At 41.0% G+C, this 288,358-nt stretch overlaps 6 protein-coding genes across 7 annotated transcripts; 2 read left to right on the top strand and 4 right to left on the bottom strand.

The window, feature by feature from the left end:
• The first annotated feature begins 11,441 nt into the window (after nt 1-11,441).
• prox1a (prospero homeobox 1a) lies at nt 11,442-56,906 on the top strand. The gene is made up of 7 exons (XM_026158310.1): nt 11,442-13,563; nt 16,507-16,928; nt 17,119-17,742; nt 18,100-19,326; nt 23,460-23,567; nt 35,779-35,973; nt 54,817-56,906. Exons 2-7 carry the CDS (start codon nt 16,578-16,580, stop codon nt 55,000-55,002), a joined length of 2,691 nt encoding a protein of 896 aa, XP_026014095.1. The 5' UTR covers nt 11,442-13,563; nt 16,507-16,577; the 3' UTR covers nt 55,003-56,906.
• A 90,173-nt stretch (nt 56,907-147,079) lies between these two features.
• On the bottom strand, nt 147,080-172,916 carry LOC113016126 (sodium/potassium-transporting ATPase subunit alpha-1). Its single transcript, XM_026158698.1, has 23 exons — nt 172,777-172,916; nt 160,448-160,561; nt 159,688-159,747; nt 157,389-157,490; nt 157,164-157,265; nt 156,865-156,978; nt 156,467-156,601; nt 155,842-155,959; nt 155,499-155,767; nt 155,111-155,419; nt 153,116-153,250; nt 152,743-152,935; nt 152,480-152,655; nt 152,245-152,381; nt 151,701-151,851; nt 150,481-150,649; nt 150,236-150,390; nt 149,965-150,088; nt 148,974-149,119; nt 148,763-148,893; nt 147,965-148,066; nt 147,734-147,825; nt 147,080-147,447 (listed from the first exon to the last, which is right to left on the bottom strand). The coding sequence occupies exons 1-23, from the start codon at nt 172,786-172,788 to the stop codon at nt 147,419-147,421; spliced, it is 3,075 nt and encodes a 1,024-aa protein (XP_026014483.1). The 5' UTR covers nt 172,789-172,916; the 3' UTR covers nt 147,080-147,418.
• A 7,870-nt stretch (nt 172,917-180,786) lies between these two features.
• LOC113016127 (sodium/potassium-transporting ATPase subunit alpha-1) lies at nt 180,787-204,368 on the bottom strand. Its single transcript, XM_026158700.1, has 23 exons — nt 204,188-204,368; nt 203,774-203,884; nt 200,302-200,361; nt 199,010-199,111; nt 198,770-198,871; nt 198,567-198,680; nt 197,956-198,090; nt 197,408-197,525; nt 197,042-197,310; nt 196,641-196,949; nt 195,690-195,824; nt 194,823-195,015; nt 194,546-194,721; nt 194,323-194,459; nt 193,587-193,737; nt 193,334-193,502; nt 193,091-193,245; nt 192,865-192,988; nt 184,773-184,918; nt 184,549-184,679; nt 184,220-184,321; nt 183,062-183,153; nt 180,787-180,990 (listed from the first exon to the last, which is right to left on the bottom strand). Exons 1-23 carry the CDS (start codon nt 204,197-204,199, stop codon nt 180,962-180,964), a joined length of 3,072 nt encoding a protein of 1,023 aa, XP_026014485.1. The 5' UTR covers nt 204,200-204,368; the 3' UTR covers nt 180,787-180,961.
• A 1,408-nt stretch (nt 204,369-205,776) lies between these two features.
• LOC113016076 (sodium/potassium-transporting ATPase subunit alpha-1-like) lies at nt 205,777-267,807 on the bottom strand. 2 transcript variants are annotated; one of them, XM_026158604.1, is made up of 23 exons: nt 267,737-267,807; nt 222,920-223,030; nt 222,263-222,322; nt 218,159-218,260; nt 217,921-218,022; nt 216,569-216,682; nt 216,143-216,277; nt 215,774-215,891; nt 214,764-215,032; nt 214,363-214,671; nt 213,640-213,774; nt 212,535-212,727; nt 212,271-212,446; nt 212,056-212,192; nt 211,230-211,380; nt 210,977-211,145; nt 210,734-210,888; nt 210,508-210,631; nt 208,992-209,137; nt 208,732-208,862; nt 208,477-208,578; nt 207,436-207,527; nt 205,777-205,964 (listed from the first exon to the last, which is right to left on the bottom strand). In XM_026158604.1, exons 2-23 carry the CDS (start codon nt 222,947-222,949, stop codon nt 205,936-205,938), a joined length of 2,979 nt encoding a protein of 992 aa, XP_026014389.1. In that variant the 5' UTR covers nt 222,950-223,030; nt 267,737-267,807; the 3' UTR covers nt 205,777-205,935. The 2 variants fall into 2 exon arrangements, with proteins under 2 accessions (XP_026014389.1, XP_026014388.1); XM_026158603.1 differs by lacking the exon at nt 267,737-267,807 and adding an exon at nt 223,542-223,668.
• Nucleotides 247,589-248,842, top strand: LOC113016538 (piggyBac transposable element-derived protein 3-like). Its single transcript, XM_026159438.1, has 2 exons — nt 247,589-247,977; nt 248,075-248,842. The coding sequence occupies exons 1-2, from the start codon at nt 247,648-247,650 to the stop codon at nt 248,840-248,842; spliced, it is 1,098 nt and encodes a 365-aa protein (XP_026015223.1). The 5' UTR covers nt 247,589-247,647.
• A 3,546-nt stretch (nt 267,808-271,353) lies between the features above and the next one.
• LOC113016077 (sodium/potassium-transporting ATPase subunit alpha-1-like) lies at nt 271,354-283,464 on the bottom strand. The gene is made up of 23 exons (XM_026158605.1): nt 283,204-283,464; nt 282,605-282,715; nt 282,267-282,326; nt 281,498-281,599; nt 281,275-281,376; nt 281,024-281,137; nt 280,693-280,827; nt 280,129-280,246; nt 279,699-279,967; nt 279,296-279,604; nt 279,035-279,169; nt 278,349-278,541; nt 278,078-278,253; nt 277,840-277,976; nt 276,497-276,647; nt 276,234-276,402; nt 275,995-276,149; nt 274,998-275,121; nt 274,338-274,483; nt 274,108-274,238; nt 273,862-273,963; nt 272,286-272,377; nt 271,354-271,507 (listed from the first exon to the last, which is right to left on the bottom strand). Exons 1-23 carry the CDS (start codon nt 283,213-283,215, stop codon nt 271,479-271,481), a joined length of 3,072 nt encoding a protein of 1,023 aa, XP_026014390.1. The 5' UTR covers nt 283,216-283,464; the 3' UTR covers nt 271,354-271,478.
• Nucleotides 283,465-288,358: the final 4,894 nt, after the last annotated feature.

Here is a 288,358-nt window from a genome sequence, read left to right as displayed (position 1 = left end):
GAATACGAAAAAAGCTGCAGGACTTAATGGTGTACTTGGCAAGACATTAAAAGCTTGTGCTGACAGGCTATCAGGGGTTTGAACCATGATTTTCAATCTTTCCCTGACTTGAGCTACCATCCTATCTTGTCTCAAGTCAACCAGTATAATTATAACAGCCTAAACAACTACCTAACTTTGACCCATATGTCCATATCTCCATTGCCTTCCACTTAGAATACCCAAGGAACTACATCACAATGCTCTTTGTTGATTACACTCCCTCCTTCATCATAATCATCCCATTTAATGGATGACAAGCTATCTCACTGTCTCTGCTTGGATTAAAGACTTTCTTACCAACTGTTCACAAATTTACAGTTGCTGAGTCCTTAGCTGCACCACTTTACCAACACATTTCTTAAATTTGCTAAAAGCTCTACTGCAGCTGGGGTCACATCTGTTTGCCATGAGTCAGTGTACAGAGATACAGAAGATGTCTGTGTGGTGCTCACCAGTAAAACCAAGGTGATGGTCAAAGACTACAGAAGTCTCGTGAATGATCTCTTGGGGTCTGCCAACTTTACAGCAGTAGTTAAAAATCCTCATCAGAGACCGCATCTCAAGTCTGGTGTTAGTGGCCTTCTACTGCTCCATCATTGAGAGTCTACAGATGTGCTGCATCACAGTGTGGTAAGCTGGAAAACTGCAGAGGGCTATCAACCATCAGCTGCCAACTGCCCTCGCTCGAGCACATCTCCAGCTTTCAGTGCCTCAGCAGGGCAAAGAAAATAACCAAAGCCCCTTTCCACCCTGGACAGCACTTCCTCAACCTCGTACCCTGTGGCAGGTGGTGCAGGTGCCTAAAGAGCCACACGTTTCTTCCCCCGGCTCATCAGAAATCTCGAACGCTGCAAATAAAAGAATGCAATACTTCTTCTGCAGTGAACACGGTCCCCTGAAAGCCCAGTCATGTCTTAAATATGCAAATGTGTGTCTCCTCTTCATACTCTTTTTTTTTTTATATTATTTATATATTATTATATAGTTTTAATGTGCAATGACAATAAACACTTCATTCTAGTCACTAGGTGGGATCAAACAACTTGTCAAAACCATAAAAATGGCTACAGATAAGGCATGTCCACATGTTACTGGCCTCATATATTGTTCTGTCTCTAATTAACCTCTCATTCAACTGGACTTTTACTCTTATTTTTTAAGGGCTTAATATCTCTTTTCATTCCCTGCATGGTATCAAAAGTTTTCCGTCTACCACTCCAATATTTTCCCATCTTCCCCACATTAAACACACAAATACCCCCCCCCCCCCCCCCCACCCACACACACACACACATACCCTTATACACACATACTCATACTCAAACACACCGTGCCCAGCTCAGTCACCTGCACTGAAGGTAAATGGAGTGTGAGGTTTTACGGCGCCATGATTGCGGGGTTTGGCTCGGGAGGAAATAAGTGTTTCGTTTGTTTATGTACTATCAGACAGCAGGTGGCGGAGTCAGCACACTACCTCCCGACCTGTAGCGAGGGAGAGAGGTGGACAGAGGTGGAAGCAGGGATGGTGAGTCGAGGGTGGGACTCACAAAACTTAAGCCTAAACATCACTGTGACAAGAAGGAAAATACCCACCGGAAACATGGTGGAAAACTGACCCCACAATCCACGACACACTGTCGCAGAATCTCAACAAAAAGGGAATGTGAAGATAAGTGCGTGTCCATCTGGCAAAGAAAGTATGCGTGTGTGTCTGTGTGTGCGCTATTCGTGAATGCGTGTGAATCAGTAGGGGAGGTGCGAGGTTGTGAGGGTGAGGGTTATCCCACTGTGTCACAGAGAAAGAGTAAAACAGGGAGGGAGGGAGATCTCTTGCATGTGGAAAGAATAGGGAGATGAAAAATGAACGATAGATGAGTGCCGTGCGAGGTGGCTTTGTTCTACTGAAGGGCTGGGTTCGCCAGCAGATGAAGAGCTAACTCTTACCGGGAAATCACAGCTTGGCACAAACCTCTGTCTTTCATTTTTTTTGTGCTCTTTATTTCTGTTCCTATCTCTCAGTTTTTCTTTTACTTTCTGGTCTCTTTGCTAACCACTTTTAATTTTTCTTGCCCTGTCTACGTGTATTAATTTAAACTCATCTTCTCGACATCGCTATTCTTTCTGCCCTCATCCCAGTCAAACTCCATCAGCTTGTTTGTTCTCATTTTAATCTTGATCTGTGCACATCCGAGTTGACCTATCTTGCCTATGATCTACACCATTTTTTCTCTACTCAGAAACCAGACTTTTAAACTTGTTCATCCAAAGGTAGCCTCTATCGATCCCTCCACTCTTTTCTCCTGCCTAATCTGTACTTCCAATTCTTGCTAGAACCATTAAAGTGTCCACAGAGTCTCATTTATGGATGTACCAATTCATCTTTGCCTCTCTTTGTACAAATTCTGATACCTAAACTCACAGTATCTGGTAACACACAGTACCAGTCCAGTAGGTGAGGCAAATATTATGCACCAATATCATGGTCTGACAGGACATATTTCACATTAGAAAAATCACACGGCACACCACCAAACAAAAATGTCACAAAAAGCATATTGATATTTTTTCCCTGTCCACCAGGTGTAGCAGAATTGGCTCGGGTTGTCCCCAGTATACCTTTTTTGCTTTCTTCTGACCACTACACATGCTGGGGCCTTCATCTGGGTCAGAATTTTCTCCAGGACCCAGGTCAGACTGACTACTTTTCCTTTTCAAATATTTATCTATTACTATTACTCGCTGCGTCATCTCGCAGCATGAGTATTATGTAATTTCTTCTTCATCTTCTTCTGTTTTACTGGCAGTTGGCAACCCATTTCATTAGAGCAGGTAGTTGTACTGCCTTCTAGTGGAAGAGAATGTAATTGTTCTGTCCGTTACTCACGCCGATTGCTTAAAGTACTAATCAGGTGGAACCAGATAATCTTTCACGGCACACCTGATCATTTCTCTGCACAGTGGTTGGGGAACACTGGTCTAAACATCACATGGGAAAATTTTGTTTCACATCTGTGATTTCTCACTCTTATGTCATACAGAAAAAACAAATTCGATTTAAGTAAATTGGCTGTAAGAAACCTTTGGTTAATGACACAAATTCATATGCTACATTAGGATGTAAGCATGACTTGATATTCACATGTAGTCACCTAGACTTTACTAGAAAAGTTATTCATTGGCATTAAACCTGATAACAAGTTAAGTAAAGCATTAAATACTGAAAGCAGCTCTTGAAAATGTGCTTTAAACTCAATGCAACATATTCTTCTCTATGTTGGGACCTCTTTCTGAAACACCAAAATCCAAAGAAAGACTCCCCAACTCAGGAAGCTAGACATCTGCGCAGCACTTACCGTTATTCTGAGAAACCACAGCACTGAGAATTAAAGCTGCCCAGGTACACATTTAAACAGCAGGGGATCAATAAGTAAAGAAAATATACCAGGTGTCTTGACAGTGGGAAGAAACCATCTAGAAACCTTCACACATGAACAGTAAAAACCAAAGAAAACACAAAAAACAATAAAAATAAATTATTTGATTTTGAATACATGTTTGTTGTAGCTTGAATGTTCTCCAGTCATGAGTAGACGAGGTTCCTATTTAATAATTTTAGAAAGACAAAACTCATTGTCCAGATGAAATTTCTCTGATTAAAGTGAAATTAATGTAGAGATTAATAAATTCAAATATCCTTGTACTAAATAAAAAAAATTCATGGAACCTGCAACAAATCCCTCTGATCAGATTAATATAATTCCACATGCTAAATGAGGCTGGAATTAAAAGTAATGTGGAAAACATAACTCTGTAAATTGGTCGCAATGTTTCCTAAATGAAGCAACTATCAGTGTCATCAGCGCTGCCATTAATCACTGTCAAAGTAGCTACTATATTATGATAGATAGATAGATATGCAGTGAGATTTGCAGTAAATGAAAAAGGCCAACATAAAAAAATAAATTTAAAAAGCTGGAGTCACTGCGTTGGTAATGATGTGACCATCAGTCACGATCTTAAAAGAATTCCTTCTAGACACGTTTACTTCAGCTACACTGAGCTTTACCATTTAACTATCGTGCTAATTCAGCTTATGTGTGTTACAGTTTCATGAGTGCCCATGCTGCTGCGTTTAATAACCTAAGAACCCCATTATTGGCCGTGTTTTTACCCCAAACTTCTCTGGGTAAATGAGAGCGCCGGGCTGCTTCGGATGAGCCCGAGGCCTTTCCTTGCGTGCTCGGTAAAAGGGGCGGGAGGTAAACCTATGTTATTCAATTTCAATTAAAGTAAAGAAGAAGAGGAAGCTTTAATTGATTGCCGCCATGCGAAAGCTCGCTCTCTCGCTCTTCCTGTGTGTGAGTGTGTATGAGAGAGAGAGCCATGCTGACTATAGACACACACACACACACACACACACACAGATGTCCTACTTTTATCCTTGCTTGATTATACTCAGCTTGCTTCCTGTTTATGCTGGGGAACCAAGCGTGACATTTCAGATTACCACTGCATTTTATTTATTATAATTATATAATTGTACATGAAATGCAAGAAAAAAAATGTAATTAGTTATGTCTGCTTCGTGTTTTCTCTTGCCCCCCTCCCCACCCACATCTGCTAAATGACTGAAAAACGGCTCCGAACAGCGATGTGCACGAGATAAAAGAAACGCTGAGAGGTTAATTCATTTTTATCTGTTGTGATTTTTTATTAAATAAAAAGAAAAAAAGTCAACAAACTCAACCCAACTGTTTGTTTAAGCCTCTGTCCCTGTCCAGAGCTTATTCTAATGTGCCAAGGGCTATCATTATAATACCCCATGCAAATATGGCCATGGTATTACATCGAGTGTAGTTTGATCCCCAAAGTGATGGCGACTCAAAACATCCTGAAAGTCTGCCTGCCTGTTACATTGTTTGCAAAATGACACGGGTCAATAGGCAGATCTGAAACAGGGTAAAAAAGGAAGAGAGAAAACTGCTTTTACTAAGTTTGTTTTTGCTCTTTTTTTTGTCTTTTTTATCCTTTGTTTGTTTGCATTATTTGTGCTGGGATTTTTCTATTCTGCACCTCCTCGTCCCTCATCGTGCTTTTTTGGCTGAGCTACAAGGTGTTAATGAAAGCGTTTCAGGCAAACATGTTGATTTTTGTTTCCATGGGGATCCAGAAGGCCTCACAATGTCACAGAGGCTTCGGCCAACAGACTGGCGAAAAGCACTGCTGTCTCTTTTTTTCCGCCCCTCTTTTATTCGCTGTTTCTTCTTCTCCACTCTCCACTCTCCATTTTCTTTTCTTCTTTTTTTTAAATGAATTCTTTCTGTTGGTTTAACTCTTCAGCCTCCCCCTCTGTGTCTCTGCCTTTACCGTTTGTTTTCGCTTATCCGTCTTTTTAAAGCATCTCTGTTTCTTTTTCGCTGCCACTTTTTCCTCTCACTCTTTTTTCCTCTTCCTGACCCTCTCTACTCCGCTTACCCCCTTTCTTCTTTTGTTGTCATTTATGTGTGAAGAGCACTGATAAATGAAGACAAACACAGCAGTGTCTGTGTGTGTGTGGGTGTGTGTCTGAGAGACGGACGCCAGCTCTCTGATATCATTGTTAGCCTCTCCACCTCTCCTCACTCCACTGCACATCCAGCTACAGGCTTTCTTCCCCCCTCCTCTCCATCCATCCAGGCCCCGAGCCAAGAAGGCAGCTTTGGGGGCCAAGTCAGGCCAGGATGGAGGCTTCATTGTGGGGCTGCAGAGGGCGTTGGTGCTGGAGGATGAGGACCGGGGATCCAGGCCAAGTCCCAGACCCAAGACCCTGATCTGGCTTGCCAGTCAACCCACTAAAGGGCCTTCGTGGCTGGGCACAACATCAGGACAAGAGGGGAGGAGCTGGAGGCTGGAGGTCTCAGCAGCGGTAATGGCGGTGGCTAGATTAAGACCTTCTCTTAGAATCGGCACAATGGAGAAGGTCTACAGCGAAGCTCCGCGCAGACACACACACACATGCACACATACACAACGCCTCTATTCAGCTTCGTCCATGTTGCTCATCAGAGGCAGAAAAGCATGAATAAATACATGAGCAGCGTAGAGGCTCCATAGGTCTGATAAAAAGAAAGAACACACATGAATTACTGGGACTGAAAGAAAGAATGGTAAATTGAAAAGAGGAACAGATGAATAATTTCGATGGTTTTGTACTACAGTAATTGTAGAAAAAAAACGAGGGGTAAGGAGGAGGATGAATTATGAAAATCCTCAGTTCCCCTGAGCTCACAAAATGGAATAATTAGGAAAAGTTAGGAAAGAGCCAGTTTGAAAATTAATTGCAACAACAAACTTTCTGAGCTGTGGTGGAAGTTATATCAGGGTTACTGCAGCACACACACACACGGACACACAACACTGGCTGCTGATGGTTGTGCTCTTCAATCGCAACATGCAGCTATTCTTTAAAAATCTTAGTAGATGGTCCCCCTGCGCTACTTATGACAACTGTAATCATTTTAACACAGACTAGTTCTGTTGCAAGTGTTATCAAATCGGTTTCTAATTCATTATAGCAGATAATGCAGTGTTATTTGTGCTGCAGTTCTTTCTAAACATCTGCTACAACCAGCACAGCTAATATAATTAACAGCACAACCACTAGCTTCTGCATCACTAAGCATGAGAGTATGTATAAGAATATGTCATACATAAGCAGAAAACTTTTGTCTCCGCACCGGCTTCCTGAAGACACCAAGGTTCTGTTTGGTTTCTGTCTTTCTGGATGCTTCCTAATTTAGCCCACTGTCCACCCGCCTGTGGTACTTAATGTAAGGTACACTGTAAACCCGAAAAGGTTAGAATTTAATTTAGTAGCTTAATATGCAAAATAATTGAAATTGATCAATAATAATATGAAGTAACTCAAATAGAACGAAATGTTTGATAAACTATTTGAGTCAGTAGGACTGCTTTTTATCATCACTTAATTTACGTAAGCATTGAGGTTTACAGTGTGTAAATCATATCGATTTGATATGGACTTTAAAAGTTAATACTTTAAAAGTAATGCTTTACATATTAGGTCTGTTACTTCATCCTTTTTGCGCATGTATTTACAGCAACACAAGCTTTGTGTTTGTTCGCTGCTTGAGGTTGTCAGCCTTTATGTTCCTATATAGTTCTACCTTATATTTTATCCATCACTCATCTGTTTGTTAAAGCTATGTATAACATACAGGGTTTATCTAAGAGAATCGTCTGCTATGCTTTTAATGCTGCCGCCGTTCACCAGGAACAATCCAAACACTTTTAGGAAAACCGGATACGTGAGTTTCACGATGCTTCCGGTTGGTAGCATAGCAACTACAGTGGCTGCAGACATGTTCACAGAACTGTGGGACAATTTGACACACATTTTGTATGTAAAGCTTTATATTCCACCATGTATTTCAACATTTACCACATGCTTTTATGTTTATTACTTAAAAAATACAACCTTTTGAAATCAGATTATTCTTTTTGATACACCCTGTACTGTTTATATGTACTTCCACACATGAACACATTTTGCAATAGATATCACGTCCACAAGTCCATGTGCTCTAAAACACTAAACCCTCTACCAGCTTATGATTTTAAGCGGCTTCCCTTGTAAGATCTTGAGAACTTCAGAGTTCGGCAGCTGCACAGCGCAGAAGTAACTGAAGCTACGTGAGCATTTTAAGTGGTGCAGTCGAGTACATCAAGTCTTGTAACTATTCGATCTACAACCATAAAAATATACGTGGGGTTTTAACATTGCACAGTTACTCTACTTCCACCTTTTGTTTCTGAGAACATGGGACAAGTTTTAGTCAGCCATCTGATTCCTGAAGTTTGATCTTCTTCTCTGTGGTTACAAACTTCTGAGGCTAACAGAATATAATGTATAATATAGTATTTAGACTGGACAAACAACTTTGTGAGCCTATTCACACATGCAACATGAGAAAAAAAAAAAAGCAACTTTTGAAGCAAAAGAAACGCAAAGCTAAGTGTGTAAGTTTTAGTGTAGACAACCACAAACTTAGGACAAAGCAGTTTAAAAATGTTAATATCTAAACATCTAAAATAACAGTTGCTACTGAACTATGGTTAATTCTATATAAGGATTATACTGTTGCTTGCATGTGCCACAGTCAACATGAATTGGATTAGTATTAGTTTAGTTTACGTTATGATTCCTAGTCGAATCTTAGGATATTTAGTGATTTAGGATAACATGAAAATCTACATTGTATTTGCAGTATATTATTTGATCTTTGGACCCATACAAATAAGCTGTGGTTAGCTTCTGGGGAGCCCCATTTCACAAATAACTGTCTAATACAACAGGGGTGACAAAGACTCTGAACCGGCCCACGTGACTGATTGGGAAATGTGAAGGAAGGCATAAATGTTGGCCTTTTAACTGTATTTTGATAAGTCTTAAAGCTTTTTCTTCTGATAAAGACTCCTCACATAGCTGTTGGTATTACACCAAAGTAATTAAGTCATAGATTAACAAATAAATGACAGCAAGGGTTCTATTATTCCACTATCTACTATAAAAATGTGTGTGTTTTTTTTTAAACAATGCATTCAAAGAAAAAAAAAACAGGACATTTTCAGTTTTATGATTTATGATTGAGTTTTTTGTTTTATGATTTTTTTTCTCATATTAAAGATGTCTCTTCTTTGCAGTGTGGAAGTGGGAGCTTCACTGGTCTGGAGTTTGACATGCCTGTTACACATTATCATGTTGGAATTTGTATTTTCCTTGATTTAAACTGAACTATTAAGGCATTCAAATTAGAAATAACTGAAGGAATCCAACAGTTTATGACACATTTAAGGCTGTCTGCATCATTTCTAGTTTACCTGATGAGTAGAATAAAGCAAATACAGATAAATGCATCAACACTGTTCCTAATTTGCTCACTTTGGTGCAACTTTGAATATTTTTAGATGCATTACGAGTGGCAGGATGAAGAAAACACGTGGAAAGCAAAGCGAAGAGAGAGAAGATCAGAAAGTTCACAAGTATAAATAGACCCGCGGGGACACCGTGTGTTGCTTTATTGAGCACTGTTCGTTTCCTTTGTGCCAGCTAATGTCTGTGTTTCTGCTCACAGAGGAGAGTAGAGGAGCCGAGATACCTGGTAATGTCTGCAATAAGACCTTTTCACCACCTCTTACCTCTTCACCTATACTATACGCTACTTCTGTAGTCAAAGTGTGCGTTCATGCTCGCGTGCGTGTGTGTGCGTTTGCATCAGAGCTCTCTCAGAAAGGACCCTGGGACCCTCCTCGACAGTGAGAGCTTTTAGCTCTTCTTCGCTAATGTCCTGAATAATGGCATCTTGATGGAGAGGAGAAAGAGGGAAAGGGTGAGGACAGGGAGAGAGAAAGAGTGCGTCGGGAGGAGGGGGGGGGGGGGGGGGGGGGGGGACAGAATGAGAAACCTCTGCATCCATCTGTCTTTACCTCCAGACCTCCATCAGTAGCAGGCCTATCATTATTCCCTCACTATGCCCTTCTATTTTCATTATTCCCTTTTTGTGTATTTTTTCAGCGTGATGATAATCCACATATATCTTGTTCTTGCAAAAAGACACAGTGCCAGTGTGTGTGTGCACATAAGGAGTCCTTACATGACATAGCAAGCCTTTTAGCAAAGTGAAATTTTGATGACATTCAAGTATTATTTGGAAGAAAAAGGGACTATGCTGTTTTTAGCGACATTAGCCGAAGCCACTGCAGCAAATCCTCCAGATGCACCTTTAATAACTGCTGCAAGAAAAAAAATCTACCTCTCTACTTAAAGTGCAGAGGAAAAAGATTCTTTTGTGTGTGCGTCCCCCACTCCACCCACACCTTTATTCTGTACATAATTTGGATCTCAAGATCTAACATAAGTCCACTGAGCAGCAGATCTGATGTCGCCGCTCCTTCAGTCTGTGGCTGAAACAGAAAAGTGGAACTGGGAGAAAACTGTCTGAGGCGTGCGAGATAACGCAGGTTCCTCTTTAGTGCCAAAAAGAAAAGTATCACTTTTTCTGAACCTGTGGTAAATTCCATTTATTGCAACAGTTTTCTTCTTCTTTAGCATCACCTCTCACATTAAAGACATGTACTCGCTGCTCTTTGACGACAACTAAAACTACAGTTGTGCTGTGACTCACAGAGCCAGCTTTAACATGTTGGAGCTTCTTCCACATGTTTGCCTGCAGACTCTGATTCCTCCACAGTGTCTGAGATTTACTGGTTTCAGGCTGCCTCAGGTGGTGTTTTCAACTATTTCCCTTCCCTGCCGTGGATCCGAGCTCTAAAGGTGACTTGCACTGTGGGCTGTTTGACCACGACTTGTGTTTGGACAGTCAGTTTGGCTCTTTGGCTAAATCCTAAAAAAAAAACCCCCAGAAACAACAACAACAAAAAAACGAGCAGTGGGGTCAGTTTGATTAAAAGCCTCAGTGTTGCTGTTTGAGTTGTAAGGTCACACTGGGATGTACTGAGTAAACTATAGAGACTGATCATGGTGACTGACCGTGACCGAAGCACACACAGACACACACTTTCTCTTTCACACAGTTCACACAACTTCCACCTCCTATCCCCCCTCTCTCTCTCTCTCTCTCTCTCTCTCTGTTTCACTCAAGTCTCTCTCTCTCTCTCTCCCTCATTGAGTCTTCTCGCCCGTTTGCGCGCTCCCGCTCTCGCTCCAGCACCAGGCGCGCACACAACAGACACGAGTTTGGGGGGGTCATCGCCACATCAGGCAAGTAAATAAAAGGGAAGTCAGCGAGTTAAACATTAAAGCGTTTATTTTCAACCCATCGCAGTGAGAAACATGTTTCGTGTCTGTGTTACTGCTGTGGGTTTAAATGACAGCACGCAATTGCCACGATACGCCATCTAAAAATATATATATTTGTATTACTATATTAGTATTTCTAATTATTGTATTTGAAATTCAACAGCAGCTTCTCTCAGTTTGACATTTCTCCCCCGCTGTTTACAGTTTTCAGCAGCAGCACCGTCCCCTCCTCTTCTGTAAGATAAGATCATTATTCTCCACCTATTCTGGCCTCACACTGAGGATTTTTATTATTTTATTAATATTTTATTTTTTGGTACAGGCCAAAAGGGTTTTTTTTTCTTCTTATCTCTTCAACTTTCTGCTCCTGTGTCCGGATCTCCCAGATTGGCGCAAATTCGCGTGCGCATTTTCTTAAGACAAAACAATAATGTGGAAGTTAGCAAACTTCTAAATGGCATCACCCAGTGCGCCGTGGCTCAAATAGGTCACAGCTTTTACAGCTTATTGTTAAGTGTGTGTGTGTGTGTGTGTGTGTGAGAGAGAGAGAGAGAGAGAGAGCGAGAGAGAGAGAGAGAGAGAGAGGGAGAGTGGGGGTTGGTTAAAAAAAGGAGATCTGTGTGCTGTATTCTGGTCAAGTTCAGCTGCCGTTTCTCTTTGTGCTTAATAATGTGGCAGCCGATCATTAGAAAAAGAAAAAAGAAAAAATGAAATAAGAGGCCCTGAATGCCTCTGCACGCGAGGACAACCCGCATGGCACGAAACACACTCCTGTCTCCTCGGGGGGGATTTCTTTTTTCTCCCTCTCGCTGATTTGTAATTTAATATTTGTTTGTTTTCTGCATCACGAAGCTGCCACAGAGCGCTTTGAATAATTGCGCCACGAATAAAATGTCCACTTCTTTAATTGAATTAAGTGACGCTGAGGTTTAATTCTGGGGGGAAACTAAAAGGCGGGATTTTGAAAAAGCACCTTAAAAAAGCAACTTTGGAGATGCAATTTTTAGAGAAGGAAATCTTTCACACACGAAACGCGTAATAAAAAGAGAGCGCAGGAATCTCCAGCCTCGCCTCAATCTAAGGAAGTTATTTTTAAAATGTTTTTTCAATCGAATTCGTCTTAAAACGTTTTTCATTATTATTGTTATTCTATTAAACCAAAAAGTTAAATTGTGTGTCTTTTTTTCTTGGGTTTAATTCAGTTTTTATTTTAAGTCCTCCCCTGAGAAATGATGTAGACTTCCAAACAGTTTAATACGCACTGTATAAAATTAAAAGACTCATTTTGAGACTCTTAAAAAATCTCTGGTGTTTTTCATTAACCTCTTGTGATTCGGATTTACTCCTCTGATCTGTGGAAACGGTCAGTGAAGTTCCGTGAACCTCCACACTGTAGGAACGTGACGGCAGTAACAAACACACATCTCCAACAGATTTTTCTTTCTGCAAATAATTTACACAGCTCGTGGCTTTTTAAAGGCCCACGTGCGTGATTTAAGCGTAGAAATATTATGCGTTCGCCCCCGTTATTCTGTTTTATTTACAACTCTGCCTGCTAGAGGACAGACACCGGCACAAACACAGAGACCTCCAGCTCTTAAGCCTCTGCTCTGCTGAAGTGCCCTTGAGCAACAGCGTGTCCCTCCCAGCTCCAGGTGTTCCCTGACCTCTGATCTCTGGATAAGAAGGGAGTTTTCCCATCAACCAGCAGCAGCGGGGTGTTTGTCTGAGTCTCGGTAACTTTCTTTACCCTGAGCGGTACAGAGGTCTCCGATTGCGCACGCGCAATTAAAGATGAACAAAAAGTAGTAAATGAATGTTTTGGTTTTTTTTAATGCAGACGATGAACGCAAAGAAACATTAAACGAATTAAAGCCAGTGTTTATTGAATCGTTAATGACACAGCTGAGAACATCCAGCACCAAACCAGCTGTCACTCAAACTCTTTTTTATTGAAAAGCAAATTATTTTTAAATCTTGCTATTAACCATATTTAATCAATAAAAGTCACGTGATGCCTTTTAGATTGAACTCAAAGTATACATTTATTCTAGAAAAACTAAAAAAAATGAACTTTTGGAGAAAGACTGGTGAACTGACTTTCAGTTTACCCGCCGCGTGCTCCTCTCTCCTCTCCTCGCTCTGGGAGCGCGCTGTTAACCGCGGGGCTCCTTATAAATAAAATCCACCGTCCCCGGCTCCCCTTCCTTATTGGTCAGGTGGAGCCATTACCTCACTGTGTCGGCCGGTGACGCAGCGTCTTCACGTATCCTTCACGCGCGTCTCTTCTTGTTTCTTCACTGAGAGTCTTGCCGTCGGTCAGAGACGAGCCGAGGAGTGCAGGACGGAGCGGGTGCGCTCGATACTAAACACTTCCCATCCCGGGAGGAGAGCGGCGCTCTCTCTCCCCCCTCTCGCTCTCTCTCTCTCTCATTCTCCGCATCTCTCCTATCGCTCTCTATCGTGCGCACACTTCTCCGCGAGCGTCTCTCTGTTGTCTCCCTCTCTCTCCCGCACACACAGACACGCTCACGCCCGCGCGCGTGCACGCTCTTGCATACGTCTCCACTTTGCCGTAGTAAATTACGGCATTGATCTCAACGGCGAGCGCGGATCTGTCTCTCGTGTTCGCCTCCCGTTTCTTTTTTTTTCTCCCCTTCTCGACGGAGCGACTTGGAGAAAGGCTCGAGAGAGAGAGAGAAGTAAGTACAAACTCTTATTCTCCGTGTTTGTGTCTGCTGCCTGTTAGGAACACGCGTGGCTGTGAATAACCCGAGTGCAACTTCACTCGCACTGCCTCCAGTTCATGGACATCTTTTGCCTCACAGCTTCGATCCAGATGGCTCAGTTTAATCTCGGGACTGTTTTACAATCTGCTTCTGCTGAAAAACAAAACACAAAAACAGGCCGACTGTGAGGAAGGACTTAAAAAAATGATACATGAAAGTTTGTTTGAAATTTGAACTCAGACTCTTGGTTTTATTTGGTTTTGTCAGCGCGTGTGTGCGCACACATTCCCTTCTTTCGCGTTTTATGGCAGGTTGATGGATAATTTTTATTTTTGAAGGGGTAAAAATCCAGTTTCTTGTTATCAGTTTTGCAATTAAAGCCAAACGCGGGCGGGTTTCTCTCTTCTCTCTTTGCTCTTTATCCAGTTTATCCACTTTAAACTAAGAAAATAAACGGCGGGGTGAGTGGAAAAGTCCGTGTCGTGTCATGATCGTGGGCTAATGGTTGTTTGGAATATGACTAAGATCTCTGTGTAAGTGTCGTCCACAGTCTGTTTCCCCCTCGGACTGTGCACGGCTTCGCTTTCCGCTCAGAGCGCACACAGCGAGCTGCAGCAACAAGCTGTGATCGCCTTCACTTTTTAAGTTTTCCCCGTTTTTAACTCAATCGAGACAAAACGAACTAAAAGAAGGAACAAAACAAGTGTAATATTTAATTGTTTGTAAGTATTTATGATTTGGAACTATTACATTTAAATTATGAAGGCAAATGTATTTAAACGGCAGTTTAAAGTTAAAAAGTCACCTAGCGCTTTGTATTCCTTTGTGAATTGAAATCTAACATTTACACGTATTAATCACTAACTTCCCATTTCAGTTCTCAAATACAGAGCCACATATTCCTGCCCTTTAATTTCAGATTAAAACAAAAGTTTCAGTTTTGATCCAAAAAAGCCACACACACTCTCACATCTCCTTTTTCTCCACCTCACCTTCAACAGAAGCTCATAAAAAAAAAGAAAGAAAAGTTCATCCAACTTCTATTAAAATTCATCTGTGAGTAGATGAACCTTTGGAGCTGCTGTGTATTTCTGAGGTGTCCCTGTCTTCTGTTTGTTTAGTGTTTTATTAAAGCGGTCAGACCCGGGCACTCTCAACTTGAACTAAGACGCCAGTTTCAAAATAGGTTGTCGAGCTCTTTGGACCTCACTAATGTAAACTGTTTGTGTCCCTGTGTGTGTGTGTGCATGTGTGTGAGACAGACCACTGCACAGAGTAATGCTGAAGAACCAATAATGCAAACACAGACCAATGTGTGTATGCATGCGTGCTCAGTATATGTGTGTGTGTATCTGGGTCAGTCCCTGGCTCTGTGCTGAGGGGACGTGTTTTTCCTGAACACCTAACAGCAGCAGAACTGGCATAAGTCATATTCAAACTAACCATTCTCATTTGGTAATGGCACCAGCAGGAACACGCCGGGGTCTGCTTTGATCGGCTGCTGTTGACTGATGCAAAAGCATCTTGTTTCTCCGAGCGTATGCGTGTGTGTGTGTGTTTAGTCTTTTTAAATCCTTTCTCCAGCAGTGTTTGAGTGTATTTTGCAGATCGGCCTGAAATTGTACCCGTTTCTGGCCGATGTACGAACTGCAGAACTGTTGTTGTAAAGCTGGACACTCTTAATTTGTGAATCATTTCCCTAGTCTAGAAACTGAAATCCTTTGCAAAACAGATGCAAACACGTAACATGGGAAACACTGTCTGTGTTCACCAGTGGAGGTACAAGTGCAAACAATTTGCGCCTGCTTGAAAACAGACAAGCTGAAATTTTTTAATTGTTTTTTTTTCCTTCACAGTTTGAAAACTTTGTGGTTTGCACTCTTGTGCATCTCATTTTGTGTGATTCAGCTATGAGGCGACTTCTGCAGGAATGAAAAGCAACCTATTGCACAGGTAGTGAAAGCTCTGGGTGTTTCCAATGCTTCAGCAGAGAAACTTAACCTTTCACGGTCACTGTGCGTGCCCCTCTTTGTGTTTGCCATATAGCAGATAAGCCCCACTCACACATGGCAGTACGAGAAACCCACTTTTAATTATTCAGCTCATACAGCATGTGTTAATAACTTTTTTTTGTGGGGGGGGGAATAAAATAATTTCACAAACAACTAAATTCACTGCAAAATACAACATAAAAATCAAAAAGAAGCAGAAAAAAATCAGGAAGATCATAAAGTGAGGGGAAAAAAACGGGTTTATTTTCCTTCACAGTGGAGTAGAATGCCCTCTGTCAATACGAGAGAGCTTGTCAATTCTTCACAGCTTCTCACAAGATGCAGAAATCAAGGTTAGCCCCCAGGAGACGAGGAGGAAATGGGAAATTATTTTGGTTATTACAGGCAGGTGTTCCTTCTCTGCGGGAATATCTCCTTGAACTATTTTAAAGAGTGGGTTGTTTCTAGCTGTGGTTCCCTTGGCTTTTGGTCAAGAAATGAACCGTGTCCTGTTTTTGTATTTCTCCAACTGTTAGATCAATAAAAGAAAGAGCTTCTCCTCTTTTTCTTTAAATTCCTTTAATTATTGTGTACTCTGATGCTTCATAAAGACGACAGAGATAGGTTTTTCTTGTTTTTTTAACAGCAGATTCCTTTTTTATTACCTGTCGTCATCCAGTGTCTCTAAAATGTGTTAAATTGACATTGTTAGTGTAATTTTCTAATTCAAAATGAAAGTTTATTTGGAGAGAAGGCCACTGATTTTTTGTCTTTAAATATAATTACCAATTTCAGCGAGTGGACTTCTTTCAGATCCTTCCTGTCTGTAAAACCGGAGCCACGTAAGACAGATCAGAGGTGGAAATGAGAAGTTTCATTAACTGCCAGTAAAAGGTGTTTCCTCCTGTTTGTTGTTGTTGATCAGGTAACTCCTCTGATCCTGTGTGCGTGTGTCTGTGAGGACCCCTGGTCATGTCTGCTTAGCTGCCCTGCGTGATGCCTGATCATGACAGCACCACCCTCCTAACAAGACAGACCAAGCGCCGACGTGTTGACATCGGGGTGAAAAGGACTGTGGGTAGCGCGATATTCGCCCGCGCCAGAGACACCCTGATCGACAGAATGAACCAATCCCACGGCCCCGATCAGGACGACGACTGCTCGCTGGTCGGTCACAACCACGGGGCAACCAACGGTGACGGCGAGAAGTCGAACGTTCTGAGAAAGCTGCTGAAGAGAGCGAACTCATACGAGGATGCCATAATGCCTTTCCCTGGGGCTACGATCATCTCTCAGCTCTTGAAAAACAACATGGGGAAGAACGGAGGCAGTGACTCGGGTTTTCAGGTACAGAGAAACACACGGAAACAGGAAGTAGTTAGAAAATGAATAAATGTCACTATTTAGACACTGTTTCATTGAATCTTTCTCTTCTTTTACCCTTCCAATCAACCAAGAATGTAGTCTTAAGTCCTCCTTCATGGATCTGTTAAATTATTCATTGTTATTAAGTCAGTGCTGCTGTCCTTCATCACAGGGGAGTGGTGCTCTGTCCAGTGGAGGCTCAGAGATCCAGGCCGAGGACGCCTGCAGCAACTCCTCCCGTGATCGGGACAGCCCGTCTGACTGCCTCTCTCCTGGGCCTCCTCTGCCCCCTCCATCTTCCTCCTCCTCCTTCGGGCGGCCACCCCCTCCTACAACCCTCAACTCCCACGCTCCCTCTCAGCCCCTCTCCCTTTCCTCCTTCGAATTGGACCGGCTGTCCGACGAGCACCTTCGTGCCAAGCGCGCCCGTGTGGAAAACATCATCCGTGGCATGAGCCACTCTCCGCTGGTCCGACCCAATGCCGGCGACCACAACCAAGAGAGCAACCGCGAAAATGAGAACAGCAGCAACAACAGCAACAGCAGTAACGACAACAGAGGCGACGGCAACGGCCACAGCACCAGCAGTCACAGCCGGAGCGACTGCCCCTCTTCTCTGCTGAGCTCGCCTGGCTCGCGGGGTGGCATGGTTGGAGTCGGCGAGGTCTACAGGGAGAATAAGAGAAAGCAGCGCCTGCCACAGCAGCAGCACAGCTTCACCCAGCTGGTGTGTTCCAGGCAGGAGCAGAGGCAGGAAGAAAGAAGGCAGCTCAAGCTACAGCTGGAAGACATGCAGGTTGGTAGTTGAGTAGTTACTAAAATATAACAAATACATTGTCGGTCCCTTCCTCTGTAGTTTTTATGATTTAAAACTAGGATGTTCGCCAGAGTTTGAGGGTCTAGGCACCGAGAAACATGAAGCTTTAACCTTACAGTCTAATAAAGGGCCATTGTCTTTTAAGCATAACAAAGAATCAAACTTTTAATATATTAATGTCGGCTCCTTTGCTCTTTACGACGAGAAAAATAAAATAGGTGATGCAGAAAAACATTGGGTTACTTATTAGCTGATTAGGTACAAAACAGCAACAAGAAAATATTTTATGTCATGAGTTGAAGAGGTTCTTCTTTACATTCTCTTTCCTGTGCTCAGAAACAGCTGCGTCAGCTTCAGGAGAAGTTCTACCAGATCTACGACTCGGAGACTGAGGAGGAGGAAGACAATGGCGAGAACGGTGAGCCTGACCGAGGCGGAGAAAGAGAGGAGGACGGCAACTTGTCAGAGGATAGCATCCGCTCTGACGGCCTGGAGGAGCGGCACAGAGAGAGGGGCCGACGTGGCCACGATGACCTCTCTGAGCTGGACCCGGGTCTGTTCCTGGACCGGGCACGGGCCCTCCTCCGAGAACAGGCCTTGATAGATGGAGAAATGGAGGAGGATGTGGACAGCAGGGAGGAAGAGGAGAGGAACGGGGAGAGGGTAATGAAGAGGAGGGGGGCGGTGGGGGCAGGAGGAGGAGGGGGGAGGCAGTTAGCCGAGACTCTGAAGCAGGAGCTGAACTGTGCCGTGTCGCAGGTTGTCGACACCGTTGTCAAAGGCTTCTCCTCGCCCAAACAGGCCATTAATCACCATCATGGCTGCCACAGCACCACGCCGGCCGCGCCTTCCTCTTCCTCCAACTCGTCCTCCTCGTGCCCCCCACCTTTTGGCCCCATGCCCTCCCTCACCCCTGACTCTCGATTCGGTGGCGGCGCTTTGGCCCTCAGTCTGAACGGCGATGGCAGTCCCACTCCTAACTACCACTCTTCCAACCAGAGGCTGCACTGCTTTGGGGACGTGATTGTCCCGAGCCCGCTGGATTCATTCGGCGGGTTGAGCAGCAGACTAAGTGGTGTGCCAATGCCCAACGACCAAACAGAAGCACTGCCTCTGGTGGTGCGAAAGAGCGGTGGAGGAGGAGGAGGAGAGAACGCCGAACCCTCTCTTCCCCCTCCCCCTCCTCCTCACCATCCCTCTCTCCACCCCACTCCCCTCACAGCTTCGCTCGGGTTTAGCCCTCCATCCTTCCGCCACCCGTTCCCTCTTCCCCTCATGGGCTACCCCTTTCAGAGCCCCCTGGGGTCACATGGGGGTGGAGCCGGGTACCCTCCGGGGCCCAAGGACCACCACCGGTCCTCTCCCGATTCGATGGACATAACTCGGGAAACCAGCCTCAGAACCAAAATGGCGTCCCTGGCGGGAGGCCATCTTGGTCACCATCACCACAGGCAGAGCTCCCCAAACCAACATGGCCCAGAGGGTCTGTCGCTATCCCTCATCAAGTCTGAGTGTGGGGACCTGCAAGACATGTCTGACATCTCGCCCTACTCTGGCAGCACTGTATCCTTTTTCCTGAAAGGTTTAGCACTTGTGAGTCTGTGTGAGTGCCTGTGTTGCCTTACATCTGCAAACGCTTTAGCGCTAGAATCAAAAACATTGTGTTCATCCAAATTCTGCACCGGCTTGAACTGTAGGCTGGTTTTGTGCATTAAAATTAGCAACAATCTGCCTACTTGAAACTTTTAATAGCAACACTTAGGCTTTAGAGTGTGTGGCTGATGGACGGTATAGTCCCACACTGCAGTGCACAAAGGAAATGAGGGGCTTCGTCAGTAGAAAAACAAAGATAGGATGAGAACAACAATGAGATTATTTTTTTGTTTTTCGCATTTGATCTTATTTCTCTTTCCCACATGAGTCACATCTTCAGTCAACACTGTCAAACACGGAGACATGTTAGAAGCAGCAGCAGGAGGAGGCGGCAACAGTCACATAAATTCTTTAATATCAATTAATCTGCATTAATTGGTTCCTCGTCTGAGCCTCTTGTTTCCTAGCTGAGTGGGGAAGATGAAACGGACGCGCCCGGTCTTGCAAGAGGGGGAAGATTAAACAGGTCGCACACTGCTCTCTCAAAGCCCTTTTAAGTCCATGCAGCAGGTTTTGGTGTTTAAAGGTGCTGAGAAAGGCTTGTGAGCTCCCTCTTCAACACACACACACACACACACACACACACACACACACACACACACACACACACACACACACACACACACACACACTGTTACCACTGTCTGAGACACTATTGTGCTGTTAGGTTCGCTTTCATCACAAAGACTTTGTACATAAACGCTCAAAGCAAATCATATTTCACTTTGTCTGTGTGTGTGTGTGTGTGTGTGTGTGTGTGTGTGTGTGTGTGTGTGTGTGTGTGTGTGTGTGTGTGTGTGTGTGCAGGGTAGGTAAGACTTCGTACATAGGAGCTCAAAGCTAATCATATTTCAAAGAGCAGGAGAGGGGAACAGGCAAATGCTTGGCCTTACTGACTCTAAATGTGTGTTCTTCAACCTTGTGGGCACACATAAGGAGAAGTGTAATATCTCAAATGTACACTTTAGTTTCCTTTTTATGATTGTTAGCAGGTTGTTCTGGGACACTCCTACTCACTTTCATTTGTTGGCCTTCGGTCTCGGTGGCTCGACAGCTGTGTGTTTTGCTTCATACAAACACACATGCACAAACACATCATCTTTCATGGCGTGTGCATGGGGACAGGTGTTTGCAGGTAGCTGTTTATCTTCTTGTTGCTAACCTTTCATATGGAGAGGGCTTCTCCCAGCCGCTGTGCACACAAACACACACAGTGACTCACGCATGCATGCATGCGTGCAAACATGGGGGCGTGCGTGAAAAACACACGTTTGAACAACAAAGTGAAAAGAAAAATAAGACTTTGAACCTGATAAAATGGGAACTCCTTGCAGCTGTGGTGGGGATTTGATCACAGCGTCGTCTTCAAAGCCAATTTAGATGTTGCTTTAATTAGAAAAAAAAACAAAAAGAGAAAAATATTTGACACGTCTCTTGATCCTGCTGAGCCGTTTCATTCCAAAATGCTCTCCCATTCATTTGGCCAAGAAAAAAGAAAAATCTTTGAAAGTGGACATTAGTATTTCAAACATACTGAGCACCACCCTTCAAACCCTCCTCTCTCCTTTCTTTCTTTAAACTATTCACTTTTATAAGAAATTCATCGTTTTGAATTTGACAAAGCAGAGAGAGCATTCACCTTGGGCTCAGGCTCACAAACTGTTGCTTTAAATAACACAGGAAAGAGAAATAAGACCGCGAGGACACGTATGTCTGTTTGTCAAACATACACATAATACGACAACAGTTCATAAAACAGATCTCATAAAACAGTCTGTCATGAATTTCAGTACGCAAATATAAAATAATAAAATCAGGCCATGAGAAGAATTTTGGATATTTGAGGATTAAACTCAAACAGTTGAGCTGCATTCAGTGAAAAAATGTATGTGTGCATGTAAGCGTCCAATTCTGATAGCTGATTATCCTTACACTTGCAAATTACACACCCATCCGCCAGCCTACTTAAATTATTTGTCATTACATACAATTAACAAATAATTACATACAACATTTACTGTGCAAATTTGCTGAAGCAAACAGGAATGAGCACCAGATGTGCCACCAGGCTAACACTTTGATTTTCCTCGGGTATAAATCTAAAGCATACTCGTGTCATGTATCCATCCTGATTGATTTGGAGTGGTGTTGCCCAGTTTTGGAGAAAGTGTCCACCTTTTCTTGAACATAATTGCACTCAACCAACGATGTCTGCAAGTCATGACCTGGTTAACTAGAAAAAAAATCCACAAATCCTGCTGTGAACGGTCACATTTCTCAAATTTGCCTTTTTTCATGTTGTTTTCTGTGTCTAGTATAAAGCAGAGTAGAGACGACATGGTGAATGCAATCTTGGTAGCTGTAAGGTCTTAAGAAAGACTTGCCTTTGCACTGATAATAGCTAACCTTAAAGACTCGCATGCACACTCAGGTCTGTGTGTCTTTAAGCCTTTGTGCGCAGCTGAGCAGATGTCCTCCATTCATTTATGAATTTATTCCCTCCTCAATCTTTTCTCCTCCCAATCCCCCCATTCACACACCATAACACACATACACCTGGTAACAAGGTCAAGTTACACCTGATATGGTAAGCCCCCACGTAAACCATCTCTGTCCCTAAGCAGAAGTGGCAGGTACACACGCACGTGCACGTATAGGAAAGGAGGAGGAAGAGAAGTGAAAGAATAAAAGAAAAAATGTGTTTATTCAGTGACTCACTTTAGCTACTATTACATGCACACAAACACACATGCACATCACTTGGCATTTATTCATTATTATATTGCTTCACACTGTTTACTCTGAGTCATGTTGGGTGTGTTTAAATGTGTATGCGTGTCCACAAAAAATAAGACAAAAAAAAAACAGTTGATCTAAATGCACACAAACAGTGACATGTTGGCATGAATGTTAACTAAGTGATGGTGTTGTTGTCCGCTGACCGGACGTATCTGCTGCTAAATGAATGATGGATGACAGCGAGGCTCACCTCTAGCTTCTGATATGGAGAGGCCTTTTTAATCGTGTTGTTGGGTCATGTTAATTAGTAGCACGAAGTCAGGACAGCTTTTTAGGTCGAGACAGACGACGGTGTGCCTTTCTTTTATTTTTTATTTTTTATTGGCCGTTGAAGGTTGATGGGTAGATACAACAACAAATTGCAAAAAGCTGACAAAGTTAAATCTCTTGTCCCAAAGCTGCTCTTTTTCTTTTCTTTTTTTCCACGTTTTTTTTTTTTTTTTTTTACACTTTCCACTCCTGATTGCTGATGCTAGTCTCTCCCTCTTTCCAGCCATATAGGGCCCCTGGGGTTGTCTTTATGTGTGTATGTGTGTGTGTTTCTCTGTGTGCTAATTGACCTTGCAGGGGGTTCCATTGATTGCCTCATCTTCTCTGATAGATTATAGGGCTGTTAATGTGGTGGGGAAATGGCAGCGTGGTGGGGCACAGCTGTTGTCACGCACACACACGCATGCAAACACACACACGTGTGCATACACACCCACTCGGACACACGGATACTCTTGGCGCCCCTACAACCGGGGCCTGCACAATTATTATTTTCGTTGTTGAGACAGTGGGATGGGCAGAGTCTGCGAGATGCTGGGATTTGATCAAAAGCCAGCAGGTGCTTGTGTTTGATTTTTGCTCCACACCCGTCGCAGAAGTGGCTTTGACTTATCAGAGTTTCTGCATTTAAAACTAGTCACTCCTTCCTCACAGTGTGGTAGTGAGCTTTTCTCACAAATGCTTTTGAAAAAAGAAAATCATCCCCCTCTCATTGGTCGCTCTACAGTTATAGAGTTTGTGTTAGAAAAAGGAATACATACACACTGAAAGGTTTTCAGACTTCAGGTGGGTTGGATGTTACATTCACATGTAACGAGTGTGGTCTCACTGCTGTCGTGGCAATTCCTTAGCCAAGCTTAGACAAGCATAATGTGGATTGTGTCAGAGGAAATGTCCCTCCACTGTGTTCCTCAAAAGCTTTGGTCCCCAAAAAACAAACTGTTTAATGGTTCCTTGACCCTGTTAATGCTCAGATTCAAGAGGGCCTGTCTCCGAACCACCTGAAGAAGGCCAAGCTGATGTTCTTCTACACCCGCTATCCCTCATCCAACATGCTCAAAATGTACTTCTCTGACGTCAAGGTAAGACCTCTTTCCTCACTTTTCTTTTCCTTCTGTTTTCTTTAATGAACCTCCTGCAGCTGCTCTCTACAAATCATATTTTTCTCTTTTATGTCAGTCACATTCAAGTCCCCTGCTCAGTTTGTTGTATCATTTAACTTTAGTGATTACAACACTTTTTCCCCACTGGATCCACAGTATGTACTTCTCTTGGGAATCTAGGATAATTATTTTAGTGAGGGCTGAAACTCCAAACTAAAGACAGATTATAGTTTGTATTATCAAACTGATCTGTGTGCATAAGACTTTGTCTAAGTTGTTCAAACTATGCAAAATAAAAGTTGGGCTATGCGCTTTAATATGTTTCTGAATTCTCAAGGTGAAATCCTCAAGGCACACACATGTAATTGTCAGGAGAAGAGACAGACAAAGGCAGAAAAAAGTGAGTGGCTTTAAATAAGAAGAGCTATGAGTACTGCAGTCGCTCTCACGTCAAATATGGACGTTAATGTTGGGAATGTAACGCCATCCTTAGAGTCCGGGCTCCAAAAACACACTGGTGTATTTTTCTGACTTGTGTGCATTTTGCTGTCTGATTATATTCAGCTATATTGCACCATTAAACTGTGTGTGTGTGTTTGTGCGGTGAGACCCTGGAGCGCAGATGGGTGCTCCAGTCTGTCACGTCTTTGTAGCATAATTAGAGTTTCTGGCCTTAATCGGCCAGGGGTAGGAAGGAGGGGTGCTAACGCCCACTTTCCCTCTCTTGACACACACACAAACTGTAAGAGGGCCCCCCCCGTAATACTCATTTTATCTCCCTGCCACCCACAACCCATGCATATACACTAACGCTTTCACTCTCACTCTCAGTAACGCAAAATGAGAAGCTGAACTTTTCTTTAAACACGGACACGGAAACAAGCACTGCGTGTGCGCTCTTTTGACATTTGATGGGATATGAACGGAAGTAATAGAGTAAAAATGATCAAGTACATAAAGTCAAGAAAAAGAGAAAAAAGTAGAAGACAACGTGTGTGTGTGTGTGTGTGTGTGTGTGTGTGTGTGTGTGTGTGTGTGTGTGTGTGTGTGTGTGTGTGTGTGTGTTGGACGGCTTTGAGAAAATGACAGAGGGGAGGGGAGAGCAAAATGAAATGGATGACAGAATAAGAGAACAACAGCTTTAAAACAAAGACGCCGATTGTTTCGTGTTTACAGGCTGCTACGTGTTTTGCAAAGGAGCATACGGCTCCTCGACAGATTCAGGACGCTGTATTCAAATGAGCATAAACGCAGACACACACACCAGCTGGCCTTTGGCTCATATCTGCGGTGACCACTTCCTTGTGGCAGTGCCACATCCTCATTGGCTGCCATGGCAACAGGGGTCGCCGGGACACCAGGTTGCTAGGCAAACACAAGGTTGCTAAGTCTACCTGCTCCCAGTGTGTGAGACTGTGATTTGTCATTAGCCGATGTACCTTTACTGTCGAAATAAAAGCAAAGAAAGGAACATTTTATCAACGTGCTTTAAAGGTTTATCATCTCTCCAAGAGAATCTGTCACTGATGAGCCTGAACATGTTCTCAGAACTTACAAACATTACAATATTGCTGATTTGGCATAAGCTTCCAACAATTTCTTCTTTGCAGATTTTGATTCTTTTAATTTCCAAGTACATTGCAGGAAATAAATAACGGGGCAATGTAAACAGTTGCCTCTTCTGTGAGAGCCAACAGATCTCTCTGAACTTTCACAATAAAAGTGTAGGTTCCACCACAGAGATGGTGGAAGACATACAAATAAATACAATTTAGCTGCCTGTAATATAAATGGTGACCAATCTAATCTTATAATCATATATACTAAACTAGGGGTGTCAAACATGTGGCCCGGGGGCCAGAATCAGCCCAGCAAATGCTCTAATCTGGCCCATTAGACGGCTTTTGGATCATCTTAAGATTCCTGTGAAGGTTTCTCTGAATTAATATAAATTATGTTTGTGCAGAGAGCTACCAGAACTTTACCTGTTTTTTCAAGTTCTCTGATTTATTTAATTTACTGCAGCAACATTTCTTTATCGTGTAGAAAAACTGATGAAAAACTGATGAAAAAAATCATACTTCTTTTTCTTAAATTAAATGGGATTCAATGTGTAGTTAAACATCTTTACACTGACAGAAAGAGGAGTTTCAGTATATGTCCCACGATGTAAAAATGAGTTTGGCATGGCTGTACTAAACAGGATCTTCTTCCTGTGAAAACTCTACATTCAAATGCATCATCCTAATAGGAGCCGGTGACTTGACAGGGGGTGTATTATAAATCACGTTCAGCGAGGTGCCTTCAGGTTTAACTCGGGGTTTAAAGTGTCATAGGAAGGGTTTGCATTTTTAAGGTGGTACACTGTCATCTTTACTTGTGCTGAATACCTGTACTGCTTGAGGACAGCTAACAAATCGACACATATGAAAGTGCAGTGCACTGATGGTGCATTTCTAATAATGGGATCACTATTTGGAGAAGAACTGTGGGTGGATTGTGAGAGGCTCAAACAATGTGCATCTACAGCTTTGGGTGGTATAGATTCTTAGTTAAGTAAACTGCTTTTTTTGCAAGCTTATTTAAGTGCTTGATGATCTCAGAAGATTTGCAAGTAAGCCGACCTTCCTATGTAAATTATGTTTTTACAGTGCCGTTTACCTACACCAGGGTAAAAGTGGAGTTAATGTCCTACAACACATAAGAATACACAGATGTAAATACAGTCAAATCTACTTCTGCACTAATAATGGTTCATACCTTATGCTTCAACACGTCTTTGTACTTTTCCAGCTCTGGCTGCAGCAATTATGTTGCTTTTAGCTGGTTTAGTATTTCTAAATTCCTCTGATTTGTTGTTCTTTTTATCAGAAAAGTGCAGCTCAATCCGGACAATATTTGCAGTTAATCATCTAGCGGCAACAAATACACTGATTGATTCGGGAAATTTGGCTTTTACTTGCAGATCTGAAAATCCTCATAACAAGGCTTAGCCTGATTGCAGTTTTTAGGTTTAATGAAGCCAGATGAAGCAGAGATATCACGGGTATTTTCATCTTGCTTCATAGTACAGGTGCCTGGGTGAGTTAGCTAGTGCCACACCCAGAGACACACAAACGAACAAGAAGAGACAGTTTAAAACAGCTACGTGCTGACATCGATATTATTCTATAATCAGCTTAACTCATATTTTCAATTATCTGAGTAATATCCTCAATATTTATGTGGCCAGTAAAATCTGGCTTTGGGGTTTAATTTGGAAAATGAATAAATTAGAACTAATGAGTTAATGCATAGCTTTGGTTCACGAGTTTGTCTTTTTGAGATTGATATTGGCTTTTAAATTTAATCTACTCTGCAATCTGTGGGTTTATCTTCAAAAAGATATCCAATTAATCTCTTCAGTCTCAACAAACATGGATTTAGATTAGGAGACGTTTGCGTGCAGATACAGTATTTGAGTCTCGAACTGTAAGTCCAGTCAGAACCGCAAACAGTGGGAGTTAATGCAGTGTAAAGATACAAGTTTGTTGGCTGTCAAGGGACAGACTGTCACGGCCGCCGAGGCGAGCCGTGTGGAGTTGGAAGAAGGACCCAAGATGCAGGCAGTGGATGAAACGCTGGTGAGGTTTATTAACAAAGGTGTAGTGGCAAACAAGCAGTGGGGCATGACAAATAACTGAAGACACCTAAACTGGGAGAACTAAAAATAACAGACCTGGGAGCATACGACAAAGGGGATGAGAAGCAGAGAGACGCAGACGAGGACCAGGCCACTGTGGAACACAGGGTAACGCAGACTGACACGACGTAACGCAGACAAACCAGCAACAGGCAGGAGAACACACAGGGCTTAAATACACACACCAGTAATCAGGGGATGAGAGACAGGAGGGCAACACAGCTGGGAGAAATCAGAGCTGACGGGACAGGGGAAACGTAAACTGAACACACTCACATCAGACAGAGACCTTCACAATAAAACAGGAAACTCAGACACGGGGAACCAAACAAGACACAGATCTAAACAGACAGCTTCACAAACAGATGGGGTGACACCATAGACAGACAGAGACACAGACTCAAAGGCAGACCGAATATAACACATAGAACTCAAACCATAATAATAATCATCATCATCACAATAAACCAGAAAATGATAACTAAAGGCGCTGGGTCACCGACCCAGGACCATGACACAGACAGTATGGTGTGTCATTGTCACATCACAACAGAGCCCTGCTGGAAGAGCTTAACATTAGACTTTTGAGAAGACTCCATACCTTATTTCCTGACATCCCTCGTGCAATGTGGAACAAAGTCAACAACAGACAAATCTGCTGCTTAGAGAGGTAGTTACTGAATGAAAATGCATTGGATGGCTTTTACAGCCAGACTGATATATCAGCAGAACAATATTTTGGCTGATATCATTAGTCAGCCGATATATATATATATTGTGTCAGCTTTCATATTGGTCAATAAATGAAAATTGAAAAGGCAAAGAAGAAACAGGAGACACTATTGTATCACAGACTTCCAATCAGGCAACTTGTTGTGACAAAAGAGCAGGATTAAATCGCACCATCACATTATCTTAGTAGGCACTTATAAATAACAGCAGACAACAAATTTTAGTGTAATCTGGGTTTTTTGTGTTTCTAAAAGAAGAAAAAATATCAACTGATATATCAGGTTTTTAAATGACAAAATATCGGTATTAGTATCGATCTTAAAGCTCCTATTATGGTTGGCTCCAATGAAAGTCTAAAGGATGCAATATTTTTATGACAAAAGAAATTCTCATTGTATGAAATCCAGTTTAGAGCGAAATCATCAATCTTACATGACGAATACGGTTATTTTCAGAAAGGCAACACAAAAACTTGTAAAATGGTGCAGATTTTTCAGGACCTGTGTGTGTGTGTGTGTGTGTGTGTGTGTGTGTGTGTGTGTGTGTGTGTGTGTGTGTGCTCTGTCAAAGAATTTGATATAACTTGCTTTCGTTCCCAGACGGCACTTGTTAGTGAGATCAATTTAAGGGATTTGATGACAGTAAAAAGTACACATCTACAGAGTTAGCCTTTAAGAAATTATGGTTTCCTATTCTTCATATTTTATGCAAATAATAGTTTAGTCAAATTTTGTTTTAATTGAGTCGTAATCCCACTTAATCCAGCATATTTCTGAGTGGGAGACATTACATTGCTTAATCAAAATGAATCATGGTTAATCCTATTTGTGATGAGTGAAGCTGTTCTTTTCAAGCCTTTGCTAGTGTGTGTGTGCGTGGAAGACTGAGCGAGTGAGCACACCCTGTTGCTGTCTGTCTGTGTGTGTGTCCTGTTTCATTGTCCCACTGCATTCATTATCCTCATCATTACCATGTCTCTGAAATCCGGGTCAGTGTCTCTTTTTCCTTTTTTTTTCTCACCCTCTCTTTTACTCCTAGCGCCCCCCGATCCTTCCCAGGGAACAATAAGTAGCATGTGTTAGAAGGATCAGGCAGATTCACTGTAAGGGAATTAGGGCCCTGAATGGCTTTCCCTAATTGGACTTGAATGGACTTTGTCTATGGGAAACTGGTTCTTAAAGATGAGCCTCTTACACACAATTGTCTCCTCTCTCGGTGTGGGAAGTGGGTTGAGCTGACAACTGTTTTAGCCACAGATGAGCAAGCATGCACATACACATGCACGCCCGGGACATTAATTGCATTGTGCAAAACTCTTGCCTTCTGACCAGACAATCACACATATAAGCACAAGACGCTGAGGTCGCTGCCGTCTCGTCTTCAGAGAGTCAGCAAGAATAATTAAGACCTCGTTAGGAGTGGAGGAGGATTAATTAGACGCTGGCTGGCTCGGGGAGCTCCGTCTAACTCGCGCACTCTCACTTGCAAGTTGCCTGCCAGCTGAGGGTTTTTAACACTCTCGCTCGCTAATATGCATGTGCACACACACATTTATCAGCGAGAGCCCTGAAGACTCTTGCCTTGAGAGGCTGAAATGATATCTGGATGCCGCCATCTCAGCAGGAATCAATTAGCGTCCAGCCCGCCTCTCACCCGTCTTGTCAATTAGCTTCACGATGAGCAATACGGCCAATTTTGCCTTGTCAGGATATGAAGAGGGAAAAAGCTTTTTTTACTGATGCTGTTTAAACTGAACATCAGAAATGAACAATTTTATGAGCTTACTTAAATCTTTCCTAAGACCGTTTAGTTACATTGAGCTGATGTTAATTCAAAACTGTGTAACAGGAAGCTGATTAACTATGCTTTTCATGATCTAATCTGTCTTTAAGCAAAAAATTTGCCACAACAAAGATTAACCAATCAAAACTGGATACAAGTGATTAAAAATTCTAAGCGGCTTGTTGCTAAAGCAAGGATTCTGCACACTATTCCTTAAGCAGCTGCAGTCCCTACACTGTGTGCTGTATGGTAAAGCAGAAATGACCTACAACATAAATTGAACAGAAAGTTCCTACAACAGCTATTCCTCCAGGAATCACGAGACACCTTCAGTGCTACGACTCGCAGATTTCTGTTGATTGTGCACATTCACGCCGTCCTCGGCAGAACTTGCCGAGCTATGGTGAATCTGGTTGAAGCGGGGGCGGGGGGGCAGATTCTTAAAGGATGTGTGTGTTTGCCCTTCGAATGTGGCCCGGGGGCGGGGGGTGGGGTGTCATGGACCATCAAGGGAACAAGAGTCGGGCCACCCTGACACTTTCTCTGACACTCTCTCTTTCCCCTTTTTCACTGCAAACAGAAAACGGCATTCCTCCACCTCAGCGCTTTTTCTCCTCCCCCCCTTCTGTTTTTTGTGGTTTGTGCTGATTGTGATGAGCTTTATGACATAGTGGGTGGATAAGAGGGCAGGTGGTGACATGACTACATCTGACTACATGTGAAGTCGCTTCTACGCTTCTGATTTCAGGCTGTACCTACCCAAGTTACATTTTGTAGCCACCAGCATATTTATAAACTCTACCTGAGGTGGTTTTATACATTAAGACAGAAATGTAAAAAATTAAGAATAAACCGTTTTATCAGTGTTGCATAGTTTGCCAACCAGAGGTCCAAGCAGAGTCGGGTCAGACATAAATGAATATACCATGACTTGTTGTGATCAATTATTTTTATATAGCACCATCATGTTACCTCAGTATGAACTCATAAATAACAAATCTGTTTATGTTTCATGTTTCTGAAAGAAAAGAATATCCTACATTGGCTTTATTTTCCAATGAAAATCTAAAGGATGCATTATTCTTAAGTCCAGTTGTGGAAGCAAAACTAATGCACATAAACAAACAAAAGGTTTGTAGTGAAAATAATATGAAAATGATCATATCTATTTTCAATTACTTTGGGTAATCAGGCTTTTTGAAGCACCTCCCACATTTGATTAGTCCGATGGGAACTTGTGGTGTACTGTTCCCACACCAGCTCAACAGAGCTGGGATCCGGTGACTGTGCCGACTTCTCTTTTTATATGCAAAATACCCCGGACTGCCTCTTCTTTAACCTCCTGAGACCAGACCTCTTCTTTGGGATGCATTTTTAATTTCTTATAGCTATCTATGATTAGTTGGAGTTAGGGCTGGGCCATATTATACCGTTCACGGTAATACCGGTATAATTTTAGGCAACGATAGGAAAATGAAATATCGCGATAGAATGGGAGTAAAACGCGCATGCGCAGTGCCTTTGTTTTCATACGCACATGGCCGATTGTTGAGTGAAACAGATGAACCAGAATTGGTTTGTAAAAATGGTGCAACTTCAGTGATGTGGAACTGGTTTGGTGTTTGTCCGTCAGATACACAACAAAGCACATTTTTTTGCAGAACATGCAAGCGGCCGTTGTTATTGTCATATTTGTCGGACTAAGATGCTCTTAAATCTGGGAGTAATCTGGGTCCTAAACTCCGTATTCTTCAGGTCAAACAACACTGCAGCATCACTTAGAGTTAAAAACTGTCTAAATTCTTTCATCTTTAATAAAACGATCAGCATTGCTGCTTTACCAGGTGTAACTATAAAGTTTAACTTCCAGGCATCCATGAAAACAAAAGTTATTACATTTAACGGAGTTAGAAGTTAGCAGGAAGCTAGCGGAAGTTAGCTCGCTAGTTTCGCTAGTTACCTAAGCATGATATAGCATGTTCTGACGGAGAGATTTCTGTAAAAAATCAAACGTACAGCTCTGCTATCACTTCCAACATAAATGAAGACAGGAAACTAAACAGCAGTGACGTTTGTAGGGTTACTGAAGTTGGGCTAGCTGGTATATAATGATGTGCTATGTGATCGCTAGCGACACAGCTATGTTAGCATAACATAAACAGTGAAGCTGGAGGACGAACACTAACACTTTTCCACTTATAAAAGTTAACGTGAAGGTTCTTCATGGTTAGAGACAAATGCAATCGCATGGCAGGATGCTGTAAACGGACCAAACTTCAGTCAGGAGAACAACTGAGATAATCCATCCACAATACGAGGTTAGTCATTAATATACTGCAGCAACATGGGAATAGAGCAGCTGCCAGAGAATTCAACATTAATGAATCAATGGCACAGAAGTGGAGGAAGCAAGAAGAATGAGTTTAATAAAGTTTGATTTATCTGACTACTTTGTTTCGCTTAATGTACCTTATAATCCCGTGCACCTTATGGTGCGAAAAATACGTACTGCACACTGCAGTTTAATGTTGCAAAGCACCTCTTTTTAACTTCAGTGGATATTATACATGGTTATGCTCAGGATATGTCAGCCCATTTCTACTGGAAATGCCTTTTGGTTAAACTTTCAGCAAGGAATTTGCATTTGCACTGTTACATTTTTATAAAGCTTTAATGTACATAAAAACCAGCTTCTTGTTTAAGTGAAAATAAATGGAAGGTTGTCTTTTTGCGCTAGTAATGTTGTGGAGTTGTATTTTGTCTCGCATCAATTATATCGTCGGTTATATCGTTATCGCAAATTTTCAAATATATATCGTGATAAATATTTTTGGCCATATCGCCCTGCTCTAGTTGGAGTCATTAAGTATAAAAATACTAAGCATCATCTTAAATATGGGTTTGTTTATATTAATTCATTATAGACAGCATAACGTGATAAAGTCACGACTGTTAAGGATGAAACACTTTATTAAGCAGAGTGGAGGATAAGGTTTGGAAAACCCAAAATGTAATTTTGATGACACAAAGTTTAAGGGGGAAATTTCACCAGAATCAAGTGTTGGCTGTCGATGCTGAAGTTGCTGATTTTTGAGTACCAGTTAACAGAGCTGTTTCTCATACTAGACTCTCTGATGTACTCAGTTATACACTGATTAGAAACAGTTTGTGCCATTTTATTTTATTATACTGTCGTATAAAAAATTCACTATTTTAATCATTTCTCACATTTCTTAGAAGAAAACTACTTTTGTTGACCTTTGTGAGACTGTAATTGAAGTCTGATGTTCTCCTTTAGTCATCAAAGCTGTTCCAACATCGCTGGAAAATGGCTTTTATAATAATCAATTAGCCTTTTAACACGCTATGCTTACATTACGTAGCCCAGTGTGGCACTGGAGCACGGTGTGATGGCTGCATGAAAATGACATATGAAGCCCATTAAAAGTCTTAACCACTGTCAATGCCCTGATTATTTGTTATTGTTAATATTATTAAAACCAAAACTTTGATTACACAAAAAAAAGAAGGCGATTTCTAAGTGACCCCAAACTTTTGAGTGAATCGTGTAATTATATTTGAGACTTTGTAAAATGCTGGCAATTTGAATTCAAATTGGGACTTAAATGATTATTTAATTGATGCCTATCACCTTTTACTTCAGTGATCAGACAGTGAAGAAGCAAAATTTAGGTTTTCGAAAATTTTGCTGGATTTAAAATTCTTACATCAGCATCCTCAGATAAACTGTGATACATCTTCCAACTTCTTAGGTGGATCATATCTGGAAGCCTGTATGGTACAGATACATAAACAGTTGCATAATTAACCTTTATTTATTCGTGAAAATAATAACTAAAATATGTTAATTATTAATGTGGGTGTCCTTGTTATCCTACTTTGAGTTTGTGGCAGGATGGTTATGTTTTGTTTTTTTTACAAATGACATCTTCTTGTATGTGTTAATTGCTGAGTTATCAGATTCCCTTCATGCTACTCTTTTGTGGGTCACCAACACACTCACACACACACTCTTCCCTCCTGTCACTATGCTCTTTAAAACCAACTCCCTTTCCTTCTCCTGCACACACACACAGCACCACGCTCTATTATGCTCCATTATGTCACCCCCTCTAACCGTTCCTGAAAAAATATCTCTTTCCCTCGGCCGTCCTCCGCTGCGCTCCCTCTCCGTGCATTCCTATTTTTTTCTCCACGCTGCCTCGCACCATTCGGCTCGCTCTCCCCCGTCTGTCTTTCTTTCCCTCTATCTCTCTCGCTCATCCCTCGCTCCTGTGAGACAATGTCTTGTAACAATACTGAGCTTAATCTCTGTGTCAAAGCCGTTTTTCCCCTCCACTGAGCACACACACACAAACACACCACATACACTTTCACTGAGCTGTCGCTGTGCTTTTTAAAAAACATTAATGTGTGGGGGGTTTTATTTCTTTTTCCAGAGAACGATGAAAACTGCCTTAAAAACCTCCAAATGATTCTCTTAAAACTTACAGAAATCTCTTAAAATATGTTCAGCCCTTCAAGTTTGTTGTGCATTTTCACACACAGTGCTTGCTGTACGCACTGATACTTTCCCTTTTCCTTCCTTTATTCCTGCTCTATATCCTGTGATACAAATACACAAGAAGTTTATCTATTTAAAGGTGGAAAATTATCAAAAAAGAATCATTTATTGGTGCAGGAAAATGATGATTTGCCAATTATGTGAAATTGTAGCTGTTTGTTTCCAAACTCAAATTAGTATTTGATATCACTACAACTAGCTTGATGTTAATTTAGTAAAAGCTCAATTATTTAATAACATTTTGGTAAAAACAACTTCGCTAAACTAAAAAACTGGATCGGAACAGACGTTTTCCGCAGTGGTCGTAAGGCTGATAAGGATGAGGGTTTAACGACTTGTTAATGTCAGTTTGGCTCTGTGTGAAAGCCCGAACTGGCATAACAATAAGTTAATATTTGGGATATTCTTGTGTGATTGCTGCAGTTTAAAGAGATGTTTTTTCTCCAGCGAGGAGCCTAAAGGTGTTCGTTGTACTAGTGGCTAATGAGGAGGACAAATACAGACGTGTGGAGAGGGGGTGGTTGATTGGGGCAATAGTTCCTGTTTTTCTCTAACTTCCAGTGTACGTATACACACCAAAAAATTCAAATAAAAAACAACACTGTCTACATTCCTTCTTATTATTTAGTCCCGGCACAGTGTTGACATACAATTAGAGCTATATTTGCATAGACTTGCATGGAAAATGTAGGCTGCAGAACAAAAAGCAAATTCATCTGAATATGTAGTGCCACAATGTAATGTGAGCATTCATACGGAGGCCCAGTTCAAGGCAAATTTGATGATAGAGCATCAGGCAAATAAGTTCCAAAGAAAACATCAGCTGTGCTATGATACGTCTACATCAACAAACAGGAAGCAGCAATAAGCAGTCCGTCTTCTGCCTCTTTTTCGAAGATTTGTTACCTTACAACCAAAAGTCATCAAAAATTTCTGCACAGTGGATCATGTTAATTGGTATGATTCAACAAAAAATACTTTAACACAACCTGATGCTGCTAAAAAGAGAACACAAACATAAATAACAAACTCCCTGAGGTTCCTTCCTGTTAAATGGCAGTTTATCCTTCCCACTGTCGCCAAATGCTTGCTCATAGTGGGTTGAGTGATTGTTGGAGCTTTCTCTGTATTATTGTAGGGTCTTTAATTTACAATATAAAGCACCTCGAGGTGACTGTCGTTGTGATTATGTAAATAAAACTAAATTGAATTAGTTTTAATTAGTTTTAATTCAATTTAGTTGAATTAAAACACACAACATTAGAGGACATGTTGTGATTTTGCTATTAAGACCAACAGTTCTATTGCACACATGCGGAAAATCCCAGCTCTACGGGAACATGTGCATGCGGTGGAAATGTAATGTTAAAGCTCTTTTTTTTTATATTTATGATGCTCTTCTCGTACAGTTCAATCGATGCATCACCTCCCAGCTGATCAAGTGGTTCAGCAACTTCAGGGAGTTCTACTACATCCAGATGGAGAAGTTTGCTCGGCAGGCCATCAACGAGGGTGTGACTGCTGCCGAGGAGCTGACTGTGGGGCGAGATGCCGAACTCTTCAGGGCACTCAACATGCACTACAACAAGGCCAACGACTTTGAGGTAAGCTGGGCTGTCCTTTTTAGGGGACGCCAGGTGTATTAATTTGTATAACAGGAAGTAGACGTTCCACTCAACGACAGAAAATATGGAGAGAAAATGGCAAATAGGGAGGGAAACTCAAAGTAAGCAACAGTGGGAAACTGTCACTCTACAGCACGTCTGTACTACTTGATATGTTGTTTATCTATGATGCTGCATTAGTATCAGAGTAACTAAAAAATAGTAATACCCTTAAAAAGACAAAAAGCAGAACTTGTGTATTTATTCACTGTATCATGGTGTGTGTGTGTGTGTGTGTGTGTGTGTGTGTGTGTGTGTGTGTGTGTGTGTGTGTGTGTGTGTGTGTGTGTGTGTGTGTGTGTGTGTGTGTGTGTGATATTTGTTTCATTTAATCAGCTCAATGATTTGCTTTGGTCGGCTGTCACTGTTTACCATTGCTTTAGGTACACCTGCACTAGTGTGTAGCTCACATATTGAAAGTTGAAGCAATAAGATATATTGCTGCTTCAATATTGTGCTCCACCTTTAATGGTAAGCCCTCTTAAACTTATGTTTTATCTTTAGTGGTGTTCTCTTGCAAAGTTTGGTGGTTTAACTTCTCTCTTAAACCCATACAAAATCTTCCAAAAACAAGACATTTTTTGGAAAAGGTCTTTTTTTTGTTTGTTTGTTTGTTTTTTAATAAAAAATATCTGTTTGCCAAACTTTGGAATGCAATGTCAGGTTGCCTTCAGTTTAATTAAAGTACCATTTTTCTCCAAACATTTCAGAAATCAAAAGCCTCCTCGATCTAGTAAGACTGAAAAGTTTCCCATACTTTCTACCCGTTTCTCTCGTTACCGGATTAAAACTGAATTCAGCGTAGCTCAAACACACTCACTCACACAAATGTCCTCCACCAAGTCAGCTGTTCAGAGTGCAACAGTCACCTCACAATTCTGCTGAGGTGTGGATGTTGCTGTGTGTGTGTTCGATGAGGCGAGAGAGGACGCCGCTCGAGGCACGGGTGTCCTTGTCAAAGCGATTTGCAGAAGTCACATTCCCTCTCTCACTTTTCCTCTTCCAGTATTGGTCTAAGGGGACCTGAGGGCCCTTAAACTATCCAATGTAACATCAGCAGCATTTAGATGTCCATTAGCTTACACCTTATCGCTGACACACACGCACACTTCGCTTTTTCTTTTTTTGCTTAAGGATACAAATGCCAAAGCTTAAATGGATAAAGAGACTCGCAGACACGACACACCCTCATATTCATGCTGCAAAGGGTTTGTGATATTGAAGTAGGCTATTTGGAGAAATGAATAGCAAATGCTTTGCATAGTTTGCATAACAAGAGTCAGGTAGCATTTCACAGGTGTGTATGAAAAGAGCATGTACAGGAAGCGGACACACGCATGCAAATAATGAGTATGTGTGATTATTTATAGAGATAGGAGGATCAGGTTTAAAGTTCAAACTGGGTCCAGAAGACCTTTAAACCAGGGCTCAGTTGCACTTTTTTGGCCAAGAAGACAATCATATTTGACTTTCTAGAGGAAGTAAAAGTCACAACAAGGTTTCTGTAGGTGAACCTGTGGTAGGATCATTACTAGCTGTTTTTTTTTTAAATCATCAAAAGCTTTCAGTTAAGCTTTTGATGACAGAAAGTGTTTGATTTGAGTTTGTACCGTTCATGCATTCATTAGTTGCATCCATTTGACTGCACAGTGCAGTTTGAAAATCAGCCCACAAACTCTTTAAACCTGAAACTGAGCTATTAAAGCCATTAAACACGTTTTGTTAAGAATTAGCATGTGATGTTGTGCACTTGTAACCAAACACTGTTAAAAATGATCTTATTTGTTCTTAGCTGCATTTGATTAAACTTTAAAATAAGGGGACTACATTAAAGTACTGGAAAAACATCATTCAGTGGCTAGGTTTTCGCGTACAAGACAAACACAAAAACTAGAGCCTTATCGAGACCACAAACCTTACGTAAAAGATGGAGTCTTGAGTTGAGCGTGCTCAGTGGTATGTACTAGTTTATTGCCAATTAAATAACATATATATTATGTACCGCCAAAGCACAACAACAGCAACCTCAAGGATCTTTATATTGTAAGGTAAAGACCCTATAATAATAAAGAGAAAACCCCTAAAATCAAGTAACCCCCTGTGAGGAAGCATTTGGTAAAAGGGGGAAGGAAAAATTCACTTTTAACAGGAACAACCAGACACAGGGAGGGCTGAGGGAAAGAGTCAGCTGATAAACTATATTTTACTGCATCTATTTTAGTTTAACTGGGACAAATATTACAAAATGAGTTTCATATTGTGTTCATTTTTCACTTTAAACTCACAATTGATAGACAAATAATAGAGAAATAAAACCCGGTTTAGGGTCATAGTGGGGCTGAAGTCTAGCTATTATAGTGAGGTGAGATTCACCCTGAACAGTTCCCCAGCCTGTTGCAGGAATAACACATTCACACTAATGGCCAATTTAGAAGTGCCAGTTAAATCGACCCATGCACGTCTTTGTACTGTGGAGAAAATGCAAAATTCCACACAAAAAGACCCCAGCTGGCCGTTAGATTCAAACTCACGACCTTTTTTTCTGTGCCAACTGACTCCAATATACAGCGGGTTTGAGAGGTCAAATGAACTGCACCTTAAGAAAACACCAGCAAATAGAAAAATGCTGCAAAAGCCCACAAAATACTAAAGAATGTGAATAAAACACAACAGAAGTGTTTCTGGGGATACAATAATGGGACGGACAAGCCGCGGAAGTGACAAGAAGTAAAGAATGCAAAGGATTGAACTTGGTATTGACACAGTATAAATCAGTGTTGTTAGGGAGAAAATGATGCATTGAGTATTTTAATCTTATGGTTCATATGAAATAAAGCTGTTTGCTCTTTGCTATTAGCCGTTTGCTGTTAGCTTGTTGTTTCTGCCATGTTATTGTGTCCCCAAAAACACTTGTTTTCTTATTTTTGTATTTTCTTAGCATTTGCTGCGGGGTTTTTTTCTATTTCCGATGTATTTTATTCATCTTTTGTTTATTTTTTATCTGTTCCCATTATGTTTTTTGTGCTTTTCAGTGCATTTGCCCTCTCAGGGCCACCGTACCTATGTGATCTGCCTAATTTTTTGCATCGGAGTAGCTGCCCTCTGCTGGCCATGGGAAAGAATGCCGATTATGACAGGTTTTTGCAGTTGAAGGCAAGGGGTGTGATTTTTTTTGTATCCGAAGCTTCATTTTACATTTGTTGTCCAGCTGTTTTGGTCACATGCAGCTACACAGTGCGAAGAGCGAGATACTTAAAACATACGCCAGATGGGTCCAGCACCTTGGTCTGGTGATTCAGCTTGTTTGGTAATTAGATGATAGATTGTTCTTCAGACCTGGAGGCCACATCCAGCTTTTATATAAAGTCAATAACTTATTATTAGCCTAGTTGGTCTTAACAGATGTCTGATTAAGAAAACTTGTGGTGAACAGTAAATATAGTAAATCAGTATAAATACAGATTGTGTTAGAAGTTATGAAGGTTGATAGTTATACTATAAAGCTATAATGCTTGTAAGGACATTAGAAAAAGGTCGAGTGTTCTCCAAACAATGAAGTGTTTGTAACTGTGCATATACATTTTCTTCCCCTACTTTGTCCCCTTTCGTGCCTGCCTCTTCCTCCTCCTCCTCTCCTCACCTCCCTCCTTCTTTTCCGCCCTGAGGGAACATTACTGGCTAGGGACCCTCTCGCTCTCTCTGTCTCCTTCTCTTTTCCCCTCTCTCTCTCCCCCTCTGTCAAACTCAGAGGCGTGAAACTGGAACCACGGCCGATTCAGCAAGTCTCCCGACATGTACACACACACACACACACACACACACACACACACACACACACACACACACACACACACAGAAGTCTTCTCCTTTCGCCAAATTTAGCATCATCAGAGTTCCACCTTGGTTTGTCCCCATCGCACCTCCCTCCCTCCTCTCCTTCCTCCACTTTTTGCTCTTTCCTTGCTCCCTCTCCTTCCTCCCCCTCTTCCTGCTGAATGTGTCCTCTATTGATATGGTCTCTTCGTCACCTCCTCTCCTTCGCATCCTCCTTTCATTTGCCTTTGTCCTCTCCTCTCCTCCTCTTTCTTATCGCCCTCCAATTCCTCCCCGTTGTCCCCTTAACTTTTCCCTCCACCTTTGCTCTAATTTTTGTTCTTCCCCTCCATAATCCTTCCATCCCATCTTATGTCTACTCTTACTATTGTGTCATCATCTTTATTATTGTTACTTTTTACATCTTTGTACTTCCAAGGTTATGTTTTCCTGGTTAAAATGGAGCCAAATCTTAACTAAAGCTCTATGTGGTGAATTTTTAAAATGGCCCATGCTTCGGTTGAGGAAACAAAAAAGCCTGTCATTAGTAAAGTTACAGGGCCAGCATTTTAAATAGTTATTGCAGTGGAAAGGTAAGTGATGTGTGTGTGTGTGTGTGTGTGTGTGTGTGTGTGTGTGTGTGTGTGTGTGTGTGTGTGTGTGTGTGTGTTGGCGTAAACAGGCCCCAGTAATTATAGCACCTTCATTAATTACCTTCTCCTCCAGCCACATTCTTTCAACTCTTCTGTCTTGTTTACCTCTCCCTCTCTCTCACTGTCTCTCCATCCTTACTCTCTCCTCACCCCCCCCCCCCCCCCCCAATCTCTGAAACAATTTTGTGCTAATTGCAGCTCTGCCCACCAACTAATGAGGAAGGCGAAAAGAAGAAGGAAACTGGAGTAAGGGAGAGAGGAAACAGGGAATAGTCTCATCTTCAAAAACCAAACAAAAAAAAGACAGAGGGGTTTTCTTTGCCAGGACGCTCAGGGAAAGGTGTCAGCTCCTACCTTCTGCCAGGAGGGAGAGAAATGTTTCCTCTTTTTTTTAATATACCGAGAACAGATTGACGAGTTGTTGGTTAAGGCTGCCAGCAGCATTAGGCGCGCCGCTCCTGACTTGCCTGAGAGTGTGTGTTTTGAACTTATTAAGGATTTATGCTTTGGTGGGTTAGGCCTGCCAGAGCAAACGGGAGCACATTCCTAAACATGCAGACTGACTCCACCAGTACCTGCTCAGCTCGGCTCGTCTCGGCTCAGGCTTTAGGGTTTTCCATTAGGTGGTAGTGCCTGGTACCAGGAACATTTTTACCCCTCAGCCATAAAAGGCTGATGAGGTATTCTTCTCACCCTGCGGGGCGGGCAGCTGGGTGACTTGGACACCCAAGTTGGTGAATGCGATAAGTTCAGAACAAAGTGACATAGGAGTTTCAAGTTGATGCCACAGGTGTATCTACTAAAAATCTCAGACGAGCTTGAATCTGAGTGACCTTGACCTTAAGGTCAGAGGTCAAGTTTTTTGAAAATCTTTTGAACACGATAACTCAATAAGGAAGTCACATAGGACTTTGATACCATAGGCGTATCTACTTGGAGGCTGAGGCCAGAGTTCCAAGCGAGCTGAGTCGGTCTGAAAATGTGGCGTCAGCAGACTGCTCGCCACTGATTGGTGGCACTCGATGAGTCGTGAGAGCAACAAGAAAAATGACAGCATCGCCTTGATATCTGTGTTTGTGTCTCATACAAATGATGTCACGGGACTTTAATCGCATTGCTGTAACATCTCTGCACACATTAGGTGGTACACAGTTGAAATGGAAAATGTTGGAAATTGGGTCGAGTCCAGCCGAGTGGGAGCTAGTGGAAATTATACTTAACTGTGGAAAAATGGAGTCCTGGTGCGTGGATGGGGACGAGACTGTTAAGTTTCCATGTGTGAGAATTCAATGAGCGATAAGATGTACAATGAGATGTTTTTATGAAGCCTTCTAGAGGACGTTCTCATCTTTCCAGTTCAAGGATCCTTACTGTCTCTGTCAGCACAGCTGCACATCACACACACACACACACACACACACACACACACACACACACACACACACACACACACACACACACAAATACACACAGATACTCATTTGTATTTGTCTGAAAGGAGCAGAGATGCCCTCCCTTGAAGTGTGGGTGTGGTTTCTGCTAAAATCTACCCTTTGACTTTGAACGACACATACACACACTCACTCACAAACACCTGGAGGCCACAGGCTGGTCACACACTCACATTTCAGGGCTATCCGATTTCATAAGCTGTGCACTTCATGAAAGGCTAAACTCCTCATGTCTTTCTCCGCCGTTTTAGATTCTTTGTTACCCTTTCGCTCTCGTTATTCATCTATTCAATCGTCTTTTCCGCTTCTTCTTCACGTGAGCCCGGTGAAAAGGGGGTCTGAGCTCAACTCCCAGGAATCGATTTTGGGAGGCGTGTTTCTCTTCACACTGGTAACAATTAAAAAAACAAAACCCTGAGTGCAGATTTTTTCCCCCATTTCTTAAATATGCGTTCTCTGTATCAGTGTCAACCTTAAGTTTGTCATTGTTCCCTTAATTTTAATCAGTCTGTCTGCCGTCCTCACCTCTTCTAGTCATAACCTACCCAGAAGGGACAAACACACACACACACACACACACACACACACACACACACACACACACACACACACACACAGTAATTCATCAGCCCTTTTGAGAGGAGGTGAATTTCAAAGACTACACCTGTCCTGCTTTCTTTCGCTCTCCACCCTCTTTTTTTTTTCTTCTCAGCTCTGATCTCTGCCTCATTCTGCATTCAGAGCTTTGGACTTGGTATTTAAAGTACGCTCGCTGTGCTTCATGTGATGTTGGGTTTTGAGCACTTCTAGAGACACCAGCTTTTAATTTGACACCACCCCCAGGTATTTAATGTTTCCCGCCCTTGTAAAAATATTAAAAGAACAAATTAAAATACAAATGTTTAAAAGGGCGTAAGGGAACCAGCTCAGATTAACAGTACAAGTGTTAGTCCTCTATGAAGCTGTTATACCATACTTATTTGCTTTGCTGTGTATATGCCTGCGTAGGTCAGGGTGGAGGGGGATGGGCACTACAGAGGTCGGGACAGTGACACCTGACACCAGCATCCTGTAACACATTGTGAACTGCAGGCTATTGAAACACTTAGGAAAAGATCTGAGTCGTGCTAAAAGGTGAAGTCAAAACACTGAAGTGTGTGTCTAATTATGAGCAGACACAGTTTAACGAGAGTTTCCTCGTGACTTCACTTCTCTACAAAAGCCTTGAGGTTTTGAAAGGTGCATTGTTTTAATTACTCATTATAAGTTGTATATGTGGGACTGGGTTTCTGTGCGACACACGCAGATCCATAAATCACATGAACACACACTCTCGAGGCTGCTGTCATTCCAAGAATGAGCTCCGAGTCTTCCCCGGCATCTCTTGCTTTCTATTGCTGGTTGACAGAGAGCGGTATGCTGCAGACAATGCCACCTGCCAGTTTCTGTCACTATAATTATAGCTATCTGCCTGCAGTGTGTGTGTGTGTGTCTTAGTATTCCAGTTGAGAAGAAGAAGGCATCATCTTTGTCACTGAGCCTGATTGGAGTCACGAGGGGCGGTTTATGTGTGTGTTTGTGCATGTGTGTGACTGTGTATGGTCTTCCTGTAACTCTGTGTGTGTGTTGAGCATGCAGTGATTCCCTTCTCCTACCCCAGCTGTCTCCTTAGCTTTAACAATAGGCCTGGTAACAAAGACGTGGCCTTCAGCCTCTATCATGTGATGCTAGTGGTCTGCAGCCTCTCAGTCAGATGACCAAGGCTATTGTTCTTTATGGGTGACACACATAAACGTACGCACACAAGGAAGACTACACACACACACACACACACACACATCTGAGGAGGAACAGCACGTGTGTGAACAGGCACGCGCGAAACCGGAGCAGGCGGAGAAACGAAGACGCTTGTAATGATAGCACACAAAACGCAGACACTGATGAGATAGTGACAACAGACACACACACACACAGGCCCAATCTCAGGACGCAGACCCTTCCTCTCAGTCACATGCCGTTTGAACAAAGAGAAACGTTATTGTCACTGTCCTGCTGACAGTGAGATCAGTGACTGATTGACAAAAGAGCAGCTGAGAAAGGAAACATATTGCCGATGTCCTGGAGGAGCCTCCAGTCTCCACTCTGACTTCTAATGTCACACTTACTGACTAAAAGCTCACACTCAGGCACTCACAACTCACATTGTTGAGAAACAGATGAGACGCATCGATATGCCGTCAAATTGATATTTATTCACCTGTGTGTGAGGAAGCTGTGAATCAGCATCATGTTTCCTGATTTACGTGGGAATGGCCGCTACGTGCCCACTGCGAATTTCAGTGACTGTGTCAAAGAGCAACTTAGGTAGCTCTATGTTATTTATGTGAAGTGGCTGGGAGGCTGAATGGTGTGTGGCTTTTTTTCAAAAGCTCCTAAATGTTCGGGGTCCCCAAACTCACAGCTTCTAAGGTGTGTCACGCTAAAATTATGCAACCAGAGGGCAAGATACAGACGCAGGTGAGCTTTAGGAGGCTTCTTTCTTAATGATGAACGGATGAGTTTAAATGTAGGAAAACAAAGGAATGCAGACACAGATGGGATAAAAAGTCAACATCTTAGGGCACATATAGCTCACTAGGTAGTGCAGGTGACGCATATGTCAGTAGGCTCAGATTCAAGCCTGGCTGGGACCCTTTACTATGGTTGTGGTTCCCTTTGTTTCACTCTCTGCACAGTTCGGTCAAAAAGTTTATCTTCCAGCCAATATCTCTGACTCAGCGTTTAACCAAACGTTAGTCTTACAACTATGCTGAACGCTGTAACACTAAGCACCACAAGCTAAATCTAGACCGCTGTGAGATCCACCACAGGAAAATATGAAATAAAAAAGATTTTTTTAAGACTGAGCCAGAGTTAACAGGTAAGATTCAGGAATACCCACCAGCAAATGTGTCCGTCTGCATTCACGTTTCCTTCCAGATGTTGATTAGTTGACGAGTGGGTCCTGATAGAGAAGGGGGCACCAGTGGAGCTCATCAGGAACAGGAGATTTATTCTCTATTGCAATGGATTGACACTCAGACTTACCAAGTGCCCATTTTTCCAATTTAAAAATGCCGTTAGATCTTTTTCTATATGTAGAAGAAAAGGAGATTCTACTCATGCATAACATGGTCAGAGCTCTGGACAGTCACATTGTCTAACATTAAGTAACATAACTTTGTGATGTGTTGGGCTCCCAGGCGTCTTACCACTTCCTCTTTAAAGCTTACCTGCTTTGGTTTGGACTTTTTTCTTTCTCCCCTCAGCATACAACTGCTGAAATGCTGAAACAATGGCTAGCGGTGATGCATACATCTACCAAACTTTTACTTTTAAACTAGATTCAAACGCTTTAAAAACAACAACAACAACAACAACAACAAAAACAGGGCAGCTCTGTGTCATTTGGATGTCTCTTAGACCTCTAATCAACAGAAAATTGCACTGAGCTAAAATACAGAATGTTCCTGTCGAAGGAGAAAGGGTGACAGGAAAAAGATGTAGAGGGAGAATGGACTCTCTTTGCTGGCTGTGTGTTTGTGTGTGTGTGCCTGCACGTGTGTGTGTGTGTGTGTGTTTGTATTTTCCTGCCAGGGTGTGTGTGACAAGAGCCAGGTCTGATAGCAGTGAAAGCGAGAGAGTGAGAGAGAAGGAAAAAGGAAGCAGATGCCTGTGTGTTGGCACAAAAAAAGATACGTCCACTCAGTGCCTCACACACACACACACTCATATAACAGCATTTGCTCAGTCCACAGAAGGAGCAGCACATGAAAGAGTTCCAGTATTGTCTCCATGATAGAGAAATACTCCACTGACCGACAGCACAGTGGACCTCAAGGCCACAGAGCGAATTAATAGCAAAGAAGAAAAAGACCGTGAGTGTGTGTTTGTGTGTTTGATGTGAAATTAAAGAGACTAAGGAGGAGGTTTGAAAAAGACAAGCAAGGTCAAAAATGATCAATGATCAAGCAAAGCACGCAAGTGAAAGCATTCAAGCGAATCTTGAATCAAATACAGACATCTCCTTCACTGACGGAGCGAAGCAGACAGACTTACAGAAAACAGAAGGAACAACACACACACACACACACACAGTCTCTGTTTGCACACCTTCATAGTCAAACATATGGTGTTTGTATAGTGATTTCTTAAGAGCACAATCTGTCTGTTTCCTCTTTCTGTGCAAGACGGCGAGTGAGGATGGAAAGGAAAAAACAACATAGATAGACGAGCAGAAGACATATGGAAAGCAGAGGCAGCTGAGGACATGAAGACACAGACACACACACACACAGAGCATATGCATCACTCTGGGTCTCATGGTGACAACATGAAGAGAAAAGGCATTAATCCTTCTGGGAGGATACGGGGAGTCAGAGGAAGAGGAGTGGCTTAAATTCAGAGGAAGAGGGAGGGAAAAGGAGAGAAAAGAAGGTGAGCAGGTGATGAGCGATGCAGAGGAAAGCATAAAAGGATGGAGGGAGGCGGTGCCATCAGTGCTGCTGAGTGACTCTGATGTCCCAGTACTGTCACAACATCAGTGATATCAAATCAGTGACCTAAATTCATAATTTTCTGAACAACTGCCTATTTGTTACCTCAGTTAGATGTTATCTTGCTTAGTTTTTATGCTAAAGACTAAGTACTGCCTGTTTTTAAAAGCACACCCTCGAAACAAGGATCACATCCTTTTGTGTCAGCGGAGGTCGGTGGATTTTGCCAAATATGGATAAACATCGGCATCACATTGTAGATGACAAGGATGGCAGACCATAAAAGAAAAAAGAAAAAAAAAAACAGGAAGCAGAGGGCTAGAGCTGGTAAAATACGCCAAAGACTTCTTTCTTTGGAACGACAATGGCGTGACGCTCTCGTTGTTCTGATGCTGTCACTGTGGCCACCCGTCACCAAGCAAATGCAGGAACAGTTGTTACCAAAGGTCTTCCTGTTCAACAGCATCCCCGAAACTTCTTTTAGGAGCCCTAAAGTAGGTGTACTAGGTGCAAATGTAGCATCTTAACACAAAAATGGCCTGTAGAGGCCTGGATGTCGGAGTTTTGATTCATAATTTGTGTTAAATTGATTTTCTCCACTTGTTGAAAGCACAAGGTCACATCAGGCCTCACCTTATCTTAAAGACCTCATAGTACCATATCGCCCCATTAGAGCATTTCACTCTCAAACTGTGGGTTAGGGTTACTTGTGGTTCCTAGAGTATTTAAAGTAAAATGGGAGGCATAGCCTTCAGCTTTCAGGCCACTCCGCTGTGGATCCAGCTCCCAGTTTAGATTCAGGAGACAGACACCCTCTCTACTTTTAAGCTTAGGCTTAAGACTTAATAAAGCATATAGTTGGGGCTGGACCAGGTGACCCTGAAGCTTTCATGTTTTGAATGTGTTAAAATGGGACAAAATAAACATAAAAAAGTAACCCACTTATGAAGGGCTCTCCTTTATTCTAAAAATATTTGAATGCAACCTTGCCCTTTTGTGCTCGTGGCCCGCACTGTTAAAAAAGACTAAATTAGTAAACAGGCGTAACTGTTGCTAAGTGGTTACCGGTCGTGTTCGTGTTTTCAGGCCGGGGTGCTGACATTTTCTTTCGCTGGTGATCTTTCCTTTGTGTTTTCAGCCACAGCAGACTCCACTATGTTTGCCAACAGCACAGTTATCCCAATCTGAACTAGAGATGGCACAATACCACTTTTTTATGTCCGATACCGATACCATAAATTTAGATATCTGCCGATACCGATATGAATCCGATATAGTGTTTTTTAATCAATAAAACTGTTTTTTTTAATATCTTGCTGCATATTGTATAAGTTCATACTCAAGTTTAAAAAAACAACAACACTAAAGCTATTCTGTTATACCTGTATGTAAAAAATACACTGCACCCAAAATATTTCATAGTTCAGCAAAACTGATCAATCTAATGAACTTAAACCTACTCCATCCTTCCTATTCTGGTATTTTAAAGAGTAAGCAACCTAACTAATAGGGTTACAAACTTCCAGCAAAAAAAAAAAATAGGGAACCACCCCCCACCCTCCACCTCATGATGCTTAATCGACGTAATCAATTTTAATTTTTTCAACTGCAACTTGATGCAGTGTGAAAAAAAAATGCACAGAAATAAATTATTTTTCAAGAATAATTAAATAGATTCAACATCTTTCTTCTACAGAATTGCAGACTGCACAGATCATACCTTCCCAAAGGAAAAAGTAGTATAGCTTACCAGGGTATATTAGACTTAACAGTTACTATATATAGTAATGGACTTCTATATATTTTACATAAGATTAAAACTTTGGGTGTAAGATTCAGACAATTATTTATTAAAAGCTAGACATTTTAAACGAGAATAAGAAAGAAAAATATGTCTTTGTGCCCCCTTTTCCCTGTTAATGCCCTATCGGCCCCCCTGGCTAAACTTTGCTAGATCCGCCCCTGCACAGTTACCAGCCGTCAGCTACGTAGAAAAAGATCCTGGTGTAGAAAGTAATATTAAATAAATTCTAACAACAGATTATCAAGTTTAAGCTGGTTTGGTAGCGAGGCTACAAATACACACAGCCGCTCTATCACGTGAGCACACTGCTCCGACATGCTACGGTTATGAGCCGAGTTACGCCATGTTGCAAGTTTTGTGAGGTGCTTTTTTGATATTTAATGGATCGATTACATTTTTTTATTTCTCTCCGATATCTGATCCAGTAATTTACATCAGTATCGGACCGATACCGATACGTAATATCGGATCGGTCCATAGTGTGAACTGAGTTGCTTTTACCGCTACTAGAAACACAAAACGCATCAGATTTAGGAGAAAAAAAATTCAAATTTTTTTGGGAAATCCCTACTTTTAAACTAGTATAGAAATGTACAAATGAAAGAAGAGAATAGATGGACTGCGATTAAATGTGTCAACAAAAGAAAAACAGCAGTTCAGATATTCACTAGTCTCTATAAGCGAGGGTGATGAATTTGCCTGACGATAAACACTCTGATTTCTCATAAGAATAAACTTCCAGGAAGAGATCAGGAAAGGATGAGCCTGTGAGGCGGATGATGAAGGGATAGAGCGAGTGGATGAGAGAAAAAGGAAGGAGACAAAAAAAGAGAAAAAGCAGGAGCGAGGGCGTCCCAGTAGGCCTCTTTGTTGGGCAGCGATTTAGAGATTTACAGGCTCTTGTCCTTCTGTGTGTGTGTGTGTGTGTGTGTGTGTGTGTGTGTGTGTGTGTGTGTGTGTGTGTGTGCACATCTGTGTCTGTGTGTGTGAAGAGAGAGTAATTGAGCCTCCCTTCATCCAATATTTACCCACCAAACCGGAGCAATCATGCGAATTATGTTTACTGGGAACGAAGTGTCTTTCTTCCTCTTTAGCTTTCTTTCTCCTTCCCACTTTCCCCCAATCCTCCGCCGTCTCTCTCTCTCTCCTGGCAACTAGATACCAAATCAAGATCCTAGCCAGGAGTAAATCACAAACACACACGCACACACACAGGGAAAACATGCCCATCTGTATTGATGATGGCCTAATTTAGATCTCTTTATTGGACTGATTTACGATGGCCAGACAAATCTGGGCATCTGGACCGAAGTATGTGTCTGTGTGTGTGTGTGTTTGTATATGTGTGTGTGCGTGCGTGCGTGCGTGCGTGCGTGCGTGCATGCGTGCGCGCAGGGCTGTCCAGTTAAGCCGACACCAAACCGGACACACAATATCCTCCCTTCTTTGTTCCCTTCTTTTCTTCCTGCGTTTCTCCCCCTGCCTCTCTTTGAGTCAGCGGTGTCCTTTTTGTCGTCTTGCTTCAGCACTTTGAGTTCTCTCGCCGCTGCCGCGATGACACGCGTCATCCCGAAAAACACACGGTGATCATCACGCTGAAGAGGCGCCCGCAGCAGGGCACTTATAGGTCAAGGTCAGCGAATGTCTCGCAGTGCAAGTGTGCAACTCGACAGTTTTTGCGATTTCAGATCATCAGTCACAAACAGCAGACGTGGGAAAATATTTCATTAGGTGCTAAAGGTGCATCGGAGACTACGACAGGCTCTACACCACTAACATACATGCAGAGAATATAAATGTCAGTGCGGAAATGCAATTTATGCAAGGAGATGTTGAAACGGAGGGGATCTGTGTTGGTTTAAGTTAAGAGCCGATTTTAACAACTAAAGGATGAAGGGATGTGCTCTGGGAGGGAGAGGACGCCTCAAAGGCACATTCATCTTAAAGATCAAGCTCAGGTTTCAACTTTTATTTGTCCCACGGGCAGTTTCACAGCAACCATTAACCAGCATCTTGACTTAGTGGTTTTCTCTGATTTCCTGCAGAGCTAAAAAGCAAGTATGTAGTTGTAGCACCTCCCGAGGTTTGATGGTATAATCTAGTTTTTGCTATGAAAGGGAATTATATTGTATTCTTTATAAATGATGTCATGGTTATAGCTTCTGTCTGTATTAATGTGGCTAAAAAGACTAAGAAATCCAAGATGATGTGATGGTTTTAGACCTGTGAGGCTAAGCCTGTACAGGAGCTGTAAAAGCAAATTTAAAGTATAACAAAAATAGTTTTAAACAGTCCAGAAAGTTTGATCTACTGCCCTTTTTTAAGAAATGCAGACACAAAGTTCTGCTAAGAGTGTGTTAATAATATTTTTAATGAACTGCTTTTACCCAGTTACAGTTTCCACTAAAAATAACAGAAAATAATAAATATATTATTCCCAAAATGCTGGCTTTAACAATTTAGATTAAAGTTTCCATGTATTTCTGTTATACTTATATACATAGTAATGTAAGTAATGTGAAATGTGAGATTTAACAGAATCTAGTCAAATGAAATTTACTTGATTGGTATCCATTCTGTTTATACAAGCACATTAATAACATATTTGACTCATTATTAAATAAAAAAAAACAACTTTGATTTTATATCTTTCAGTTGCATTTTGTTCAAATTGTACATGTTTATTGAAGATGGAGAAACTTTTCTTTTCTTTTTAGTGCAGATTAGATTAGAGTCAGCTAATAAAAGTATTGCTACAAAGCCAATAAAATGCAGTTAAAGTCAAACCAGAACTAGGAAAAAAACTGTTTCAAGAAAAGCTGAAAGTGTTTTCTTGTGTTGACTAATTAATGTGGAAAACCCAGTCACTAAGTGGTTATTAAAATGTTTTCAGAATTTGCAGATTGATTATGATTCAGCTCATAAACCATGACCCACTGCTCTCACCTACATAAGCTTCCTGGTTAAAGGTATCGGTACCGGTATCGGCAATACTGGCTTTGTATTTGCTTGATATTGGATCGATATCAAAATCTGTGCTATCGCACAGCGCTGACTTTCATTCAAGCTGGAAAATGTCAAGGATTTCCAAAGTTTATCCAAGCGTAGTTTTTAAACAGTTGTTGATGAGCCTGATGGAACCACGTCAGGAAAGCAAGAGTGAGAGTTTGTTCCATCTCTGCATGCGATGCATCATGAATTTGGGAGGAGGTGGGATGTTTTGGGCTGTTTTGCAGGTGACACTGCTGGGGACTGATTAAGAATTCAATAGGCTCTCATCCAAACTGGTCACAACAGCACTGTGCAAAAACACATCGTCTCATTAGGTTTGCACTAAGCGGAGCCATCATTTCTTTTTCCAACAGGACACACCTCCAGCTGTCCAGTGTACTGTGTGTTTTTATGGGTCTCAAGACGTTTTCACCCTCCCTAAGCTACAGGGCTTTCTAACTTATGAATTAAGCACTGAATTGAAGGACAGTTTAACCACAGAGAGTGACTGTGCACTGCATCTGGCCTCCACTGCAGAGTGAGGGGAAAAGCATCCAACGCAAGTGCACCACACATGTGGACGTTCCTTTAAGAGTGTAAGGAAAGCATTCCAGGTGATGACCTCATGAAGCTCTGAGTGGATGCCAAGAGTTATCAACATGGAGGCAGCTACTATGAAGAATAAGATGTAAAGCATATTTTGCCTAAAAACTTTGCTTCCTAGAAAATTCTGTGCATTATGCCACTTTTTATTTCTTCCACAGTGAGGTGGTAGGAGACCAGAATCAAAAAAGAAAAAGCAGATCTGATTTTAGAAGTAGACTCCTTCACTGTGTTGTAAGGACTGGTAGATGCTTCTTAAACAGGTAATGCTGATATTTGGCTTGTGCCAACTGTGCCAAAGTCTTTTGTTCAACCAATAGCATCACTACAACTTGGGCCCCAATCACACAGGCCTAACAGACCAGGCAACCTCTGGTCGCTAGGGAAAAATGTGTATTCCCTGACTGACTCCTGGAGATTAATGGCAGCAGGGAAGTAAAACTGGTCTGAAAGATAAATATCGTAACATACCCGCAGACCTCTATGCGATGAAAGCTAGCAAGTTGCGAAGGTCTCCAAGCTAAATAGTCAAGTTAGACACAAATCAGAAACAGAGACTGTCTGCCTTCAAAGTGAAAATGTAAAGGTGAATCTTCCTCATTTATGGTTCGTGTTGAATGTCACACTCAGTAATTGGTTAGTGTCTGCAGACAAGTTAGCTTCTTCTATGCAAACTACGGGAGACCAAATTTTTCAGTGCAGACTCTCTGTGTAGGTAACAACTTGCAACCACTTGCAAACCAGTTGGGGAATGGTTGGTTGACAGGTGGTCTCTGACCTCTGTTACTGTGGCCTAAGTTGTAGTAATTCAAAAGGTTGAAAAAAAATGGCCATCGTCCAGAAGAGCATAGTTGGAATAATTTGTGAAGCCAAATATCAGCATTATTCCATAGCAAACAGTCTCAAGGCCTGTGTGACTGAGGCCGTACTTCCCACACAGACTCTCTCTCTCTCTTCTCTTTATATTACTTGATATGGTCTTAAGTGACCTGTGATTGGCTAAAGTCTCACCTATATGCTACATTTTCTAAAGCCTGAAAAAGACCTCAGTAGAGTTTTGACTACCCAAGCTTTAATCTACTGAAGACTCTTTACTGAGTAGGTGTGTCCAAACTTTTGATACCATCCTGGAAAGTTTTAACTTTTATATGTGTGTGAGAGTAAGCTTGTATGTCGTGTGTGTGTGTGTGTGTGTGTGTGTGTGTGTGTGTGTGTGTGTGTGTGTGTGTGTGTGTGTGTGTGTGTGTGTACAGTAGCGTCTACACTAAGACAATGACAGAGGGCCTCATTGAAATAACTGTGGTCTCAGGGGGCCAGCTAAAAAAGAGAGAGGGTAGGTTAGGGTAGACAGAGTATATGAGAGTCCAGGGAATCATTTAGACTGCGAGTGTGTGTGACTGTGTATGCGTGTGTGTGCGTGGAGTGATTCATCCGTTCTGGTGGCAGCTAACCTTGGCATGTCCTGCCACGCGTGACGGGGGTTACACCCAGACAGCTCTGTGCCGTCCTCCACGTGTGTGTGAGCTTGTTGGGGTGTATAGGTGGGTGTACCTTGCCTTGAAGAGTCAGCTGTGTGTGTTTGGGTGTGTGTGTGTTTGCATCTGCATACAAGAAAAAGAGCCAAAAAAGAAGAATAAAAGGAGACAGGGAGGAGGGAGGAGGGGGAGTATCCCAGTCAGGTTGTTTAGTGTCTTTGTATGATCTTGCCCCCGGGAGAAAGAGCAGGAAAAAAAGACTGAAAAATGTGTGTGTGTGTGTGTGTGTGTGTACCTCTCTGTGTGCCATTGTTCTGTTGTCAGAGTTACAATGACACACACACAGCATTAAAATCTACACACACACAAACACACACAGTCTGACGGATCACACACCACTGCTCACCTGTCATCGTCAAAGACTGCGTGTTTGTGATCTGCCATTATGTGAGAGTGTGTGCGTGTCCACAAGGAGCATGCACGCACACACACACACACACACACACACACACACACACACACACACATACATCTGGGAGTTGTTAAGAATGGGGAAGTACAGGGAAGGGAAGTTCTGAAGAACAGTTTACTGACAGGAATAGTAATATTTGGTCACCTGAAACAGCCGCACGCTTAATTCTTCATCATTTTGCGTCATCAGCATTCTGGAAGCCGGCCTGCTCACTATTTAAAGATTTATACATCTCAGTTGTGTGTTGTTTTTCTCTATTTCACTTCTCCCTTTTTTGACAGCGTATTGTTTAGTATTAGTCACGGCACATGTGTATCATGTCATATGGCATAAACCAACCTGTTCAAACAGTTACGCAAGAATGTGTCTTTTTTTATTTTGAGTTCTTCTTCATTTATTTTATGGACTTTTATGGCCACAGAAATAAAATGATCTCATTTATAAAGCAAAAATAAAATTAGTTGATTAACTATAAAGTATGCGCACGACTTAAACTGAATAAAAACATTAAATAAATAATTTGCAATAATCGCCAACATGTACGTGTTTACTCTGAATCTCTGAGCACATTTCAAGTTCAAGTTCACGATCCTCCTTTTGTGCTGCTGTATTTTTTACATAAAGACACGTCTCAAGTTGTCCTGTGATGTAACAGGATTTAATATGAATTTAAGATCAGCTACAATATTAACGCCCCTGATTCTCCTGTAGCTGTTGCTGCAGCAGAGCGCCAACATCTGGTGAGAACTGTTACAGCGGCAGATTAATATCCATAGTTTTGGCACTGGATACTACAGTCACATCTGGCTGCAATGTTCTAATGTCCACATCATTTTTCAGTTACTTTCCCTCTTGCACTCCAGGTTTTCTGAGGTGGAAATATGCTGTGCTTGTGCAGAAAGAAATGCAGAAACACAAGTGGGAAGTTTTTCCTTCAAAGATCAAATTGGTGATATCACCCATGATTTATTTTTTTCTCCTTTCAGGTTCCTGATCGATTCCTGGAGGTGGCCCAGGTGACCCTTCGTGAGTTCTTCAACGCCATCGTGGCTGGAAAGGATGCGGACCCATCCTGGAAGAAGGCCATCTACAAAGTGATCTGCAAACTGGACAGCGAGGTTCCTGAGGTCTTCAAATCCCCCAACTGTCTACAAGAGCTCCTCCATGACTGACTAGGCCAAGGGAAGAAGCAAAGCAAGCTAGACAGACCTCCGAGGACAGTGAGAAGACTGTAGGAAAATGCCGCCAAATGCTTGGAGTTAGACTAGTCGGAGGTCTGTGATGAAATGCGATTGAAGGTTTGTGACGTTCATAAAGATATGAACAGGCAGTTCTGTTCGGAGGCTGCCAGAGAGCTTCGCTTATGGTTATCATTTGGTCAGCCCGTCTTTTAAAAACAAGATGTTCTATGAAGAAAAAAAGCTTTTCCTCTTACATGAGGTGCCGGGCTGCGACCCAGAGTGCGGTTATGCTCAAATTAACATATTTTGTTGGGGAAATGAAAAAGCAAAATGGTGAGAAACAGAATCCCATCGAACTGGCAGAGAAGCTCCTCGTCCTTGAAAACCCTCGTCTTCTCTTTTTCCTCCGCCTTGTTTAAACTTTTCCATCCTTCTCCGGAGGAACAAAGGTGCGATGAAGATGACGATTTGACCTGTGACTTCGAGTCAGGGGGCAGACTAAAAATTAAATAAGATAATATATGAAAAAAAGATCTTTTTATTGTGGATGTTTTTAAGTTACATGGACATTTTTGAGACAAAAAAGTGGTTTGTGTATTTTTTTCTTTCCTTTGTATAAGCTTACATCCTCTCTTCTACGACATGCACACAGATACACCCCTCATAGGAAAGCACAGTAGCATTCCCAAATCCTCACCTGAATCCAGACAAACTGGGCAAAAAACCCACTTAGTTGTTGTTTATCTGATTCATTTCCCCTCCTGTTTTTACTTAAGCCTCCTCTTATTGTACTGAGACTTACTGAGTGTCTATATTGACTGTGTGGCTCTCTCCCTGCCCCATCGCTCTCTGGCTGCCCCCTTCTCTTCACATATCCAGAGCATCAGAGATTCATCAGTACTGGGTTTTTTAGCAGATGCTAGAATTGACAGCTGCAAACATTTCAGATGAAAATCCACAGTAACTAAAAAAAAAGTAAAAATCTGTTCTAATGCATTAATTCAGCAGCTGCATTTAGGTCCTAATGTCAGCAGACTGAAATGTTGCTGCTTTTTAAAAATGTTTTATTTGTTTGTTTGGACCAACCCTGTATCTCCATATGCTGTTTGTGCAGGCGTTCCTTAAATTGTCTTTATTTGATCTGTACATGATCTGTACTGAACAGGCAAATAATCATTTTAGTTCCCTCTGGGGGACAAATGATATAATGCACGTTTCCTAATCTGCTGTTACATACGCACCAATGTCAAAACGATAAGATGAGTCACTGTTTTCTTTACAATACTTAAAAAACGTGGCACTGATTCATGAAACAAATTCTTGTGATATGTTTGAGGCTTGGTTTTGTCCATGATGCCCCCCTTAAGGCCTTCACTTTAAACCACTGTGTCACATTTCTTTTTAATTAAAAGTGTTGAAGATGTTCATAGATGCAAACAAAACAACGGTATGTCTCAGATGGTGCTTTGGCCACAGACTAATCTTTGGAAAAAATTGAAATCTGTGTTACACAATCATGATTTTTTTTTTAAGTAATCATTAAATGTCCTGATAAGCACCAAACCAGTTCCCCAGGTACTTCCTCTCTGCTCTGGACAGCTGAGAGGGGGCAGCTGCACCGGCCGGGTCATGTGTGAAGTGTTTAAGGTTTTAACAGCTGAAGAAGAAAAAAAAGAAACAAAGCAAAAAAGAAAAAAAAAAGACAACAAATGCTGATATTTGTAGCTTGTATAGATGTAATAAATACTCTGATCACTCTGATATTGTTATTATTTATAACTGAAATAATTATTCCTTTTAATGTTATTCTGATGATGATGATGATTATTAATGCTTGCTACAGATTTGACCAGTGGTTTAATCATGTTTATCCATCAAACTGCAACATGAAATAAATTATTCTTTGAACAAAAATCAGTCGGAGGTCGTTTGTAAGCTCGTCGCCACTTTCTCCCTGCTCTGTTTGCGCTCGGCTGAGGTGCGGAGGGCGTTGACCGCTTGAACGCACCAGCTCGCCGTCAACCCAAGCAGTAACTAGGCAACGCGATGGCCACTTTAACTCGGTCCATGCCCTCGTCCCCTCCCTCCCTCTCTCTCTCTCTGGATCCTGTATGGGGGGGGGGGGGGACATGTGATCCCTTGTTGTTGTTGCTGATGAATTGAAAAGAGGAGCGCTGTGTGATTATTGTCAGCACAAAAGCCTCAAAAAGCTGCTGACGCCTAGATTAGGCAGTACAAAGACGCAGGGACACACACGCACAACACACAAAAAGACATAGGTACAGGCTCTCAGTTGCGCACACAAAAACACGGGGACGAGGCCCTCGTTGCCCTACGCTGCTTCTCACTCCCTTGTTCTCTCCTCCGTTCATCCTCTCACACCCCTCCATCACTCCATCGCTGATATTACTCTCCTCCTCCCCTCTTTTATACCTCTACTGTCTCCTCTTCGCTTCCTATCGCACAGATTTTATTTCATCTACCCTCCTCTAACGCCACTTACCTCCCTAACACACACAAACACACACCATGCCCTCTGTGTGTTGGCGCCAAACACTAACTGGCATCACACAATGCCAACCACCATCACCAGCATGGGATTAAGTGCCAGCACTCAATGTGCTTCTTTTTTTCCCCCCTTTCTTTCTTTCTCTCACCGACGCACACACGCAACAAATAAATACTGCCAGACTTCCTGCATAATAAAACAGTTTATAATTCTGTAAAGCTATGTCTCCTGTAATAATCCAGTCTCAATTAACATTTTTTGCCTCTATGTAGAAGTCAGAGGGGATTAAATTAAACAAAACAAAAATTCACAGGAACATTTGCCAAGCACGAAAATCTGAAACCACAAAGATGGAGGTGGCTGTCGCTGGCTTTAATGTGACTGCTTTGCATTCAGCAAAACCAAAAGTACCTTCAAGAAGAGGCTGAATAGCCACAAAACAAGGCCATCAAACGCCACTGTGACGGGGACGCTGTGTCCTTCGCCAAAAAATGGCCGCTTGCTCGACAACAGAGACTTCAGCCGCAGGGAACGTCATTTCTACAATCGTGTCTTTGTTTTTTTAGCACAGCGTTTGATTGACAATTTGGTTGTGAAACATCTGATCAGACAGCCACATTAAACACAAACTAGAACTACCAGATCATTTTTTTAATCCTTTCAAGGATATTCAAGGTTTTGTGGGAGTTGGACCAACCAGTCTACACATTCTTTAGTGGACTTGGGCAGGGCATTTGACCAGGTTCCTCAGGAAGTGTCAGAGGGTTTCTACTTCGGTGGTTGCAGGATCACCTCATTGCTGTTTGCAGATGATGTGGTTCTCTTGGCTTAATCAGGTGATGACCTCCAGGTTGCAGCTGAATGTCAAAGGGGCGGGAATGAGACCAAGTCTGAGGTCCTAATGGAAGGGTGGAGTGCCATTTCTGGGTCAGCGAGGAGTTACTGCTCCAAGTGTAGAAGCCTAAATATCTAGGGGCTTTGCTCATAAGTAGAGTATGAGATTGGCAGAAGGATGAGTGGGGCATCATCAATGATGCAGACAATGTACCAGTATGTTGTGGTGAAGAGAGAGTTGAGTGTGAAAGCACATCTGTTTAGCTACAGTCCTACAAAAAGAAAGAATGAGAAGGAGGGTCCAGGTAGAGGTCTCTGCTTAAAGTGCCAGTATGACATCATACATCATAAGCCGCTGCAGTATTCTCCTGAACAACAGGTGTCGCCACGCAGACAATACCACCACATGAGCGCTGATGAAGGAAGAGAAGAAGCCAAGAAAAGACTTTACCGAGTGTGTTCTTTTCCCTCAAAGTCTCAAGTTTTCGAACTCTTGCAACATCCTCCTCTGAATATCTGTATGTCTCTGAGCTTTTGTGCTGCAATATTTTTAAAATGGCAATAAAAACTGACACAATCGTACACTCGTGTCGTGCGATGGCTAGGTTCCAAATATCGAGAGGTGCACGACCAGCCAAAGCACCTCAAATACTGTGGTGCATGCCACATGATGGTGTAACATTCAGAGAGCATAAAAACACCCTTAGACTGCTACCCTTGCCACCCGGACCCACATAAATGGCAGAAAATAGATGTATGAATGAATGGTTGGATGACATCTTTTTAAATACTAAACAAAAAAAAAAATCAAACACATTTGTCATTTATATGTCATGTTAACATGTCAGTTATACCCATCACATCCCCCTGCACTATCACTGTGCACAACGGCTGGTTTGCTCAGTACAACATGTGCTGTTTAAAGAGATGAGATTAAAAGTTTGATTCCACTTTGCAGGGGATGTTTTTTCTTCATTTTATTGCTGAAATTTGCAACAACAAAAAAAAAATCTGTTAGTAGGTTTATTAAAATGTTGGTAAACCAACTTGCTAGGACATCTTGGAAGGTTGTCCAGCTACCCTCCATCCTGGCTGTTGAGGGCAAAAAGAGCTTCAAAGCAAATACAACATAAACATTTGACATCCTAATATTTTGAGCACATTCAAACCTTAGCAATGCTAAGAGGTTGGTGTCATGCAAACGAGTTTCTTTTAGCTTTTGCAGCATCTGCACCGCAGATGGGGTTAATAAAGACACATTAAACAGAAACTTGCAGATTTCAGCTTAAAAAGAGCACAACACAGATACACGCGCAAGAAGGCGAAGGGTATCTTGTGCATTAGCTTACTCTGCCAAAGCTTTTCATTTGAACAGGAGGAGCTGAACAGGAGGTGGGGTCACTCTTTCTTCTATATGATCATGTACGCGCACACATGCCGTCTGCCTGTGAAAGCACATCTGAGCAGCGCAACAATAAAACAGCTGTGTTTGTATTGGCCTGATGATTGTTTCATTCTCAATCACCCCATCATAAGCACAAACACACTTACGCAGACACAAACACACTTACTGTCCACAGAGATGGCATGACAGTGATTTATCTTGGGTAATAGCTGCTGTTATGGAGTAGGGAGACAGTTTATTATGAAGAAAATCTCTCCTCAACATTATTCTAATAGCTGCATCTTCTCTATGTTAACTGCTATTAAAGTGGACTGCAGTGTGTGTGCGTGTGTGTGTTTATTCACATCCACTGCAATACTGGGAGATGGATGCACTAGTCTGGGATGTAAGAGGAATAAAAAGTGCAACACTTAGATTGAAGTTGCAGTTGAAGATAGATTTTTTACACTCCAAAAAAACGAAAAACCCAAATTCAGCTTAACAATGATCAAATACCAGATTTTATATGTGGGTATCTGAATTATGATCAAAACGTTTTGACTCCACCTTCAAGGAGCAGCAATAAAATGCTCCCACTGCTCATTCATGTTTATGTCGGTCCCTGGTTGTGCTCTGCTGACCACTTTCACGTGTGTGTATGTGTCAAACCCACGTAACCTTCATGCCGAGGATCATCACTGGTAACAAAAGCTGTTTCTGCAGCCGGAACCCAGAGGCCAAACAGCCGTTTTCACTGGAAGAGTCTGAAGAGTGCAAGCTTTGAGGTCTTTGGTAGCTGCGGCTCAGGAAGTAGAGGAGGCCATCTACCAACTGGAGGACAAGGATAGAACTAGTCAAAGTATCCATGAGCAAGCCCTGAGTTGTCTCTGATGTGTGTGTGTGGGTGTGTACACATGCTAGACAAGGAGCTTAAGTATAGAAAAAAGCACTTGTATGAATGGATTAATGAGGCTTGTAGTAAAAAGCACTTTGAGTGCTCTGTTAGAGTAGAAAAGTGCTGTATAAGTACCAGTCCATTTACCAGGAACAAGCTCATTGCTTTTGGTTTCCAAAATCACAGCATTGTGGACCATGAATGTCCCCCCATGTTGTGACTGTGAGTGTGGAGTTCGACTCTGAGGTGTCTGAGGGAGAAAATGTGGCACAAACCACCTCGATGAGGGCTGCAATCTTGCCATAACTAAAACTCTACATAACTAAAAAGTCTTTGCTCATCACCACCTTACTGTCCACATTTATCTCATAAGCAAAGAGGCTGCAGTTTTGACACGATGGAACAGATCGAGTGCACACATGCAGAAGAGGGCTTCCAAGGAGGGATTTACAAACAGCAGCTGCTTGAGAAGTGCTCTAGGAGACAACATAAAAAGCACAGACATTTCATTACCATGTTATACAGCTGGTGAGGGACCTAAAATGTTTGTCCTTATATTTTCAGATCAGATAAAGAAGCACCACCACCGCTGAATCACCCCAACCAACCAAGACAGACACACGAGCAGTAACGAAAGACCAGCATCTCAGAGACAACACAATCCCCTCAACCTCGAACTGGCAGATGGCCGCCCCTCCCTGAGCCTTGGTCTGCTGCACGTTTCTTCCTGTTAAAAAGGAGTTTTTCCTTCCTACTGTCGCCAAGTGCTTGCTTATAAGATGTTGTCGGATTGTTGGAGTTTTCTCTGTATCGTTTTAGGGTCTTTACCTTTCAAAATAAAGTGACTTGATTTGAAAAATCAGAAAATGTAATGACAGAGAATCTTTTTTACCTTTAGAAATAAACAATATACAGCTCTTCTTTTCTCTTTAGCCTGAGTAAAATTACCCAATAATGACTTTTACAAGTGTTCATACAGTCACTTTCTTGATTACATAATTGTGTTCATTTTTTCAGTATATAATAACAAAAAATGTAACTTCTGTAGCATAAATAATGAATCCGGTTATTAGTTGGACCCCCACAGTCTAGTGAACTTTGAAAATAGATCATAAGCATGGAGAACAACACTTCAGCTCTCAGCCCCTTTAAACTGTGATCACGGCTGCCAATAAAGATGATGTAGTTGGAAACTGACAAGTGTATTTCTTTGTGTAAACTGTCTCTGCTGCACCATTGCAGAACAGAGGTGGCTCTCCCATCGCTGTTTGATACTCGTTTCATTGTCTTTTCAGGCAACTCAGGTAGAACCTTGGCACCGTCTGACCTCAGTCTGACCTGTTGGAAAGCCAAAATCAGACTCTAATTATTACTTTAACAAACTGACATGAAAGCATCACTCAAATAAACGGCTGACTTAATCGGACCATCACAGCATACAACAATCACTGTTAGCTTGTTGAACAGACTTTAATCAGCCAGCTCTGCAGGTTTATTTGCATCAGTTCTTTAAGATGGCACCCAGGTGAATGGAGCTAATTGTTGTTTGGAACAGCTGCTGTAAAGCACTTTGACTTCTCCCAACACGCACCGCATCCCTGTGTTTCTCCATTAGGTTGGACTCCCTTTAACCCCAGATTGAGTCTCTTTTCCTTTGTACACCTTTCCTGTAGCATTTTTTTTGTCAAACGTGAATTGTGTCTGAACAACCCTAGTCTATCATAAACTTAGAGGAAAAACTTTAAGTTGAAAGCATGCATCTCTACATCAACGGGCCTAACGCTTATCGTAATCCACCCATCCATACTTGAGTCATGCGATCCATCCTTTTTTCCCCCTTTCCTTACAAACCGGAATCCATTTCCCCCTCCCTCATTCTTTCCTCCATCCCTCCTTCCATCAGCGGTCTGTTCGCTAATCAAACACCATCTGTCCTTCCATCCCCAACCTGTCAGGAACAGCTGCCAGCCGCTCTCTTAACAACACTTTTAACAACCCTGCCGCATCTTCCACAGCCCGCCGCCCGCCACCTCGACCAGGCAGACGTCGCCAGCGAGGGCCACCGCCTCCTTTACGGGCGCACGCGACCGCAAACGACAGGATCGGTGGTGTGCGAAACCACGCATGTGTAACCTATTAAGAGATCAGGGTGTGAGACTCGCAGAGGAGAGAAGCAGTTATTAAGCAGAATAAAAAGGAGGTGAATGAAAAGGTGAACAAAGAATCAGTCCTACTGACCTCTAATTGAACCTAAGTGAGATGATTATGAAGCACGAGCAAAGAAAATAAAATTGCAGAGAAAGAGGAATAAAGGACAGATAAAACCAAAGAGAGATGGTGCTCAGTAAACGAGTGCAAGTCCAAATAGTAATCAAGGGAAGAATCAGCCGCCTGCTCAAAAAAAAAGAGTTTAGAGCTAATGGTGGGAAGTAAAAGCTCCCAGCACTCACACACAAGAATACAATTTCACACACAAATACTGTACAATCACCACTCACGCACCGGCATAAGAACGCAATTAGCTTAAACTCACAAACACGTCTTGTTGCGCAAACAATTCAATCATCCCTCACAAACACACATATCTTGAATATAATTAACAATACATGTTCACCCAGAACACACACACACACACACACACACACAGACACGCACACACGCTGCACAAACTGCACTGCTGTTGTCGTGAACATGCCAAGACATTTTCAAGTGTTATATCCTGAGGAACTTCCCCAACCAATCATTGGCACATAGGCCAGATGTTCACTGGTGCTTCAATGCAATGTTCTCCTGGCACTCGCATGCATTTATACACAGCGTAACATTTGCTGGCTTCTTTGTCTGTCTCCCTTTACGCATACGAGCTTTTGAAATGAAACTGAAACGCCAAGGCTGCACTTTTTCATTGCATAAAGGGAAGAGAAAAATGGGTTTAAGGGGAGAAAAATAGGAGGCAACAGTAGGACAGACGAAAGAAAACCTTAAGAGATAGTCGTGAATAGAAGTCTAAGAAACAGAAGTCAAAGGCAGAAAGGATTAAGAGAAAAAGATTCCTACTAGTAAGTACGGATGCAGTGGTTTTTGTGGGGCGTTCAGGTAGGTGCTAATACCTTTCCATACCACCAAGAAGGAAAGTTCATGTACAGCCTCATAGCTGTTAATGATTACAGTGAACCGTACCAATCAAAGGTTTGGACATACCTACTCGTTAAAGGGTTTTTTTCTGTATTTTTAATATTTTCTGCATTGTTGTACAAAACTGAAGACATGAAATGAAATGAAGTTACGAAATTGAAAAGGTCTCCAGATCGATTGCAATAAGTTCTCATCATCTGAAATTCTCATTGTGATGAAAATCGCTGATGTTACTCTGACAAAATGTTCTACGTTTAATAGCCTTCCCTGAATGAGCCATCATTTTAACAACACCCCCACATTTTCACAACCCCAGTGGAAAAAGAAGTACACCATCTTTCAATTCTAAAGTTTTACATTTCAGGATATAAGTTTTTAAAAAATCTGATATTTACTCAATTTTAAACTAATATCACATTATCCAAGCTAGAATCGATTTTAATCGATAAATCGATAATCAAAACCCACCCCTAATCACAATCATTCTGATTAATAGGTACATAAACATTTTGTGTACTAAAATATTTCTCGAAGGAAACACGTATTCAAAGGGCAAAAAGTGGTGATGTTGTAAGGTGTTGTAAGAGGGAAGTCAGCACCACTAAGGCGAGAAACCAGGAGAAAGTCTGACTGAAGAAACTGAAACAATCGTGCCCAAGAGGAAGCCACAGAAGGTGCAGATTTCCAAAGTGTCCACCATCACCAAGAGTATGATTGAAATAACAGAAATTCTTGATATAATTTCCCCTGAGACACTCGCTATGGCTCAAGTAAAGAAAAAAAAAGACTAAATCATGTTTTCATGTGGAATTTCCGGTATCTCTCACAGTAAAGCAAAGAGGTAGTGTGGTGTTTTAGTGAAACATTGGTATCTGATTACCTGGCCTCCACATTCACTTCAACTAAACCCAACTGAGGTTGTTTGTATGGAACTGGACTACATTGAATCAGAATATGGGCCACATACACATTAAACCTATCCCTATATTTTCATTTCAACTCATTCTAAATACATATATCCATCCAAATATGGTTACAGCAGTGTTTCCCAACCACTGTGCCGTGGCATATAGGTGTGCCCTGAGAAATGATCAGGTGTGCAGTGGAAGATTATCTGGTTCCACCTGATTAGTACTCTAATCGGCGTGAGTAGCAGGCAGAACAATTACATTCTCTTCCACTAGAGGAATGTAAATATTAGACCATGTAATTTTAAAATCTGTGTTTTTCTCAACACATGACAAAATAGTGAACTTAGAAAATATACACAAATTGTGAAATTGCACCTCTTTAAAATGCAGCTCAATTAAACCTAGCTCCAAGAATAATTTTCACCGACAGTTCTGAGATAAGCTGCATGTTATTCTTGGATGTGGTTGTAGGACCAGCTTTAAAATCGCATGACAAAAATATCATACATATTAAAAAAAACTGTATCACCAACGTAGCCTGGAAAACATTTGCTAGTTAGATGAAGTCAGCTATCTCATCTTAGCATATTTATATGCATATTTATAATCATACGGTTCTTGGAGTGAGTGCACACACTCATGAAGTTTAGTAACTTCCGGTCACTGCAACAAGCCCAGGTACAGTTTACCGACGGATGGGTACAGGACCTTGAAATGCACCGTGTAGAACGAAAGACCATCGTACGTATCATAAGTTTACCAGTCTCACAAATTGTCGTCATAAATACACATTCGTTAACCGTTTATTAATAGGACCTTTGAGCTCAACGGTAATTAATTAGTAGTGGAAATAATTTCTGGTACCCATCACAGAAATGTAGCAGTGACAATAACACTGTATGCTGTAATCGTACTGGACAATTGGTGATACAAAAAACCTGTTTTATCCTGTGAATAAAAGTATATGTTTTTATCAGTGTACCATAATAACAGAAGCGAAACACAATATTGTGTCAGGATAATTCACTATTTATGCACAATAAATAAAGGAGCATAGCGCGACAATTTCTGTTCAGCGCCAGACTTGCTTGTAACCTATATCACCAATTATGTTAAGAAAAATGACGCATTAACTACAACAGCAGACTGACCTTCGTGTAAATGCTTGGAGCAGACTAACCTGTGAGCTGGAGGGTTCTGGGACGTTATATTTTGTCTTTGAATGGCTGCAATCCAGTCGACTCTTTGTTACTTCGGAAACATGGCTCGAACAATTTCTCTTCAACGACGTAATCCGATAACAACCGATCTCTTTACCCGTCGGCTTCCCGTGGCTGTCATGCGACCGGCTATTGCAGTTAATAATACAACGGCTTCTTGACATTTTTGTGTTTCTTTTTATCGCTGTATAACTGATTTTAATTGAAAGCCTGCGTGCGCTAGTACCGCTTGCCACGAGTTCCCAGAATCCTTTGCGGTTCTACCCGTGAATGACGTCACATTTTCAATCTCTATATAATATGCATGTTAAATTTTATATTTGGGGTAAAATATCAAGTCTTTTCAAGTAAACCGGTTCAAGTCCGATTCAAGTCCCAAGTCATTGGTGTAAAAGTCCAAGTCAAGTCACAAGTCTTAGAACATTTTTTCAAGTCAAGTCTAAAGTCATAAAATTAATGACTCGAGTCTGACTCGAGTCCAAGTCATGTGACTCGAGTCCACACCTCTAGAGGGGAGTGCATCTTCCTGCTCTAATGAAATGGGTTGCCAACTGCCAATATAACACAAGAAGACGAAGAAGAAATAGTCATGCTGTGAGACGACGCAGCAAGTAATAGCAATAGATAAATATCTGAAAAGAAAAAGTAGTCAGTCTGACATGGGTCCTGGAGAAAATTCCAACCCAAATGAAGGCCCTAGCATGAGTAGTGGTCGGAAGAAAGTAAAATAGGTATACTGGGGACAAACCGAACCAATTCTGCAATATCTGGTGCGCGGTGCATATTCTCTATATGCTTTTTGTTTGTGTGTTTTTTCTAATGTCAAATATGTGCCGTGCCTCCAAAAGATTGGGAAACATTGGGCTACAGTATGTTTGTAAAGGTGGACAGCATGGCTACAGTAGGTGCTTGATTTTATACACATGTAGCACTGGGACTGATAACACCTGTCCTAAAATGAAGAGGTGTGCAGTAATACCTTTGTCCACATAGAGTATGTAAAACTGCTTCAGCACTATTCAGATGTAAAGTCGGTTAAAAGAGACTAAAAAGATGTTAGTGAAGTATGTTTCACTCTAGTGCCATCCAAGATGCAACTCAGAGCACTGCCTATTAACTGAGTTAATTTAATTTTTCATCCAACATCTCTGAAATCACTTCTCCCAGGTAATCTATCGCAAGTCTTTTGGTTATATTATTGCAAAGTTTGAATTTTTTATTGCTGGTTTTGTCAGGTATTATATTACTTATTTTATTCTTTTGTATTTCGTTGTATTGTACACATCTGTAAAAGTATTTTGCTGTGAAGTTTTTGGACCTTGATTTTTTTTTTTATTCCAAGAATTTTATGACATCTATAACAGTTGAATGATGAACAGCTGAATGATCCATTACAGTGACTTCACTTCTTTTACTTTGAACCCTTCCTTTGACTGAAGTTCTCTTTACACTCAGTATTACTGAATCGCTGCACTTGCAGACACAGTCTTGACCAGACAAAGGTTCTACTATTAAACTGTACACATAAAAGTTTTTCATATAATTACGAGCATATTGAATTTGACTGTCCATGCTAGGGCTGAACGATTATGGAAAATAATCTAATTGCGATTTTTTGCCCCAATATTGCGATTGCGATGCGATATGCGATTATTTTTTAAGGTATTTGTCTTCTGTATTATTAAACAAAGACAAGCAATACATCATATAGTATGGCCAATACTATATTACATTAATTTTAAACTGTTCTTTCCTGGAAGACAGACCTCTGTTATGATGACATGAGGTGATGCATGAATTGATGACTGACATTTTTATTTAACTTCTTCAATCACAACAGTATATTTGAACATACACAATAGTTTATTTTTAGCTTACAAACATCTGAGCATAAAGTGCTGACAAGGAACCCTGGTGTAAACATTAAAATGAAAGTCAGTACAATGTGCAGATTGCAGAAATATACATAAAAAAAATCAGTGGCTTTACCACACTCAGTTTTTCGACATCTGTGAACTACTAGACAGTCATTCAATTAAAAAATAATATTAAATAAATAAAACTAATAAATAAAAAATACACACATCTTACTGATCTTTGCAGTCAGTAACATTACACATAAAGTGCAAACATAATAGCAATTGTATAAACACACACACAAACACGCCTTTAAAATTTAAAGGCGTGAAATTGGACGGTCTAGCCTTCTGATTAGCGTCACCGCTGTCTCGGTGGAGTTTAATAAACTCGGCCGTCTGCTTCTTGCTATCTAAAATATAACCAGACACTGGTGTAAATTCTCGACTGTCTCATACTTCTGTTTAATCAGTTTTCTGTTTGACGTTTAGTCAGCTGTGTGAAAACCAAGGAGGAACCCACCCGGGGGATTAATAAAGTTTTATTTTATCTAATCTAATAACTTTAATCTCAGCCAAACCGATTTACTCACGAACAAACAAAACACTGAAAAAAGCCCAACAATAACATTTTTAGGTTGTCTAAGTGACTTATATATTACGTTTAACCCGAGCAGCGAAACTCCGCGGTGATCTGAAAATGATGTGCCGGGAGTTGTGCCGTTCTCGGCCGCATCAGTAACCCTCGAGCTCCCGGCTAGCTGTCGAGCTGGTGGGTAGCAGACGCCTCTGAAAACGTCGAAGCACTTTTGCAAATATGGGATATCTTGATAAACCGAGCAGATATTTGATGTTTACACAACTACTTTCTCGCCTGAAAATATGTTAAAAGTTTATTTTGTGACCCAGAAAGATTAGTATGAGTAATTTTAAAACTTAGTAGCGGCCGCCATTGCTGGAAACTGGAGTTTGGCTGGGCCGCGCTATGAATTCTGGGATATGGTAGTAATTTGGACAGCCTTCGGCGCGTCGCTGTGACGTAATCGGTCTACAAATGCGGCCTCAGGAGGATGCAGCCCATGAATTGTATAATATAATCGCAGTATAATCGCAGCCTTTGCGGTTAGAAAATTGCACTTGATCATGTCGCGATATTATCGCAAATGCGATATATCGTTCAGCCCTAGTCCATGCTCACACTTACATGGACTGTGCTTTTGAAATAATACTAAAATCACTTATCTGTAGTACTGTGCACAAGCACTGAGCCACCCCTCATAGGGATACAGGTGCAGCGATATACTGAAGAATGTGCAGACTCATTATCTTTCTCTTTCTTTGGGTTACTTGGTTTAGGGAGGTGGCTGTTTTCTGTCTGGGCAAAAGGCATGGCCAAGGGCTGTGGACTTTGAAAACACAATAGCTATGCCCCAATTCATAGGCCGCATCCTTCAGAGGACCTGGCCTTTGCCGTCTATGTGGCCTGGGTCCTTCGAAGACCGAAAGTGCCAGAAGTGCGAGGCTGTGAAATAGGACTGTCTAGCCTTGAGATTTGCTTCACCAGCTGTCTCGGTGGAGTTTAACAAACTTAGCCATCCACTCCTTGCTTGCTAATAAATAACACAACATTGGAGTGAATTCTCTACCATTTCACACTTCTGTTTAATCAGTTTTCTGTTTGACATTTATTCAGCTGTATGAAAACTAAACTTTAATTCTCAGCCAAACAGATTGATTCATGAACAAATAAAACACTGAAAAAAGCCGAACATTAACATTTTTAAGTTATCGAAGTGACTTATATATCATGTTTAACCTGAGTAGTGAAAGACTGCGGGAGGTCTGAAAACGAGTCCGGTGTTCTCACCAGCTCTAGTGAGCATAGACCTCTCGGTCAGCTTTGAGCTGGTGAGTAACACACGTCTTCGAAAACATCAGAGCACTTTTGCAAATATGTGATGTCTTGATAAATCAAGCAGATATTTGAAGTTTACACAGCTACATTCTCACCTGAAAATATCTTAAAAGTTTATTTTGTCACCCAGAAAGAGTAATAAGATAACCTTTATTAGTCCCACACGTGGGAAATTTGTTTTGTCACAGCAGGAAGTGGACAGTGCAAAAGTTATGAGGCAAAAATTAGAATACAATAAGAATAAATACAGTACACAACTGTACAGAATAGAATAAAATAAAATACTATATACAGTAGAATAAAATAAAATAAATATACAATAAGATAAAAATAGAATACAAATACAAATACTATATACAACTGAGTAAAAATACAACGATGACAGAAAGGATTATTGCACTTAGTATTATTGCATATGTATGGATGTGTGTGCTTGATCAGTTAAAGTCTCTCTAATATTAAAACAAATTAGCTGCCGCCATTATTGGAGACTGAATTCTGGGATTGGTTGGGCTATGAATGATAGACCTGATTCAAATTTGGGGAAATGAAGGATGCATTTGTCGGCAGCCTTTGAATTGGGACAGCCTTTGTCGCCTGGCTGTGACGTAATCGGCCTTCAAATGTGGCCTCTGAAGGATGCGGCCTAAGAATTGGGACATATCTATTGGACATACCTGCTCAGCAGGACCAACCAAATGCTTGTCAGAAACGGGAGTGTTTTAGGTTTAGTTATATTATGTTGTATTTACTTAGTATTGGTGTTTGTTTTTGTTTCCCCCTACTGTGTGTAACTGATTTGGCTCAACCACTGTGTCTTTGTGCTTAGGTCAGTTTGTGAGTTGTGTCTGCTTTGTTCAATTAAGTTTCTGGAAGTTACTTTTTGAGTAGTTATATTTAGCTGACCTGTTTTATGGGCCCACTAATGAAATTTTGAACTGTGTCTTTTTGAACGTTTTGGGGGGATTAAATTTAAAAAGTACATTTTGAAGACATTTTCCTGTGTCCTCTATACCTTTGCTGCTTTGTCTCTCATAATGTGTATATGTACTGTACTGTATATATGTATATGTACTGTACGTATATACCACAATATATACAGTACATAGACATATATAAGGTTAGATCATTCTAACAAGCTTGAAAGTCAATATTTGGTGCGGCCATCTTTATTCTTTAACACACTCTGGACTCTCTTAGTCAGCTTTCTTGTCAAGTAGTCTTCAGGAATAGTTCTCCAGGATTCTTGAAGGACATTCAAAGCTCTTCTTTGGATGTTTCTTCCTTTTGTTCTGTTCTCTGTCAACATGATCCCACACTGCTTCAATAATGTTGAGGTCCAGGCTCTGGGGAGGCCAATCCATGACTGATAGTGTTCCACTGTGTGTTTTTCTATCCAGGTATGATTTTACTGGACTGGGAGTGTGTTGGGTCATTGTAGCTGAGGATGAATGTTGCAGTCAGATGTTCATCTGCATCTGGTAAGATGTGATGAAGTAAGGTTGCCAGTCAGATTGCTCTCAATCTGCTATTCTGTGTTATGTGTTAATTGTGCAGAGCCCAGACTAATTGTGCAGCCCCAAATCATGACAGAGCCTCTACTGTGTCTTACAGATGGCTGTAGACACTCACTGTTGTACGTCTCTCCTGACCTCCTCCATACATGCTGACAATGATTTTAACCCCATATCTGGATTCGTCAGGTCTGCTGTCACTGATTTTTTGTCCAGTTCTTGTGTAATTGTCACTCCTCAGACTTTTCTCCCAGTTTGCCTCTCTTAAAAAAAGCTTCTTAACGCTCACCGCTGCACTGAGACAATTTCTGATGAGGCTTCAGTGAACATTAGATGCATCTCTCAGGTCCTGTGCCAAGTCTTTGCTGAAATTTCTTCAGGACAGGACTTTCAGATACTATTAATATGCTGTAGATTGTTTTTAGTCCTCCATTTGTCCAGTTTTCTCAATTTTATAAGGACACACTGCACACCACGCTGATATGCCAAGTTTTTAGCTAATACCTCTTTGGAAATCACCTAGTTGGTACAAAAATATGATTTTATGTCTGTCAAACTGATTCATTTTTTCACAGATTCAGCTAAAGAAAAAACTTTCAATGATTCATAGTTCACTGTTGAGTGGCTTAACAAACAAAAATGTCTGACCCTTTGTTAGTAAAATATCGAGAAATGAGGAGTGACTCAACACTTTTGTGCAATGCAGTATATTGTGCTTACAAAGAAATTCATATCTAGATAGATGGATAGTTGGCTGGTAAAAACTAGCTGCAAACTTTTACCATTATGCAGCCACTCAGATTTTTGTACCTATCTAATTTAATGAATGGTCAGAGCCCCTCAAAAAAGATGACCATTCAAAGCATCCCAGTTGTTTTTTTCTTCAAAGAATGACTTAATTAATTAATTAAAAATGATATTTCGAGGACACCTGCGTCTTTTTTTACTTTTAGTGCTTTTTAATTAATGCTATACCTGATAAGCTGTGCTCCATAGGTGTGTAAAGTCATTAAAACAATGTCACATTGTCAAAAATAACACTGAAGCAAAAAAAAAAAAACTGGCTATAAAACAATTTTGTCATTGCAGACCACTTCAAAGATTCAATGAGAGGAAGTAATGCTTTTAGATAATAGCTTTTAGAGGTTATAACATGATGAAAGTTGGCTATAAAAGATCAAAGCTTTTAAACTTTCAGTTGATCGAAAGATATTTTTTTATTTTGACTGCCTGTTATCAGTCAGTGTGAGAGCAGCGACTGGACACCCTGTGATGGTAAAATTCATCCGAGCAGAGAAAAGAGACATCTGGTGGGGAAATCAATAAAGGCTCCCACAGAGCGCATACGGGAGCTCGCACACACATTAATACATGCTCATACATAAACACACTTCCAGTATTTGCTTGAGGGAGTGTGTCAGCCACGTGTCTCATGTCCAATACAGGCATTAAGTCTGTCAATAAGAGCCTTTCAAGAATACCAGGGGTTCTACCAACTGACACACAGATGAAATATTTTTCATCTGCACACCCACAAAGACTAACTTTATCTTCATATTTGTCCTCTAACCAGACAAGTGGAGGACATGCACGGGGCTGTTCCATTTAAATCTACATCACCCCACCCCTGCTGCCACAGGTCAGAGAAGGGACGTTAGGTCAACCCTTTTAAGTACTGTATGTGTTCAAAAGGTAATGTCAAACTCCAGAGTTGAATTTTTGACATGGCTCAGTGGTTAGTGCCTCAAAGCAGGTGCATATTCTCCTCATGCCAGTGTAGTCACTTCTCCAGGAGCTCTTGTTTCTCCTGCTAGTCAGCAAAACCTTCTCTGGGCCACGATACTCTGCCAAAAGAGATTTTTGAGTTCAAGGGCTTTACTGTAAACTTTTTTTTAAAATTTACTTTTAAACTAAAATGAAATGCCAAAATTTTAGTAAACAAATAAATACCACTTTTATTTAGTGTTTTATTTACTTATTTAATGTCTACTTTATTTAATTTAAGGCCTTGGGTGAAATGACAAAAGTAGCAACACAGAGCAGGGTGAGAAGCTCAAACAATCACTCGCAATTATTTAAACAATCAAAATAGTTACTGTTTTTTAATGATATTCAAATAATTTTAGCATGAACCTAGCTGGTTATGAATCTTCTACCAAAACATCTACTTTTAAAAACTTAGTCCAAATCTTGTCTCAAAGTGTCAGGATGTGAAAGCATGTCTTTGGCTTTGGTTTGGTTTAGCAGTGCGGACTTTTATATCTCTGCATGTTGTCATTTTTTAAAACACTTGTATAGTTAAAGGAAACTGTTAAACGGGATAACAAAAGAAATGTCAGGCTCCACCCAAAAACTGCAGCTGATAAACAGTGTCTAAAAGTCATCTCCTTACGAAATGCCAGCATAGATCTTATACGGACTTGAGAGGTGCTTCTTGTCCTACAGAAGACCTTCGGAAAAAATCTTGAGGCATGCGGTGCTTGTGGACAAATGCGCATGTGACTGAAGACTAATAATGGGCAGAGTCTCTTAAGCTCAGTATCTGTGCTATGCCATTGTTAAAACCCCAAAGTGGGTGTAGGAATTTCATTTATCAAGACGTGGAAAGAGCTCCTAGAAGACCCCTCTTCAGAAACACACACAAACACTATAAATAACAAAACGAGAGAGCAACTGCTTGAAGTATGAGAGTAAAGTTACAATAATAATAATAAGAAGAAAAGGTTTTTTTAAGCATAAAGAAAAAAGAAAATCAACCAGCAGAAGAAGATAAAATGAAAATGCTGTTTGATAACTAGCATTAAAGACGAGCGACAGAGGGGGAGGAATCTCAGGCCTCCCGTACTTGTCTGTCCACACACAGACAGACTACAAATAAGCTTGTGCAGATTCTTTGAACTTGCAGTGGTCAAGGTTCACTGGCAGGTCAGCTGAGGACTGAGGGAACAGAGCATGGAAAATAAAAGAGACACAGACACACACAAAGACACTTGTGGACAGCTGTCAATTGGCAGCTAAGCAAGTCTGAGGTGAAACAATGGGGTCGAAGGAGGACAGCAAAGTTAAAACAAGGTTAAGCTTTCAGGTTGTAAATCACTATGAGACATGGCAAGAGGCTTATGCAGGTTTAGATTATTCACATTCCACCGTCACCAATTATTTTTTCCAATCATTAGTGCAAACAATATAAACTGAAGACAATGAGCAAATTCAGTCTCTAAAACACTGAAATGGACTTTAAAAGCGGAAAGCTTGAGCAGTGCTGGTCAACATGTTGGACACATCTAGTTACTAACAAAGCCCGTTGTATGGCTTTGTTATGTTGCCATACAACAAGGCTTGTTAACTATGTAATAAACAATAAAGTTCAAACAAAACATGATATGTCTGGAAATTTTAGTTTCTTCATTCAACCTTTTGATCCAGGCGTTGCATTCATCATGACGTTATCGCCTGAAACTTTTGCGCCTGAAGTCTTTCCACGTATGCCGACCACTTGCATTGCAGTCCAAGTAATCCCAAACCATTTCACCTGGGGTTAAGTTATAGTGAAGGCCAGGGCACCTCACTCATTCCTAGTCAGGTAAAACTGACTTATGTCTAAATGCCAACACCAACGGGTCAAGTCTCAGTTGGCCAGGTCACTCTTGAAGGAGAGCTTTTTTAATCGCAGTGAGATTTTTACCTGGACAAATAAACTACAGGAAAAAGATGCTATATCTTTAGTGTTCGTAGAACAGGATAATCATTTAAAAATATAAACCTTGGGCTACCATTCCCACATGCTTACACAAATCCCAGTCCTAATGAGGACAAACATACAATCATTTAGTGGTTTAATATGAGCACAAAACCTACAACAAAAAGCAGATGAAAACCAGCCAAAAGAGACTTTGGAGCAATCGCCACAATGATGGTACTTTAGAAATACAGTGGCTTGGCAAAAGTATTGCATTTTGGCCAAAAAGTTCCATTTTGGTCTCATCTGACCAGAGCACCTTCTTTTTTTTCTTTTTTTTTGGCCACCTGTCCTGTTTGGTTCTTTTGCCATCAGAATTATTGTCTGAAGGTAAGGAGAGAAGCCCAACGGAATTACTTTACCATTGAACCATCCCTGCCTTGCCCTATTGGTCCATTTGATTGACCTTTGTTTTTATTATTTATTTTATTTTATTTTCAGTTGTTACAGACGGGACAGACATAACCGTGGGGAGGGAGGGAAACAAAGACTGCGGGGAAGAGGAATAGTTTGTTTGCTGTGTCCCCCACATGGCTTGTGGCAAACTGCAAACGGGACTTCTTATGGGTTTCTGTTAACAATGGCTTTCTTCTTGCCACTCTTCCATAAAGGCCAACTTTGTTCAGTGCACGACTAATAGTTGTCCTATGGACAGATTCCCCCACCTGAGCTGTAGATCTCTGCAGCTCGTCCAGAGTCACCATGGGCCTCTTGGCTGCATTTCTGATCAGCGCTCTCCTTGTTCGGCCTGTGAGTTTAGGTGGACGGCCTTGTCTTGGTAGGTTTACAGTTGTGCCATACTCCTTCCATTTCTGAATGATCGCTTGGACAGTGCTCCGTGGGATGTTCAAGGCTTGGGAAATATTTTTGTAGCTTAAACCTGCTTTAAAATTCTCAATAACTTTATCCCTGACCTGTCTGGTGTGTTCTTTGGACTTCATGTATGATTTTTGTTCCACTTCTCAAGTGTACACCACTTTGTGTTGGTCTTTCACGTGGAACTCCAATAAAATTGATTCATGTTTGTGGCTGTAATGTGACAAAATGTGGAAAAGTTCAAGGGGGGCCGAATACTTTTGCAAGCCACTGTATCCACAGATAGAAATGATGGCTACAGAGTTACACTGACTGCTCATTACTGTTTCTGTTACCTGCTAAAGTTCAGGCTCTGACTGCAGGCTCAGCTTTAACAGCACAATGGATTCTTCGCTAATCATGTATTAGCATGTTTGTGCAGATTCTTGCAAATAGCCAAAGTTGTGTTTGTTTTTGTCTTGCCCTGTTTTTGTTGCAGTTTACCACCATCTCCTTGCCCTTTCTTACAATAAAGATAAAGGTAATGTCCCTATCTTCACTCTATAAAAGTTTTAGGTTGCTCCACCAATTTCCTCCTTGCTGAATCAGCTGAATGCAGCGCAAAGATGCAGGGAGAAAAGGGTAAGTTTGATGTTTTTTTCTGCAGATAACTGAAGAACCATTGTAATGCAAGTACAGACATAATTGTAACTGCAATTATGTCTGTACTTGCATTACAATGGTTCTTCAGTTATATATAATATAATTATATGTAATATAATTACTGAATTCAGTACAGTAAGATGTTGTAATACTGCTTTAAAATGTAATATAATTGCAATAATGTGTTATTTTGGAACTTATAACATCTTATTGAAAAATGTAATATATGTTAGTGAAAAATGCATTGTAATTACATGTTACGTTTAATCTGTTATTGTGAATACAGATTTCAATAACAAGCTAATTTACTGTGTTATTGAAAAATGTACTGTAATTGCAATAACACATTACTTTGAAATGTGTTATAACCAACACTGGTGGGGACAGATGCATCAATGGCTAGCATACAATCGCACCATTTTATTGATGTGCACTACTTTAGCAAGCCAATGCTCTCTGTTCAGTACCTGTGGAGCCTGGTTATCAATTTGGACTCTGCAATATTTTTTTTTATGTAACTTGAATTTACTTATGTAGAAGGCATTGTTGAGCAGAAGACATGAAACAGCTCTTCATATTTTTAATGTCACCTTTTTTTCCCCCAGTGTCTCACAAATATGCAGCAGTATTTAAGACTACGCAGAATTCTTCATAATTTCTAGGTAAAAGAGACATTCGTGGAGCATTAGTGGTTGTGAAGAGAATTCTCAGAAATGCACAAATGCACAACTCAATAACGCCACTACAACTCTTTACTTCACTGCAAAGGTCTCAACACAGGATTTTTCTCTGCTTCTTTGGTTTGGATCAGTTTGAAAATCCGGCACTTAAAGGAGGATTAGAAAAGCTGTCCACAATAGAAACAAGTCCAGGCCTCTGTATCAAGATACTTTCGTAAACCTCATACAAATGTGACAACTTTAAAACCAGCTTTTAAGAACTGTCTGGAGGTGCCACAAAAATGGTATCATAGCATAATAATCCAGGCATTTTAACAATATTTGTAATATGTACAATATTTTTTCTGCCACTTTAAAACAAGATAATTACAAAATCCAACGACCACAAAAAACAATACAAACTGTCCTTTGAAATGAAAACAAACATCAATCAATTAAACAACATAAATATAAGTGCCAAGGATTTTTTTTTTTGTCTGTTTGCTTTTTTTTACTCTAAGCCTCTTACAGTGCCAGGGCACTTTTCTGTATAATTCAGCAGGACACGCTGATGCATATTGCCATGTAATACTCTTACTGCTCCCTGCCTTTTCTTGGCAGTCCATATGAGATAAAGTGAACACAGACCAGAGTCCGGCACTACAACAGCGACAGAACAGACAAGCCAAAGGTATTGTTTTTGTCAAACAAGCTGAACCTTTGACAAGGATAACAGAGACAAACATATGATGGAAATAAAGAGTTATTAAATTACTGGAAGATTACATTGCATCAGCCTTAACGATCACTATTCTACTAAAGTAGAGCACAGCAAAGAGAGTGTTATTGTGTTTTGTTTTCTTTTTTGTGGTCATTTCATTTAACTCATTCAGATATTTTTACACATTATGCCAAAATGCACCAACATTTGCAGCGTTTATCTTTCTCTGATAAAACTTCCCCCACAAAACAACTTAAGTTAGCTCCAAGTGGGCACACATCTGTGATCAAATTATGGTGCTAATAGAAAATAAAGGTAGAGCAGTGTTTTATTATAATCTCAAACTCTACAGATGATCTTTCCCTGAACCTTACCTCAGCTGATCTACTCCTAAATTCACTGTGATAGATTGGCTGTTTTTTACAGCCAATCTAAGTGACAAAGGCACCACCCCTTTGTGTTGAGGGTGTTTTATTATCATTATTATTAATATTATGATAACAGTAAGAACATGTCTAATTCTGCCAAAAACTCTTGCGGTAGCAACAACTCTGGCCTGACAGCTATATCAGATATATTTCTGTCAGGTACAAAATTGAAATCCTTACTAAAAACAAAATCAACAAGCTCTCAGAAAGCTTAAACCTCCACCAGGCAGCTCATTCTCTTTCTCTTTACAACACGTTCTTTAACCCTTCTGAGGCCCTGGGATGTAACACATTTTTGATTCAACTTGAAAGAAAGGCAGGTGTGAAATCTAAAAGTGAGGTCAGAGGTCAAATGTGACTTGATTTTTAGATGCAAACTATATTGTGATCATCACAAAACCCACATGCCAATATCATTTCCTTTTTACCAATACAAAAAATGTACTGTAGTTTTAAAGATAAAATACATTTTATGAAAATTTGACCTTATTTGGCCCCATCTATCATTCCCTATATGCCTAAATGTTGTCAGTACAAACACTGGCAGTAAGAAATATAGTTTTAAATGAGTTTCAAAACTTTTTGAGCTATTGTGTTTACAGACAGGATGACACGGACGCAAGCAAATGCTACCAAAGACATGACCTCCTTGGAGGAGCTAATAAAACAGAACTAAAAATGCACTGAAGCCACAGCAACTTTTAACACACAGCACAGCAGCTCAACTCTAGTCACTCACCAGACTAGTTAACCTAGTAAAGGACCGAGGTACTGACCACAAAGACACGGGTGGACCAAGTCTTCATTAAGACCAGGGTAACTGGTGTCTTTAAGGGCATAAATACATGATGTGCTTCAATGTGGTCTTTGACCATGGGATGATTTGTGTTACCAATGTAAACAGTATACCTACAGTGGGGCAAAAAAGTATTTAGTCAGCCACCGATTGTGCAAGTTCCCCCACTTAAAATGATGACAGAGGTCAGTAATTTGCACCAGAGGTACACTTCAACTGTGAGAGACAGAATGTGAAAAAAAAATCCATGAATTCACATCGTAGGATTTGTAAAGAATTTATTTGTAAATTAGGGTGGAAAATAAGTATTTGGTCACCTCAAACATGGAAAATCTCTGGCTCTCACAGACCTGTAACGTCTTCTGTAAGAAGCTTTTCTGTCCCCCACTCGTTACCTGTATGAATGGCACCTGTTTGAACTCATCATCTGTATAAAAGACACCTGTCCACAGCCTCAAACAGTCAGACTCCAAACTCCGCCATGGCCAAGACCAAAGATCTTTCGAAGGACACCAGGAAAAGTATTGTAGACCTGCACCAGACTGGGAAGAGTGAATCTACAATAGGCAAGCAGCTTGGTGTGAAAAAATCAACTGTGGGAGCAATCATCAGAAAATGGAAGACATACAAGACCACTGATAATCTCCCTCGATCTGGGGCTCCACGCAAGATCTCATCCCGTGGGGTCAAAATGATCATGAGAACGGTGAGCAAAGATCCCAGAACCACACGGGGGGACCTGGTGAATGACCTGCAGAGAGCTGGGACCAAAGTAACAAAGGTCACCATCAGTAACACACTACAACGGCAGGGAATCAAATCCCGCAGTGCCAGACGTGTTCCGCTGCTGAAGCCAGTGCAGTCCAGGCCCGTCTGAAGTTTGCCAGAGAGCACATGGATGATACAGCAGAGGATTGGGAGAATGTCATGTGGTCAGATGAAACCAAAGTAGAACTTTTTGGTATAAACTCAACTCGTCGTGTTTGGAGGAAGAAGAATACTGAGTTGCATCCCAAGAACACCATACCTACTGTAAAGCATGGGGGTGGAAACATCATGCTATGGGGCTGTTTTTCTGCCAAGGGGACAGGACGACTGATCCGTGTTAAGGACAGAATGAATGGGGCCATGTATCGTGAGATTTTGAGCCAAAACCTCCTTCCATCAGTGAGAACTTTGAAGATGAAACGAGGCTAGGTCTTCCAATATGACAATGATCCAAAACACACCGCCCGGGCAACAAAGGAGTGGCTCCGTAAGAAGCATTTGAAAGTCCTGGAGTGGCCTAGCCAGTCTCCAGACCTCAACCCCATAGAAAATCTGTGGCGGGAGTTGAAAGTCCGTGTTGCTCGGCGACAGCCCCAAAACATCACTGCTCTCGAGAAGATCTGCATGGAGGAATGGGCCAAAATACCAGCTACTGTGTGTGCAAACCTGGTAAAGACCTATAGTAAACGTTTGACCTCTGTTATTGCCAACAAAGGTTATGTTACAAAGTATTGAGTTGTATTTTTGTTATTGACCAAATACTTATTTTCCACCCTGATTTACGAATAAATTCTTTACAAATCCTACCATGTGGATTCATGGATTTTTTTTTTCACATTCTGTCTCTCACAGTTGAAGTGTACCTCTGGTGCAAATTACTGACCTCTGTCATCATTTTAAGTGGGGGAACTTGCACAATCGGTGGCTGACTAAATACTTTTTTGCCCCACTGTATATTACCACCACCCTATCCTTCGGTCTCCTTCTAGAGAGACCTACATAGACACAAACACTGCATTCAAGTCAACATTTTGAATAAGCAGTGTTAAAATATATGAAGCTTGTGATAGAATCGACTTTATCGTTAAACTCATCTATACAGTTTCAGTTTCTTGACAATTAACACGTAAAAGTTGCCTTAAGGGCAGCAAAGCCAAGTTTCAGATTTAACATTGGTATGGTAACTTGTGACAAGTGTTTCTTGATTGTAAAAATCTCCTGTTACTCACAATAATGTCACTATTTCTCTTCATGATGTTTTTGATCAGGACTATCTGCTGTAGTGTGTGACCAACTAATGTTTGCTCTGATTATTGTACGTTTCATGTTTACCTTACAACATAAAGTTAATAAGCAGTGTACAGATACAACAGATGATGTACTACTATAGTGTAGTAACACAACGAGTTCTATATTGCAGAAAGCCGCTAAATAAAACACTTTTCTAGTACAAAGACAGACCAAATTCCAGAGACGCTCAAAATAAGACCGCATGCCAGGAATTAACAAAAAAACTGTTTCATAAATTTAATCTGAGTTTTAGCATTTGGTGACTTAAGGACATAATCTCCCCAGAGACTGCATACTCATCCTCTTGCAAATCCGACTTTTCCTCAAACGTACCCCCTCTTCTCCCCGCCATCTTTGGACCACGAGCTTACACCCAACGCACACGCAAAAATTGTTTCCATTTGCTTCATCAGAGTTCAGCGCTGCTCCTGTTGGTCCCTGTTAACCAGAATGTACTGTTACAAGCGTCAGCACTCTTGGATTTTTTTGAAGATGAAGAAGTTTAACTGGTGTCATTTCAATAAATCATCCAGCTGTGTCTGTGCAACCGCAGCTGTGTGTGCGCGTGCATATTAGTGAAATCCACTAAATATTAGGGGGCACAGTGGTTAGCTCAGATAGCCGCACACACTGCAGCAGATAGAGCTATTACAAGTCTCCTTTGCTCTCCAGGTAGTTGAAGGAAGAGGGCAGTAACACAAACTGACAAACAAGATGGCTACCGCATGCCTTCCTGATGGGAGCCTAAATTGAGTGGACGCAGGTCTCAGATAACCCCGGCCGTGTGTTACCAGCGAAAGATTTTAAGAAGACGCGCCGAGACGATATTCAGTGATTGAATGCAGTCCTGCCACACCCCCCACCCCAGACACCGGCTTGTCATTATAACACAGTTTCTCCTTGAGAACTAAATCTACTTATGATTGTTTTTTTATATTTCTTTTTCATATATTCCTTATTGTTTTCTTTAATTCAGAACGACAATCTGGACATCGTAATCCATCATGGATTTAACAATTTCCCCATACGCTCCGCTGCCCCTCCTAGAGCCAAATAATCGTAATGATTTAGGACTTCGGGTATGACTCGAGGGGGACAGAAAGGAAAGAGAGATAAAAAAGAAAAAGAGAAAGCAAACCAAAAAAAAAGAGTGGAAAAAGAAAAAGATGATGTTCTAAAAGTGACATTATGACAAAGAGAGAATAGAGATAAAGAGTGGGGGAGGGACAAGTTCGACAAAGTCTCTTAGTAATCAAGCAAGAAGTAAAACAAGGTTGTGATATTCATAAATGGGGCCCGAGCTGTGTACCCACCACCACATCCTCACCCCCACCCTTTCCCTTTGGCCTTGATAGTATTAGAAAAATGAAAACCAAATCTTTAGATTAGAAAGATTGGAAAAATTGAATTACAGTGGTTGCATGGGGGCCGGATGGATGAGCAGAGCCAAATCTTCATCTCGGATGGAGCAGGAGAGGAGGGGGGTTGGGGGGGTGAAAATGATGAAAAATGAAATAGGGTATATCTGGAGAGGTGGGCGAGGAGCGATGGGGAGGCGGTGGGGGAGGGAGAAATAAGAATTTGGGGTCATCACCTATTTGGTTCGACCAGCTTTTCTTTCAATCTCAAATCCGGCAATCAGTTTAAGCTTTGACCAGATTGTAGAGCAGAGAGACGGGACGAAGGCAGCAGGGCGGCCTCACATTACCTACGAGAGCAGATTTAATGTTTCTGAAGGCAGCGATGATATTTTCCACATGTTAGCATCAAGAATCGCCGCTGTCTGCAAAAAATCTTAACATCTATCATCTAACTTCAGCTGTTTTTATCGAATAACCCATTGACGTTTTTTTAAGTCCATATAACTTTTTTCTAAAGATGATTTTTTTTTAATACGCATTCCTCTTCTGGTTCAATCCTCTCAAATCTGAGGAATTGCTGCTTTCTCCTGTCATAATTGGCAGAAAACAGAACATTAGCTGCAGGCTGTGAGGCATCTATTCAAAGTGGAAGAAACTCGTTCATGTGAAGGCCAGTAACCTAACACGTCCGGCAGCTTTAAACCAAATCCTGTTTCCTAAACAGCAGCACACTCTAGAGGTTGAACCGGCAGGTTGCATGCATCTACAAATAGCACCCATTGAAATTAATTCAGTAGTATTAAAAGGTTGCACTGCAGGCGTGTCAAACATAAGGCCCAAGGGCCAAAAGAGGGGCCCAGGAAAGCTTCAAATCCGGCCCACTGGACGACATTGGAAAATATTTAGAAGAAGTGCATAAATTTTGAACTTAAGTGTATTTTAATACATTTTACAGCTTTTCCTGCTGGCACAGACCTCTTTCACCATTCATACTTCAAAGTAATTAAACAGTTAAACAACAGAAAAGTTCCTGTTTTTTCCATTATCTAGTATAGAAATATCAAGTATTTTGTTTGTTTGATTGTTTTTTTGTTTTGTTTTTTTTATAGAGGGAAAAAAAACCTGGAAATTAATGTGAAATGAGTTTTACATAGTGCACAACATTTTTATAAATTGATAATTTAGGTAACATTTCTGTTTCTGTGCAAACATTTATGTTGTTCAAGTGAAAGACGAGTATCAGGGGCAAGTCCTAGGCCACAAGATGTCACTGTAGACTACAGACCGGTGGATCTTAATGTTCGACAACCCCTTTGGCACTAGGTTTCTCCATTTGGGTTTATTGAGTTGTGCTTTGTTCTGCAGGCCCTAAATGGGCTATAAATGCTTCCACCTTCCTGCAGACACCAGCCCTCCTACACTGACTAGTTTATCAGTTTTACAGCGAGGTTTCTTTCACATTGTATTCCATAATTTCTGTCACAGGGCCTGCGTGCTTTGCACAGTTTTGTTTTCTCCCCATTTTTGGTCACAGTCTATGAGCCCAGCTGTGATACACACAACTGAAGGCCACACAATGTACTGTAAATACACACGGTGCAAACTCCTATTGTAAATACTTGCAATGTGCCTGTTTGGAAGATGGTGGTTGCTATTGATAATTCATTTATTTCTTCCTTTCATTCAGTCATTTCAGTGTTGTTTTGTAGTTTTAAACATGAGTGAGGAGGCTGTTGTATATTCAGAGGCCCGCTTTATTTGCTAAAAACTAAATTATGATGGAACACAAACTGTGGATAAATCAAATGTAGAGTAAATAAATGTTTCCAATGGCCAGGACTGGATTGCAGGGAGCGCTTTGATAACCTTGACTAACAGAGCGTTACTGAATCACCACTGAAGAACATAAAGATGCAATTTGACCTCCAAAAACAAATACGCAGATTCATTCAATGGAAATACGCACAGAGAAAACGATAGGACTCGGAGTTGGGAGTGAGGATGTTTGAAAACGAATCAGCTGAAATTATAACGGAGTCACAGCATCACCCTGCCTAAGACACAGAGGTGCTAGGTTGAATGTCAGACATATTAACACAGGTTATTTTATGCCCAACAGACTCTGTCTAGTCCACAGTGCTTCACATGAGTTGTTTCATTCCATCTCGCAATATTGATTTTAGGGAAAGAAAGCATCTTTATTTAGTAGCAGTAATCTGTAGACAACCTGAAACCTGATGTTTCATGCTGATGTCAGCATTGTTAATATGTAAATCTGTAAAGTCATATAATGTTGCATATAATATATATTTTAAAGACCTCAAAAAAGAAAGTGTGCATGCCCCCCAATGGAAACTAAAGCTTTTTCGCTTTTTCCTAATTTATGTGTCCCTGACCTTTGACCTATGACCTTGAAACATTACATACTACAATGGTGTCATTTATTATCTTTATCCATATGATCAGAGCTGAACTGGCTGAAACCTTTGGCTTGAGATTTAAAGATATATTCATGGACTGTGTGACTTTGCAAACTTCATGGCGTCGTTGTGACGTTATGGATGTTGTATTGAAAAAGTGTGTTGTACAGCTCTCTCTGTGCTCTCTCATATGATATATCACACTTGAAAAAAATTGTTTTCAAACTCTGATTCATTTTCTCCCTTTGATGTGATCGGTTTGTGCAGGTGTGAACACAGTAATAACACTTCAGTGTGGGCCAAAACGACCACACCGAGATTCAATTTAACCCAACTACCATGTGTGTGTTGCAAGTTCGAGCTAAACGCCTTCCTGTACCCATATATGCTTTGCACTCTGGGATATGGCAGGGTCCTACAGAGGAGCAAACAAAGGTCAACGCTGGCATGCAACAAGCTGCGAAATCAATGTAAAATTCTCCAGTACATTCTTCCTGGATCTACTTTCCCCAGACACATGTGACCAGAGACCAGCGTAATCAAACTATAGGTATGAAAACACTGTTAGGCATCAGAGTCAAAAATCACAGTCCATAAACAACAATGGCATCCAACAAAGCCTTCAAACTAAAAATAAGGTTATGTGCTGACATGTTATTTTAAATATTCACAGCTGAGGGAATAAAACGACTGTTTTTCAAGTCAAGGGAACTCTGTAACACCAGTCTGATAGTAACAGCTGTATGATCTCACTGGCTTTCCTAATGAATGGCCTGATGTGCAACCCTTACACTGATGTTTGAACTGAACCTGTTGTCTTCATGGCCTGTGTGATAATCTGACAGAGTTTCCTGTGTGTAAGTGTGAGACCCAGAATGAAATACTGAAGGCCAACAGATTCAGTGAGTGACTTAAATCGCCTTTACTTAAGTTAAAACTCCTGAGCTTCCTCAGCAGGTGGAAGTTTTCTTCTACAACACACACATGGCCTCATTTCAACAAACCCTCTTGATTCCTGAAATTCTGCACTGTTTAAAACATGCACAACTACAGTGCAAGTATGCAGTTTCACGTTTCAACTTGCAGTTCCCAAAGTCACCCACCAGGTGTCCCCACAGACCGATTATTATTTTACTAAGGCGCCATGCTCAGCTGCAGTTTTTTACAGTACGTGCATTTGTCGTTACATAACACGATTACTGTATTACCCTTTTAATTTATTAATCCCTATATGTTAAGATGGGGCATCAACCTCTTAGTCGAGGTACTGTGATGGTGAAAGCAGCGGTCATCTGTTTGACTTTCTGGGATTTGTTTAATTGTGCAAAAATGTAAACGGATTAAGTTACTTGTAATCACATTACAGTGCTGCTGTTACATCTGCAATATCTGATGGACAGAGACAGAGATAGGATTAAATCTATGGGCCACCAGGGGCCCTCAGTGGTCTGCAGTGATCTGTTTTTCTGCAGCTGCCAGCCAACAGCTCAGTCCTGTTTTCCACAGGATGCAAAAAGCTATTTCTGTATTTTGTCACGCAATTCCTGCAGCTATGCTGAGCGGCTGCTTGAATGGCCGCACGCACAGTTTCCAGCCAGCAGCGCCTGCTGAAAACCATCGAGCAGCTGATTAATGCCTGTTGACTTGCGAGGATTATTGAGTGACAGGAAAATGAATGAAAAAATTTGCAGGATTCAATTAAGCATGACAGCTCCAACAACAACACGTCTGGTTGGCTATTTCCAATTATGTCTACTGCTTTCATTGACTGCCTTCATTCGGCGTCTGTTTTGCTTTATTATTATGCTGTTGTTGATTTTTTTTTTTTTACAGATTTGAAACGAGGAAAAAAATGTTTAAAAAGTGCAACATTAAAGCAGACAGCAGGTGGAACAGGCAGGGACAGTGACAGATTGAGAAAGCTCAATCCTCGCAAAAAGCTTATGTAATCGAGTGTGCAGGGGCCCCCAGGGGCCGTACCGGCACACGCAATATGGCTCGGCCTAGAATGAAGCAGCAAAGGCAGGGAAAAATCTCCATGTATTTGTGCTTTTGCATGGATTTAAACCAGCAACCTCACAGCTAACAGTGTTGTGATGCTGTCTGCTTTCATCCGCTCCACCCTTCACGCTGATTTATTACAGTTTTCGTAAGAACATATAAATTATTCTTTCCCTACAGGGCATGGAAATGTAAACCCGGATTAACCGTCATTAATCAAATGTACTTTTTTTTTTAAATCCTGCAAAATGAATTACGCTCTCATATTTTTGTAAGAGATGCAGACAGAGAAACAAAGAGAGAAAGGGAAAGAGCCACGACTCGCATTAGATATGCATGATGAATCGCACTGTGCTACTTGGAATTAAAATAACCATCTGAAATAAATATTTCAATAACGTGAACTTAAGAACAAAAAAACTAGCAGAGCTAAATGTCTGCTGTACATCCTGGACAGTCTGCAGCCTGTGTTAATGTCTCACATCCATATAACAGAAACCAGGAGAACAGATCTGACAAATAAGGAAAAGCAGGACAATCAGAAATGGATCACATAGCCAAGAAGACAAGTTTAGAAAAAAAGATCTAAAAAAAAAAAATGTGTGTGTTTCTTTTTTTATAACTATCATTTTTACACCACTTGTGTTTATATAGCATGATTGTGCGTCATTACCATCGCCTGTAGTTTGTGCTTTGTCCTGATTTTCATCCCTCTGTGCTCTTCTTTCTGTTATCATTCACCACCAACCGGCCGAAGCAGATGGCTGGCTGCTCCTCCCTGAGCCTGCTTTCTTCTCTTCTGAGTTTTTTTTCTCGCCGCTGTTGCCAAGTCATTTAGATCACTGGGTGTTTAACATTAACGTTGCTAGGACTTGACCCTATGAGTGTCTCGGATGAGCATGGCTGTGTTTCGCTGCTATATAAAAAAGACCTGTCTGATTTAATTAACAAATTAGCTCAATGTGTTTTAAACATGCCATCCAGCTTGATTATGGTCCAAATAACAGTCAATTTAATGTATTTTTAAATTAATACCACATCATTTACTGTGTTTGTACATTTCTGAGGGAATATTCGGACATCAGAGTGTGTCTGTTCTTAGCACTGTGGCACCAAAACAGACACATCATAAATCCAAAGGCTGTTTTGAGCGCTCTGCAATTATGATGTTAACAGTAATTAATGGCATTACACTAAGCTGCTAAGCTGAAAGCTCCTGCCAGTCTACAGAGCTCGTGAAATTAGAGCTGCAGCAATAAAATTAGTCAAAAGAACATTAAGGAGTACATTTTTAATTGTATCAAATGAAAATATTTTAAAAGTCTTGGAAGAGAAAGAAAAAACAGCAATTCGCCAATAATAATCAATATTATATGATAGAGCTCGACTGATATAGGATTTTTAAGACCGAAAACTGATACCGATAATTGGTGACTTAAAAATCCAATATTTTGGCTGATATTTCTTTTCTTTCAAACAAATGAAAAATGAATAACAGATTTTACGTGCAGCTATTTATGAGTCCTAACAAAAATAAAACAACAGTAGAGTTTAAAGATAATCTTGTTTGATGTCAACAAGCCACAGATTACTCACTAAAACTGACACTGCACACATCACTTGTGTTTGTGGCGTCCCAAACAAATGTTGCCAACATGGAAGTTGAAGAGTGCCATCTGGTGGACAAACTATGTAACATCAGCATTCTTTCCTTGTTTTATTTATGTTAATTCATTGGTATCAGAATTTAATATACATATACTGTCTCCATAGGCTAAAGTTCAATTGTATTTGCTGATATTGATATTGATAAACAGGAGCTTTGTTAGTGCGGCGAGGCTGTAAAAGTCAAGCAACAGAAATCCCATCATGGATGAAATATGTTGGACACAGAAGTCCAAATACAGCAACCATGCTAAATACTTCTATCAAGTTTAGGTCAAAACTACAACAATCGGGGTCTGTGATACATTTCAGACCATATTGATCAACACAAATTAATTTCAGATGATCGGAATAGCGAGATGCTTCACAGTTACTCTTAATAATCTACCAACTCTATTCCACGATCACCTCTCAGCCCAAAGCCATTTAAACTGTGTGCACTGCTCCTTTATTTGGTTGGCGAAACAAAGGATCTTTTCTCCCGTTGGCACCACTGAGCTCATACATGCACGCTCAAGCACTTTGTATTTTCCGCATGTTTCCACAGTCAGTAGTGAGTTTAGGAGAGAGTGTGAGAAAGAAACAGAGCGAAGAGGCAAGGCAGAGCGAGGCTGTGTGTGTGTGTTGGAGGGTCTGACCAACTGTGGTCTGTGGGAGATTGCATAACACGATTAGACTGCAGGAATCTGAGAAAGAAGTCCTATTGTTTCTAACCATGTGAGTGAGAGCAAGAGAGAGAGAGACTGCTGTTCAAATCCATGTGACAAAAGGTCAGAGTTCAAACACAAAGGAATGACAACACGAAGCCTGAGGCATCGCATTTCTCAACATCAATTTACTTTTCTCTGCAGCTCTGTCGCTATGCCTTCTTTTCCTCAGGAGATTATATTGATAAAATGACAAAACACACTCCAAAATGTCACAACACAAGTATTATTATACAGACTACATAACTAGCAGCCTGAATGTGACGTTAATTGCATTGTTACTTATGAAATGCACCTGCTGAAATTGAAAAATAAAACTCTAAATAATCTCCAGTGAGACATAACTGAAAATGAGGCATTCAATTCAATTTTATTTATATAGCACCACATCACAATAACAGTCACCTCAGGCGCTTTATATTGTAAGGTAAAGACCCTGCAAGAAAACAGAGAAAACAGAGAAACCCAACAATCTTTGAACAAGCACTCTGGCGACAGTGAGAAGGAAAAACTCCCTTTTGACAGGAAGAAAGTTCTGGCAGAACAAACTCAGGAACAGGGCTCATCTGATGCAACGGGTTGGGCTTAACAGCATAAAACAAATTTAAATGACTGTTTACCAAGACTGACTGATGATTTGCCAAGATGACTGTTTACCTGTTAAACAAATTCCCCACAATCCCGCTTGCTTCATGCCGTTTCTTTTCTTTCTTTCTTTTTAAACAAATTCGTACTGTTTACTTCTAATAGTCAGAAAGCTCTGATTTCCCACAAACTCCACTCATCTAAAAGGAACCCCTGCCACTAAAACTTGCCTCAATATCAGGCTTAAAGATGCAACACTGTGAGCTCGAGTGTGCTTCAGACCCTCAAGACCCTGCTGCGAGTGTTTAAGCATTTACTCTGTTCACTGGTCTGTCTATAGTCCAGAAAAATAGGTGAATTTAACTAAAATGTTATCATTGTGTTACCCATGTAGCAGTCGGACACATTCACTTATAGTACGACATAAATAACCTGATTTAAGGGTGAAAGCATGAATTCGGGTACGGATTAGGTAAGCAGTGTTCATGTAAAAGAAATAACGGAAATAAACTATGTGTATGTGTCTGTGTGTGTAGTCTTGGCTTCCTGCTGCTCTTAACCTAAAAGCAGCAGGTTCAGCCCCCCTTTGTCTATTAATAATTAAACTTTAATGGCCTATATAGCCTGAGAGGCTGAAAAGCTGCAAAGGAAACACCAGGGGATTTACACTGCACTGCACAAAGGTAGATAAAAGAGGGCCATGAGGTGACAAAGAGGAGTGATGATAAATTAAGGAGAAGACGAGCTATAAAAACACAAAACACAGTACCTTCTGGCATTTCTTATTCCAAACTAGGGCCGCAACGATTCGTCGACATGATCAATAAAATCGACTGTAAAAATCTGGAATTTTATTGTCGATGTGTCACGAATACGTGTTTTTGTAACTGCAATACACTACTGGAAGCTGTGGGGGCAGTGTTGCCTAATTGTCTGCCAAGAGTGCAGACCAATGACTGTAGAAAACAGTCATTGGTGCAGACAAAGAACGTAGCACGAACTGCTGATGCCTTCTTTATGTTAATGTTTGTACATTAATGTTTATGTTAGCTTAGCTGTCACAAACTTGCCAGGATGATGCTAGCTTAGCTTTAGTTAATGAGTGAAATGGAAACCATTAAACTGGAGTAGCCATAATGTCTCCTAGTTTTTTGTTTTTTCTTCTTCTCACATTAATATTAGCGTTTATTCTGAATAGTAAACCTCTTCCAACTAACGTGAGTCCATATCAATAATTAATTCTATAAAACCAGTTAAAAAGTTTAATTGGGATTAAATGCTACACCAACTGATGAACTATGATATACAACCAAATTTGTGATTAGATATGGTCTTTTCTAATTCAGTTTTGTTCTGTTTTACTAGTACTAAGCACATGCATATAGGTGAGTTTGTCATGTAAAGATGCTCATGCACATCCCAAACGGCTGAAGTCATGACAGAGAGGATCATGGTTATCAGGAGCTGGGAACATCATCTCAAAGATGAGAGCAAGCCTCACTCCAGAGCATGTCCACTGCAATCATGAATTTATGAACTGAATCATCTGTAAACTGTGGAAACTTGTTATTTTGGACTGGAAAGTAAAATATTTTTGGTTTTAATTTGAAGCTTTATTTGAACTTATGGACACTACATCCCACCTCAAGCTCTGCAGCGGCTTCTTCTTCCTCTATTACATTTTGCTTGCCTTGTCAAACAGAGTGAATTAAAAGATGATGGTGGTTGTACAAGTACTTAGCTGGTGAGACCACAGGGTCTTTTTGCTGGCGGTCGATCTTAGCGCAAAAATATCCTGCAGTGTTTTCTGCACGCAATCCCTCCCCAGGGCAGCAAAAGCCTGACAGCAAATATCCATCTCCAGAACAAGACTAGTGTCAGTCTGAAGCTACGGAGAATTCTTTTATCCTCGCGGTGTCATCAAACCACACCATTAAACTCATGTTGAAAATAAATGATACACAGCCGAGAAAACTATATCACAACCTTTCAAACCACAGAATTTTAAATCTGCGTCCACACTGGAAGTGATTCGCCTGTCACACATGACTTCGCTTGCCTAAGGCATCCTTTAATGCAGGGCTGTTAAACATAAGGCCCGAGGGCCAGATTGAGCCCCTTGAAGACTTCAATATGGTTCTACCGGATGGCTTTGGAAAATGTGAAAGAGGGCATAATAGAGTTTGGATTTTAACTCTATTTTTTTTAACAGGTTTTAAAGTATTTCCTACTGATAAAGGACCTAAGAAAACATCTATGTGGAAAGTTTAATATATTGTGTTTTAGAAGCATTGAAAATTCAAATCCTACTCTCACGTTGATTTACCTCTTCTGATCCATGAAACTACTTATTTATTTTACTTATTTCATTAAATAAAGAGCAGATTAAAGTATGCTAATCTACTTAAAATTAATGCACTCAACCCCTACTTCCTGTAAATTGAAAATGAACTATTACCACTGGCTTTGATGCATAAAGCTCAATAAATTGCATTTAAATCGAGACAATTAACAATCAAATTGTAGTTTTATTCCATTTCAGCCTGACTCAGGTTTGGCATCATGTGACTTCATGTTGGTGCAGATGCACAGCATTTTCTTTGCAGCTCAGCAGCAGCTGCTCTGTCTTACCACAGCTATAAAGCCAGACAGGGCGAGGCCGTGCTCTAATTTATGATTTCATCAATATGCTCCATCTGAAAGATGGAGACGTTGCTTGCAGCAATGCAGCGTTATCTTCGACATATCTTTGGTTTCACTCGATCTCGTGACAACAGACGCAGTCTAGGGAAGAAGAAGAAGAAGATAAGGTGTTTGTATGCAAAAAAAAAAGACTGAACTGTTTGATAGCCATAGCAATCAGTTTCTCCTGCTAGCATGAAAACTATGTAGTAGTGCTTACTCTTAAAAAGCAAAAACCAAGCTTCAGTTTTTTTCATTCAGACTAAAATAACAAGTGTACACATTTAAATATTAAAGCTTATTGCTGGTTTTATAAAAATCCACTGCAGAATAACCTAACTAAACCCTGTTCATGCATTCAAAGTCCCGATGAGAAATTCATCAATAATTTGGATCTCATTGATGAAATCAGAGCTGCTTTGTAAGCGCTAAGTCTGCTAGTATTAATCTGAGCTCATGTTCCTCACAGACATGCCAACAAAATCTTAGTGAGAGTGAGTGGATGTTTTTCTTCTTCCTCTTCTCTTTCCTTTTATTGCTGGGTATCCTGCTTCGACATCAGCCAGTAAATGGATTACATTTGGAAGGCAACAGCTAGACAGCTCTTGTGGGCAGGGCTTCCCAATGCACCACTATCCACACACACACACACACACACACACACACACACACACACTGCAGCAACAAAGCAATCGACAGTTTAGGAGTTTTCCTGCTGATGACGGACTTTTGTTCCTCTTCGTAATCAACCCCTCCACTCCTCCCTGCTCTGTCACTCCCTCCTCTCCTCCCCACTGCTGTCACTAATGGCTCGACCAACGCGACACACCCACACACACACAGATATTGTACTATTATACTGTATACTGCACCTTCTGTTCTCCTGCTTTCCCTAACTTTTAAGCACAAATGACATACTAAAATAAATACCTAACTATTTCCAATTAGCAATCTCTAAAATGTTCCATTTAATAAATGTGTAAAGGCGCTTTCAGCAAATAAGAAAAAGTACAACGTTTATGTGTTTCAACAACGACAGATCTATAGCTCTAACGTCTCTAGTCATACAGTGTTTCGAGTGGATAGCTTCTTAGCACATCAGAAAATGTCTACTCCTCGCCCTCGAGCTTGCTCACAGAGCAAATTGCTCCACTTTGGGTGCCATCACCATCACCATCCACAGAGCCATCTGGGGAACAGAAAGAACTACATGAGGATGCTCTTTGTGGACAACAGCTCAGCCTTCAACACTATAATCCCAGACATCCTCACCACCAAACTGCTACAGCTCCACATCCCACCTGCTCCTGGATCAAAGATTTCCTCACCAACTGGCCTCAATCAGTCCAACTCAGCCCCCACCTCTCCCCTCCACTGTCACTCAGCACCAGACCCCCACATGGCTGCGTTCTCAACCCCCTACTGTACGCCCTGTCCACCAACCCACCCAACCAACGTCGTCGTCAAATATGCTGATGACACCACCGTGGTTGGGCTCATCAGAGGTAGAGAATTTGTCCCACTAGTGCTCAGAAAATAACCTGAAGCTGAACATCCTTAAAACAACTCCTCATGGACTTCAGGAGACACAGACAGGTCCACTATCCTCTCATTAAAAATAGAGAACAGGTGGAATCTTCCTTCTGTTTTATATCTTTGAAAAGTATCTAGATCAAAATCTGGTGGCACTTTCTGTGTTCACAGTTTCATCAATTTTGATAAGATCTCCAACACTACTGGCCGAAATGCAGCTCAAACCATGACAGAGCCTCCACCGTGCTTTACAGATATCTATAGACACTTATTGTTGTCACTGATTTTCAGTCCAGTTCTTGTGTAACTTGGCATATCTCGGCCTTTTCTTCCTGTTTCCCTTCCTTTAGAATGACCTGAACTCCTCTTCCTTATGTAATCTTGCCCTATGAAAGCATGCTCCGGGGCATCCCCTAGTTACTATATAATACAAAAACCTTATAAGCTGTAGTGAGTTCTAATGCATTCTTTGGTTTTTATGTTTTCTATGAGAAAAAACAAAAAGTTACTTACATAAGACAAGTTTTAAAAAAAAACTGAGTCTGAGAGCTGCGGCTTAATGTAAAAGCTACTGAGACACAACCCTCAAGTAGTTTGGCTGGAAGACGATCTCTTCAAAGTATAAAAACTTTTGATTAAGTTTTAGCACACTCACTGTTGATGGCAGCGTTCCTCATTTAAATGCCCATAAAACTAGCCTAATGGATCACTGCCTTACAGCTACTATGCTACACTGCTCAGTCTGTCTCTGCATCTGCTCGCCTCCGGGGAAATTTCCTCCACTGCAGGCAGACGCGGGGGGGGGAAGACACACCCATATAACATAATACCCTGCAGTACAGAGATGGTGGTGGGGGCGGAGAAAGAGTGAGACAGGGTCTGCATGAGAGAGTGTGAACAAGTGAATGATAAAAGTGTCAGCTTGAGTGAGTGAAATAATGCCAAAACAGTAATTACATGCAGGAATATGAGGAGAGAATTACAGATTGCAAAGAGCGATGAGGAGGAGGAGGTATAAAGCAGATGAAGGATGGAGGGATTATTCAGAGAATTGATTTTATCAGTAAAACACCCCGACTGCCGATTAGACTCTTGCTGGGGAGGGTTTGAGTTTCTGAACGCTCATACATGTTTCTCTCAACGTGACCACAACAAATAATGAATGCATAATGCATCTAATTACAGTGTTTGCTCCCATACACAGATCATCAATCCACCACTCCAAACTGCTGAGCTCCCCTCACTTGTTTAGTTTTATTGCCTCTCTCGCGATTAATAGCCACAGTCCTTCAGCCCTTTATGCTTTTGCTTGCTCAGCTTCTCTTTTTACCGTCAGTGTGCGTTAAACATTGATTGCTATGGTACTTTCACAGCTCCACTCACAGAAAATTCCTCAGACAGTGGAAATGCTTGGGTTTGTGAAAGACGTGGTGTTTCTTTTAGTGTGTGCCTAACTTACGTATGAATATCTTAGAAACTGTGAATGAGAAAATGGATCCTCAGAACTAAGACGTAAGCTATTTGTTTATTTAAAAGTACTCTAGTCTACTATAATAAAAAACATTGGAGTGCTTCATACATGCAGATTTTGTGATTGTTCATCTGTGTGAAAGAGCAACATTATCACTTTAGCAGCGGACAATACCCTTGCTTTTTCTTCAGCCCCTGCTACCCAGAAGTTTCCTATATCACTGACCACTGTAGTCCTGTCACCTGATGTCTTTCACTTCTCCCAGTGCCTTGTTAATAGTTGTCGCATTGTTTGTGAGGCGGGCCAACTGTGACATCACCACATCCCCATAAACATTTTTACTGGGCCTGGGAGTTTGTTAGACACACTGCAATACTGTCGTGAATGATCGGTGTACCCAGCCAAGCAAAAATTGTACATCAGCACCGCTGAGCAGAAGAAGTTGATACCGGAAGGGAAAAAAAATAAGAGTTTCCCTCTGTTTAATCTGGCAAACGGTGGTAAAAAGTCACAGGATCGCACACTTGTGTCTTCAATCTGGCCACACGACCCATACAAGGCTGCCAAAATCCAGAGATGCATGACATGCCAAAACAATACCAAAGCACGACTTATGCCAGCAGTTATGAGGTTTTGGTGCACACCACTATTCACGAAGATGACAAGGTGGGTATAATCTGGCTGAAGTACTCTAGTTTTTCCATCATGAACTGCTATTAGTGTCATTATTCCTTAATCTGCTGTGAAGATTCAATGGAAATCAAGGGCAGCTCTAACCAAAGGAAAACAAAAACCTATGTTGTCAGCTTCAGTTTATCATAGTAAAGATGAGAATGAATCCACAGGATGAGAAACTCACTGAAGATTATTCAGTAAGTTTCATTTTTCAGCATGACAGTGATCCCAAACACACTGCCAATGCAGTAAAATCATACCTGGATTAAATAAATAAATAAATAACAGTGGAGCACTATCAGTCATGGATTGGCCTCCCCAGGCCCAAACCTAAACATTATTGAAGCAGTGTGGGATCATGTTGACAGAGAACAGACAAAAGCCAGAAACATCCAAAGAAGAGCTTTGAATGTCCTTTAAGAAGCCTGGAGAACTATTCCTGAAGACTACTTAAAGACATGACAAGAAAGCTGCCTAAGAGAGCTCAGACTGTGCTGAAGAATAAAGGTGGTCACACCACATACTGACTTTCAAGCTTGTTGAAATTGTAAAACTCTGTTTTTGCCTTTTATATTGGATTGCACATTGCAGAAAATGACTGCACTGACCCATTTTCCTAGAAGAAATTTTTTTTTTAAAAAACACACGGGGTGGCCCAAGACTTTTGCACAGAACATTCTGTTTATTTAGGTCGAATGGAAATCACAGTTGGGTGGGTTCTCTCCAGATACTCTTGCTTCCTGCCATGTGTAAAGATATGTGTGTTAACTTAAATGCTAATTCTAAACTGACTGTGGGTGTGACTGTGTGTTTGAATGCGATAAGACTGTGGACTTGTCTAAGGTGTACCCTGCCCCTCGCCCCATGAAAGCTGGGATAGGCTCCAGCACCCCCATGACCTTACCTGGATAACCAGTTAAGAAAATGGATGGAAATATTCAGTAATATTCAACTTGGATTCACTGAGTTTCCTCTATTGTATACTGTACTTGTATAACATGAGAATCTGAATAGAAGTGACAGATTCAGTGGATCTACTGTGCTTCATTTGTGCATGTGTACAATCAGTAAGTTATGCTAGAGTGGCTCTCAGAGACTCAACAGCATATTGATGAGCATATAATAAAGCGCCACTCAACCCCACTCACAGTCTCTCTATGTAGGCCACGCTGTATGGTCTCTATGCTCTAGACATATAGCTGTGGTTTACTATATGTATACTCTCACTGTTCCAACATACTCACACACACACACACACACACACACACACACACACACACACACACACACACACACACACACACACACACACACACACACACAGGCAGATTTCTGCTTAAATGTAAACATTCATAGCACACACACAAGTAGTGTGTGAGTGCATGTATGCCTCTGTGTAGGTGTGTGCCCCAGCTGCATCCTTTATTTGCTATTCAATTTTTCATGCATCTATAATGCCGCCCACATCCATCCAGATTCCTCCTCCGCTGCAGGAGGGAAAGCACCTCCTCCGTTCATTCAGAAGCAGGAACGTCCACTGTCAGATCTGGAAGTGCATGTATGTTAAATGCCACAATCTCCTTACTCTCCCTGCAATTATACTTTATCATTATTAGATTATTTAACACCCTAAAGATATGATGAAAAAAACCCTCCAATGCTTAAAGTCAAGAAAAATAAGAAACAGGCATCATTAGACAGCGGAAGGAGGAGAAAGGCACCACCTACCACAGCAATTGAAGCATAAATGAGAGCATAAGAAACAGCAGTATTTTAATTGAATCCTAGTACTAATCAAGGAAGAGAAAGGAGACGACACTGTTGTTCTTTGCCAGGGTTTTTATACTTTTGAAGCAGAGATATCACAGGTACTCAAATCACAGATGAATCCCCTGCAGAGGATTTCTTCCAATCTGCAATAATTTTGTTACTCCTGGTGGATTCAATTTGTACGCTTGGCAGTTTAGGTTTTTGTGGGTCTAATTATTTACATATTTTTGGTCTTTTTTTTTGTTTCTTGAAGATGTTATAAAGTAAAACTTCAAGGTAAAGAAAAAAAAAACTTAACCTGTGAGTTTTCTTGACTTTTTCTCATTTTACTGACTATCAGTACTCTGTGTTGCCAATAAAACAATTATATTTTATACATCCTAATGTGAGACTTATTGTAATCTACAGCTCACTTTCTATCCTCATGGAAATGACTTTCTGCCTCTTTAAGCTTTTCACCTCAGGAAGCTGAGAATAAATCAAAAGGTACACGAGAAAAAAAAAAGGTTTCATGAGATTGGATTGTTTTGTTCACTTCTCTGACTTGTGACAAAGAAAGGCGAAATAGAGCTGCATAAGGCTGGTGTGTGTGTGTGTGTGTGTGTGTGTGTGTGTTTATCTGTTTTCTGGGCGTGTTTCAAGTTACTCTCTATCTCGGCGCGCCGCCACAGGGGAATTAATTAACTTAATCAGAGTGGCACTCTTTCATGCTCCTCCAAAATCTGTGTGTTGCATGCAGGTGTGTTTTTGTGTACATGTGTGTTTCTGGCAAAAGTGGAAAAAGCGTGCTGGCAAAAATAATAATAATAATAATAATAATAATAATAATAATAATAATAATAATAATAATAATAATAATAATGGCACATATTTATATCAAGCGTAAGAAAATGTAAATCATTTCGTGAAATAACTAAATTTAAAAATAAATAAATAAACACATTGGAAGCCAGTGGTTTTCTGCACAAATGCTTCATTCTAATTCTTTAAATGTTTAGTCAAATACTCTTTCACAGTATTAGAGTAGTTCTGTACACTGCACAAACCCTTGGTCATGTAAATCCTACAGTCAGGTGACAAATTGTACAGTATGTGGACAATAAGATCTAGCAGTTGTAGGTCAAATGAATGTAAATCAGGGGAAAACCTCAGAAATACTGGCATGTATGTTCATTTCATTTCACTCAGATGTTATTGGTCCATTTAATGAATCTTATCTGTTGTTATATGTCCCATCAATCAATACCATCACCTGACGCTCTCTGGTAAGTGGTGGCAGGCTGAGAAAGAAAGTCAGTGATGAGCAAAGAGACAGATTATGAAGGAGATGTTAAGCTGTCGTGCGAAAGTCTCCAATGGAGGAAGGGTAAATGTCTAGTGTGTAGGTAAAATGTTTCGTATCTACCATGGTTTATTCACCAAGCATTTCCAATGTCATTTATTCCACTTTGCATGATTGATAAATGTTGTTTCTAAATCTACGAACACTTTGACTTGTCTCTATAAGAGCACCTCACTTCTAAGTTATAGTCAATCAATCTGAGACTACATGCTGGCAGTTTTAATTCTGACAGCAAACTTTGATTCACTTTTACTCATTGACTAATACATCTTTTAGTTTTAGCTCATAACGTGAGCAAAAACCTAATTTTAAATAAGTATAAGAATGAAGAAAACGGGGTTAACCCAGGACGGTAATGTTGCTGGAAATGGTGTTGCGGTTCTTTTTTGTTTTTTTTGTTTTGTTTTGGTTTGTTGTTTTTCCATAACTTGTGTATCTGCAAATATACACATTCTGTATTTTTCATATGAAAGAAACTATACTGTGGTGGGGTTTGCTAATTTCTTGTTTTGATTTATGTATGTTATGTTTTGTTTTACTTCATATGTTTCATATGTTTCATATGTTGTTTGTTTAATTTAAGACAAAAAAAAATTAAATGAATGAGAGGTAAAACTTGAGGGGGTAGGGACAAATCAGTAAATACTTCAGCCTACTCCTTTTCAAACAAATAATGGAATGATATTTTGTAATGATTGTGAAGGCACATGTTTGAAATGTTTGAAATAAAAATGAACTGAACTGAACTGAACATCTAAAGATTATTCTAGACTAGAGCTTCAGCAGCATTCCGAGGGAGACTGGGGACATTGAGTCCGAATGGACCATGTTCAGCGTCTCCATTGCCGAAGCTGCCGCATTGAGCTGCAGCCGCAAGGCGGTTGGTGCCTGTCGTGGTGGTAACCTCCGAACCAAATGGTGGACACCAGAGGTGAAGGGAGCCACTAGGCTGAAGAAGGAGTCCTTTCAGGCTTGGCTAGCCTGTGGGACTTCGGAGGCAGCTGACAGGTATCGATAGGCCAAGCAGAATGCGACTCGGGCAGTGGCTGAAGCAAAAACTCGGGTGTGGGAGGAGTTCGGAGAGGCCATGGAAAAAGACTTTCGGACTGCCTCAAAGAGATTCTGGCAAACCGTCAGGCGTCTCAGGAGGGGAAAGCGGTGCTCTACCTGCACTGTGTATAGTGCTGGCGGAGCGCTGCTGACTTCGACTGAGAAAATTGTTGGGCGGTGGAAGGAATACTTCGAGGACCTCGTTAATCCCACTGACACGTCTTCCAAGGAGGAAGCAGAGTCTGGGGATGAGGGGGATGACCCGCCAATTTCCGAGCCCTGGTGTGGATAAGGTCCGCCCCGTGTTCCTGAAGGTTCTGGACATTGTAGGGCTGTCCTGGCTGACACGCCTCTACAAAGTTGCGTGGAGATCAGGGTCAGTACCCTTGGGCTGGCAGACGGGGGTGGTGGTCCCCATTTTCAAGAAGGGGGACCGGAGGGTGTGTTCCAACTACAGGGGGATCACACTCCTCAGCCTCCCTGGGAAAGTCTATCCCAGGGTGCTGGAAAGGAGAGTTTGTCTGCTAGTCGAACCTCGGATACAGGAGGAACAATGCGGTTTTTGTCCTGGTCGCGGAACACTGAAACAGCTCTTTATCCTCTCAAGGATACTTGAGGGCACATGGGAGTTTGCCCAACCAGTCTACATGTGTTTTGTGGACTTGGAGAAGGTATTCGTCCGTGTCCCTCGGGGTGTCCTGTGGGAGGTGCTACGGGAGTGTGGGGTGTCTGGCCCATTGCTACGGGCCATTTGACCCCTATACAACCGTTGCTAGAGCTTGGTTTGCATTGCCGGCAATAAGTCGGACTCGTTCTCGATGAGGGATGGGCTCCGCCAGGGCTGCCCTTTGTCACAGATTCTGTTCATAATTTTTATGGACAGGATTTATAGGCGCAGCCAAGTGGTGGAGGGCTTTCACTTAGGTGGCCTCAGAATCTCATCTCTACTTTTCGCGGATGATTTGGTTCTGTTGGCTTCATCGGGTGAGGGCCTCCAGCTCGCACTGGAACGGTTCGCAGCCGAGTGTGAAGCAGCGGGAATGAGGATCAGCACCTCCAAATCTGAGGCCATGGTTCTCAGCCGGAAAAGGGTGGAGTGCCCACTCCGGGTTGGGGATGAGTTTCTGCCCCAAGTGGAGGAGTTCAAGTATCTCGGGGTCTTGTTCGCGAGTGATGGGAGAAGAGATGCGGACGCTGCACCAGTCCGTCGTGGTGAAGAGAGAGCTGAGTGTAAAAGCGAAGCTCTCAATTTACCGGTCGATCTACGTCCCTACCCTCACCTATAGCCACGAGCTGTGGGTAGTGACCGAAAGAACGAGATCGCGGATACAAGCGGCAGAAATGAGCTTCCTCCGAAGGATGGCTGGCCTCTCCCTTAGAGATAGGGTGAGATATTCAGCCATCCGGGAGGGGCTCAGAGTAGAGCCGCTGCTCCTCCACATTGAAAGGAGCCAGTTGAGGTGGTTCGGGCATCTGACAAGGATGCCTCCTGGACACCTCTTGGGTGAGGTGTTCCGAGCATGCCACACCGGGAGGAGCCCCTGGGGCAGACCCAGGACACGCTGGAGAGATTATATCTCTCGGCTGGCCTTGGAACGCCTCTGTGTTCCCCCGGATAAGCTGGAGGAGGTGGCTGGGGAGAGGGACGTCTGGGCTTCTCTGCTTAGGCTGCTGCCCCCGCGACCCGGCCCCAGATAAAGCGGAAGAAGATGGATGGATGGAGATGGATGGATCAAATGTGTCTGGTCTGCTCTTCCTCCCAAGCTCTGATGTTTGGTCGAGTTTTCATGAGAAACAGGGGGCATGAGCACTTCTAACTTTAATGCGCAAGGAGATTACTTCTGATTGGACTACTTCCAAACTTGTCTCTCCAGAACATTTTAATCTTGTCTTTATTCTACGTGTGTCAATTTTGTCATAGTTTTTGTCCTCATTTATTCATTTTTATTAGGTATTGTTTTGTTTTTGTAGAAAAAATAAACAATGAAAATTATCGGTTAACACTTCTAGCTAAAGTACAAACAGGTCGATTAATGCTGATGACTGCCTTGAAGTATCCTCTATGCTCCCATATTTCTATTGAATTATCATACATTGGGACACCAACAAGCTCTGTCTCTGCTCAATGCTTTATAAACTAATCTGTCTTTCCTCCTTCCTCCTCACCTTTACGTCTTGCATCAAGCTTCCAGTGTTTGTACCTGTGACAAAGATGATAGTGTCTGTTTCACCTCTTATTTCCCATCCACTCTCACTGTGCATAATAAAAAAGGACAACACTGTTTTGTGCAAGAGAGAAAGACAGCTTCCATTAACAACCATTAGAGCGAGTGCTAAAGGCTCTATATGACATTTAATGTTTCTGCTCTCTCTGATTTAAAGTGGTCAAGACAATGATAAAAGGAATGAAGAAAGTGAGAGGAAGAAGATGTGAATATATCGGAAGGAGGAAGCCTTTGAGTAATGGCAACGAGTGCCAAATGAGAAAAGGGGTTTTAATTATTAAGCAGCTATTCTTTCTCGATTTCGGGGCAATCGTGAAACCCAAATCGTCCTGTCATTACATCAGACATAAAATCAAGAACCAGAAGCAGGATTAGGCGAATGATTTCGCTCACATCTGACTGCTTTCTCACACAAAAGTGGAGCTCATCTTCCACTCGTGCTTCTTCCCCATCGTCAACCCGCTCCATCTTACTGTCTGCTGCAGCTTCAATTCTCTTCTTCTTCCCCCTCGCACTTTTAGCTTATCTCGTCCTTATTTTTATGCCTTGAAACACCTGCCTCCATCTCCTTGCCGAGTAGTCCAGTTTTTCACAGCGTCACTCGTGGTCTTAATGACACTCTCCCCCCTTTCTTCTTTTTTTTCTTTTTCACATCCCTCTGATCGGTCACTTTCATCCTATCTCTCTACAGATTGCATTTGTTTATCTGTCCAACTCTCAATGTGTTGTCATTTATTATTCATGAACCTGCTTCAGATTGAAAAAAAAGAAAGAATAAAGATACATCTGCATCATGAAGAGGATCCTTTCTGCCTGAATGCGTGTGCGTTCGTCTTCTGCTCAGCTCTGCATTGGTGAAGTGAAGCAGCTTCCGACTGATTTTACTGCAGTGTGCTCGACTAGACTTTCGAATGCTTGACTAAAGAGTACAGATAGAAAAATCTACTAAAATAATCATGCTGAATGTTAAATGATGGCAAATACAGGGGAAGTTGAGCACAAAATGTTCCGACAGAGCACATACATCTGATAAGTGACAGCTACAGATAACGTGGAGCCAATTTTATGAGTTTTCAGATAAATAAAAGGCATCTTTTTGCCTGATTTAGTTTCTTTTTCTGTTTACCTGGTCTGTCTTGGTGGGAGATGAATGGACTGATTGCTTGTGTGACTGGGACTCTGGAGGGTCTGCATGTCAAATTCAAATAAAACAACCGCATTTCTTGGGTTTACTCCATCACAAGAACATGACAGGAAATTTACACCAGTTTACAAAGACAAGCTCACTTTTAACTCTGTTCTTGTCATGGTCCGGAGTCTGCGACTCCGTGTTTATGTTTAGTCTATTAGTATTCTGTGGTTTTGGTTACCTTGGGTGTTTGTATTCTTCTGTTCATGTTCCTATGTTCTGTGTCCCCCAGTCTGTGTTTAGTTGGTGTGTTATGTCATTGCGTGTATGTGTTTCCTGTTTTATTGTGAAGGTCTGCGTCTTATGTGAGTGTTCTCAGTTTGCCTCCCTAGTCTCGTCACGATAATCACTCCCAGCTGTGTTCCCCACCTGCGTGTAATCTCCCTGTGTTCTCTGGGTGTATTTAAGTTGTGTCTTCTGTCATGGTAGTTGCTGGTTCGTCTGTGTTATTTCCCTTCCACCCTTCTGTGTTGATTCTCTGGTCATTCTCCCTGCATGTCACGTTCGTATTCCGGTTAGTGTTTTATTTAGTTTTCCCAGTTTAGAGTTTTCACCGTTCTGTTCCTCGCCACCCTGTCTGTTGTACCTTTTAGTTGCAAATAAACTCACCCTCCACTTCAGCAGCCTGCAGTTTGGATCCATTATTAGTCACACGGCTTGCCCCGGCAAACCGTGACAGTTCTGGCCTTTCTGAAAATGTGGCGGTGAACAGAGTAAGTGCTATGTTGGTTACATGCACCAGGCCAGGAAGAAGTCAAATAAACTCGGAGTAAAAAGTAAGGAAATTGTGAGGAAATTGGTTGATTATTTATTTGTTGTCAGAATGCTTCTTGGCATTACAAGCTATACCGTTGGAAAACCTGTTCATTTCCCCTTAAATGGTGCCACATTTGTAAAGATTATGCATTTATGTCTCGAGCACATGGAGTCCGACATGGTTTTAAACTACTTTCAGTACAAGGTTGCTTAACTTCATTATGTTTTACTACTCTCAACAATGTCACATCCACTGGCATACAGTCATCCGGTGCGCGCACACGCACGTAACAAATGTGAGTCTCTGTTTTTTGTGAGACTTCAAATAGCCGAAATACCTCCACACTACGGAACTTCTCTGGCCTTTCCTTTCGACAATCTCTCCGGCATTGGAACCGTCATCTGTGTTCTCTTCGGTAACCTGGTCACCCAAGCTCTCGGTTGATTTTTCTCTAGTTGGCACACTCATTTCCTCCATTACCCGGCCGCACGGCGGCTGGCTGATTCCCAAACAAATACACATGTGCGGCTTGGCACTTGAGCTGTACGTAACAAGTTACGTGACGTGACGCTGCGGCTGTGATTGGTTCGGTTCTGTGCTACTTAATTTGTATTGGATATTCATCTTTTTTATAAGAGAGGAAGAGAGAGAAAGATGAGGTCCATCATAATAGTTTCATTTTTCTATCGAGAAAAAGTTATTTCGCAATACATATCATTATCGTTCTATCGCCCAGCTCTAGTTTCAAGTTACAAGTACGAATTCTGACCCCGTTTTTCTTCCTTTCATCTGATTGGCCAATGTCATGTCAATCACAAATTTAACTATCCAATCAGAGAACAGATGGGTTTGACTGTCGGAGGGGCACTTTTTTTGAACTGCAGGTCCTTGAAGGGTAATACAGTTTGAAGCTGGAGGATCTCAATGTAAATATCCGATAGAAGCTAGGTCCCCAAACTTTCAGTAGCTGTTGAAAGGATAAAGTTGTGGTATATCAGTGGTTAGAAATACCATTATTACTTTAGGATTAGTTTAACACAAAGTCAGGGCTGACCCGGGACCATGGCTGTGAGTCACAGTGCGCAGCATAAAGGTCCTTTCACATCGGACACAGCATGTGCTGCTAATGCTAACTGCTAACTAAAAGCCAAGGATCCAGAATTTGTTGCGCTGGCTGCTGAGCTCTGTGGGTTTTTGCAGCAGCTCTACCTGTACTAGATGCACCTGCTCCTTGTTGTTTGTATCTCTGACTTTATTTCCTCTACAAGAGTTTTTTTCTTTTTTTTTTGCTGGTTCTTCAAATATTCAATAAAAACATGTATGCTCATTCAGAACGAAGAAAGCTTTGTAACTATCCCCACTAGTGAAGACTGTCATTTCCACAATACTGAGACCCCCCAGGTCCACAGCGCTGTTGAAAAGGCTCTGGAGGTCCCTGTATTAACCCTTTAAAGCCGGTCGGAGCGGACACGCTCCATTTTGCGTAACTAATTTTAAATCACGGTAGCACTGCAACCACGTAAGCTAGCGCAATAAATTTTTTTTGCATATGAAACCGGAGGAGTTGTACTTACATCTTATGCCATCAGCTTGTCCTAGGTCACAGTTTCCTTCCACATAAAGCTTTGCAAAAACTGCATAAAAAGCACTTGCAGCAAAAAAACATAATATTCCAGAAACACGCTTTGCCGATCCGATTAGCTGTTTGTAACACTTCCTAGTCCATCAGCGCGAACTATCGCATGTCTGCCATGTCCCGCCCGAAACCGGAAGTTACGTCATTTTGCGGAAATGTAGTTTTTTACCATCAGGGCCTTATGAGCCTATATTTGTGTTTTTAAAACTTATGTTTGACTTTATGACTTTCTGTGTCGTTTCTGGGATGCTTAGGACTCATATTGCACTGCTGGAAATAGTTTATTTTGATGCATATGCTGTTTTTTTTACAAATTTGCATTCTAATATTTATTTTCGTTTTTCCTGCAGTATATTAAAATTGGTGTATTTCAAAAATAAAACTATGAAGACACTCAAAATAAATTTCCTGTGGTGGGAAACTATTTTGTGCAACTTTTTTGTATTTACAAAGCCTCTTAAATTTCTCTAACTAGAAATATATGTTAAAAAAACAAAAACGATTTTCAAATTTTTTTTAGTTTATTGCATATTTTGCAATTTATGTAATTACTATGCACTTAATGCTTACATATTATTAAAATGTGGGCTTTAATGGTTGATTTGATGTATAGCGACTTGGAATGCTCTCAAAAATGGCACTACAGCATGTAAAAATATAATATAAGCTCTGGCGGCCTTGGTTCTATACTAGGTCTTAAAGGGTTAAGCACGTAAACCTGTGTTTTCCTTCGTGGCGATGAAGGAAAACGCTGGGCTGGCATGTAAAAGGGCATTTATTCCCTTCAAGGACCTTAAGCTCCATAAAGCACACCTCCAACAGCCAAACCCACCTGTTCTCTGATTGGATAGTTAAATTTGTGATTGACATGACATTGGCCAATCAGATGAACTTGAGTGCAGTTTCACACGTATTTTTTGGCTAAGTCCACACACAAATCTTTTTTACGCACACACAAATTCTTTTTACACATACAAATCTTTTTTTACACACACACACAAATTCTTTTTACACATACAAATATTTATGACCGCAATTTGAGCCCATACCAGTCTGCATGACTGAGTGCTTGATTTTATACACCTGTGGTAATGGAAGTGAGTGGAAAACCTGAATTCAATGATCTGGATAGGTGACTGAATAATTTTGGCAATAAAGTGTAATAAAAACAGCAAAGCACAAGTATCTTCAGTCTTTGCAGGGACTGAGGTTAGTCTTGCCGAGTGTTTAAGTGGACGTCTGTAAGTACACCGCAGAACATTGCAATGTCATAATGATTAATGTAGTTCATTTCATCTGTCATTAGTTTCAACGGTTGGTGTATATGCCTATAAATAACCATCATACTGTACCCATGATCACATCTTGCTATGCCCCAGGCTCCGCTGGTCCTCTCTAATACAAAGCGACAGACACCCACTCATGTAAACACACATGCTGCTAATTTAGATTCAACCACTTATTCATCAAGCACAATCTATTTGCCAGTATGATTTGCACAGACAGACCCATTTATGTTAATCACTATGATTGAGAAGCACATCATCTGCAGATTAAGCAGATCTTGGTTGTACAGCCCGACCTTCTTCAAAACTTTCTTGCTTTTGTTGCTCTGTGTGTTTTGTACTATGTGAGCATTTCTGATCCAATGCTTGTCCTTTTTGGGTTAATTTAATTTTAATTTGAATAAAACACATTATGCTCATCTGATAATTTATTTCGCCAGATCTGCATCTATTCATCTTCAGTCTACAAGAGAAGAACCTGTTTTATCATCTCCTATAAAGTATTGTGTCCACTCTCAAGGCTGTTTGAAGCAGCTTCAAAGGGGGCCCACTCATTCGAAATTCATTTCAAGTAACACGTGAAGCCGCTTTTCATGGGCTAAAAATAGTTCTCATTCTCAGTCAGGTTCGGTAATAGAGGCAAAGCATTAGAAACACGGTGTGCAAAGCTTTAACTGTCTGTTCTTTGTGAATTTCTGAGAGGTCTCATTTGAAAATGCTACCATTCTTTGTTCGAAGAAAAACAAATACAAGAAATAACGTCTCTGCTGTTGAAATTATTTAACAGACAGTTGGCAGCACATGTGCCTGCATTTGTAATCCAAATTTATTTTCTCTGTCCACTGGTCCATGTGATGTTGATGTCCAAGCTGGTTGAGATATGTTCCAAAATGTTTCGGGTGCCGTTTGAACAGTTCAGCATCTTGTTTTTCAGATGCTGCATATACATGAGTTGAATTTTAATTCTACTCTTGTATATGTGTTGCTGTTTTCTCCTACATCATCATAATAACATCAGCAACTGACCAGCCATGCTGTCTGAGCATTCAGAAAGCGTTAGCTGAGAAGTTAGCTAATGCTATTAGAAACTATCACAAACAAACCAACATGAGTGACCTAAATTCGACTAACAGCAAAGCTAACTTGAGAATATATTTGTTATATTTGCATAAACAAATAAAGAAAACGCTTGAAGTGGTTAGCATTTGTTCCAGAAATGAGGTTTCGATTAACAAAAGCATTTTTTTCTTCTTTTCCCACCACATTCCAAAGCTATGACATCACAATTACATAATTGGTCACTTGCAATGGTGGACCAATATTTTTATGATGATGCAGTAACAACTATAACACATGGATATCAGATGTATCTCTTGAAATTGTGAAGCAGGGGCTACAGAAAGAAGCTTTACTATAAGAACTGTAGAAGAAGTGAATCATCTCTGGGAGCTCGCAGTCAGGTCTGGAGGTTCACTGATGCTGACAAATTGGCTTTTAGTAATTTGCCATGACCAGATGTGACTAATGAACTCTCTACTTCTGGTTTCTACCGTATTTTCACGACCATAAGGCGCACTTAAAAGTCTTAGATTTTCTTCAAAAAGTACGGCGCGCCCTATAGCGCAGTGCGCCCTGTGTGTTGTAAGGAGGACGTAGTAGAGAACACCATGAGAACGCTAAAGGGTGAAGTGTGGGCGTTGATCGTATATACCGGACAATCGCGCATACCTGTATAAAAGGACAGGTATGTGCATTATGTGGAACATCGTTGTTTTAACAACCCTGAAAATGGCAAAGAGACACGCATTATGAAGCAAAGTTTAAACTGAAGGCCATCAGCTATGCGGAGGAACATGGAAATCGAGCAACGGCGAGAGAATTTAAGATTAACGAATCGATGGTTCGCAAATGGAGGAAGCTAGAAAACAAGCTCCGGCAGGTCAAGAAAACGCAGCTGAGTTTCCGCGGACATAAGGCGAGGTGGCCCGAGTTGGAGGAAAGACTCGAGCGGTGGATCATCGAGCAAAGAACGAGCGGGAGAAGCGTTTCGACGGTCACCATTCGGCTAAAAGCAGTTTCACTAGCTGAAGAGATGAACATTGAACATTTCCAAGGAGGTCGGTCTTGGTGCTTTCGTTTTATGAAACGGTGCCATTTTTCCATCCGGACCAGGACTACGGTAGCGCAGCAACTTCCAGCGGATTATAAGGAAAATCTGGCCATCTTCCGCTCCTACTGCAGCAAACACATCGGCGACAAAAACATCCAGCCCAGCCACATCACAAACATGGACGAGGTCCCGCTCACTTTTGACATCCCGGTGAGTCACACTGTGGAAAAGAAGGGGACCAGCACGGTAGCGATACGCACAACGGGGTATGAAAAGTCTTCTTTTACTGTTGTGCTTGGCTGCCATGCTAATGGACAGAAACTGCCGCCTATGGTGATTTTTAAGCGAAAGACTTTGCCTAAAGAGAAGTTTCCAGCAGGAATCATCATTAAGGCAAATGAAAAGGGCTGGATGGATGAGGAAATGATGAAAGAGTGGCTGAGGGAGGTGTATGTAAGGAGACCAGGTGGTTTTTTCCATGCATCACCATCGCTGTTGATCTGTGACTCTATGCGTGCCCATCTCACAGCCGATGTGAAAAAACTAGTGAAACAAATGAACTGTGAGCTTGCTGTCATTCCGGGAGGCCTGACAAAGGAACTCCAACCGCTGGACATCGGTGTGAACCGCCCGTTCAAAGTAAGGCTGCGAGCGGCCTGGGAGCGATGGATGACCGATGGAAACCACAGTTTCACCAAGAGTGGAAGGCAGCGCCGGGCGAGTTACGCCACAATTTGCCAATGGATTGTAGATGCTTGGGCTAACATGTCTGCTGGCACTGTTGTTCGAGCTTTCGCAAAAGCCGGCATCATTTCCGAGGAGCCGCACGGCACGGAAAGTGACTCTGACGGTGAAGAAAGTGAACCTGGAATGTTTGATGGAGATTTAGCACAGCTGTTCAATTCAGACACAGAGGATGAGGACTTCGATGGGTTTGATTGATGATAAAAATATCAGTACCAAACTTTGTTTTGCTCCTGCTTTATTTTTAAATACGCACACTTGTATGCTTGTGTGTTGTTGATGATGACGATTACTGGTAATAAAAATGTGAGTACCAAACTCGGTTTTGCTCCCGCTTTATTTTTAAATATGCACACTTGTATGCTTGTGTGTTGTTGATGATGACGATTACCGGTAATAGAAATGTGAGTAAGGTACCGAACTCAGGTTTGCTCCCGCTTTATTTTTAAATACGCATACGGTACTTGTATGCGCCCAATAATCCAGTGCGCCTTATGTGTGTGTTAAATACAGTAATGGCACACATAACTGAGACTGCGCCTTTTAGTACAGTGCGTCTTATGGTCGTGAAAATACGGTAAATCACTCTGAGTGCCAAGTCTGACCTCTGTCTTAGATAACACCAGTGAATAAACAGATGGTAGTAAAGGTGAAGAAAGTAAGATGTGCTCATTTTGTACAATATTCTTTTATTTGTATTCCAACTAGAAGAACAATGACTGTGATTTTTTTGGTTCTATTAAGCAAGGGTGGTGTATTTACCTCCAACTGTGTTTGAGAATCACAGTTCGTCCCAGCCACTATGGTGGTAAACTGATTCCACGTTTTTTCCCCTGTGTTCGATCTTAGCAAAGTTGGAGCTCCTGTTTCTCCTTCAGCTCATTGCTCCGCTCTCCAGTGGATTCACATGCATAGCTAACCTGCAGCTTCCTGTGGAGCTCTCCGTTCAGAGCCAGAGTCAATTCGTCTTACCCTCGCAGCCTGCCACCTCCACTTTGGATTCCAACCTGCCTGCTCAACATCCTGCCCTCAAACAGCCATCTCCCTCTTCATTATTCATTCTCCCACCCCAAATAAGGGATCTAAACTACCCACATCTGCCCATACAGTCTAGTGTTTCAGCTCCGGTCTCCAATCTCTCCACTCAGCTTTTGATAGATTCAGGATTTGTAAATAAAACCCTTAAACTTGCTCAGCGCTGTCATGTCTGCTCCTTGGATCCAGAAAACCTGGTAATCATGAAAGCCACATCGTGCAAGTGGGAAAGGAACATGGACAGATTTATTTAGATTTTCTGTTATTCTCATAACAAAAGCAGGTGCTTGTTGCGCAGCTATCCTTTGCGATGATAGTTAAAGACTCAAATCATGGCTAGAAGTTAATATGAAATCAACTTTCCTTAAATTTCCTTGTTTAATTAAAGAAAACCACCAAGTGTAACCATTTCCCAACCCCATCTTCCCCGCCCCCCAAATAAAAGATCATTCACTGTGTATGTGTCATGATAATCAGCTCATCTGTGAATGATGACTCCTCCAACAGTCTGCCTTTTCAAACTGTGGCATGGTTTCCAATTTGGCAGGAGGCACTTGATCTGCTGAGGCAACGAGTGCAGAGAGACTTTAACTATTTATGGGCATGTTTGGAAGCCCGTTCAGACTGGAAGAATAGAAGAAGACAGCGGGAGAGAGGAGGAGGAGGAGGCAGTGGGGAGGGGAGAGCTGTGACATAATGCTGTGAGGCAGAGCTCCGTCTGCTGGGACTTCCATGATCCCACTCGTTTCCTGGTAAACACACTGCTAACAGCTAGGTGAGGGAGCGGCTATTAATAGCTCTCCGCGTACCCGCCGCACCCACCCTCCATGCCACACACACACACACACTCATGCATAAATGTATTCAGTGACACATGCATACAAGCAGCCGCGCTCATACATAAACAAACACAGGTGGATGCACATGCTGCCACGGTCACGCTCTCCTCTCCTTTCTTTTGTCCCTCATCTTTCTCCCCCACCCCACCCTCACCCTCTGTACGTCTCTCCTTTGTGCTCCCATTCTCCCTCCGTCTCCTCTTGGCACCACCAACTCTTCTCCCACTTATCATATGCTCTGTAACAGATGGTGGATATGATAATTACCAAACAGAATAAACAGTAAGTAAATGAAAAAAATCCTCAGTGACTCCATCTCTCTCACACACACGCTTTTGCCACCTCTGACAGTTTGACGACGTTGTCCAGGAGAGAAGAGCAAATCCTAGGTAGGATTTATTTTTTATTTTTTTTTGGGCAAAAGGCTTAAGGTTTCGCAGTCACAGTTACACAATTTCATGAAATAAAGATTGCAGATCTTTATCCCTGCCGTTATCAGTGTGACAGTAACCCTCTCCCCAAGAGCAACCAAACCAATTACAGCGCCAGCAGTTTTAATGAATCCTTTGATTAGAACGAAACACCCCGATTGCAGTTTCTGGTGCTAAATCCTGCCCCTCATTACAAACCAGAATAGTACATTCCCTCTTGCCCCCTTTTCCAGCCCATCTTCCTTCATTTCTCCACATGTGCCCTGTTTCTTTTCCTCTATTTGCACATCTGTTATGAATGCCCCATTTTCATCATGCTGTTAGATTAAGTGGGCTACGAGTATTACAGGTGGGTGCCATCAAAATGCTAAAACCTCTTGACTTTTATTTTTTCTTTATATTATTAAGTAGGTCAAGCAGACAGTACAAAATGTGGGTTAAAAAATATGAAGCTCAGCCCAGCGGAGAGCTGCACGATGACAGCTAAACTGATTATCAGGATTATTGTGATCAACACTGAGATCACACTGAGTTATTTATTATGATCATTAGTGAGGAAAACTGTTTTACTGAGCTGTCATGTAAACAAAACACTGCATTCACAACCACGATGTGCTGCATTCCTGCATGTCCAAATCATTGCATCCAAATAAAATGAGTCCTCCATATTCTCTTAAATTCAGCAGCTCTTAGAATAACCATAAAAAATGAATTTTTACTTTGTGCTGCAAACTTGAGTCTTTCAGCAAGTGTTCAGCAGCTGTGAAATCCATCTCCTTTTCCCATGCAAAATGTTGTGCCAGTGCAGAACTGTAATCTGATTACTTTTTCAAGTAACTAGTAAAGTAAGGGATTACTATTGCAAAAACGGTAATTAGGTTACCGTTACTTTCCCGTAGGAACGCTGCGTTACTAAAACCGTGATTTTTTTTGCGAGAATGTCTCATGACAGTGATGTAAGCGAGTGCGATGTTCCTGACAACAGCTGTGTGCAGATCAACAATGGAAAATATATCGAGTGCAGGAGAGAGTATGAGCGTGCAGCGTTTAAAGCGTGGAAGTACTGACCTTACTTTGAGTTTGATGCCATAAAAAGTGACAAAAACATTAGTGTCCATTGTGCGTGGGAAGAAAACTCATTTTTACAGCGAAAAAAAAACCCCTAAACAAGCACCGAGTGCGCAACGACGTAATGGGAAATTCACAGAGAAACTCGTGGATTCTTCAACTGACCGCGGCACACCTGCACCAGGGTAAACCTCTGGTGCTGGGGTAGGCCCAGTCCTGCTTTACAGGTGAAAATAGAGCAAAAGGACCGCTAGTCTTTGACTTTATTTATTTTCTGCTGTGTTTTACTTGCATCTATTTGAAAGACTGAGTGTAAACACAAAAAATATTTTATTTTATGTGCTGGAATGTGCAGAAAATAGCTTTAAATGTTAAACTAATTTATTCAAGTCAGAGAATGTTGCATATAATTTTATTTTTGCTTGATACATAAAGTTAAAAGATTAAAACTGATAAAACAAGTTTAAAAAAAGAGACTTTTCCATTTGATTACATTTTGTATGATGGATTATGTAGAAAAAGTAGAATTGGGCTGAAAGATCTATCGCTTTATCACCTATTCAGGTTGTAAATCGTGTTTTTAAAAAGTAACTAAGTAACTAATTACTTTTGAAAATAAGTAATCAGTAATTAGTTACTGATCACTTTTTTCAAGTAACTTGACCAACACTGCTCACCACCATGTTTACTGGAAACATACACTGTATTGCTAAAAGCCTACACTGGTCCATCCAGACGTAGGCAGACTGAAAAGGTGTGTGATTGAGAGGCGGTCTAATATCTGTTGCATATTTGTCTTTTACCGTTACTGTTTACCTTGTTACCATCTGGCAGACGTTACAGGAGTCTGTCTGCTCGGACTACAAGACTTAAAAACAGTTTCTACCATCAACCCATACGACAGCTCAACCACAACACTTTAAACACACACAACACAGTCCACAGAACGCACTCAGAAGCTACCCTGCAGCTTCACAAGTACTCTGTATAATCTGCACTGGTCACTCCACTTTACTGATATTTATATTTAAAAAAGAAAAAAAGTGCAATACTGTAAAACAGAGCGTTCTCACTCCCGAGGCGTAACATGTCGACGTTTTGTCACGTCCCGCGGCGTTCCTGAGGAACGCGAAAGGAGACCTTCGGCGTTCTTATGGTACGCGGCGGGTTATGGCTGGAATCCAGTGCAATGACGCTCCCGCGGTAGTAGACGTTCCAGCCCTGTATTCCAGCCCTAAACCTAACCTTATCCCTAGCCCTGACCATAACCTTATTCCTGACCTTAACCAGGACTTTAATGATGTTAAATAGCGTGTTTCTAAGCGATTTGAAGAATATGGTGACGATTTGTCACCTAGCGTAAAATGTTACGCTTTGGGAGTGAGAACGGGTTGTGTAAAAAGTGCCACTAAAAAACTTTTGTACTGTTCAGTAGTGATGGGTCGTTCGCGAACGAAATGACTCTTAGAGCCGGCTCCTTGACATGAACGATGCGAGCTGGCTCCTTATCGCGAGCCGTCACGTGGGTTTTGTTTTTTTTCTTTCTCTCAGCCTCTCTCTCGCACTTTTTTCCCCGCTTCACTCTGCACGCAAGCCTTGTGGTTTACACTGGGCAGAGGGGGAAGGGGCGGTAGCAGTAGCACAGGAACAGAGCCAGAGGAAGAGAGAGAGAAAGAGAGCCAGGGACAACAACGTCACATTAGAAAGGTATAGTAATCATCCACAACTATTTTCAGTTGCAGATGATAATGGATTCAGAAAGTTTATTCATGCAGGCCCATATGACACAGAATATGCATCTTCTTTTTGTTTTCATATTTTAATTTATATTTAATTGTGTTGTGGTTTGCAGTGTTTTGTGTTGTTTCACTTTAAATTTGTAAAAGGAAAAAGCTGAAAATTTAAATAGTTAAAAGTTGAAATGTGAATAGTTGATTTTTGTATTATATGATTCATTTATTACATTTTATGTGGAGTGAATAAATAAAAGTATATTTACGGTGGCCCCTAGAGACAAAGCACGTACAAACTTCAAATCACGTACGAACTCTGAAGCACGTACAAACCCTAAAGCACGTACAAACTCAAAAACACGTAAAAACTCAGAAGCACATAAAAACTCAGAAGCACATAAAAACTCAAAACACGTACAAAACACAACAGAAGTGCTCCAGGATGCTAGGCGCAGTGTTGAGCTTTTGTTACCTAGTGGCTACACAAGCCAGCAAGTACCAACGACTGGATTTGGTGTGTGGTAGTAACAGGTAAATGAACCGTTTTTTTTAAATTATTTGAATATATATGAGTGCCTGTGTATAAATACACAAACAATACACATGCTTTCAATTGTGTAATTTAAGTGATCTAGTAGCTCTGCTTTGGAAGTTCAGTTCATGCTAGAAATGTGTTTTGAAGTTTGTACGTGTTTTGTCTCTAGGGGTCACCGCATATATTTATATATAAACATATATAAATAAAACCACTTTTTTTTTTTTACGTTAGTAATTCCTTTTGTGCATAATTTTATATTATTGTTAATAATAAATTAATTGAAGCAACAAAACAACCCGAAGAGCCGGTTCGGAGCCGAAAGAGCCGGCTCTTTTTAGTGAGCCGAACCGAAAGAGCCTGATCTCTAAAAAGAGCCGGAAATCCCATCACTACTGTTCAGTTTGTACTGCTGCTCATTCCTGCCACTGCAATATCCCATCTGCCGCCCCCCGTCACATTGCTATTTAAGATTTTCTTTATTTAATCACTAGTGTGTACATATATTCATTAGGGGTGCAACAATACTCGTATCGATATTGAACCGTTCGATAAAGTGCTTTCGGTTCGGTACGCATATGTATCGAACAATACAATTTTTTTTATTTATTTTATCAACTTTTCTTCTGATGATGCTGTCTGCGTTGAGCGCTCAGTGGATCTGCGTTCGACTACTCCACCTAGGCTGCACTGTCGAGTGCAGATCCACTGAGCGCAGCGCAAGCTAGCATATCAGGCGTTGTGTGGAGGCGAGGAAAAGGAACCCAAACGCAGGACTCGCAGGTAGGTGAAGACTGGTGAAGGTTTATTATAAGGAGTGGATGAACAGAACAGAGGTAGAAAATGGCTGGCTGGCTGGCTGAAGGACTGACTGAATAGCTGGCTGGCTGAACGCAGGCGGAAACGACAACATAACATCAATGACACGACAAGGGCTGAAGGGAAGAGAGGGCTTAAATACACGACTAACAATGACAACGATTGGAGACAGGTGAGTGAACAACTGAACCTAATGAACTAATGATAAATGGGAAGAGGACTGAACATAATGCACACAGACCAAGGCTAACACAATAAAACAGGAAGTGGAACAGGCAGTAGATAAACAGTGAACGTGAACTGAAAATACTGGGTCAACAACCCAGAAACCCTGACATAGCAAGACAGAAGCTAAGCTTGTTGCGACATGGCAACTGCCTCAACGTTACCTGAAATTGAACCTCCCCCACCCTCATTCAGATCTGGCGTTTGGAACCATCTCGGTTTTCATGTGAAGCATGACCCTGATGGTAAGCGCGTCATGGACAAAAGTTAAACAGTGTGTTGGATGTGCCACACAATGCTCAATCTTGGGAACTAGTGCGTTAGCGCAGTTAGCTCGTTAACGTGTTGACGCCGTCCAGCCCCACGCACGGGGCGATCCGTGGTAACTCGTTAACGGAGATTTTCCGCGTTATGGCGTTAATGTCATTTTAACGAGATTAACACTGACAGCACTAGTGGGAACACAACGAATATGACTGTACATTTATGCCGACATCATCCTAGTGCAAAGACAAGTGGAAGCAGACAAAAACAACAAGCACTCATGCTACAAACTTCACCAGAGTCATTTAGACAGCCGTTAGCACATGATTCTCCTTATGGGGACCTGATATGTTTAATATGCTGCTGAGAATATAACCCAGAAGAAGCGTATAGTATAGCTTTTATTTTAGAAAGAACCATTTCTCTGTAATAAACTCTCTTTTCCAAAGATGAGTAATTTCTCGATCAGATAGATTTATTTTTTTATTATTTTGTTGTTTCAGCAACATTAAATTTAAAAACTGTACTTTTGAGTTAAAATATATATTTACAATTTTAATAAATGACAAATTAAAAAGGAATGACCATTTTTTGTATCGAAAAAATATCGAACCGTGACACCAAAGTATCGAACTGTGAATTTTGTGTATTGTTGCACCCCTAATAAACTAACACCCAGCACGCCCCTGCGGGCGGTTTTTATACATATATATATATATATATATATATATATATACATACATATATATATATATATATAATTTTTTTCTTTTTTTCTCCTTCTACTGTACCATTCTGCTGAGTGACTGTCTTCTGCTCGTCGAATACATTTCATTGCAATGTTGACCCTGTGCTAACTTGCATATGACAAATAAAACTGAAAACTACTGTGATGTCACTGGTTCGAGCTATAATCAGGAAACTCCAAGCTTAGGTAAATAGCTTGGACTGACACATGCAGACAGTGATTTATGGAGCGCATGATTTGCTTTGCCTTACTTTTCTAGTGGTGGAGCACAGTACTGCTGATTTAATTGTAGGATTTCAAAATTGTGATCAAGATTCAAATTCAATTAATTGTGCAGCCCTAATTCGTAGCACAACTAACAATTTTTACTTCTGCCTTGTGGCAGGGTGTGGTTTGTGTCAGGTCTTTGTCACACCCCTGTCTCCCACAGGTGTGAAGGAGGGAAACAGGAAATAAAGACCAAGAGGGAAGAGGAGCATGCAAAACTGTTATAAAGGGCTTCATTTCTTTCTGTTGCTCCAATCTGAAAATACTCAACCACAAACTGTGGATAAGTATCGATCCTGTCCCACTAGTATCGATCCAATAACAGTGTTGCTATCAATACTGTCGATATTTGGATGGATTCGCCCACCTCTACTCTCGCACTCTCGTTATTTTCTTGCAACAACTCTAAGTGAGATTTCTGTTACATGTTGGAGACACAGCTATCTCCCTAAATTCTTTCTAAAATCTTGTTAATTGTGCCATTGCTGGACATAAAATCCCTGATGACTATTGGCCAGAAGCTCAACATTTGGGTCCTTTTCAATATATAACATTTAAATTGACCTTATAAACTTATAAATTAAGCAAATTACATTTAAGCTGTTGCCTTACTTCATATAACTGCCCCCAGACTCATCAATTACACCTGCTCGTATTTACATTTTCTTTCCTTCCGCTTAAAAATCTCTCAAACATGTTCCTCTCCCCCTCTTAGTCTCCATTTCGTCCTCCTTTGCTCCAATACTCTCCACCTCCTTGAATATCTCCCCTGAAGCTGTATAACAATTAATGAGGCCATATATCATAATTAAGGCAAAAAATAATACTTTGTCTCCTCTCCCATCTCATATGCTCTCAATTTTAATGAAGCTCTCGCTGAGCCAGACAAATCATCTGAAAAGGAAGACGACTTCTTAACTGCTTCTGTGTGGACATATTTGAAGTGACACCTCTGGTTTTGCTTCAACAAATCTGTTCCTAATAATATCTCGGCCGCCCTAAGTACGGGGGCCTTGTGTCCAATGTTCAGTCAAATATAATGCTTATATCTTTGTGCAGTCAGGTGTGGGCTTTGCCAAAGTTTTTATTCACAGTTCAACTTTTTCTCTGCAGCAATTTATCTGAAAGCATCTTTTTTTTTCTTCTACTCACAATCGTCTCCGAACATTTATCCCATACAAAATAATTTCTCTTGTTTATGTCAGGCTAAGGTTTCGTCATGTCTCTGTTACCCCACCTGCAACCGTGAAAAACACATTCGTTACAAATGAGGAATGGCAGTGGTTAGGTTGGGTGGTCCCTTGTTGTATGTTGTGCCAAAGCCTGCCCAGCCTACAAATGTACTGCCATAACTCTTTCTATTCTTAAACGTTCATCTGTCTCAATAAACTTACACACTTGTATAATGTGCGTGCTGCAGCACCTGATAAATGGGACCCTGTGAGCAGGTATGACACAGAGCAAGAGAGCCAGCCAAGCAACAACCGCACAAACACACTCTCTATTACTCCTTTTGTGAATGCTCGTGTGTGTTTTGTGTGTGTGCTTCTGTGTAAATTGCTGAAAACAACCATCAACACCCACAGCAGACGTTTAAAAAAGCAGTTAGTTCGTTCTGTTAGTGCTTTAAAATTCATTTTTATCATGAAATTATTATGTAAATCTGCATGATTCATCCGGCTCTAAAAAAAAAAATTGTGTGAGTTTCTGAATAACAATACTGACTTGTGAAAATGATTGGAGTCCTTCTGACAAATATGATACATTTTAACCTTGTTAGCGTGTCCGTATGTTGATTTCAGGCATAAGCAACCAATCATATCAAAGTGCAGAGAGCAGCTAACATATTTAAATGATAATACACTGGAGAACACAGCAGTACTGAAGGCACATTATACTTCTCTTTACATCTTAGCTTTAGAGTCACATCATCATTTGAGCCGACACATGCACAGCAGCAGGAGATGAGAGCGGCATTACTTGTTGACAGTTCCCAGTCCTGCCAGCATTACATGGCCAGCCCAGTACAGACAAATACCAGGGTGCAGCAGCTCCAGGCAGGTCTGTTATTGATATGAGTTTGAATGAAATTACATTTAGGAAGGAGAAGCTTTTGAGTCTTATTTTCATTTTCTTGTAAAGTTAAAGTTTGACGATCTTTATGATTTGCATGCTTTGCAAAAGCCAGTAACTATAACCAAAAATTGGAATCCTAAAATTTGCATTTTTAATTAAGGTTTTAAAGCCTTATTTCATTGGCAGTTATGTATTCTACAGGATCTGTCACACAACACAACTGCATTGGCAAAAGTCTTTAAAAGTCTACGAAAGAAATCCATCCAAAGCAGCTTTTCCAGTACAGGCTAAAGAAAAAGAGGCTAACCCAAAATAGTTCATGCCTTTAACTTAACAGTCTAACCTCACACCAGTTTTTCTTCCATGTCCAACACCCAGCATCCAGCCTTCTCCCTCTCTTGTCTCTCCTCCATCATCTTCTCAGTGAATTTATGTTTCCTGTTACTCTCGAACTTTGATCTGTTATCTACTTTGGCTCTAGGCTTGATATCAAGAGGACACTCAAATCTTATTTTGTCTGGGCTCACCCGCGCTCAGATGACCATTAAATCTTATTTTCTCATTCCCTGGTGCTGCCTAACTGAGTTTACCAGCCTACTACCAGGAACAAGAAGGGTTTTCCAAAACCTAAAACCCTAAAGCCAGTTGCACAACAGATGCAAACAAAGCATTAAAGCAGTGCACATCACGTGTGACCCAATACAACACTTTTTGGGCTTTTGTGTGTGTGTGTGTGTGGGGGGGGGGGGATAATCTGTAGCTACTACTATATCGTTACTGGAATAAAGACAAGTCACTCATTTGGTATTGTAACACCCTAAGAAAGTATGTGCTTGAAAAACCTTCCAAAAAAACCCATCAAACAAAATAGCTGTCTGCTATTTTGCTGTACTTGTATTAGTTGCTTTAAGCAAGTAATTGGAGATGTGCAGCTCCTGAAGACCTGGGATGATGCGTTATCACTCACCGACACAGTGGATTTGTTTCCTCCTCTGCCACATTTAGAGAAGCTCCATAAATTGATGATAACTGCGTTTTGGTCCTTCGAGGAAACACTCGAAGAGTTCCTCGAAAGACACATTTGTATTGTACAATTACTGCTGGAGCCCTCTGATGTATTCTTTTATTTTCTTGCATGATTAATATTGCACAGTTTTAATGAGGAGTTATCAAGCGCTAAATGCTGTGTCGCTCCAAACATGGACAACAAGTTTTAGGGTAAATGTCCTCCACAATCACAACAGAAAAAAGTCTCATTGATTTGCACTGTTTCACAGATTTGACTGAGTAAACATAAACAAAAATACTTGAAGGGGAAGAAACGCTTCATTAAACAGAGTTGTCTTTGAAAGTTAGTTTCCTGCCTTGACACGCAGCAACAGTGCCGCTGCAATTGTTGTTGTTGTTCAGGCTGCTCAGCACAATAATTACTGGGGGGGAACCCCAAAGCACAAAGAACAGGAGAGAAAGAGAAAGTGCAGGAGTGTGTAACCAGGATGACACACTGTTTGCTGCTGAGGATGAACCCAGTCACCTTCATAGAAATACACTGCTTAGAAAATATTCCAACCAAAACCAGGGAAGCTAACATTTTCTGTGATTTATTCTAACTTTTGAAACTGTACAAAGGAGTAGTTTTAACCATTGAGTTGTTATACCATTTTTCCAGGTGTGAAGAACATTACACTGGCAAACTGGCATGCTGTGTTTATTTATTTATTTTTTTAAATGAATAGTGTTCAAAAGGAGTTTGTGAGTAAATTAGTCACACTGACAAGCAAGACAACAAAAATACGCCCATGCAAAACACATTCCTGCATCCTAAATATTAGTTGACTGTTATTTGACATATCAGCTAGTTCTGCTGTTTAGGTAATATACTGCTGAACAGGTGGTCGCCTGGCTACTGTAGAAGTAAAGCTTTTTGGCTTCACCTGCTTCCTGTGTGCAAGGAGGAGAGATGAAAGTCTGGAGTCCAAAAAAAATAATGTAACTGTTTGATCGATATGTTTTGACTTGGGGCCTCCAGCATGCCATCGATCTACTGGAAAATCTGTAAGTCACATCAGATTTCATCATGCTTAAAAACGAAGCAGCTGTCAATCAGATACTTTCCAGATGGAATTACATGATGGATCAAAATCTGATGGTACTTTTCAGTGTTCATATTTCATCAGCTTTATCAAGATCTCCAACATCACTGGCTGAAATGCAGCCACAAACCATGACAGAGCTTCCACGGTTTGACCTCCTCCATACATGCTGACAGTGATTTGAACTTCATCAGACCTGCTGGCATTGATTTTTAGTCCAGTTTTTGTGTATTTTTCATACACCAGCCTTTTCTCCCTGTTTCCCTTCCTTAAGAATGACTTCTTGACAGCCACCCTTCTACTGAGACCATTTCTGATGAGGCTTCGGGTATTTTCTTTACTGTTTCTTACTGTTCATCAGCTGTAGATTTTTTTTTTTTTGTAAGGCCTGACACTTCTTTAATTCTCCTCCACTTGTCCAGTTTTCTCAAATCATGCACACCATACTGAGATATGTTCCCAACACTGGTTCATCCCTTCTTTGTTCCTTAATGATTCATCATAGGTATGTGGTTCAACAAAAAACAAAAACAAAAGACTTCCTCTGAAAATGCTCAGGTAAAGCTGGGCAGACACTGTGCGATTTTTTTCAGTCGCGCGATTCAGCTCCTGCTCAAACTGTACAATTGACTCACAGGGGTTAGAAGTTCGTGGTCACGATGCAGGGTCTCACACTATACGGCCCGATGCTCTGATGCGACCTGAGTGCTCACACTGTGCCTCCATAAAATGAAGGTTATAACAGAAATTCTGTCGCTCTCCCTCTCTGTCTTTCACTCACACAGACACACCACCACCATCAACTTTGCTAAATTGCTAATGAAAAACATTGATCAGGCAGCTGTGATTGAGCAGCAATGTATAGATCCAACCGTTTTCACGGTTGTTGTGGTCGTGATAATTTTGTGAGGCCACATCGAAAAGGCTCGGATGAGCTTGCCATAGTTCTACAAGTTGTGCCTCCATCGCTTGTGTCCAGATCACACGCTGCACTGCCGTGCTGCGCCGTCTTTTTCGCTGGCATTTGTGTTTGCGCGTGCGCAGTGTGAGAAACTGTGGTGACACCAAGCGATTGATGATCGGGAGCTGGTCGTGAGGTGTCAATCGCTTCTCGTTACCCCACGTATACTACACGACGCACGATGAAGGCCAAAATCGGGCCGATCGCCAAAACGGTCGCACGACTCAAAAATCGGCTCAAAATGGGCCAAAAATCGCACAGTGTCTGCCCAGCATAAAAGGACTGGACTGAACATGAATGAAAAAGCAGTCAATGTCCAGACGAGGAAAAAAAAAAACTTCAGAAAGCAGGGAGAGCTACTGTTTGAGACCACAAAAATTACAAAAATCTGGTTCTTTGGAAGCCCATTTATAAATAAATGGGCTGTAGCTCAAGACTTTTGCACAGTTCTGTGCTTTTTGAGGGCATTTTCACATCAGTGTGTATAAAACTGTTTAAAAGCTAGCAAGGGGCAGCTAGCTAGTGGAAGTTCTATGAGTTCTGTTTCTATGTCCTCCTGCTGGCACCAGGCCTGCTGTCGAGTCCAATAATGACCACATTGTTTTGGTGCCATCAGCCACACTGGTGGCTAAATGTTTGTCTTACTCACACACAGAAAAACACAAAAGAGCTTCCCAGCACAGGCTTTTAACTTTGTGTGCATCTGTGCGTGTCCTTGCTGGTAGTTAATGTGGTTAGGGAAGAAAGCACAGACAGCCGGGTGGTTCGGAAGAGCTAGTTTGCTCAGAAACGTGCATGTTTGGGGGTTCACGTTTGTTACCTGTGTATCTGTGCCGAGTTAAAGGCATGTGTGTGTTTGTGAGAGGAGCGGAGAGAGAGTTGGCCTAGGCAGTGGAAAATGTGCGAGCCAGAGACGATGACGTTGGCTGAGCGGAGAAGAACAAACTACTTCCTGAAAACCTATTCAACTCTTTGACTAAACACTCACTCCAGCAGACCTTCTGCAGCTCTCTTTTCTCTCTTTCAATGGCTCCAGCTGAGACTTCCTGTGTAACTCAGTTCAGAATCAGAATCAGAATGGGGTTTATTGCCAAATGTTGAGCAGGTTTACAACATTAGGAAATTGCTGCGGTGCTTCAGTGCAAACATGCTGTCATAAATAGCACTTAAATAGACATGGAAAAAAATAAAAGTAGGGATAAGAATTAAAAGTGCTACGTGGAAAGATATGTGCATGAGATATACATGAGATATATACATGAGAATAAGAATTAAGAGTGCTACGTTGAAAGATATATACATGAGTGCAGGTGGTGATCAGTGCCAAACATAGAATGATGCAGTGACACAGCGTAGGGTCATGTGTTAGTGGCGGGTTCATACAGCACTGTGGCACATACCCAATTAGACAAAACAGGCCTTTAATTTTAAAAGAAAATTTGAAACAGCATTAGATGGTAAATATCTAATTTGCTTATCTCATTTCTATCTTTAATATTCTGTGTTGTCTAGAAAACCTATTGCTTTATTTTGAATTAGTCAGCTATAATGCCACATTCATTTTTTGCCAGTTGATTATAACTGATAGTGCTTTTAATCCACTTTCTAAATAGTGTGCAGTTCAACAAACTACATAATTAATACACAATAAAAAAAAAAGCTTCACATTCACTGTCTCACTTTTAGTAACTCACAGAGCAGTGAAGTGTAACTTCAAGCTGTGATGAGGTTTTATTGTAACAATATGACTCTGTGGGTTGGTCCTGCTCCTAGTGGTTTCCTAAAACCACTAGGAAATGTTTATGTTCATTTTGCAATGTCGCACAACTACTTGCAAAGCACACAAATGCACATGACACACATGCCAATCATTTGCTGCTTGGAAGTTTGCAGTTATATTCACCCACTTCAGCAGCAGCACAAAGAACAAGGACACACACACACCGGAAACACACAAACACAAACTGGGTCAGGTAATTAACAGTTTGTAGATCTCAGCCAGCTTTAATCTAATCAAACCACCAGCCTACGTTTCCCCCATGGGTTTACACATACACACACATACACACATATGTTTGGTGCAATTAAGCACAGCTTTGCCCCTTCCACCTCTCAAATATTTGTTTCTCTAAAAGAATATAAATTTTATTAATTTAGTTTACGTTTGATCGCAGGTCAACACGAACACCATCGTCTATATTACGCTATTCGCAAAATATAACTGAGCAACGTTACTTTCATTTGTTTATGCTAAGGGCAAAATTATGTGTAGAATTCATATTAAAAACTAAACTCGTTACAATTTGCTATGGAACAAGGCGAAAACATCACTAACCATGTGCTTTAGAGCTGCGGGTCAATATTAATAATGTTGAGCTTTATGTGCAGCTTTAAAGCAAATATCAGGCATCCACGTTTCCAGGTGTGCTGACATCACGGTAACAGATGTGCCCATGAATTGCAGCTCGATACTCAAACAGAAAAACAGGATGCTGATTCTGTGTCATATCTCTAACCAACCCCATAAAATATATGACCCTGGGTTCAACAGTACAGTAGTGTGCAAAAGTCTTGAGCCACCCTTCATTTCTTTATCTGCTTGGAAGAAAAATATAAACGTTCTTGTCGTTTTTTAAACTGCTCTTGAGCAACAGTTCTTCAGGCTTTCTGGACGTCCTTCGAAGGCTTTCTTTCGCTGCTTTTTCACTCATTTTCAGTGCAGTCCTTGTACCTGAACATTTTTAGACGAAGGATTTTTTTGTTAGTCAAGCCCCTTAATACTGAAACTAAGAAATTGGTTTGGCTCCAGACTTTGCATAGTATTGCAGTTCACCTGCTGAACCAGCCTCACAGCACATTGTCAGCTTAAAAACAAGGAAATGCTTGCAAAGACCAATACGACTTCAGAGAGACAATTCATCCTCATTTGTTCCATTAATCTTGAGCCGAAGAACTGAGTTAATTAGTGTTCAGTGTGCCGTAAACTCAAACTCAGCCAACATGTCATACAATCAAAGAGTCCAACTCAATTTTAAGGCTTTTTGAGTCTTTTTATAGTGCATGAGCCCATAAAAGGGATTCTGGAGCAAGACCAACCTGAATCTAGTTCATTATGCTTTTTAAATATATATTGTGAAAGTAAAGTCAGCTGTTTTCAGTGCAGTGAGTTTGAATCACCATTAATCAAGCTATAACACCTTAGCAAGACTAGAAGAAACAAATCATCTTCTAGTAGATTCCTACAGAACAATTTTATTAAGTCAACACTGAACATTTAATTAGGCATCATTTGAAAATAATTCCATTGGTCATGCTGGAAAGTATGTTCAATCTTTATAAGCATACATATCATCTGCATTTCAATATTTCAATGTATGAAAGACTTCTGGTAACAGAAGCTTCACAAAAATGTATCTACAGTTGTGAACAATGACCAGCACACGTGAACAGATATCTGCTGTCTCCACAGAAGAGCCCCCAATTCTGGGATGTTGTCACATATTTCACCATAGTGAAGTGAGTTTATATACAGTCAGCAGCAACACAAGTTGAAGTAAGTACTAATGTCTCTATCTAAACTGTCAAACATTAAAAATTAAAGATGCTATGCCATTTATAGGAACAATACACAGTGCTAGCTAACTCATCTCATCTTGTATGACCATCTAAGCAGATCTGTGCCATCTCGGTGTGCTCTAATTCAGCCCTAAACTTGACATTATTACGCTCCTGCAGCTGACAGTTTCATCATTAGAGAGATTTCTCATCCCACTGCAGTTCCTGTTATTATTTCTGCAGCAGTGACATGGTTTATTCATCTGTAAAGTCTCACCATGTGTGTGTGTGTGTGTGTTTGTGTGCTGCACTGAGAGTGGACAGCTGTAGTTGCCTAAGTCCTGCCTCGGGGCCGCCTCCTCCTCGCTCTTACTATGAGCTAGATTGGGAGCGGTGTGGATGGAGAGTGGAAAATAGTCTGAGTGTTTGGAAGGAAGGGAAACATTTCTGCAACCTGGTTTAGCTGCAGTAAACAACGATACAGAAACCCATCTACTCCCAGATACACATACAATGTGAAACCAAGAGTAGTGCAGGGACAAGTGGCTACTTCTTTGCTCCTGGACAAATTTTCTGCCTCATTGAGTTCTTTTGGAAATGGCGGGCAGCAGCCACTACAAGATGCTGCCCCCAACCAGAACGACAATGAGACCAATAAACACATGAAAGTCTATTTATTGTCCTATTTCTTTCGGCTCGTATTTGCTTCACATAAACAAGCAATCCGGTCCCTGAGCATTCCCTTAAGGCTGTGCGACCAGATTTTCTCTTATATAAGGGTTATCATCATGTGGTACCTGGAAAAAAGGGAGTAACATTTGGACCCGAGTTCCCATTGAGACAAAGATGCTGTACAGGCATTTATACAAGTCCATTTGTGACACTGTCATCAGCTTCATTGACGCTTGAAGAGGGTTATCCTGCTAAAGGCCATCTCAGCAAATTCAATTCTTGCTACAAAACTTCATCTCGAGTGTGCAGAGGTCTTTCCTGATCTCCTAACGAGGGTTATGACGGTAACCAGATCCACTCACTCACACACAACTTCCTATCTTTTTACTACTTTCCCATTAATCAGCAACTAAAAAGACAAAAAGTGAAAACTGGAAGCACAGAATCCAGAACGCACCACCTCAATCCCATAATGCCGTTTTAATATGACAATTTTAATATCCACAGTATGAAGTTTGAGCAATGTTCAGATTTTGGGCTGTAATAGCTGCATATTTTTATCTATGCCTCTTTGTGTGTGCCTCCGTCTGTCTCGCTCACTATGCCACGTGGCTTTATAAGAAGAGGACACAGATTTATCTCAACTAAATAGAGCTGGGCGATATAAGATTTTTTCATATCACGATATGTTTTTTTCATTTCAGGCGATAACGATATCTATCACGATATAAGCCAAATAACTGTATTTGTAAGATTTAAATGTGCCGTTGCTCACAAGTAAAATGTGAAATAATCAGCAGCTTGTTTTGATTTAAATATTTATTTCCCATAATAAGTTCAACAGGGTAGATGTACTTAAGGAACATGAGACTTTTTCAGATAAATAATATTGCATTTAAGTTTCAAAATAGAACAAACGAAACAGACTACTAAATTGTCAATTGCACTTAGAAAAAAAACATTAATTCTAAGAATAAATCTTAGTTTGTTTTACAGAAGAACAGACAAAATTGACTAACTTTTGTCAATATCAAATAAACTGAGAACTAAAAGGAAATTCTCAATCTCTCCTTGTTGTATAGCTTAGCTTTTCAAACAGTTTTAACAGTTATTTTAGTCTGACAAAAGCCGAATGACGAATTAGCGCTTTCAGTCAGAAAGCGATTTATTGTATTTCCAGACTTGCTTTCGGCACAATTCACAGTGCGCGCTACTCTGTTTTTTTGTCAGACTTGAAATAGCCGAAATACCTTCACACTACAGAACTTCTATGGCTCTTCCGTTCGATAATCTCTCCGGCATTGGAACCATCATCTCTTTTCTCTTTTCGGTAACCTTCGGTCACGCTCTCGGTTGATTTTTCTCTAGTCGGCACACTCATTTCTTCCATTACCCGGGCGGCACGGCGGCTGGCTGCTTTCCAAACAAATACACATGTGCGGCTTGGCACTTGTGCTGTAGGTAACAAATCACCTGTCGTGACGCTGCGGCTGTGATTGGTTCGGCTCTGCGCTAGTTAATTTGGATTGGCTGTTCTTCTTTTTTTTTTTTTTTTAAGAGGACAGGAGAGATGAGGCCTATCGCAATAATTTAACTTTTCTATCGATAAAAAGTTATTTCGCAATACATATCGTTATCGTTCTATCAGCCAGCTCTACAACTAAATATATAACACTAAACTACATCGTCCGTGTAGCATCCAGTCGAACTGAGAAGGCCAGAACTGATGGTTGTTGAATGACCTTTATTATTCCTTGCCGTGTATAAGACAACAAACCAACGTAAGAGCTAGACAAACAAATAAAACAATTACCACGTTATTCATGTAACACCATTTTAACTGCTCATTACGCTGGTCTAACCGTTTTCTATTAAACTATACAATACATATTATGCGTTTCAGATTGCTCAAATTAAATCATGTTCATTACAAACCTTGTTCCCCTGTCGACTGTAGCTAGAAACATTCGTTTGTGTACAATTTAACCATGTTTTTCTCTCCCTTTTCTCCGTTAGCAATAGTTTACCGTTTTCTTGCGTCTTTTTTGTACATCAAACTAGTTACCGTTAGCAACATTCACTTCCTGTTACACAGGATGTTACCACAAACATTATATTACGTGTATATGAGCTAGCTTTACATATCCGCCGTTACAGTCCGGAAAGGTAATTGGACAAATACAGTGAAATTATGCTCAACTGCACATACACTTTACACTAAGTTCTGAATTTCTGTTTTGAAGAGAAACTATTACGATTACCAAGAATAATTTGATATATTTATACTGTTTTATACCAACTGACAAATGCATATACATGTATAAACTACAACTCAGGCTTTTCAATTTACCTATGGAACCAATCAATCCCTAGATAAAAACAATCACCATCATTTAAAACAAGTGAAACAGTTTTATGTGTTATAAGAGCAAAACAAAGCTAGCAAAAGGACCCATCTTCTGTCTATGTGACGGTTTCATCATGTAGACCGTCTATGTGCATTGATATGATGATGACATGATGATATAAATGTCAAATCTCAGAGCTCAGCTGGACTAGGCTTCCTCTTTACATGATTATGTTTTAGCATGACTAAAAACAAGACAGCGGAGAGCAGGACAGGATGAGGGGAGGAAGCCATGCCGCAATCTAGACTTTTGCTACGTACATAAAGGTACAAATCCACCAGACAAAGTTAAAATCCAGATTGAATTAAAGTCTAGACAGGAAGGCAATAACGGATATAGATCCAGCAATCAGCAACCTTATGAATAACCACAGACAGAGACACGACACAGCAGCTGGGATCTACAATTACATTATCTTTGTCTTATAGTAGAGGACTACAACCTTAATAGAGAAAAAAACAGTCATTTTTAACCTGCTTTAACTTTGGTTTGCTTTGAAAAGTACCCGCTGGCATTTCCTTTCACCTTTTGCAGTATTGCTAATGTTGCTACACAGACAGGACAGGGAGAACAAGCCATTCCTAAATACAGCAACAGACACCTTTAAAGGCTTCTGTGGTCACCATAATCAGAAAGGATATTGAGTTTTTCTCTAGGTCTCCTTGTATGTCTTTTCTTTATCTGAAGCAGCCCTTACACACATGCCACCAAATGATCTGACAAGTACAGAAATAAGAGTGGTTATATTAATACTGCTTATGATTATTTATTTTAAAAAATGACTATGTCTAGATAGATAGATCATATAATTACACACTCGTGAGAGGCCAAATTATCAAAATCAAAGCACTTGACACATAAGCATCCTTATAAGCGTGACCAGCTACACCATCACCGAGTCAAGGTTGAAGGAGTTGCTCAAGAGTTTGTTCACATCATCCACCGGCATGTGTGCGTTTTCAAACATCGAAGCATGACTGGTTGATGGTTCCCCTTGTTACTGGAGTGCAGAACACAAGAAAAATGATCAGCTGCATTTTTCTGTGTAGGTTCTTAGTCATCCAGCTCATGGTACTCTGAGAGGCTTCAAAATAAAGTGAATGAACTTGTTCAAGTTTTCTGAAGACGTTTCACCTCTCATCCAAGAAGATTCCTCAGTTCTAACACCAAATGGTGGTGTGCCCCAGGGAGTTAAATCCTAGAGGGAGTTGTCCCTATAGACTATTGATCATGTTCATCATCACAAGAGCCAAGGTGTGAGAAGGGGTTGAGGGGCCCAGGAAGGGATCTTAAAACTGCACTGTAGACAGTTCAGTAGTTGTTCACAGTGGACAAAGATGGCCTCTTTTACTCTTCTTTCAATCCATCTGTGTTCTCTGTCCAAAATATGAAGATTGTTATCCTCGAAAGAGCAAACATTGACCTTTAGATGCAGATGTACAGCTGAGTGTTGACCTGTCGAGTTGGCTCTTCTACACTCAACAAAAATATAAACGCAACACCTTTGTTACTGCTCCCATTCCCCATGGGATGGACGTAGAGACCTAAAATTCATTCCAGATACACAATATAACCATCCCTCCCAAACAGTGGTCACAAATCAGTCCAAATGTGTGGTAGTGGGCACATCTGCTATATTGAGATAATCCATCCCACCTCACAGGTGTGCCACATCAGGATGCTGATCTGACATCATGAGTAGTGCACAGGTGTACCTCAGACTGCCCACAACAAAAGGCCACCCTGGAATGTGCAGTTTTTTGCGCTATTGGGGGTCTGGGGACCCAGAACCGGTTAGTATCTGGTGTGACCACCATTTGCCTCATGCAGTGCAACACATCGTCGCATGGAGTCTATCAGATTGTCAGTTGTGGCCTGTGGAATGTTGGTCCACTCCACTTCAATGGCTGTGCGAGGTTGTTGGATATTCGTGGGAACTGGTACACGCTGTCGTATACACCGGTCAAGCACATCCCGAACATGCTCAATGGGTGACATGTCCGGTGAGTATGCTGGCCATGCAAGAACTGGGACATTCTCAGCTGCCATCTGCCCTGAACAATGTGAACCATGATTCATCCGTGAAGCGCACACCTCTCCAACGTGCCAGACGCCATCGAATGTGAGCATTTGCCCACACAAGTCTGTTACGGCGACGAGCTGGAGTCAGGTCAAGACCCCGATGAGGACGACGGGCATGCAGTTGAGCGTCCCTGAGACGGTTTCTGACAGTTTGTGCAGAAATTGTTTGGTTGTGCAAACCAATTGTTCCAGCAGCTGTCTGGGTGGCTGGTCTCAGACGATCTTGGAGGTGAACCTGCTGGATGTGGAGGTCCTGGGCTGGTGTGGTTACACGAGGTCTGCGGTTGTGAGGCCGGTTGGATGTGCTGCCATATTCTCTGAAACGCCTGTGGAGACGGCTTATGGTTGAGAAATGAACATTCAATGCACGGGTGACAGATCTGGTTGACATTCCTGCTGTCAGCATGCCAATTGCACGCTCCCTCATTGCTTGTGGCATCTGTGGCATTTTGCTGTGAGACAAAACTGCACATTCCAGGGTGGCCTTTTGTTGTGGGCAGTCTGAGGTACACCTGTGCACTACTCATGATGTCAGATCAGCATCCTGATGTGGCACACCTGTGAGGTGGGATGGATTATCTCAATATGGCAGATGTGCCCACTACCACACATTTGGACTGATTTGTGACCACTGTTTGGGAGGGATGGTTATATTGTGTATCTGGAATGAATTTTAGGTCTCTACATCCATCCCATGGGGAATGGGAGCAAAAACAAAAGTGTTGCGTTTATATTTTTGTTCAGTGTATGTTGTGCCATGCGCTTATGGAGTGGTTGTTTGGTTTCTCGGATGCAGCGGTCTAAGTACTCCTCGCTGCATTGCACAGCATACACTCTGGTGTTTAGTTTGTGTTTGGGAGTCGTCTTTGGGACGAACCAGTTTTTGTCTGAGGGTGTGGCTCTCTGATAAACCTGCTAAATTAGGGAAGATTATGTTGTTCTGTTCGTCATTCTGTTTCTCCCTAGTTGGTGTCCCTAGTGACCTTCTTTCCTGTGCATCTTCACTGATTTGATAAAGACCCAGCTGGGATAACCACATGTTTTAAGAGCTGTCTTTACATGTGTTCCTTGTCTTTCCCTGCTCCCTTAGAAGTAATTTGATGCACATTACACACATAGCAGCTGGGTTTCAGTTTCCAGCTTCTGGTCACCAACTACAAATAGAAATTACTAGTCACATCTTTACCATTAATGTGACCACAGCACTAAAGTTTTAGATTCTGGAAATTGCTACCATCAGCTCTTGCATTAACTGAATACAGCCTTTTATTAGATGCTATCAGACTGGTAAATGTTCATGTCTCTTACTTGCCTTACCACAAGATCACATGCATTGCTTCAGTGAAAATGCTGTAACCCACAAGTTCAAACTCTTCACTGATGATGTACTGTTCTATAACTAATAACTGAATAATGACAGATCATGTTTATCTTTCTTTCCCTGTTATGGTAGCAGTATTATAGTAATGATACTAACCTTTCTTCCTCTGACCTAATCATCTTTTAATATTCTTTACTATCTATGAATTTTATATGACAGAGCTGAGTGTAAAAGCAAAGCTCTCAATTTACCGGTCGATCTATGTCCCTAACCTCATCTATGGTCACGAGCTGTGGGTAGTGACCGAAAGAACAAGATCGCAGATACAAGCAGTGGAAATGGGGTTTCTCCGAAGGGTGGCTGGCCTCTCCCTTAGAGATAGGGTGAGGAGTTCAGCCATCCAGGGACAGGCTCAGAGTAGAGCCGCTGCTCCTCCACATTGAAAGGAGCTAGTTGAGGTGGTTCGGGCATCTGATAAGGTTGCCTCCTGGGTGAGGTGCTCCGGGCATGTGTTCTCCGGGAGGAGTTCCCGGAGAAGACCCAGGACACGCTGGAGAGATTATATCTCTCGGCTGGCCTGGGAATGCCTTGGTGTTCCCCCGGACAAGCTAGAGGAGGTGGCCAGGGAGCAGGAGGCCTGGGCTTCTCTGCTTAGGCTGCTGCCCCATTGACCCAGCCCCAGATTAACTTAAGAAGATGGATGGGATTTTATGTCTGTACTACCAATTTATCTGCTTCTCCATTTTTCTTTGTTTTTTTCCATTATTATTCAACTAGAAGTATAATCATCAAAATCCAACTCTTTCCTTTAATATTTATTCCAAATGCATTAAAATTGCTAAAATTGGTGCAACTACTCTGAAAAACAAGAATTCATTTTACAATTTATAATCTATACAAGAGACAGAAGTATGTGTTCCTGTTGCCCAAAAAAAGAAAAGATCTTACTATAACTAGAATTTCTTGCAACATGTTCACTCTCAAGGATGCTTCCAAGGATGCCACTCTAGTTACATATACATACAATGTGTACTGTGAGCAGAGCTTGATACTCCTAAACACTTAGAAATGTTGGTAAGGTCAGAATGTATCTTAAGAGAAGGCCTGCAGAAAAGTGAGGCCCTCCTCTGAGCACACTGGTTTGTCTAGAGTGACTCCTAATCGGCCATACATACCTGAATGATTTGGTATCAGTTTGAAAAAGTGAATTATCTAGAACTCACTGCTGTTTTCAGTCCGGGGATAGATACACTTGGAAATTCCTGAAGGTTGGATCCTATTCTTTTCCCTGTATCTGTAACTCTCTCACTCCTGCGACCTCACCAGCTTATATGACATCTGTCACCACAAAATTTCCCTCTCTGAGCAAAGTGTATCCTCAGAGACAGAGTGGAGTGATGCGAGTTGAGTTAGCATTGTATTGTCAGCATGCAAGCACATGCTCTGTAGAGCACCGGGTTCATGCACACACACACACACACACAGACGCACTCTGGAGATCAGAGTGCCAGAGCTGTCACTGGGGTCAGTGGGGAGATGTGCGATATCTTGACAGAGCTGAAGTGCTCACTGACACACAAACACTGCAGAGCCTCACAGTCTGTCCTTGTCCCTTGGAGTGACCAAGAGAGTGTATGTGTGTATGGTGAGCATGTGTGTGTCCACTGGCTGTTGTGTGCTTTTGGTATTAGTTTAAATTAGACTGATATTAACTCTTAGATGCACATAGTGGGGGGTTTTTTTCTGGCTAATTTTTTTTCCAGAGAGAAATCTTGAGAGAAATCTCTTTAAATGTCATTGAGATTTAACCTCCTAGGACCTGGCGTCCACATATGTGGACATAACATTTTGGGTTATTTAGACCAAAATACTCAATTTTGCTCTACAAGGGCCTGGTATCCACTTGCAGGGACATCATACTGCTACTGTTCTATCGAAATTTTAAATGAATATCCTCATATGTGGCTCTCATTTTTCATAGAAACAAAAATCTGGTAAAAAAAAAAAAAAAAAAAAGAAAAAACATTCTGGTAATGCTTTGTCCTTTTAATCCTTTTAATTCATCGGGTCCCAATCAGCCAAAATATCAAAGACAAATTAAAAATGCATGCTGTGGAAGAGTTCAGGTCTTAGGAGGTTAAAGACAATCTCTAAACATTCAGTGTAACATGTAAATATTCTGCATACTTTGGTTGTAACGAGTAGTAATATGACTTACTGTTGATTTCCTATCACTTTGAAGCAGTCTGGCCAATCTCTCTGCCCTCTGACATCAACAAAATGTTCTCACCCAGAGAACTGTTGCTCACTGGATACTTTCTTTTTCAAACCATTGTTTATAAACCATAGAGATGGTTGTGTGGGAAAATCTCAAGACGGGCAGCAGTTTCTAAGATACTCAGACAATCTGGAACCATTAACCGTGCCGCATTCAAAGTCATTTAAATCATCTTTCTTCAACATTCTGATGCTCAGTTTGAATTTCAGCAGACTGATTTGATCACATAGACATGATTAAATATGTGAGTTAACGAACTGTTAAACAACTGTACCTAATGAAGTGGTCAGTGAGTGATTTGGTTTCTCTGTCATCCAGCCATTATGCTGGATGGAGATTGGAACGCCAGAGACCAAACTACCAACCTTCCAGTTAGTGCATGACCTGTTCTACCACCTTAGCTACAGCGACAGACAAGACAAAGATTGAGCTATTTAATAATAATAATAAATAATAATAACTTTATTTATAAAGCGCTTTTAAACAAAGTGCTGTACAACTATTTAAAACTAAAAAGATAAAAAATAATAATAATAAAAGCGATACATAGCAATACAGGTAAAAGACACAATACAAGTTAAAAACAGTAAAAATTTAAAAACTAAAAGCCATAGAATTTAACCAGAATGACGAGACGTATGTTTCAAGTAGTAATGGTGAGGCTTTTTAAACCTAAGAGATCTACCTGCTGTCAAGAATGGTGGTGGTAGCATCATACTCTGGAGCTGTTTTGTTGCCAGTGCTACTAATACATTGTACAATGTAGAACGAAGGAGGACTACATCCAAATAATTAGCAGGCTTATAAGAAACAGCTGCGCTTACTACCAGAAGGAGGCTTTTGGCACTCTTGTCCATCCAAGGTGGCTGAGAGCATTAGGCAGTTAAGTGCTGCAGATCTCTCAAGGAAAGCTACTCCGTTTAATATTGCCCTTTAGAGAGTGGTAAGTGGGACTCTTGTGTTCATCATAACGTGGCATATAGTAGGGTGGACTTTGACAACTGTTTCCCTCTTTTGTTGCAGGTTTGCACTATACTGCTGCTGTATTGTCATGCTGTTTTGTTGTTATGTGATGCTTTTATAACGAACAGTACTTTGGGGTGTAATTGTTTTATGTAGATCTTTTATTAATTAGTGGAACGTTTTATTGCTTTAGTGGAGGTGCGGCCGCTTGCTGAGGGGCTAGGCACGTGAGGTGGAATCCCCTTCCCGATGCATGCGAGTGTACACACCGAGCATAGGTAGATTGCACCATTTAGAGTTTAGTGTGAGTGACAGTGAGGTCTGCAGTGAAGTTACACGGGTGAGTAATTGGTGGCACCCTTGGGCACTCCTCCCTGTAGGTTGCCTCCTCAAGTGGCCGGTCTCCACTATTTTGTTTAGTTATTCTTTTATCATGCTGTGATTGTTTTAGGGTAGCATCGTGGTAGGGAGTCTGGTCATTTTAATCATCGTTTGTTAATAAAGTGTTTTAATTAACTATTTTGCCGTCTCAACCCTGCTACCTTAGGTGTCTTCCTGATTTTAGTTATGTTTTTAGTAGTTTCTCTTAATAAATTTTGATTTGTAAACTTCCTTTTTCTCACCTCTACCGTTAATAACGAGTCTGTGGGCTTTGGTAGCCAGTGCAACACGTACATTGGCTAGAGAAATCTTTCCTGGGGTGTAACGCCCTCCCCCAGGTGGCGTTGTCAATATCTTAGAGGAATAACCGGGGACGGTAACTATCGCCACACCACATACACATCAAAACTGCTTTTAAAATGGATAAAACAGGCTAGCATTAAGCTTCAGGAATGGTCTTTTCAAAGCCCAGAGCTCAATCCTCAAAATTTGTGGAATATCTTTAGGGGTCTCTGAGCCTAAGAATTTAATTGCCGGTAGTGATCTGCCATTACCTGTATATGACAAATAAAATTTGAAACTAAAAAGCCAGGTCGGGGAAAGCCAACTACTGTACAGTTTAAAACAGGGATGTCAAACTCAATTGCACAGGGTGCCAAAACTGAAGGCACAATTTAGGTCGCAGGCCACACTATTGTTTTAGTGAATACACTAAAACAATGTTTGCTTGGGTTTTTTCTTTTTTCTTTTTCTTTTTTTAAAAAACATAAATGTGAATAAAAACAGACAGGAATATTATTCCAGATATAAATAAACTTAAAAAAAATAAACCTTAACTTTAACTATTTTGCTCTTCATAAAAATATATCCTGTCAAAATTATGCAAGTTAGAAATATGAACATGCTGCCAAAAAACCCCAGAAAAAATAAATGAAAGCATACACAAGGTTGGAGCCGCATGTAGACTGAGCTGGGGCATTGCTTCAGGAATGGAACTAATAAACTGTGCGGGCCATTCAGTGTCGTACTTTCCCTCGAGTGTACCATTACACTACAGCTCCATCTGAATCTGCACAGGTGCAGTTCAGCAAAGTCCACTGACTTTGTTCAACATTACTTGGCAACAGGGAAAGTGAGGCAAGTTGCACTGGTGCATTTGTGACAGCTTCACTTGAAATGCCTTCACCGCATCATACATGCCATGTCCATGAACTGACAGATTTCCTTGCTGAGCTCAAAAACTCGATTGAGAACTTTTCCCCAACTCAACCAACAGATCTCTGTATGATAAGGAATGTCGGCAAACTCTGAATCTATTTCCCTCATAAAAGACTGAAATTGATGGTGATTTAAACTTTTAGCTCAGATAAAATTTACGGTTTGCGTTACGGTGATCATTACCTTTTAGGACTTCACCACACAGCTTTTGCTGGTGTATGATGCAGTGATATGCTGTTAACTGACCGGTACAGTTCTCCTCCTGCATCTTTACTCGCATCCTGCTGACTAGTCTGCTTTTTTTTCACCGCACAACACTGGCGCTCCATCTGTTGTAAGTCCAACAAGTTTGTCCCAGGGGCAGTTTCATGTCGGTTACACTTTGACATACGTTTTAAAAAATGTCTTTTCCTGTCGTTGTCGCGTGCATCGATTTAATGTTCAATATTTCCTCTAGACAGTTGAAGATGGCCAGCTGTGCAATGTCCATCATGTCTGTACTTTCATCCACAGCAAGAGAGTATGCAATAAAGTTTTTGCTTCTTTCACACAACTGTGTTCTTAAATCAGTGGCCATCTCACAAACCCAATCAGCAATCATATTTCTCCTCAGGCTCACATTTGCCAAAATCTGCATCTTTGTCTGGACACAAGACGTCGCACACCTTCATCATGCAGCTCTTCAGAGTGGTACCGGGCTGATTTGGCAGTCTCCTCTACTACAATAAAACTTGCTTTCACAACAGCTTCACTTTGTGATTTTGCTCTGCTGAAATGTCAGATTCTTCTTTAGCTCTTCTACATTCTGTAGTTTCTGCTCTGCATTTAGGTTTTTCAGCTTATCCTGATGTTTTGTCTTGTAGTGCAGTCTTAAATTAAATTCCTTAATTACAGCCACATTAGCTCCACTAATAAGACACACGGGTTTACCAGTGATGTCTGTAAACATATTCAGTCACCCACCGGTGCTGAAAGGCTCTGCTTTCAGAATCAACTTTTCTCTCCACCATTGTGAGCGGCTAGCTTCGCAGACAGAGAGTGTCACCACCCAGAAACAGATCACCATGTACCCCAACCAGAAGCCTTGGATGAACCGGGATGTTCGTCTCCTCCTGAAGGCCCGCAACACCGCCTTTAGGTCAGGAGATGCACACGCCTACAGTACAGCCAGGGCTAATCTAAAGAAGGGCATCAAAAAAGCCAAACACCATTACAAAAAGAAGGTAGAAGAACACTTCTCCAACTCCAACCCCCGATGCATGTGGGAAGGACTCCAGACCATTACAGACTACAGGACCACCAAACCCTCCCCCGCATCCTCTGATGTCTCCTTCCTCAACGAGCTCAACAACTTTTATGTTCGTTTTGAGCGAGGGAACCCCACAACCAAAACAGACATGACGCCAGACGACCAACCTCGGACTCTCTCCCCCACCGATGTAGGAGCGGTGCTGAGCAGGATCAATGTCCACAAGGCTGCAGGTCCTGATGGCATCCCCGGGCGTGTTCTCAGAACATGTTCTGGGGAGCTTGCAGGAGTGCTCACAGACATATTCAATCTGTCCTTGGCCCACGCTGTGGTACCGGCCTGCTTCAAATCCACTTCCATCGTCCCGATACCCATCTAGCTAGGGCTGGGCATCGTCACTGATTTCTAGAATCGATTCGATTCCGATTCACAAGGTCCTGAATCGATTCAATCCATGATTAGATTCAATCCGATTCAATTCGATTTGAATCTGGGAAATTTTGCCTCAGACAGTCAGAAATATTATAATTCAAATCAGTACATTTACATATTTTTGTATCTATAAAAAGAAAGCTGACACACACAAGACTTTATCAAAGGTGTGAGCATCACAGCAAATGCCTTTGTGTCAAAGTAGCTGAAGATAAAACACAGAAAAACATGAAGGTGATTTTTCTGGCCTGGGATTTTATAAAAATATTCTGCAGTACATCAAAAACGAAAGAAAACCATTAATCAACTTATGAACATTACCTCTGAAGTTACAGTGGTTTTATTAGAGACACGGCTGAGCGTTTTGCATTTTGTATAATTTTAAAAAGTTAAAATTTGTTCAGAAGCCTATTGAACGGCAGAAATTAGGTTTTCTTTTCGGAAGTAAGTAAAAGAAAAAAACCCATCAGCCGATAGCGCTGTAAACAACGGTAGTCTTGTGCGTAACAAGCAAGCGAATAATGCGGAAAACAGATTTCGGGGATGGACAGGAAACTGTTCTTGAAGTATACAGAGAAAGAGAGAGAGAGCTGTGCATGAAGTGTGATTTTTATTGTGGTGGAAGCAAAACAGCAAAAGTAAGAGGGAGTCCATGACGATGTTTATGTGATGTTTGGATCTTCTTTTGCTGCTGGTTCGGTCAATATTGTTTGGAGAGAGATAAAACTAACAGCTTTAGAATCAGCGCAAAAAGAGCGTGGACCCGCCGAAACATCAGAATCAGCGAGCTGTCAGCTTTCAGCCCCGACCGTGTCTGGTGAGAAAGACGACATCTCACTGATTATGATCTGCGGTCTGCGCTTTGTGTTTGTCTTTGTGCAGAATCTGCGTACCTGCTCTCATTTACTGTTTTAAATGTTTAAATTTTGTGACGTTTCACCTGAGATTCTGGAATTTTGGGTAAAATACATTTATATTAAAAAAATCGATTCAGGATTTTAATGAATCGATATCACGTTATCCAAGCCAGAATTGATTTTAATCGATGAATCGGTTATTAAAACCCACCCCTACATCTAGCCTCAATGACTACCGCCCAGTAGCACTCACCCCCATCATCACTAAGTGCTTAGAGCAGCTGGTCCTAGCACACTTCAAATCCTGTCTCCCCCCCACCCTGGACCCCCACCAATTCGCATACCGCCAGAACAGGAGCACAGAGGATGCAGTCTCCATCGCACTGCACTCTGTCCTCTCACACCTGGACAACAACAACACCTACGCCAGAATGCTGTTTATAGACTTCAGTTCAGCATCAATACAATCCACCCCTCACAACTCATCAGGAAACTGACAGACCTGGGCATCAGTTCCCTCATCTGCAAATGGTTACTGGACTTCCTGACCAACCGCCCCCAACATGTCCGGCTGGATAACCGCTGCTCATCTACAATCACGATGAACACCGGTGTACCACAAGGCTGTGTGATGAGCCCTTTCCTCTACTCCCTCTTCACCCACGACTGCAGACCTGCTGATGGTTCCAACACCATCATTAAGTTTGCAGATGACACCACGTTGATTGGCCTCATCAGTGACAACGATGAGGCCGCCTACAGGGAGGAGGTGGATCATCTGGCTGAGTGGTGCGACACAAACAACCTGCTGCTTAACACCGAGAAGACTAAGGAGCTCATCGAGGACTACAGGAGGAATGCTGACCCACATCCACCCATCCACATTAAGGGGACGGCTGTGGAGCGTGTGAGCAGCTTCAAGTTCCTGGGAGTCCACATCTCCGAGGATCTCACCTGGACGACCAATTGCTCCAAGCTGGTCAAGAAGGCTCACCAGCGCCTCTTCTTCTTGAGGACTCTGAGGAAGAACCACCTGTCCTCAGACATCCTGGTGAATTTCTATCGCTGCACCATCGAGAGCATCCTGACCAACTGTATAACAGTCTGGTACGAGAACTGCTCTGCCTCGGACGGGAAGGCGTTGCAGAGGGTTGTGAAAACTGCCCAGCGCATCGCCGGAGCACCACTTCCTGCCATAAAGGACATCTACAGGAAGCGGTGTCTGAAAAGGGCTGGGAAAATCATCAGAGACCCCAGTCACCCATCACATGGACTCTTCACCCTCCTGCCCTCTGGGAGGCGCTACAGGAGCCTCCGGACTAAGACCACCAGGTACCGGAACAGCTTCTTCCCCACAGCTGTCAGACTCCTGAACTCTGCCTCCTGACGTGACCCACGTTAACACATGGACTGAACATACACACACCCACAACCACCTACACACACACACAATGGACAACTGTACCCTCAAACACACAATAATAACATGGACTGAACCACCACTCACAACCACTAGCACTTTATATAGCCTCTGTAGGAATTATATCTCACTTATCTTAACTGCACTACTGTATAGCTCTGTGTAAATAATCATTCTGTACATACGATAATTTTTAATCCTACAACTGTTTATAACTTGCATAGCTCACATTTCTGTATAACTGTATATCTCAGATTCTGTATAGTTTTTTATTTCATATTTATATCCTGTTCATATCCTGTACATAGCTTGTACTCACTACAGCCTGTACATACTTATAGTTATAGAATATTCATAACATACTTCATACCATGTACATTATAACATACCATAATAGACCCATTTCTGTAATATACTTACATATCTATATTATTGCTAATATATATTGTAATATATCTATATCATGGCTAAAGCACTTCTGGATGGATGCAAACTGCATTTCGTTGCCCTGTGCATGTGCAATGACAATAAAGTTGAATTCTATTCTATTGACTATGTGCACGTTAGCATATGCTACTTCCGGTGCAGAAACTCCTGTGGGGAGCTTTGTTTCCGGTGTCCTATTCACGCCCTGTTTACGGTCCAAAACAAGTTAAGCAAATGAATGAATCAAGCGGCGATTTACATTTCTATAGATGTCTTGGGCATTTACCCAATATATCTGTAAATGATGCTCATCGACTTGTTGATATTTTTTCCCCGCGCCTCAGGGCAAAAGAGAAAAGGGATTCAAATGTTATATTTCTCAGCTGTCCCTCGTTTATCGCGGGTTTTATGTTCTAAAAATAACCAGCGATAGGTGAAATCAAGTAGCCAAATTTATTTTTTGACGGTGCAAAACGTTTGGTGGACATCGTGGACATACTGTACTGCACTTCAGATTCACACTGCTAGCGATCGATGCAGCGATTCTGTACTGTACAAGAGAGACATCACGGAGGAGATTGTCTGCAGCGATCAGGAAGCAGGACACAATGTGACGTAAAAAAAAAAACGTGCAAACTTGCACTAAAAAAATCTGTGAAACAGCGAGGTGAAAGGTATCTTCGCAGTAGCGATTGACCGCAAAGTAAAGCTACCGGAAATGTAGAACCCCACATCCGGTCTCAAACCAGGAAGTTAGCATTTTCTCGTGCACAGGGTCAATTATATTCTAGAAGTTTGACTTGATTGACGCGGGAATGTTCCCAGTTAGCCTAGCGGTCAGCAAGGAGGCTGCAGCGCTGCATTATGGGATCTGTAATTTGTATATTATTAGCGCCAAAATAAATGCAAACTTGTGAACACATGTGTCTGCTGTGAACAGGGTCTACAGAAACAAGCTAATTAGCTACACGTGTTTTTTCATTTATTTATTAGCAGTCTGTAAACATACTCAACAAGCAAGTACTCACTTCTACTTGAGTATTTATATATATATGTTTATATTTAGCTAGCCCACTTAACGCTTATAGAACAATACTCACAAAATGTACTTGTGACCTTGTGAACAATAGAAATGTATGAATATTTTTGAATGTACACGTTTTACCAGTAATTTTGACAAAATCTACACTTACCAGTTACTTTAGCAGTCTTCAAAGCTTGTAGCTAGTAATCATCATGTCCTCGTGCTAACATTAGCTTCCAACCTGTGCAGGTGTGGACTAAACCAGTGGCTCCAGGCTGAGGGGGGTGCGGGACAAAACAATTAAGTCCCAATAACCTAATGAAAAGAAGAGTTGTTTATTTCTTCTCTATTTAATTGGCTTACAATAAATAAATTAATAAGTTAATTACTTCACAGCAGTGGTGGTATTGGCAGTAGCAGCTGCTCTTACAGTTATGTAACACAGAAGTCCTGACAATATGCCATAAAAAGCATGCAAAGTTGAAATGATGACTGTGAGCTGCTTTTGCTTCACCTGTTAGTAACCAGCTACATATCTGGGCAGAACCATTCACGTCTCCTCTTACTTTTTATTGCCACCCATCAGAGAGCTGGCAGTGTTAATTCTCTTTCCTCGTCTGTAACTGTGTTTTTGTAGGATGCTAAGCTGCCGAGTTTGTGCTCTTTGCTTCTTAAAGTCTTAAAAAGTCTCCTTTTCTGTGTGGGGGGTACTGGTGTGTGTGTGCGCTTGTCAAGACTCAGCAAGCAGTGAGTGGGAGGACTGAGACCACATACAGTAGATGCCTGAAACATAATGGAAATCGGATTTGGCACGCCGGTCCATCTTGGCGAACTCAAACACCCACCATGGCCTTAAACAACTCAGAGACAGTGCTGCTGCTTTAAAGGTCACGCAAAGTTAGAAATCTCTTTATTTTAAACAAACATCTGGCTCTTGAGCCAAGATGAAAGGGCTTCAGCACAGAAGAAACACTTTGTATGGCTGCAGGAGCTGCAAACGCACCTTTGAATGGTGTAAACTGTGTTTTGTTTTGTTTTTGTTTTTTTGTTTTTTAAAAAAGGGTAGCATCATCTGGGAGGTAGATGCATGCTGTGGGGTTAATTGTGAGATATTCTTCTTCAACCGTCTTGCAAAGACGGTTGGACCTACCGTGTGATTCTGAACAGCAAAAAGCAGATGCAGTACACTCTGAAAGACTTTTGGGTAATCTCATTAAAGCATCAAAGTGGTCTGATGCGAACATTTCTTGATTCACTCCTGAAAAGTGTTTTAGTAGTGCAGCAGTAAGCACACACTGCATGTAGATAGGGAATGAGATCGGTAACCAGCTGGGAGCAGCTCGTTGATAAGTCTTCCCCTTGTTGTGCTGATAAAAGGCTGCTCACAATTTGACCCACGGGTTAACACTGCCAAGATAGCAATAAGGTAATAAGGCAACAAAAAAAGGAGGCTTTTAGGTTTTCAATTTATGAATGATTTGGTGCATATAAGAAGAGCAAGGATTTGCACAGTAAGAAATCACTCTATCAGCCAATAGCCTGCTAGGAAATAAGTTACTCTAATCCACTTGATCAAGGTCCCTTCATTAAAGCCTGTTCAGATATTCTGTGACAAACCTTGAGTTTAAAAGCATAAAAGACATTATTTCAAGATTATATTTGCACAAACCCAAAAGATTTTTTATTAAAAATGAAGGCTTTACCAACAGCATTGTTTACACACAATTCAGGTTTAAGTGCATGCACTGTGATTGCAGTGTAGTTTCTCGTGGACATGTGTTGATGCTTCGGGATCACTGTGGGTACAAGACGCCTTTGTATTTCTGTAGCATTGTTTTAATTAGACCTGGATTTCACCCCTATATTTAACTCTAATTAAGGTCACCTGATGTGCAGGTAAGAAATGTGAGGAAAACAAACCATAGCAGCAATTTTGTGTCGAGCAAAAAACATAAATGAATAAAGTCAATGCTATTGTGTTTCTATCCCCTTTATTTACATTTCAAAGAGAACGAGTAACAGAGAGTTCCCATCTAGCCATCTTTATGAGTGTGTAATCTCTTAAATGGTAACAGTACATTGGCTTCTGTCATGCTGTTTTGTTTTGTTTTAATAAACACTCCTGCTTCTGAAAAAGATGGGATGCTGTGTAAAATTAAAACACAAAATTGCAGTGATTTGCAAATCTCAAAGCACAAATTTTATTCACGACAGAACAAAGAAAACATACATTTTCAAAACATACATGCTGGCAGAGACATCTTAAAACAGTTGGGACAGGACTACGTTTGCCACTGTGTAGCATCCTCTCTTCATTTAACAACAGTCTGTAATTGTGGTGGAGCTGAAGGAGAGCAGCTGCTGGACTGTTGGGAGGTAATTGGTGTCCCATTCACATCTTTTTCCATTCAAGATGCTCCAAATGATTTCAGTTGGTGAAATGTCGAGACTGCTGGCCAGTTCAGCACCAGGACTCTTCGACTGTGAAGCATCATCTTGCTCAAACATGCAAAACCTGTAAAAGAGCTTTGTTGCTCTAAAAACCTGTATATACCTTTCAGCACTGATGGAGCCTTTCCAGATGTGCAAGCTGCCATTTCCATAGACAATGAAGCACTGACAACAAGCCGGAAAATCCCCCTCCTCGTCAGTCCAGAGGACACGACATCCATCTTTTCTAAAACAAACTCCAACATTTGATTTCTGTGCCCAGTTTCCCACTTTGCTTCAGTCCATTTTAAATGAGCTTTGGCTTGATCACGATCATGTTCACAGATGACTTCTTCTTTGCATGATGGAGATTTCACCTGCATTTGTGGATGGGGTACTTCCTGAGCTCATGCAATCTTTGAATCATGCCTGTTAATGATGAAGTGCTGCCTGAGGACCCGAAGTTCACAGGTATTTTATATTGTTTCCCCATCCTTGTCCCTTGCGCAAAGAGATTTCTCCAGATACCCCGAATCATTTGATATTAAAACTGTAGACGAGGAGAGTTTTCACAATTTCACATTCAACTTATAGATGCCTTTTTGCAGATTGAACCTCTGCCTCTCCAAGATGCTGTTTTTATACCCAATCATGTTACTGACCTGTTGCCAATGAAACAGTCAGAAAATCTTCCAGATGTTACCCTTTATTATCACTTCTTCAGCCCTTTGTTGCCCCCGCCCTGCCGTCAAATTCCCCTTTATGCAATTTTAAATTAAATTTGAACATTTGATACATGTTCTATTAAGAATAAATAAAGGTTTACAAGATTTGCAGATCATTCAATTTTTTTTGCCTTCTTTTTTTTTTTTTTTGGTAAAGATTTAGGGTTGCATTTCAAAAGAAAGAAAAAACAAAGAAGCAGCTCAGGCCATTTGCATTACATTTTCATGGATTCAGTCAAAAAGGCTGGAGATTTCCCAGGCAAGCACACACGATTAATGATGACAGGAAACATTTTGGGACCTGACTCGAGCGCATTTTTATTTAACGTTCATAACTGTTAAAAACATGTATAAAATTGGTCCTGTTTCAGAAACAAGGCACGCATAGTCATGTCAATGTTCAGTGTTCATGTCATTATTAGCATTATCATTTATCAGCATCATCATCAGCATGTTCCATCTCAGTATTTGTCTAAGAGTAGTATCAAGCATTCCCTAATATAAAAACACGTTCCAATTTTTTATTTTTTTTTTTCCACAGAGGTTAAAATTTTATTCCGAGCAGCAAGACAATATTCATGCAAAGACGGGAGTGGAGGAGAAGATGCGAGCTGACTGGACTGACAGGTCTTTAGTAGTAGGTCTCCCGTTCCACCCAGCCTGGATACAAAAGGAGGAGAAAAAAAACTCACTTGATTTAGAGGAAAACTCATTGGACACATTTCATTATACACTTTATTTTAAAGCATGGAAATAGGCAGGAGGATGGCAGAAGATTAAGGAGATGCCAATTTTTCCATTTTAGCCACTAGCCTCAGGGAGCAAAGAAAGAAGGAGAAGGGAAAGAAGGGAGGAACGGGTAGTAGAGAAAGTAGTCCACACACACACACACACACACACACACACACACAAAAAAGGATAATAAAGGCATGGATTCTGGACTCACCTCCTGGGCTGCGTCTGAGGATCAGCTTACGGATTTCATCATAGATAAAGATAAGCAGGGAATAGGGGAAGGCGCAGAACCACCAGTTGGGCCTGGAAACGCACACAAACACAAAAGAAGATGAGAAACTGATCCAGAGCCCCAGGTCTGGATGAACGACATGTGGTAAGTAAACCAGATTAGAGTCCGTAAAGTACTTATTGGTGGTTTCTGGGGGAGGGCTTTACTTACTTAAGAGGATACATTCTGAGGGCAACATCCATGCCTGGGCAGTAGGAGAGGAAGGCAGCCAGAGCGGTCTCCTCAAACAGTCCAAAGATCAGGATCTTGTTCCTGAAAGAGCAACAGAAATAAATCAGGCTGAATATTTATAGTTTTATATGGTTTTATTGTGCCGGGATGCTGCAGTGGATACACACATTAAATATGACCAGAGCTCCACAAGTTCTTAATATGGTTATGTCAGGCTGCTCACAGACTTCAATTGTGACCATAGAACTGGTTTAAACTTTGTTTGTGGTGGCCAATCACAAGGAAGTTGACTGAAAAGTAAGGACTGCCTTTAAGACTGCTTGTTTTAGACAGTGGCTGACCTGAGATGCACCTTCATCCAGTCTATAATAATAATTTATTTAAAAAAAGAAAAAAAGGAGAAAAGACTTTTGAACTGTGAGATGGGCAAAGCTACTCCAGTCAAGTCCATGAATAACAATGTGGCACTTGAAATGATGAGAATAGCTTCCCTTTAAACAACTGACACTGATCTGAGCGACCGATGCAAACCACAGCCGGAGTGCTTTTTAAATTAAGTATATCCTTCTTAGAGCCCAGAATATATGCAGAGGTTAGCTGGAGTTCTTCCCAGAGAAAGAGCACTGCTACTGCAATGTGGATAAATAAGCATGACATTAAAGGTGGCAGCTGTTTCAGGACCATTTCAGAATGAAATATCCACAGCTAAGTTCAAGCAGAGGTGACGGAGAACAGTGATGCGCCTCCGCATTCACAAACGGAGGGCGTTTTACTCACTTCATGCCCTGCTGGAAGACTGAGTTCCTCCTGGTCTTGCAGATGATCAGATCGGCCCACTGCACGATGACGATGCTGACGAAGAAGGCCGTGTGGCAGGTGAACTCCACGATCTTCCTCTGCTCGTAAGTCTGATGGAGAACACATCGTTTGCATCAGCTGATGATGGAACAAACTGTTACTTGAGGTCTTCCTTACAAATGTTACTCACCCACTGCTGTCCATAGCTGTCCTCCAGGTCATTGATGTACTTGTTATCCCAGGAAACTCTGATCCCCACCAGGGTGGCCGGCAGGAAGCCGTTTTCAGCCAAGATCACAAAGTAGGTGAAGAAGCCTGCCAGAGCCTGGATCATACCTGCAAGAGGGAATGATCATTATATCAGACACTTCATAACATTCTGATGTTTTAATACTAAAATGATGAATACATGCAGTTAATTTGTGTGAAATTAAACTGGAATCAATCATTTATTGATTAAACAGATCAGCTTTGTGCTCTTTCGGAAAAAACGAGACGAATGAGAACGTCGCCGTCTGAGTCGGTGAATATGTTTATCCAGTCCTTTGGGTAATTTTCTGGATCAAACCATTTGTCAATGGGTGAGTAATTAAGTAAATAAATCTGATTAACCAGTCTTTGAGGCATTAACGACTTAGAATAAAAATTACAAGTCGACTAAATTTAATTTTAAAATCATTATCCATGAGATGAATAATCCATAAAAAGATGCTGTGATACTTTAGATGTCTGGCAAGATGCACTGATCATCATCAGATATTCAAAGCCTCCTTAATGCAAACCCCCAAAACAGTTATATCATGTTTTTAAAACAGTAAGGAGGGTGAGAAATTTGTTTGAGTCTATAACACTCTTATAAGGAAGTTCAAAAATGGTCAGAGGGGTCAGGTTTATTTCTGGCTTCATTACCGAAGAGGGAAACATCAAAAGCCCGAGGCAGTGCTCTGTCATCACTCAAACATACAACACGCATACACTTCAACTCTCTATCACTACAGGACTATTTATGGTGCATGCCTCTCTTCTTGTTATCTTGCTCCACCCAGACACTGAGCTGCCCTCTTAGAAAGACAGAAAGAAAAAAAAAAAAAAACAACATCTAGCAGAGATCCATGTCTAGAAAATGTCATTTCAGTGGGCAATTTCCAGAATTCGCATTCAAGTCGAGGCCATCTGTTTACCGATTTGTCCATAGGCTATACTGATGAGCCTCTCGTTCACCAGCTTGTCTGTTTTGGGGTTTCTGGGCTGTCTCTTCATGATGTCGCTCTCAGCCGCTTCATAAGCCAGGGAGATGGCAGGGACCTGAGAGGCAGCACGCAGCACCAATCAACAAAACAAAAAGCACCAAAAAACATAAAAGTTCAAGTTCCTTGTTTTTCAAATAACTTAAAAATCATACAACTGAGTGATGAATCCCTAACCGGCAACAGAAAAAAAATAAAACACTACCATGTCAGTTCCCAGATCAATACAGAGGATGGTGACGGTTCCCAGGGGCAGAGGGATGTTGGCGATGATGAAGAGGAGGAAGGGAGTGATCTCAGGGATGTTACTGGTCAGAGTGTAGGCGATAGACTTCTTCAAGTTGTCAAAGATCAGACGGCCTGATGAGACCAAAGCAAATTTGTTGTATTCATAAATGCTCCTACTACTTACACACAAGTAAGCTAGTGTCAATTTGTACAATCTGTTACCCTCTTCCACTCCAGTGACAATGGAGGCAAAGTTATCGTCCAGCAGGATCATGTCGGCAGCCTGCTTGGAGACGTCGGATCCAGCGATGCCCATGGCGACACCAATGTCCGCTTTTTTCAGAGCTGGAGAGTCGTTCACGCCATCACCTGTCACGGCCACAATGGCTCCCTGCACACAAGACGGTGCCAAAGTCAAATTAAACAGAACAGAAGGGGAAAGGCGACGTTCTTTCTTTCAAATGACATTACATCGTGTGACACAATCTCCTGCCTTGTGAAAGAAAAGCCTCAAAAGGTTTCAGGGAAACTCCCATTTTTGTATTTGACAGCTGTGATAAAAGTGACTAAGAGACATAAATGTGGAATCAGTGGAGGAAGATTCGCCGCTACAGTGTTACGTGTGACAAGGCTTTGGAAGGCTATTCGGTGGCTGTGTTGGATGCCAACAGGGGCAAAAAACAAACAAACAAAAAACAAAAGCCTGTGGGATTTCCTTCATTAAAAAATAAATTAAAAAAAGGTGAGTGCCTCAATTATTTGTCACATTAGCTCCACACAGTGTTATTATTAGGCCTCCCACTTGAGCTAATGAACAGCGCACCAAGCATATTTTTGAGATTTATTAAACGTTGACAAAGAAAGAAGCTGACAGTTCAATTATTTGTAGCCGAACGTGCATCAGTAAACTACCAGATCTATATTTCACTGCACCTGATGTGGCAAATAATGGCTATTAAAGCGTTGAGATGAGAGACGTGTTTGAAACGTTACAGTCATAGCAGTCTGCTAAACGCCGCCCTGCAAATAGCTGTGAAGAGTCTGTGACGCAGAATTGTTTACCGAAACCCTTGATCGGACATTATAAACAGGAATTATTTTAATAAATATCTCCATAGTCAGAGTCCACGTACAACTTTGAGAGTTTTCCCCCGCTTACTGATGCGCTCAGATATTCATGCACATGGTTGAGCTCACAGCTTGACAGATGTTGGCGCTCAATTATTCAGCCAACTTGATAAATCAGACCAAAGCAGCAATCATAACCAACCACTGGGAGAAATTCACAGATGCATTTACATGACAAAGCAAAGGCAGGTGCTGTGTTTGCCAAACTAAAAAACACGAGCACAAACGCTGCAGGTGTTTGTGCGAGCAGGACGGTCTGCTCCACAGCACAGGTGAAAGCACTGTGCCACATTTTCACATTTGTTTTGCTATACCTGTCTCTGGCAGCCCTCCACAATGATCAGCTTCTGTTGTGGCGAGGTTCTGGCGAAGACGATCTCCGTGTGGTACTTCAAGATGTCGTCGAGCTGCTCTGGGGTCAGATCCTTCAGGTCACCACCGTGAACGACGCAGGCCTTGGCATCTCTGTGGGGAAAAATGACATTCATACTTAATGTTCTGAGGGTGGAAATTATAATAGATAATGGCCGAAACACCCAATGAATCCAAGGTCCACTACTGATAATATGTCCCAAATCTTAATATGATAACCTAGATTAGATCTCAAATCCCCTCCAAAAATTGCAGATTAGCTTGGGTAAAAAACCAAAAGTTGAGGCATAAAACGATGTGTGCTGCTGGTAAAGTTTCTGGGCTGCCTTTCCTCATAACAGCCATCCCTCAAGATTCTCGCCATTTAAAGCAATGCATTGTCAGGGACTACAACATCTAGTCCTTTTGCTGAATGTAACAGCCACATTTAAAAAGAAAAAGGGACCAAGAATGTGGCCATGAGGTAACCCCACAGAAAGTTGGTACCTTGGATTGACTTCGTTGATCGGGATGTTCAAACGTGCAGCAATGTCTTCAACAGTCTCGTTGCCCTCAGAGATGATACCCACACCTTTAGCGATGGCCTTAGCTGTGATTGGATGATCACCTGTTACCATGATCACCTAGAACGAGGGAAGTTTGTGCTGATAAGTCCAATAAGTCAACACTCTCATTTATGAAGTCTAAATGTCTGCTTTGAATGTGATCTCCGCATGCATACCTTGATTCCAGCACTCCTGCATTTACCCACGGCATCGGGCACAGCAGCACGAGGAGGGTCAATCATGGACATGAGGCCGATGAAGCACAGGTTCTCAGTGGGGAAGTTCACCTCGTCGGTATCAAAAGCAAAGTCCTCTGGGAACTGCTCATCAGGCAGGTGATAATGGCAGAAACCTAGATTGGACACGAAGTGGTCATTTAGGTTTCAACTCAGTATTGTGAATTCAGAAATTTAAACCCCCAGCAGCCACAGAGCCTCACCCAGCACTCTCTCTCCCAGACCTCCCAGCTCAAGGTACGCATTCTGGAAAGAGTCTTTCATCTCGTCATCCAGAGGCTGCTCTTTGCCCTGCATCATTATGGTGGAGCAGCGGTCCAGAATTCTCTCTGGAGCTCCTTTCATGACCAGCAGGTGCTTGGACTCTCCTTCACAGGAATTCTTGTGGATGGAAAGCTATGAGCACAGAACAAAAAAAAAAAAAAAAAAAACAGGAACAAATTTTTTAAAAACTGTTGTTTTTTTTTTTGCACAGTTATGAACCCAACTTGCAATTAAGATAATCTAATATTGTAGATTTCATGTACATGACAATAAATGTGACATTTCATAATGCAATGCATACTTTTGCCATACCTGGTACTTGTTAGTGGAGTTGAAAGGGATCTCAGCAATTTTGGGGGTTTTCTCCCTCATTTCTTGGACTGAGCCACAGCAGAGTTCAATGCACTTCAGCAGAGCCGACTCAGAGGCATCACCAGCCACATCTCTCTGGATGATGAAGATAAAATGGGGAAAAGAATCTTAAGTAGATTATCAAACTATTCAACTGGGTTGCCAAATTACTGTACGGAGAGTTTAGAAAATTGTTCTCTGTTAAATTTACTTTGGAATAAGGCATAGCACAAGAAACAAAATGCCCGTTATAATTTTTCTTCCCATTGTAATAATAGGCCTTGATGAAAACCAACCCCATGTTTACCCTTGCCTCATTCTTGTAACAGTGACAGACAGGAAAATAATGAGCAGTGAAGGAACATGACTGATAGTCTTGGAGCCAAGAGACCTACGTGCAGCTGCGTGCGTGTGTGTGTGTGTGTGTGTGTGTGTGTGTGTGTGTGTGTGTGTGTGTGTGTGTGTGTGTGTGTGTGTGTGTGGTGAGGTACACAGTAATTATGTAGTTACATGTGTGTGTACGTGTGTATGTGTTTATGTGAGCCACTGCAGTGGGAGTTATGTGAAGGAAAACAAGCCGGTCTGTCTAAGAGGAAAACATCTCAGCAGGGGTAAAAATGAATAAAAGCCCAATAACAGAATTGGACCCCTGTTAGAAGGTTCAAAATCATTCATAAACAGAATAATGTAGAGCTGGATATGAAGATATGATTTTTAAGACCGATAACTTGGTGATTTAAATGGTCAACATATCGGCCTTTTTTTCTTTTTTTCAATTTTGCCACACACGGAACAAACAGATCTTCTCCAACTTGTTAGGTTTATTTATATTGATGATAACGACAATGCAGTTCCATAATAATCTAGTTTTATTGTTACAACAAGTCAAGGATTACTTGTTCACGCTGTCCGGCTCTCCTCGGATCAGTTGGCAGATATGCCAACGGGGAAGTTGCAAAGTCCCTTCTGGTAGACAAATGTCACCATATCAACACTGATTACACCATTAAAGGCCGTTTCTCCCTTCTATTCTTAGAATTTTGATTTATTTGCCATTATAAACAGCAAATATCAGTCATCGACTTACTGCCAATATATCAGTTGGGTTTTAATTGCCATTGTGAGCACTGGGATAAAAGCATGATTGTGACTGTCATACTTTTGTAGCTATTGCCCAAATGGGCTACCAGCTGTGTCTCATATCAGTCGGGCTCTACAAAAATAAAGGTTGTTTACCAGAGTTTAATCTGCAACCCCTCCCCCAACTGATGAATGCTGTGAAGTGTCATGTGGGCCTGTATTTAAAAGGGGGCTTTTATCATAGGCTTTACAGGATTCTTTGGTCAGTAGCACGCCACAGAAATTATCAGTGGATCTCCCAGCTAAGTCAGCCCACTGGAAACACCAACACAAAGTACTGAAGCTTTGACACTCTTGATAAATATGTCCTAAACTGCTTTATCATGAAGCATAGACAAAAGCTGCAGCATCATTACATTTCCTTTCATAGAACCGAGCCGGTCTCTTGTCCTTTGTTAGAATATTTAGAGAGGCATTCACGCAACTGCACAGGTGTTACAAACACTGGGAATGAAGTGAACAACATTAGAGGATAAAAACCAAACAATAGGGCAGAGGAACACTTGTGTTTTTCAAATCATTTGAAAAAAAGGGCATATTCAAATTTAGATAATGAGTCAGCAGTACTGGAGTTTTAAATCCTGCCCACATAATGAGCACACAAACTAAAAGCTTACAACAACAGAAAAACATTTCTTGCTGTTGAACAAAGGATTTAAGAGCACACAGGCTTCTGTTTTTAGCTCTTAAAGCTAATCATTTCCTAAAATACATAAACACATACACAATTCATGCAGGGGAAAAAGAAAAATCCCGAGAATGACTCAATTTGATTCCAATTATCCAAATAAACAGAAGGACAGGTGAAAGGCCTACCTTTAGAATGGGAACGTTGCTCTGCTCGGCCAGGAAGACGGCGCGGTTGCAGAGTCCGGCGATTCTAGCCAGAGAGGCCCACGTGGCAGAGCTCCTGTCAAAAGAGGTACCGCTCTGGTTCTCAGTGGTGTCGGCCTCATGGATCTGGTTGTCAAACCACATGTGGGCCACAGTCATTCTGTTCTGGGTCAGGGTGCCAGTCTTGTCGGAGCAGATGGTGGAGGTGGAGCCCAGCGTCTCGACAGCTTCCAAGTTCTTTACCAGGCAGTTCTTCTTGGCCATACGCTTAGCAGTCAGAGTCAGACACACCTACAGAGGAGAATGCTTGGGTCAGCCAACTGTTTGAGAACCACTGGATCTTTAAGACACATGAAACATCTGGACTCACAGTGACAGTAGCGAGGAGACCTTCTGGCACATTGGCGACAATGATGCCAATGAGGAAGATGACGGCCTCGAGCCAGGTGTACCCAAGGATGAGGGAAAGGATGAAAAAGGACATGCCGAGGAAGACTGCCACACCAGTGATGATGTGGATGAAGTGCTCAATCTCGATTGAGATTGGGGTGCGTCCGACTTCAAGTCCCGAGGCTAGCGTGGCGATACGACCCATGACGGTACGATCTCCAGTGCTGATCACAATACCACGGGCAGTTCCTGTCACAGGGATAAGATCATTAAATAAAAAACAATAAAACATTAGCTTCATTGTTCATTCTGTGTCATTATACCTTCAACACAGTTGGTCGAGAAGAAAGCAATGTTCCTCGTCTCCAATGGGTTCTCGTTGGAGAAATCAGGAGTACGAGTCTGGGGCTCTGATTCACCAGTCAGAGACGAATTGTCCACCTGAGTGGAAACAACACAACAAACATATGGTAACATCTGCCTTTAGTTAAATAAAGATCACTGAAAGGGTCTTGACTTCAGGTTTGGGACCCAAAACGGGTCAGCGATTTGCTTTTTTGTTTTCCATAACAAAATAAGTGCCTGTTAATTAATGAGGCACAAGTCAAGTAACTAAAATAGTGACTTCAAAGGAAGAGTCAGAGAGGGTAATTTGGTTCTTCATGCTCTACTTCACAATCACATGGCAATCTGATAATGAAGTGTTAAAAATACAAACAGAGTGCATGACATTGTTTGAAATCCACAATAAAAACAGAATTAATTGGTCACAGCGAGCCTGGATTTTATGAAAGGAAGCACTATTTTTAGAGAGACATTTCAGGAGCTTCGAATCACTAACAAGCACTGAACTGAAGGATTAAAAGGTTTCCCCTGGATGATACTGATGAGAAATTGTTTGTTAAAAATGAAATAGAGGCAGATATAAATAACTTATGGAGCGCCCACCTTGCAGCCGTGGGCGGAGATGATTCTCAGGTCGGCAGGGATCCTGTCACCACCTTTCACCTCCACTAAATCACCAACCACCACATCCTCAGCGTTGATGCTCTTCTTCTCACCGTCACGAACAACCAGGGCTTGCTATGAGAGAAGAGAAATGAGAGAAACAGATGCTGATGTGAGACAAATGGAGTCGGGTGAACGTCCAAATCCGTTTCAGCTGATTTCAGAAAGCACTGTGTGATTTAACAGGCATGAGACTGAGACGTCCCTCTCTGCTGCTCAAAAATAATAAACACAATAATAATCACTGTGACAACACTGCTTTCAGTGTAATGTAATCCAGCAGCAGGGGTCTCATTAGGATAGCAAGAAAAAAAAAAAAGCTCAAATGTAATAGGCACCTGTGGGACCAGGTTCTTGAAGGAGTCCATGATCTTGGAGCTCTTGGCTTCTTGGTAGTAGGAGAAGCAACCAGTGATGATGACGACAGCAGAAAGCACAACACCCAGGTATAACTGAATGGCAAAAACAGCGAGTTCAGACTTTTCCCCAGCAGTTCCTTTCTTATCCAACTTAGCTTCCTTTATTCTGTTAAGCTTCTGAAGGTAAATCCTATTAGGAATAAGTGTCTAGCATTGCCTGCTTTATGATGTTAAACTGGCTGAAATCATTTTCCACACAGTTAAGGACTGTAGCTTACATTATCATTCGCAGGTTCCTCCTCCATTGCAGCCTGGATACTATAGGCCAGGAAACAGAGGATGGCACCAGTCCACAGAAGCATGGAGAAACCACCAAACATCTGAAGGAAAAACGAGAACAGGACTTGCCTTTTAACTCATGAACTTTATGAAACTTGTGTCACAATTTAACGTCGACGCCGAACCCCCTGACAATCTCCAAACAAGGAAGATTTTGAAGTCACCTGTTTGCAGAATTTGACCCACTCTGGGGTGGTTGGAGGAGGAGTGAGGGCGTTGGGTCCATCACGGGCCAGGATCTCAGCAGCCTTCTCACTGGTCAACCCCTGACATGAGAAAATACCGAAACAGAATGTTATAAAAATGCGCCAAGCTGACACGCAAGAGAGCTTGGACAACGATGTCTGCCTTTAAATGTCTTCATCACCATTTCCCAACCAGGGACAAATACACACACTGCCAGATATTTAAGCCCAGGGGGGACGGTAGGTGCTACTAGTTGCCTGGAAACACATCATCAACAGGAAAAAAAAAAAAAAAAACCTACACAAAAAACAACAACAACAGGGCCATCTACTTCATCAGCAGGTAGGAGGAAGATGAAGAAGTGAAGATGAGAGGAGCGAAAGATGAGGCAAATGGGATCATATGAAATCAGGGCAGAGGGGCGTCTGTGGCTAATAAATTATTCACAGCTGCTTTAGACGCATGCATGCGCACGCATGCATAGCTCGGAGACCCCAGTTAGAGGCACTGATTAACTACTCTCCTTGATCCCTCCTGTATGACCAGGAGCACATTTGCATGAGGAGAAGGGGGCCGTTTGGAGGGTGCGACTGAGATGGCAGTGGCTGGAGACTGGGGGAGTGTCTTTAAGACAGGAGTGTGCATTACAGTTCATGCATTAAAGCCAGTGTATGAATTATACAATACAGTCGTCATGCCACTGGGCTAATACCAAGAAAGTTAAGTGCATTTCAAAGGAGCTTGCAAAGAAAAGTGTCTGGACTTCTTTAAGTTGCTTGAAGACGTTTCACCTCTCATCCGAGAAGCTTCTTCAGTTCTAAGGTCAAATGGTGGGGAGTCCCAGATATAAACCTAGTGGGAGTGACCCCCCACAGAGGGACAAAAGGACCCCCTGATGATCCTCTAATCGCCTGAGCCAAGGTGTGAAACTGGGCGTGGGTCCCAATCAGCCAGAGTTTCAGGTGAGTTCATTGTGAAACCTGGCCCCACCTTATCATGCGAATTCCTGAGGTCAGATGGCCCAGGATGTGGGACTCTCCACCATTTGACCTTAGAACTGAAGAAGCTTCTCGGATGAGAGGTGAAATGTCTTCAAGCAACTTAAAGAAGTCCAGACGCTTTTCTTTGCAAGCTCCTTTGACTACGATGACCTGGATGACTGAGAACCTTCACAGACTTAAGTGCATTTCCTTTTACACAGTGGCATGTGAGGTTCTGCACTGCAGGGTCTGTCACAATAAAAACAAGAGCTTTTCAACTTACAGTTATGACAAGGTGGGAACATACCTGAACTCCGCTTCCTCCAAATGATCGACAGCAAAGATTTTAAAACTTGATTCAACTCTCTTTGTCACAGTTCAATTTCCATTGCTATTCCTCTTTGTCCCACTGTTTTTCAATTAAAGGTTTAGCTTAATGCAGTTGACTTAAAAGTGAGGTCTAGGAAGCAGAGGGCTGCAAAATATTTTCTCTAAAAATCATAATATTCTGTTCTAAAGAGTCCTCTTTATAGATGGGGGGCTCATTTATACCAGTAAAATTAGTATATTGCGACCATCACTCCCTCCCACGTTATTTTTGGACCTGCATAATCTCCGATATGCCTCATCAATCTGTCATGAACAGCAAACCATCCCTGCTACTGCATAGCTTGGCTAATCCAGCTAGCCAGCTGGCGAGCACAGGCAAATATTTTAGCCAGTCCACAGCATCAAGTGACGCAGCTAAAAACTGGTATTAGGATTATGACTGGGCGGAGGGCTCTCTCCACTGGAAGTGTTCCCTGGGCCCCCAGAAGTCTCTTGAACCCTCCTGGCTGAAACACACGAACAGAGCCTGAAGATGAAGTAGCAGCCTCGACAACCCTTCGTCACGCGAGCACAGATCGCTCCCCTTTTTAAACAAAGTCTCGTGTTTAATTCATCCGAGCACCATTAATCATTCATGTGCCGAATGTCAGCTGTCAGACCGAAGAGGGAAAAAAAAAAAATAAAAATAAAGGAAAAAAAAAAAGGGGGGGGTTAAAGGCAAACAGCAGCCAGTTTGCAGCTGGTATTGCAGGTTTTTTTTTTTTTTTTTTTTTTTTTAAATCTAATCTAATCTCCGTGATAGATGGAGACACTTTGATGGAAATACACTCCCCCCCCCCCCCAAAAAAAATTACATTACGATGCCAGAGTCTGGAGACGAGGACAGCAGCTGCCAAAAGTTAGACTGTTTAAGGTTTTTAAAGCAGACAGAGAGCCAGAGGGCAGCACATTTTCAGCTTTCACTCACATTGGTGAGGTCTGTTCCATATTTGCGGTTGAGCTCGTCCAGGGTTAGCTTGTGATCATCCTGCAGGGACACAGAGACAAAGTGGCATCAGACCAGAGTTCATGTAATCCAAGTGTGTGTGGGCTCAATGTGCTGAAAACCAGTGATATTTACCTACATTTTACAACGACTTCCTCATATAAGATGAATAAATGAATGGAAAGATAATGAGCCAACAGAAGACAGAGAGAGGAGATGGTGAAGAAGAGGTGAAAAAAGAGAAAGGAAAAGATAAATGTAAAGTAAGTAGAAGGATGAGCTGAAGGAAGGCAGCAGGCAAAACAGGAGCATGAAATGAGGAAGCAAGAAAGGGAAAAGAGGAAGGAGTTAGGCAGGAAAAAAAACTGGAGAAAAACAACAATTAGGCAGTGGCAGGATGAAAAATGATGTTTTTTCAGAGGACACTATTCAGAATTTAATGAGAAATTAACATGTGATTGGTAAAAGAAGGTATGATAGATCAACAAATGAAACTTTTTACTTTGACAGATTTGTGAATATATTGACATCAAACACCAATTTTATGCTCTTTAGTACTGGCTGCATTTTGGTATTCCTTGTGGAGAGGTATATATGAAGGAAGTAGCGGTAGAAGATGAACACAATGGAGAGGACAGAGTGTTCAAATGAAAGGCAGGGGACTGGACAATCACAGGAAAAGGTCCTGAGGTGAACAAACGTAGCAAAAAAAACAAACAAAAGTGACCACTGACACACTCACCATGTCCACTTCCTTCTTTAATTCATCCATATCCTTTTCTTTCTTCTTACCCTTGCCCTTCTTCTTGCCGCCCTGCTCCGAGGTCGCAGCGAGCTCATACTGCTCTCGTCCTTCCTGGAAACACAAGGCAGATGGGGGTTAAAAAACAAACAAACCCAACAACAACAGAAAATGAGATACTGTTTAGTTACAGAAATAACTTTAGATTATCTCAAGAAGCTTTGTGAATGATACCAATAATGCATAAATTGGCAGTCAAAAGGTACAAAGTATAGTGTTAGTAATGAGACACCACTGAAACGGTTATTGTTCTCTCGAGTCACAGGAGTTATATAGTACTTTTCTACTGCAAGCTAATTGAGTGCTTTCTTACTACAAGTCATATTCACCCAGTCTCACACACACATTCATACAAGTGTTTTTCTCTATACCTAAATGCTTTCAACCTAACAGTCACACTGAGATGGATGCATTGGGGGTTCAGTATCTGGCCCAAGAATACTTTGACATCCACACTGGAAGAGCAAGGGATCTAAAACTTCCCATAGCAATTTACATTTTTCCAGTATTTTTTTCCCCTCTTTTTACACATTACATTACATAATTTTTTTTTTTTATGCGAGTGCATCTGCCATTTTGCTGCTCATACCGAGGCTGCTAGTTTGCGGCCAGCTCAGAATTCTGGATAGACAGAGGTGGTTTTCCTATGTTAGCTTCTTTAAAATGTGCATGTTCAGCTGGGTGAGGGTGATTAAAGTGCCACCCTGCACAACTACGCACATTTAAGAACTCACCAACGACCACGGTCACTTTGCTAACAATGTATGCAAACTGCTGCTTTGCTAAATGACCTATGTATAAAAGATTCTTTCTTTATTGGTTTCCTAATGAGATCTGACATTAAACCAATCGTTCAGTCCCAGAGTATAAACACAAAGGACATTTAAAAAAACAACAAAAAAAACAAAACAGATTTCCAAGTGTCCAAAAATCTTACTGTCATGACCTTGATATAGTCGTTTTTTGATGTGCCACCACTGGATAACATACCAGCACAGATAAAAAGAAACCAATACATGTGAGGCAGTTAATTCTGAGGCATTGGACAATTCAGAATTCATTCTGGGTTTATATCCACATGCCTATAATACAACTTCTACCATGTAGTTATAAAGCCATATAAGATCAAATCTTCGAGCCTAACAGTGAGTAGATTCCCTCCTGTGATGCCAAACCAGCTTTGATCCTTTGGGGAAAGGACATAAAACCTCTGGGAATATCCTGTGGTTTCTAACACTGAGACTTTGACCCCGGATTCTTTGGGTCATCTGGGTCATGTGGGCTTGCGGTATGGGGCGCATTCTAGAGAGGCCAGAGGAATGCTTGGGTCACTCTATTTGGTAAATGTAGTCCTTTAATAGCAGTTTTTGCTGCATGGCATTGTGCATTTCCCTGCTGGGGGAAGACTGTTGCCACTGGTAACTGCCATGGCCCTTACAGTGGGGTGCCTTTTCTGCATTGGTATTTGCGTGGATGGTTTGATCAAAGTGACATCCACATGACATTCAGAACCCAAGTTTTGTTTGTTAGCACAACAAAGCAACAACATGATGGATGTTATTCATTTCACCTGGCAGTGGTTTAAATGTTGGGCCAGTGAATATTAATCACTGCATGACACTTTAAGTGGGGGTGCGTGCCACTGATTTAAATGAACTGCAACCACTTGATGGCACACGCATGCTAAATAATAAAATGTTACAACTTGAAGGTGAAACTTCATGTTCCAAACCTTTTCTGTGCAGAAACAGACAGAATCATGCATAAGTAACACGATGACTACTGCCGAGGTGCATCTGATGTCTCATGACTCCAAATGCCAGAAGACATTTTGCCATACTGCGTCTCTTTAAGCCTCCATGTGGGTCAGTGCACTTAAAACCAGATACAAAAATAACAAACATGGCCTTGTCTAAACCTCAGAAAACCTTGACCTAAATTGGTGAGACAAACTGCCACAAACTTCAGCCAACAGTCCAAGAAAGAATAGTCACCTCTTAACTTGTCACATACATGTGGACACCATCTGTCACTACAAACAGCTCTCTTTTTCTTTCTTTTTTTTCCCAGTAAACTTCTAAAAGCCTCTTATTTTTAAAAAAAACAATAATCCATCTGTAAAATTGTGTTTCAGCAACTGACAATTTTGAAAATTTAAGTCAATTAAGCTTTCAAAGGATCAGTCGAGCTCTAGAGGCACATCTTTATCTGCCAGCATCAATAGTCTCACTTCGGAGAGGAGCAGAGTTTTTGCGCTTACTGGTCAGTTGCGAGATAAGACTTTCTGTGGTGAGCCAGATTACGGTGCTGGGTGAAACCAGTTTCACTTGTTGAAAACACCCACGTTTGCAGTAAAAGGTGTCACTGTTGCATGCAAACGCATGCACACACAAAGCACTTTATTCACTCGCCAGTTTTCTAAATGCAACGTGAACAGTTATGCACCCCAGCCAAACACCAGAGTGGAACAATAAACCACACTAGTCATTTACTGGTAGTCACACTTATATATATCACCCTATTTTGTTGATTTGAAACTCCAACTGGGACACAAATTCTCTTGCTGTAGGCAAGTAAACAGAATATCTCCAAATTTGGATCTTGCAGTGTCCACATAGAATTACTCATAGTAGTGAAAGCAGGTTTAAAAATTATCAAATATGGAAACACTTCTGATTTTACATTTCACGACAGAGCAAGACTGCGCAAAGACCGTCTTCTAAATGGCCAAGCTAGAGAGACGGTGAGACAGAGTGGGCAAGTGGAAGAAAGGAAGTCACAGGAAACAGCTAGGGGTAGAAGTAGCGTTATTTTTAAAGCTCAAAACGCACAGCTCTGAAGCAGCACTTATGAACTCCGTTCTTCAACAGTGAGAAACATCGCAAGGCAATTCCATGTGCTGCTGAACACCTTCATCCTGTCCAGGGTTTTAAATGAGGTGAATAATGAGCCTACAGTTTTTATTGACACCATAACCAGATGGCCAACATAACCACTCCTTATATATGAGGACATGAACATTTTGCTTTCAGACTGCCAAACTCAGTGGTTTTTATGATACTCCTAAAAGACTAAAGTTATAGCCTCTATAGAAAGACTTGGTGATATGATGAAACAATCTGGCAATAATAGGAAATTATACAATTTTACTTTCATTCAGACTTGCAGGGTTTCTGAATCAATGCAACTGATGTGCTTTTTAAAGCTTTTTACCACCGATCAGTTATTATTTAGTCACATTTACAATGTTGAACTCTCAAAGGAAGATAACCGAAATTTTCAAATTGTTATTTTATTCCAACTGTCCAATTTAACAGATCAGCCAAAAGCTGATATCCACTTAAGCCCAAAATGAAGTATCTCAACAATTATTTTGTACATGGCCACTTGACTAAGTGCAGACATTAAAATTCCTGTTCTTCTTCGAGGGCCACCATAAGACTGAACACTTCAGCTGCCTTTAGCCTTAATGTGGCACATTAGCAGGCTACATAAAGACTGACTGTGATTAGGAATACTGATAACCATCGCCATTTAAAAAAAAAGAAAAAAAAAGTCGATACTGATATTTAGAGATTTGAAAAATCCCACATATCAGCTGTTTTCCCTTCTGAAAGAAACAGGTTTGTAAAATGCAGGCATTTATGAATCCTCACTAGTTTAAAAATTATTGTTTTATTGCAGACTGATCTCAGTCAACCAACCAACTCTGATCAAGTCAGCTGGTTGTTATTTGTTCCAATTCAAACACAGGGGAGTTCCACCTGGTAGTCAGCCTATGCAACAGCAACACTTACACCATGTTCAAGTGTCTTTTTCCCATTACTTAATTCATTTATTGGTTGTTATCAATGACACTACCAATATACCGGCAAATACCCAATAGTTCAGCTCATATATCACAGATATATGAAGCAGGCTGTAATTGTCTCATAGTAACAGGATGTAGGTTTTTATATATTTCAAGTAAGATAATGTTGATATAACCTGGACAATTGGATAACTCTATTGCCCAAATGGGCCACTAGCTGTGTGTTTTAACAGGTTAAGCACATGTTTGATTCTCAGGGTTTGTGCTACGAGGGAGAGAAAGCTAAGCTAGTGTGTGCTTCAGGTATGTAACAGAAGACAGCAATTCTAGAAGCAGACATCGATCAGTGGTTAAGTCCCATCAATAATTCAGCGCTGTACAAGGTACAGCACTTTAAAGGTGTTAGCATGTTAGCAGAGAAGGAGGCTGTCCAACACCAAGTGACTACCAATTTGCTTCGCTCGTTAGGTGGTGATATTTTGGACCCAGAATGACTATAAATGAACATCCTAACCACAGTCCCAGTCATGGAAACATGCTAACTAATATTGTTTTTCTACCACATTAGCCCTTAAAGTTTCCCAGAGAGCCACCAGAGCACTGTGTGATCCCAAGCACATGTTGTTATTGTTGCTTGAGCCCCCCTGGCCAGCTAAGCTGGGAAAACATCGAGCCTGGTTCTTGCTCTTAGCCTCTGGAACCTCAGGGGGCCCTCAGGGGCCATCTGGCTTTAGTGAGAACACTCATGAAGAGAGGACCAGAGCCCAAAGTTGGACACACATTTGTTTCCAACAGAGATGACACCAATTTGAAGAGTCTGTAAAGTCCATGTCCTCCATGTATAAAAGTTCACATCCTGAACAATGTTTTATTGATAAAAATTCATTCACCTCTGGAATTTTGGATATGAAGAATGCCAGGCTTGTGTATACCACCCGTTCTAATCAATCAATGAAAAATCATGCATTTGTCTTTGATAGCTTGTGATTATGATTTGATCATTTATCATCCAGGACTGCATGCACTCCTCAGCTGAATGGCCTCAAGAACATATCACTTGACTGACGCACGTCAAATATATCATTAGACTTTGTGCAAACATTAATCGTCCTCAGAAAAAGAAGTTGAACTGCAACCATTTTAATTTTGACTGTCCAACTTAAATAATAATTAATAATTAAATATCTGTTAGCTTAAATAATTACAGTTTTTGGTTCTTTAATTACTATATAATAGTAGTTACATTAATTATCCTATTTAGGGTCAGACTGATACAGGATTTTTAAGACGAATACTCATGTTCAGTGATTGAAAAATCATATTAGCCGATATTTTCAGGCACACAAACCAGTTTCTTCATACATTTGTTATGTGTAGCTACTAATTTTAGGATAATGACAATTTTATATGCCTATTTGTATTGTTGGTTTTTGTGTTTGTCTGTAGACACTGATACTAACATAGCGGCAAATACCCAGTATTAGTCAACTGTAATGGTTGGGCTCTAGTCCTAATAGGAAAGATAAAAGTTTATAATTGAAGTATCCAGAAATGAAATTAAGGCTGTGAGGGAAGTATTATTAGTATTTTATCATTAGTATTTTTTGTCACAGCAACAGTGTATTTATGAATATGAATGATACATAAAAGAGGCCACAACAATGCAGAGAAACCCCAACTTGGACTAGTGATCTGTGAGTTTTTAAACACCTGCTATTTCAAGTCTTTCACTTCAGGTAAAAGATCAGAGTCTGAGAAGATGCCAGAATAGAAACACTAACCTGCTACAGAGCACAAAGTCCCTGACGGCAGACTCAAAAAAGAAAGCAGCTGACAAGCAACAGTCAAGCCGGAGCTGCTGCACCGCTTCCCTAAGTCTGCTCTTGACATTTCTTTTAAAAGACAGAGTAGATTGATAAGTAAATTTCCCTGCGTCTCGCACCTCAGTCAGTTGATTTGTCATTGTGCGCCTCAGCCAAAACACTTTTTTTTCCCTCCCAGCCTTGAACTGGAACCTAAGTTTATTCTTAATCAAGTGACACTCAGATTATTTGTAATCACACAGCATTTCATTCAACTCATTGCTACTGACAGCATTCAGCCTCTAACTCTAAAGGCATTTGCCTTGACTATAAAGACAAAACAGTGTTAATGATCCCTCTGTAGCTCACTGCCAACACGTGGCCTTAAAGTCAGCCACAGTTGTCTGCCATTTCTTTGTTCGGTCTTTGATGCATTACTGTCGACGCACCTGCCTCTGTGTGGGGAAAGCCCCATTTCATCAGTTGCATCAGTTTTAAACCCAGTGAACTTGCTCTGGTCCTGCCAGATAAGGGTGACACATAACTAAATCCCATCCGGGATTTTACCCACCCTCCCCCAGTCTTACTTGCACTGTACAGAAATGACTGCATCCCCCGTGACAGCGCTGCACCTGTCACTTTACTAACTACTACTGAGACATCATAAATTAACACGCAGAGGTGCTGCACCTACACTTACTCCACAGTCACATGTTGACAGCTCATCTTCCTGGTGTCAGAAGAGGCAACAGAGAGTCAGGTGACTCTGAAGCTTTCGCGGTCTTTTTCCGCTCGCAAGACAACAAATCAAAGCACAGAGTCAGAGATATCAACTAGATTAAGGATATCACACAAGACATCGCTGTCTGCATATTTCCTGATGCTTATTTAGCTCGAAGCACAGCTGCAAACAAATACTACTACTTTGAGGATTCTGGGGTCCAGTGCACTTACACTGAGAGGCTTCTCATAACCTTGAAGAGCAGCATTCAAGGTCAGTGAACTCCTTACAGCAGCAAGGTGGTTAAGATTAGAAAGAAAATGCAAGGATGAAAGTGGGGAAGGAGGTGGTATGAAGACAATACACTGACAGATGATGAGCAAGGGAAAAAAATGAGAGGGAAGGATCTGCTCTACAAAAGCAAACGTCATAATAAACTGGTATGAATTCTCCCTGAACAATGGCCTTTTGTACTACCCTCACAAAATCTGCATCAAACACACAAACAACAGCCTCACAGAATCGTTTCATGTGCTTGGTAAGACCACAGGCACGTGGGCCATGTTATCTGTTATGATGCTGACCAGTGCTCATTGTTTTTTTTCCTTGCGCCTTTTTTTGGAGATTCTTGGGAATTTCAAAACAGGCTGGAACCACGCTCTCTTTTGTTTGTCTGCAAAAAGGCTACACAGTCCAGGAACTGTCAGAAAGATTTCGCAACATTACAGACCGATATCAGTGACATTGAGTTCAGCTCAGCTTTTATTAGCGATTGAATCCCGTGAGAACTAACCGGTAAGAAGAAGGCTTGAGATAGAAAAAGAAGCATGACAAAGTTGGGGAAAACAGTGAGGGTTTGCATCTCCGAGCAGAAGCAACTTCAAAAGCTGACCCCACTCCCAGCCTCCCGGCTTTTGCTCCTCGCATGGGAGAACAACATCCTAGAGGCTCAAGTGGACATCAGAAGAAAGCGGTCGAGCAGCCACATATTTTAAAGTGTTCGAAAACGTTTTACAGGCAGAATTCCTGTGAGCGAGTCCACCCTGGTGCCAGGGTCTCTTACCAGATACAAAAGCTGCTCATTCAACTGTGCCCCCACAAACACACACAGACTGTCCTGGGACTTTGCCCGGTTGCCACCAGCGACTGTTGCCACACCTCTGGAGATATGTGAATGGACAAAGTCACGTGTCACAGCCCCTCCTCCTCCCCCTTTCCTCCCATGCCCCCTCCTCCTCCTCCTTTATTCTTTCATTTCCTCCAACTACCCCTTTTTCTGTTTAAACACTGAAAAGAAAGTGTGTTAATTTAAATGTGGGGGGGGGGGGGGGGGTCGTGTTTAAAACTCCCTCCACGTCCCTGTGACTCTCAGCTTTTTTTTTTTTCCCCCCATAAAAAAAAAAAGAAAAGAACAAAAGTGAGTGAATGAATGAATGTCTGGCAGTGTTTCCTCAAGAATTCAAACTGCAATCTTATGTCATAATCGCACGAGCCAACAGCTCAGTGATTCAGCCTGCAGATCCTGGATCTAGATTTTAACATGGCGTGGAAAATTCCCATATTTCCTCATGCAGGAAAGGAGCACAAAAGACAGCCACCCGTGTGTTCTCTGCAGGTTTTTGGTTTTTATGTCCATGTTCCACATTTACTCAGCTACAGGCTCGCAGGGAAAGTTCAAAGAGCTGCCACGGAAAACAAATCACACGGCTCAAGCTTCTTAGCAAAACAGAGGGGAAGGCTCAGGGAGGGATGGCATGTGGAAGAATTGGAGGGAGGGAATTAAAAATAAAAACGAGGAAAGCCAGAAAGAATGGCAAAGCAGGAAAGAAAGAGAGAAGCTAAAGATGGCAAACAGATTAATGGAACATAGGAAACACAACGGGTAAAGATTGACTGAGCGTAGGAAAAAGAAGCAGAGAGAAGGGGGTACGCGGTGTTCGGAAACAGACAAGGGGTACTGTGTGACAAAAGTCCCAGTTAATTCACAGTGACTGCCAAGCGGAAAGAATGTTAAATCCCCAGTAAAGAGGGGGAGCGGGACAAGAGCGGAAGGAAAACAGGTACAAACAGAGAACAAGGGGGGAACGAACTGTAAGGAATGGATGTGAAGGTGTAGATTAAAAGTGGGCGGGGACTAGCATGCCAAGTCAGCTTATGGTGGGAAGATGAGAGAGAAAAGTCTTTGATACGAGTGAGGGGAGTGCCATCCAGAAACAGCAATATTACCATCTTTTCACTGTTCACAGCATGTACACTTCAATGTTTCAACTACACTCGCATAGTCATATTTTCCATGCAAAACTGCAAGCTCAAGATCAGAAAATCCTCAGCTGTGTCCTTAACCAGTACTTTCACAGAGCCAATCTGCCTGTCCATAGATTTCAGATGAGACAAATTCAAGGAAAAACTTAACATTGGGTGTTTCAGTAAGGTACCGCAGCTACACGTTCCTGTACACCTGCTTTGGTCATCCTTTGTATTGATTTGCCAAGTTTCTACAACTCCATTAGGGTCCTCATTTGGCATTCCTAAGGATTGTGGTGGAACTCCCCAACATGTCCGTCCTAAAATTTTCTAATAGGACTGACTGCACCCTGTTCAAATAGTTATCATTAGTGACTGTATTGCCTCCTTTCTACTAGCACCTACTCATCTACTACCTACTCACTTGACTGTACTCAGTTTTTAGGATTTCCCATTAGGTGGTAGTGCCTGGTCTACTGGGCTGGGACCAACAGACTTCATGCCACTGATTCCCTCAAACATGGAAATTAGGGAAATGGATGCACACAAACCAAGACCCTAGTCCAAAGACTAGGTGCAGACATTTACCATCAGCTTAGCAGCAGGTATACGCCTCTGTTTTCCATTGCTGTGTTGTATTTATTTCACATGTAAATGTTGTCACAGGATCTTTGGGCCACATTGTTATAAGGACCCCACCCACAGTGAGTGGTAATTGAAAGGGAAAAGGCTTAAACTGAGCCAAGTTGAATCCAGTACAGTCGAGTTGGTGCTAGTGGAAAAGAGGCATGTGTGTCCTACAAAGAGGGCATTATCATCCTGAAGAAGCTTACTCCCATCAGAATGAAAATGACCAGCGGTCACATTGTAACAATATGACGGTTGAAAGGTCAAAACTTTGTCAAAACTCAACCCTCATAAACCCAAGTCAAATGTTACCACTTTTAGCACTAAAGAAAAGAAAACCCCAGAAGGGTGGGAGCCAAAACACTGAGGCTTTGCAATGCAGAGTCTAGAAACTGATGGGAGATGTCAAGGAGGCTATGGCAGCTATGGACATTTCAACCAGTTAGAAAGACCCTTGTCACATTTGAGTGATGTACTTTCAGCTTGCTGGAAGGCTGATATTGAATCATAAAAAATAAAAAATATTTCTCTTCAATGTGTCATCCATCCAAGTATGATTAAGACAACTGGGTAGTTTAACTCTCTATAACTGCAGAACGCATGCTGCACGAAAACAAACAAATTCAACCTGACAACCCAATATTCATGCAACTGTGACCATTTCACCCTACCCCACCCATTTACCAGAACAGGATAATTTCGTTGGTGAAAGGAAACTGCTATAGCTAAAGCGTTTGAATTGGTTGTAAAAACGGATGATTTTGAAGACCTGAAACTTCTTAATAATTCAGCCAACTGAGGAGAAAAAGATCTTAAAGGTTGAGTTAGGTAAGACTATGAAATATTTAGTCCACTTCGCCCCCATTGCTCCCCTGAAAGCGTTGACAGCTGCCTCTGCGTTCAGATCCCCCACTCCGCAGTGCTCGCCTAGTTCAAGTGCAGAAGCTGCAGTTTGAACAGGTGAGGTAACCTCCCATCAGCTTCTGCACTGCGAATTTAAACAAAAGGAAAAACAAGTGTGTGTGTGTGTGGGGGGGGGGGGGGGGGGGGGCATAAATAAATATAGATAAGCTTCAGCTACCTGCTCCTCTTTCCTAAAGAGCTTTTAATCCATGAATGGATCATTCAGGTTAAGAGAGTGCACTGCACAGAAATGTCCGCAGCCCCTCCATCATGTCTGGAAGTTGTTCGGCAGTGGCAACTGGTGCCTCTTGGCCCCCACCTCCCTCTTTTCAAGCAATCAATCCACCCTCTTGCTAGCTCACTTTGCTTTTGTCTCTTTATTGCACTGTGCTGCTGATGTGGTGAGGAAAATTTTTTTTTTTTTTTTTTTTAAAAAGGGCGAAAGAGTAATGTCATCCTCATATTATGAGGGGAGCAAGTGGGAGGCACACTTCCCCCCCAAAAAATGATCTTCCCGTACCTGTGCTCACTCTCTGCCCCACTTCTTCTCCATTGCAACTTAACCCCCCCACCCCTTCGGAAGGCTCTATGGTGGCCATCATCTCTTCCAAGTCTAGCTATTTGTCCGTGCCAGCACTGAATGTATTTGAGAAAAGGAGAGAAGAGGAAAGGGAGGGGGGCAGGAAAGGAGGGGAGACACTGTGGGGGAAGTGGAGGCTCGAATGGGGGCAGGGCATGGCTTTCATCACATATGGGAAGGAGAAAAAAGAAGCGGTGGCCAAGAAGCTGAGAGAGAGTGAGGAGAAAACTCTGCGGAAACAGAAGGAGGGAAAAAATGAAAGAGGAACAGACTGAATGAGGCGTTCTGCTTCACATCTCCCGCCAGATCTCTCTCAGCCCATCTTCCCTCTCCCCTTCATCCCACCTCTCCATCCCTTGCAGGCTGAATCTGTAATGAGTGCTTCCCCTGCGCAGAATGGCAGGGTGTGGCGACTGCTGACATTACATGCAACTGGCTTCAGTTTCATCCCCTACAATTCAAGCCGGGGAGGAAGGGGACGATATCAGCCATACCAAGAAGCAACAGAGGAACAATAACAGACTGAATCTTTCCATGTAAAAAAGCTGGACACTAATATATGATGAAAAAAGACAAGGAGGCGTGGGAATTTTAAATCAATTTTAAAACATCACAAAAAGGGCTTAAACTGTCCTCTTTTCTTTTTTCTCTTAACAATGCCTGCAAGCAGCTTATAGCAATTTTAATCTATCAGTGATGGATTGCTGCCACCATGGAGCACAATTACCCTTTCATCCATTATATTCCTGCAGTTAAAGTCACAATAGTGAACCCGCATGACACAAAACTACCCAGCAAGCAGTCGAAGAAATTCTCCCTAAAAGGAGGTACGGCTGACTTCAGATAAGTTTAAGATAGCTGCTCACAGTTGCAGGCAGAGAAAAATGGGTCGGGCTGCTAACATATCCCTCCCACTGCCAGGCTGTTATTCCCAGAATAAAAACGCCTGGTGCTGAAATAAAATAAATAAATACATATAAGTAGCGAGAAAGAAAAGCCACAGTTCTTCCCCAAAGGCATACATTTCTGTGCTATGTGTTGCTCACGAAGAGCTTTCCCACTCGAGTTGAAGCTTAAAGTGGCTCTAAAGTCAGTAAAGTGAGGACACCGTTACTTTCTCGAGCGGGTTTATTTCCACAGCTGCACCGTCGCAGCTGGAAAACTTTTGACAGCTCAGGCGGTTCAGAACATCTCGTTACATAACGGGACGCCACTCAAAAGCATCTCTGTGAGCGATGGAAACTTACTTCACAGCGGTCTTTATCCTTGACGGGCTCAAGTCAATGACAAAATACATAAATAACAGAAGGAGAAGAACAAGAAAAGGGGGGAGTCTCTACTCTCTGAGGGTTCGAAACACGGAAGTACCCCTCAAGAGGCATTTGAGGAGAAGGCATTTTGAAGCGTTTCGAGCGAATCGCAACACATGGTGTAGCATCAGCATCGACTTAAAGCGAACCACTTGTTTGAATGGCGAACTTTCAAATATCTCCTTTTGCCTACCGCTTATTCTCAGCGGGAGCAAATAAGAGCATTTGTGGAGTCGAACAAAGAGGTAAAATAAACATTTTTTATACTCACTCCTCGTCCCATGGTTGCCAAAATGCGGGGTTAATTCTTCCCAGTTCAAGTAAAAAAAAGAGCAACGAAACTCCACCTTAAATTTATATACAGTTAAAAAAAACAAGCTAAACAAAAAACAAAGATAAAAAAATAAAACTCCTGGATGTGCCTGTTATTATATATATATATATATATATATATTTTTTTTTTAATTTATTTATTTTTCTTTATTTTTGTAGTCAGCACGTGTCACTCCTCCGCAGCACACATCCGAGCTCGCAAGCCGTCGCGGCAGACCCTCCAATACTTATAGACGGCGTTTCTTCCATAGTGACGTCGACGCCATTTGCCATGGTAACCCCACGGATGAAGGCGGGGCATCCTCCATTACTGGGCGTTTTTTTTTCTTTTTTCTTTTCTTTTTTTTCTTTTTAAGCGCCACACACAAACACACACACAATTCAACACTGATGGGCACTAATCTGCACCGCAAGTAGTCCAAAATAAAAATGATAATAATAATAATAATGATGATAATGACAATACTAACAATTAAAATATCATGGCAACTGTTGATTTTCTATGTTAAATGTTATGTATCTTTGCTCATTCACTGAACGAACTATTTGTTTTTGAGAAACATTGCTAGCTTACAAAGTCTATGACCCCTTCCTTATTTCCTAGTCTTCTGCATATTTGTGACACTTACATGTTTTAGAAATTTTAATAGTGGACATAATTTGTATTAGAATTACAATTTTCTGTTTTTTTAAATGATTATCCGTTCCTGTATTAATGAAATAAAAGCTATCCAAACTATCCTGTGTGAAAAAGCAATTGCCCCTTAAAGCTGCGTACCCAATGAAACTGATTTGCAGCAACGCGGCAACCAGAGAACATAGAAAGTGCATGATTTTTGGTGACATCAAGCAACTACGGAAGTTAACTTTGGATGGAAAGTGTGATGATGAGAGTGAAGAATAATGTTGATTGACATATGACCAACTGATAAATACATTTGCGGGTCATCTTGGGAGCCCAAGCCTGTAATGTCATCAAGCAACCAGCTGGTGCGATGCATGATGAGAATTCACTTCCACTGTGTGCAAAGCCTAAACCTAATAACTGGTTGTGCCACTCTAGGCAGCAATAACTGCAATCAAGTGTTTGTGATAACAGCAAATGAGTCTTTCACATCACTGTGGAAGAATTTTGTCCCAGAATTTTATTTGTGGTGCTTTATTTATGTGCTCTGACGCAACATTTAAAGTTGCGTCAGAGCATCTCAATCTGATGTAAGTCCAAACTTTGACTGGGGCACTGCAAAATATTCATTTTATTTTTTTTTAACCAGTCTGAGGTGGACTTACTGGCGTGTTTCGCATCATCGTCCTGCTGCATAGCGCAAGTGCTCTTGAGCTCCATGGCATTAACTAATGTTTTTTCTGCTAGAGAGCACAATTCATGGTTCCATCAATCACAGCAAGTTGTACTAAAGCAGCAGGGCAGCCCCAGACCATAACACTACCACCACCATGTTTAAATGTTAGTATTATGATCTTGTTATGATTTTCTGTTTGATGTCTAACGTAACGAGACTCAAACTTTCCAAAAAGTTCCGCATTTGTCATGTGAGTCCAGCGAATATTTTCCTAAAAGTCTCAGGTATCATCAAGATGTGTTTTCTGGTCAGCAGTGGTTTTCTCCTTGGAAATGGAAGCCATTTTTGTCCAGTCTCTTTTTTATTGTTGGATCATGAACTTAGACCTTAACTGAGGCAAGTGAGGCCTGCAGTTCGTTGGGTGTTTTTCTGGGTTCTTTTGTGATGTCCTGGATGAGTCGACGATGCACTCTTAGAGTACCTTTGGTACGTCGGCCACTCCTGAAGGTTTGTCGCTGTTCCATGTTTTTCCACTTGTGGATAATGGCACTCACCATGGTTCACTGGAGTCCCAAAGCCTTAGAAATGGTTTTGATAGGTGTCATTGACTTTGATGCATTAATTTTTGAGAAACTGTAGCCTATTTCATTACCAGTTCTTGTGTGAAATACTAACACTGGCACAGGGCCAGATAGGTGGATACTTATTTTCCGTTAATAAATGAGGACAAATATGTTTTCAAGGTCCTATCTATTTGTAAATTAAATCGAAATGTGGTTAGCCTCTGTGACCAGCAATATTGGCACCTTCAAACCCTTTTATAGAAGAAACACTTAAATATGAAGGCAACCATCTAGATGAACTATACTCATATCATTTCTATACTTTTTAAATCCTCATTAAAGGACAGCTTAATGTGAGTTTAGAATCAAAGTACCAACCAAGAAAGACTGTTCAGCAGAAATGTTGAACTATTGCTTTAAACTTCAGCTCTGCACAAAAGAGGCCCACCACTAACACCCTGCTGTTAGCAAACTACTACACACACACATGCACACACACTCCTGATTCATCTACACCTCTCCCAGCTTAACAGCTGGGTTCGCAGACACCTCCCTTCCCCTGCTGCTTTGACAAGGTTGTTGCTGCTGATAGCGGGCAGCCAACTTTTGAAGCCCCTGCTTCTGAATCTCTAGCTGCAGAAAAAAAGACACACTCATGCTCGCAGTATAGTCTGACCAGGCTTGTCATGGGTTTTGAGGGTATAAGCAGACAAAAGCTTATAAAAGCTTATCTGTTTTGTTGGTTTATCATGTCAAAATTCATTAGCATCCCAGGCCTCCATTCTGCCCTGGGGCGCCTTGACACTTTTCCCTTCTTTCCCTCTGACCAGCCAGCCTATTGTTTCCTTTTTCTCCCCTGGTACTAGGCCCCTAGCTGGACTGGCCATCGGGCATACCGGGCATTTGCCCGGTGGGCCGCTGGCGACTTTTTGTTTTTATGGGCCGATCGATTTTTTTTTTTTGGAAGGGTATAAATAATGAAAGGTGTTGGATTGGCCAATCCGATTGTTCAGTCTGACGTCACTAGCCGTGTCTGGGTCTAAACCCCGCTGCAGGTCCATATATCAAACGATCACTATGGCATTACTGAGAGTTGGAAAAACTGTCTAAAGTCTTTCATCTTTAATAAAATGATCAGCGTTCTGCTCTACCAGGTGTAACAATTGAGTTTAACATCCAGGCATCCATGAAAACGGAATTTATGACATTTAACGGAGTTAGAAGTTAGCAGGGAGTTAGCTCGCTAGCTTCTATCTAAATACAATATAGCATGTTCTGACTGCAGGGTTTTGGAAACAAATTAAAACGTACAGCTCTGTTATCACTTCCAGCATAAATGAAGACAGAAAACTAGACAGCAGTGACGTTTGTAGGGTTACTGAAGTTAGGCTAGCTGGTATATAATGATGTGCTACGTGACCGCTAGCGACACAGCATGTTAGCATAATATAAACAAGCTAACCTTTTTTTCCACTCGATAAAAGTTAATGTGAGTGTTGTCGGTGGTCAGGAACAAATGTAATCGCATGGCAGGATGCTGTAAAAGGACCAAACTTCAGCCAGGAGAACAACTGAGATAATCCATCCACAATACGAGGTTAGTCATTCATATACTGCTGCATGGGCTGGGCTGTAGTTACATCCTAAGGTTTTAAAAAAAACTGAGCTTAAATAAATGATTAGTGGTAATAAAAGCCGAGGGAGGTCAACAGGGATCACTGACTGTTTTTAGGAGCTTCTTGAGATCAAATAGAAGAAAATACATAACATTAAACATGTTAACAACACAAAAGCCATATTAAACGCAGACTACTTTGGACCCGGAAGTAGGATTCGTCGCGTCATCACTGAACAACCGGATAGACGAACTAAAGAAAATGGAGAACAAAAAAAGGAAAGGAGGTGCAGAAAAAATTAGGGCCAAAAAGAAACAAGCCCTTCAGGCAGACGCTGCCAAATGTGTAAAAATAACTGAATTGTTTGGCGGTGGCTATGGCATAGCTTCCACAGATTTAGCAACATCAGCAAGTGGTGGAGGCCAGCAGGTGGATAAGGGAAAGGGGAGGCAAGAGGAGGAGAGACCCGAGGCGGCCGCCGGTCATAGTGGCAGAGGAACTGAACTTCAGGTAAGTTATGACCTGCTGTCTATCTGTGTCAGATATAAACCAAGTTTAGTTGTAGTTTGTTTTCGTTGTGCTGACTTTTTACAGTCGCTTAGAATAACTGGTACTGCGTACTAGCTAGCATGACAGAGTTTATATACTGCTGGGTGGGTGCTATAAAGTTACTGATAGTAAATTTTATTTTATGCTTAAGGTTAGTTTCTCAAACTCCTCAAAATCTTAACAAATTGTGCCAATCCTTACATGTTGCACCAGGCTGATTTATTATCAAAGGTGGAGAAGTCTGTGACAGAGGAGACAGAAGAGCAGCAGAGAGAGATGGAGCAAGAGAGAGAAATAAAAGAACAGGAGAGAGAGATGGAGATGGAGAGATGACTTTATGTCATCCATGAGGGATGCATTTGACATATGTTTCACATATTATAGCCCAACAAGTTACTTATAGCAATTTAAATACGAGCAATCAGTTTTTGGCAAATACCGGAAATCGGTTTTTGGCAGACAATCACTTTTTGGCACAACACCGGCTATTGCAGTTAATAATACAACAGCTTCTTGCCATTTTTTGTGTTTCTTTTTATCGCTGTGTAACTGAGTTCAATTGAAAGCCTGCATGCGCTAGTACCTCTTGCCACAAGTTCCCAGAACCCTTTGCGGTTTTACCCCTGAATGACGTCACATTTTTGGTGGGCCGGTCTCTAGTCCAAATTCCCCAGGCCGATTTTTTTGTCCCAGTCCAGCCCTGACTAGGCCACATATACTTTGAACATATACCAGCTCCAGAACACTGCCCAACCTCTGACCACCTCCTGCGGAGATTGCAAGATAGAGGGAGAGGGATCTGTGCCGAGAGCCCACTGACTATCACACTGCAGCAAGATTTTGCTGTACACTACCCCAGCAGCAGCAGCCGCAGCAGCAGCAGCACTCTTATGGCCATTTGCATCTGTTCCATGAGCTTTTAAACCCTTTCATCCCACAACACAAATGAGAGATTTAGTCTTTCATCCCTGCATGTAAGCTTGAAACCAGAAACAGTCAGCCACTTGCTGTCGTATATATATGGCCAGAGGGGAAAAAAAGGAAAGTTACAGCCTTATGTTCATGAGCCAAAGCTCCACCAAGGCTTTAGATTCCGTAAATCTCGGGGCAAACCCACATTTATAATTCCCCCCTCATTGCTCTCCTGTCTCCTGTCTGCAGCTCGAACCAGCCGCATCAGAAGGCTGTGACAGATTACGCTTTGAGAGCGACCTTCTCAAGAATGAAGTAGACCGGGGCAGGGCAATATGAGCCTGCAGTTACGGAGTGCTATTGTGTCCCGATAGGTAAACGGTGTCACTCGCTGTCTGGATCCCTGTGTATTCTGACAGACTTTATCAGCTGGCCTGGAGAGCACTCTGCGGCAAGTGTCAAGATAAAGCTGAGATAGATCAAACAGACGACGGGAAGATTTCAATGGCGGGCTTCAGCAAGGAGTTCAACAGACACACACACATTAACTCCATGGTTGCTTATCAGACCAGCTCTGCTCTGAAATATGATGAGAAAAAAATACCCCAAAGCAGGGGTAAACAAACAAAACCCACAGGTGGACTTAATTCACAGATGGACGCACAGCAGCAAGCCTTGGCATAGAGGAGGCGGGTGTGCACACAAGCCTATACGTCTTCCTGTGTATTACTGCACATGTGCAGTTGCCTGTTTACTGCATTTTTGTTTTGCATTCCCATTTGTGGGTGCACGATTAAATGTGGCTTGCATGTTGCCAGTGTTGTGCTATAAATAGCCAAGATTTTATTTAGATGTTAGAGAAAGAGACAGAGAGCGAGAGAGAGAAGGCTCTCAAATGAGTTGCCATAGCAACAGGCACGTTCAGGGGCCCTGCTTGTGAAGGAGGGCAGGACTGGGGGTGGGGGAGTGGAGGAGTGTGTGTGTGGTGAGGGGGGGGGGCTGAAGACATGATAATGTTAGTCTGTCTGCAGCCTCGTTTTCTCTCAAAGCAGTGAGCAGAAGCCCATAAACTAAGCTTCATAATGTCAGCCCCTAAAAACACAAATTAATGCCTGCCTTTGTTTCTCATGCCCCAACTCTTTCGCTTCCTCATCGTCACCCTGACTCACTTTTGTCGACCCCATTCTTTTTCCCTCTTTCCTCTACATCCCTCCATCCTTTTGTCTGCAGACTCCTGACTCTAGACTCTGTCTTGCAGCAGCACCCTCTGCTGTGGAAGAAATCACCTGAAAGATTACTCTTTCGGCTCAAGCACTTTTCCCCCAAGTGTGTGTGTGTCTATGTGAAGCTGGCCATCTGTGACCAGGTTGGCATGATGATTAGATACTCGCACACACACAAGACAGGTTGAGGGGCGATCATAATGACCAGTGTAAACACAAAGATAGCACTAGAGTGGTTTCAGTTCATTTTCACTGAGGCCCTCTTTGCATTAGCGGTCAACAGACCAATCCATTGCAAACACTGCTGTGACAGACATGGCTCTTGAGATAATAGAGACACTTTTAAGCACGTGCACACACACACACACACACACACACACACACACACACACACACCGTTTCAGTATGCTTGTTCCTCATTTTTGCGAGGAAAGTACAGCTGTTTACTGCACATGAAAATGGAAATACAGTATATGATAAGAAGACTGAGATTGTGGTGTTCAACAGTAAAATCCCTCGTGCCCAACTCTGTGCTGCCCTGGGTTCCTTTGCTAGCTTTTCTTGTGACTATGTCAGTAACTTGGGTGTACTGCTGGATAGCTCGCTCAAACTCGATAAGCAAGTGTCTGCTGTAGTGAGATCTAGCTTCCACCAACTGCGCCTTATCTCTAAGGCTAGGCATTATGTTCCGCATGAGGACCTGGAGAAGCTTATTCACGCTTTTGTGACCTCCAGGTTGGATTGTTATAACTCTTTGTACTACGGTCTTCCCTCTTCTCTTCTTCTTAGACTGCAAACAGTCCAAAATGCAGCAGCCCGCCTCTTGACCGGCACCAGGAAATTTTGCCATATTACTCCTGTCCTAGCTAGCTTGCATTGGCTGCCCACAAAGTACCGTATTCCATTTAAAATATTACTCTTTACTTTCAAAACTATTAATAAATTAGTGCCAAGTTATCTTAGTGAACTTCTCAAATCACATACTCCTGCTAGAACACTCAGATCTGCCACTCAACTACTTCTGACCCAACCCAGATCTCGGCTGAAGTCCCGGGGTGACCGTGCGTTTGCTCTAGCTGCCCCGGTACTGTGGAATACCCTTCCTCTCGACCTCCGCGCATCTGATTCCATTGCACTGTTCAAATCACGATTAAAAACCCACTTATTCAATCTTGCCTTTCCCTCTAGTTAATATTTCTTTTATGATTTTATATCATGCACTTTTATGCTCATTTAAATTCTGTTGCTTTCCTATGTATCAGTGACAGTTATCTGCTTGCATACTTAGTACTTGCTTTGGTCCTATTTCTATTATCCTCCTCCTATTCTCTATCTTACTTGTTAAGCACCTTGGCATACCCTTGGTTTTTAAGTGTGCTTTATAAATAAAGTTTATTATTATTATTATTATATGAGGCAAAAACAGAGTTTGTACAATTACTGAATTTGAAAGTCAATATTTGTTCTGACCACCTTTATTCTTCAATACTTCAATACACTCTGAACTCTAAGTTACTAATTGATGGTAAATGATGATCATGCTTTCCTGTGAAAATGCCCTAAAATATTTCTCCTTCCCTGAGACATCTTGCTTGTTCCCCATTAAGCTCTTCATATTCAATTCCTGCAGTGAAGACTGTTGAGGTGGATAATCCCACTGCACGGGTCATTGCGCCTGACTCACAGGTATGTATCTGCTGAACCTCGGAACATCCTGAATCAAGTTCCTGAAACACGGTTTCCAGTCCAAAGGCATCAGAGAGACAAGCAATCATGCAAGCAGCCTCAGTGAACAGTGGGAATGTTTTATTGGGAAAGAAACACACATCAATATAATCTTAATCTATCCATGCTTTGTGGTGTTATTAATGGGGGGGGTCTAATAACTCAAACAAATATGTAACATGGCATTAAATAGTAATGAAGCACACGCTCCCTCCGTGTCTGTGTGGCGTTGGATCAGTAGTATGTTTCTTTCTCCACCCAACCTAGAAAGCAAAGGAGACACAATTAGGGAGGGTTTTTTTTTTGTTTTTTTAATCTTTCTCACAGTTTAGGGCTCAAATTTGTCTCATTGTCTTTTACAGAGAAAAAAAAGATGGAATACAACACGACAGCCACATCTAAAACGGCTTTGGCCTCAAACCTCGTGCTCAGAAAGATTTCACCCCTCATGCTGGCTGACAGTGATTCGAAGAAATAAGACTTGACTGGGCTTGGGCCGTGTGCGAGAGACTGCATGCTAAATTTAGGGGAAATGCGGCCATTAGGAGATGCACCCTGAAGGGACGGGAGAGGCTGTGTCATTTTTGTTTCATGGTTGCTTATGAGGTTACACCATCAGTGAGGCCATGAATAATCACCCTGGGATGAAATGACTAAAAGAATCACATAAAATGACCCTGTAGCTCAAAAGCTAGATGTTTGGGTTTTATATCATTAGCTGGACATAAAATCCAGTAAAAATGAATGGCGAGAGTGGTCCTAATACCAAAATTCCCCAATTTTGACACCAATTTGGTATTTGGTGTCAAACATAAGGCGCCAGGACTGCAAAAGACTCCAATCTGGCCCGCTGGACATCTTTGGACAATGTGAAGGAGGGCATAAATCTTGGATTTTTAACTGTATTTTCATAAATCTTTCAGTTTTACCTACTGATAAAGACCACCCCATGCATACTAATCATCCTACAGTGATATATTAAATAATAAAATCATGTCATAGATGACCATCTATTATAGAAATGCCTCTGTTTTGGTTATTATTTCACTTAATTTTCTTATATTATAGAAAAATATAGAGATGGATTAAACTTAAACTTACAACGACAGAAAGGGCCCAGTTAAGATCAAAGTGGGCTGTATGTGGCCCTCGATGTAAAATGAGCTTGACATCCCTGCTCTAAATGCTTGAATTATACCATTTAGCATGTTGGGTTTCACTTTTGGGAGAAACTGTGAGTTAAAAAATAGTTTTAAAAAAGTTAAAAAATTATCTAAGGGCAGTTCACTTTGGGCTATTTATGGAGTGGAAAAAGTATTTATTTGCTAGCGCTTTCAAAAAAAAAAGAAAGAAAAGGGGGCCAAAGTTGCTAGAAACCATGTCAGCTCAACTTGTGTTTTTTCCTGTCTGAATGTAACACATTATTCACCATGGATGGGCAGTGGGATGTTCACTGATCTGTGCCGTGGGGCTCAGATGTAGCGCACACGCACTCTCACACAGCTGCTTCAGAGCCAGCCCTTCGTACAGGTTCTGTTCAGCTTTGTGGGTGGAATGATGCATTAACTACACCACGGTTGGGGGTTCAAATCCCACCGGGCTCTGCCATCTGCCTCAGCTCACTGGTCAGTGTAGGGACGCAGTTGTGGCAGCAATACTGGGCACGAGTATCCACGAAAAATAGACTCGCAAGAGGCATACGCCACTTTTGCTGAGCGCGCGTGTGCGCACACACACACACACACACACACCTGTGTCTCATTTTCACACAGTACAGTGGGCACCTTCACAAAGCTGCGGCTGCCTTTGCTCTGTGATGTCAGCCTCATTGATTCATTGAGGCTGACATCAGCCACTGGAGGGAGTTTGTTTGTTTTTGTGGGTTTTTTTAGAAGTTTCAACACCTTTTAAAGCCATCAATATTTCACTACTTTGCAGTCGTGTTTTCAATCCCGTGTGTTTGTCAAAAAATAGCTAAAAAGAAGGTCTCCCATTCAGATGGTTTTTTTTTTAATGCGGTTTAATTACGTTAAAGGGACACATTTTTCCTCTGCCTTCAGCGCTTTTCATGCATTGAGATTACTGCAATGTGTGGGGCGAACTTTTGAGAAAATCACCTCCCAAATATGCAAAAATATGATCCTCTTCTTTCCAAATGTGCAGAGAGCACATATTTTAAGCAACGCAGCACATTTTTCTGCATCTGACTTCAAGTCAAGTAAAAAATCCCTCTGTGCCCCACTACATTCAGATTACAATACTGAGAATACAGGCAAAAATGTGTCCTAGGGGCCTCAGATAGTTATATATGTCAAGAGTTAGTGAAGCTCTTACCTCCTGGGTTGCGTCTGAGGATATATCTTCTGGCTTCATCATAAACAAAGATGAGGAGGGAGTAGGGGAAGGCACAGAACCACCACAATGGCCTAAAGGTAAGGATGGACAGACAGGTTGAATTATTAATGGGAATGTGACAAAAAACCCCAACACAAGCACACTCTTCTCTTTTGAACAGAAAAGCTTTTGGGGTGAGCATTAGGCTGTGGAGAACCGGCTATTAAATGAATTCAGAAGCCGTTGAAACAAAATGATGCAGAGAAATCTGACAGCTGGGTTGAGGACATATCCTGTTCATCTCTTTGATAGTGCTCTCTGGCAACGCTAACGAGGCTGCTAAAAGCCCACTAATGCAAAGCCCTGAAAACAAATCCACAAAACTTCTAGAGGGGGTTTGTGTGATTCTATAAGTGTCTTAGAACTAGAGCAGGGGCCTACACCCCTGTCTTTACCCAATAAAATACCCCAGAAGGGCATAGTGTCAGACACATATGCTCAGCACCTTTAATCTGCATAAGATATTTACAGAGGTAAAGAGAGAAATAACTTAGAAAGAACAAAACAGAAGCTAGAGTCTGGGACACAAAACAGGTGAATGAAGAAGGTGAGAAAGGAGAGACAGATCCATGGGAAACCGATGAATAAAGGTGACAAAGGAAAGTAGCGTGTGAACTCTTGAGCTAATGAGCCTCAGTGCTTTCTATTTTTCTCTTTTGGGCAAAGAAACTCATTAGTATAGCATCTCTTGTGCTTCGCTCTGCCTCTGAAGTGGAAATTACCAGTGACACTAGATAATAGCCATCTTATTTTCAACGAGATGATAAAGCTAAAGCATCACCAAACTGAAAACATGAAGCTCTCAAAGGGCTGTCTGCACTGAGTGATGTACGAGAAACCTCCGGAAGGATCCAGCAACCAGGGATGTCTGCAAATTTGCCAAAAGAAGGCTTTTCACACTTTAACAAAAGTTGCCTTGTGCTCAGCGAGGTCCTCAAATAAACTGAACAGACACGCAAAGTGGGATATCAACAAAAGCCAACAGTGAAAAAGGAAAATGAAACGTTCTGCATGATTATTGGAGCCTACGAAATTATCTTGGAAGCTAATTTTAAAGTCATGAGTCACAGGATGGTTCTGTTTGTGTACTTGACTCACTTCATAGGGTACATTCTGAGGGCAACGTCCATGCCTGGGCAGTATGAAAGGAAGGCAGCCAGAGCCGTCTCCTCAAAGAGCCCAAAGATGAGGATGCGGTTCCTGTGGGGGTGAAAAAAAGGTATGGGTCAATACAACAAAAGCTCCTACTCTTAAAATTACCTGACATATTGATGTTCTTGTCATAGGAAAGCATGCAACACACTACCAAACTGTCATTGTGGCTTGAAGCCATCTCATCAGTATTGTCTTTGATTTTATTTACAATTACTCAAATATAAAGACCCAGTTGTCATTTGAAGATCTCAAGCATCTCTATGTGTACATACGTCATTCCTTGCTGCACAATGGAGTTCCTCCTGGTCTTACAGATGATCAGATCGGCCCACTGCACGATCACAATACTGGCGAAGAAGGCTGTGTGGCAGCTGTACTCTACAATCTTTCTGCGCTCATATGTCTGGAACAGAATAAAATAAAAAGGAAAAGATTAGAATGTTTTCCTTTTCCTAGACTGAAACGCCAATTAAATTTAAGCATAAGTGTGACTGACCCACTGCTGCCCATAGCTGTCTTCCAGGTCATTTACATATTTATCATCCCACAGCACTCTGAGTCCTATCAGGTCCATGGGGAGGAAACCATTTTCAGCCAGGATGACAAAATATGTGAAGAAGCCAGCTGTGGCCTGCATCATACCTAACAGGAGAAAAACAACAGGAAACCTCAGGAAATGCAAATCAGAAGCAGAGTTACAGTTTCTCTAGCTTTCATTAACAACTTTCATACTTGTCTCTGGTAATCAAGATGGAGATAAGACAACCAAATATAACATGTAAGTGGCATTCCCTGCAAAGCTAAGCCTCTGGAGAGACATAAAAGTAAGTAAATCAAGTAACATTTTATTTGTATAGCACCTTCCAAGATAAAAACACAAAGTGCTTCACAGAGAACTGAAAACATAGAAACAAAAATCAACCAAAAGCAAGTTTAAAAAGATGAGTTTTTAACAGTATAAAACTATATGTTTGAAATTGTGAAGATATCCTTTAATTTGATTTTCTTCTTTTTGAGGATTTTTAAAAACACGACTTTAAATGGATTTAGTCTCTAAAAATGTGCTGAATTAAAGCTGGAAGTCTGTGCTACAATCTCATCTTGATCAGTTGATTTAAAATCCAATGTGATTTTGGCGCCGCACAGAGACATTTCAAGCTTTAATAAGTGTAGTTAATTAATGGAAATATTGACTTTGTCACTGTAATAAGCATCATATAGATTGCTTCATAAGGTGAAAAAAGGAGAGATATGGGGGACAAAAAAAACTGACTTTGGAAACCCATTGTGTTGTATTTGATGCAGACTTTACCATGAAGTCAGGTATAAAAACATCAAAACCATCTGAAACAAAGCAATGATATTCACACCAGAAATGTATTGTAAAAGCAAAGATTTCCCAAGCAAAGCGCAACTCGCCAAAACAAGGCAGCCATTTTGGATATGGGATTCAAAGTACAGTATGCAGACTGTCCACCAGGGGGCAGTAGAGAGCATACACTTCAGTTTGTGTTTTGTTTTGTTTTGAGTTGGTAGGAGGAGCATGTGTCTGAGCGACACAAACTCCCTGAGCGGTCCTTTGGACCACTGTGAGCAACAGCAGACATGTCCACTGTGGTCACGCCAGCATCGAATCCATCCAAGTTACATGGTTTATTAAAATAATCAAATTATAGACAAGCATGGGGTAGTCACGCTTTCCCTTAGCTCCCGCAACTTTTAGTTATTTGAGCGAGCCCACCTAACTTATCTTTTGAGGCAAATATCTTGGTGATTTGGTGAAGCCGTTGGAACATTTGATGCCCTGTCATGTCGCCTAAACCTGCAAAGTCGAATGGTAAAACAACCGAATGCGTGGTTGCTAGCGTTCCTGCGAATGTTAGCAAAGCCGACATAACAGCACTGCTAGCGGAGCACCATTCAGCTTTACTGGCGAAACTAAAAGTCAGCTTTTGATGACTTGAGTAAAAAGCTGGATGGACTACAGAAGGCATCGGACAACCATGGTGAGTGCCTAGAATCTTTGGGGGAAAGCGCTGAACCGCTCGACCAGCGCCTTGCTAAAGTGGAGGATACCTGTGAGACACTACGGGTCGCTAATGAAAAGCTGAAGGCTAAGCTATCGGACATTGAGTCGAGAAACAGACGCTGCAATGCCCGCCTTATCGGCCTGGAGGAAGGGATTGAGGGTCCACAACCCTCTAAGTTTTTCTCACAGTTGTTGCAAGACGTTTTTGGGAGAGACATTTTCCCCTCTCCCCCCGAACTGGATTGTGCACACCGTATTTCGGCCCCCAAACCGACCCCTGGAGGCAGACCGCGGCCCGTCATTGTCTGTTTTCACCGCTACCAAAACAAGGAGCTGCTAATACGACAGGCTAGGAGGAACGACCTGAAGTATATGGATAAACCATTCCGAGTCTATGAAGACTACAGCCCTGAGGTGGTGAGCCAGCGGAGAGAATACAGGTCAGTGATGTCAAGCTTGTACAAGATGGGCCTGAAACCATCACTGCTATACCCGGCACGACTACGCATTGTTAAAACAGATGGTGTACGCCTCACATTTGGCTCTGTGGCTGAGGCCGAAAGGTTTGTGCAAGACTCCATGGAAGACTGAACTGTTTTGAGGCGCGTGGAACACGGGACTACTTCGGACGACTGTTACGGCATTGTCATGCATCCTTTGTTGATTTTCAGACATTTGACTTCATTTCTTTTTCTTTATTATTTTTTGGCGTGACAGTGCAATTATTTTACACATACTTTGAATGGTGGACTTCACCGGTGTACACCTGGTGAGTCTTATTCCAACCTTTCCACTATGCGGGATTAAGGAGCTTTAGGTAGGATAGTTATGGAAGTTTTTCAGTTAGATTGGATAGGTGTGCTGTTTGTTCTGACATCTAGCATCACCTGGGGGTTCAGGGGGTTTCTGGGAGGGTTCCAAGTGTTTTATGTTTCTTGTCTGAGCAAGAATGAGCTAAAATTTTTGATATATTTTCAATGGTTACCCCTATTGACTTAGTGACCTGGAATGTTAAAGGCCTGAACCATCCTATTAAAAGAAAGAAGGTTCTCACTCACTTGAAAAATATGGGTACTGATATAGCCTTTATCCAAGAAACCCATCTTAAAACTCTATAGAATATTTATTGTTAAAGAACCGCAGTGATACCTATGAGCACGGAGATTAGGCGGGAGAGATTCTAGCAAGACAGTTGAAATGTGCAAGAGCCAGGCAAACTATTAATGGGGTCGCAACCCGAGATGGTGGAACTGTTACAGATCAACAGGATTATAAGTTGTATAGCTCCGATAATACCAATGATTCTAACCTTCTCTCTGACTTTTTTAGAGACCTAAAGATTCCAACATTGTCCCCAGACGAGGTTTCCACCCTAGATGCACCTCTGCAGCAGCAGGAGATCATAACGGCAATAAAATCATTACAGTTTTGCCGATCACCAGGCCCTGATGGTTTACCGAACGAATTTTATGCCGTCTTTGCTGGAAAACTAGCCCCTGTGTTAGCTACAGAGGTGGGACCAAGTCATTGTTTTGCAAGTCTCAAGTAAGTCTCAAGTCTTTATCCTCAAGTCTCAAGTCAAGTCTCAAGTAATGTCAGGCAAGTCAGAGTCGAGTCTCAAGTCACTGGTGTAAAAGTCAGAGTCAAGTCACAAGTCTGAAACTTTGAATTTCAAGTCCTTTCGAGTCTTTAAAAAAAAACAACGAAAAAAAGCATGTTGCAGTTATATGCTAAATGTAAATATTAGACCATGTAATTTTAAAATCTGTGTTTTTCTCAACACATGACAAAATAGTGAACTTAGAAAATATACACAAATTGTGAAATTGCACCTCTTTAAAATGCACCTCAATTAAACCTAGCTCCAAGAATAATTTTCACCGACAGTTCTGAGATAAGCTGCATGTTATTCTTGGATGCGGTTGTAGGACCAGCTTTAAAATCGCATGACAAAAATATCATACACATTAAAAAAAACTGTATCACCAACGTAGCCTGGACAACATTTGCTAGTTAGATGAAGTCAGCTATCTCATTGTAGCATATTTATATGCATATTTATAATCATACGGTTCTTGGAGTGAGTGCATACACTCATGAAGTTTAGTAACTTCAGGTCACTGCAACAAGCCCAGGTACAGTTTACCGACGGATGGGTACAGGACCTTGAAATGCACCGTGTAGAACGAAAGACCATCGTACGTATCATAAGTTTACCAGTCTCACAAATTGTCGTCATAAATACACATTCCTTAACCGTTTATTAATAGGACCTTTGAGCTCAAGGGTAATTAATTAGTAGTGGAAATAATTTCTGGTACCCATCACAGAAATGTAGCAGTGACAATAATACTGTATGCTGTAATCATACTGGGCAATTAGTGATACAAAAACCCTGTTTTATCCTGTGAATAAAAGTATATGTTTTTGTCAATGTACCATAATAACAGAAGCGAAACGCAATATTGTGTCAGGACAATTCACTATTTATGCACAATAAATAAAGGAGCATAGCGCGACAATTTCTGTTCAGCGCCAGACTTGCTTGTAACCTATATCACTAATTATGTTATGAAAATGACGTATTAACTACTAAAAAACACTGACCTTCGTGTAAATGCTTGGAGCAGACTAACCTGTGAGCTGGAGGGTTCTGGGACGTTATATTTGATCTTTGAATGGCTGCAATCCAGGCCGTCTTTGTTACTTCGGAAACATGGCTAGAACAATTTCTCTTCAACGACGTAATCCGATAACAACCGATCTCTTTACCCGTCGGCTTCCCGTGGCTGTCATGCGACCGGCTATTGCAGTTAATAATACAACGGCTTCTTGACATTTTTGTGTTTCTTTTTATCGCTGTATAACTGATTTTAATTGAAAGTCTGCGTGCGCTAGTACCGCTTGCCACGAGTTCCCAGAATCCTTTGCGGTTCTACCCGTGAATGACGTCACATTTTCAATCTCTATATAATATGCATGTTAAATTTTATATTTGGGGTAAATATAATATCAAGTCTTTTCAAGTAAACCGGTTCAAGTCCAATTCAAGTCCCAAGTCATTGGTGTAAAAGTCCAAGTCAAGTCACAAGTCTTAGAACATTTTTTCAAGTCAAGTCTAAAGTCATAAAATTAATGACTCGAGTCTGACTCGAGTCCAAGTCATGTGACTCGAGTCCACACCTCTGGTTAGCTACATTATATACTGACTCTCTTGCCAAAGGTGTTTTGCCTGATAGCCTAAATCAAGCTTGTATAACATTACTTCCCAAAAAAGATAAAAACCCTTTGGAATGTGGATCCTACAGGCCGATTTCACTCCTGAATTCAGACTATAAAATACTAGCAAAGATTTTGGCCAACCGATTGGAAAAAGTTTTACCCAACATAATCTCTTCAGCTCAGACTGGTTTTATTAAAAACAGTCACTCCTTTTTTAGTATTCGTCGACTACTTAATATAATGTACACCCCCAGTCAAGCTGCTTCTAAATGCCTCCATGGATGCGGAGAAGGCTTTCGATAGAGTAGAATGGGAATATCTATTCGAGGCCTTGCAAAGATTTGGGTTTGGAAGTTCCTTTTTATCCTGGGTGAAATTACTCTATGCCTGTCCTTCAGCTATGGTACTCACTAATAACCGTTATTCTAAACCGTTCCGCTTACATCGTGGAACCTGTCAGGGCTGCCCCCTTAGCCCCCTCCTTTTCGTATTAGCTATTGAGCCATTGGCAATAGCTATAAGAAGTAATCATGCTATTCAAGGCATTTCGCGATACGGAACTGAGCTATCAGCACTACAGCACGATTGCAGCGGACCCGTATGGGTAGAAATGGAGAAGCTCTCTTCTGGTTCTTTTTTGCTATTGTCTATCGTAGGTGCATCTATCCCGTTACCCAAAAGCCTGACAATTGAGAATCCTGTAGTTAATAATACTATCCAAATTTGCTTTCAGTTTAGAAAACATTTTAATCTTCTGAAGATGTGCTTAGGCAGCCCAGTAGCTTCCAACTATGTTTTTTCCCCTTCAATGTCTGATGCCACATTTCAGGGCTGGCAGAGGTGAGGGCTGAGATCTTTAAAAGAACTATTAATTGACGGCACGTTTGCCTCATTTGAACAGCTGACTAATAAATACAACTTACCCCCCTCTCATTTTTTTAGGTATCTACAAATACGACACTTTCTTTCAGGCTCTATCCCAGGGTTCCCAAATAAACACCCTAATGATGTAATGGATGACATTATGTGTTTCAACCCGGTTAAGAAAAAGGCCATATCATCAATACTTGTTCTGATTTTGCGCCTGGGTTCTTCCTCTATGTCTGCAATTAAGCGATCCTGGGAAGAGGATCTTAAAATCTGTGTTGCTGAAGCAGACTGGGGCAATGTTTTAAGTAATATTCACTCGTCCTCCATGTGTGCAAGACATTGCCTTCTGCAGTTTAAAATAGTGCATAGGGTACATCTCAGCAAATCAAAATTGGCAAAGATGTATCCTCAGATTGACCCAACGTGCGAAAGATGTAAATTGGCAGAGGCCACCTTGATCCATATGTTTTGGTCCTGTCCCAAAATACAAAAGTTCTGGACGGATGTCTGTGAGGCATATTTGGAATGAGAGTGTCACTCAATCCACTTTTATTTTTATTTGGGGTCAATTCCGATGGTCTGGCACTACCGGCAGGGGGTCAAAGACTTATTGCCTTCTCTACACTATTGGCAAGATGTCTAATACTTTTGAAGTGGAAGGACGCAGCCCTGCCCATGGTTTCGTATTGGGTTAAGGATGTATTATTTCATCTTAAATTAGAGAAAATTAGGTTCGTTTTGAGAGGATCAGTAAAGAAATTTAATAAAGTCTGGAAACCCTTTTTGATATTTTTTGACCAACCATCAACACAGGTTCAGGAGTGACCTTTATTTATTTATTTTTAATTATATTTGTTTGCTTATTTTTTCTTCCTTCTTATTCTGTATACCTTGGCTGGTGTTATTTCGCACTGATTGAAAGTTTTTCCTTTTAAACTTTTGATTACTTGAGGGGTGTTGTTTGTCAGGGTGGGTTTTTATTTTAATTTTTCTCCCCTCTTTTACTTTTATTTGATGCTTTATGTTTTTGTATTTCATTGTGAAAAATAATAAATATATTAAACACCAATATAATAAAATTACAGCATTTACATTTATGTTAGACTACTTTTAATTAACTGCTTTAGCCCACTTACAATGAAAATTTAAAAAAAAAAACTTGTTCATGACCTGTGTAGTATGTTAACACTATTGGAAGTAAAAATAACTTGAACTCAAAGTTTGAAAACACAACTTTCTTTCTTTCTTTTCTTTTTTTTTATTTTTTATAAAGCTCTGACTTGTATTATGAGTATGAGTCTGTGGTCTGGGAAATACAGTACTGTATATAATGACCAATGCTGGGCAATTAATTATGTAGTTACTTCTTCAAAAAAGTAACTGAGTTTTGCAAACGTTTTTTGCAGCTGTTTACCTAAAAATGCAGCCAAGGTGTTTTTTTTAAAATAAACGTTTCAAACTATATACAGAACAATCAGGTGTTCTGCATCAAATTTGATGCCACACAAATTATTTGTGCCACTCCAAAAAAAAAATTTCTGTCCACTATGAGATAATGGAGAACAACAGCCTGATACCTGCAGGCCTGACAGCAGGAGATGTATCACTCCTGTAACACCTGTAACATTCAGATGCCTCATTGTTCTGACACACACAACAAAACTATTGAAAACTATCGCAAATCTCTCACATCTCAAAACACCACTGTCAGTCCTAAAACTTCCCCCTTCCTAAGCAACTAAATGCCATGTTGCCATATCATTTTTTGATTGGTCGACATGGTACTTTTTTCCACCAATAGGAAAAGGTGGGGGTTTTTTTGATTTTGTTTTTGCTCACAGGCGGAGAGTGCTTTCGAGCGTGTTCCGTATAAAACGCTGGTTTTACTGTTTCTTCCCGCAGTAAATATAAATAACAATGGTATTCAGGAAGGCAACCAAACATTGCATATATTTTTATCATAACTCTGGTTTTACGTGGCCCACAACAACACAATTTAAAAACTGGTATAAAGTCCACACTTTTTCCGTCAATTGCTCCGTCTGTCCTGCTCACATCTCCAATGGTCGTACACGTTGTGATTAACGTGGCTTCACTCCACATCAGCCACGCCGCTTTGCTAGCTAAAACACCGGTGTCGGCACATAAGGACGCTGTCATAGCCTGTCAGCGACGCTGATTAGCTGCGTATATACGAATGTGAATCGCATTATTGGCTGGACTATGGGATAAGGTGGCATCGTTCTAATCCCATACGGGAACAGCCAGTCACTTACTGACTAACACTGCAAAACAGAATTGTTAAAGTATTAATTTTAATTTCAATTCAGGTAGATTTTTTTTCTGTGCACAACGCAGATTTTCTGTGCACAGACCGTGCCAGCACGCGCGCAGCTTAGAGGGAACATTGGTCACAAGTCATGTATCGATTATAAAAACTGAGATTTATATATAAATAATGTCTTACCAATTTGTCCGTAGGCTATACTGATGAGCCTTTCATTCACTAGCTTGTCTGTTTTGGGGTTTCTGGGCTGTCTCTTCATGATGTCGCTCTCAGCTTTCTCATAAGCCAGGGAGATGGCAGGGACCTGCAAAACCACAAGTGAATAAATATACACATGAACTTTCCACCCAAATTTGAGTTCAGTTGAATCTCTCTATAGAACAGGATGAAGAGCCAAACAGCTCACCATGTCAGTTCCCAGATCAATACAGAGGATGGTGACAGTTCCCAGGGGCAGAGGGATGTTGGCGATGATGAAGAGGAGGAAGGGTGAGATCTCGGGGATGTTACTGGTCAGAGTGTAGGCGATGGACTTCTTCAAGTTGTCAAAGATCAGACGGCCTGAACAAAGTAATTTAGTAGATTCAGTGATGTTTCGTATTTTGTATTTCCAGATTTCTGCAGGTGTAGGTCTTGATATAGATCTTACCTTCTTCCACTCCAGTGACAATGGAGGCAAAGTTATCATCCAGCAGGATCATGTCAGCAGCCTGCTTGGAGACATCAGATCCAGCAATGCCCATGGCAACACCGATGTCAGCTTTCTTCAGAGCTGGAGAGTCGTTCACACCATCACCTGTCACGGCCACAATGGCTCCCTGGACAAGGAAGAACATGTTTTTACAAGTTCCAAACAAAACATTTGTCAAACTGTGTCTGTGAGAATCCCCCCCGATGCTCACCTGTCTCTGGCATCCTTCCACAATGATCAGTTTCTGTTGAGGGGAGGTCCTGGCAAATACAATTTCAGTGTGGTGCTTCAGCAAATCATCAAGCTCCTCTGAGGTCATGTCTTTAAGCTCACCACCATGGACAACACAGGCCTTAGCATCCCTGAAGAAATTACAACAACATTAGTACAACAGTAGGGTATCATCAGGAGATTAGAAAGAAAAAAAAAAACAAAAAAATAAAGTCAATTTGACCAAAACAAAGACAACATCACCCTTAGGAAGAACTAGGACTCCCAATTATAGACAATGAGTTCTAGCTCCTCAGCCACACCTACCCTACAGCAACTGCTTTGTTCTAAGGGGGTTGTGGCTGAGGAGGTAGAGCACGTTGTCTACTAATTGGGAGTCCTCCATTTGCATCCAAGTATCTTTGGGCCAGTTACTGAACCCCGAGTTGCCATAAATCCAGAGTAAATGTAAGGTTAAAAGTTAAAATGGAAAGGTTAAAATGGAGTAGAGGTAATGTTAAAAACACTTTTGGCATAGAAAAGGGTGCTTGTGTGACTGTGTGTTGAAGAGGTAATGAAGCTTGTAGTAAGAAAGTGCTTTAAGTGCTAAGGTAGAGTACAAAAGCACTATTTAAGAACCAGCCCATTCACCAGCTAATGGCCACAGAACGATTTTTACCAGCTGCTCCTTACGCTTGAGAAATACTAGCACAGTGAATCTTTGAAAGAGAACTAACCTAGGGTTGACCTCTGAAACTGGAACATTCAGGCGGGCAGCAATGTCTTCAACAGTCTCATTGCCTTCGGAGATGATACCCACACCTTTAGCAATAGCCTTGGCTGTAATTGGATGGTCACCTGTGACCATGATGACCTGAGAGAGAAGAGATGAGAAAAAATTGGAGTACTTTGTACAAACAAAAAAAAACAAATATCTGGTCATCCAAAAAGTTATCATACCTTGATTCCAGCACTCCTGCATTTACCAACAGCATCAGGCACAGCAGCACGAGGAGGGTCAATCATGGCCATGAGTCCGACGAAGCACAGGTTCTCAGTGGGGAAGTTCACTTCATCAGTATCAAAAGCAAATCCCTCTGGGAACTGGTCATCAGGCAGGTGACAGTGGCAGAAACCTGAATAAGACACAAAGAAAATGCTAGTCAGGACTTTGCAGAACTTTGCCTTGTTTCCACTACCTAATAAAGGATGTAGCTATAGAAGGAATGCTCTGTACCCAAAACTCTCTCTCCAAGACCTCCCAACTCAACATAGGCATTCTGGAAAGCATCTTTCATCTCATCATCCAGAGCCTGCTCTTTGCCCTGAAGCACAATGGAGGAACAGCGGTCCAAAATCCTCTCTGGAGCTCCTTTCATCACCAACAGATGCTTGGTTTCCCCAGGAGTGGTGTTTTTATGGATGGAGAGCTTTGGGACAACAGAAAGGCTGGATTTAAATTCAGGTTTTATCTATACTATCAGTGGTTTATGTAATGAAAAAAAAACTGGTTTACTCTAGACAGCTTTGATAAGAACTTTAGCCAAAAACAGCTTATGATTAATCCAACCACTAGGGGGCACAAATCAGCATTTACTACTAAATATGTTGTACACCGAGACTATACATAACAGACCAAGATAATCAAAGATTTAATTAAAAAGGGCATTCCAGAATGGCCTAAAACCTGCATGCCTTCTAATGTCCAGAAGGTCTGTTTGGATAAAGCAGTTTGTATTGATGACTGTATGATATTAAACCTGAGTAAATACTTTACTGATTAGTTTATTGTCTAACTCTTTTAAATTTGCAGATGCTCAACTGGCAAACCACAGCGTAATTTAAACTAAAATATATGATAAAGCAGGGTAGGGTTTAGGGGATTGCCAGGCTGTGATTGTCAAGTTGCCTTTGTATTTGGTTGTTGTGCTGTTTGTTTCACAGTCAGAGCCACAAGCCTTCTTGTTCAGGTTAAAAAAGAAATAAGATGGAAACAGCCTAATGCTCAAATCAATGCTTTAAAACAACACTTGAGTGGCTAAACAATCTGTGGATCAGTTTTCTTTTATTTTTGAGCTTTTATCACACTATCTGAATGGTTTACCTGGTATTTGTTTGTGGAATTGAAAGGGATCTCAGCAATTTTGGGGTATTTTTCTCTCATTTCACTGACAGATCCACAGCACAACTCAATACACTTCAGCAAGGCAGCTTCTGAGGCATCACCAGCGACATCTCTCTGTGGATTTTAGAAAAAAACTGTCATTAAAATTGGATCAACAATCACATCCCATGCCTTCTCTATTACAATATGTTGCAAATGTAGACTGATAAATACAGAACTATATATATAGATAATTTGTTGTTGAATTACATAAAATATACAGCACCTGGGTCTTAATGAATACCACTCCCTAAACTGGGTAGATGATTTTGAGGACTAGGATTCAGTTTTAATTTAATTCCACAGTACAATATCACTTGTATCAAATGTTGATTTACTCTTACACTCTTATATAAGCTTATATAAACTCTAATATAATTCGCCGACTATGCATTGCCTACATTTGATTCCGTCCATAATGAGCATTAGTAGCACACTTGCCAGGATTCATTACATATATTAACTTATGGTTTTTTTCTGGCCAGCCATCGCTAAAGAACCAGCTGTATATTTAAAACAGCCTTTAATTATCTTGAGTGCTTTTCTAAAGACTTCTAGCGCTGATTGGCTGCATTTGTATTTGCTTGTATCCCAAAAGTTCCAAGCCAAGTCATAACACTGCAGCACTTCACACATAGCCACTGCATCCCATGTTCACTGGGTATACTATCAAATTCCTTAAAATATTTAAAGGAATTAGGTCAATACACCACGAGGTAATAAGCTCTGTGCTTGTTTACAACCAGAGCTGTGAGGATTTGCTCCACTGAAACAAAGGTTCTTACAGTGGGGAATTATTTGGAGTCTTTCGTGATGGTCACGATGGATGAACTAGAGTACAACAGGTAGTGCTTAGGAAGCTGAGTAGTTTTACAGATGAAGATTTCTCACCTTCAGAATGGGAACATTGCTCTGGTCAGCCAGGAAAACGGCACGGTTGCAGAGTCCAGCGATTCTGGACAGATTAGCCCAGGTGGCAGAGCTCCTGTCAAAAGAGGTACCACTCTGGTTCTCAGTGGTGTCAGCCTCATGGATCTGGTTGTCAAACCACATGTGGGCCACAGTCATTCTGTTCTGGGTCAGGGTGCCGGTCTTGTCAGAACAGATGGTGGAGGTGGACCCCAGAGTCTCGACAGCTTCCAAGTTCTTCACCAGGCAGTTCTTCTTGGCCATACGCTTAGCAGTCAGAGTCAGACACACCTACAGACAATTTAGGTTTTAAGAACCACAGTCTTTTTGTATCAATAAATATAAGGTATTTAAAAGGAATGCCATTAGACACCAAAACTCACAGTGACAGTAGCCAAAAGACCTTCTGGCACGTTGGCGACAATGATACCAATAAGGAAGATGACAGCCTCCAGCCAGTTATATCCAAGGATGAGAGAGAGGATGAAGAAAGAAACACCCAAGAACACGGCCACTCCAGTGATGATGTGGATAAAATGCTCGATCTCAATGGCAATGGGAGTTTTTCCGCCCTCTAGGCTGGAAGCCAGGGTGGCGATGCGGCCCATGACGGTATTATCACCAGTGTTGATGACGATTCCTCTGGCTGTGCCTGAAAAGAGAAGTCAGACTGAGTCCATGAAAGCTTGGTGATGATTCATGATCTCTATATACATTTCTATGTCAACCACTAATTCTCCATGCTGTACCTTCAATACAGTTGGTGGAGAAGAAAGAAATATTCCTGGTTTCCAGTGGGTTTTCATTGGAGAAGTCTGGAGAACGAGTCTGGGGCTCTGATTCACCAGTCAGGGAGGAGTTGTCCACCTGAGGAATGAAAGCACAGAAGCAGGAATCAGTGACAAAAGACATCACGCTGATCAAGCCAGAAAAAGGATATATTGAGAAGCTGAGATGGAGGTGGGTTGCCAAACAGCTTGCAGGTGAGCAACAAATGTATGTTGGGTAAAGAAACTCAAACACAGTCTAGATAAGATTCCTCGTTAGGAAACATAGAAAGGTTTCTGATAAGCAATCATCTGATGCTGAGATCATGATGTGAGCTTGCCTTTAATGCTTTCGTGGACTAACATTCCGCCCAGTTACTCAAAAACCATAACACATGAATCAGAAACATTATCACAGGGCAGCTTGAGTGTAAAGAAGTAAATTGAACAGTCTAAAAATATATATTAGCTATCAAACCCACGCTCTACAAAAGTATTTGTTGGGATTAACACAAGTAGTTGATACAGACCTTGCAGCCATGAGCAGAGATAATTCTCAGATCAGCAGGGATCCTGTCTCCTCCTTTCACCTCCACTAAATCTCCAAGCACCACCTCCTCAGCATTGATGTTCTTCTTCTCTCCATCACGGATAACCAGGGCTTGCTATAAAACCAAAGACTTAAGTTAAACATTATAAAACAATAACTACATTATAAAACATGTCAAAAAGACATGATGAATATTTCTTGTTTTTAATTCCCAGATGATTCAGATGAATGATGGTAAAATGTATCATCATTGTTGTAATACCGATGACGAAACACTACTCCTTAGAGTTGTGCAACTAGTACTGTTGCTTGTTGCCAAAGACTTTAGTTAAACATTATAAAACAATAACTACATTATAAAACATGTCAAAAAGACATGATGAATATTTCTTGTTTTTAATTCCCAGATGATTCAGATGAGTGATGGTAAAATGTATCATCATTGTTGTAATACCGATGACGAAACACTACTCCTTAGAGTTGTGCAACTAGTACTGTTGGGTGTTACCACTGGGAGGCTACAAAGCAATTTAAGACAAAAACAGTGTGTATAAATGGGCTGTTACATTAGCTTTTCTTTTTGTGTCTCACCTGTGGGACCAAGTTCTTGAAGGACTCCATGATCTTGGAGCTCTTGGCCTCTTGGTAGTAGGAGAAGCAACCGGTGATGATGACGACAGCAGAAAGCACAATACCTAGGTACAACTACATGAAGAGAGAAGAGAGACATAACCTTTATAACTATTAATTCTTTAATTAATATGTCACAATCTATATAAAGAAACTATCATTACGTTATCATTTGTAGGTTCATCTTCTGAGGCAGCCTGGATACCATAAGCCAAGAAGCAGAGGATGGCACCAATCCACAGCAGCATGGAGAAACCACCAAACAGCTGGAAACAAGAGGAAATAACAATCAGGCTTTGCTGGTTGTACTGGTTTACAGTGACACAGACTTAATTTGCATTTCTACTATTTGAATATTCAAAAACAGGTTTATGGTTTGCAAGGGGAGGATGTTTGACTCTTACCTGTTTGCAGAACTTGACCCATTCAGGTGTCGTGGGGGGAGGTGTGAGGGCGTTGGGGCCATCTCGGGCCAGGATCTCTTTTGCTCTGGAGGAGGAAAGACCCTAAAAAGAAAAACAAAGATAAGAAGAAGCTGTGCAAACTATAATATAAAAAAATATTCATCTGTTCTCTAAATCTGTCTAAATCTTCATTTACTGGGTGAGAACCATAATAAAGGACAAGAACAAGAACGGTTTTATTTGGTAAACAGGTTCACTCTATTCCACAAAGACATGGTGGATTAAGGTCTGGTTGACGCAAAACAAAAGAAAACCCGAACGCGTGAAGAAAATTATCTCCCTAATCTTAAAATGAGAGCTTCCTCTGTTTTATGTGTGACTTGCAGTAAATGAAAACTCAACATACCAGTAGTAATAAAACCAAGACAGAGAAATATACCAGATGATCAAGTTGTATTTCTATTACTTCATGTGTGACTGAAAGTCTCTTTAAACAAATACCAAGATTAACAAGGAGCTTTTTTTCTCTCCTTGTTGGCAGGATCAATAAGTCTGGTGTTCTGGTGTGAATGAAGCCTTTGTTTTAGGGCAAACTCAGACAGATCAGATTTCAGGAGATAACCAGCGTCACTCAGGCATTTGGCCGTGGTGGAATTGTATTGGCTAGTGCAATTGGATTCTGTGTGTATGTAACCTTAGCTTGATGAGGAAAACATGAAGAACAACTATTGTGTAGGAGCTAGCTTTGCTTTCTTTGTACAGTGTGGCGTGCACTGATACCTTAAAGGGCTACTCTCTTTCCTCTTCCTAGAAATTTCTCGTGTCTTCTCTTGTTTGTGGGAACATGTAGCATCATTGTAACAATGCAACAGCATGACTACTTTCTAACAAAGTAGTCTTTGACCTGCTTGCAAATCATACTTATAGCCAAGACCATTACAGTACTTTTAAATAACAGGGACACGTTTTATTTCTATCCAGTGTTTTGAAAAGTCCCTTTTCACCTGCTTTTCATTGGGAGGAAGGAAGGAATGAGGCCAACACCTGTAAAACTAGGCTAAAAACCAAGAAATGAATTTCTTTGCTGCATGACTATCTGTGCCTCCACTTCTTTGCTCTTGGATAAACACTACACTGCTGGATAAGTACAAGAAAAAAGTGAAACTTTGTCCACGTCTTTAGTCCGCTGTTTGACCTCAGCTTGGATTGTGAAATCTTCCCTTACCTCTGTCTTTATCAGCTGAAAGACTCACAAAAACAAAGACACACATACACACATCTGGAATGCTCACCCTGGTTAGGTCAGTTCCATATTTTCTGTGAAGTTCATCCAAGGTTAACTTGTGATCATCCTATGGAGAGAGAAGGAAAGAGACTGAGAGACATTGCATAAGTGAGACATGAAGGCTGCCGTGAGCTCAGTGACGTTCGGATTGGCTCAAGCAATCAGTTTGCTGCGAGCAAACACTCCGTAAATCGATGTCACCCAACTGATAGACTGATGTTTGCTCTCAAAAGTTTGTGCTCATTTGTTTGACATTTCAGCAAAGCTCCCCAAGAACTCTATCTGACTCAGAGGCTAACTCACGTCATTATCAGTGACATCAAAGTGAATTTGGTGCAAGATTTTCATAATGATTTCTTGTAGTGTTTAACCATGAGTGTTTGTAAGCCACCAAACGTTTTAATCAAGCAATAATTCAGTTAATTCCAAATGCGATAGTGGCAGAAACTAAAGTAGCTCTGCAAATGAACCACCAGAGACGCATGTGTTCATCGATGCCTACATTGAGATTATCTCATGTCATTCGGATGAGCTGCAGTGATATCTAACTCCCACCTTTCATTGATTGGAAACTGAGAGACAACACAGTCATGCGATCAAGAGTGCACTAAAGCAATTTCCATTTCCAGACAAAAACGAACAAAAACAAAAATTATTATTTACATAAATAAAGCAAGGATGTTGTTTTATAGCCACAAATTTATATGTTAATGGTTTTAAAGATAGCGGCAGATAATCTTCTGGGACTGCTGTGTCACATATCATGAGGTGACGTTGCCTAGCAACCACCTATCAATGGGCTAAGATGACCCATTTCTTTTTTTTTCTTTTTTTTGGCGTTTATGCACCTACAGCAAACCAGCTCCAGCATCGCTATCACTTTAATTTTAAAACAATGCCATCTGATTTGTATCCACAAAACCTGGATGGTGTATTACGTGGGTTGTGACGTCATCACGTTGCCTAGCAACCGCCTACCAACAGACTAAAAATCATAGCACGTGTACTGTGGCATGGGCATGTGCTGGTGATACGAAAGTACAGGATCACTTTGATTGTTTAAAGTGTAAAAGCTCCAGTCGTTTACTGCCTGCACTGTGAAAAGCGTGTCAGAGTTGTAGTTGCAGGTAAATGATTGTCACTCAGCTTTCTGCTTTAATAGATTGCAGTTTCTTTTTTGGTTAACCTTTATTTAACAGAAGGAGTGCACATCAAGTTTCACTTACTGTGTGCTGGGTTGATCTGACTAGTTAAGTTTTTAATTAAAAAAGTTAATTAAACCACTTCTCTTTCTTCACTGTGCTTGATGACATTTCTCTGCACGCTTTCCTGTCACATGGGGGAAAAAATGGGGGTAACCGCATGGTTCAATCAGCATGGCCACTTTTTTGCATTACAATAAGCATGCAAAGTGTTCCATACCAAATGTGCCACAGATACTGTGCTTATATTACATGCTACAGGCTAGCTTTCATATTCTGGCTTATAAAGACCTACACCTTGGCCATCCACAAACTGCTGAAGAAACAAACTCTATAACTCAGTAAGATCTATATTTAGGACTTTCTGTTAGACTTTGTCACAATTTATCAAATCACTAGCTGCGTTGTGTTATTGTGGGCCTGTTCCCTTTGTCTTTAGCTGGACTTTGATGCCTCGGTTAATTGTATGATGATGCAATAATCATTAACAGATTGCCAAATCCATGGGTTTCATAGAGAGTCACCTACAGTTTTACTACTGAGCTGATACATTAATCCAATACGTTATTAATATTTAACTAAAGTTCAAATCTGGGGATTATCAATCCAAGCTGCCCTTTGACAGTAAATCTTATTTTGAAATGCACATTCAATGGTGGCCTGACACATGAAAGACAATGCCTGCTTTTAATTGCAGGCCATGGGAGGTCATGGCACTTTGGTGATAGGGTTGCCATGGCATTGAGATGTCCTTCAGTGACAGCAGGACTTTGAGATGTAGTTAAGATGTACACGGGACAGTAATCATTCATGTGTGTGGAAGATGGAGCTTTTATTACCTAATAACCCTCAGTATTCTGTGACCTGCAGGATGACATTGGGAAGAAGGGACTGTCGCTTGTGTCAAGACAAAATCACTGTAGAAGTGCCAAAGACCGCTAATAGCATGTTCTGTCAAAAATGTTGTTTTTAACAAGTTACTTTGGAGCCATGTTGGATATCTGATATTACCTAACAATATCTATCTACATGTTTTCTTTGTGACCTTGTGAAAGTCATTGACCAGCAACATTTAAAAAACACCATTCTGCCAAATAATTGATGGTTCCTCATGACAGAAGTGACATTTCAACACAGATCGCTCGCTAATACTTGACTGGTGTTTGGAGATGTTGGTAAACTTGCCTATGTGTCAACTGACCTTGTCAAGGACAAGGACAAGGCTAAAATATTTTCTAGAGTATACATCTTAAATATACGTGAATATGTACATATATAGAAATAAACGAGTAACCAGTGACTTTACGTGTTAGTTTTAAAAACGCACTAGTTTTACCTGCTTCTTCTGTTTTTGACTGATAACCAACAAATCTATGTTAATCCGAATGGAAGGAAAATTTGCCTGGAATTGAAATGCATAATATTAAGAGTCTGAGATAAATGCCGCGCTGAGTTGTCTCCAGTGGAGACGTGAGAAGAGAGGTGAATGCCTCCATGTGTCGGATAAAAACCTAAACACTTGAAACTTTTAATAAAAGCATCCCTGGCTTCTAAAATACCAAAACGACCGTTTTAACTGGTCATCGGTGCTCTGCAGTTGACTTTGTCGTGAACTCACACCAAGTTCCTTGCTGACCTTGGGAAATGACCTAAGCAAGCTGCAGACTGTGACTGAGAAAAAGCTGACACCAGTGGAAAACATCTCAGTGTTCTGCTTTTTTTCCCCCTCCCTCTCTCTCATCTGTCTACGCCAGGATGTTTAAAAACCTGTCTAAACTTTTAAGTGTGAAACTTCACAACTCCACCAGTCTCTACGTCATCAGAGTCCAGTGGGAAGAGTTGAAATTTTGAAGCCTAACAATAAAATAAATGCTGAGTGTTTGTGGAAGTTTATGCATTTGAAACATCCTGGCACTCCCACCCAGCACTGACGTGTTTGGTTGAGATCAGTCTTTATAGACATGGCTTGCAATTTAATTATAGCTGTGAGCTACACTATGCAAGCAGTCCCAATAATGTGTGACTGTACATGCAGCAGTGTAAGCACAGAGCTACGTCTCATGTGACCAGCCATGAGGCCAAAGCAGAGGTTTGTATCGCTGGCAGTGACTGAGTGTTAACATGAACTGAGTGAATTTTATAAAATGACTTGACTTTAACTAGTTTAGATGTCATTTGTAGGCTTTAGTGTCACCATTTTATGCTTAAATCACATCAATCGAGGCCTCAAGTGGCAACTAATTACAGACTGGCTTTGCTCAAGCACTCTGTACTCACAAGGTCGACTTCTTTTTTCAGATCGTCCATATCCTTCTTGGCCTTGGCCTTCTTGTCTTTCTTGCCCCCATCTTCCGAGGTTGCCGCCAGTTTGTACTCATCTTTCCCTCTCTGCAGTGAAGGAAAGGGAAACAAAGTTAGCCTCTGACAAAAAAACAGAAAAAGCCTGAGGGAAGAAAGCCCTGGAGCTTCCGATTTTAAGAAGCGGGAAGCTATGTCAACTGTCCTGTTCAAACATATTGTGAAACTCCTGTAAATTATTATTAACACAAGTGAGATCTTTGAGTTCTGGAGTTCATAAACTTCCTAAAGCTGTAAAGAAAGACGTAGTCTAAGTCAATGCAGGAGAATCTGGCACTCACATGCAAAGCTAAGCAACCTTAAGCAAACTTGTGACAGAGTTCCAACACTTACCCCAAGCCCCATGACTGCAGCACGAGTCAGAGAGTGGTCAGTCCAATTGCTTTTTAAAACTGAAACTTCCCACTCCGCCTCTGCCTCTCTCTCTCACGCTCACTCTCTTCCTCTTTTCAGTCGTCTTCCACTCTCCCCAGAGCAGAGAAGGTAGAGGCGGTTGCAGAAATACACCTTTATACCTGGAGGAATAAGAGGAGGGGCTTGCTGGGTGGGGGAAGGGAGCTAAAACTGGACAGGTAGCTTAGTTGGGGGAAGTTTACTTGCATTGGGAGGAGGCGTGCCTGAGAAAGGGTGGGCTAAATCTTACTCAACTTCTCATTTTTGTTCCCACTGTAGCCGGTCTTCTCCTTCCCTCTCCCTTCCAACTGTCCTAAAACCGTTTTTTGGCTTCTGTTTTTGATTAATTTCATCTGCAGTGTTATTCGTGCGAGGGCATTGTCTCAGGTTGTGTGTGCTTACCTCACACAGTGAAAGGCAAGATAGTGAGAGACACAGAGATAAAGCAACAGCTCCAAAGGTCAAAGTACAGCTTTGAAGGTGACTGATTGCCCAAAGCGTGAATAACAAAGACTGAAAGTAAAGTACCAAAAAAAGAAAAAAAAAGTGAGAAGCTGACTAAAACTGACTGACTTTTATCTTGCGAGGGCGCGGGAGATAGAGGGAGAACAAAACTGCTACTCAAAACTACGATAGCATGTGGAATGCATAGGGAGTAAACCACTGAGCCTGAAGCTCAAAACAACGCCCCCCCTCCCCCTCTGAAAAAGAATCTAATTTGAAAGTGTTTTGAGATTAAAATTTTTAGCTATCTCTTGCAAACTTGGCCAAAGTTGAATGGAAAAGTGTATTTTAATTGGTGCGGTCGATACACTTAACAGGATCCAAAAGGTTTGCAGCTGCCACTGGAATCCCCACCTCAGCATTCCTGAGGTTAGCAAAGTCTAAAGTAAAGCCATAAAGTTTTAACTGACAAGGTTTCAATGAATGATTAAGCAACATAATGTGCCTGCAATACTCCGTGCCCTTGAACAGAGCGACCACTGACTGCTGGCTTCTTAACTGAATGACAGTCCCTGTGAAGCAAATGGACTGCCCAAAAGTTTTCAGCACTAGCGCTCAAAGAGCCACAGTGGAACTGAAGGACACCCGTGACCCCCAATGTCCCTTATGGAACCGACACGTGCCGTTAACGCAACTGAAACTTTAGCTGTGAGGATTAAGGGCTGTCCTTGATGGCTGACTGGTGGGGGTTGTTGGATGTGTTTGTAGTAAACTTACGGCTGTTTGTAGTCACTCAACTATTGCAGGGTGGGGGGTTAGCAACGGAGTGGGAGGGAGCTTGCAAAACACTAGGGGGCGTGGGGGCGGGTGGGGGACACATGGAAAATCTCAGAAATGAACATAAGGGCTTGTAATGAATGATTAGGCAACATGGTGGCCAAGAAATACTCTGTGCCCTTGAGCAGACAAAGTGATCTCTTGACTTGTTGTCAGACTGTTAGAAGTAACAGAAAACAGGCTAAAATGACCCTAAATGATGAGATAATCCCACGTTTACCAACAAGGAAAGCCTGGACAAAATTAACCACTATGCAAGCAGCGTCAGTGCACAGTATTTATGTTTTATTGAAAGCCCCACACATACATCAATATAATCTGACTATGACTTGTGGTGTTAGTGGTCTAACATCTCAAACATAGGTGTAGCATATGAAACACTCCTGTGTCCCATGCATGGCGCTGGCTCAGTAGTATGTTTCTAGCTCCACCCAACCTAGAAACCAAAGGAGACGTAATTAGGAACATCGCACATCTCGCCTCACATGCACCAGGGTTGACAAACTGATGCGTTGAAAAAACAAAAGCCATGGTTTCAACAAGCTTGCACTCAATCCTTTAAGTTTGCTGGCGGCAATCAAAAGAAAAGAGACTCGACTTGTGGAAGGGGGGGCGGGGCTTTGAAGATATATGTTGCTGAACTTTGGCCGAATGCCACCATGGCTTTGGTGGCAATGCTATTAGAAGATGTATCCTACAGGGGCGGGAGAGGCTGTGTCATTTTGGTCTCACAGATGCTGATGAGATGACATCATCAGTGAGGCCATAAATAATCAGCCTGGGATGAAATGACTAAAAGGATCACAAGACACTGAAATGACCCTGTAGCTCAAAAGCTATGAGTGGAGTTTCATGTAAATGTAATTGAGTAAAACTGTCCTAACATGTCTCATGTGTTAGTCTAAAGGTTAACTAGTCGGACATCCTAAAAAAATCCAAGTATTTCTGGTGGAAAGGCCAGCAACATAGTGTATTAGGTGGTGATTGTATGGGATTTGGCATATAGTAAATAATAATAAATTAAAAAGAGTAAATTAAATGAAATAAAAATCTGGAAAATGAAACACACATATTTTAATGCACTGTTGTCCCATTTATCCACCCGTGTGCATTGGGGTGAACGGCCACTTTTAGAAACATCAGCTTCACAGATGTGTGCCTTGCTTAAATATAATGTAACTATTACCTGTTATTAATTCCACCAACTTTGTTCTGGTCAGAGTATCATAATAAAAATCCTTAAAAATCCTTGATGTGGGCAGTTTAATGCAGGAACAATTCCTATCAACTGTATGACTGTGCAGGAGAAAGAGTACATCTACTGATCACGGAGGGGCTTTTAACTGCAGCAACTTGAGAGGACGTAAACATAAATGGTTCCCACCCCCTTCCACCCAACCAACAGCTGAGCTTTAATGCCAGCCAGCTGATGGGCTCCTTTGTTTCAGTGGATGTGGTTCAGTACTATGAAAATAGTTCCCACATGAAACTGTGCAAAACAAGGTTTGTAGAGTTTTTGAGCAACCAGGCCCTGATTACAGGAAGGATACATCGGTGCCACTGGCACTACAAGGAGAATGTTATTTAGTTTCATGACATTTAAGAGAATGGAGACATTTCCACAGCCTATACTGTATCACCAAATCTGGGCACTACAGGCCCAAGTTAGATTTTGCAGTGAACTATTCCTTTAAGTAGCAGGCTTGTCAAAGCACTTGATCATTTCTCTTCAAATTTGGATGTACAATAGATTTTAACGCAAAACAGCACATTTTGTGCTTCTGATTTCTCATTTGGGTAAAAAGGAGTTGCACGCTACTTCATTCAGATTAAAATGCAGAGACAAAACGGGGGTCCTGGGTGCCTCAGATAGTGAAAAAATGTAACAGAGTTAGTGAAGCTCTTACCTCCTGGGTTTCGTCTGAGGATATATCTTCTGACTTCATCATAAAGGAAGATGACGAGGGAGTAAGGGAAGGCACAGAACCACCACAATGGCCTAAAGGTATGGATGGACAGTCAGGATGAGTTACATGGCAAAAAAAGCAAAACAAAACACAAGCATACTCGTCTTTTTTCTTTCAGGTTCAATAAAGGCACATGAAAAGCTTTTGGAGTGAGCATTAGGCTGCAGAGAACCGGCTATTAGAATGAATTCAGAAGCTGTTAAAGCAAAACGAGGCAGAGAAATCTGAGGACTCTGGGTCGAGGACATATCCTGCTGATGCGTTCATCTCTTTGAGACTGCTCTCTGGCGACTCTAACGAGGTTACTGAAAGACCACTAATGCAAAGCCCTGAAAACCAGCCCACAAAACTCTGGGATCTGTTTGTTATGTTTTTGTGCTTATTTCAGTGTCCTAGATCTAGTGCAGCTGTCTACATCTGAATATATCCACAGGTAAACAAAGAAATTAAAAAAATAAAAGAGCGTAAAATAATCAGAAATAGGGACAACAACACAGAATAAGAAACTGGGATTATTTAAACACCAGAAGACACCCAAAGAAACAGGGGAGTGGGTACGTTAGGGAAGTAGCATGCGAACTTTTCAGCTAATGAGCCTAAAGTGTCTTCAATGCTTTCTATTGTTCTCTTTTGGGCAAAGAAACTCCTTAGTAATAGCAGCTCTTGTGCTTCGCTCTGCCTCTGAAGAGGAAATTACCAGTGACACTAGATAATAGCCGTCTTATTTTCAACAAGAAGGTAAAGCAAGATGACACCACTGAATTAAACACAACAAGATCAACACTTTACCAGGGGATTGTCTTGCGTTCATGAATGTCATTGCATGAATAAAGGTGACAAAGAAGACGGCCACAAGAATAACATTGGAAGAGCAAAAGTGTGCTTTATGAATAATTATTGAATTCTAAGGGTGTTTTCCTGAATTTGTGGTATTACTAGATTAAAAAGAAGAGCACAAGCTTGTCTGTGTGCTTGACTCACTTCATAGGGTACATTCTTAGGGCAACATCCATGCCCGGGCAGTATGACAGAAAGGCAGCCAGTGCAGTCTCCTCAACGAGCCCAAAGATAAGGATGCGGTTCCTGCAGGGAAAAAAAGTCAGAATCACCAAAACACTGGTGAATATTCTTAGATGTTCTAAAATCAAGCATCACAACATCATTAAACTTTAAAGGTGCTCTTAGTTTTGATGTAAGTCCCGCCCTGAGATCTCTTGTGTCTCCACATATACGTACGTCATTCCTTGCTTCAAAATGGAGTTCCTCCTGGTCTTACAGATGATTAGATCAGCCCACTGGACGATTACAATGCTTGTGAAGAAAGCTGTGTGGCAGGTGAACTCTACAATCTTTCTGCGCTCATATGTCTAGTGCACAAAAAACAAAATGATAAGCTTAGAAAGCCTTTTCAAGCACTGAAACTCAAGTGAACAACACAATAAAGCTGAATAATTCTCCTAGTTCAGAGTACATGTAGTAGAATTACTGTGACTGACCCATTCCTGTCCATAACTGTCTTCCAGGTCATTTAGATATTTGTCATCCCACAGCACTCTCAGTCCTATCAGGTCCATGGGGAGGAAACCGTTTTCAGCCAGGATGACAAAATATGTGAAGAAGCCAGCTGTGGCCTGCATCATACCTAACAGGAGAAAAACAACAGGGAACTTCAGGAAATGCAGATTGTATTGATTTTTCTTTTTACATTCTGTACGGTGCTTGAAAGTCCCCGACTACTTTTGATCACAAGGTGACTGCACAGGTTAGCTGATGGGAGGCAACCTTTCTGAAATCAGTAGTTCAGTCTTACTTGGGCTGACTGATGTCACTCTCAGTGGGATTGCTGAAGGTTTGCAAATAACTGCAGCAAGAGATATGTATTTGTAGTGGGGCGTGGTCTGCAATGCCTCTCCAGGTGAGATGGATGAACCTGCGTGGCAACTGCAATCACGCTTCGCCAGCTTAAAAGTCTGTGACTGTTTAATCTTGTAGTTGTTGTTGTTGTGGATGTGTGTGGTTGACAGCTGCAGAAATGCAGCCCATTGTGAGTGTACAGCAACTGTGTGTGTGAAAAGTGGTTGAATAAAGATGCTGAAAAGTGTAAGAATGTCGTTGGGTCTGCTGTGGTTATTTTACAGTGGTGCCGAAACCAAGGAGTGGAGTGGCATGGCAGACCCAGGACCGGGCCAGCCAGGGAAGGCGCTGGCCGGAATAGTGATCAAACTCACAGCCACACAACAAGAGCAGGCGGTGTTGTCATGCTTCTGGCGGGAAGAGCTGCAGGACAAGACTGAGCAGCATGTGGAGGTGATTAAGGCATGGCAGCTCGGATCTGGACCTGGCTGCCACTGCCGCCAGAGTGAAGGAGGTAGGGACTGTTCTGGCGTCCGTGCCGACCCCCAGGGCGTGACCATCTAGGCTGCACCCATCCCCACTCCTAGGGTGGGAGCGTCGATGCCTGGCAGGGGCCTGCAGCCATCAGCCATTCGAGGGGGTGACCGTGGCTCAGGGGGTTGGGAAGTTCATCCGGTTCGATCCCTGGGCTCTCTGTCCTGGTCGTTGTGTCCTTGGGCAAGACACTACCGCCTACTGGTGTTGGCCAGAGGGGCCGATGGCGCGATATGGCAGCCTCGCTTCTGCCAGTCTGCCCCAGGGCAGCTGTGGCTACAACCGTAGCTTGCCTTCACCAGTGTGTGAATGTGAGAGTGAATGAATAGTGGCATTGTAAAGCGCTTTGGGTGCCTTGATAAGTGCTATATAAATCCAATCCATTATTATTATTAATTCCCATCTATCAATAGCTCGCCCTTCATAATTGCAGACATTTTAGATAGACCATTCAAATGCAACTGATGTATATAAATAATGCACAACTTGGCAGAAGAGTTAGAATTAACTTTTTGAGGGTTTTTGGAAAATTATATGTCATATTGAAGGTGCAGAATTCTTAAATACTGCCACAAAAATATGGATACAGTATAGTTAAAGCTGAATAAATAAATGATGCCTTACCAATCTGTCCATAGGATATACTGATGAGCCTTTCATTCACTAGCTTGTCTGTTTTGGGGTTTCTGGGCTGTCTCTTCATGATGTCGCTCTCAGCTTTCTCATAAGCCAGGGAGATGGCAGGGACCTGCAAAACCACAAGTGAATAAATATACACATGAACTTTCCACCCATATTTGAGTTCAGTTGAATCTCTCTATAGAACAGGATGAAGAGCCAAACAGCTCACCATGTCAGTTCCCAGATCAATACAGAGGATGGTGACGGTTCCCAGGGGCAGAGGGATGTTGGCGATGATGAAGAGGAGGAAGGGTGAGATCTCGGGGATGTTACTGGTCAGAGTGTAGGCGATGGACTTCTTCAAGTTGTCAAAGATCAGACGGCCTGAACAAAGTAATTTAGTAGATTCAGTGATGTTTTGTATTTTGTATTTCCAGATTTCTGCAGGTGTAGGTCTTGATATAGATCTTACCTTCTTCCACTCCAGTGACAATGGAGGCAAAGTTATCATCCAGCAGGATCATGTCAGCAGCCTGTTTGGAGACATCAGATCCAGCGATGCCCATGGCGACACCGATGTCAGCTTTCTTCAGAGCTGGAGAGTCGTTCACACCATCACCTGTCACGGCCACAATGGCTCCCTGGACAAGGAAGAACATGTTTTTACAAGTTCCAAACAAAACATTTGTCAAACTGTGTCTGTGAGAATCCCCCCCGATGCTCACCTGTCTCTGGCATCCTTCCACAATGATCAGTTTCTGTTGAGGGGAGGTCCTGGCAAATACAATTTCAGTGTGGTGCTTCAGCAAATCATCAAGGTGTTCTGGGGTCATGTCTTTAAGTTCACCACCATGGACAACACAGGCCTTAGCATCCCTGAAGAAATTACAAACACATTAGTATAACAGTAGGGTATCATCAGGAGATTACATCAGGACATTTCAAAAAGTAAATTATGTGAACTTTGGTACTGTCAGCAAAAAAGTGTTCAATAACACTGTCACCTAATAAAATAATCAATCCTCAGTGCAGACAGTGAATCCCAACCTTTTGTTTTTAGCATTTAGTTAATCCAACAGAATGTTATGTCATATTTTGTAAACAGAGGTTTTATATGAGTTTAAAAGAGCCTAACAATCCTAACCCTGCAAAAGCACTAAGAAGGATAGTAATTTTAGTGTGCTTTAACGTGAACACACACACACACACACACACACACACACACACACACACACACACACACACACACACACACACACACACACACACACACACACACACACACACAATAACTTGTTGATGAATAAAAAGCAAAGCCACCAGCTAAGCATCACACCAAGATTTAATAGATGTAAATTAATGGTAAAAGCCTCTTTGGCTGTGTAGCAGTCAGGACCTCTGAAAGACAGAGTTAATTTAATTTAGCAGTTTTTGCAATTTCAAGCAAACTTTAAAGCTGTATCATTAAAGAGAGAAACATTTTGAACAGTTCTCACTTGTGGTCAAGAAACTGTCAAAGCTACTTCAATAAATCTTTGAAAGAGAACTAACCTAGGGTTGACCTCTGAAACTGGAATATTTAAGCGGGCGGCAATGTCTTCAACAGTCTCATTGCCTTCTGAGATGATACCCACACCTTTAGCAATAGCCTTGGCTGTAATTGGATGGTCACCTGTGACCATGATGACCTGAGAAAGAAGAGAAAAAAATGGAGTACTTTGTGCAAACAAAAAACAAACATCTGGTCATCCAAAAAGTTATCATACCTTGATTCCAGCACTCCTGCATTTACCAACAGCATCAGGCACAGCAGCACGAGGAGGGTCAATCATGGCCATGAGTCCGACGAAGCACAGGTTCTCAGTGGGGAAGTTCACTTCATCAGTATCAAAAGCAAATCCCTCTGGGAACTGGTCATCAGGCAGGTGACAGTGGCAGAAACCTGAATAAGATACAAAGAAAATACTTGAAAGATTCCCCTTTGCTAGCTAAAATTGAAATATACAGATAGCGAAGGAGGCTAGCTGTACCCAGTACTCTCTCTCCAAGACCTCCCAACTCAACATAGGCGTTATTGAAAGAGTCTTTCATCTCATCATCCAGAGCCTGCTCTTTGCCCTGAAGTAAAATGGAGGAACAGCGGTCCAAAATCCTCTCTGGAGCTCCTTTCATCACCAGCAGATGCTTGGTTTCCCCAGGAGTGCTGTTCTTATGGATGGAGAGCTGTGGGACAGCAGAGAGACTGGATTTTAAATGCAGGTTTAAGTGATTTACGTGAAGCAAAATTAAAAGAGCTTTACTCTAAACCGTTTGACAAGACTTTTTACTAGATTAATCAAAAACATTTAATAGATTCAGGTAAGGCAAGTTTTATTGATAAAAATGCTGTTGTTAAAATTAGACTGAAATAAAATATATGTAAAATATAGACATGGCTTAGGGCCCTGAAAAGTAAGTTCATGCAATGTACTCTCACCAGCAGGGGCGACTCCCCTGGTTGAAACAAGTAGTATGATTGCAGAAGTGTAAAAGGATATTACAGTCATTCTGTTCTGATTTATAACTTCAGTAAATACTAGGGCTGTCAGCATTAATCGCTTTGCAATGACGTTAACGGCAAAACTGCATTAACGTGGCGCTAACACGTTAATCGAGCTACCCACACTAACGCGTTGACGCCGTCCAGCCCCACACAAAGGGTGATCCACATTAACCCGTTAACGGAGATAAGCCGCGTTAATGTGGTTTTGGCATTAACGTCATTTTAATGCGATTAACACTGACAGCCCTAGCCCGAGTAAATACTCAATAGTTTATCATCCAAATCTCTAGTTTAAGTGTTATTTAATTCAATGTGATATTTCTTTTGTAAATCAAGCCCTCATTTATAGTGAAATAGATAATAAAGTGCAAAGGGTAACTAGCCTGAGACTGACAGCTTAGCACTATATTAGTGTGCAGCATCCCCCCAGATCAAATCAAGTTTAAGGAAATCAAGATTGGGATTGCCTTAATTCTAAAGTTAAGACTTTGAAACAAGGCTTTCTGCAACTTTATAGTATGTGTTTTGTCTATAGATGTGCTTTTTTTGATCTAAACATTTAAGGGCTTTATCACACTGTGTGGATGGTATACCTGGTATTTGTTTGTGGAATTGAAGGGGATCTCAGCAATTTTGGAGTATTTTTCTCTCATTTCGTTAACAGATCCACAGCACAGCTCAATACACTTTAGCAAGGCAGCTTCTGAGGCATCACCAGCCACATGTCTCTGTGGATTTAAGCAAAAAACAGGGTTAGTAAAATAGGTTTATCATCACATTCCATGCCTTCTTTATAACAACATTTTGTAAATGAGAATTGATGTGTACACAACTGTATTTAGGTAATCTGTTGCTGAATTACATCAAAAATATGGCAATCACATGGTTGTGGATGTAATTTACTAAATTGGATAGATGATTATGGAGACCATGACTTAGACGAAGACTATTATACATCTGTATATTTAAAACAGACTTTAATTATCTTGAGTGGTTTCATAAAGATTTGTAGTGCTTTTTGGCTGCATTTGTATCTGGTTGAATCCCAAAAGTTCCAAGCCAAGCGATAATACTTCAGGACTTCCCACATAGTCACTGATTCCCAGTATTCATTGGGTATACTATCAAACTCAGGAAAGAGGGGTAATAAGCATTGTCTTTGTGTACAACCAAGGGTATGAGAACTTGTTACATGGAAAACAAATGTTTCTGATTTGTTCCTTCAGATGGATTATTTGGATGGGAAATTATTTGGAGTCTTTGTTGATGTTCACGATGGATGAACTAGAGCAGTTTTACAGATGAAAATTTCTCACCTTCAGAATGGGAACGTTGCTCTGGTCAGCCAGGAAAACGGCACGGTTGCAGAGTCCAGCGATTCTGGACAGATTAGCCCAGGTGGCAGAGCTCCTGTCAAAAGAGGTACCACTCTGGTTCTCAGTGGTGTCAGCCTCATGGATCTGGTTGTCAAACCACATGTGGGCCACAGTCATTCTGTTTTGGGTCAGGGTGCCGGTCTTGTCAGAACAGATGGTGGAGGTGGACCCCAGAGTCTCGACAGCTTCCAAGTTCTTCACCAGGCAGTTCTTCTTGGCCATACGCTTAGCAGTCAGAGTCAGACACACCTACAGACAATTTAGGTTTTAAGAACCACAGTCTTTTTGTATCAATAAATATAAGGTATTTAAAAGGAATGCCATTAGACACCAAAACTCACAGTGACAGTAGCCAAAAGACCTTCTGGCACGTTGGCGACGATGATACCAATAAGGAAGATGACAGCCTCCAGCCAGTTATATCCAAGGATGAGAGAAAGGATGAAGAAAGTTACTCCCAGGAAAACGGCCACTCCAGTGATGATGTGGATAAAATGCTCGATCTCAATGGCAATGGGAGTTTTTCCGCCCTCTAGACTGGAAGCCAGGGTGGCGATGCGGCCCATGACGGTATTATCACCAGTGTTGATGACGATTCCTCTGGCTGTGCCTGAAAAGAGAAGACAGACTGATTCCACTGACTTTTCATTTGGCTTTTGTTAGGTTTTGTATTGTTGATTGTCATTTATGCTTAGAAATATTTAACCATATATGCTTAGAGGTGTATAATCAATTGTGTAGTGATAGGATGTGTGATCTTTAACAGGCTGCAAAGGCTTGGTGTGTATTCCACACTGGAATGCACACCTACATCCTGGGAGCATGAGAAGAGGTCGTACCTTGTTTTATTGTTTTATGGTAGGATAAACGTGGCTGTATCTGTTTTAGGCTAAGTGCCTTTTGTTTAGATGAACTGTTGGACTTCCAGACCAGCAGGTTTAGGGAAGTCATTTATGGGGTCACACTCTGACCCCCCCCCCCCCCCCCCCCCACACAGACACACACACACACACAGAGTATTCTTTGTTCACATGTATACCTATGTAAGATGTTATATGTTAATGACCCTATGCATATTCATGTAACCACAATAAAAGGAGTGCTATGGGGAACCTGGCTGAGAGTCTGATGGAGGTCAAGTGGTGGGACAACACTTGGCTCCAGGCAGGTCTCCCTCATGCATGAGTAACAAGAAGAACTTTGCCTACTTCGTGTCTTGCTTGCTGTGTAATTATATTGTCTTCAACGTTCCAGCGAATAGGTTCAAGCTACAAACCTATCAGCTTTTACTTGAGATCATTAAGCTTATGTTTTCTCTAATTAGACAGTAAATCAATTTTTGTGTCTGTACCTTCAACACAGTTGGTGGAGAAGAAAGTAATGTTCCTGGTTTCCAGTGGGTTTTCATGGGAGAATTCTGGAGATCGAGTCTGAGGCTCTGATTCACCAGTCAGGGAGGAGTTGTCCACCTGAGGAATGAAAAAAAAGAAACAAACATGTTAACAGGGTCAGCAATAAGCTGTGATCGCTGACCAGTGGTGATGATCAGGTGATGCACAAGGGTGGAGGACTGAGGTTGATTTTGCCACTTCAAGAATGAAAAATTACTCAAAAACTATAACACATAAAATAAGATTTATATAAATAAAACCATAGCTGTCAAACCCCCACTCTAGAAAAATGTATGGTGTAATTAACACAAGTATTTGAGTTAAAGAACCTTGCAGCCGTGAGCAGAGACAACTCTGAGATCAGCAGGAATTCGATCTCCTCCTTTCACCTCCACTAAATCTCCGAGCACTACATCCTCAGCATTGATGCTCTTCTTCTCGCCATCACGGATAACCAGGGCTTGCTATAAAAATCAAAGATATTTTAGGAATTTTTAGGGAACACATCAAGCATACCTAGATATGTCAAAAGACACATGAATATGTATTTTCTTTCTTTTCCCATCAACAAAAAGTCAGATGAGTGATGGTAAAAATGCATCATCATTGTTGTAATACTGATGAAGAAACGCTACTCCTTAGAGTTGTGCAACTAGTACTGTTGGGTGTTACCGCCGGGAGGCTACCAAGCAAAATGATACAAAAACAGTGTGTATAAATGAACTGTTACATTAGCTTTTCTTTTTGTGTCTCACCTGTGGGACCAAGTTCTTGAAGGACTCCATGATCTTGGAGCTCTTGGCCTCTTGGTAGTAGGAGAAGCAACCGGTGATGATGACGACAGCAGAAAGCACAATACCTAGGTACAACTACATTAACAGAGAAGGCGCAGTTAGGTCATCTTTTGTGTTATACATTATTTATTTAACATCAGAGTTGGGGAGTAACGGAATACATGAACCGGCGTTACGTATTTACAATACAAAATATGAGTAACTGTATTCCGTTATAGTTACAGTTAAAAAAAGTGGTATTCAGAATACAGTTACTTTGTTAACATAAATGGATTACACGGTGGTCTTTTTCTGTTTCATATGCTAGTCTATGCCCTCTTTATTTTTGGTAATTCCACGCCGGTGGAAACCCAAACAAAACATGCATTAAGAGGCTCTAATGCCTGTGTCTCAATCTTGCAGCCCATGTCACCCCTACTTGCGGCCCGCATAATAGCATAAAGAAATATTTTTTAAATTATTTAAAAAATTATTTAATATGAAGGCAACAGGCAGAGTGTTACAGACATAGCTCTAAAGAATGTAGCCTCATGGGCAGTGTAGTCTGTGCTGCAGGGAGAATGGACTGCCATACCTGTTATGTGTCTGTGAGCGCGAGGAGGGAGAAAAAGAAGAGTGGAAAAGTACGAGTTGTCACCGACCAGAAACGGGAGTTGGAAGCATGTAACTATAATAATAACCACTGCAGCAAAAAAAGAGTACCTGACTAGCCCAGTTGTAAATTTTCTATTAAGACTCGACTGTACACCGTGTTCGTGTTTTTCTCCAAAACAATAAGTTCCGTTGGAGCAGCCTTTCAACGCCTCTCTCTGTCTCTTGCTAGCAAAGCTGACCGGAACAACAAAGTAAAGCTAATTTTTGGCTATGAGCCAGTCACAGAGCCCAATGTATTAGCCAGAGGTCCCTTTACTACGATTTGGAGCCGCGGACCTGTTTTATATAAGCACGGAATAGTTTTCAATACGAGACCGCTGCAAAAAGTGAAGCCTTACATAATGTCCACCCTACTGTTACTCATTTTATGTTAAGATTCAAAAATCTAGTTGATATTGGTATTGGTATGGCGGGTAACCAAGTAATAGTCATAAATCACAGAGCAATAGTACATTCATGTAGTTGTAAAAAGCATGATAATATATTAAGTAATCCAAAGTATTCAGAATACGTTATTCTCACTGAGTAACGTAACAGAATATGTTACAAAATACATTTTGGGGCATGTATTCTGTAATCTGTAGTGGAATACATTTTTAAAAGTGACCTTATCAACACTGTTTAACATACAACAATCTAGTTGAAGATGTTATTTTTACGTTATCATTTGCAGGTTCATCTTCTGAGGCAGCCTGGATACCATAAGCCAAGAAGCAGAGGATGGCACCAATCCACAGCAGCATGGAGAAACCACCAAACAGCTGGAAACAAGAGGAAATAACAATCAGGCTTTGCTGGTTGTACTGGTTTACAGTGACACAGACTTAATTTGCATTTCTACTATTTGGATATTCCACCACAGGTCCGGTTTGCAAGGGGAGGATGTTTGACTCTTACCTGTTTGCAGAACTTGACCCATTCAGGTGTTGTAGGAGGAGGTGTGAGGGCGTTGGGGCCATCTCGGGCCAGGATCTCTTTTGCTCTGGAGGAGGAGAGACCCTAAAAAGAACGATAAAGGTAAGAGGAAAGGTTAAGCTGTGTAAGATAAGATAAGATAAGATAGAACTTTATTAATCCCTCGGGTGGGTTCCTCTGGGAAATTCGACTTCCAAAAAAAGCACAGCAACGACCGAAGTTACAGTTACAGAATTGTTATATACACACACACACACACACACACACACACACACACACACACACACACACACACACACACACACACACACACACACACACACACACACACACACATATATAAATACAGAGACAAATATAAATAAAATATACAAAGGGGATAAATAGAATAAATAGGAATAAAAAATAAAAATACAAGTGAATTGCACATTTCAAGTATTGAGTCTATTGCACTGTTGACTATTTACAAAAAGTATTGCACAAGGTATTGTACAGTGAGGTGAAGAGGCACTACAGCTTAGTTGTTCCCCCCTCCTTTGTCCTCCTGTTTCCCCTCCCTCTCCCCTCCAGAGAGGAGTTAAACAGTTTGATGGCGTGTGGGACAAAGGAGTTTTTAAGTCTGTTAGTTCTTGTCTTTGGGAGAAGCAACCTGTCTCTGAACAGACTCTTCTGATTGTTTATGGTCGTGTGCAGAGGATGCCCAGCATTGTTCATAATGTCCAGCAGTTTCTTTAATGTCCTTTTCTCTGCCACTGTCACCAGAGTGTCCAGCTTCATGCCGACCACAGAGCTAGCCCTCCTGATCAGTTTCTCCAGCCTGGATGAGTGTAAAACCTGATATGAAAATGTGTGATTCCAGTTTTTCCCTTGTTCCTAAAAAGTTTTTAATCTTTGCTGACTTAAGGACAAACATAATGAAGAAGAAGAACATTTCAGTTTAATACGTACAGCATTTAAATCCAAAGAAATGGTGAATTAAGGCCTAATGGAAAACCAAGAAGAAAAAACAACCACAAGCCGAAATACCTCAGTAATCTTAAAATTACAGCTTCTTCTCCTTAAGAACAGACAACAAGAGAAATCCATGTTTATGGGAAATCAAGTCTTGTAATTAACAGTGGGCGCGAAGACTACCAAGTGATCAGGTTGTGTCTGTTTCTATGAAATCCTCTGAAGAAATACGGGGAATTTTTTTTACTACTATTTTCTTTGTTGGCAGAGTCAATAAAGCCCGTTTCCCTATATGAGTGAAACTGTTCAGACAGGTCAGATTCCAGGAGATAATCAGCCTCAAGCAATCATTAGGTGGGTCCGTATTGGTGTGTGACAGTGCATTCTGTGTGTTTATCTGTAGCTTGATGAAGATCACATGGAGCTACTATTGAATAGTATCCAAGTCTGCCTTTTGTAGTGTGGTATGTATTGATACTTTAAAGGTCCAGTTCACCATCTGTCTAACCTGTTAATGTAACTGCCTGTAAGTTCACTTGAGTTGTTTAAAAAAAAAACTTCTTCATTTCCACAAGTAATCTGGGACTATAAAGACAATGTATTTTATTTGTGCCACATGTGGCATTAAAAAGAGTCAAGAAGCAAAGCCTGGGATAGGCTCCAGTCTCCTGACGACTGGTTAAACAGAAAAGAATGGATGGATGTTACTTTACAGAGACAATATTCCTCTACCAGCTTTTATTGGAATGAATGAAGGCAGGAAGCTAATTACAAGTAGGCTAAAGAAACAAATAGCTAAGTGCCACATAGCCCATGACTCAATCTCGGGCTCCTTCTGTCCATGTGTCAAAGCGTCGTTGGGCAAGTTACAGAATCCCAAGTTTACCCCCGATGTACCTATCAGAGTGCGAACATGTTGACATGTTAGATAAAAGTGCTTAGTAAAGATAGAAGCACTGTATTAATATGTGTGTGACTGGGTGAAAGCAGTTTGAATGCCCATATTAAGTAGAAAGGTGCTCGATAACAGTGTTTCCCAACCAATGATCAGGTGTGTCGTGGAATATTACCTGGTTCCACCTGATTAGTACTCTAAGCGTCCGGCGTGAGTAATGGGCAGAACAATTACATTCTCTTCCACTAGAGGGCAGTACAACTACCTGCTCTAATTGAATGGGTTGCCAACTGCCAGTAAAACAGAAGAAGAAGAAGAAGAAATTACATAATAGTCATGCTCTGAGTGAAAGAATGCAATGCGTAATAGCAACAGAAAAGTACTCAATCTGACCTGGGTCTTGGAGAAAATTCCAACCCAGACGACGCCCCTAGCATGAGTAGTGGTTAGAAGAAAGCAAACTATACTGGGGACAAACTGAGCCAATTCCGCTATACCTGGTGTGCGGGGAAAAATGATCAATATGCTTTTTGTGACATTTTTGCTTGGTGGTGTGCTGTGTGATTTTTCTAATGTGATATATGTGCCGTGGCTCCAGAAGGTTGGGAAACACTGCTATATAAGTACCAGTCCATTTGACAAAGTAAACTAAACTGTTGACTGTCCTGAGTCATGTGCTTATAACTAGGGAAGGATTGATCCGATATACAGTATCTGTATCAGTCTGATCCTGATCTAAATTACTGGATATCGGGGAGAAAAAAAAAGTAATCCGATCCATTAAATATCACAAAAACATCTCACAAAACTTGCAACATGGCGTAACCCACGTAATGAAATAGCACGTCGGAGCAGCATGCGTCACATGATAGAGTGACTGTTGTGTGCGAGACCTGTCGGCGGTCTGGAGTTCACACTAAAAGCATTTGGAGCCTCGCTATGTGCTGCCAAACCAGGTGTACCAAGGTAGGTATCCCTGACAAAATTCGTACCTCTTGCGTTGCGAGCATTCGCTGGGCACGGAGTGCAGATCCAGTTTTTTCTGCCTCCATTACAAACAGTCAGACGTGGAAGTAGTGATGTTTTAGTTTTGTAAAAAAGTGAAACCTGAGTGTCGTTACATTACCATTCAGTTTAAGGGTTACAACAGAAACTTACATATTTATTGTTCTCATGTGGTATCGGATGGGATTATTTTAACAAATAAAGGACATTTTATCTGATAAATAGATGTAACTTTACTGTATAAAGAGCTAAAACCTTCAAAGTTTTAGGACTAGTTAGTCATTATAAGCGTTTGTGAACTAAAAATGAAGAATGTGGGATACTCTTTGTCCATGATTTAGGCAGGGGGGGAACATATTGTGGCAGGATCAGCCTGATATTATTTGTATCCCACTATAACTTCACTGTATAAGGAGCTAACATCTCCAAAATTTCAGTATTTAGTCGTTATTAGAAGTGTTTGTGAGCTTCAAATCCAGAATGTGGGATAGTGTTTGCCCGTGATTTGGAGAGCCCTGCGTGTGCTCCTGATGCAGGGGAAACAAATTTTGTCAGGGATATCAACTTTGGCACGACACATGGTTAAACAGTTTCGTGGTTCGAAAACAAAATATGAAAAACACTTTTTTCATACTCATGTTTTGTATGGAAATTACACAAAATTCATTAGCTTACACTGACATCCATCTTGATAAAAGATGAGTGTTGTGAGAAGCCGTGTTTGCATTCATTTGCACTGCTTTCCACTCTGGATGTCTATTTATGTTAAGCTTTAAGTATAAAAGGGTCCATTCTTTTTTTCAGAACCAAAGAATTTTTGAAATCTGCATAAAATTGCATTTTAAATTAATTTTTGAATATTACTTTAAATACTTCGATTTAAAGTTCTGCTAAAAGTTTAAATAAAAAGATTAGTATTGCTGAACTGCAAAATATTTTGGGTGTAATAGAATAGCTTTAGTGTTTTGTTTTTTTACAGTTTTTAAAGTTAGCATGAACTTAAAAAAACAGTTTTATTGATTATCAAATAGACTGTATAGGATTCATATCGGTTTCTGCAGATATCCAAATTTATGATATCGGTATTGGTATCAGACATTAAAAAGTGGTTTTGTGTCACCTCTACTTATAACCTCATGTTGGACTATGAAATCCTCCTTGACCTGTGGGATTATCTTCTAAAAAAACACACTTCTAAAAAACTAGACACCCACAAGCCCGTCTGAAGTGCTCACCCTGGTTAGGTCAGTTCCATATTTCCTGATAAGTTCTTCCAAGGTTAACCTGTGATCATCCTATTGAGAGTAGGAGAGGAAAAACAAAGAGATTGAGAAACATTGAGTAAAACAAGCCAAAATCCCACAGGCAGGCATGCATGCATTTTATTACATGTGTTTTATTATGTGAATGTAGCAGCAGAAAATTGCTGTTTGCGCATGAAGGATGAGTTGATGTGATCTAAGGAACCACACAATACAACAACAACAGAGCCTCTCACTCACTCAGCATTAAAAACCAATCTAGATAAACATGACTTAGAAGGTAATTATAGCTGACAGCATCTTAATAACATGGGAGTGTACGTCCAGCAATGTAAGCAGCAATCTTCATGAAATATGGCTCAGACACCTACATCTCATGAGACCAGCAATGAGGCCAAAGCAGAGGTTTGCCTCAGCCGTGACTGCATCATTGCTGTGGCCACTGGCAGCAATCGAGTGACTGTCATTAAAGTTCACGAACGTTTATTCAATGCCTTTTTCTTTCTGTGACACAGTCAAACTATTTATCAGTAGTTTTGTATGCTTAAAATTCTCACTTTTCTTACATGACATCAAGCCAGTCAAGTTACAGATGATTACAGAGCGGCTGCACGTGAGCTGAGTACTCACCAGGTCCACTTCTTTCTTCAGCTCATCCATGTCCTTCTTCTTTCTAGCCTTCTTGCTTTTCTGTCCTCCATTTTCTGATGTTGCTGCCAGCTTGTAGTTATCCTTTCCTTTCTGGAGAGAAGAAAGTGGCACAAAATGTGGCATTAATAAAACTGAACATATGTGGGGGAAATTGCCCTGAAGCTTCCTCTTCTGTTGTGCAAAAATAAGAGCAGAAAGTCAGGTCAGCCGTCCTGTTCAAACATGCTCTGACACCGGTGTTAATAACTGTTAGAAGAGCGAAATTCTTTAATCTTGATCCAGATAATCTTGGGTTTATAATGCTGCCAAAGCTGTAAAAATAAATTTAAGTTAGAAAAAAGAGAACTGACATTAACACGAAACGATAAATTGAGCCCTGTGAGATCTAGGTTATCTCTGATGGTGACTCCAAACCTAGCCCCAAGAATAACCTCATGATTTGGAAAAGACAAGAAGTATTTTTGTTTTATCTCAAAAGAAATTCTATTTCTTTATCAAAATAACCAAAATTTAGACTGAGCCCAAACCTGAAAAGAAATGCAGAACCTAATCTTAAGGTAAGTTTAAAGGCCAAAATCTGTGATAAAATTTCAGTACTTACTCCAAATCCCATGATTGTATTTCAAGTCTAACAGCAGTCAATCTTCCTGCCTTACAAGTCAAACTTGCCTCCTCCACTTGTCTCTGTCACACCTGCACTGTCTCTTTCACTCCCTTGTCTTCCACCCTCTCCAGAGCAGGGACGATGGGTGGCATCAGTTTGGCACACCTTTATACCTGACCTGGTGGAGCCGTGGCTGGGCAGGGCAGGACCATGTGGGGGCTAAAGATCACTCAAACCCTATGTGTTGCACAAACTGCCTCCTGTCTTCCACTTGACTTTCACCCCTCATTCTGCCATTATGAAAACAATTTACATTTTCTTGCTCATTAATTTTACCTGAAGCGTTTATGTGTTTATGATGTCTCCACCCGCTTGAGGTTGAGAAACACTGGAGTGAATCCAGCTATGAAGGTGACTTATTTCCTCAAATCTTCATTAACAATGGCTGAAAGTAGGGACTTGATGCTTAAAATGGACTTTTATCTTGTGAGGGTGCAGGTGAAAGGAGAAGTAAACTGGTGCACATAGCACAGATACAATTTGGATTGCAATGGAAGTAATCCAGTGAGCCTGAAGCTTTCTGAACTTCCCTTATGAAAAAAAAAAAGATCGTCCAATGCATTTCAAGGTTGCATTACTTTAAGAAAGGGCTGCTCTACAATGCCTTTTACTATGCTAAACCACCGTGTTTAACATAAAATGCTGAATGCCTTGGTTTGCTGCCTGCTACTCCCTTACATTAACTAAAGCCAAAAACCATTTGAGACTTTTTCTGCTTTCACACACTGTTGCATATCAACTCATAATAGCTGTAGCTCACCGCAGTACAGTCAAACCCAGGATAGGATATTGGTTTGTGGTGTAGTGATCTGAAAGTCATCGGGATGCTAATGAACAAAATGTGCCCGTCATGTCAACACCCAGAGATACCTTTGTCTTAACGACATATGATCACACCTTCTATCCAAAAACACGAGCACACACATTGGAAATTAGTGTTTAGACTTTCATTTGCAGAGTTTGTACATGTGGATGCTTGAGTCTTTGGGATGTTCACCCCCCACACGGAAATTATGCAATTCTTGCATCAATAAAACCAAAACAGTGAACCATGATTGAGCCTAAGTGGCTCCCTCAGAGATTTTATGGAGATAATGTAGGTTTTAGCTCTGCAATTAAGGCATTATAGGCTCTTGTATAACCCTAAACAATCCTCTGTCATACACAAACAACGTGGGAGCTGAAAATGTAAAACATGGCCTTTAGAACGTTACTGTACTACCAACTACATGAGAGTTAACATGAATATTATTAGGGGAAACACCAGCAGCAGAGGCACGGGGTCCAAGCAATTTAAAAGACACTGAAGTGCTAGATTTAAAAAAAAGCAGCAATGTGAACAGCTGTACTTACGCTTAAGAAAAGTGATTATAACGGAAGCCAACTTTGCAAAATATACAGTACAATGGGTATAAAGCATTCATGATGAAGATTCACATAACTGTAAAGACACATGTCCAGAAATTTAAAAAAGTGTGTGCAAAAATGTACATGCAAATGCATAAATATAACCTCTTAAAGTGTTGTAGAGAAACAGGTCAACGTACAGAACTGTGTAAACGTCTTGAGCCACCATTCATTTCTTTATATTTTACTTCCAAGCAGCCAGGCTTGCTTGCTGGAGGTCTTTCAAAATTTGTCTTTGGAGAGTTTTTCCCTCATTTTGAAACCAGTGAGAAAAGGCCTAAGTATGCCACATTCCACAAGAACTGGAAAATCAGTGGGAATATGTCTGATGGAGTGATGAATCCAAATTTCACATTTTTAGTTCAGACTGGAGACAGGTTCAACAGTGAGTGTCTACAGTCTATGAACAATGGTGGAGGCTCTGTCATGGTTTGGGCTGTATTTCAGTCAGTGATGTTGGAGATCTTGATAAAGCTAATGAATTATGAACACAGAAAAGTGCCATCAGGCTTTCATTCGCCATGCAATACCACCATCTGGAAAGGATTTGATTGGCAATGGCATAATTTTTCAGAATGACAATGGCCTCTGGAATACTTCCCTAGATTTTTATGTAATGTAACATTTCAATGTAACGATTAATGTAACTATTCAGGATTTGTGAATAGGAGAGCCAAGAATTTAGACTGGCCATTCCAGATTCCTACCATCACCTGGGTGTATTGGCTTAAAGCATCACAATCAGCAGAAATGAGCTTCCTCCAAAGGGTGACTGGGCTTAGGCTAGTGTGAGGAGGTAATCCAGGAGGGGCTCAGAGCAGAGCTGCTGTTTCCCCACATTCGAAAGAGCCAACTGAGGTGGTTTGGTGATCTGACTGCAATCCATCCTGAACTTCTCCTAGTGAGGTGTGAAGCGTCTACCCAGGAGAGCACCAGGGAAGACCCAGGACTTACTGGAGAGATTATATCTCTCAAATGGCGTTGGAATACTTCCTTCAAAAGATGCTTGCCATCAAGCAAGCATTCAGGACTGTGCATTTAAAGAATTTCTTATGTCAGAGGGATTCAACACTGGGCTTGAATACACACTAAAATCTACCCTTGAAAATATAGCAAAAGGGTCTCAAAGTTCCCTAAACTGAGACTTAACCTGGATATGCAACATGTAAGTGAGTGCGCTATAAAGTCCTGACTGGGGCAAGAAAGTTAACATTAAGCCGTCTATAGTAGTGCCAACATACTGACTGCCTACATGGACTATCCATCCATTCGCTTCCGCTTATCCTTTTCAGGGTCGCAGGGGGTGCTGGAGCCTATCCCAGCTGTCATGGGGCGAGAGGTGGGGTACACCCTGCGGCCAGTCTGTCGCAGGGCCAGACAACCATTCACACTCACATTCATTCACACCTAGTGACAATTTGGATTATCCAATTAACCTATCCCCACAAGCTGCATGTCTTTGGACGGTGGGAGGAAGCCGGAGTAACCGGAGGGAACCCACGCAAACACGGGGAGAACATGCAAACTCCACACAGAAAGACCCCGGCCTGATGTTGGAATTGAACTCAGGACCTTCTTGCTGTGCAGCAACAGTGCTAACCACCATGCCACCGTGCTGCCACCTGCAAGGACTATAAAACGTAATTTCAGAATAACTTATCATGGCAAAAGGACACTCAAGTGCAGTACACGTACAGACCAGTGATTCTTAAGATTTAGATTTTAGTGCTTTGTCCTCCTCATAGCCACTCCTGCAGCGAGGGTGACAGTCAAACAGTCAAACCCATGTTGACATGTGAGAACATTTGCCTTGCTGTCATTTCTACTCCTCCAGAGATGCCTGACAAATATACATACATCTGTTCTTTACTTGAGAAGCTATCATATGATTACAGCCAAAATGTGTGACTTGTTTGCTACATCTTATTCCTATTGTAGGCTTCTTCAAGATTTCTTCAGGACCCCTTCCCCCGCCCAAGGTCTTGTACAAGACAGCACAAAGCCTACAGATACTTGGAATCAAAAATATCCATTAAATAAATGTGACTTTGTGCAGTTTATTTTTAATTTGATATAAAACATTCACTTGAGGAGTGATGAGAAAAAAGGCACAGACATGTAAAATGCAACCACAGTTGAACCAAATTACAGCCACGGGATAAGAACAGCATGTTTCCCACCCCACTGAGACAGTAAATCCTCGTGCTGTAACAGCACATATCATCATGTATATTTGTTCATCTACAACATGCTCGCAGTCAAATTAACTCTCTATGCATCAAAGGTTAAGGCCTTAAACCTAGCAAAGCCATAGCAAAATTCATGAGATACTTAAACTCTGTGGGAATCTGTATTATCTCATGATGATGAAGATGGGGGCAGACCACCAACTGTATATAAAATATGGACATAACCAACATGAGCAATCACAAGTTTGTGAAAAACGCAGTTGACAACTGAAAAATTTTGGATCATAGGTCCGACAACGCTGTTAAAAGCTAATGTTGACATGCTTATTTTAGACCAAAGAAAAGCTGTATATTAATTTTATTTATTTATATGTAGTAATGTTTATTTCTTCTGCACAGTCAGGGATTTTAACGTGTGAATATATGGTTACTCATGTGGATACCCAACAAAATGCAGTTTTTGATTGCTTGAGTTAGTCAATTTTTTTTAGATCGTCCTTAGAGTATCATGGTCTTATATTAAGTATTATTTTGAAAGATTATTTAGACTTTTAAATATTTTTGAATCAGAATTATTACTTTCAGTTATTTTAAAATAAATATAGTTTTTATTAATTTTTTAAAAAATATTTACATTTTTTTAATGATTTTTTTTATAATGCAAATTTTGATTGGCAAATATCTTTCCTTACCTGGTTATGTTTTTCAGGGCAAAAATAATAATGACATGACAGATTTTCTCTGAGCTTAAGGCTGTTAAAACATGTAATGTGTGCAGAAGCGTCTCCCTGCAGTGTACCCAAATATGAAAACACTGACTAGTAATGCCTTCAATTCCCAAGGGAAAAAAAGTGATAGCATCAGTATTATCGGCAATGCTTTGTCTTTCCCAACCGTCGTTCCCAAGCTGTGGGGCAGTACAAAGAGGATGTGACATGGATGACCAGGTGAAAAACGATTTAAAATGACATTAAATGCATCAGATTGTTTTAGGTAAGATAATTAAGAGTTTGCTGATGCTATTGCACCAACTTTTATTTTGTAAGGTAAAGACTGTAAAATAATAAAAGAGATATAATAAAGAAAATAGATAGAAAACATGAACAACCACACAACACCAATGAGCAAGCACGCAAAAGTGGGAAGGAAAAACTCCCTTTTAACAGGAAGAAACCTCTGGGTCAGGGACAGGCAGCCATCTGCCACGGCCTGTTGAGGGAGACAGGAAAAAAAGACACACTGTGGAAATGACACAAATACTATCATAAAAACATTCAGGCCTAAACAGAGCAACCACAATATACATCACCAAGACCCAATCAAGCTGCTACCAATACCATTGAAAAATAAGAACTTTACACTGAATGTGAGAAAAGCTAAAATATTTCTTGCTGAAGAAATGAGCTGGAAGTAACAGCCGAGTCTCACTCATGCCATAACTCAGTACTTCAGAGCACCGCCACCAAAGCACACGTTGCACCTAAAGGAGCCTTGACCAAACAGAAATAACTGACACCCCAGAGATAAGAACTGGCTGTACCTTTATAACAATATTATAAAATTGTAATGAGCTTTTAACATGAACTTCAAAGACAAGTAAAGATACTAAAAAGCCCAGCTGGATTACAGACTTCAGTACATTATACCAATGGTTCCCAGAAGGTAGGGTGGGAACACTGTATTGGGACAGCCAGGTGAATAATGTTGTTAGGTTTAGGTTAGGTTGTAATAACACAGTTTTTATGATTTTGTCTCTGTACATGACATCAAGGTGGACTGCAAATAACACAATCAACATGCGACTAAAGTGCAGGCTTTCAGCTTTAATTCAAGGGTTTTAACCAAACTATTTCAGAGCCCTAAAAGTAATTGCACAAACTATTTTCATAAATATAAGAATTGTTTTTATTCCCTTGCTGTCAACAAACATCATGGTTCCTCTCTTGAGATGCTGTACAGTCACCCATAGTTGCTGCTTGTTTGCCGGTCTTGCTGCATTTAGTTTTGTTTAAAGGAACTGAAAAGCAGCTGTGTTGAGTTCAGATCAGGTGACTGAGTTGCCCATTGAACAATATCCCCTTTCTTTGCCCTCAGAAAACATTGGGTTGCTTTTGCAGTATGATTTGGGTCATCATCGATTTGCAGAAAGTATAGATTGCATGTCATATCATTTATCAGCGCTGTGCACCTTGTTGTAAACCTTGACAAACCTGTAGACCCTGACAGTGATACTTTGTCAGATGTTGTGAAGTTGTTTTTCTTCACCATGGAAATACTTCTGTGATCATCCACTTCCTAGACTTCTTCTGTGGTCTTTAAGGCCTTTTGATGTTGCAGGTTGAATTTGGCCACTTTCACTTCCACTTACATCACTTTGGAGTGAAGAGCTACCAAATGCAATTTCAACGCTTGGAATCAATTCCAACTCTTTTATCTGTAGCCACTAATCAGAAGGTCGGTGGTTCGATCCCAGGCTACCTCCTGGCTGCATGCCAAATATCCTTGGGCAAGATACTAACCCCATGTTTGCATACTGGTGCTGGTCAGAGGGCCCGGTGGCGCCAGTGTCCGGCAGCCTCGCCTCTGTCAGTGCGTCCCAGGGCAGCTGTGGCTACAATGTAAATGGTAATGGTAAATGGCCTGCATTTGTATAGCGCTTTTCTAGTCCATAGGACCCCAAAGCGCTTTACACTACATTCAGTCATCCACCCATTCACACACACATTCACACACTGGCGATAGCAAGCTACATTGTAGTCACAGCTGCCCTGGGGCGCACTGACAGAGGCGAGGCTGCCGGACACAGGCGCCACCGGGCCCTCTGACCACCACCAGTATCTGGTAGCTTGCCATTGCCTATGTGTGAATGGGTGAATGACTGAATGTAGTGTAAAGCACTTTGGGGTCCTTAGGGACTGAGTAAAGCGCTTTACAAATGCAGGCCATTTACCATCTGTATAACTGGTTCTGGAATAGGCAATAAGTCTCACCTGGCCATGAAACATCTTATTAGCCAGTTGACTAGTAAAGAAACCATGTCTGTAATTCATAAACAGTTAATGCAAGTTAGATATTTTGAATTAAAGCTGAAAGTCTGCACTTTATTAACATTGTGATTGCTTGAATTAAAATCCACTGGGGTGGTACACCGAGTCAAAATGAAAAGTATTGAGTAAAAGTAAGTTGAATTAAAATATTAGTTTTACTTTGCCAGCATTTAAGAGAAAACTTCATAATGTTAAGTCAGCCTGACATACTCCCAGTAGGACTTAATAACTCCTAAAAGAGACTTCACACACATACTCAAAATTTCCATCTTAGGTGTTTGTCTAAAGCTTGAAAAAAGGAGGACTGTAATTTATTCTTGGTGTTTAGAATTTAGCTCAGCATGTGCATTTTTAGGTTTCAGTTTTAGCAGTAATTTTGGGTTGCTTTTGATCAAACAGACACAGAATGGCCAATTTTCACAGAAAAAATAAAAATTTAAGTACAGCACAGAAACATGCTATATAGCCTCAGACATAAATGTTTCTTTGCAGAGAGTAATTCCAGATGAAGAAGTCAGAGACTCTGTGGACACGCTGGGATATCTGTGCCAAGGTCAACAAAAGAGAAAACAGACTCTTGTTGAGGCTGACATGAATGAAAGGGACAAAAACAAAAAACAACTTTTTGTCTCTCTTGGTTTCCACTTCATACAAATATAGAAAAAAAAAACAAATGAGGTCAGAAAAAAATATATGGATATGAAGCTAAATGCTGCATATTTGTTTTCTGTCATCAAACAGAGGACTACTGTTATAAAAAAAAAACAACCTTTGCCCTAAATTAGTTGTACTAAATATGATTTTGTTTAAATTAGAAGCCTGCAATTTTAGCAAACTAATAAGTACTCAAAACTGGACTGTACTTGGTCCCATCACCTTAATAATTTTTTTAGTCTTTATCAGAACGTTAAAAATCAAATAAACAGTCAAAGTAGTTTTCTTAATCTTTTTTTAATCCCATCACTTTAGTTGGCAACATTTTACTTTTTAAATATTTTTGTCCATGCATCACAGCTCCCATTCATATGTTAAACACTACTATTTATAAGGTGCTCCTCTGTGAATAGTTTACCTGGTAAGTAGTAAATAAATAACTAGAGTTTTTTCTAGTAAGTCTTTCATCTCTAACTGCAGCTGGTAGTCTTTGGTCTACTTGACATTTTCAGTTAATTTATTACATTGGATCAGTTCTCTACCTCCTACAGGTTCTTGTTGGAGTCCCTCAGCAGAACTAGTGCCTCCAGAAGAACACCACAAAAAGGATTATTGCTGCCAGATATAGTCCAAGATGGTGTTGAAGTTTGTCAGACCACATTTGTCACCAATATCAAAGAATGACATAACATCAACATGACTGGCAAAGAAGCCAGTAGGACAAAAACAAGATGGAAAGAAATGAATCAAGTTGATTATATGAATGAGGGGATTTTCTGAGCCTAGGAATGGCTTATACAGAAAACCCTAAACCTCTAAAAGAGCCAGAAGGGGGAAAAAGATGCTTGGACAGATGAAACCAAGATAAAGAATGAGGGAAAGAGAAAAATATAGAAAAGCAGAGAACAACACAAGATCAAGAAGCATATCACATCATCTATCAAACATGGTGGAAGCAATGTTATGGGATGTGTTGATGATGTGACTTCTGATGGATGCATATTCTTCAATGGTTAAGTCAGTCACCTGAATGAGGAAATTCAAAAACCAGGTCAAATTGTGTATGAAAGGAGAAGATAAGGCATAAAACAGAGGGCGTCCACAGCAGTTTCTACAACCAACCATTTACCAGAAGCTTGGTTCCTTGCAGGCCAAGAGAGATGAAAGAATTTCTGAAATCTGTTTGCACCACAACAAAATGCTTGTGTAATTAGTAAACATTCAAATCAGCTGCAGTGTCAGCTAGAAATAGGCCAGCTGACAGATCAAAGTGTAATCAAACTAGGCTACGGCAACGCACATGGCATCCTCTCTGACATGAAGAAAATCCTAAGTGGTTCGGTTTAGCTGCTTTACAAGCTGCCAGATCGTATTCCTGGTACGAGTGGACGTCAGTGGAGAGTAAATTGGATTTGGATTCTCGTCAGTTTCACCCAGGGAGATGATGACAGGGATCATGTAATCTCTGAGAGATCTATGTGTCGTTCATTCAGACCACACAGGCGCACGCACATAGACCCTGCACATCCATTTAATCTGGTTGAGGATTACCCGCTGCAATTAAAGGAATGAAAAAAGGAAGATGGAGGGAGAAAGAGACAGACAGGGCGAGGGATGCATTTTTCTAATTCAGGTTATTGCTATTATTGTATGGTCAAAGCTGCAAACAGGCAGTTGAAACTGAACCATGTTGGTACAGAAGTAAATAGGGAATCAATACTTGTCTTAATGAATCTGACAGATTTTTTTCTTTCATGTGCAGTTTTCCTAAAGCTTGTGTTAATATTCTTCACAACTTCATATTCATCAAAGTCACAAATGCAAATCCTTTAGCACATCAGATGAAGATTAAGGGTTTATTTGACACATTCCTTCATGTGCTTATAATGAGCTTGATGCTGAAACACATCCCATCCCTGATCTGAGGCCAATCCAGCACTATCAGACATGGATTGGCCTCCCCAGAACTTGGACTTAAACATTATCGAAGCAGTGTGGGATCATGTTGACAGAGAACAGAACAAAAGGCAGAAACATCCAGAGAAGAGATTTGAATGTCCTTCAAGAAGCCTGGAGAACAATTCCTGAAGACTACTTAAAGAAATGACAGGAAAGCTGCCTAAAAGAGTTCAGACTGTGTTGAAGAACAAAGGTGGTAACCTAAATATTGACTTTCAAGCTTGTGGAATTGTATAAACTATTAAATACTGTATTTTCACGTGCGCTGGCACATGTTTTAATACATTTCTGCACTAATTTTCCATTTTGTAAGAACTCACACCAAAAATTAGATATTTAATTTGGGGTTGATCACAACCGATGACAGAATGTAAAATATCTAATGTACAAATGATTTGACTCTTTTAAAATGTAACCACTGAACACACCGGCTCACTCCTTGGCGGCCGCTTGTCGGGGCCTGGGGCCTGGGGCTCGCTCGGGCCCCTTTGGAGGTGGGGTGCCCTCGGCCTCTCGGCCTAGGGCTCGGTCACTCAGGCGCAGCTGGGGGCCGGCGGAGCTCACGGGCGCGTCACTGCAACCCCCCCTGGCTTCTGCTCCGCGGCTGCTGAGTGAGCCCTCATCTGGGACTCTCCTCAGCTCTTACTGGAACAGTGGCGCGGCTGCCCCTCTGTTGGTCTTCCATGGTCTCTTGTGTTCTGGGGGCCTCTGGATGTCTGGAGTTTTGATCTCCTCCATACCCGCTTCACACCCTGGAGGACGGGGCTGTGGCCCCCCCACACTCCCTAGCAGATCATTACATGGAGAAACCTTTGGAATGCAAGCATGCTGATCCACACAGGTATGCACACATGGGTATTCACAGACGCGGACTAAAGCTTTCTTGGCTGCTGCCTCAAAGCACACTGTGCGCTGTCTATCTTGCGTGCTGCACAATATCGTTTATTACTTAGTAAATACTGATATCTATGACTAGCTAGTTTATTGTGATGGTGCTTTGTTTTCTCTATTATTATGTTGCTCTTTGTTGTTTGCTGTCTCCTCTGTTTGTTTGTTTGTTTGTTTGTTTGTTTTTTTCTCCATACAGGTGACCCAGGAGTTTTTTTTTTTTTTTTTTTTTTTTTTTTTGTCTCTCTTCCCCCCCCCTTCTCACCGTCTCTTCTCCCCTTGGGTTTTCTTTCTTTCTCTCCCCCTCTCTCTCTCATTCATTCCCCCTGTCCTATTTATTAAAAAAAAAAAAAAAAAAAAAAAAAATGACAAAGGATGAACTGAAGCTCTGCCATCACGTAATGTCGCATACTGCTGTTTCTGATGTCATTTAAAAAAAAAGAAAAAAAAAAAAATGTAACCACTGAACAAATAAAATAGAAATTAAAAGCTATGTAAGACTTCTCTTTTCAGCACTGGATGTGACGTTATAGTTTTACATTTCCCAGCACTGTGCACTGTAGTATAGTGGCACAAGGAACTAGTGAGAGAATAAAGGAAGAAAGAGTCACTGTAGGCACTTTCAGCCTGGCTGATCCAAAATCCTGGCAACAGCAACAAAGAGCTACTGTCTGAGCTCACTCTTTCTCACACATTCATGCACACATACTGCAATGTGCAAACCCCAGTGTGGACGCAAGCTAGTTTGCTAACAGACACATACCAAAATGACCACCACATGCAAGTAATGTGCTAGTGATTTTCTTCTCACCACAAGTCTTATGGGTTTTCTGGATGATTCCCTAAAGACTGAAAGACTTCTAAATTCAGGCCTTTTTTGATGACAGTTTGGTTAGGTTTGGGTCAACATGGTAACATGGGTTAAAATAGATCCTTTACATAATCTGAGGACACCTATCTGTCTGAAAGCACTGAACGTCTCTTTGGCAAGCTTTGCCCACGTGCCTGCACTTGCAGCTCTAGCTCAACACTTGTCATCTACAGACAAAAAAATAACACCTGGAGTTCTGACACTGATGCATCCTGCAGGTAAAGTATTATATAACTGTTGCATCATGGCAGTCCTTAGGTCTTTCAGTCTGTGGTGGCAACATCAGTCCAATGGCTCCTGGACTCAACCTTCTATTTTGGTCATGACTGGAATATTTAAATTCCAGTCATTACCAAAGTCATGGTGTACAAATAAAATAAAAAAAATGGTAAATGGCCTGTATTGATATAGCGCTTTACTCAGTCCCTAAGGACCCCAAAGCGCTTTACACATCCAGTCATCCACCCATTCACACACACATTCACACTAATTCAAATCAGTTTTATTTGTACACCACAACAGCAATCACCTTAAGGCTTAAGGGTTTTTTTTAGTACTTGTTTTGGTCACCATGAAATGTGGCTCTCTACGTCACATCAAGAACCATCATCAGGTAAATCTGCCAATATGTGTGAAAACAAACAAATACGAGCCAATCTCTGTTGTTCTTTGTGTTTAGCAAATTTTAAGCTTTTTGAACACCGCAAACAAGCAAATGTCAGCAAGTGATGATTGTTATTGTGAGCACGTAGACATGTAGGCACGCTGACGTAAATATTTAGCTCAAAGCACCGCTATTCCAGCGTTTCACCTTCTGCTGCAGAGGGACTAGCACATTTTTCATTACTTTAGTTTGTGTGTTTTAAGGTCTCCCACAATATCTCTGTGCCACCTCTGTCAAAAACTGCTTTTAAAGGTTTGTTTTAAATGCATTGTAGTTAAACGAAGACAGTACATTAGGAATATAAAGTCAAGACTGAGTATTTAATTTAATATATGTGTTATTACAGAATAGCAACATTGCAAATTGTTCAATTACATTTTTTTCAATTAAATTTTATTTATACAGCTCCAAATCACAACGGCAGTCGCCTCAAGGTGCTTTATATTGTAAGTTAGACCATACAATAATACTACAGAGAAAACCCCAACAATCATATGACCCCTTATGAGCTAGGGATTTGGTGACAGTGGGAAGGAAAAATTCCCTTTTAAGTGGAAGAACCCTCCTGCAGAATCAAACCAGGCATTTGTTTAAAAGACACAAATTGTGCTCTGCTTTACTAGACAACCACCCAAAGTGAAGTTTATGCCATTGCTGCCCTAAGTTAACAGTACTGGTAATTAACAAAATGGAGAAGTCCGGTGTTTCGGCTCAAATTTGGGTATAAAAATGTGGATTCACTTTTTTGTTTGACCAAAACAAACAAAAAAAAAAAAACCATAGCAGAATTTCAAAAAGTTGCATCCTGACACCATGGTCTGTTTTTCTCAGCTGTGATGTTTCCATCATACACAATTCAATCATAGAGTCAATATGCAGTCTGTTTGGGAGTCAAACTAAGGTCAAAAGATCAGGAGATTGGTTTCAGTGAATGTGTTTAAGAAAGACCATCAAATGCTGTTGCTTAACTGTCTGAGCAAATCTTGTGTTTGTCTCAAGAGACTGTTATCAAAAAATAAACATCCAGGGCGCAGGCCTTCAGCCACCTACCTCTGCTGATTTCAGATATAGCTCTAAGTTGTCATTATGCCTTTCCATAGTTGTAAACATGCACATACTCACTAATTATGGCTGCAGCTACCAAATTAAAATGACATAATTGTTGTCTTAAAACCAAGATTTTGTTTGTGCCAGTTTTGCTATGACAAAGGTTTTGCCCGAAGCAGAAAATGGCTACGCACTGTTGTATGTGTTCAAAGGCATCTCACTTGCAACATATTCGAGACTAAATACATATTAGGTAAAAGATATGTCAAAGTCCTGAACTGGGATGATCACAAAAAGTACAAACTGTGAAAAAGCACATGTTGGAATGCGTAACATAGCACTGAGTCATTGCTATCAGCTTCCTTTCAAAAGTCATGCAGCGTTTGTTTCAGCTGTGTGGCAGTGTTTGTTGAGAAAGCTTTAAAAAAAAAAAAAGGAGATTCTTGTAACTGCCTTCCACAGAAAAACTGCCTTCACTTCCTTGAATGACTCGGTCAGTGGTCACCGTTATGTCTGACATGAAAAGAAAAGTTAGTTTCCTGGTTAGCATGGTGGTATGGAGCTAAACACTGTTATCTCATGGCAGGAAGATTCTGGGGTTGAACCTTCAGGTCAGTTTGTGGTTTTCTGTGTGATGCACATTCTCCCCAGGTATTCTGGTTTTCATCACAAAGACATGCATGTAGGGTTAACTGGTGATTCTAAATTAGCAACAGGTTGCTGGTGTACCCTAATCTCAAATACAGGGAGTGCAGAATTATTAGGCAAATGAGTATTTTGTCCACATCATCCTCTTCATGCATGTTGTCTTACTCCAAGCTGTATAGGCTCGAAAGCCTACTACCAATTAAGCATATTAGGTGATGTGCATCTCTGTAATGAGAAGGGGTGTGGTCTAATGACATCAACACCCTATATCAGGTGGGCATAATTATTAGGCAACGTCCTTTCCTTTGGCAAAATGGGTCAAAAGAAGGACTTGACAGGCTCAGAAAAGTCAAAAATAGTGAGATATCTTGCAGAGGGATGCAGCAGTCTCAAAATTGCAAAGCTTCTGAAGCGTGATCATCGAACAATCAAGCGTTTCATTCAAAATAGTCAACAGGGTCGCAAGAAGCGTGTGGAAAAACCAAGGCGCAAAATAGCTGCCCATGAACAGAGAAAAGTCAAGCATGCAGCTGCCAAGATGCCACTTGCCACCAGTTTGGCCATATTTCAGAGCTGCAACATCACTGGAGTGCCCAAAAGCACATGGTGTGCAATACTCAGAGACATGGCCAAGGTAAGAAAGGCTGAAAGACGACCACCACTGAACAAGACACACAAGCTGAAACGTCCAGACTGGGCCAAGAAATATCTCAAGACTGGTTTTTCTAAGGTTTTATGGACTGATGAAATGAGAGTGAGTCTTGATGGGCCAGATGGATGGGCCCGTGGCTGGATTGGTAAAGGGCAGAGAGCTCCAGTCCGACTCAGACGCCAGCAAGGTGGAGGTGGAGTACTGGTTTGGGCTGGTATCATCAAAGATGAGCTTGTGGGGCCTTTTCGGGTTGAGGATGGAGTCAAGCTCAACTCCCAGTCCTACTGCCAGTTTCTGGAAGACACCTTCTTCAAGCAGTGGTACAGGAAGAAGTCTGCATCCTTCAAGAAAAACATGATTTTCATGCAGGACAATGCTCCATCACACGCGTCCAAGTACTCCACAGCGTGGCTGGCAAGAAAGGGTATAAAAGAAGAAAAACTAATGACATGGCCTCCTTGTTCACCTGATCTGAACCCCATTGAGAACCTGTGGTCCATCATCAAATGTGAGATTTACAAGGAGGGAAAACAGTACACCTCTCTGAACAGTGTCTGGGAGGCTGTGGTTGCTGCTGTCGGCAATGTTGATGGTGAACAGATCAAAACACTGACAGAATCCATGGATGGCAGGCTTTTGAGTGTCCTTGCAAAGAAAGGTGGCTATATTGGTCACTGATTTGTTTTTGTTTTGTTTTTGAATGTCAGAAATGTATATTTGTGAATGTGGAGATGTTATATTGGTTTCACTGGTAAAAATAAACAATTGAAATGGGTATATATTTGTTTTTGTTAAGTTGCCTAATAATTCTGCACTCCCTGTATGTATTTCAGTTTCTTCTATTTTCTTGAAATTTGTTACAATCACTGCACCCACACACAGCGATGTTTTTCCTGTTATTCTTGAGGTTGATGGAAATATTCTTTTCTACAATGTAATAAGCAGTGGGCATGAAACTGGCAGACCTGTAGTGCATGAGTTAATAATGAGTAAATCCCCTCTAATCTAGGTGGTGGATTAGGGCTGATTACCCCTAAAGTGAAATGCTCAGTTTTCCAAACAATGGATTTAACCATATATTCCTGGAACGTTTTTCACTGGAAATCTAGAGTGAATTTATTTATTTATTTATTGGTCTTTAATCAAAGTTAAGGCAAAAAAAAAAAAAAGGTTACTGAGCCTGTATAGAAACTTGCAATAGAAAAGACATTTAAATGAAAGAGAAACACATTGAATGTTTGAACTGAGACATTTTCTTATTTCATGAGAAGTATTGTTTCATCTAAAAACGTGATGGCAGCAACACATCTCAATATGTTGGTAGAAGGACAAAGTAGAGGGACGTAAACCGAAACAGCTGGAGGAACACTTTTATCTAATTTGGTTAATTAGCAAAAGGCCAATAACATGATTGGCAGAGTTTTTTAGAAGTAAGGAATAAAGAAAAATGGGTGGAGGATCATAACCAGAAATGTCACCATCTTCTCCGTGGCAAAGGTTAGTTTAAAATGAACACAGGCAAAGTAGAAAACTTCTGTGGTCAAAAAATTAAAATGAGTAAATCTGTCATCAGTTATCAAAAGTCTGAATTGGTGCTGGTATGAGACAGCTTTATAGCCATTTTCCACAAGTACCTACTCAGCTCAACTCAACTCGGTTTGGGTCGTTTTCTGTTACAATCGAGTACCACCTAATGTGCGTAGGGTTGTTATAGCAACGTGGCAAAAAGTCCCAAGATGTCATATATAAGTGACACGAACACCATAACGATGGAGGACGTCAAGGCGATGGTATACCTGCTGCTTGGTCTTTGGCTTTTTATCAGACTCGGGGAACACAGTGTTGTCTTTTGTGTGGCCATTTTCCTGGTTTCTAGGTTTCAAAAATGGCGGTTTTGATTTTTAAAGAGGATGACTCACCGAGTGATGCCACTGACTAGCGAATCGATGGCATGCAGTATGTTGACGTCACATTTTTGGATTGCCTCAGATTGCTTGGAACCCCGGCCGGGGTTTTATGGTTTTTCACCTAACAGAATAACCTAAAAACCAAGTTGAGCCGTGCCAAGCCACCCAAGTAGGTTCTAGTGGAAAAGGGCTATTAATGTCTATGGAATTGTCAGATTGCACATCTGGAAAGTCACCCTCTGCGATGATGGTATATCCAGGTTTTAGAGCAACGCATGTTTCCATTCAAAGTCTTTTTCAGGGAAGGGCTTGCACATTTCAGCAAGACAATGCTAAATTGAATCCTGCATCTATTACAACAGCATGACTTGATAGTAGAAAGTGCAGGCTGATTCACCACTAACTGAACTCATTCATGAAATGAAAAATACAAGAAAGTAGATCCAGGACTGTTAAGCAGCTAGAATAACATATCAAAGTGGCAAGCATGGTCCGGTCCTAACTTTTTTGGAGATTGCTCCCATAAAATTCAAAATGACCTTTTTTCTTTTCTTAAAATGACACGTTTTCTATGTTCTGATGTGAATAAAAATGTGGGTTCACAACATTTTTTAAAATCATTAAATTCAGTTTTTATTTGTATTTTACACAGCCTCACAACCTTTCTGGAATCGGCCTTATACACTTAAAAGTCTCTCACCTTCTCATTAACCTCTCCTTCACCACAGTGGACAAAGAAAGGCAACTTGCTGGGAGAAGCTAAGAGCAGAGGAAAATGTCAGGGGAGGGACACGATAACGTCGGAAAGGAGGAGCCGAACAGACAAGAGAGGAGGAGACTTGTCACATGATGGTACTGGAATGTCATCTTGTCCTTGGAAAGGACACAGGCATATCACAACAAAGGATTTCCTTGTCTTCATTTCCCCACTTTTTCTGTCTTGAGTTCACTCTCCTTCAAGCTCTTATCTGTCTTCCATTTTCTTAGTCTCTCCTATCCAGCTTCTATTCACCTTTTGTACAATACCATCTCAGTTCCTGACACTGCACACGAGAAGGACACACACTCAAGATGCCCTTTGTACTCTAGAGTTTTCTTTTTTTTCACTCTCCTGCTAGTTATTTCTTAGTAGGAGTTCATTCACACATGCGTGCACACACACACACACACACACACACACACACACACACACACACACACACACACACACACACACACACACACACACACGTGCATACACCTGTAACTTCCCCCACATCACCCATTCCTCTTCATTATCATAATCACTTTACCCCCCCCCCCCCCCTCTCTCTCTCTCTCTCACACACACACACACGCACAGAATTCCTATGCTGACTCCTCCCCTCTGTAAAGACTTTCCCCTGGGGCCCTCACAACCTTCCCTCATGGAAAACTACCAGGGTACACCACACACACACACACACACACACACACACACACACACACACACAACGAGACCTGTGTTAACAGTGGTCCGCAGAGTAACGGGAATAGAAAGAAGAATAGAGAGAGAGGGTGATGAGCGAGGGGGATGGGGGACGGAGGGCCCGTGACTGATAAAATTTGATGAAAACAAACGTAAATCTGTCCAGCTCTTCCAGTCACCCACACGTGACAACATGAATATTTATACAAGCGCCGTGAAATGCTTACCGATAGCTAAATGGTCACTGAGAAAGAGAAACTGAGCACGCCCACTCCAATCCAAAGCAACACCACCTCCCACTGGACTAATCCCCCACTGACCTAACTACAGCCGGATGGTACTTTGCTACGGTATATTATTCACAGGACTTCCATCTATTTAAATCTTAATGTAGCAAACTGCAGGTCAAGGGCAGATGAATTTTAGGTTAAAGTAGGTTTATTTTAGGTTAAGATTCTGTTTTTTCAGTTACAGACATTGATTACCTTTGCAGAACATAAAATGAAATGATTATTATCACCTTACCAGACATGTATGGCATACAAGAGGCCAGTTTTCACCCTCATTTAACATGTGTGTTAATCCTAAAACCTGTAGCAATGATAAAATGAATCAATGGCAAAATCATCAGGTGAAATGAAGCATTAAAACACTTAAAGGGCACGTAGAGTCCGGATGTTCTCACTACGGTCATCTCAGGGACATAGCACAGAAGCCCCACCCACTTGATGTTCAAACCCAGCCAATCAAAGGAAAGTTGGCTTCCATGGCAAGGTGCCTTTAAAAGAAGGTTAAAAACCTTGTTCCGCCACAGAGGATCAAGTGAGGCCTTGTAAAACACAAGTCAAGATAATTTTGAACAGTGATGGATGCAAAGCTACTCTAGTGGATCTCCCCGCAAACAAAATAGAGCTGGAAATGAGCATAATAGGTACTGTTTAAAATAATTTACATTTTCTTGTGAAAAGTGACCTTTCGCGTGAGTCAGCATGACCAAGTATTATTTTCACTAAACATTTATACTGTTATACAGTTCTGCAGCACTATATGCATATATATACATATAAATGCACATCCCTAAACAGATAGTATCCTACAAAAACCTTCGTTTTTGCCAAGAACTCCTGGAGATAATTGCTGTTGCAAGTTTTACTTCGTGCACAGATTGGCCGGAGGTTCATGGAAAACATGCAGCACAGAAGAGTCAGAGCCAAGAATCAAGCACCTGCTTCCTCCTCGATTACTGCTCACTGCAGTCAACCTGAACAATATTTCAGTGTTTGCAGTTCTTTTGTGTTTTGCAGAAAGGTAATCTGATAATTTCTCAACCACTATAAACCGCATTCATTTGAATGTGATGGCTTTGTTAGATTTCATGTTCAAGTTCAATTCAAATAATTTTTTTTAATATAGTGTGAAATCACAACAGCAGTCGCCTTGTGGTTTGCTTATATTATTTGAGATCATTTGTTCTTTTATATCAGGGGTGTCAGATTTTCTTTTTCTTACAGTGAGTCCACGGGGGGGAAAAGGACATTTTCTGTGAATTAATGAAAACTTTATAGTTTAAAATTACATGACAGTAGGAGTAATGGACTACCAGAACCTAATTTTAAAATGGTAAATGGCCTGTATTTGTATAGCGCTTTACTTAGTCCCTATGAACCCCAAAGTGCTTTACACTACATTCACACACTGGTGATGGCAAGCTACATTGTAGCCACAGCCACCAACTTAAGATCAAAGTCAGCTTCGCTCAGGACATCCCTGTCAACATTTTAAAAAATCCATTGTGACCTGTATTTGTTTCAAGCTTTAAAAATATACAGTATAAAATATCTATCTATCTATCTATCTATCTATCTATCTATCTATCTATCTATCTATCTATCTATCTATCTATCTATCTATCTATCTATCTATCTATCTATCTATCTATCTATCTATCTCTATATATACACACACATTTAAAAAGCATTTTATAAAAGAAATGTTTCTTTTTAGTAACGTTAAACGTGTTTAACAGTATATTTAGATTTAATACTTTTGATGCTGCAGGTTTAAAGCCTTGATCGTGTCACATAGTGTTGTTTTATTCTAGGGCGTAACATCCAAATGTGAGGACATGCGGTGCTTCGAGTTCAGCTCTGAAGCTTACAGTTTTTCTCAGTCGCTTTGGTGCGTTTCTCAGAACACCATTAACATTTGCACAGCAGTTAGTGCATTTCCCAAAACAATTAGTGCAAACTGCAAAACCTAGTGGATAGCCTGCAAAAGCACGTCACATGCACAGAATTGATTATCCATACCTCAAAAGCAAGTATCCATGTCAATGAAACTGTCAGTGCCATCAAAATGAAAAGTCTTGACACCATCTTTATGAACAAGATAGTCAAATGGCATTGTCATGTTTCCACTATGACAGTTTATAATTTCAGTGTTTCCCATTGCAAAAACAATTGGTGACACCTGAAAATGCTGACGACAGCACTATGGCCTACCTGTACAGCCATCTGAAATGTGCAGTAAAGTCACTGTAGATGTTATGGGAGTCTTGGGAGTAACTGAGACACTGAATACATACGTTTCACATTTCCATTGTGTAGAAGTGTTTGTAATCCTACAGAATTGTGCAAAAGAAAAATATGCTACAGTCACTTGTTCACTGTAGAATACATGTAAACATAAAATCACCAATTTGGTAGAGCCTCCTCATGAGTGACAGCTGTAATTCACCTGAGATCAATTGTTCAATTTCGGAGACATTTCCAGGAAAAATGATACAGAAAGGTATAGGATTTGCTTGACAGATGGCCAATATTTGGCATGTGATAACTAGTTCAACAATTTTGTGTGTGATGACTTAAGCAATGGATGTATGACTATTAGTTTTATTGGGAATGACTATTCAGCATCCATAGGTATGATTACTTTTGACTGACATGACATAAGCAAATGGAAATGTCAGAAAGCAGCAGGGAAATGTATGGAAGCAACTGATTCATGTCCGAAATCATTTGCAGTTTGTTCAGAGAGAGGAGAAATTGCTACTATGATGTGCACAAATGACTGAGTGTTGTGGAGGTTGAACTAATAGTTATGAGAATTTCAATTCTGATCTGAGAAACGCACCAAAGCGACTGAGAAAAACTGTAACATGAGGATTAGATGGACAGTTTTCACTGTTCAAAATATAAACACCACATTGTCCCGCCCCACCTGTCACTTCCTTCAGCTTCAAAATTATGTAATGTACAATGAGTCACACACACACACACACACACACACACACACACACACACACACACACACACACACACACACACACACACACATACACGTATCTCTCTCTGTTTTTCTTCTCTATAAAAAAACGTATAATCTTCAAATTACCTTACAATAATGATCAGTATTTAAATGGTTAAAATTCCACAATATCCACACTGGAAGCTTTAAAAAATCTGTATAAAAAACACAAAACAAAGACAAAGCAAAGAAAAACAAAGTAAGTGAGATATGAATGTGAGAAATACTTAAAACAAATTAAAAGTAAATCGGGGGAATTAATAAAAGCGAAATGTTAAAGTTTGTGGGGTTAATTTTGGCAGCAAAAGAAAAAATACTAAAACAGAGTGCATGACCAGCAAGCAAGATTAATACACATACACACACACACACACACACACACACACACACACACACACACACACACACACACACACACACACACACACACACACACACACACACACACAGAGAGATATCCTCATCTCCACCTTCACATGCCTGTTCTGATAAACCACCAATCGAACTGGTCTGCAAAACTTTTGCAAAAATACTACTTAAAAAAAAAAGCACAGTCTGATCTTGCATGTAAAGACATTCTGACATAGGCCAGTGTTGCCTAGCAACAAGGTCTCATGCATAATAGTTGAGGTGTACTGTCCGTAACTCTAGCATGGTTGTGCGAGTGAGATAAAGGGAAACAAAATAAAAATTCTGACTTTGTGAAGACAGCAGGAGGTGTGCAGTGTTGGCATGGTGAGCTGCATCAAAAAGCTTTAAATAAGAGACTGAAACAGTGTGCAAACTCCAGGTATCTGAACACAGAGTGGTTAAATCCAAGTTTGAGCTGGCATTTGCTGACCAGAAGTTTCTGTTCTTACAGCTCAGCTTCAGCACAGTAAACTTGAGGAATATCCTGACCTGACAGTACAGCAATTTTAGCAAGTAAGATGACAATTACCTCTGAGGTCGGTTTGCCCCAGAAGTGTTCACAGTTCAGGTTTTTACTCACTGTGAACTTTAGATGTAAAAGATAAGGCATACTGCTTCTGTAGCTACAGTTATGGGAAAAAGAAGGTTTCCATGGGACCCCCATGTTCACTGTTTAGTCCATCCCATGATTTAGTAGCTTGTAGAGCCACTTTTAGCAGCAGTAATGTGAATTCACTGTTTTCTGTATGTCTTTATCAGTCGCTCATATCATTGCAGAGGAATTCATTGAGGTTTGCAGTAATTTTTTATGCACAGCTCTCTTAAGGTTGAACACCACAGCATTTCACTAAGGCTGAGGTCTGGATTTTGATTGGTTCATTACAACACCTTGATTCTTTTCTTTTTCAGTCATTCTGCTATAGATTTGCTGCTGTGCCTTAGCTGTTAGGCTCACATTTGACTCTAGAATACTTTGGTATACAGAGGAGCTCGTGGTGACTCAAGGTGCTAAGGTCCCCTGGCTTTAAACAAGGCCTAATCATCATTCCTCCTCCACTGTGTTGGTATGTTATATTTGGGTTTCGCCATACATGGTGCTGTGCATTATGGCCAAACATTTCCACTTTAGTCTCATCTGTTCAAAGGACATTGTTTCCAAAGTCTTGTGGTTTGCTCAGATGCAGCTTTGCAAATTTAAGCTTTGCTGCCATTTCTTTCTTAGAGCAGGAGGCTTTCTCCAATTCTTCCAAACAACCCATATTTATTCAGTCTTTTTCTAATTATACTGTTAAGCGCTTTAACATGCTAACTGAGGCCTGTAGAGTCTCAGATGTAGCTCTTGCATCTTTTGCAGTTTCTCTAAGAATTGCACAGTCTGATCATGGCCACCAAGTTTTCCACTTGTAAACAGTCTTTCTCGCTATAGATTGATAGTCTTTGGCCTTATAGCCAAACCCTTCCTAGATAGGCAGAAGCAATTGCTTTTCTAAGATCACAGATGATGTCTTTTCACCTTGGAATTGTGTTAAACTTCTGCTTTTATAGCGGTGCTCACACTTGCTCACATTACAGAGATGTATATATACTTTTTGCACATACGTTTAGTTCTGGAAAGAAAAACCAAACCAAGAATCCTTCAACCGCATGAAATGTTGAGGATCAAACTTGTCCCCCATTCACAAAAACTGCACATGTGGAAAATCTGAAGAGTTACGGGTTTGCTGTACCTAGTTAGGCTTGCTAACACTAGAATTACTGAGCCTTTTTATTCCTGGTGCAAGTCCCTACTACTAGATTTATTAAACCTGCGCAAATTTGCGTAAATCCCCTGAACCTACCGGTAAGACCTCCTAGAATAACTGACTTTTTTATTTTCTGGTGGAAGTCCCCTGCTGAAATTTTCACAGGTCATCAGCTCGATTCTCCTCCTGTTTTTGTTGTGCAAACCACCCATTATCTTTGAGGCCTGGAACATTTGCATTTGTTCACTCAGAGTAGCTCAGATCCAAGGCAAGAGAAAAATCTGTGTTACAACCCTACAATGGAGCTGAAGGCCTCTAAGCAGGGTGCTAGGAGGTGTTAGGTTTAGGGAATTTACGCAAATTTGCGCAGGGTTAGTAAATGTAGTAGTACGGACTTACAGCAGGAAAAAAGGCTCAGTAATTCTACTAGCACCCCGCTGAGATTTTCACAGGCCTTCAGCTCTATTGTTCTCCTGCTTTTGTTGTGCAAACCACCCATTATCTTTGAGGCCTGGAACATTTGCATTTGTTCACTCAGAGTAGCTCAGATCCAAGGCAAGAGAAAAATCTGTGTTACAACCCTACAATGGAGCTGAAGGCCTCTAAGCAGGGTGCTAGGAGGTGTTAGGTTTAGGGAATTTACGCAAATTTGCGCAGGGTTAGTAAATGTAGTAGTACGGACTTACAGCAGGAAAAAAGGCTCAGTAATTCTACTAGCACCCCGCTGAGATTTTCACAGGCCTTCAGCTCTATTGTTCTCCTGCTTTTGTTGTGCAAACCACCCATTATCTTTGAGGCCTGGAACATTTGCATTTGTTCACTCAGAGTAGCTCAGATCCAAGGCAAGAGAAAAATCTGTGTTACAACCCTACAATGGAGCTGAAGGCCTCTAAGCAGGGTGCTAGGAGGTGTTAGGTTCAGGGAATTTACGCAAATTTGCGCAGGGTTAGTAAATGTAGTAGTACGGACTTACAGCAGGAAAAAAGGCTCAGTGATTCTACTAGCACCCTGCTGAGATTTTCACAGGCCTTCAGCTCTATTGTTCTCCTGCTTTTGTTGTGCAAAACACCCTCCCCCAACCAGGAGAGATTTGTATATGTGTAGGAGTGGCATTACTTGACTACAGCACAGTGCTGTGCATAAAAGCAGACCGGCCAGGAGGGAGAATCATTTCTTCTACGCATTTCTGAGAACGCACATCAGGATGGCCTCCGTATCACTGCCACGCAGGAAGAACCTCTCCGCGCAACAGGCTTGGGCCTTGCTTCAGGAAATGGACGAAGCAGATTCTGATGGAGGAGAGGTTTCATTTGTCCAGCAAGCCACTGATACCTCCTCAGAAGAATCTGAAAAGGAGATGGAACAAGAACCCAACATGCCTCCACGGAAGAGGCACCGTGGTACTGGAAAGCCGTGTCTGAGCCACACGGCAAAAGACGGCAATTTGTGGGTAGAGGAGAACAATGGAATACCCAGTGCAGGAGCAAATCGCTCGTGCTTCACTGCACAAGCTGGACCCACAAAGTCTGCTAAGGTTTGTCATTGTCATATTACATATGATATTTATATAAACCCATTTAGAGTGAGGTTCATGTAAATTTACCATTCTCTATTTGTTTATCTTCCGACAGCGTAAAATTACAAGTGTGCTCCAAAGCTTCCTTTGCCTGTTAGACGTGGGAATGCTGCACACCATCAGAGAGTGTACGGTACATCAAGCCCACAGAACAGAGCCGGACTGGAATTTGTCAGTTCATGAACTGATGGCATTCATTTCAATCCTGTTTGTAAGAGCAATCATGTGTCCCGTTGGTGCCATTCTAGATTGCTGGTCAGAAAGATTTCTGGTGCCAGTAATCAAAGAGACAATGCCCCGAGATAGATTCATTTTAATTATGCAACACCTTCAATTTGATGACAAGGACACGCGGGCAGAACGGGTGAAAACAGATAAATTTGAGGCAATCTCTGACATCTGGACACGCTTCAATGAGAACTGTGCTAAGAGTTTCACTCCAGGAGAACACATGACCATAGATGAACAGCTGTTCCCTACCAAGGTTCGTTGTCCATTCACACAGTATAACGCAACAAAGCCAGACAAATTTGGGATCAAGTTCTGGATGGCCACAGACTTGGACACCAAATATGTCTGCAGTGCATCTCCTTACTTGGGAAAGGACCCCAGTCGTCAGAAGGGACAGAGGCTGGCAGAGAACATGGTCATGAAACTGATGGAGCCGTTTTTGGATGATGGGAGAAACGTCACAACGGACAATTTCTTTACTTCACTGTCACTGTCGCACAGACTGCTGCAGCGCAAAACAACGTTACTGGGCACGGTGAATAAAGTCCGGCGTGAACTTCCTCAACTTGCGTGGATGTATTCCGTAAGATGAGCAACACGCAGGTGGCCAGTAGCAGTTTTCTACAAAATGCTGGACCTGGCGACGGGGAATGCCTACATTTTGTACAAGGCATGTACAGGGTGGACAGGCAAAAGAAGATTGTTTCTGAGTCTTCTAGCTCAGGAACTTCATTGCCGATTCATGCAGCACAAGGAAATATTAGCACAGGCTGCTGAAGCTGCTGCAGCTGCTGTGCCAGGGACTGGAAAGACAATGCAGTGCCAGGTGCAAGAGAGCTGCAACAGGAATCGCAGCAGGTTTACCTGTGCAACATGTCAGAAATTCACCTGTGCCAAATGCAGGGATGATGAACACTGGGTCTGCAAACGCTGTAAAGTTTGAAACACTTTGAAATAAAACAGACTTGTGTACCCATATATTGTGAATGTGTGTCTTTTGTATCGATATGGCAGGAATTTCTGAAGGTTGTAACACAGAGGTTTGGCTTGGCTTGGATCTGAGCAACTCTGAGTGAGCAAATGCAAATGTGCCAGGCCTCAAGGATAATGGGTGGTTTGCACAACAAAAGCTGGAGGAGAAACGAGCTGACGACCTGTGAAACTCTCAGCAGGGGTGATTAACACCTCAGGACTTGCACCAGAAAATAAAAAAGCCAGTAATTCTAGTAGGTGTTGGGTTTAGGGAAGTTACGCAAATTTGCGCAGGTTTAGTAAATCTAGTGTTGCTAAGCTATAACTGGACAATCACTATACATCAGAGGTGTTTTAGAAATCAACTTGTTTTCAGTGTTTTTTTGTGATTTTTTTTTTTTTACAAATGTAATAACGAAAAAATATACAGACTGTAAGACATGAGATGGACTCGCATACTGAAGCTGATGTTTCTCCCTTCATTTACGTCTGGTAAATAAGCGCAAGAAGGGGAGGATTTGTGCTCAAGGGTCCCTCTGAGGCTGATCTTAACAAGGGGAGAGCAGATGGATTTCTTGGACACACGCATACACACAGGAATTAAAATGGATTGACAACGTGAGCCTCAAGGGAACAATATGGACTTGGATGCAAAGTAAAATTATTTCAGATTTCAGTTTCTGCTGCAACTGAATTTCAGATTTCCACTTCACTTACTGCTCTGCTGGATCATTTCACAGGCCACACGTAAGAAACAGCATGGGCATGAATTTGAATTAGGACAGAGAACAAAAAAGCAGAATGCACATAATGCATGCACACACTGAGGAACGTGGATTTCTCTCTGGGCCCCCGGGGACTGGTCTTAGCCTCTTAATGATGTTAGAGCCAGAGAGCTGGATTTACTGTGGTGGGGAGGGCCGAGGAAGGACAGCCCACTACAACCAGACACACACACATACACACACTTCTGGTTATTCCACTTATCATTCTATCAATCATGCACATATTCATGCACAAATTAGCATTCGGAGAGGAGCATGACACTGTACCACACTCCCAAAGGACGAGAGATTCCTGTTGGGGAACAGGTACGCACTCACCATGTGAGTAATGACACGGCAAGATGACAGGTGTAAATATGAAGCTAGACAATAGAGTCAGTACAATGAGTTTTCACAGCAACTTTAAAGCAGTTTGAGTGTATCTGGGATTAGGGACATGATGGTGAGATTACAAAAGAACAAAATGTCACCAGCATCTGTCATCACACTGTTTAACTTTCTGTTCACTTTGTTTCTATTCCATCTACCAATGTGTGGATTTAAGGAAGTTAATCTATTACTAACTTATATAGTAAAGTTAATAAATCATTAACTCTGATTAAATAATCATCTGCTGTGCTTTAATCTTCTTTTATGTACCATGTGGTCAAACTTTTCGGCACAATCATGGGATTCATCTGAAGATTGAAACACATAGATCGATCCATTTGCTTGTGTGGTTATCGGAGTCATTCGCTAACATTGTATTTCTCTCACTTAATAACAGTGACTGTAACTGCTACCCACCCTTTTCTTCATTTCTGCCGCACTCTCGTTTCCCTGCTTCCTTGTAAAGATTTTTTTTCCTTTCCTTCCAGGTTGAAAGCTTTATTGGTTATTTTTGTTTTCTGAGCTCATTATTCTCAGGAAGGAAGTTGTGGGTCCTGCGGCCCATTGTGTGGAATTTCACCTTACACCTTTTTGTTTCTTTGTTGCCAGGCCTCCCCACCTTTAGTTTAAATATACTAACGTTAATTGGTAACTGAAACTCAGGTGTGGCATCCTCTGTGTATTTTGTGATCACTGAGATAAGCTGAGCCTTGATGATTTTTTTTCCTTTTATATACCTTTATAGGTATATAATCCTTTTATATATATACCTTTTCAGCTACTCATTATCAACCAGTCACATTGGTGTGACACTGCTGTGACATTTAGCTAGGTCAAGACAACCTCCTGAAGTTTAGAATGGGAAGAAAGGTGATTTAAGTGACTTTGAACTTGGTATGGTTGTTGGTGTTGTTGGAGGGGCTGGTTTGAGAATTCAAACTTCTGGATCTGCTGGGATTTTCCCTCCCTCTAGAGCAGTGGTTCCCAAAGTGTGTGTGTGTGTGTGTGTTGGGGGGGGGGGGGGGGGTTGATGGCAGGAGAGAGGGGCCAAACATCTGATAAGAATCTAGCAGTAACTGAGTAACTGAAACACCCACTTTTTACAACCAAGGATGCAAAAGAGCATCTCTGAATGCAGAACACATCCTGCCTTGAAGCAGATGGGCTATAAAACGAAACACCACAGACTACATTCCACACAGGCTCACCAAAACTGGAAAAAACAGACCGTAAAAATGATGCCTGGTCTGCTGCAGTTTTCAAGATGAAAAATTCTGCACCAACTGTGATGCTGTTATGTCAACATGGATCAAAGTCTCTGAGGAAGTTTTCCAGCACCTTGTTGAATCTGTGCCATGAAGATTTAAAGCAGCTCTGACAGTAGCGGTAGGAAAGTGTAGATATTAGAGTGGCTGATGAGAGTACGTCAATGTATTTTATCAGCCTCGAATATGAAAAAGAAGCTTATACATGTGACTGCAGTACTGTTCTAGAAAAAGGCAAATTTGTTGTGAGCTCATTCAGTCGATCAGGGCAGGATTTGCAGAAATTTTCAACCCTTTTTTATTATTACTGGCTCTTTGAGTTTAATGAGGAATAGATCCGTGTCACGCATTAATCCATACCGCATCAGAGTATCAGTTAAATATGATGAAAAAGTGAACTTGTTTTGAAATTATGTATTGATTTTTCCCTCCCTACTGTCTCTGCAGCCCTCCTCCCATCTGTCTGTCTGCCTGTCACTCTATCGCGTGCTCTTGTGAATGAAGCACTCACACACACACACACACGCACACAGCACAGCATGTTGCAGGGTGTGGGCAGCTGACATTTCACTGCAAGCAATCTGCCAGTCAGAGTTGGATGTGCTCGCGTGATCGCACACTAATACACCAAATCATACACACACGAACATGCCAAATCTTCAGTGAATGAATGATGGATTTTTTTGCCCAGTTTACTTGATCATACACATGTGTGTGCTTGATTCATGTTACGTAACACTTCATTCCCTGCTCTGACTTTCTGCCATTTAGTTATCCATGTGTGCAATGAATCACCAGGCTGCTTCACTTTAACGAGCACGTGCAAGGGGTTACGTAACAATCTACTGTAATCTCATGTAAACATATAAAAAAGGCCGCCTCATTCATATATTAATAATAACCTGAGAAAAATAATGGCAAAAATAGAGACAGCTGACAACTAAATAAATTCAAGTAGAAAAATACTGACTTATGCGTCATCAGGTATGAATAAAGTATCAAATGTTAAGTACTAGTGCAGAAGGTTTATAGATGCACAGAGGAGGGTTTAGGGATCTGTTTATAGTGTATGATGAGATTTAAATTATGTAAAATGTAAGATTAAGGCATGCAAACATCATGCGAGATATTAAAAAGATTATTATGACTATTTTGTCTATTTATTTTATGTGATTTCTTTTGTTCTTTTCTCCAATTATTTTTGTGAATTTTATCCCCAGTGTTGAACAACTTTTTTGCTTTTTTATTTCACAGTCAAACACCAAACACAGAGCTGCACTTATATAATACCGGACTAGCAGGGAATTTTGTTGTAGGCTATATGTAAAAACAGATTAACGTATACAGTTCTTTTGTTAGTATTCAGTGCAGCTAAATGCTACATGAAAAAATAAACTACTGTTTACTGAGCTATGCTGCACTTGTCAAAAATAATGAAGTCAGAGTTTAACATAAAATAAACACAAAGATAGAATGAAGCTTTTAATAGAAAGTAATTCGAATGGAAAAAGAGAGGAGAGTAGATGCAAATGTTACGTGTCTATTTTTGCACATGGTTAATGAAATGCATTCCAGTTTCATTAAAGACTGAAAGCATATTTCTATCTATAAATTGTTAATTGTTGAGTCTGTTTTGCAATGGCAATTTTTATTAAATGTAAACTCAATGTGCTTCACACTGAAGAAAAAAACATAAAAACCTGTGCAGGTTTATAAATACATTTCTGAATAAATAAAGCATCAGATTAGATTGCATGAAAATAAATGTTAAAATTTGTAAAAATATTCTTTTTAAGAAAATATTATTGTAATTTTAGAGAAAGAAAAAACAGCATTACAGTGCTAACATGGCTAAATTCAACAGCACAATAATTGCATAACAATGTCCCCTGATGAAGCACAACATCAGAAATCCAAACCAGAGATCACGTTACTGCATCTACCCAGCGAAACAACTGCTCTTTTAAAATGCTAACCGCTTAGCCCCTGCTATACGCCGCTTTCAAGTCACATAGCAAATACTCAGAGGGAGTACGCATGAATGAGCTTAAACTAGAGCACGAACTAATCCTGTATACTTATCATTACTGTAAAACTTAAAAGAAGGATTTTGTGCCTGTCATTATTTAATCTACTTCTTTTGGAACTGTGGGCTTAAGATATTTAATGTAGCTTAGCAAAGGTTCAATCAGGAAGAGTACTTCATTCAGCCTCCCTTATGACTTCATTCATCACTGTGTCACAGCCACACCTCTCTCTCCATTCATAGTTTCAAATGTAAGAAAACATTTTCAGGTTCATTTCATCGAATCAAACAAAGGGAAAGCCAGTTTAAAGTAAACCATGACAGGCAATAATTATTCTGCCTTTGCATTTAGATCTAAGGTTTCTCTGAGAACATGAAGTACATTAAACTCCCTGAATGACTCGTGCAGTGGAGATAAGTATGCAGGAGGCTCATCACCAACAGCTGCTGTTTATAATTTTTAAGAGGGGGTGAGATCAGAGGACAAGATGTCCTCACACATGCTATAATTAGCTTTGTGGGTGTGTTTCTTCCTCGCAGTGACAAAATTTAGGTGTGCATTTACAATTCGGAAATTGTCATAATTACACGAAGAAAACAGGATGTTTGTGAAAGTCTAAAAAGAGCGAAAGCTGCTGCTGGAGGAGAAAATCACCGACATGTGCTGTTTTTCGACCAGGAAGGCTTGAACTAATTTGGGGCTGTGACCGTGTTGGTGTGTGTGTGTCTGCACATGACAGGTGTAGAGGTTACCATGGCAATCAGACAGCAAGACTGACGAAAAATGTTTATGGAAGTAGTGTGATGGCAGCGGAAAACTATCACCAGTTCCTATCTGCTATCTCACACACGCTGTGGAAACATGGAAACGGTGGATGATACTTTATTTCTTGTCAGTGCATTTTTTTCTGCTGAATCGACACTTTCAGTTAGATTGCATCAGTTTACCTCATCATGCGTGTGTGTGTGTGTTTTCCCTGAAGGGTTGTTAAGAGCAAATATGCCATGTGTGGTTTTGGCACCCAGTGTGTGTATGTGTATATGGTTGCACACCATTGCCTAGAGGCAGCCAGAGTTCTGCCATCATTATCTCTCCTCGCTGGGAAGTTTTTGGAGAAGTGGGCCAACTTTGATGAAACGGTGCACAAGACAAGTAGCAAGACGAGAAAGTTTGAAATCAAAAGACTAGAAAAGAAAATGTAAGCAATGTACTAGTTGTTGTTTTTTTTAAAGACAACTAGCGACCGTTATGTAATTCCAATTGTGCATTTTCACTGCAGAAAAAAGACCAAAACTCTTCATTTGTTCTACTAACAGAAAACATCCAGACTCTGTCTTCCTGCCACTGCAAGTGCATGCACAGATTTCTTTTGTAAGGTTTGCAGGTAAGGCTAAAACTTCATCTGATGGCAGAAATCCCAGATCTCAATCTGAAACACCAGTAGCAAATCAATTGTTCTTTGGCTTGGTGTACCAAGGCCATCTATGCACTGGCAGATATTTGAGATATCCCTCTAGCAAACACAGGATTGGGTGAAAAACAGCATCACATTTCTTGGTATTCTGATAAAAGACTGGACTACTTTAGTTATCATAGTAATTAGGTCCCCTATGAAATGTTTCATTTAAAAAAAAAACACTCCCTACCAGTCTACTCACTCTTTGTCATCAACACAGTGCTGGTACAGAGCCACTTGTTATTTGAAGAACCAGCCCACATTTTAACAGGTTTAGCAGCTGATTTTTACATAGCACCGTTTGCAGAGGTTGGGTCATTTCCATGGGAATAATATCATAATGGACAGAATCTGTGGGCAGCATCTTCCAATTATTTATAAGTTTCTTGCAGTAGGACTCTGGGATGGGACGCACTCTCTAAGTCTTTACACTTCTGCACTCAAAGACTGAGTCATATCACATTTGTCTCGCTTCTACTAGTACCTACTCGGCTCTGCTTGACCCGACTTGGTTTTTAGGATTTTACATTAGGTAGTAGAACCTGGTACCAGGTACTTTTTTAGTACCTGCTCGGCCTGGGTTCAAAGCGATCTGAATCAACCTGAAAATGTGATGTCAGCAGACTGCATGCCCCCGATTGGCCTGTCAGTGGTGTCACTCTTTGAGTCATGAGAGTGACTCCTTAACAACAATCATATGCACAATTTCTGAAACCTGGCAACATGGTTCCTGAGTCTGACAAGATGTCATAGACCGAGCAGTAGGTATGCAGCCACCTCAACGTCCTCCATTGTTGTGTTTGTGGCATACAAACAAGTCACTGGACTTTTAGCCATGTTGCTATAACGACCCCGTGCACATTGAAGCTGTGTCCAGATTCATAGGCTGTATCCTCCTGAGGACCCGGCCTTTGTGGCCTACGTGGGCCGGGTCCTCCGAAGGCTGGGTAGGCTGGAATTGAGCGGCTGTGGTGAAATTGGACAGTCTTGCCTTCAGATTTGCATCACCACCTGTCTCAGTGGAGTTTCATAAACTCAGCTGTCTGCTCCTTGCTATCTAAAATATAACAGGACACTGGCGTAAATTCTTGATCACACTTCTGTTTAATCAGTTTTCCATTCGACGTTTGTTCAGCTGTAATCTCAGCCAAACCGATTAACTCATGAACAAATAAAACACTGAAAAAAGCCAAACAATAACATTTTTAAGTTATCTAAGTGACTTATATATCATGTTTAATCTGAGTAATGGGGGCTTTGAAAACGATGTGCCGGGAGTTTGCCGTTCTCAGCAGCTCTAGTGACCCTCAAGCTCCCGGCTAGCTATCGAGCTGCTGGATAACAGATGTCTCTGAAAATGTCGTAGCACTTTTACAAATATGTGATGTCTTGATAAACCGAGCAGATATTTAAAGTTTACACAGCTACATTCTCGCCTGAAAATGTCTTAAAAGTTTATTTTGTGACCCAGAAAAAGTAATACGATTAATATTAAAACAAAGTAACTGTCGCTATTGTTGGAATTGGCTGGGCCGTGTTCTGGGATATGGTGAGCCACGAAGGATATACCTGACCCATCCTTCAAATCTGGTGAAATGAAAGATGCATTTGTTGGCCGCATTTGAAGGAGTCTACGAATTTGGACAGCCTTCGTTGCGTTGCTGTGATGTAATCGGCCTACAAATGCTGCCTCAGGAGGATAAAAAGGCGAACGGCTGAAGTGAAGCGGCTGAAGAGTAAACCTTTAAAAGTAAGCACTGAATATTATGTCACATATTTATGTGCAAATGTTTAATAATGAAGAACATTAAAACATTACTGTTGGCCACATGTCGGCAAAGTTATGTGACATTAGTGATGTGAGTACTCTCAGCATCAACTTGGTTTTAAAATCTTTACTTTATAATATACACGGTTCAATAGCTGACCTTAATCTTACTGAGAATGTGATGATTTTATGGATAATATCCACAAACAGAACAGGCTGAAAGTCAGTGATGCTGCCATGTTTGTTTCAGTTCTATGAAGCTTTGAGTATTTTGGATTAGTAGTACTGCTGTGCTTGTTGCATCATATTGTTGTAATTGTTTATATGCTTTATATATTCTGAGGTAAGTTGATCTATAGTGTTACATCATATTCTATAAGGATGTTATGTGTTTGTATACTATCTGCCCAGTTTGACCCATTTAGCAGAAGTCAGCCTGTTTAAGGCTCTTATATCTGTTTTGTATGACTTGGTATGATTTTCTCACCCAATAAAGGAATATTTAATATATAAGTCTACTCTTCATTCTATCAGAAACAGTTTTCACAGCTCGTACATTTTGTTTTTACACATATATGTAAGCATTGAGCCAAATTTAGTAATGCCAACATATTAAAATAACAATATTTGTCTCTTATACATAATATACACTATACAATATATATATATACTATATATACACTGTCAAAGATACTTGTCTTTGAGTGAAGATTTAAGGTGATAGGAAATTTAAATAACTCCAAATTGAATCTTTACTGAAGCTCAGTATTTGACACCTCTTCAAAATAAAACAGGAAACATAATGAGACGCAGGCATGAAACACATGAAGGACAAGGGAGACTTAAACACAGGGGTTGAAGACACACGGGGAATCACAATGAACTATAATAGCAACCTAGGCATAATTAAAAAACATAAACATCAATATATGTGTATATATATATATATATATATATATATATATATATATATATATATATATATATATATTAACTCAAAACACTGGGTCAAAAGACCCAAGATCGTGACAGTGAGATGGTACTCAATTGTAGTGGAAAACTGTTGAAACCGAATTAAAAAAAGGGTTAAGTACAATCGAGTCGAGTTGAGCTAAGTAGGTACAAGTGTAAAAGAGGCCATTGTACGTTTCCTGAATGTACAACATCAAAAGTGTACAAAGGTGTAGAGCAGGGGTCCCCAATCCCAGTCCACGAGGGCCGGTGTCCCTGCAGGTTTTAGATGTGTCCTTCATCCATCGCAGCTGATTTAAATGGGTAAATTACCTCCTCAACATGTCTTGAAGTTCTCCAGAGGCTTGGTAATGAACTAATCATGTGATTCAGGTGTGTTGATCCAGGATGAGATCAAAAACCTGCAGGGACACCGGCCCTCGTGGACTGGGATTGGGGACCCCTGGTGTAGAGGATGTGCAGCTATGTGAAGTACATGACTTTCTCTACAGGTTTGAGTGAAACACGCTCATGTGACTGACAGGTGATCATACTAGACAAACTTGTATATTTTTAGTGTTGTGGGTGTCTCACAGGGCAAGAGAGGCATGTCACCAGTCTGTCACAGGACTAACACAGAAAGCCAGATTCATGCTCAAACCTACAACCAATTTAAAATCAGCAGTTAACCTAACCCAAGTCTTTGGAATGTGGGAGGAAGCCAGAGAGAAGCCACAAAGGCATGAGGAGAATATGGAGAACCACCACAGCACCACCATGCACCAACAACGACCTAAAAAAGTCTCTTAACGCCATCCATCCAATCCCTCCTTCTTCTTATCCAAATACAGGGTTGTGGGGGGGCTGGAGCCTATAGCAGCTACCACAGGGTGAAAGGTGGGGTTAACCTTGGAAAGGTTGCTCGTCTGTTGCAGAGTAAACAATCCACATAGCAAATGTTTAAATTTATAGCCATTCATAACTAAATAGAAACCTTTAGTTAAAGTTATGCATGGTCGCCAGAATGTCCCCTTCCACACTAAAACAATAGCGAACATTTATGAATGGCTAGACTAACCCCACTGCAAGATATTCTCAGTGTGGGGCATCAACACAAGCCGGCAAAAGTTCATTAAACAAAGTTCACAAACAAGAAAAGGTTAATAGTAGAAAGCTTGTCCTGTGTCTATTTTTCCTAATGAGAGCAGCAGAACAGCAACAAGTGAATTAGTGAGACCCAAGAAGCAGTTTTTAGTCTGATCAGCATCCTTTTCAGAAAAGAAAGTAAGTTAGCAGGGTTCATGTGGAGGACTCGTGCATACACATGCTCACACAAACAGGTTGTCATGGTAACTGTAGCTCAAGCATCAGGATGTGTGCTTTAAATAACCCTCATCTATATCAGTGTGTCTGACTGTCAGCCTATTAAACTGAGAAGCTTCTTCCATCTAAACAAGTTTGTGTATGTGTGTGTTTTAATTTAGAGTGGAGTGAAATGTTTTTTTCACACCACTGGAACCAGAAAATTTAGTTACACTACCAAAGTTTTGTACACGCTCGTGTCATCAATAGGTGTAACAGATGTACTAAAATTCGGGAGATCTGTCTATTCAGCAAATACAAAAAAATGTCATATAATATTTCTACAGAGAAAAAACACCCTTTTTTTGTTTTTCCTGTTTTGCTACTTTTTGTTTGTTGTAGTGTTTTGCTTCACAGTGCCACTGTACTAATCTGATGCCAAACAAAGTAAAAAAAAAATACATTAATAATTAGGTGTGAGAGGATCCTAACTGCGACGCTTTCTGCTCCCTCTACTGACCTCTTCCACTTGCTGGTGATATATCTTTTGCCCACAGATGAATTGCCACTGCTCATTAAACAGAAAAACAAGATAAATTATTATTGATTAGCAATAATTGGAAGTCATTTTTGTTGATTTAGATTTTCTTTGTAAGACCTTCAGTGGACAGCATATACAAACAAAAACTTTGCTTTTCTTCAATATAAATTTTTTTTGTCATAATGCAAGGAATCAGTTTAACTTCCCCAAAACTGCAATAAATAAAAAAAATATAACTTACAATATAAAGTTAAGTCCTTTTCATCTATTTGGATAAGTTCATTTGATAACATCCATCCCTTTGTCTCCAAACTGCTTTGATATGTTGCTCATACCAAGGCCAGTGGTTTATAGCTGGCTCTGACATCCGGGTAGCTTTAGCTTTTCCTTTTTTAGGTTCTATAATATACTGTAGCAGATGGCTGCCTGCAACCTAGAGGTGCGACGGCATGTACTGCTCCTCTCACATCTGTTATAACATCCAAGAGTCATCTTGGATGTGTGTGTCATCACATGTCATCATATGGGTCATCATATGAAATTTGCATCCACATCTGCCCTTAAAGTCATTTTTTGTACATTATTTGACTCCAGTAAAATCACTCTGCTGCACTCAGGGTGGCTGACTTCTACAAGTAACACCTCACATTACCCTCAGAAGTGAAAAACCCAACATCAGCAGACTGTCATGAGTGTAAAATGTACTGCAACATACGGATGGAAGAGAGGATTACTACAATGATGCAAACCAAAGAGATGCATATAAATCTAAATAATTTTATAATATAAATATTGAATATAAAGACACTGAACATTTTCTTTTCTTTCAACAGGGGCTCAGAGTAGAGCAGCTGCTGCTCCACATCGAAAGGAGCCAGCTGAGGTGGTTCGGGCATCTGACAAGGATGCCCCCTGGGCGCCTCCTGGGTGAGGTGTTCCAGGCATGTCCCACCGGGAGGAGGCCCCGGGGCAGACCCAGGACACGCTGGAGAGATTATATCTCTCGGCTGGCCTGGGAACGCCTTGGTATTCCCCCGGATAAGCTGGAGGAGGTGGCTGGGGAGAGGGAGGTCTGGGCCTCTTTGCTTAGGCTGCTGCCCCCGCGACCCGGCCTCGGATAAAGCGGATGAAAATGGATGGATGGATGGATGGATGGATGGATGAACATTTTCTTTCTTCTTACTGTTTGCATAATGTTATTTGTTTCAGTGCACCAGTGGGGAGAGTCAGAAACACTGATCACGGTGATGGCACCATGGATGGACCCATTAATGAAGTTAGATATATATATTCCAAATATCTGCTACAAGCTGTAAACCTTATTTTGGAAAGTCAGCAAAATTTGGAAAATCCTTTTAACTAAATTTTACTGGTTATGCCAAATGTGCATAGATTAGAAATTATATAAACTTGACTACATTTATTCCACTTTTACTCTGGAGATTTTAATAACCCAAATATGTTTTTCTTGGCACACTTCTAGTCCTTGGCAGCAGCTGAACCTAACTGAGTTTAGTTGCTGACCGTGTCCGTCCCTTTATGACCACAATGTACCATCTCAGTCATCTCAAACTGGTTTCTAAAACATGACAATGAGTTCACTGAACTCAAATGACCTCCACAGTCACCAGATCTCAATCCAATAAAGCACCTTTGGGAGGAACAGAAACAGGAGATTGGGTGGAACAGGAGATTCACATCAAATCTGCATCAACTGTGTGATGATGTCATGTCAACATGGATAAAAATCTCAGAGGAGTGCGTCCAGCACCTTGTTGAATCTGTGACATGACAAATTCAGAGAGCTCTGAAGACTTTAGGAGGTTTAACCCAGCATTAGCGAGGTGTACCTAACAAATTGGCCGGTGAGTGAATACTGCAAACTTGAAAACTGGCTCATCCACACAGTTTGCAAGGTGGGAAGAGAGCACAGTGCTGTACTTTTCTGCCTTAAGCAGGGATTGTGTGAATGTTCTCCACATCTGCTTCTGATCCCAAAAAGTAATGTAATATGTATCCGATGCAACATCTGACCATCATTATTAAAGTAAACACAATACGGAGCCAAATCCAGGATTGGACTGTACCAGCTCTATGAAGCAGAACACAAAATACAAGTCTGAGTTTACCTGCACTTCAGAGTTACGCCTATGATGTAGCTGTGAGATATGAACTCTCAAGAGTCCTTTTTGATTAAATGTAAACAAGACAACAAATGGGATTTTCAAACACAACTCCTCTACAAATCAGACTCAGGAAAATGTAATAATATAACAAGATGATCTTTTACTTTTAAGACAAACTTAACCACTGCAGGCCAAAACGTGGGAAAGGAAAATTCTGCTTGATGCTCAGGTTTGTGGACAGGAATGTGAGAAGTGCTGGTTAATAATAATGGATTGCATTTATATAGCGCTATTCATTCACTCTCACACACTGGTGGAGGCAGCTACAGTTGTAGCCACAGCTGCCCTGGGGCAGACTGACAGAAGCAAGGCTGCCATATCTCGCCATCGACCCCTCTGGCCATCACCAGTAGGTGAAGTGTCTTGCCCAAGGACACAACGACCGAGACTGTCTGAGCCGGGGCTCGAATCGGCAACTTTCCGATTACAGGACGAACTGCCAATTCTTGAGCCACGATCGCCCCGGAGTTGGTTAGAGGTAGAAGCTGGACAGACTGTTCTATAACTGGAACACGGAGGAGGCTCCATCATGGTTTGATCTGTATTCCAGTCAGTGTTGCAGACCTTGTTAAAACTGATAGATTTCTAAATGCAGAAAAAGTACCATCGGATTATGATGCACCATGTAATACTAACTGGAAAGCACCTGATTGGTAACAGCTTTATTTTTCATCATGTTATTGATCCCAAGCACACTGCCAATGCAGTAAAATCATACCTGGATAGAAAAACACACACAGTGGAGCACTGTGTGTGGCTGTAGCTCAGGTGGCAGAGCAGGTCAGCCACTAATCAGAAGGTCGGTCGTTCGATCCCAGGCTGCATCCTGGCTGCATGCCAAATATCCTTGGGCAAGATACTAACCCCGTGTTTGCCTACTGGTGGTGGTCAGAGGGCCCGGTGGCGCCTGTGTCCGGCAGCCTCGCCTCTGTCAGTGCGCCCCAGGGCAGCTGTGGCTACAATGTAGCTTGCTATCGCCAGTGTGTGAATGTGTGTGTGAATGGGTGAATGACTGAATGTAGTGTAAAGCGCCTTGGGGTCCTATGGACTCGAAAAGCGCTATACAAATGCAGGCCATTTACCATATCAGTCATGGATTGGCCTCCCCAGAGCCCGGACATCAACATTATTGAAGCAGTGTGGGATCATGTTGACAGAGAACAGAACAAAAGGCAGAAACATCCAAAGAAGAGCTCTGAATGTCCTTCAAGAAGCCTGGAGAACTATTCCTGAAGACTACTTACACCAAATATTGACTTTCAACTTAATTAGAACTGCACTAACTCTTGTTCTAATAAAATAATATCTGCATACAGACATTACCTCCAAGTGCATTTGACTCTTTCATAGGACTGTCCTCTACCTGTGCAAATGTCCTGGTTTATAATGGCTTTGAGTTGGTTTGCTTTCTTAAATCCACTCTCAGTGGCTCTATGTGTGTTGAACACTGAGGCACAAACTTTTTGGAGTATTCTGGGTAATTAAAATGAACATAGTATGACACCAGATGATTAGTTCCTCCTAGCCAAAAACTAAACAGGGTAGAGGAGATAACGTTTCTGAGTCCAGTAATAACGTTTGCAGGGTAGTTGCATGCTGTAAGGGGTTTTTTGGACAGGCACTATGTGCTTTTGACTACTTGTTTTCACCAGCCTCCAGTCTTAATGCCCAAATATTATCCTGATTTTCACATGAGAAAGGCATTAATCTTTCTAAATTCTCAGGATAAAGGATCATTTTCCAAAATAAATAAATAATAGCTCCAGTGCTGTCACCAGCCTTTTTCATAACTTTTGCCTCCAGTGAATAAACCAATAAACCAATTATTTTATTGCATTCACACTATCAGTCTCTCGATTGCTTGATTTCACTGAGCGTGTGTGTAACTCAGCCAAGTGTAAGTGCTCTACCCCAAGGACACTGTCAGGAACACCAAACAAGAAAACTACATTTCCAAATCAATCATTTCAGAAAAGCTTCTTTTCCCAGCATAAAAATGATTTCAGTGCCATGACGTGCGCCACAATCTGGGACAATGTTGAATCAGAGCTAAAATTATTCTCAGGAGAAAAAAAAAATCAAATAATAATAACAATAAAAACTAGTGCTCAAAAACATGTAATCCTCTCTTTGTCTCATACACATACACAGATGTTGTTTATATTGAAAAAAGGGGGGAAAAAAGTCTCCCAACTGTCTTTCCCAGAATCCTTTGTTGGTTTTCCCAACATGCTTGCTGGTTGCATGGAGAAGAGGGAGGAGCCAAAATGTCAGGGGTCACCTGACAAAGATGTTTGATCTTTCTTTTGGCTCTGCGTGTCTCTATATTAGTTCAGTCGTTCTCAGTATGTGTTTGTTCTTCTTTTTCACAGCAGGTTCAAAATTAGAAGGATGAGGATCCGTCCTCGGGCCTGTACTTGCGTCTGAGCACGCTCCCTCTGGTCTCTGGGGCCATAAATGTTTCATCCTGGGACCACAATGTTTTCACAGATTTCCAATAACATCACCCCTCTTAATAAGACTTCAGCGACACAAGTTACAGCAATGAGACAGTGATTGGAAACTGTAAACTGAGCGATGCTTCTTTTTAGTGCAGTGTTGGTAAAACAAGACTTTTCCTAAAAGATCATCTTTATTTTAGATCATTTAGAATTTTATTAAATTAATAATTTAAAAAATGGGCAATTTTATTACTATTATGATTATTATTATTTTAGAAAAATTATATCTAAATGTGGACTAGGGGGATTTGTATGTAGGAAATGAATACTGTTGAACCATGTTTGAAACAAATAAATGAAATGAAATATGTTGTTAATAGAGGATTTTATTTTGATGCAATGAGATGCTTTGCCACTTTGTGATATTAATTCTACTATGGTTCTGCTCAGGGAGGTCAAAGGTGACAGCTGTGTGGCTTAAATATGTTGATTTTCTGCATGGCTGTTTTTAACCTTAAACTCACGTCAGGGCCACAGTTCATTTTTTAAAATAACTCTTTAGCCTCATCTAATGGACAGTACTGGAAAAACAAGTAAATCTCTTGTATGCTTTTTATGCCTTTGGACCTTCTGTAATTCTGTAACTCCTGCTCTGTGAATTCATGCTTGATTAACTTTGACCCTGCAAGGGTTTTAGGTCACATCAGAATATGTATGCTGTGCTGACATCACAAGGTCACATGACCATACAAACAGAGGAAGAAATAAAAACCCCCACAAAACTTCAAGTCACCTTCTCTTCAACCTCCTAGCTCTGCCTGTGAAAATAAGTAGTGATGATCCACAGATCCAACAACACTATTACATTACAAGGACTTTTCTAGAAGCTATTATTAAAGCAAAAAAACATGTAATGAAACAGAGAGGAAAGCTTGCAGTGTCCCACAGGGCTGATCTTATATACACACAGATGATCTTCCTGTTCCTCTGCTGCTCTGCTAAAGGAAAGCTCTGTGCATTGTTTATATAGACTGACTATAAGGTACATGAATGTGACGGATTAAAGTCATGTGATATAATTTTATTTTCAGTCCCACCAGCCTGATGGTGAGACTAGGTAATGCAGTGTTATTGAGAAAGTGCTGTCTGGATCACTCCTCCTCTAGGTGACACTTATTGCTCTCGTCTAAAACACTGTCTCTGCACTCTGTAGTTATGTTAAGCATACCAGAGCTGTGCACAGCCTCCCTTCCACAAGCAAAACAAAACACAGCAGACAAATGTGAGGCCTTCTCCTCTTTCCTACAGCAGCTAGCGTCACCTGAGTATCAGAAAGGTGAGCCCACAGAGTAATCTGTATGCCCATAAATTGAGTCTCGGTGCAGCAGAGGTGGAGTGGACAGCAGCTGCAAAAGCATTTTATCCTCTAAAATTTAATGCGTGCAATTAGAAATAAGCTATTCTCTGTTGACTTTTACACTGAGCTAATTTCTTTAGCTTTAAGGAGGTGGATCTTTTCCTGTCATGTGCCCACAAAACACTCAAAGTGGATACGTCTCTCTTATGACTTTACTCATCATTTAAATTTTCTACTCATGACTTATGGTCTTCGGATGATTTCTAAGTGATGTGTCACAGAGCACAGATGGCTGAAATTCCTAATGCAAAAAGAAAGGTGGTGACAGGACTGACGAAACAAATGAGCCATGAAAGAGAAACGAGCGGCTGCTAAACTACAAAAGAACATAAAGCTTCAGATAATGAATGGTGTATGTTGTTTTTGGAACAGACTGCTTTATAAACACACGCTTCACTGAGCTACAGCGCCATCTGTGAGACAACCGAGTGTTTGCTCACAAAACCATTTAATCCTGTTTATTGTTATTGTTTTTGGGTTTCCGAGCTATAGTCTGTATTTATTTTGTCTGAACTGATTATCTACTACAATAAGCATTTCTTTAAAGTGTCTCAGATGAAGCTAGAATAGATAAAACCTAAACAAAGGGTGACATCATCATGGATGTTTTGGTGGTAGACCTCATGTTTTAGGCCATTGTTTCCCAACCTTTTGGAGCCATGGCACATATTTCACATTAGAAAAATCACACGGCACACCACCAAACAAAAATGTCACAAAAAGCATATTGATAAATTTTCCCCGTGCACCAGGTATAGAATTGGCTCAGTATACCTTTTTGCTTTCTTCTGACCACTACTCATGCTAGGGCTCTTATCTGGGTCAGAATTTTCTCCAGGAACCAGGTAAGATTGACTAGTTTTTCATTTCAAATATTTTCCTGTTGACATTACGCACTGTGTTGTCTCACAGCATGACTGTTATATAACTTCAACTACCAAATAGAGCAGGTAGTTGTACTGCCCTCTAGTGGAAGACAATGTAACTGTTCTGTCCGTTACTCACGCCAATCGCTTCGAGTACCAATAAGGTGGAACCAGATAATCTTTCACGGCACACCTGATCATTTCTCACAGCACATCTATGCACAGTGGTTGGGAGGCACTGTTTTAGGCTATCCATGTCCTGTAGTGGGCCACCGTGGGATAGCTATCTGAGGGACCTTACAAGCTGTCAGAGGAGGGAAAAGGTTACTTGCTGACCATACCAGAGTGACCCAGACCTATCTCAAAGTCGAAGGAGAGACCCAGCCACAACACGAGGATGTGAGTGATCAATGGCGTGATGCAACATATGCAGGAAAATTGAGACTTTATAGGAAACCACAGTGCAAAATGGTGAACACTGCAAGGACAATGGGAAGAAGAAACTCTCTGAAGATGGTGTTAGACGTGTATACCAGACAAAGGTGTTTACACCTGCAAAGCTATGAACTGCCACAGTGAAGGTCTAGCAATTCTGTCTTTCAAGGATAAGTAAGCAAGTATGATACTAGTAGTCCTTTTAACAGTGGTGTTCAAGAAAACCAACAACATGTTTATATTAGTTTTAAGTGGTGCTTTATGTAGTGTGAATCTACCTTCCTTAGGCTCCTGACAACCTTAAATATTGGAATTAAGTATAGAAAATGACTGAAAGATGAACAGGAACCACTGCTGTCCTACCAATGCTGATTAAGAATACAACATCATGAAATCCCAGAAAAGACCTTGGTTAACCAGGGTTAATTGGTAAGTGTTTTATCATAATCCTTTGATAATGGTCACATAAACATATACTTTTCATTCTGCACTATGTCAACTGCCTCTTCCATAAGAGTCAAATTTGTCATTGAGTTGTCATGCCAGCCCTTAATGTACAAACAATATGCATTATAGTTAGAAGAACTACTTAAATAGGTTGACAGCGGAGAAGAATTAAAATGAAAAAGTATGTTCTAAAATTTTAAAAAGAAAAAAAAAAGTATCTTTAAAGTAAGAGAGGGATGTTGCTTGAGTGTGATGTACCTGATGAGTCGCTCCCAGGCGCCTGGTACCTGGAAGAGCAGAGGCTGATGCCCAGCAGTAAATATGGGATGGAGCAGAAAGGACCCAAATGAAGACTCACTATTCACGATGTTGCGTCAGAGGACCATGGAGACCTCTGTGAGATGCCTGATGGAGCAAAGAGGATTATTGAGGTATCAGATAAAGGTACACAGAAGTAAATGTGTGTTTGAATTGCTCTCAGAACGACTTCCCCCGGAGGAGGAAGGGTTAGACTAAAACTTTGATGCCTAATGATGTGTTTATTACAACATATCAGCCTATTATGGTGTCATTGTGACATTGTAGGCATCATACAGAAAAAAAGTGTTGTATAGCTCTTGCCATGTCCTTTCATATCATATATTACTTGATTTGGTCTTGAAATGTTTCTTCAAGGTCAACTTTGAACTTCAGTGCTTATATGATGGTGAAGGTCAAATGTTTCGCCAACCTAGGGAGTCATGTCCTTCAGGGCCTAGTATATTGTTTGAGTTTTGAACACAATCCATAAAAATGTGTGGGTAATGTAAAGTTTTTACTGCTTTTCACAATTTGTGTGAACTTGATATCATGTTCACCCAAATTAAATAAGCTTGAACTGAAAATGAAAATGAAAGCTGTCGACCAAAGACTGCTAATAAACAGACAGGCGGACAAATTTTGTCTGTTTCTCCTTCGAAGGAAGGACATCAAGTGCGCTAAAATTGAATAACGATTGTATAGCTTATATTTTAAAACTCCAGCAAGCAAAATATTAATGTACAGTAGGGCTGCTTTTCCACATTGGAAATTTTAGGTCATAGACTTGATCATGTAAAATCACATAACTACTTTTGGCCACACTGATTACATACTTTATACTTTTCCATTCTGTTTTTTAACTACACGACACTGCCCCTCTATTTGACAGTGGGAATCATGATGGATGTAGACAGACCCAAAAATGCTCTACTTACCTGGGATCCTGCCCCCAACAGCCAGGCATCCACTCGTTCCATGTTTCTGTTGGAAAGGCAAGAAGTTGGTTCTGACTTTAACTCTCAGAGATCTTCATCTCAGCTGATGTCACCAGTGACAGAGTAAAATGTAACATGTAAAGACTTACCCAGTGACTGGGAAAGCAGAAGGGAAGTGGTGAGGGAAACTGCCAAGAAGGTACTTACTGTATCCTCTGGATGGAGTAAAGAGGAGATGGTGATGCCATTAGGAGAGGAAAATATTCAAAAGATGTTGGCAAAGAAAGAGTGGAATCATTCGTGTGATGAAGAAAGTGGGGAGGAGTAGTGGGAGGCTAGGCATATGGCAAAAAGAAAGAAGTGCCAAAGGCAAACAGTTACAGTGACTCATACACAAGGCTGGTCACTAAAGAAAAACAAAAACACTATATCGATTGGCTGGACAGAAAGATCATGCCAGAAAGGATGAGCAGCAGAGAATTAGTAAGGAGGAAGTATGGACAGCTATGAACACACTGAAGAGTGGCAGTGGGTTCATATGACATACTTGTGGAGCTTTGGGGATGTCTGGCAAAGAATGTAGCTGATTTTTTCCAACTGTGCTTCTTTGTGGATCTATAGAAAACATATGATAGGGTGCCAAAGGAGGAACTGTGGTACTGCATGATGAAGTCAGGAGTGGAGAGCTGAAAATGCTTAGATTTTCATTGGGACAGGATTACAAATGAGAACATCAGAGGAAAAGCTCAGCTTGAGTGATTTGAAGATAAAGTGAGGCAAGGCTGACATGGTTTGAACATGTGCAGAGGAGGGATAATGGATATATTAGAAAAAGGATGGTGAATATGAAGCTGGCAGGCAGGTAGACAAGAGTAAAACCTTGTCTACCTGATCCAATGTGGTGGAGGAATAAAACTGCTTTAGTGCTTCGAATTACTCTGTGCATACAGTTAAAATCCTGGTGCACAGATCTGCACTGTTCTTTTCAGCAACAACCCTTTGTTCTGTATTACTGCACATCTACCTGATAAATCTGACTCCCAGTGCTTTATTGAAACTTCAAGGATGTACTAGTTCATTCAGCTTACAATCAATAGCAGTTTCAAGGTTTTTGAAATGTGTAAAGCTGAGCAGTAGAGTGATGTGCTTTTGACTTACTGTATTACAGAAAATAAAGACAATTAGAATCCTTTGAGAAATCAATGAGGCTTTTAAAGAGTCACATCCAGTAAAAAGCAATCTACTTGACAAAGTTAAAGTTCAGGATGGTCAGTGGTAACCCTGACACATAAAAAGCATGGAAATATGTGAATTCACCAGCATTTCACTGATGTTAGCATAATGGTGAAAGGAAAGCCCCAACCACGCCTTCCTAATGTGGGAGGCAACCAATAAGACCACTCCCTCCACAATCATGACCAATAAGATCATGCTCATCACCATCTAACAGGATACCAGTCATTAAATTATTAAGAACCTTATGTTAACGACTAATTCGGATTCAGTAATGTTCCTACATGAAGAGCAAGGATTTGGTGGAATTTAGGCAGGGTGCGTGAAGGTCTGGCTGTGAAAATGGAAAAATGTCTGTAAAATGACAAATGTGACCTTGACTTTGGGTGAAGACCTAACAGGTGATCACAGTGTATAAGTTAAATTCTGAACAATCATGTAAAAGGACTATTCATGCTTTGCTATGGCTTTGCTATTCATTGAAGGTTGTATTTAACTAACTTTAAAACCTCATAACGACCAGATTTTTCTATTATGTACTGATCCTTAAACCCTTGGAAAAGAGGGTGTGTTTTCTTTTTATCGTGACTCAGAATCTGGGCAAAGTCAATTTACAAATACGATTTAATTGGTTTCACTGATATGCTATCAGGAACCAAAAGGTTTGGGAACTGGAAGCCCCAGCTCAGCACTTCTGCGGCCAGCAGAAATCAAAGCAAAGTCATAAAGTTTAACTGAGATGGTTTCAGTGAATAAGTGAGCAACACAGAGTACCTGGAACACACTGTACCCTTGAAGAGACAACAATATCTTTAACTTCTCTAATAAAATGTAAAAAAAAAACGATTGCCCTTTAACCAAAGGACTTTGATGTTCCTCACAAAATCAACATGTGCACTTCCTGTTCTTTGGAATCTGCAGTGAGGAGGAAGGCTTGGCTCACCGGCTGGCCTGTGGGGGTTGTTGGAAGTGTTTCTAGTACACTTATGACTCTTTGTAGCTACTCAACCATGTTTAGTAAAGGTGGTGGTAGTGCTGGTTTTGGTGGCAGTTGTAAAAGTACAAAGAAACAAAGAGCGAAGGGGAGGGGGAAAAATGGAAAATCTAAGAAATTAGCAACACTTTGCCCATTAATATACTCTGTGCTCTTGAACAAAATGGTCTCTAACCTCTCAGCAAATTATTAGAAAAATGTCCTAATATGTTACTTTTTTATTTGTGACACATAGCTTGTACCAAACTAAGGACTGTAGAAAGGTGGAAATGAATCACAGGTCCTATATCTGCTGAAGCTTCAGGGAAATCCCCCCCCCCCCCACCCCCATCCTGAATCAGTATTTTTACTGCTAACAAAACAGAGAAACCTACGAGAAAAGTGTTTACAAAAGACACTAACATGCAGGCAGCCTCAGTGTACAACAGACGTTCTTTATTGTGACACACACTGATAAATATATATTTATATTAATAATGTAAGATTGCATAAGATGGTAATGAAAAACGCACATCCTCCAAGCCTATGTCATGTTGGCTCAGTAGTATGTCTCTAGCTCCACCCAACCTAGAAATCAAATGAGACACAATTAGTGTGATGTTTCATGTCAAATGTGGTAAATGGACTGGTTCTTGTATAGCGCTTTTCTACTCTTCTGAGCACTTAAAGCGCTTTACACAACTCGTGCATTCGCACACCCACAAATGTGAGAGTTTAGATACTTCCTTTTGTCTTTTACAGATCCAACGAAAAATTCTAATAAAAATTATAGAGTGGCCAACTTATCTAATTTTTATCTGTCTTTACTTTATTTTGCTTATGTTTACTGACAGTTATTGGGGAAAAAATTGACTTGACTGGGGATTATAAAGAAGATAAACTGCAGCCATGATTTTGGTGATGATGCTATTAGGAGCTCTACCCTTCAGGGACATGTGAGGGTGTGTCAGTTTGGTCTCAGGGTTGCTTATGAGAGGATATCATGAGCGAGGCCATTAATATTCACCCTGGGATGAAGTCATATGACCCTAGAAGAGCTAGAGGTTTGTGTATTTGGGTTTTATATTATTAGATTTACATCCTGTACAATTCTGAACTGAAGTCTGATCATCAGGACACAGTTTATTTTCATTTCTTGGAATAATCAACATTTTTCACCTTTCACTCTTAATACTTTTTGCTGTTCTGGTGTTCAGTTTGTGGTTTCTCAAACCCTTTAGATAAAATGTAAAAAAAAGTATGACCTTTGCATTCCCCTACACTAATATTTAAAATGCAGAGTTTACAGGCAAAAATGTGTCCTACGTGTGTCAGAAAGTAAAACAAAGAGCTGGGAAGGTCTTACCTCCTGGGGTGCGTCTGAGGATATATTTTCTGACTTCATCATAGATGAAGATGAGGAAGGAGTAGGGAACGGAACAGAACCACCACATTGGCCTAAGGTAAGGATGGACAGACAAAGATTCAATTTCAAATGACAAAAAAAAAAACCCACACAAAAGCTTGCTTCTCAACATCTTGGAAATTCTTATGTCAGGTTCTGTAAAAGCACATGAAAAGCTTTGATGGTGAACATTATGCTGTAGACAACCAGATGTTAAAATGAATTTATGAGGTGAGGAAGCAAAACGACGCATCTAAAAAATCTAAAAACAGAAGGTACTCACTGCTACAGGTCAGTAAGAACAGACTAGAGACCAAATGATATATCAGTGGGGTCGATATATCAGCTTAAATAACAGTATCAGGATATATAACAGTTGATTAAAAAAAAAAGTAAGGAAGACATGGGGAGAAAAAAGCCTTCAGTCATTTTATGACCATTGATGTTGCAAGTTTGCCTACCAGAGGGCACTCTGCAACTTCCCTGTTGGCAACACATATTTGAAACGGCACAAACACAAAACCCAGCTAACCCGAACAAAGTTGGACAGAGCACAAACAAGCAATCCACGACAAAGAAAGACTGTTTTAAAACCTCATTGTCACATCAAGGACTCATATATAACTACATATAACAAATAACAGGGAAAGCTGTTCATATTTTCTGTCTGAAAGAAAAAAATTGGCCAGTATCAGTTCTGAAATCACCAAATATTTGTGTCAGTATTGATCTTAAAATTCCTGTTACTGGTCACGTCTAGAAGAGACCATACGGACATGATCCCTTTCAATGTCATAATGCACACATAGAAAACTTATGATATACTGCACAACATTTAAAGAACATCCACAGGAAAAGTAAACAAATTAATGCAAATGTTTTATGGTCCTCTTGGATATTCTTTGGCAAGATTGTATGAATTTCTGAGCCGATGAGCCTAAAAGTGTCTTAACTTTTTTCTTTTTAGAGGAGAGCAACCCATATCGCAGCTTGTGCGCTTTACTACAAAGTGGAAATGACAGTAATAAACATATTTTATTTTATATTAACAACGCTAAAACTCCATTTAACAAAATACAAGGACATGATCGTCTTTGCATAAATGAAGATGGCAAACTAGGCAGCCACAAAAACATGGGTGAAATAGCAAAACTTTGCAATATGAATATATTTGTATTTGTATTTTTACTCAGTTGTATATAGTATTTGTATTTGTATTCTATTTTTATCTTATTGTATATTTATTTTATTTTATTCTACTGTATATAGTATTTTATTTTATTCTATTCTGTACAGTTGTGTACTGTATTTATTCTTATTGTATTCTAATTTTTGCCTCATAACTTTTGCACTGTCCACTTCCTGCTGTGACAAAACAAATTTCCCACGTGTGGGACTAATAAAGGTTATCTTATCTTATCTTATCTTATATAGCGATTTCTCTAAAGTAGCCAAATAATGCTGAGTGTTTTGGTTCATTTGTATAATTACAGTGTAGAAAATTATAGTGTAAACCTATCAGATTGTTTTTACTCACTTCATAGGGTACATTCTGATGGCAATGTCCATGCCTGGGCAGTATGACAGGAAGGCAGCCAGAGCCATCTCCTCAAAGATGCCAAAGATGAGAACGTAGTTCCTGTGAAATAAATAAATGTAAGAATCAATAAAACAGCAGAGACTAATCTCGTTAAAACTGGACTTATTTGCCGGTTTATTTGGAAAATGGCGGTTCCAAAGTCTGTTGTTATTGGAGATCTCATGTATATCTGTGCATACATACTTCATTCCTTGTTTCACAATGGAGTTGGTCCTGGTTTTACAGATGAGCAGATCGGCCACCTGGACGATCACAATACTTGTGAAGAAAGCTGTGTGGCAGGTAAACTCGACGATCTTTCTGCGCTCGTACGTCTGGGGGACAAAAGCTAAATTAACACTGAATCACTGAAACACACACGTTTTACAATTCTCACAGTCTGGAGTAAAGTTAGTAACATTACTGTGACTGACCCACTCCTGTCCATAGCTGTCTTCCAGGTCATTTAGATATCTGTTATCCCAGAACACTCTGATTCCCACCAGATCTTTGGGGAGGAATCCATTCTCAGACAGGATGACAAAATAAGTGAAAAAGCCACCTAAGGCCTGCATCATACCTAAAAGAAGCAAAAACATCAAAGAATGCTTATCAGACAGGGTTTCAACTTTTACTAATGACAAATATAAATAACAACTGTGGCTGCCTCTTCATAAAGAAAGCAGTAGCAAATATGACATGTCAATGTAATACTCTGCAAATCCATGGTGAATGAAAATTAAACACATTAATTGTTTGAAACAATGCCGCACGTTTAACCTATTAACAAATTAAATAATGGTCAGATTTGCCTGAAAAAAACTGACGGATTCCGTTTTTAATGCCTGCAAACAAAAAATCTTTCAATTTAATAAAGTAATATGCATTTAAATTAATGATTGCATTCAATCTATAAGCAATAACTTCCTCACCAAATGACGGTACCCATTTTGGATATGATATTTAAAGGTGTTTTAGTGTCTGCAGTATAAACAAAATCCAGCAGGGGGCAGTAGAGGAAGGCTTAAAACAGCACAAAAGTATTAAAAACAGATTTGATATAGCTAAAGGTTAAACAGTGAACGATGTGTTACCAATTTGCCCATAGGCCATACTGATGAGTCTCTCATTCACCAGCTTGTCTGTTTGGGCATTTCTAGGCTGCCTCTTCATGATGTCACTTTCAGCTTGTTCATAGGCCAGGGAGATGGCAGGGACCTGTCATGGCACAAGAAAAGAAAAAGAAAAAACAAATTATCCACCCATAAATGCATTATCTTCCGCTTGAGCTTCTGTGTAGAACAGATTCGGTAAGCTGGAGAGGAAATGCCCCCTCATTAACAAAGAGATCTTCTTTTAGCCTGCAAAAAGAGATTGTTGATCTAAGAAAAACCCAGGACATCTTCCTATCCATCTCTGATCAAGGAAAACAGCAAAAATCGCAGTTTTCTTTTCAGCACTGTACCCAACTTACTTAAGTATAAATAACTTTATTAATTTCTTCATAAGTAATATTTGAACTATTTAAAAAACAACATTTAATAACAATGTCACAAACATATCATTACTCACAGTAAGCTTTAATACTACTGATATTTATTTAGATTCTCTCCCTACGATTGATCTGGTTAAGGTAATAATTAGTACTTCTAAATAGTCAGTGTAGACCACATTACACCACAGAAACAGCTTCAGTGATACTGCTGGTATTAAAGGTACTGTGCTACAGTAGTTTGAATCCTTTCCATCCAATGGACTACAGTTTCTTCATGTAAGATGGAGAGTCCTCTTCTCACACTAAGGTTAATTATGGAGTTCCACAGGGTTCCCTGCTAGGACCAATTCTGTTTACATTATACATGCTTCCCTTTTACATTGACTTTTACTGCTATGTGGATAATACCAAACTTTATTTATCTAAGAGGCCAGATAACACAACAATTAGTTAAACGTGTTTAACAGAATGTGCTAAAGCTAAAACAGCGTGGATGATTCTTCCTTCTAAAATCATTGTTTTTGTGACTGTTGTTGTGATTTTGTTCTACATAGATTGAATTAAACTGAATTGAACAGAATCAGGCAAAATCTCACCATGTCAGTTCCCAGGTCAATACAGAGGATGGTGACAGTTCCCAGGGCAAGAGGGATGTCAAAAAGCACGAAGAAGAGGAATGGCGACATCTCTGGGATTTTACTGGTCAGAGTGTAGGCGATGGACTTCTTCAAGTTATCAAAGATCAGACGGCCTGAAAAAGGAATTCAGCAGCTGCTGCGAAGCTTTGTATTTTATGGAATTTTACTTTTTTTCCAAGTCTTGATATAGATGTTACCTTCTTCCACTCCAGTTAAAATGGAGGCAAAGTTATCGTCTAGCAGGATCATGTCAGCAGCCTGTTTGGAGACATCAGATCCAGCGATGCCCATGGCAACACCGATGTCAGCTTTCTTCAGAGCTGGAGAGTCGTTCACACCATCACCTGTCACGGCCACAATGGCTCCCTGGAAGAAAGCATTTTTTTATATACATTTTAAACAAAACAATGTTGAAACTGTGTGTGTGAGAATCCCCACTCCCGCCACCCCTGATGCTCACCTGTCTCTGGCATCCTTCCACGATGATCAGTTTCTGCTGAGGGGAGGTCCTGGCAAATACAATTTCAGTGTGGTGCTTCAGCACATCATCAAGCTGCTCTGGGGTCATTTCTTTCAGCTCACTACCATGGATGACGCAGGCCTTAGCTTCCCTGTAGATTAGATTGCAGTAGTGTTAGTACAGAGGTGTTTCGCAGATTTTTTTTTTTGTGCAATTCTGCATGCTTTTTTTTTCTTTTTTCTTTTTTAATGCGCATTGTATTCTGCGTCCTGATTGGCTGTAGACCATTTTCAATCAACCTCGTGCAGTGTCTCCTGCACAGTACAGATTGCGTTCAACTTGTCAAATTTACATAAATCTTCGCTTGCAGTGTGACTCTGAAGTGCTGCACTGTATGTTTGTAAGTTTTCTCCCCAACAAACACAACAATGTCGACGAAGCATCATCACCTGCGGGTGCCTTCAGTTTCATTCTATAATACTGCACTTATTTTTCTACAAGGTTTGAACTTTGAGAGTATTTAAACAAGAGAGAAAAGTGTAAAAATCTTGATGCCTGTCTGAAAAAAGTGTGTAGTTAGGGGTTTTACAGCCTTAAAACATTTATAATAATTGCAAAAAATAGACTTGGCTACTTCGCGGATTTCACTTATCGCAGGTTATTTTTAGAACGTAACTCCCACAATAAATGAGGGACAACTGGATGACAGTAGTGTGGCTCAGGAGGTAGAGGAGTTCATTCGCTAATTGGAAGGTTGCTGGCTCGTGTGTCAATGTGCATGAATAAATGGATAAATGTTGCATGTTGTACAAAGTACTTCAAGTACTCAAATAGAGCAGGAAAGCACTATATAAGAATCATCTATTAACGAACAGCAGCTGTAGTCCAACATCCTGTGTCCAAGCACAGACTATGTTAAGGATATTAGAAAAAGATAATGATGGGGGAAAGAAAATAACATCAGCCTCAGCAAAAGTTGATGATGGAACATTCAGCAAAAAGCTACATTTACAACATATTCTACTTGTTGTCTTCCCGTTGCAGATAATGAATCACATGTGTTGCATTTATTAGGTATTATTTGCACTTGAGTTACGAAGATGACTACTGATTCAGGATTATAGTATAGTATAGTCTTGTACTGCTGATGAAGAAACAGGAAAGCCAGTAGCTAAGAACCATATCAAGATTATTTTTTCTTGCACAAATTAATGGTAAAAGCCTTTTAGGCTCTGCAGATGTCAAAACCTTCATTAGCCAAACTTGATTTAATTTGAACAGCTGCCTCTTATGCTCACAAAATGTTCAAAGCTAGCTAAATAAATCTTGATAAGAAAACTAACCTAGGGTTGACCTCTGAAACTGGAATATTTAAGCGGGCAGCAATGTCTTCAACAGTCTCATTGCCTTCTGAGATGATACCCACACCTCTAGCAATAGCCTTGGCTGTAATTGGATGGTCACCTGTGACCATGATGACCTGAGAAAGAAAAGATAAGAAAAATATTTAACTTGAAGTTTTGACCACAGTTTGAAAAAAGAGAAAGTTTAAAATCTGTTGTTTCAAAAAAGTTAGCATACCTTGATTCCAGCACTCCTGCATTTACTCACAGCATCGGGCACAGCAGCACGAGGAGGGTCAATCATGGACATGAGGCCAATAAAGCACAGGTTTTCAGTGGGGAAGTTCACATCATCAGTGTCAAAAGCAAAGCCTTCTGGGAACTGGTCATCAGAGAGGTTATAGTGGCAGAAACCTGAAAAAGACACACAGAAAGTACTTGTTAGATTAAATTTTCTCCAGTAAACAAACAGTTCATAAATGCTGATATAAAAAGAAGTGAAGCTGTACCCAAAACTCTCTCTCCAAGGCCTCCCAACTCAAGATAAGCACTATTAAAAGAATCTTTCAGCTGAGCGTCCAGAGGCTGCTCTTTGCCCTGGATCACGATGGTGGAGCAGCGGTCCAAAATCCTCTCTGGAGCTCCTTTCATCACCAGCAAATGCTTGGTTTCGCCAGGGGTGTTGTTTTTATGGATGGAGAGCTGTGGGGCAACAGAAAGCTTTGATTTAAACGCAAAGTTTTCAGGTCTCAAAAATTAGGCCCTCATTAGGCGTTCTACATTTGCAAGGGTAATCTTGAGTGTGACTTGAATTTCACCATCTAGCAGTGAGTGCAAGCATTGGTGGAGATGTCACTGTGCCTGCCGATTATTTGTGACCACATAGAATTGTTCATGGAGACTTTACATTGCAATGTCCCAAGTATATATGTGAACCAGGCACTGCACTTCAAAGAAGTATACTACTGTGCATTTCCACAACAACATACCGTCAAGGTTTATTGCCTTAAACTGTACTCCTGCCAGCAAAGGATGACTCCACTGATAACAACAAGAAGTCAGACTGTATAGGTATTTTTGAGAAAATTGGCTTACTGGACTTTTGATTTAAACACAAAGCTTTGAAACAGAAGTTCACAAACCAAAGCATGTACAATGTATTTTTGAGATTTGTCACTCTGTATGGATGATTTACCTGGTATTTGTTTGTGGAATTAAAGGGGATCTCAGCAATTTTGGGGTATTTTTCTCTCATGTCACTAACAGATCCACAGCACAGCTCGATACACTTCAGCAAGGCAGCTTCTGATGCATCACCAGCCACATGTCTCTGTGGATTTTTAGAAAAAGACAGAGTTGGTAAAATGGATTCATAAGTTACATCCTATGCCTTATTTAAAATACCAAAGCTTTTACTTGCCAACCACAAGAGCCTTAAGAAATGAAAGTTTATCACCTTCAAAACAGGAACTTTGTTCTGTTCAGCCAGGAAGACGGCCCGGTTGCAGAGTCCGGCGATTCTGGACAGAGCAGCCCAGGTGGCAGAGCTCCTGTCAAAAGAGGTACCGCTCTGGTTCTCAGTGGTGTCGGCCTCATGGATCTGGTTGTCAAACCACATGTGGGCCACGGTCATTCTGTTCTGGGTCAGGGTGCCGGTCTTGTCAGAGCAAATGGTGGAGGTGGAGCCCAGAGTCTCGACAGCTTCCAAGTTCTTCACCAGGCAGTTCTTCTTGGCCATACGCTTAGCAGTCAGAGTCAGACACACCTACAGACAAAACGTAAGTTTTCAAAACTATGACAACTGCAGACAGTAAGACATAAGCTATCTGCAGAGAATGTCATTTGACACCAAAACTCACAGTGACAGTAGCCAAGAGACCTTCTGGCACGTTGGCGACAATGATACCAATGAGGAAGATAATACCCTCCAGCCAGTTATATCCAAGGATGACGGAGAGGATGAAGAAAGAAACACCCAAGAACACGGCCACTCCAGTGATGATGTGGATAAAATGTTCGATCTCAATGGCAATGGGAGTTTTTCCAGCTTCAAGACTGGAAGCCAGGGTGGCGATACGGCCCATGATAGTATTATCTCCAGTGTTGATGACGATTCCTCTGGCTGTGCCTGAAAATTGAAGAGACACAGAGTCCACAGAACAATGGATGATTTCATTCTTCCTTGTTATCCTTCTTATTTTGTGGATTACCAGCAAGCATCACTAAACTACTGTTTCATCAAATAAAAACCACACTCAAATTGTCAACCACAAGCTGTTCATACTCTACCTTCTACACAGTTGGTGGAGAAGAAAGCAATGTTCCTGGTTTCCAGTGGGTTTTCATTGGAAAATTCTGGAGAACGAGTCTGGGGCTCTGATTCACCCGTCAGGGAGGAGTTGTCCACCTGAGAGATAACAAACAAAATCAAACGAAGATCAGTGAGGGGATCAGTGACATGAAAACACAGAATTAAATATTTTTGTAAAAAATAATAATAATAAACTTAAGAAACAAATGGGAACAGTTTATGATATGATCAAAGAAAAGCTACTTAGAATGAAGACCACCACATCCAATCAACATAGCTAGTAACTTCTCAGATTTACTAGTGGGATACATAAAAATGTTGAACAGTTGAGCAATCAGCTTGCATGCACAAGATTAGCTAATCTAAATGGACTGAGGGCTGAGCTTGACTCTGTCGCCGGCCATAACTAAACTATGTCTAAAACTAACTAAACATCACAGCATGTCTTCTTCTCATTTAAATAAATAAATAAATAATAGTAGATATCAAACACATGCTCTACAAAAATGTTTGCTGGCATAAAGAGTATTTGAGATACAGACCTTGCAGCCGTGAGCAGAGATGATTCTCAGATCAGCAGGGATCCGGTCTCCTCCTTTCACCTCCACTAAATCTCCAAGCACCACCTCCTCAGTGTTGATGCTTTTCTTCTCTCCGTCACGGATAACCAGGGCTTGCTATGAAATCAAAGATTTTAGGAATTTTTGATTAACCCGGTTTGAATTTAATGCCAACACCAAAATTTCAGATGATAAAATGTATCATCAGTGCAGAACTTTTCCCTTAAGACTGTGCAAAAAATACTGCAGTTTCTTAATTCATATAAGCTGTAAATATGTTGAATTTACATTAGTTTTCCTTTCAGTGTCTCACCTGTGGGACCATGTTCTTAAAGGAATCCATAATCCTGGAGCTCTTGGCCTCTTGGTAGTAGGAGAAGCAAGCCGTGATCATGACCACAACAGAAAGGACAATACCTAGGTACAACTACATGAAGAGACACGAGAGAGTTAGGTGATCCTTAATGGCGACTTATGTTGTGATTTGGCGCTATATAAATAAAATTGAATTGAATTGAATTGAATTAATGGTCACAATAACAATTTAGATAAAGACTCGCTTACGTTATCACTTGCAGGTTCATCTTCTGAGGCAGCCTGGATACTATAAGCCACAAAGCAGAGGAAGGCACCAATCCACAGCAGCATGCAGAAACCACCAAACAGCTGGAAACCAGGGGAAATAACATTTAACCTTTGGTGGTTGTACTTACTTTTTTTTGCATTTATAATGTGTGAGTTAAAACACAGGTTTGTGGTTTTCATGGTGAGGATGTTGGACTCCTACCTGTTTGCAGAACTTGACCCATTCGGGTGTTGTGGGAGGAGGTGTGAGGGCGTTGGGGCCATCTCGGGCCAGGATCTCTTTTGCTCTGGAGGAGGAGAGACCCTAAAAACAGTGTCTCAGTTACCCCAGAAGTTCAAAAGACTTGTCTGTACATGTGTAGTACAGTATAGTTACATCCTACAACAGTAATATTGTAGTATATTTACTGGTTCCTGTCACCCTCTTAATTTTGCCTTTCCAATGCCGTTTTTTTACTTGGCACAGCAGTGGCAAGGCAGTGGTATTTTCTCTGTAATTTTACAATTTTATGCACAAAATGAGCTAATGTTAAATTTGATGTTTGCTACAGGCCACACAAAAGCTGTCAAGGCAACAAATGACTGAAAAAACAAGAAAGTTCAAAAAGATTAAGCCTGGAGAACATATAGCAAATTATTAAGTTATTATTATTTGATTGCTTTTTAGTTGTTTAACATGCTTACCTATAAAAGAGATGTGAAAAAAATAGTGGCTCGTGTGGATTAAAAGTCTTTTAGTTTTCATTTTGTTCAAATTTGAAGAATTTGGTTTGTAAAACTAGACCAATAAAACAGAACTCCGTAACTAGATACTGCTCATAGTGGGTGAGAAACTGAGATCTTGAACATTTTATATGCTATTATTTGCATGCACACCATGATGTTTTTCAAGACTACCTGATCTTTCCTGGCCTCTGCCCTTACCATCTCAAACACTCACAAAAACAAAGACACATATTCGGAGTCCTCACCATGACTAGGTCGGTTCCATATTTTCTGTGAATCTCGTCCACGCTTAATTTGTGATCATCCTAAGGAGAGTGTGGGAGAGAAAAAGACGAAAATGTCATTTGAGGCTTAAAAAACATCCCTGTAAATTCCTCCAGAAGGACACAGGGGACAAAATGCATCTGCACTTTACACATTGCTCCATACAGAGTCATTTTAAGATAAGAATCTTTTTGTGTTTGAACACGGATTTTCACATGTTATAAACTCTTTATACTATATTGGCATACTTAAATTGTGCCAATCAAACACTTACATGAAAGATTATCCCAGAGTGGCTTCACATAATTTACGTACTCACCAGGTCAACTTCTTTTTTCAGGTCCTCCGTATCCCTATTTTTTCTACCCTTCTTGCTCCTCTTCTCTTCGTGGTCTGCGGTTGCCGCCAGTTTGTAATCATCTTTCATTTTCTGTTATGAACAAAGTGTCACAAAAGGGAGTTCTGAATACGACTAAAATTGAAGGTGATTTTAAAGCAGAAAGTTGCATGAAACTAAATTATTAATTATTGTCAACAATTAAAGAATAATATATTGTTAACTGATATGCTGTTAAATATTAGAACAGCAAATTCAAATTCAAATAGATCATTTTAGAATATGTTTTAAGTTTCTAAAGCTGTAAAGAAATTAATGTATGTTTTCACAGTGTCACAAAATAGGGTTTTAAATAAAACTGATACAACATGAAACATGCTGGAAAGTTGCCTTTCAGATTTTACATAATGAAGTAAATGTGTCATTGTTTATATAATTTCGAAAAATGTCTCTTCACAGTTGATAAAGAAGTAAAAAAAAAAAGAAAGAAATTTAACAGAGATGTAAGCTAATGTGTAAGTAAGCGGCAAGAATATTCAACCCTGAGCAATCCAAAACTGTCGAGCTCAGTCCAAACTTACTGTCACTCCCATGGTTGCAGTGCAGTCTGACAGCAGTCAGTTCAGTTAATCAGTCTAACCTTCCTACTCCACCTCCCTCTTTCAGTCCAGTTGTCTCCTGCGTCTTCCACTCTGCCCTGAACATAGGTGGCTTAATTTCAGCTTACTTTTATACCTGTGGAGGAGGAGCTTAGAGGAAGGAAGCGTGGAGGTTAAACTCAATAGGTCATGGGTTGGGGGAGGTATTATGATTAAACTCCTCCAACACTCAAATCTTTTGCTTCAGTCACTGCCAAGGGTACCCGTCAGCTGTGTCCAGAAGCCCAACAGCTAACCACACTTGGTTGGACTCCTTCAGCTTGATGGCTCCCTTCAGCTTTGGTGCCACTACTCAGTGCAGATATCTCGGCAATAGAGCTACCACAATTGATCAGTCAACTTCGATAACCCTTCATCCTTGTCATCCTTGCGTTGCTGGAAGGGGAAGTTAAAGATCTAACAAACAAGGATCCTCTGCCAGACATGCACAATGAACCCTCCCTATACATTTGGGCACAGCAAACCTCACTGCGAATCTGGTCATACAATTACAAAACCAATCATCAGCGACCTAGCGTGTTCTAGGTGCCTTGATGAACACAGCTATGCTCGAAAATTGACCCTGATATCCCTCATCAAACCAAGATGTTCTCTTCCTGTTCGCAAAGAAAGGGCTGCCCTTGATGTCTGACTGGTCGGAGTACATGGAGTTACAGGATATGTTTGCTGTAAACGTGTGAATCAATGTAAGCATGTTATCATCTCATTAAGCAAGGTTAGGATGGGTGTAAAGATAGAAAGAAAGAAACGGCAAAGAAGAGATATACTGTCAAACAAAAAAAGGGTGAGGGAGAAAACCTAGAAAAGAAACACGGAAACTGTCTGAAATAAATGTGAGAGAAGAGATGAAGGAGAGGGTTATTTGCCATTTGCCTTGGGAAACCCCATGAGGCAAAAATATATCTCTAATTGATTAGGATTTTTCACCATTTATGGAAGGAACAGGTTTTTAGAAATGAAAAAAAAAAAGAAAAAAATTACAACTTGTAATCTTGTAAAATTCATAAATCTTTAAGGGGTAGTTTTGTCAACAAAGACCTAGCATGTAATTAAAAAACACTTTTGACCCTGATGTCCCTCATCAAATCAATGTATCCTCTTCTTGTTTAGGAAGGAAGGGCTGTCCTTGAAGTTTTTATGGGTGCAGAGCAGGGAGTTGCTGGATATGTTTGCTGTAAACGTATAACTTTGTGTTATCAACCCACAGAGCAAAGTGAGGATCGTTGTGAAGATGCAAAGAATGGAGCGACAAAGATGAGGTAAAATGTAAAACAAAAGGCGCAGGAGGAAAATATGGAAACTGTCTAAAATAAATATGAGAGAAAGGTAAATGATGAATGAGATGGTTCAAATTTAAGTACGAGGTCCAAAGCACACTTCTGTACATATTAATATATATTAGAAAAACACAAAATGGTTCAGTCCATCCCACGCTTGACTCACTTTTATAGCACAACTGATTTATTCTGCCTAGGCGAGCGCTAATGCACACTGTGAGTCATGTCTTTCTACAAGAAAGCAAAATCAAATAATTACAAGAAAGAAAAGAGAGGGGCAGAAAGCAGTTCCTAAGAAACGCTGTTTCCAAAGAAAGGTGAGCTGAGCACAACAAGCATTTTACGATGTTAACCCAGAGAGTTTGAAAAAGTAGGAGATCTTACTTTACTTGAATTGACACACAGTGAGCTCATATACTGCCAACAGCAGCTATTCTCAGCAGTCTTTTATTTCGATGCGAGTATCAACGAGAATCTTGGCAGTATTAACGCCTGTTCAATTTGGGGGGGTTTCTTTCTTTTTTAAATTGTAAGATAAAGACCCTACAATAATAGACAGGAGCAACATCAAGAAGCCCCTTTTCAGCACTTTGTTTTTTCAGGATTTATATGTTGGACCAATGAGTTTGTGAGGTAAGAAAGCCACGTGGAAGTTGATAAAATAGCATTTTTAACATCACTGTGATTTTTTTCTTCTGTAAAAATGTAATGTTGCTAAGTGTCAATGAAATACGCCTCCATACACAGGCACATAAACATTTTCAGGCTCACTTCTATGCTTATGTTTGTTAACTGAGGAAAACTGACAGAGATTGTAATGCATTTTGACTGGACCAAGATATGGTATTTACTGTTTTGTTTTGTTTTTTAAAATCCAGCTAAGCTTGGATACTTATTTAATATTTCAAAATTTCAGTCATCTGTATTATTATATAATTTTGTATGTTTTGCCTGATGATCTAGTTTGATCCCTGCCGTAGCACCACATGGGTTGAAAAAGGTATGAGGCTGTGAGTATGGAAAATGAAGATTATTCTGAGGTTACTGCAGATAAACATTTATTATTTGTGAATAAATCACATATCTAGTGACGTCTTCTGGTGTTTATTGAGGAGTATTGTAGCCTAAGCATTGCAATTTAACATCCTATCCAACACTTCCCGCCCCCCATCCCCCATCCCCCATCCCCCGCCCCCACTCCAACTCAACAACCTGATCATAAAGGAAGGACTGTCCTTGATGTACGGCGGAGCTGGATATGTTTGCTGTAAACGAGCAACCGTGTGTTGTCACCCCATTAAGCTAAGTGAGGAGGGGTATAAAGATGCAAAGAGAGAGAGAGAACAAAGTGAGTGCATCATATAAAACTAAAGAGGCAGGAGAAAAACATGGAAAATCTCGGAAATTAATGTAACAAATGTAAAAATAAATAAATAAATAAATAAATAAAATAATAAAAAGATGTAAATGACAGTACACATCATTTCCATTTAAAGAGCATTACTGTTTAACTTTTATAAATATACTTGTAGTATAAATGTCTATGATGCTATGGGTATTTTGAAGACACAATCATGGGCGATCCTGGCTCAAAGAGTTGGCAGTTCGTCCCCTAACCGGAAGGTGGCCGGTTCAAGCCCCGGCTCGGACAGTCTCGGTCGTTGTGTCCTTGGGCAAGACACTTCACCTACCGCCTACTGGTGATGGCCAGAGGGACTGATGGCACGATATGGCAGCCTTGCTTCTGTCAGTCTGCCCCAGGGCAGCTGCGACTACAACTGTAGCTGTCTCCACCAGTGTGGGAGTGAATGAATAGTGGAATTGTAAAGCACTTTGAGGGCCCCAAAAAGCACTATATAAATGCATTATTATATTTCCCTGTTCCCTAGCACAATAATGACATTATTTAAATCAGTTGTGTGACTGAATTTTGATTTAACCAAAGTGTGCTGAGAAAAGTTTGAATGTGAGATATAATGCTTTTAATCTTCTTAATTAATTTTTTTTACATTTAACATCACATTTTTTTTAAATAGAGTAATTGTGCAGTAAGGTCAACATATCACTTTATCTCAGAACTGGACAAGTAAGTAGAATTTATTTTTCTTAGCACTCTAGACACTGGCAACAGCAGCAAAGAGACCCTTTCGGTTCTGTTTCATTTATTGCTATAGTAAACAGTGACAAACAGACAAACTGAAAAGTTTCAGATTTGGAAACACACCATTTAGCAGTGAGTCATTCCCGTCAACTTCCTTTCAACAGTCGTGCAGTGTTTAGGTAATTTGAGTCAGGACTTTAAGACTGGATAGCGGTGTTTGTTCGGAAAACGTTTCTCAAAAAAAGCCATGCTAGTAACTGCCCTTCACACTAATACTGCCTTTATTTCCCTGAAAGAATGAAACCATCACTGCTCACTGCCTGCATTAAAAGATCACTTCTAAAAAAATTCCCAGGTGGTGCAGTGCTTAGCACTATCACCTTACAGCAGGAAAATTGGGCTTTGGTGTGGATCAGTTGATTTCATGGTTTACAAATAAAACGTAGGCTTTTTAATGGGCAGTAATAACAAACATTTTAATATTTTTTTCGTTTGGTTTTTAGTGAAGTTGTATTCACTCTATGCACGTTTTTTCTTTTAGATTGAAGGACCCCCCGGCAATAAATGCTTACATAGAGTAAAACTGGTTTCCTTGATTTCAAACTACGTTGACTGACATCCTGTTAAGGGCCCCTCGGTCTTATTCAATTTTCTTCAACTAATAAGAATGAAACCCAATCTCAGGGCAAACATAAGGACAGTGCTTTTGATTTTTAGTTCATTTAACAGCTGCAAGGAGTTCAATGTCAAAGGCATAAGTAGCCTTAAATGTACTATTGTAAGAGTCCTCCAAAGGACTATCGGAAAAAAATGAATAAACTGTTCACTAATCAGTGTTTGATGGAGTAAACCTACCTTAAAATGTCCCAAAACATGGATTTTTCATAATTGTACTTCAGAGATGTTTTGTAGTAGAGTCAGTCAGCACCATCACAATGGGATCCCAGCTCTGTGACCTGTAATCAAAGTCAAATATCTGCAATCACAGTTTTGCAAAGTTTGGGAGAAACACTTCAAATAAAGAGATAGACTAGATACTTGCTGTCAACACCAAATTCAAATATGCCACAGAAGGGGACAATTTATAGCCGCATAATTACTAGCAGTCACAGGGGGAAATAAAAATACAAAAACTGGCAAGATGGATTTGGTGACTGACTGTTCAACTTGGATTTTTCATATCTTTATATCTTTTGTTAAGGTGATGAAAGGTCATGGATCAAGTGTAGAAAGCCACTTTGTCTTTCCTGGGGGAATATCACCGCACTTCCTCAGGAATCACAAACTTGATGTGAATTTCTGTGAAATGCCAATTATTATTCTTAATTGTGAAACAATACAGTTATACAGGGAGAGAGAGAGAGAGAGAGAGAGAGAGATTGCAACGACAGTGTTTACTTAAATGGCAGTTTAGTGATAACCTCTGTGCTGCAAGACCTGGCAAATAAAGAAATCACTGAAATAGAACCTATCTGACAAACGGAAGCAGGCAAAAAGATCTCAAAAAGCAACCTGTAATCTAAAGAAACGTCTGAGAAACAAATTAATTGATGTCTATTTGCATTGAAACGATTACAAAGCCATTTCTAAGGCTTTTGGACTTCAGTGAACCACAGTTCATTATTATTATTATATATTATAATATATTATTATATTATTCATTATTCAGAAAGGTCACCTCTGAATGGCTAAAGAAAAA

This window comes from Astatotilapia calliptera, chromosome 23, assembly GCF_900246225.1.
Source record: "Astatotilapia calliptera chromosome 23, fAstCal1.2, whole genome shotgun sequence".
Lineage (NCBI taxonomy): Eukaryota > Metazoa > Chordata > Actinopteri > Cichliformes > Cichlidae > Astatotilapia > Astatotilapia calliptera.
This window is presented reverse-complemented; position numbering and strand designations above follow the sequence as displayed.

What these genes read in the sequence shown, in the direction of transcription:
- prox1a (XM_026158310.1), top strand. Translation starts at nt 16,578, where the DNA reads ATGCCTGATCATGACAGCACCACCCTCCTAACAAGACAGACCAAGCGC. An exon ending in GCAGTGACTCGGGTTTTCAG is followed by an intron (nt 16,929 to 17,118) that starts GTACAGAGAAAC and finishes CCTTCATCACAG; the next exon opens with GGGAGTGGTGCTCTGTCCAG. An exon ending in TGTACTTCTCTGACGTCAAG is followed by an intron (nt 23,568 to 35,778) that starts GTAAGACCTCTT and finishes CTTCTCGTACAG; the next exon opens with TTCAATCGATGCATCACCTC.
- LOC113016126 (XM_026158698.1), bottom strand. An exon ending in AGGAACCTGCGAATGATAAT is followed by an intron (nt 156,979 to 157,163) that starts GTAAGCTACAGT and finishes TTTGCCATTCAG; the next exon opens with TTATACCTGGGTGTTGTGCT. An exon ending in TCTCCGCCCACGGCTGCAAG is followed by an intron (nt 155,960 to 156,466) that starts GTGGGCGCTCCA and finishes GTTTCCACTCAG; the next exon opens with GTGGACAATTCGTCTCTGAC.
- LOC113016127 (XM_026158700.1), bottom strand. An exon ending in ATGGAACTGACCTAACCAGG is followed by an intron (nt 199,112 to 200,301) that starts GTGAGCATTCCA and finishes TTTTCTTTTTAG; the next exon opens with GGTCTTTCCTCCTCCAGAGC. An exon ending in GGGTCAAGTTCTGCAAACAG is followed by an intron (nt 198,872 to 199,009) that starts GTAAGAGTCAAA and finishes TCTTGTTTCCAG; the next exon opens with CTGTTTGGTGGTTTCTCCAT.
- LOC113016076 (XM_026158603.1), bottom strand. An exon ending in GCAACGTTCCCATTCTGAAG is followed by an intron (nt 213,775 to 214,362) that starts GTGAGAAATTTT and finishes TTAAATCCACAG; the next exon opens with AGACATGTGGCTGGTGATGC. An exon ending in CCTCAGACGAAACCCAGGAG is followed by an intron (nt 205,965 to 207,435) that starts GTAAGAGCTTCA and finishes TTTGGTTTCTAG; the next exon opens with GTTGGGTGGAGCTAGAAACA.
- LOC113016538 (XM_026159438.1), top strand. Translation starts at nt 247,648, where the DNA reads ATGGCCTCCGTATCACTGCCACGCAGGAAGAACCTCTCCGCGCAACAG. An exon ending in GACCCACAAAGTCTGCTAAG is followed by an intron (nt 247,978 to 248,074) that starts GTTTGTCATTGT and finishes ATCTTCCGACAG; the next exon opens with CGTAAAATTACAAGTGTGCT.
- LOC113016077 (XM_026158605.1), bottom strand. An exon ending in TGAAAAAAGAAGTTGACCTG is followed by an intron (nt 282,327 to 282,604) that starts GTGAGTACGTAA and finishes CACTCTCCTTAG; the next exon opens with GATGATCACAAATTAAGCGT. An exon ending in TATGGCCTATGGGCAAATTG is followed by an intron (nt 274,484 to 274,997) that starts GTAACACATCGT and finishes TGCTTCTTTTAG; the next exon opens with GTATGATGCAGGCCTTAGGT.